The sequence below is a fragment of the Periplaneta americana genome, chromosome 3 (assembly GCF_040183065.1).
Source record: "Periplaneta americana isolate PAMFEO1 chromosome 3, P.americana_PAMFEO1_priV1, whole genome shotgun sequence".
In the NCBI taxonomy this organism is placed as follows: Eukaryota; Metazoa; Arthropoda; class Insecta; order Blattodea; family Blattidae; genus Periplaneta; species Periplaneta americana.
This window is the reverse complement of record NC_091119.1, coordinates 95,666,353-95,900,288: the sequence shown is the minus strand read 5'-3', so window position 1 is coordinate 95,900,288 and position 233,936 is coordinate 95,666,353. Positions and strand designations below refer to the sequence as shown.

Here is a 233,936-nt window from a genome sequence, read left to right as displayed (position 1 = left end):
TAGAAATTTACATCGTAATTATTGACTTGGATACTTGATGAATGGATTTTTATTTGAATTAACACTCTTAAAAAAGATTTTCACTTGTTCACGGAGTAACTTGGGTCTTTCAAAAATTTCAGATATTGTATATACATATAGGAATATTCCACCATTACGTGCGGGACATTCACACTCATTTTACTAATACTTTTTTATTATATTGCTTTAAGTTAATAAACAAAATGTAACAACCGACTAGTGTGCAGGTGAAAAGTACTAAAACAACTCGGTTTATGTAGAGGAATAAATTTTTTAAAATGTCAATGGATACCTGAAATACTGAAGGAAATTCAACTGTCACACATGGGACATGGGCATTGGACATGAAAAATTCCTTTTCATTTCTGTTTAAAAACTCTGTGAACCTAACAACTTTTTACTGGAATACAATTTTTAATAACTATTATATACTATTAGCTACATATACATTATATACATTACTTGTAAAGAGTGAACAAATTGGAAAAATTAATTATTTTTCTACTGTCACGTGTGGGACATTGTATGAGGTCGTCTCATCTTTTCTTGGGTTACTGTACCAAAGGAAATAAATACATCAGGGTGCGAATTAATGGGGGGGGGGATGGAAGGGATTTCCCCCCTGTTGGAAAGTTATCCCCTCTCACAAATTCATATTAACATTCCTGCCAGGGATAACTTCTATCCCCTCCTCACAAAATATTGTTTTAATACAAGTACAGTATATGTACTTTATAAAGTATAAAGTAACAAGCAAAGAAAATAATATTGATGTATTATCATCACCGGCAAGCTGACAACAATCAATAACTTAGGAATTACACATCTTATCTTCAGCCTGTTCACAGATATAATTATTATTATGATCAAGATGCAAGACAAGCAACTCAGTGTGACCAAACGTTGAGCTGTATCGAATGAGGATAATAATAATTTTATGTATGGTATTCTCTATCTAGGATTTAATCCCCCCCCCCCCCACATCAGACATCTTAATTTGTACCCTGCATAATATTAACTCATATGTTAATGTTATATTATTGCAACATTAGAAATGTCCACAATTATTGTTAACTAATTGTCCATAAATTTATACAGTCCCCTATTGTTGGCAATCATTGACCCAGGAATTATCTCACAATTTCACCACAGCTGTATTGTTGCTTCAAATAAATCTCCGACCTGGCCTTATTTAGTAGAAAGTTTTAATCCATGATCCGAGTGTTCCCAGCATTTCCAAATAACTTTATCATCACTGTTTGCTGGCATTAGCAAAAGTTTGCCATCACAGCAGACTTCATACCTGTTTTGCCAACAAGCAGAATTGATTTCCACATCACAAAGTGTTTTCTCCCAAAAAGAGTTTGAATAGCTGTATTTTAGGGCTTTAAGTGTGACAAACAAGTTCTCATGCACTCTGCACTTGCACTGATCAGATGGAGTGTTTTTCAAAAGCTACAAAATTTGGAAAAACCAATTACAAGCTCTGAGTTTTCTTCTTTGAAAATTGAAAAAGCTTCTTTCAAGAACATTGTCAAGTAGTGTTTCTGTAACATTACCTTGATTTCATTCTCCCAGACAGTGATACAGTCATTTATTCCTGGGGATGTAATATACAATACCTGACTAGTACTGTTGCCTTCGCTATAGTATATAGTATAGTATAATAGCGTAGGCAATGCTAGTAAGCATAAAGTTGAAGTAAATTCTATTGCTAAGGTTTTCGTAATATATAGTACGATCCTTATGTATAAAAACTCATAGTAAATTCTTTCCTGCGATTTTTTATACTGTGGTTGATCTGGAAGGCCATATTTAGGTCTATATTACTACTTACTTACTTACTGGCTTTTAAGGAACCCGGAGGTTCATTGCCGCCCTCACATAAGCCTGCCATTGGTCCCTATCCTGAGCAAGTTTAATCCAGTCTCTATCATCATATCCCACCTCCCTCAAATCCATTTTAATATTATCTTCCCATCTACGTCTCGACCTCCCCAAAGGTCTTTTCCCCTCTGGCCTCCCAACTAACACTCTATATGCATTTCTGGATTCGCCCATACGTACTACATGCCCTGCCCATCTCAAACGTCTGGATTTAATGTTCCTAATTATGTCAGGTGAAGGATGCAATGTGTGCGGCTCTGCGTTGTGTAACTTTCTCCATTCTCCTGTAACTTCATCCCTCGTAGCCCCAAATATTTTCCTAAGAACCTTATTCTCAAACACCCTTAATCTCTGTTCCTCTCTCAAAGTGAGAGTCCAAGTTTCACAGCCATACAGAACAACCGGTAATATAACTGTTTTATTTAGGCCTATATTACATTATCAAATTTCTGTGTCACAGAAGTTTAATAAAATCAAGCCCCTACAGCCGAGCCTGCGTAGAAGTTTAGAGAGACAAATAGAAGCTTGCATCCGCACCATGTTTTGGGAGAAGCACAGCCTAGCACTAGCAGACAGCTGTACTATGCAGTGTTGGATGTTTAATATATATGTGTGGCATATCATAAATTAACCTGAATTGATAAATGAAAAAAATCCTATTAACTTTTAAAGCGACCACACTGTGGACATATCAAGCTTAGTTACCGTTAGTTTGCAATGAAACGAAAAAAGATTGGAACAATTTGATACTGTAACCAAAGACGTTGTATAGTTATTTGACAACATACAGAGCGAAGAGAAATGTATATTGTAGTAATAGTTTAGATGAAAAGAAAATTAGTAGTATTAACAAAACACTGCCAGCTGTGTAAGGCATTACATTAGGCTTATATTCTAAACACATGTTTGCTTTGAAGTGGACGAAAAACGAACAATTACAGTATTATTTATCTGCTACCATATCATATAATATACACCTTACTTACTTACTGGCTTTTAAGGAACCCGGAGGTTCATTGCCACCCTCACATAAGCTCGCCTATAATATACACCTATAAAATAAAAACAAGTACAGTCATTTCCCATAACTATGTTCCTGAAACACAACTATAGTCTATTCAAATTTTGTACTACATAACGTAGTACCTCGTTTATCTATATTTTTGCTGTACTGTAGTTTGAAGTCGAGTCACTGCAGCTTTCTACGAATGGTCTATGTTACTTCTACAATGTTCTTTGAATAGTTGTATCATGGACCATAGTTGTATTCTAGGACCATAGTTATGGGAAATGCCGGTACTTAATGTTTTAATTTGAAATATAAGTAGGCCTACCATGCATTAACTTATTATCACAGCTGTAGTATGAAATAAACGTCATATGCATGAATTAGCCATATAATAGAACTCAGTCCTAGTGTACAAAACATCTTGTCTATTGATTCATTATTATTATTATTATTATTATTATTATTATTATTATTATTATTATTATTATTATGACTTCATTAAATGTCTTACAAATTTTTTTATATAAAGTCGTTTTGTACTGGTAACTAAGCTATATGGTGACATCTGCTCTTTATGTAGTACTTTCTTTTAGTTGGTTATTTAACGATGCTGTATCAACTACTAGATTATTTAACATCGATAGTATTGATGATAGCGAGACGATATTTGGCAAGACGAGGTCAAGGATTCGCTACAGATTACCTCATAATCACCTTACGGTTGAGAATATCGGAAAAAACCCAACCAGGTAATCAGCTCAAGCAGGAATCGAACCCGCGCCCGAATGTAACTCCGGATCGGCAGGCCTTAGTCGACTAAACTACGCCGGTAATTCTTTATGTACTCTTCTATGGTCAGTTTAACAAGTTTAAAATATGATTCTCGGGGGAATCTGGGGACCCATTTTCTAAAATATGTTCCTATGCTATAGTTGTAGAAAGATTGTAAAAGTGTTCTACTGTTAGATCATATTATTTTTCACACGATGTAAGAGAGACCCTTGGGTGGTAATATGCCATTATTCTCTGTTAGCATCTGTATAATCACTCTTTCACTTAAGCGGCATATTTGTATAATCTCATATGATAGTATGACAAGATTCCTATTATTTTGTTAAAAAAAAAAAAAAAGAAAAGAGATTTTGTTTACTGCTGGTATGTACAGTACCATAAATTGAGTCTTTAGATTTATTACACCATATTTTCTTAATGATTTAACAACAAAGCAAGCAATACATACAATAACGTTTTCACAATATTCTGTTATTGAGAATGACGTAAGAATGAGGGAACTGTAATGAATGTCTGCAATTGAAAGTTCTAAAGAGTCATATGGCCTCTGATTCTCAAAACACTGATGATTATTATTAAAATGCGTTAGGTGTTTGGATAATACCGTTGGACATATAGGCATCTTTTAGCGGACATACCCCTCTTTGTAATTAAATTTAAATAAGTTATTTATGTATTTTCTAACGCATATAAAATAACATAAGTAAAAATATTCCGTGTATTCGGTCATAAGAAATAGAAACAAATTAATAAGGCTACTTATGAGCAATATAAAGCGTTTATATTTAAAGTAATGCACCATGGAGCTAGTTTTCTGTCAATTGCAATGAATTTCCAGTGCAAGGTCGCTATTGCACCATGTAAACTACACAGCGAGCTGCTAGATTGCAGAGGCTATGAGGAAAAAGCGCACAAATGACTTCTGGCTTGCAATACGATCCTTGCGCCATGTACACAGCGATAAGGAAAGTCTGGCGCTACCTTCTTCTGGCATGGTCAGGTTACATATTATGGCAGCTGGCACAGCAAGTCTTCTATACAGTGCTAGATTTTCCATTGTGTATACTGAAGAAAAACTGATGAAGAAATAGAAAATACCATAAGTATTGATATAAATATATTGTATTATTTATATAATGTAGGACGTAAACCTTCATTTATCATATATACAGAGTGCTTAAAAAAGTGTCACATATTTTTATAGGAGGTAGTGTAGTTCGAAACTAGAAACAAAGTTCCTACAAACATGTGTCCGGAAACAAATATCTGTTGAGATATGGGCCATGCCGTATATCATATTTATGATTTACATCAACACACTCCCAGGTCCGAGTGTTCAGGAGGTAAACTTGCAAATACTAAATGAGGCAGTAGAGCAAGTGAACAGCTTCATATACTTGGGGTATACTATCAGCAGTAACATGAGTTGCAGCCAGGATGTCAAAAAGAGGATAGCAATGGCAAAGGAAGCTTTTAATAGAAAAAGGAGCATCTTCTGTGGACCTCTGGAAAAAAGAACTAAGGAAGAGACTAGTAAAGTGTTTTGTATGGGGTGTGGCATTGTATGGGGCAGAAACATGGACATTACGACGAAGTGAAGGGAAGCAACTAGAAGCATTTGAAATGTGTATATGGAAAAGAATGGAGCGTGCAAAATGGACAGACAGAATAAGAAATGAAACTATGTTGGAGAGAATGGGTGAAGAAAGAATGATGCTGAAACTGATCAGGCAGAGGAAAAGGAATTTGTTGGGTCACTGACTGAGACGAAACTGCCTACTGAAGGAAGCACTGGAAGGAATGGTGAACGGGAGAAAAGTTCGGGACAGAAGAAGATATCAGATGATAGACGACATTAAGATATGTGGATCATAATATGCAGAAGGCAGAAAATAGGAAAGATTTGAGAAAGCTGGGTTTGCAGTGAAAGACCTGCCCTTGGGCAGAGCATGTATGTATGTATGTATGAGGTTGATATATAATGTGTAGGAATGGTTCTGATATTATGAACTGACATAGGATTACAGTACAATCAAGAATATTTTTTATTTTATTGAACATTTTGTTTTACATTTTCACTTTATTTAAGGTCAAATTGGAAAAATAATTACAATGGACACGTGAACGAGTAAGGCTACACTGTGACTGACAGTGCTACAATCAAATAGAATGCTCTTGCGCCAGAGAATCCAGCGCGAATTTGATAGCGACATGTAAACATGTGCTGCAAGATCTTCCTGACAGCTTCTAGCGCTATACGAAAAATTGCAAATAGCACGCTATTCTGGCCATGTGTGTAAACGTGATGTGATATTTCTGTTGCGCTATTTTCATATAACTAGCATTGTGGACGAGTACCTTTAGTTACAGTATTTAGATTTATTTATTATACGTTAGAAAATAAGTAAATAAGTTTAATTATATTTCAGTGAAGGGGGATGTCTGCTAAGAAAATGCCTATGATACCCAATGATATTTTCGATGGATTAGGCGCTAGACGCAAGTTTGAAAGTGGATCACAGTGCTGCTCTCTATCTGCAGCACGCGCGCGCGCACACACACACACACACACACACACACCTGCCCGGGTTCGATTCCCGGCAGGGTCAGGAATTTTCATGTAAAATTTCTACCTCAAGACTAGGAGAGGTGGTGGTGCACAACTTCTAATCACTAGATTCTGCACCAATATGCCTGGGTTAAACCCCAAATCTCTTCACAGTGCATATGAACAGAAGGTATATGTCACTGTTAATAGTGATTCGCCTGTCGAATGGGGATGTTAAGCCTGGCAGCACCCTTGGTGCTATTCGACAGGAGTATGTTACATGCCAGCACCGGGTTTCCCCTTTTTCCTTTCTCATCTTCATCACCATCCTCACACATTCCCTAAACTACACTTACACGTAACAGATGTACAAAACTAACTGCTGTTCTCACTTACTGTGTTTGTTGAACTTGTCTTTCAAGTCTCGTCTCGTGCGCTTTGAATCTTTCTCATCAGTCTCAAAATAGCATTTGGTCGGCGTGGAAATATTTCGTAACTTTGAATAACATACATCAATGAAATAAATAACATTAGAAATGTTTATTTGATACAAAGAGACGAAACAAAACAGTATCATAGTTATCAAAATGTTCTGGTTCTATTATCAGATATTACCTATGGTTATATAAACAGAAAAAAAATATCCTCAAATAAATGTGCACATCTAAGAAACATAAAACACAACGTTAAATAAAGCGTTAATATTTTTTTTTACTTGAGATTGTACAATTGATCTCAAACATACGAAAAATAATTCTTAGCCTTTTAATAAGGGCCTAGTAATTAAATGAAGATTGGGAAATGGATTATTATATAGGCTTACTGAAAGATAGAGATGATGTTTCAAATAGGCTACTTGATTGTTTAAGTTGTCAAAACAGATAAAAGTTCAGTCTGGTATAAACAAGTGACGATTCAAGGCTGCTTGACATTCGAGAGTTGACCACTCCCGATGTCTTGATTCACTCACAAGCTGTCAACGACATAGGCAATATTGTCGTGCCGGGTTTTTGGCTTTGCAGGTGCTGTTAGTCTTGATTTCTCGATCGTTGTTCAACTCCATTACACATACACTCATTCTAGTACAAGACATAACTCTCCATAGATACTACACATGCATAGTGTGGCCCACCGAAATGGTATGGAACTTCAAAACCGGTCACAGTCTTGCTATCTATCCGCAATACGCGGAACCTGAATCATGTAAGTGAAGTGGGTTGGCATTGGATACACACATACATTACAAAACCTTCCTTTTTGTCTGTAATTAAAGGAGAACATGAAAAATATTAAATATATTTAAAATATATAAAAGTTAAAAAGCATTTAACATTCTTAATTTAATACTTTTCTTGGAATTAACAACTCTATCTGATTTAGCTCTAGTTATTGTTCCTCTTTCTGAATAGCATCAGATTGACCACTGGAGGAATAACAGATTTAACATTAGGCTCAATTTCAAACTTAACAATTTCAGGAATATATCCAACCCCACCATTAAACAATTTACTATATTTTTTAGGGACACCAGAAAGCAAGCACTTTGGAACAGCATTTCTCAATCTCTGAGTCCCGACCCACTAGTGGATCCTGAGGTGTATTTGGTGGGTAGTGAAATCCCCCATTAGGATAAAGAGTCCACAAAAACTTTATACTGCAAGATAGAATTGCCTTATAAATCTATTTCTGTTTTGCTACTTTCTTCTCAATTTTATTTCCTCACATTCCTAATATGATTTTAATAATCGACTGATTCAATAATGAGCACAGCACAGAATGTTTTTACTCTAGTGCCATGTGAATCTCATGGTGCACACTCCACTCATTTTGTCCTTGCCTGGTGGGAATGCGTCCCGCACCATGGCCTAAGGCATCCTGCCTGGAACTCGTGTTACAGAATGCGCGCTGGTTCCAGTCCTCATAAGAGAAGAAATTTTCTCATGAAATTTCGGCCAGTGTATGGGACCGGTGCCCACCCAGCATCGTAATGCACTTGGGAGCTATGATAGGTAGCGAAATCCGGTTATGCAAACCAGCTAGAACAGCTGGGGGCACTCATCGTGCTAACCACATGATACCTCCATTCTGGTTGGATGATCGTCCACCTCTGCTTTGGCGTGAGGCCAGTAGGCGGCTGGTCAGTCTTGGCCCTTTGTGGGCTGTAGCACCACGTATTATTATTATTATTATTATTATTATTATTATTATTATTATTATTATTATTATTGGTGGGAATACAATAATGCTGCCTGAAACGGAAATATATGCATTTAAACAACATAACAAAAGTTCTAATTATTTGTTATTAAACTTATAGCAGAGAATCAATTAATTCAAATTCAGGACTAGTGCTTAAATTGAGAAATAATTTTGTTAAGAATTTTATATATTATTTACAGTTTACACAACAAAACAAAACTGAACTATTATGGAGTCGCTATGTTGGCTGACAGGTGGCAGCTCTTGAAGCTACTACAAAGAAGTTGACACATGGTCATGCGTTCATAGGTTCTGCTGATAATCAGATTTGTGAATAAGTGAGGCTGTGGCCAGAACAGATGTCAAAATAATTTCTTCAGGCCGGTCTATTACCGGCCCGATAACAAACATACACACTTTGCCATTATTGACACTCGGTGTTTAGTCAGCCTCCATTCAAAATTTGAATGAATTGTCATCTTAATGCTTGATGATGAGCATGTGACTTAAATCCCGGACATTAAAAAAAAAAAAAAGTACACGCAAGTGAAACAAACAATCCTAAGTGAAACAAACAATCCTGGGAGTGACGGTAAGTCAAGTCTCCCAGTTTCATGTTCGAGCTCAGACATAAATGCGACTAGTTCGGAGATTGACGCGAAAAGAAAGAAGCAATATCTGCGTGAATATGATGCCAACTATTTGGAGTTGGGATTCACGTGGTGTGGTGATGAAGACGAATCCAAACCACAGTGTGTATTATATTACGAAGTTCTCCCAAATGCTTCCATGAAACCAAATAAATTACGAAGGCACTTAGAAAGAAAACATTCAGGTGTTAAAAATAAAATAAGATATTTTCGCTTGCACGTTAATGAGATTTAAACAGAAACAATGTGTTGTGTCTAAAAGTATGGTCACTGAATTCAAAGGCTAAGGAATCAGTGTGCATATTACTAAAGTGGGAAAAACTCATTCTTAAGGCGAGGAGCTGATCCTTCCTGTGGCTAAGGATGTTTATAAAGTTATATCTGGTAAAAATGAAGCAAAGCAGTTAGATTTCATTCCCATGTCTAATGATACAGTGCATCAATGACGTAGAAAATCAATTGATCATTAGAATAGAAGACGAAGGTTTTTTTGCATTACAAATTGATGAATCAACAGACATTAATTCATCTCATCATGTTTCATTAGGTATGAATATCAGGGTATCATCAATGAAGATTTTCTTTTGTATGAAAACTTATTCATACATATGACGGTATTTTCAAAGTTTTTAATTCCTATGTGATTAATCACAGCATTGGCTGGAAAAAAATTGTAGACGACACAGTGGTGTTTTCACGTGTGTTCATAAAGTGGCGCCAGATGTGATTTGGGTACACTGCTTTATTCACAGAGAAGCTGCAGAGACCATATTATTTAGTAATAACATATCCATAAAAACGCAACATGAAAGTAACCCAAAAGAGCAAAGTTCGTGTTCAGGGATAGTTCCGTTTTGACAGACTTGAAAATGACATAATTTTTTACATTGTTCACAAATAGGTACCTATTTTTTCTGAATTAAAATTGAAGATTCTGATTACACAGATTATATATACCGATAATTCACAAAAACAAAAGACTGTATTGTTTCTAAATAAAATTTAAAATTCTTATACTCTAAAGAAGAGTAGATAGAAACATACAGTACATAAATTACAAATATACATACTTTGTAGACAAGATAGGTACTTAAGAAATTGGCGACATAAAGATGATGATAACAATAATACTAGTAATAACTGAGTGAAAAAAGAGATGATGTTGAGATTGGTGATGGATACTTAGGGTAGAAATAAACTTATTTTACAATACATGATACATTATAAACTAGGGAAGTCTGTCAAAGAAATTGTTTAATTCTGGATGAAATTTTATTATCAAATTATACAGATGTGGACCATAATTTGTACTGTGTAGTAAAGCAGCAGATGTGAAGTATTTAGGTTCAACTACGTTAAGAATTTCATTTAGTCTTGTAGAGCATGTGGCTCAGCTACAAATTTCAATATATTTTTATGATATTTCATTAAAGAGTATTTATAAATTTGATCAGTTCTAAAAACATTCAATTCGGAGTGGATCAAATTTGTTGGATAATCCAGTCGCCTTTTCAAACAAATTTTGATTATACGTTTTTATAACAGAATTATAGGAAGAAGAGCAGTTTTAGTAATGCCTCCCCATCCAGTTATACCATATTGGATAACAGATTCAACTATAGCCAAATAAACCAAACATAAGACATGAGTAGGCAAGAAATTGCGAAGATTTACAAATTGTAAATTAGTTTGTGGATCCTGTTACATAAAAAGGTGATATATCTATCCCAGTTCAAGTCCTGATCAACAATAATTCCCAGGTATTTCACATCTACAGATTCTTAGATACACTGAACAGAATATATACTATCTACATTGAGAGAGCCATGAGATATGAAGGTGAAACTTCATTAATAGCCAAGAAAACAAGATTAAACAAACTAGAGAAGAGACAGTACAAAGTAATGTTTTAAGATTAATTGCATGAGAAGTAAAAACTACCCCATTAACAGCATTACAACTGTAAACTAACCACAAAGTAGTAGAACAAATCAATGTACAAGCAGCAATGTACAAGTCTGTCAGATGCTACATGGACAAAGAAAAACGCAGTATAAATAACAAGAAAAACCAGATTGACGCTACAACAATAACTACAAAATATTTATCAGACTTGGAAATCAATCTGCAAGTAGAACACTTAATACCACAAGATCTGCTTGACTACCATAGCTACAGTTTTAACTTAGACTTCATAGAAAATGTAACACACTTCCTGCAATTTTAAAGCAAATTTAGTATAGAAACAATCCACAAGAACAATAGTTGCATCTTTATACATATAGTTCATACACAGATAAAGTAGGTGCAGGGGCTGAAGCATATTGCAGACTATTTAGCAATTATATCTCAGTAGAAATCCATGAAACCAATTTTGAAGCTGAACTAGAGGCAATTCAGTTCTCCCTTACTCAGGTGATTTATAGACTGACATATGTCAAGGAAGTAGTATTCCTAGTGAACTCAAAATATGTCATAAAAATTAGCTTATAAAATACCTCAGACAGTTCCACAATAACAGACATAAGGAGCAAAATAAAAATAGTACATAGAATGGATAAGAAAATAAATTTCCAGTGGGTCCCCTCACATGTGGGGCTCTATGGAAATGAACTTTGTGATAATTTTGCAAAGAAGGAAACCAAGATAACAAAGAAAAACAACAATCTACATTTAATCTCACTAAAAATAATAGTCAAAACAACTTCTTATCGAAAAAGTATACAGCAACAAAATGAAATAGCACAGGATAAAATTTGGAAAAATATAGAAAAAAAAAAACAGCTTTTCAACTCACGTCAGTTCAAAATTTTAGATTCTGACAAATGCACCTTATGCAGACTACTAAACTCCATAATGGATTCGAACCATCTCAGTCGATGTACTGTGTTGAATAATACAAACAGAAACATAACAGCACTGTGTTGGGATGTTCGAAAAATGGTTTAAATATCATCTGCCTGATGCCATTGGAAAAGAGGATAATAGTCCATTAACACCCATTAATAAAGTAGTGAAAAGAGCAGCCACTTTTTATGTTTAAAGAACCTTAGTTATTATTAACATAGGAAAAGAAAAGCACGATACCAGAAAGGAGAAGAGGCAGGCACATCCAGACTGGAAATTCAAGGAAAGAAATTAATAAGAAATCTGGATTCTTTCGTGCGTGATACAATCTGTCAACACATATATGCTGCTATGCCATTCAAAATTGCGAGTCTGTAATGGGAAAGCATCTTTAATTTATTTACACTTTTACCTACAATAGTCCCTGCCTGGAGATCTGAATGGGGAACTATTTTGACTCTGGAATACTTTATTGTAGGAATACTTTTCTGTATCCTATGCAACATCAATGAAGAAATCAATATGAAAAATCTTAAAAGATGTGCAGCAGTAGAGAAATAAGATACCTTGATGCAGAAGTATTGGAGTGCAAGAAGACTAATGGCTTCTTGTCAAACATCTAGGCATTGGACACACAGACACATAATGGGAAAGTTAGTGTAAATTAGGAAGTAAATTCATATTTATTTTTCATTTTACAGCTGCATGAACATTTGTTTATTCCCGTATTTTAACTATAATTTGAATATCATGTATAAAATTCAATAAAACTAAAAAATTAAAGTCCTTTCTGTAGACGATAATATGAAAATGTTGATAGTGATACCTGCATTGAATTCATTCAATTACTGTTAATGTATTGTTCTTTATGATCTGGCAATGTTGCTTTGAAATGTCAAATACAGATCAATTTTAATTAAGATTTAGTTATCTGCAGCTGCTACAATAATAGTACAGCACATCTTTTATGACAATTCGTACACATTTATATCTTTTCTCAAGCCATGTTGCTTATTTCTGGGAACAATACTGCTGAACTTCGTTCCTGGTCAGTAGCCACTTAATCTCATCTTCTGTCAATTGTCATGAACAAACAATGCCTACAGACTTCAGTACTAATTGTTATCATTACACTGTACATGGACCTGTCAACGTGGAAAACAACCATAGAGCAGCCAAAAAAAAATGTATAAACACTTCAATGTGCAAAATATCTGCGTAAAAACTTTATTACTAAATTGATAGAATACACACATCAAGGGATGGATGCGACACATATTTAACAACTATCATCACAAGTGCTAAAAGTGCTCCCCATTGGTAGCTTTGACCAATGTGTTCACTGTGATGGTTGCATGTACAATTTCAATTGCTTAAGAAGCTCCACCAATGTCGCTGGTTTTTGTGATATACCACATCCCTTAGAATTCCCCTTAAGTAAAAATCGGGAGGAGTTGAATTGGGTGAGCGTGGAAAGTACTCATCAGCACCTCTTCATCCTTTCCATTGACCTGACATGGTCTCGTACAAGTAGGTTCTCAGATCTCAGTGGTAGTGTGGTGGTGTGTCATCTTGTTGAAATTAAAGTCACTCATTTCCAGAGTGGACGAATGGCAGGTAAAATGAATTGCAAAGAATGTCTAGGTACACAAGAACAGTAACTTACTTACTGGCTTTTAAGGAACCCGGAGGTTCATTGGCTGCCCTCACATAAGCCCGCCATTGGTCCCTATCCTGAGCAAGAGCAATCCAGTCTCTATCATCATATCCCACCTCCCTCAAATCCATTTTAATATTATCTTCCCATCTACGTCTCGGCCTCCCCAAAGGTATTTTTCCCTTTGGCCTCCCAACTAACACTCTATATGCATTTCTGGATTCGCCCATACGTGCTACATGCTCTGCCCATCTCAAACGTCTGGATTTTATGTTCCTAATTATGTCAGGTGAAGAATACAATGCGTGCAGTTCTGTGTTGTGTAACTTTCTCCATTCTCATGTAACTTCATCCCTCTTAGCCCCAAATATTTTCCTAAGCACCTTATTCTCAAACACCCTTAATCTCTGTTCCTCTCTCAAAGTGATAGTCCAAGTTTCACAACCATAAAGAAGAACTGGTAATATAACTGTTTTATAAATTCTAACTTTCAGATTTTTTGACAGCAAACGGGATGATAAAAGCTTCTCAACCGAATAATAACAGGCATTTCCCATATTTATTCTGTGTTTAATTTCCTCCCGAGTATTATTTATATTTGTTACTGTTGCTCCCAGTAACTATTCCTTAAAAAAACAATGGCCTAATTACACTCCTAGATAACATTCCACACCAGACATAGAGTTCCAGTAAATTGACCGTCTTGTTCACATGAATGTGTGGATTTTCTGCAGCCCAATACACGCAATTATGGCATTTCACTGTACATGCAGTTTGAATTATGCCTTGTCAGACCAAATTATTTTGGTAATGTGACTGCCAAACAGTGGCATAGCAAGACTAATTATTTTGGGTGGGCCAGATATGCAGGGTTTAGAAAGTACCTGACCCAACTCCTGACAATGCCGCTGCCGTCAACTCTTCTCGAAACTCATTCTCGGAAGTCTTATTTAATAACATGCAAAATTATGATAAACAATCATGCAAGGCATATCTATACAAACGCTTCGTAAGGTGAACTGGAGCTGTCGAGATTTCCTAGCAACGAATCTGTTGATCGCTGATGATAGGTCCTTCAACAAATCCCAACTTTCTTCCTCTCAATGGATAGAATTGCTAGATTACAAAGCCTTGTGCTTGACATGATAGTCGAATTTTTCTTCGTTTCAGAGCTTGCCTTAATGAAGGACGAACATTTACTAATATTCATTTTTGGAGACTGAGGTGCTTCCAATAATGAATTTGTAAGAGCAAGAATATCGTCTAAACAATCAAATAAAATCAGATGTCAAATTTTTGTAGATGATGTAACAATTCAGTAGCCTCCACAGCTTCCTTCTTTTTATCGCTGCCAGACAATTTTTAGGGCCAACCCAAAACAGTTAAATTGGCTCTTGAAGAAATGAACGCATTTTTGACTCCTTATCTTAATGCTATCGGCTGTAACTACTGCTCTGGATCCATGGTTTAGTTTTAATGTTGAGTATTTTCCATTAAAAAAAACGCAAAAATCTGCATATTTTTTGAATGGGCCTGGGCCCATCTGGCCCACCCGCTGGCTACGCCACTGCTGCCAAAACACAGAAGCCTGGTGCTCATTCCAAAATGGTTACATAAATGCTACAAGATCACTTCACCATGATGTCGCAAGGAGTGACTCAGAATGTGGAGACAACTGTAAAGAACCATGGGACGTTTGATATATATGGCTTGAGAATGCGGGAATATTGAAATGGCGATGCTGGAGCACAGCATTAACAGCAGGAATAAACACAGTTTATGTCAGATCACCATGGCCAAGTGATTCATTCAACTTGCAATGTTCACCATCTTTTGCAATACAATAAAATGTTTCAAATACTCATGACCCCCTCTGCTATTCATATAAGTTTATTGCTGTTATTTTGATACACATATTGAATTATTCCCAATCTACATAGTAGAGACAGAACTGTAACTGAAAACATGCGAGAAACAGAGAAGGGGAAGATAATATTGGTATACTTTGCTATCACCCAAGTAATTCCCTTTAATGCCAAAAAAATTTAATGAAAAAAATTACTTCAATTGAGTATTTCAATAATATAATAACAAAAATCTCTCTGCACAGGTCGCTTAACAAATTTGACAAGACATCGGCATACAATATGAGAAACACAAAAATCAATAGCTCATAATTTTGTACATGCAAAATGGTTCTGATAATGAAGTTCAAGTTTATGAACACAAGTCTCAATTTTAAAAAACTGAACTCTATCTGAGGCACATTTTAAACTTCGTAACTTTCAGCTGAGAGATCTGAACAATTAAGTGGTCTCACACTTCATAGTAATTAGATGTCATCTCTTGGGTAATGGACTGGGGTGCCTCTGGATGTAACATCCTGTGTCGTTCAGTTTCCGGTACAATGAAATGTACTTCCCAGCAGCAGTAGTCCGGGGCACAATGAAAGTTTCACAGAACATAGTCCGATTGGTGGCAGCTTTGCTGAGTTTTTCATATCGAAGATTACATAGGAAAGTCAGGACAAAGGTGTAGCAGTTGAATGTCTCTTCATTATACCTACAACAAACCCAATTACACATACTGTACAATACATTCAAATTAACTTGTCAAAAAGAAAAGAATGTCTTCAAATCAATTGGATCTGTGAGTGAGTTTGACAGTTCACCAAGCTACCACACATACACTAAGATTTTTACTATTCACAACACTCAATGCATTTCGTTTTTAAGTCAAGTGATAAACGTAACAATGGAGATAGAATGGAATATGACAGTGGCTTGAACTCCTGCTGAGACTGAAGATCTATTGAACTCAAATCATTCTCTTTATTATTATTATTATTATTATTATTATTAGTATATAGGGTGATTCACGAGGATTTACCGCCACTTAAGGAACTTATTTCCAAAGACATTCTGAGCAAAAATTGTCATATAAACATGTGTCCTAATCACAACATTTTCAGAGTTACACTAATTTGAATTTGTTAATAAAATACCTTTTTTCTTTAGTTTTAAGGGTAAAAGAATGTTACATATAGAGAGCTATTCAGTAGTATCATTTCTTTAAATGGCTAGTGTTCTGAAGCTAAATATGTATAGTAAGAATATTCGGATTCACACTCTGGTGTTACAGTGCTCCACTGAACGTGACATGCAATGATACTAAGATGATGCCAAGTTCTCACAATGAAGCTCACCACAATTCCAGGGATCATACACCTGCTAGCTAACATGAGACCCACCTCTGTGATGACCAACAGTCCTGATCCGAAACAGATTTGAGGATGGTGTCCCAATGCTCCCTCCAGGGTCCTGAAGCCTTGTCCACCACTAGACACTGCCCCCACAAGCCTGCTCGATGCTGCTGCAGACCTCCTTTGTCAAATTCTACCACATCACCCAAAGAATTAGTGACCCCAATGTGCAGATCCATCGAATTCAGGTAGTCACTAGAAAGCACATATATAGCTGTTAGTACTTGTAATATTCATGTTCTAGCATATAGACTAACTGTATCATATCATGTACTTACTGTAAAAAATCACCTGTTGTTGGCTTAATCACTATGGAGCAAGGATGCTGAACTGCCCGTACAAAAGGATAAGGGACCCTGCAATTACAAAGGTTTGAATGTACGAGGCCCCAAGTCACATCAGTGCTATAAATCATGAATAGGAAAACTGAAGTACTTTCAAAAAACCTGATTTCACAGCAAACTTCTCTAATACAAATCTCAGACTGCAATGGGAATCAAAATCTGGTTCTGATGGTAATAAATTATTACATCCTACACTTTAGAAATGAATGCTGTACCTATAAAAATGACACATTTTAATTACTTACTTAATTACTGGCTTTTAAGGAACCCGGAGGTTCATTGCCACCCTCACATAAGCCCGCCATTGGTTCCTATCCTGAGCAAAATTAATCCAGTCTCTACCATCATATCTCACCTCCCTCAAATCCATTTTAATATTATCTTCCCACCTACGTCTCGGCCTCCCCAAAGGTCTTTTTCCCTCCGGCCTCCCAACTAACATTCTATATGCATTTCTGGATTCGCCCATCGTGCTACATGTCCTACCCATCTCAAATGTCTGGATTTTATGTTCCTAATTATGTCAGGTGAAGAATACAATGCGTGCAGCTCTGCGTTGTGTAACTTTCTGCATTCTCCTGTAACTACATCCCTCTTAGCCCCAAATATTTTCCTAAGAACCTTATTCTCAAACACTCTTAATATCTGTTCCTCTCTCAAAGTGAGAGTCCAAGTTTTCACAACCATACAGAACAACCGGTAATATAACTGTTTTATAAATTCTAACTTTCAGATTTTTTGACAGAAGACTAGATGACAAAAGCTTCTCAACCGAATAATAACATGCATTTCCCATATTTATTCTGCGTTTAATTTCCTCCTGAGTGTCATTTAGTTCGATTAATTAAAATGTGTCTTAGTGAAACTTACAGCAGTGTCCGTATAGGCCAGTTTCTATCTGATGCTTTTCCAATTCACTGTGGGCTAAAGCAAGGAGATGCACTATCACCTTTACTTTTTAACGTCGCTCTAGAATATGCCATTAGGAAAGCTCAGGATAGCACAGAGGGTTTGGAATTGAACGGATTACATCAGCTTCTTGTCTATGCAGATGACGTGAATATGTTAGGAGAAAATCCACAAACGATTAGGGAAAACGCGGAAATTCTACTTGAAGCAAGTAAAGAGATAGGGTTGGAAGTCAATCACGAAAAGATTAAGTATATGATTATGTCTCGTGATCAGAATATTGTACGAAATGGAACTATAAAAGTTGGAGATTTATCCTTCGAAGAGGTGGAAAAATTCAAATATCTTGGAGCAACAGTAACAAATGTAAATGACACTCGGGAGGAAATTAAACACAGAATAAATATGGGAAATGCCTGTTATTATTCGGTTGAGAAGCTTTTGTCATCTAGTCTGCTGTCAAAAAATCTGAAAGTTAGAATTTATAAAACAGTTATATTACCGGTTGTTCTCTATGGTTGTGAAACTCGAACTCTTACTTTGAGAGAGGAACAAAGATTGAGGGTTTTTGAGAATAAGGTTCTTAGGAAAATATTTGGGGCTAAGCGGGATGAAGTTACAGGAGAATGGAGAAAGTTACACAACGCAGAGCTGCACGCATTGTATCCTTCACCTGACATAATTAGGAACATTAAATCCAGACGTTTGAGATGGGCTGGGCATGTAGCACATATGGGCGAATCCAGAAATGCATATAGAGTGTTAGTTGGGAGGCCAGAGGGGAAAAGACCTTTGGGAAGGCCGAGACGTAGATGGGAAGATAATATTAAAATGGATTTGAGGGAGGTGAGATATGATGGTAGAGACTGGATTAATCTTGCTCAGGATAGGGACCAATGGCGGGCTTATGTGAGGGCGGCAATGAACCTCCGGGTTCCTTAAAAGCCAGTAAGTAAGTAAGTAAGTGTCATTTATATTTGTTACTGTTGCTCCAAGATATTTGAATTTTTCCACTTCTTCCAAAGATAAATCTCCAATTATTTTAATTATACATTTTATATTGTAAGAATCTTTCAATTTTTAATGCGGATTCTTTGTGTAGATATTTTTAAACATTACATCCAGAAGAAAATTAACACATTTGTAGTGACAAAATTACACTTTCAAGCTATCTGTAATGGATGTATGCTTGGAAACAGGTTTTGCTTATTTCAGTACCGTTCAAAAAGTGGCGTGGGCAACAGTCCACTTAATGGTGATTTATCACGTCAGCTTTCCGCAATAAAATCTCGCGACTTATACATTACATTATAGATGTAATTTATTGGCTTTCCTTATAATAAGTGCTGCAAAATGTCGACTGATGGAAATAATTAATTGGCTTTTCAAGGGCCAGGTCCAGGACGGATCCTTGCATTTATGCTTACTTTGGTCCACTGTGCGCCCTGCATGTATATATTGATTGTCCAAATCCAAGAGATGGCCTGGATGGTATTGTAAATCCTATGTTAACAGGTAGGCCATCCTGCCACAGTCTTCACAGAGTCAGGTCCCATCCTCGGATGATACCTGATAAGCCCCAGAGCCTAGAGGCCCAAGCCCTTCCTATTTTAACATACTACCCCTAAGACTTCACCCCAGCTTATTTTTAACTATTGCAGATGATGGATGAAATGAGGGAAATGGTAGAATGAGAGAGGAAAACGGAAGCACCCTGAAGGGGTTCTGTTCACCACAAATACCATCACAACTTGAGTCACAGACACAATCCTGCTGAAAATATAGCACGAAAATTTTTGTAAGATTTGATGGTAATATACGCAACATAAATGAAGATTCGCTGTTCTAATGTGTGCTCCATTGCCATGAGCTAAATTGAACTCAGAATGTCATTAACAAACTAAACCCATTGCGTTATAGCAGTGATCATACTTTTCCTCACTCTGGGTGGGGGAGATAAAATAGCAGAGAACCAAAGTTAAAAGACATAAAATTATTTTTTACATGTTAAGATTTTGTACTTCCATTTAGACATTTATTATTTTCCATATTAGAGAGCGAGATAAAAAAGAAAGAGAGTGAGGGGGAGATACGGAAAGAGCATCAATATAGTTTAAACTGACCGGCATACAACTACAAGGGATTCATTGTATTTCTAATTAACTCAGTTTTTTTAAGTTAAACTTATCAGGAATAGCTTAAAATTGGAAAAGTTTAAATAACAAAAAAGCATTCGACAGAGTAGATAAGAACAAGCTCTAGGATATATTACCTACCAAAGGGTATCCTAACATTTAATCAATTCAATAAAATCATTATACCAGAATACCAGCTTCTGCCTACAACTACAAGGAAAAATAACATAATATAACATAACACAACATAAGACATTAAATTCTCTAAAAGAACAACAGATACTAGAAATAAAACAATCAAGGAATAACAATAAGTAATCAATACACATTACAAATTATCCTCTCCGCTGATGAACAACTTACACTGGCAAATTCTGAAGATCTTACAAATCATGGCACATAAATTAAATGTAACAGCATCACAAAATTCAACACGAAAATTTCCAACAAACACAAAAATGACAGTCATAACTTTTAGATGCACAGATCACATCAGAGCTCGCATTATCATTGATAACAAACCTATAAAACAAGTTTCAAAATTTAAATATTTTGGCTAAACCTTAAGCTATACGTCAGACCAGGATATTCAGTAAAAATAGCCACATTTCAATGGATCTGTGGGACCACAAGAGGAACTTTACGTAATTAAAATTATGGTTTATTTAACGATGCTAGCAACTGCAGAGGTTATATCAGCATCGTCAGTGTGCAGGGATTTTGTCCTGCAGAAGTTCTTTTACATGCCAGTAAATCTACTGACATGAGCCTGTCGCATTTAAACACGCTTAAATGCCATCGACCTGGGCCGGGATCGAACCCGCAACCTCGAGCACAGTGCTATACCGACTACACTACCGAGGCCGACACTTTACATAATAAAACTAGGGAAGATACCCAGATGACATTGTAGAAAATTATGGAAATTCCAATGTTATTATATGGATCAGAACCTGGACTGCGAAGAAATTTCATATACAGAAAATAGGGATTACGGAAATGAAATTTCTAACTAAAAGAAGTGGGGAGACGAGACTAAAAAAGAAATTAAAACGTAAAAAAAGCATTAGCAACAGACGAACTAAACACAAAAATCTAAAAACATAAAACACAAAGGACAAAACATGTACTCTGGATGAACAACAGGTTATCAAAGGCAAAACTACACAACACGCCAGCTAGAAAGAGATATCTGGGAAGACCATTGAAAAGATGTGCAGAGCAGTAAATTATTGGTCAGTTTGGAATTAGAACCGATCCAAAAGGAACTAATTCTTGACGTTGATGATGATGTTGAAGTAGTTTAGATACATCTGAACTCCAGGTGAGGGAAGAGAATTTCTTCCCTCTAATTCACTGATAAATAAGAAAATGCTTTTATTCATAGTTCCAAATAGGCTATGTATACATTGGGATGAGTTCAGGAGTGAGTGACTGCTTATACCTATTGGTAAATGTTGTTAAATTCCTAATGTAATAATGATCTTTTTAAATTCAGTATTTAAAAATAAAATGCCTATATTAAAACCAGTACGGAACTTGGGCTAGTTTACTGAATGTCCTGAAATTTATGGACATTTTATATGCCAATTCAAAAAATATTACTATTCCAAAAACACAACTACACTACAGTGAAACCTCTTCTTACGGTCAACCCCAAGATAAGGACACTCCTCATATACGAACAGATTTTTATGTCCCAACTGAAATAATATAGAAATAATTATAAATTTAACTCTCATTTACGACACTCTCAGATACGGATATGGACAGCTGTTTCACAGTCCTAAAGCTTGCTGTACCTCCTGACTGCGGACAGAACTTGGATTTCAAGGCCTCATGTGTTACAAAAATGGAAAATTTAGTTTTGAGAACTGTACAGAAATTTCTTAACATGAAACATAACATAAGGGTCTCGTAGGCTACCACTAGCCCAGCCGGCTACCCCTTGTTAGCTGGAAGCAGGAGGATAAACAAAGTCATAAATTTAATCTTTCTGATGGGTCCAAGGTTTCCGCAATCGTGAAATTGTATTCGACACATGATGGGGTTAATAGGATTATTCTCATCACTTCCATCAGTTGTTCTGTTTCGAGAGACATGGCACCTGAACGTAAAGATTAAGTTGAAAACTGTAAATTAAATTACTGCATAACTGTAGACCTACAATAAAATTGCATGGCACAGTACTGTAATTTCCTTTTTCGGTCTTATCTACTGTAGTTCAGAGTTGCAAAGAATTTACTGTAGTACTGTGTATTGTATTTAGAATTAAAATACAGTAATACATTTCATTTAAAGCGTAAAGGGATACATAATGCATATTGTAAATTTACTGTTAGATTGGGGAGCCTCCCTCCCAATAAAGACACCTCCCAAATGCGGATAGATTGTTATGTCCCTTCAATGTCCGTAAAAGAGAGGTTTCACTGTACTTCCATATTCATGTCATCCTATTACACAAAATGAACAGAATCTGACCTAATGGGTGCCCCAACCTTAGAACAGGATTCATCATAATCGCCAATAAAGTAGGCAGGGGCACAAATGGCATAGGATGTCAATATGCGTGGTTTTAGTAAAAAACCGTAGAGCTAAATTTTATTAACGATGCTTATTTATAAATATAGTTATTTATTTATTCATTCACCATGTGAAATATAACTATCCCGTTAATTTTTCATACATAGCCTACAAATTTGAAATTAAGAAACCTAGTCTGATATCTGTTTACAATTTGGCGAAATGAACACTTTTCAGGGATATATTGTTACACATTGTGAGAACAATAATTAGAGTACTTGCAATATTATACAGCCTATCATATGCAAGATGTTCAATTTTATGACGCACATACCTGAAGGGCATCAGCCTAAAGTGTGCAGTGGCCAAGTGACTGTTGCAAACAGGACAGAGCTCTGGTAACTCAAAGCAGAACACTTGCGCACTGCAATGCTGGAAGCATAGGATGCCAGGATCTGTGTCCATCCGTGTTTCTCTCTTGCACAAATAGGAGCATATGGTGAGGTCTGTTCTTGTTACTGAAATTACGATAAATTAAGTTGTTGTTTAATTTACTGTCAGAAGACAGAGCTGGACCCCACAAGTGACATCAACAAGGCATCACTCACGAGGCAAACAGACCAGGAGATAATGGGGTAGGGTGGCAAGTTCTTTTTCCCCTCCATTGCATACATCGCCGACTAGTTACATATTACATTAATCAGACTTTAGATGTATACAAACAATTGTTTTTCTTCTGACACATACCGTCAAGTGAGATGTACTGTACATAGACCTATCAGCCAGAACCTCAATCTGAGGTACTTTAAAAACATAGTATTGTAAAATACTGTAAAGCCCTTCTGCTTAACTAAAGAGTACGATACGAAAAACATATACATTTAAAAAACACAATATCGTAAAATACAGTGAGTCCTTCCACTCAATTATAGAATATGAAATGAAAAAAATATAATTTTAAAAACTTGTATCGTAAAATACAGTCGAGTTCTTACACTCAACTGCAGAATAAGATACGAAAAAATATTAGTTTTAAGAAATAGGTTATTGTAAAAAACAGTGGAGTCCTTCCACTAAACTGTAGAACACAATAAGAAAAAAAATTAAAAACGTAGTAGGCCTATAGTATAATATAGTGCAGCACCTCCACTCAACTGTAAAACACGATACAAAAACATTTACATTTAAAAAAATATATAGTATCGTAAAATAGAAAAAAAAAAGATAAGACCAGAGTAGATCTATCATAAAATATAGTCCAGCATCTCCACTCAACTGTGCAGTAGAATATGATACAAAAACATTTAAATTTAAAAAATACTGTATTATAAAATACAGCAGAGCCCTACTGCTCAACTGTAGGATATGATATACGAAAAAATACATCTTCTAAAAGACATGCATGTGAAGGTTACTTATGAACCAGCCACTAGACAAAATTGTTAAAATAGCCTACCTTGAAAATGCCTAGAATTTATAGTATGGAGTAATGGAAATTGGATATGATCACTGGGAGAGCTGTATGCCCACCAGTCCACCCCAATACATACCCTTACTTAGATACCAAATTCGTCGTGCATGAATGAAAAACACCATCATATTTCCTGAATGTAACGTAATTTGTGGGAGGGATTAACGAGGTTTTCAGTGTCACCAACACCTCACGCATAATACTACACACCTAACCTGTCACATAATACTACACACCTAACCTAACCTGTTATATAATACTACACACCTCACATTTAGTATCATTTCATTTGTAAATATTGCTCTCCTTGGTCTACGTCATGTCAGGGGCCACCTGGTGGAAGAAGTGGAACGTGATGGCAGGCGACTGTCTCCAGTCTTCATAATTACATTTAATTCGTTAAGTGTGTATTTTGTGCATTGATCAATGTATTAATGCAGTGATAAGTCCAGTGATAGTGCTGTAAAAATTGAAATTGGTTGTGGCTATGATAAAAGTGTTGAAAATTGGTTTATAGTGTCAGATTGACAGTGATAAAAGTGTGCAATATTCGTTAAGTAGCAGGTGAATGCTCTGTCTTGAATGATCCGTACGTTTGAAATACAGTATATAACTTGTCACTAATCTATCTCCGCGTCGAACCCTACCTGACCTTGCCTACGATAATAAAATTCTATCTTGTCACTAATCTATCTCTTAACAAAACCCTAACTAACCTTGTTTCTGGCAGTGAGCAGCGTAACTAGAGGCTTGAAGCCCCTGGAAATGTTTAACTCTAGGATGCATAACAGGGGTTGCTGGGACCCTTAGTAAGTTACTTTGGGCGCACTTCCAAACAGGGGCAGCGGCATTTCCCCTAAGGTTAGAGCCCAGTTTAGGTGTGTGTGTATGTATTAATCGAAAAAAATGTCATATAAACATGGGTCCTATCCTCAATATTTTCTAGCCCCTAATTTTCGATTAATACACACACACCTAAACTGGGCTCTAACCTTAGGGGAAATGCCTCTGCCTCTGTTTGTAAGCGTGCCCATTACTTTTCAATCAATTTAAATTACGTGTTAAATGATATCAATCTGTTTGTAATTTTTAATACCAGTATGCTCTCAGATATCTTTTGGGTTTGTATAAACAGCACTAAAGTATGTTTTCTAAAGAACTTAAATTAGTGTATGATCTAGACATTGTTATTTAATAAATGTATTAACTATTTTAAATTTTTCAAAGTCCCAAGAGAAGATAATTCATATTTACTCCATTAATTAAATAAGGGATCTTAGGGACTCCCGTTATGCATTATTGTACATTCCAACGTCATGCATCCTAGGCTTAAGGTAGGACGCCCAACAACTGTTCGGTAATTATGCAGTAGGGGAGATTGGTCCACAATGAGATATGTTCCACAATGAGACATTCCCTATAAAATATTAATGGTTTAGCCGACAAGTGTCTCACACTTGTGGCAGCCTATATGAACTACTAGGCAGTAGTTTTTAAGATATCGACCTTCGACATACTCGTCTCAGTAAACATTTCGCCATTTTCCAGTGTGTATATAAATTTTTTACCTCAGCAATTGAAGTGTCTAGTTGTCTAATCAGTCAGGTAAGAAAAATTATTTATTTCAGGTCAAGTACATATTCATTTACTACAAATTACCGTAATTAGAAGTGCCTAACTTGTCTTGGGAAATTTATTACGACCTGTTATATTGTAGGAAGTAATGTGGGGCAGAGTGAGACACTACCAAATTGCTATCTCATTGTGGACCACGTTAATACGGTAAAAGTAGACTATGTTTAATTACGTATTTGATGTTTCAGAAACGGCTAAAAATCGTAAAATTAAAATACATAAAGGGTGCTTGACAGTCGAAAGTGTGAAATGTGCTGTAAAACTTGTTCTAGAAAAAAAACATCAGCATTTATAGGGCAGTAGTTAGATGTGATTGTCATTCCAGACGCAAGCATGCTATCTTAAGAAAACTCCCATAAAACAAGAGCTGGAAAGGAGACAGAGAAAGAATTAAAACAGAAAAAGAAGAATGTAATGAAGAAGAAAAAAAGCTACACAGAAGATATCTGATCCCTCTGAATAGATAGATGTAGCAAATTCTCACCATTCATCTTCTGGAAGTGACTTCGAAGTTGAACATTCTCTATCACCAATGGACCAACAACCCAAGAAGCAGATATGAATGACTTTGTTCTTGTAAAATTTCAAGCCAATGAGAAAAATTTATTTTATGTTGAAAAAGTGCTCTCTCGTAGCACTAAGAATTGAAGAGTCCACTGCAAGACTGATAGATGTCATATGGAATACATTTTTCAGGAGAAGCAATTGAAAGTTTGAAATGCTTAGTGCTCAAAGCTTAACTGTGTTTTTCCGATCACTACTGGACAATGACTATCAGTGTTAATGCCATATAATTCTCTATATACATTCTATATGTCAAACTATGCATTGACAGTCTTGGTTCATTTTCGACAAGAAAGTGAATAAATTGAATAGTAATCTATATAGCTCTACTGATAAATTGTTTGTGTTTGTAATTTGAAGTAGTTTGCATGATATGTATTATCAATTTCTGTATATCACAACTGGTTGAATTGTTTATGCCTTAAATTTAATTAAATTGTTTTGTATTATAATATAGCTCAACTTATGAATGATCGTTTGCGTTTGTAAATTTAATAATCTGATTGGCTATGTATTGTATACTTTTAGTAGAGCCATCGATGTTGGTCAGTCGACAGACTCGCTGGGCTGCTGATCCGGAGCTGCGTTCGGGCTTGGGTTGGACCCCCCTTTGGACTTTGGTTTCTTCGGAGGTTTTCCCCAGCCGTGGGACTGAAGCCGGATGGTCTATGGCGAGTCCTTGACATCAACCCTTTTGATTTGATTACCCCCTTTGATTTGATTACCTGGTTGGGTTTTTCCGAGGTTTCCCCCACCGAAAAGGCAAATGCCGGGTAATATTTTGGCGAATCCTCGGACCTCATCTCATCTCACTACATCTCGCCAAAATGTAAAAAAAATGTAAAAAAATGTAAAAAAAATGTAAAAAATTGTACAAAATTGTAAAAATTGTAGAAAATTACTAAATTGTAAAACTATAAAAATTTGTAAAAATTGTAATTGTAATATTGTAAAATGTTGACATGTTCCACATCTTAAAGCTTCATTGCTCATGTAAGATCTATGGAATAAAATAAATGAATGAATGAATGAATGAATCCATCATTCTTGCAGTGGACTCTTCAATTACAATGTTTCATTTCCAAGGAGAAGTGCTAAAATAGGGAACAGTTTCATTTTTCCAGAAGTGCCAGATGAAGCATTGGTTAATAAAACTGAAATTACAATGATTTTGCCAAAGCCACCAACTTGTGGTCAGACAAAAAGGCAGCATCGAGTTTGCTGGTAACATTCAATGACTCCCTCACACATAAACTGACTATGTAGCCTATATATATATACTCATCTCATGTTTGTAGAAGTCATATATATGTCACTTCTTTGATATAATTATATTAATCCATCAGAAAATAGTGTCTCATTATGGAATTATCACTGTCTCAATGTGGAACACCATGGTCCACCACGAGAAATTTGCTACAAATCAGCTTGTAATCTGAAAATCGTTATCATTAGCACAAATTTTTAAGATAAATTATAAAATATAATAATGCTCGAACATTGTTCACAGATAAATGTCAATATCCACTGCAAACATTAATGTAAAAAAAATTAACAAATTTTCCTGTCTCAAGGTGGACCACTCACCCCTAAGCATCGGCCAAGCCATCATCTTCCAGCAACAGAGGTCCTGGACACATACTTTTCCGTTAGTGTAAAGTGGCTGACAATATGCCATTCAAAAGAAAAGGTTGAAAATGTAATTAAAATATAAGGTATGTATATATTTGGTAATGCATGTGTAGGCCTACTGGACCTCTAACGCGGGAACAAGGTCTGACCAATACTTACTACCATAGGGGGAGAGAGAACAGTTTCCTTGGGGGGAGGGGGTGGAGGGGAGGCAAAGCAAAACCATAGAATCCCGATATAACGAGATTATAGGGGACATCATTTATCTCCTCTCCTTGGTACAGTAGGCCTATATCTGAATATGATCATTTAATAAGGTATTGTAAAATAAAGTAAAACTGTAACAAAGTATACAGACAATTTTACTTTTTTTTTCTCCTCTTCTTTGGAGGAGGGACCCGAAGGCTTGCACTGCAGCCTGAGGCTTATTGTGCTTACCACTCCTATTCTGTGAATGATTGGGTAGCCGAATGGCTGCGCTCTTGTAAAAGTACAGCACGCCGCACAGTGAACTTAACCAGGGCTAATGTATGGATGATATGTGAATTAATGATGGCGAAATGAGTCCGAGGTCCAAACTGAAAAATTACCAAGCAATTTTGCTTCAATTGGTTGAGGAAAAACCTCGGAAAACCCCCAACCAAGTAACTTGTCCCAACCAGGATTTGAACCTGAGCCCGCTCATTTCATGGCCAGATGTGAAAACCCCCAACCAAATAACTTGTCCCAACCAGGATTTGAACCTGAGCCCGCTCATTTCATGGCCAGACGTGAAAACCCCCAACCAAGTAACTTGTCCCAACCAGGATTTGAACCTGAGCCCTCTCATTTCATGGCCAGACGTGCTAACCAACACTCCACAGCGCTGGACCAATTTTACATTTATTTTATCTGTTTAATTAAAGAAGCAAGATGTCATATCAAATGTAAATTCTAATTATTTTATTTAATCTCTCGTCTTTAAGTTTACACATTATATTGGGATCACTTTTCTTTTTTCTGCATTGTTGTGCAGTATATTACTCATATTTCTCCAAGTGGCTGCTTGAACACCTGCAGAGTTCTAACACATCAGTACAGGCTGTTACAAAAAAAAGAAAAACATTACAGTGCTTCCATTCCTTAAATGAAGTATAGAAATTCTTAAACATTCAGAAATTTAAAATAAATATTATAGTCCACACGCATGGTCTGAAGACATTAATTCGTCAATTTAAGCATAAAACTTAATCATAAATAAAAGCAAGAAAAACCTTTTGAGGTCAATATTTTATAATGTTAACAGAAAAAGAAAGAGTTCGGCCAAGTTTGGGGGGGGGGCAGTGCCCCCCATAACTCCGCCTATGCTTGCTACATAATTACCAAAAATGATGGTTCTTTTTTCTTTGGAGTCACGTGCATATGTTTAATTAATCGCTTGTACAAAGCCACTTATTGTGTGTTGTATTGGTAAGAATGTGACTTTTCTTCGTACTTCTTATTGCTATTATATACTATATACTACTAATGACATCAGGCACAGTTGGTAATCAAAAGTTGGTTTCATGTACATTTTCCCAACTACACAGTTTCACAGCATATGTAGGTCTACGTACAAACATTGGCATCACAACAGCACGCAAATTTTCACCACTCCCCATCATAGTCACATTTTCCAAATCATATAATTTTGTGGATTTGGTGCCTCTTCATTCTTCGTTATGTAGGTATTTTTCTGTATAGAACTATAGACCGTACCGCAACACAGACTTGAGACAGACAAACAAAATCAAATCACAGGTTCTTGGTTCTCACCATGCTTCCGAGTTTCTGATATCGAGCACTGGCTCGTTAATTTCTGATCTCCTTCCATTATTTAACTCTCTTAACCGCCGACAGCGCCACCTGCGTCCTGCGAGTACGAGGTCATCCAACTTCCAGTCGCACAGTATCGCCCCACCTGTCTCTCTTGTTTACTGGTTGCCATAGCAACCCGGTCACAACAACGGAACTGGTGTACGGATAAGAGGTGAATTGCTACGGAACGACCGTTCCTCGCAGAATAATCGTCTACAGGGCGGAAAGAAGAATAAAAATAAATCGCGGGTGAGTACAGCCAAATGACTGAGTACTAGTAAGGTGAATTTGTCGCTGTACGATCGTACTGAAGATTCCAAAAGCGGGCCGCTGGTTCCCGTTGTGTCTTCATGGTACCGGAGGAATCAATAAGAGCTCTTCACGTGCCGATCTCAGATTTTGTTAAATCTAGAAACATTCCACACACTTCCACCATCAACCACATGCAAGTGTACATCTCACATAAACATATAGATAAATGCTGAATATTATAAGCAAAGCTACAGGGAACGAATCAGAACTTAAAGAAAATGAGCAAATAAATCGGGAAAGGCAGTGAAAACAGTAGATTATGCATAGGGGCAATATACCGAAGACTATTGTCTCTTTAGTACATTGACGCTCATTATAAATCCCAGTAAATTTGAATATATTTTTCCAAGACTCCAGGAAACATGGAGTCAAAATTAATTACCGGTAATTCTGGAAAAAATATCCTAAATGTGACTGCTTTACATTACAGCTTAATGTAGTATTATGTTTCTTTGTTTTTTTTTTTATATTTTATTTAACAATCATTAATAACAATATATTTCTATTTATTATCGTAACGTCGATATATTAAACATTATGGAAATAAAAGATGAAACACGAACTAAAAATAACAAAACAACAATAACAATAAAACATAAAAGGTTAACTTATACTTTCAGTTTTTTAATAAGATTCAGTAAAATATAATAACATATTTTTAAATTGAAATAAAAATGTAATTTAACTAGTAATTTGAGTGGAAAATAAACATCACCGCATGCCGACTAACATATTGAGCAGTACCAGTATCAAATATTCAATCATTTGATTGATCACTGCATTTCATAATTTCTACATAAACCTAAATTACTGGCAAGTGTTCGGTTTCAACTGAACACTTTTCCAAACTTCATTACCCACATGCTGAATAAGACCCTGTTTTGTCCTCTTTCTTGACTCCCTCGTACGGACCAATAGTGCCCATTATGTGATCTGTTGCCTCTAATTGAGGTTCTCGCTGATATGTACAGATACGGAATTAAAATATGGAGCGAGTCTTGATGGGATCCACCGGTATGTAGGCAACAATTTCACACGACTGTCCGCAAGTAGCATATATACAGGCGCTCTTGCACATGTTTACACAGTATGTTGTAAGCGAAACTAACATAATAAGGAAATTCTAAATTTTATTTTCGTATCTATACATCTATTATCAGGTAGTACATCTCACTTGACGATATGTGTCAGAGGAAAAGCTGCGGCAGTTTCTTCTCAGCCAGTGACCCAACCAATTCCTTTTTCTCTTCCTGATCAGTTTCAGCATCATTCTTTCTTCACCCACTCTTTCCAAAACAACTTCATTCCTTATTCTGTCGTCCATGTCACACGCTCAATTCTTCTCTATATCCACATTTAAAATGCTTCTATTCTCTTCACTTCATCGTAATGTCTGTTTCTGTCCCCATGAAATGTCACACGCCACACAAAGTACTATACACTGGAGAATCTTATAGAATGAAGTTCGGGTGTGATGCGAGATAAACAAAAACAAAGATCACAAATACAGTGTTGCCACTTGAATTGTCAAAACAATTAACTACGGTCATTATTTTCTATTCATTCGGAAAAATTGACATTTTCCGTGTCCTGTGTCCTCAATGTGCACGATATATATATATATATATATATATATATATATATATATATATATGTATATATATATATATATGTATATATATATATATGTATGTGAAGGTTTTAATGTAACAACAAATACCACTATTAATAATAATAATAATAATAATAATAATAATAATAATAATAATAATAATAATGAGGCAGTAGAGCAAGTGGACAGCTTCAAATATGTGGGTTGTTCTGTAAGTAGTAACATGAGCTGTTGCCAGAAAGTCAAAAGAAGAATAGCTATGGCAAAGGAAGCTTTTAATACAAAACGAAGCATCTTCTGCGGACCTCTGGGGGGGGGGGGAACTAAGGAAGAGACTAGTGAAATGCGATCTATGGTAATTCTTGGCTTCATTTCATTAAATGCCATCTCACTATCATCAATTCCATCGACTCTAATACAATAATTGATACAGCGTCATTAAATAACCAAGTAAAACAATAAGTTTACATGTGTGTATGAAGCAACCTACACATAATCAAATACAAATAGTGTAGGGATATTTTTTTATTTATACGATATTTTAAATTTCTGGCTTTTGTTAATATTTAGGTTTGCTCCAGCAAGCAATATTATTCAGAACGCGTTACTATAGTCGCGTCGCTGTTATTTCCGGCGTGACTCTTCCTCTTTGCTTACGCCTTAGAAAGTGAAGGCTCTGTAAAGTCTAGGTAGGTATTATCGTTCGCCATTTTTGTTCTTTCGTTGCCGAGCTACCAGACGAGGAATCTATTTGCCGCACCATATCGTAGCTCCTATGATAATAAATCGATTCTCATAGGAGCTACAACATGATAAGGTTTAACGGTGCAGCTAATAACGTCCTCGTGTGCTTTCTTTTAACGCCAACGAAAGAACCAAAATGGCGAGCGATTATATTTATTATTATTCGAGCCTTAGGTAGTGCATAACATCATCAGCAGCGAATGACAGCGACGCGACTATAATACCGAACATCTTTCGACGCATGCGCTAGTTAAGTACGTTCTCAGAACTAGTTCGGGATTTTACGTTTTTGGGACGTTATTGAACTGTCCTTTCATGACCTTCTGAGTTCTTCTCATATTAAAATTATATTCATCATTCGAATTTAATTCCCCATAAAATACTGTATATCACTATCACCTTCCAAATTACTCATGATCAACTATTTTTAATTTTAATCTGCCCAGTCTCGAAGCATTTTAACGTCAACCTCAGATTAAGCCATATGCGCATGCATCAGCAGTTCAGAATTCCCAGTTTCTGCTCTTAATCGAGAACCAATTTCATTCGTTCCAGTTCCAAAACACGTTGGAACAGGAAACTGGGAGTTCAGAATCAGTTCAAGTCTTACTGGAACTCACATTGAGATACTGCGCACGAGCAGACAGTTCAGAATCGATTCTGAACCGTGCTGGAACAAACCTAATAATAATGTATGCTTTTAATTATTGCAGTAATGTGATCTTACTGTAGGGTTACCATATGTCAACATTTATGCAGACATGTTCGTTTTTTTATAATAAAAATAACCGTCCGCATACATTTTTAGAAATCCTCTAATTTGTCCGCATTTTTTATGTTGAACTCTTATTTATTCATTTTTGTTTCATATGGTCTCATGTTGCTGTGAGGAGCGTACTGCCGTGTACAGGGCCGAATTTAGGTGTAGTGCCGCCCCAAGGCAGTGCTAAAATTTGCCGCCCCTCAACTCCCACAAGCAATTAATAAGCAGCTATTATACAGGTCATGTTTAGTTTAAATTAGTTTTAAATGAAATCTTACAATTCAGAAAACAATAACTTACTGGAATCAAAATACATGCATCTTACTTGTGAATTATAAAGATTTCCTTCGTACTTTCTTCACAGAGAAAGCATTGATGATGTCATCGAAGTCGATCTGAAAAAGCACATCAGATTCGATGCAAAGAAACATATTCTCTGAAACAGTTATGTTATTGTTTTGTTGTTTCATGGCTACTCATATGAATACACACATTTATTTTGTGTTGCTTTATCAAAGCATTTGAAAGAACCATAACATTTACAAGAGAGTATTCATCATTTATGCTGAGCCAAACTTCTATTTGTATGTAAAATTGAATGGAGATTTCAAATATGTAAAATTTAATATAGGGTGCCATTTAAACAAAGTGTTATTTTTTTGCCACACCCTGTACATGAATCAATACTTCTGTGAGACCACAGCCACAAGTTTTAGTTAGATATCTCCAACTTTTGTTTTTGGCATTTTTTCATAAGATGAATATATAAAGAGTTATTAGCAATATTCCATACTTAATTAACACACTGTATATTGGAAATACGAATATAACTGGGATGTGTGGTTACTATTCATAGCAATAAATAATAAACACACTTTCAATTTGATTTTTTTATTATTTTAGTAGGTTATTATACGACGCTTTATCAACATCTTAGGTTATTTAGCGTCTGAATGAGATGAAGGTGATAATGCCGGTGAAATGAGTCCGGGGTCCAACACCGAAAGTTACCCAGCATTTGCTCATATAGTGTTGAGGGAAACCCCCGGAAAAAACCTCAACCAGGTAACTTGCCCCGACCGGGAATCGAACCCAGGCTATCTGGTTTCGCGGCCAGACGCGCTAACCGTTACTCCACAGGTATGGACACAATTTGATTTTCAACAATGCATTGTTGTTTATACAAGCAGTTAAAAGCAGTTAAATTTAAGCAGTTTCATAGTTATAATAACGTAATACTGTATTATAACATAATTACGCAGCTGCACAATTTCTTTTCACTCTCGCCGTGACCGCGACAATGCGATAACAAAACAATATCCAACTTCCAAAAGGTGTTCAAGAACAAATTTCAGAAAAGATTTACCAACACGTGTTTTAAAAATAAATTGCACTGTAAAATGAAAATGAAAAAAAAAAAAAAAAGGGAGAGAGAAAATGCCGCCTCCTGGAAATTGCCGCACTAGGCAACTGCCTAGGTTGCCTGGGCCTAAATCCAGCACTGGCCGTGTATGTGATTATTAAACGTGTAAATGCTATTTATCCAGATACATCCTTCATTTTGTTAATTGTTAATAGCAGTGAACTTATCAAGCAGGGGCGGCTTTAGAGGTAGTGCCGTTGTGCCATGGCACTACCAGAATAAAGAAGGAAAAGGAGAATTCATATTTTCCGCTCAAAACCTGAGAGAAACAAGTTACGCTTATACAATCTCTACCGTCAATATGATCTTTGCAGCGAAACACGTTGTAACCAGTGTTTGGAGGATCGATCTGTGCCAGGCACTACATCCCATAAGAAATATAATGGGATGCGCGCGCAATCTTCATGTTCGCTCGTCCTTTTCAGCATCTAAAGCATGATCTAAAATGTGCCAGGCACAATTTGCCGCTGGCTTTTGCAATGCTTGTAAAACTGTATACATCGCCATTTTCTACGCCGATCCCTTACTACCTCTCGCTCTGTCAGTCCTTCCGCTTTGCCGGAACAAGTTTCTAGAGCGAAGACTGCAACAATAAGATAATAAAATCTCTCCCGGTTTCTTGAAAACTTGGCTTGAGAAAGTTTTCACTTTATTATTTCTACAACAGTACCAATTGTAGTGTGAACGTGTTAAGTCGTGAGGTTGTCATCGTAATAGTGGTCGTGTTATCGTGTTGTATACTGTGAAAAAATGAACTCTGTTGGCGTTTTATTGAAATCTCCGTTTTCAACATTAACATATGAAAACAAACTTCGTGTTAAAGAATTAGGCAGACCTATATCGCACTTAAATATTCATCAAAAGCAGCAAAGTGCTAAAGTTAACAGATCTCGCAAATTCAACCCAGATATTTATTTAATAAACAACTGGTTGTGTGGATGTGATGTGAAAAATGCGTTCTTCTCTTTCCCGTGTGTTCTGTTCGGAGGTGAACTTAGCTGGTCAAAAGTGGGTATGACAGATTTAGTACATTTATGGGGTAAAATAAAAACACATCATAAGTCAAAGGTTAATATGAATAACGTCTTCAGTTTGTCTATGCTGGGTAAAGCGAACACTGAAAATCAGTTAAATTCACACTACAGACTCGCGATTGCAAAACACAATGAGCAAGTTGATAAAAACAGATATGTGTTAAATTTAATAATAAATTGCATACGATTTTGTGGGGCACTAGATTTAGCACTAAGAGGGCACGATGAATCTGAGGAGTTTTGTTTGCAAAATAGACAACTTCAACAAAAAAATGATGGATTTATTTTCAAGTCAGAAGAATCGGCGAATGGGTTTTATCTATCGCGCATATTAACCTGGTCAACAAAAGTGCTCAAGTGCTCCAATTGTATAAATTTTGGTGAGTGATTATTATTATTATTATTATTATTATTATTATTATTATTATTATTATTATTATTATTATTAGAGACGAGAATTTCATGCACTATAAAATCCCAAAATATGCATGCATTCATGCACTATCAAACAATGAAATATGCATGATCAAGCGAAAAATACATTAAAATATGCACTTTTATTTTTGTTTCAAATGTCTTATTTCACTTCACTTTTTTTGCACAGTTAAAAACCTAACAACATTTTAAAATTGGTTTCTGTGAGGTTCCTGCACTTGTCAGTCAATATGTTTTTGTAGGCAGAGACTGACCTATCTATATTGCAAGAAGTTACGGGTTTAAACTTGATTGAACATATTTGTGACAGTGTCAGGTCAAATTCTTCATTCAAGTTTTCGCCACAAATAACCTCCACTGAACAAAAGAATCCGCATTCCGGGTTAGCATTTATGACCCTGTCCAATTTGTTTTTCGCCGCTACATCCACTTTCCCACGGGCATAGCTAACTGAGGGATCTATGAAATTCTTTGCAGATTCTTTCTTTTGTTCCATTCTTACAATATGTGAAACAGATGCGACATGCTGGTCGACTTGAAATTTTTTAGTGCATTTCATCTGAAATTATAATAGACCTTACAGTTACCTAGATAAGATTTAAAAACGGACATCCTAATTTAATCATTATTTTAAACAAGTTTTGTAATTTTTTTTACAAAGAACAATTATCATATAAAATGTTCGGAAACAGAACAGCATTGCTTAACTCTTTACTCCAACAGTCGCAAAATACGACATCCTCATCTGACCTAATAAAATCTTTTCCTTTACAGTAATCCACTGTGCAAAGAGTACACTTTTGGAATCTTTAAATTGGAAACATATTAGAACCACATTAACACGCGCAAACAGAATAAACAAGCACATTAACAACTTACGATATTCACACACAGCAAATACAGTTTAACGATGATTCTAATTTTAGAGGAATCTAAATTGCTCCTAGCACTAGAAAAGGAAGAGAATTTACAACCTCCCTGAAAGAGGATGCTTTTGACCTAAATTATTTGTTGGCAATTTCCTTGAACCCTCTATATTTCCTCTCTACTTACTATTCTCAAAATATCCAGCGTAATAAATTCATTTATGACACGCAGTGTCGTCGGTAAAGTGTTGTAAAAGTGGACTTCCGTCCAGGGAAAGGTCCTCTAACACCTTATTGTGAAAATCTTAACATTTTATTTAATTTTTCTGTTATTTAGTTTTTTTCTTTTTCTTCTTCAATCCTGATTCCTGAAGCTAAAATGTGGGACATAAAATCGAGAAACTGAGGTGTCCACACAAAACCATTAAAACATGCATTTAAACTGAATGTAATGTATATTATATGCATTATTAAGCTAAAAATTACCTAAATATGCATTATGCATGTTTTTATCCCTAAGAAGTCGAAAACATGCAAATATGTACGGGAAAAGTACACATATTTGGAACCGGAAAGTAATGAAATGGATAAGTACTAAGTTTGAGCTATGTCCTATGTTCCTATAAAAATATGCATTTGCATGGAATTCTCGTCCCTAATTATTATTATTATTATTATTATTATTATTATTATTATTATTATTATTATTATTATTATTATTATTATTGCTTATTTCTTGTCTTTGGTTTAGACCATAGGCGATCCAGGGAGGAAATAGTAGGAAAAAGAGTTACCCTCCACCTTACGGTATCCTGGATCTACCACTGATTTTGGCACTAGGCATTAAATATGTATGAGCCGCCACTGTTATCAAGTAAGTTAACTTAATGGATTAGACTTACCATTGATCCTGTGAAAGGACTTATTTAGTGAAATTTAATTTTAGACATTTTATATGCAGACTTTTTTTGTTGGTTGTTTAACGACGCTGTATAAACTATATTTTTTAGCGTCGATGAGACTGATGATAGCGACATAGTATTTGACGAGATGAGGCCGAGGATTCGCCATAGATTTCCTAACATTCACCTTACGGTTGAAGAAAACCTAGGAAAAACCCAACCTGGTAATCAGCCCAAGTGGGAATCAAACCCACTCCCGAGCGCAACTCCAGATCGGCAGGTAAGCGCCTCAGCCGACTGAGCTACGCCGGTAGCTCATGCAAACGTATGTTTGACTATTTGTGTAGTAACAAGGAGTTGTTAAAGAGAATTAGATCTAATGATGAATATGCAGAAGCGCAAAAGTGATATAATTGACGAAGTAGGTACAGGGAGTTCGTTGATGAGAGGAATGTATCAGCATTTTCAGATTTCAGAATATGATATAATAGGCTAAGGGTAAGTGTACAGCTAAGTGACCCTTCAGGTATCTTCGCTACAATTCGGAGACAGGCGATGTTACATGTTATTGGGCCACATGGCCTGATTTCTACAGTTACAATGAAAGTGTTCTGTATGTTACTGTTATAGCGTAGTCGTAGAGTTCCGGGTTGGTATTCATGAGGTCGTGCGTTCGAACACAACCTAGCGTTTTTTTTTATGTTTTTAAGAGAGAGAGAAATTATAATTGCTTCTGTTTTTTCATTTTATTACTTACTTACTTCCTTACTTATTTACTTACTTACTTACTTACTTACTTACTGGCTTTTAAGGAACCCGGAGGTTCATTGCCGCCCTCACATAAGCCCGCCATTTGTCCCTATCCTGAGCAAGATTAATCCATTCTCTATCATCATATCCCACCTCCCTCAAATCCATTTTAATATTATCTTCCCATCTACGTCTCGCCTCCCTAAAGGTCTTTTTCACTCCGGCATCCCAACTAACATTCTATATGCATTTCTGGAGTCGTCCATACGTGCTACATGTCCTGCCCATCTCAAACGTCTGGATTTAATGTTCCTAATTATGTCAGGTGAAGAATACAATGCGTGCAGTTCTGTGTTGTGTAACTTTCTCCATTCTCCTGTAACTTCATCCCTCTTAGCCCCAAATATTTTCCTAAGCACCTTATTCTCAAATATCCTTAACCTATGTTCCTCTCTCAAAGTGACAGTCCAAGTTTCACAACCATAAAGAACAATCGGTAATATAAATGTTTTATAAATTCTAACTTTCAGATTTTTTGACAGCAAACTGGATGATAAAAGCTTCTCAACCGAATAATAACAGGCATTTCCCATATTTATTCTGTGTTTAATTTCCTCCCGAGTATCATTTATATTTGTTACTGTTGCTCCAAGATATTTGAACTTCTCCACCTCTTCAAAAGATAAATTTCCAATTTTTATATTTCCATTTCGTACAATATTCTCGTCACGAGACATAATCATATACTTTGTCTTTTCGGGATTTACTTCCAAACCTATCTCTTTACTTGCTTTCAGTAAAATTCTCGTGTTTTTCCTAATCGTTTGTGGATTTTCTCCTAACATATTCACGTCATCCGCATAGACAAGCAGTTGATGTAACCGTTCAATTCCAAACTCTGCCTGTTATCCTGGACTTTCCTAATGGCATACTCTAGAGCAAAGTTAAAAAGTAAAGGTGATAGTGCATCTCCTTGCTTTAGCCCACAGTGAATTGGAAACGCATCTGACAGAAACTGACCTATACGAACTCTGCTGTACGTTTCACTGAGACACATTTTAATTAATCGAACTAGTTTCTTAGGAATACCAAATTCAATAAGAATATCATATAAAACTTCTCTCTTAACCGAGTCATATGCCTTTTTGAAATCTATGAATAACTGATGCACTGTACCCTTATACTCCCATTTTTCTCCATTATCTGTCGAATACAATTCCTTTGCTGTGGTCGTGCCAGAGAATCAGTCCCATTCCGAGGCTTATTTGAAGGATTCGTAACAAGCTGTTTTTTACGGTGATGGGCTGTTAGCCCTTCGCCCAACCCCCAAGCTGGAGAACCACCCCTCATCGGCTGTCCGCGACTGCTTATTCAATATATTCACAGCTACCCTCCATATCTGGAGGCCGTCTCCTCGATCCGTAACCTGAGGACGCGCCATGCCGTGGTGATAGGGACCCGCAATACATGGTCTTCTGTCATAACAAAACCCTTTCATTAAATCTCATATGGTTAATTCTACTGCAAATAGAACATTGTTAAAATAATATGTATTAATTGTCAAAAAGAGGTCAGTACCGATAATTTTCTCAAGTTTCCAAAATCGTTCCTTTCTGTAAAACATCAATTTTTAATTTAGAAATTGACTTATTATTCGTATCAATTTCACAACACCTCATTCTAATGCCGAGGTCAAGAAAGCATAGGGACTTTACCTCTAGCCCCCCCCCCCAAGTGCCTTTCATTTTATTAAGAAGAAAACACTAACACTAGTATTATGCAGCTGTAAAGTTTCAAATCTTACATTAAATTTATCTTAGGCCTATTTATATCGCTAAAGAACGATAACAGAATATACGAGTAAATGATAACTTGAATATTATTTATATCGCTAAAGAACGATAACAAAATAAAATTACAACTTGAACAAGTTTCGAACTCACTATCTTCGAATCATTAAGCGAGCACTCTACCCCTGCTCTACGAGACGCATGTAACATGACCGTGATCCGAAGTGGACTTAGAATATATTCGCTGTTCACGAATGCTGTCACTTTTTTTGACAGCTGTATCTAGGTACATGACGAAGCCTGGCTGGTTACCGAACTCGTCGCTCGTAGCCTAGCTGGTCACTGGTGGAAAGTCAGGGTGATCAAAACGAATCTTGTTTGTATCTACCGTCCAGTGTAAATGAACTCACTATCTTTTCTTTTTGAAAATTGTCTTTAAAAAACAATAACTTGTAAAATTGTCAGGATGGACTGTATTGCTTCTTCAGGATCTATTAAACGTATCTTAAGATATTTGAGCACTTTCATTTCGGAACAATAGGTTTACTGGCATGTAAAAGAACTCGTGCGGGACAAAATTCCGGCACACTGGCGACGCTGATATAACCCCTGCATTTGCGAGCGTCGTTACTGGCATAAAAAAGAACTCCTGCGGGACAAAATTCCGGCATACCAGCGACGCTGGTATAACCTCTGTAGTTGCGAGCGTCGTTAAATAAACTGTAATTTAAAATTTCATTGAGGAAATAATCATGTAAATAATTCCACCTTTCTGGAAAGCGTCTTTTGTCATAATAAAACCCTTTCATTAAATCTCATATGGTTAATTCTACTGCAAATAGAACATTGTTAAAATAATATGTATTAATTGTCAAAAAGAGGTCAGTACCAATAATTTTCTCAAGTTTCCAAAATCGTTCCTTTCTGTAAAACATCAATTTTTAATTTAGAAATTGACTTATTATTCGTATCAATTTCACAACACCTCATTCTAGGTAATGCCGAGGTCAAGAAAGCATGGGGACTTTACCTCTATGCCCTTCCCCCACCCCTAGTGCCTTTATGGCATGTGAAGGGGCTACCTTTAACTTTATTAGTATCTATTTCAACTCTTACTTCATCTCACAATTTAACAATAAGATATCGGTTTGGTGGTCGGGTTGAGCCTGATTATAAACATTGTAGACATTGATTATACTACCAAAAAATTGTTTTCAGAATTTAAAGTCTTGAAAATACATCAAATTTATATCAATGCATTATTAAATTTTATACATAAAAATCACACATATTTCAGATCATATAATATTCACAAAAACAAAACCAAGGGCATGGATACAATACGTTTGTTTGAACCCAAGTGTTTAACGACGAGCACTGCTTTCAACCATACCAACTAATATGGGCCCTAGAATTTATAACAAATTAATAAAGAAATACGCACATCTATTTACTTCCAACAGTTTGAAATTTAAGAATGTAATTATGTAAGCAATTTGTTATGAGTAATTATTAATTTTTAGACGTTGTTTTATTGTAATTTATGCATGTAAATTTATTATGTATCGAATTCTTTCCTGAGCACGGGTGCTAGAATTTTGTAAATTTACAATTTCTTTGTATTGTATTTTTCTGGCAATAAACATTATTATTATTATTATTATTATTATTATTATTATTATTATTATTATTATTATTACTTGAAATTAATCTTTCACAATCCATTATACTCGTCAAAATGAATAGTAGTAGGCGTTTAGCACGTGTGGAAGTTGTACGGACTCTCAGGACGCATGCGCGGTAAAGGCATTTAGTTCGCTGATAGCTGGAAAATGAGGAGATCCATTTACCAGCTACCAGCGGGATAACAGGCTAGGTAGCAATCCACCGTACAGGCTTCGTCTTGCACGTCTTCACTGCGTAAGATTTAGTCATTCCTTCCAGCAAGGTAACCAGTCAGGCTACCAGCCAGGCTCCATCTTGTGAGTACCCTAACCGAACCTTACTGTTGCCATGGAGACGAATACCGGTATATCAACAAGTTTGTCTTTTGTGTGGTGTTTAGATAAAGATTATTGAGTAAGTAGCCTACATCAAATGAAATCTATTATAAAGTTTACGGTATGGGCTGAGCACGCCCCAAACCCATAGCTGCGCAGACCATACAGGACTGGTCAACTAGAACATTGCGCGCGACGCCATTATTGTGGCATCTCAAGCTAGCAGGAGAACAAGTTTATAGCCCTTATAGCTACAAATGTCACAAATACAAGTATCCGGATCCTTAATAATACAGAACAATACAATAAACTGTCAAATTATTGTTTATCTTTACTACAGAGTGGGCGAAAAATTGCTTTCCCCAAACACTTCTTTAAATTTAATTACATTCAATTTGCATTTGATTACACATTCCTTTACAGATACTGTTCAAACTGGGGGCCCGTTTTTCTACACACAATTCACAACGTTTAGGCACTGATTTACAAATGACAGAACATAACTGACGACTTTCTTCGATTTTCACGAACGACTGCTCGATCATTTGTCGCAATTGATGCAGATCCTGCGATTTCTGAGCAAACACATCATTTTTCAAGATATCTCACAGTAAAAAATCACATGGTATCAGGTCGCATGATCTGAGTGGCCATTCTGTTGTGCCATTACAGCCAATCCATTCATGGAATTGCTGGTTCAAGAAGTACCTCATTCCTATACCAAAATGAGGTGGTGCTCCATCCTGTTGCCATATCAACTGCATATCGGCAAAACCAGGGCTGTTTTCAAGTTCAGAAATATTTCAATTGAGTGTAATTAGCAAAGCTCGGAACTTGGGGACTTGAGTGTCGTGCGCTTGAGTAAGGTTACAGGTACAGCGTACACAAAGCTCAAGCTGCAAGTGCTCAGGGACAGTCGTATGTACTAAGAAAGTGGTCACATCGAATGGCAAGAAGACGAACGAAGAAACTGTGTCATGTCGAAGCCAATGACATTAAGAGAATTACAGGTAAATGGTCTGTCTGAGGAATGAGAAAATACATGTTATTCGAATGGGTGTTATGGAAGTTTGAAAATACATTTCTTAAATTTTAGGTACAGAATTTCGTGGAGGAATTCTGAGGAGACACAGTATTTTCTTCTAATGCAGAGTTTATATTTTGTAAGTTGTGCCACACATAAACTAGAGCTGGAAACGGGCATTCATTGAAAGACATTGCAGTCCTTTAAATTGATGGAAAATTTGTCCATAGCCATGGATCAAGTCGTAGAGGGACCTTCCCTAGTAGTGATACACTAATTGAAAACTATTTGCGTGAAAAATTTAGGATATACTTATCTTTCTCAGACACGAGATCTGCTGAAAATCGAACAGGATACAGTGACAGTGAAAATATTCAGTATTTTATTTAGGCCCAAGGCTTTATAATAAAATTTCAAACCATTTTCCAAATTTGAAATTTTTTAAAATTGAAACTTTTAAAAAAGAAATTTGTAAAATTATCCATGATATATAATAGTAACAAATGTACTTTTTTATCTTTTATTTCTATCGACTATATTCATGTTTTTATTGAATATCACTGGCTTCTGTCGGATTGTCAATTTATATTAAATGTGTATTTTTCTCTCGTTTTCTCTTTCTTCTTTATTCTTGCTCTTGTGTTGTATTTATTGGTTTATATTAAGTTACTTACTGTATTTAGTAAACTGTCCTTGTAAATTTTATGTTATATTATTCACTAAGACCACACCGTACACGAGCCTGGCTCGTACGGTAGTGGCTAGAAACATTTTTATTTTATAAATGCAATTTGTACTCACTAGGTACCTAGTTAAAATAAATAAAATGAAAAAAAATTAAGTTCGCTCCCATCACTTCATGTGACGTGGAAATAAGTTTCCTTCGTTTCAAATCATGTTGTTCCAGCCAGGAACCACTTTTATAGCAGACCTTACAGTACCTCTGTGCTGGAAGCGGGAGTTTGTTGACATTGAAGTCCGGTCGCTTAGCCACGTTCAAAGACACAAGTCCCCAAGTTCCGAGCTTTGGGTAATTAGTTACCACTGCCATCGGGTATATACCCATTTGCAGTGTGAATAAATACATACATACATACATACATACATACATACATACATACATACATACATACATACATACATACATACATACATACATACATACATACATACATACATACATACATACAATAATCTCCTCCTGTAACATCTGAAGATATCGACACTAGTTATTCGCTTGTTCTAGTTATGACATTTGTATATGTGTATAAGTATGAAACCTAAGAACAAATATTGGGGAAAGCGACTTTTAACCCACTTTGTTTATTAAAATAATTAATAACTACACAACTCGATTTATAAAAGCAATACAAGTGGATTGCAGTGTATTAATAAAGCTTCACAAGAAGGCCTACCTGCTGCAGTTAAGGAAATAAAGTACCTACGTTATAGAGGCTGTTTGAAAAAAAAGTGCCGCATATTTTTACAGGAGGTAGCATTAGTCGAAAGTAGAAAAAAGTTTTTATGAACATGTATCCGAAAACAAATATCTGTTGAGATATGGGCCATGCTGTAGACCAGCGTTTCTCAAACTTTTTTGAAGTGGGGACCACTTTTTAAAGTCAGAACAGTTCCGCGGACCACCTTACTCATGTCCCCTTCGAAAACAAATTTATCATTTTCGTACCATATTTTAAAACCAGTATATTTATATTTTAAAACTGAATTAAGGTTCGGTACTTTGGTCCTCTGTTATGAATTCGGGTGGTCCCTGGCTGGGTTACAGGCGCGACGCCAGATGTGCAGATATAAGATGGCGAGAAACACCACATGCATAGTGCTTTAAATCCCTCTTTTGTTGCTGAGAATAGAGTGGGAAGTCATAGACGGGTAGGGTAATAAATTTCATAAAATGTCAGTACTGGTACTGGGAGAAAAAGTGAAATTCGATTGCCATGTTCATTTCCAAACTCTGAGATTTTAAGCTATAATGTGATACGCAATTCGTTTGAATTTTATGTTTTCTTCTGTCTTTTTTGAAAGACCACAAGGGCAGACCTCGAAGACCACAGGTGGTCCGCGGACCATAGTTTGAGAAACGCTGCTGTAGACTGTTGTTATCTACGATATCTTCCTGTCTGTTACATAGACCCTACAGAAGGTGTTCTATGTGGCTCCCACGCATTGTTGCACATGCTTCAGCCCTTCTTCTCAGTGAATCATGGACTCTTGCGACCACACCTGGTTGTTGTCGGATTTGCTCACATGCATTGGATACACATTCCTGCAACGTTTGTACGTTGTCGATGGGTGTGGCATACACTAATGTCTTTAAATGTCCCATAGTCAGAAATCTAAAGGATTTAGGTCAGGTGATCGGGGAGGCCATGCTACTGGACCTCTTCGACCAATCCATCGCCCATTAAACCTCCAGATTAGGTATTGTCGCACGAGACGTAGAAAATGAAGTGTTGCCCGTCGTGCATAAACCACATGCGTTGGATTTGCGTAAAGGGAATATCCTCGAATAACGCGAAACATTCGTGATAAAATAAATAGCACCTGTTAATCTGTTCTGTAAAGTGTACGGCCCTATGAGTCTGCCATTACAATTCCTGCCCACACATTGATACTAAAGCGATCCTGATGCCTCACCTGTTGAACCGCTCGAGGATTTTCATCTGCCCACACGCGTATATTGTAGCAATTTTCCATGCCATTTCTTTTGAATCCCGCCTGGTCTGTAAATAAAACGCAGGCTGTGAACTGCGTATCTTCTGCATTGTCTTAGAAGCCATTGACAGAACTCTAAACTGGTATGATGGTCTGGTGGCTTAAGCGCTTGTACGAGTTAGATATGGTATGGATAAAGTAACTGCTCGTGCAGAATTGACCAAGCAAGAGCGTGGTTGATGCCTTCAGCAGCTGCAATTCTTCGAATACTTGTTACGTACTAACAAAAGTAAAATGATAGACTCCGTAGTATCTTGGACTTTTGTTTACTACTACATTTTCTGTTTACTTCTCTTGAGGAATGCTGTCCACTCTCAAAACTTGCACAATTGTTTTGTGTTTTTATACGAATGACGATCATAGGTCACAATACAGCATGATCCATATCTCAACAGAATTTTGTTTCCGGACACGTTTATAGGAACTCTTTTTTCTAGTTTCAACCAATGCTACTTCCTGTAAAAATATGCGACACTTTTGTTTAAACACTCTGTATACCTACTCTATAATATTAGTTTTGTCTAAACTGACAATCCTCTTGATATTCACACTGTATGTTAAATACTGTGCAAGCGTTATAACACGAACAAAGTGATAGCGAGCAGAAACGGACAGGGTTCAACATTCTGTGAAGAAAATTGGATCTTCTGGATTATTATTTACCCTTAGAAAAAAACCAAAACTGTTTTCTGTTGCGTGCTACTTCACTAAATCTTACAGAATTTAAATTGGAATAATAATAATAATAATAATAATAATAATAATAATAATAATAATAATAATAATAATAATAATAATAATAATAATATTGGGTGTTCATTTCAAAGTGTGTCATGACGTCACTGTTGCGAGTCAGCATTTGAAGCGAGTTTCAGCTTTTATGTCAGAGAAGTTGCCTATTATTTAAGGCGTTCAATCTGAACTTGAGAACGTGTACGGTATAACTTGAACGTCGTAGCAACAGATGGGGTCTGTACGGTCTGTGTGTACACTGTATCTGTGTGCTACCATAACCTCTTTCGAACTGTATTTTGCGCGGGCAAATCGTACGCAGGATATTTATCATCGGTAACGGCAACATTCCACAACACAAATCAAATGCTCCGTGTCCATGTTGACCGTCGAAGTTAATGTCAACAAATACGTAAGTAATCGTCTTAACCCTCTCCCCATAAAGAAAAAAACTCACCATAGTACGTGTTTCCAAACAGTTCACATTCCTGCCGCTACCGGCAATACCGTACGTATCGGTAACTACTCTTCAAAATGAACGCCGTACTTGCCAGGCAACTTCTCTGGCACATAGGTAATACGCCTTTGCGGAAGGGTAGGAAGATTGAATTCTCTAGGCTCATCGGCTAGCCACATGACGGCATATAGCGAGTCATGACACACTTTGAACTGAACACGCAGTAGAAATAATAAAAATAGTAGTAGTAATATTAATATAATATATATAATAATGGGCCTATTATTATTATTATTATTATTATTATTATTATTATTATTATTATTATTATTATTATGAGATATTTTAGCCGTCTTTATTAAATCAGCCATCAGATCTAAAAAAAAATTCCTGTTTACAATTCTGCAGTGCTTGGGAAAAGTGACACAAGTCAGTTTCCACAAATCTTTTTTGATAATTTATTGACAACTTACGGAACATCTGCTCGCTTGGAAAAAAATACGTAAGTATTCCTCCCATTACAATAATTCATACAGAAAAAAATCAAATCGACATAAACCAGTGTAAGTTGTCAATAAATTATCAAAAAAGGTTTGTGGAAACTGACTTATGTCACTTTTCCCGAGCACTACAGAATTAGGGCCTACATGTAGATTTTCGTTAATCAGGTTTTTTCTTCCGTTCTTTCGTCAGCTTTTAAGTTACATATTATAACTGCATGTCTGTCACATTTTCTTTTACAAGCCAGCTTTTCTTTTTTGAAACTCTCAGTCTGTTCCTTCTTTTTCTGTAACTCATCTTCCATTAATCTCAATCTTTTCTTTGAGGCCATAATCGTGTTTCGAACTAACAGTATCAGGGACGTGTGGACAATTGGCAGTAACAGTTACATTGGTTCTGAAACTTCAGTACAGTACCGTAGTTTCCCCTAACTATGGTCCACATTTGTCACATTTTTCTTTGTATATTCAATACTATTCATCCAGATTAAGTGGAATTTTGGCTTCGGACTCTTGTAAGTGTATATTAAATAAATATTGACATATGTGTTTGAAATTATTTAACTACAAGTGTTAAAAAACTAATAAGCATTGGTACATAGTTGTATTCTGAGTTGCCCAACTATGGTCCACTCATATATTCATGCTTGAAAACATGAATGGACTATAGCTGGAGCTGTAATTATTCGTAAATCAATACATTGAGTTTCTAATTTAAGGGTAGAAACATAATCTAGCACAGAAATATTAAAAATAAATGAAAAGTACATGGATTCTTTTTATTAGTAAACATTACACAAACACACAATAAACAAGTGAAATCTGAAAGTCATTTTCCTGCAATAATGAACAACTACACACACCGGCAAAAATACCGGGCCACCTAAAATTTCTCAATTTTTTTATGAGGTGAGAATCAGAAAACCCATTATGAAATGAAAAAAACATTGCTTCCCAGAAAAAAAAAAAACTCTTTTTTATTATCACTTGCGCTATTATTTTCAACGCCAAACAATGGATATAATTAAAAGGTGTAAAAACTTACAAATTGTTTCAATTTTCTTCCAAATGTTCAACGATGTTGCTGGAGCAATTCTGGGCCTTTAGCTGGTTCTTCTGGAATTCAGCCCACATTCATCCAGACGTCTGCTTACAGTTCTCTCACTCACGTTAACTTGTCTTATTTTCTGGAAGACTCTTCTGGTCCCAAGTACTGCAGCCACATAACGCTGACTATTCCCATCTTCTATCAATGCAACCATTTTGCTGAATCGGTAGAACTTAGTAACATTTGTATACAATGAAGTACTCCAATACTGCCTCAAGAGAGCTTACTAGTCTGTAGACTTCTTCAGCATAGCTTGAAATGAGTCCGAGAAGTTTAGACACAATATAGCAAGAAGAACGAATCTCCTTTTCAGATCATTGTTGGCTATTACGTATTCAGTATTACATTGTTACGTATCACAAAATAAATGAATAACTAAATGAACCTCAGCACACCTACAATTACTTAAAAAATCCTACAATTTTCAAAAATTTTTAATAAAATGTAGTTGGCCCAATTTTTTTTGCCGGTGAGTGTATATTAAAGAACAAAAGTACGGTATCGAAATAAACTAACACATTCTTAGCAAAATATTATGCACATAAATTCACTGATAATGTTTATTTACCATACTGAGAACTATATTCAGTAGGCTTATTTCTATCCTTTGAATCTCCACTTCTCTTGTAATTCTGAAATTGAAAATAGATCTCTCTTTTTTCGAGACGCATATGGGGTCTTCAATTTGTTTTATTATGTTTTCCTTTCTATAGAATAAAATGTCTTCCATTTCTCGCCACCTCAGTAATTGCCGCTTCTTACTATACATGAAACAACAGCTCCATTGTTCTTCACTTGCAAAACTTTCCCTGGCCACAATTCCTCCTCATAAGTAACTACCATATAACTATGTGCCTTTAGCATTATTTTAAGAGATTTCGTCTTCTTTTCCACATCTGACTCACTGTCTGTAAATATGGAGAGTACACCGGAAACATAATCTGTATCCAATTCAATTTCATCGCTCTCATAGTCACTTACAGGAGGGGTTGTGATCCTTCTACCCTGAAGTTTTCGTTTTACTGGACCATTATTCGTGCTAGTACCATTGATGCTGGAAAAGCCTGTTTCTTTATTTACTGGACTATAATGTTAAATAGTGTTTTAGAATATACTGAGATACCGTATTTGCAGAAGTAAATAATCAAATTGTTCACATTTCATTAAAACAAATATTTCAAAATGAAATACAACTATGGTCCACGAAAATTGTGGTACATATTGAGGACTGACTTCTAGCCTTGAGGTTAAACATTTTTCATGCCGAGTCTTCAACCTCTGCCAGTCTAATTATTACGTGAAAGTAAACACTATATAGCCAGGTTTAATCGTACAAACAATCATATATCTATAATTTACAGTTCTACAGAGGAGAGCTTAATAAAACAGACAAACACAAACTGAATGATTTCGTGTCTTCACACATTCAATAGAACGATGCACACTGACCTTGTTAAGCATCCATATAATTGCCACGCGTAATGGTAGATAGAAGCATCTATGGGGAACATAATTCCATCACAGTGGCGCCTTAAATGGCAAACACCGAACTCTTGGGGGACTAAGTAGTACATAATGCGTTTTCGACCATAGTTGGGTGCCTGGACCATAGTTATGGGAAATTACGGTACTTCTTTTCAGGATTCACCTGGAGTTTTTCTACCTAGAAAATAATATTACATCATGAAGAAAAGAAATGCTACAAGCTACTTTTAAAAGATAACGTTCAAGTCAATGGAAATTATGCCTTTTAATGACAGTAGTTCTGCTTCGTATTTGATTATAATGCATGTATCGTATTTAAAAAAATTACCACTAATATGTTCATCGAAATAGTTTGAGTGTTAAATTGTCTTGCGACACGCTGACAGAATAATTCAAGCTATATGGAAGTGCTATTTATTGCCTGCATTAATTGAACGTTAAACTATTAGGTACATTTAAATATCGCTATTTATGCATGAAAGTGATGCTGGAGTATTTCTTGAAGCGATTTTTTTAGTTAGGCATAAGCCGCACACGAGTCATCTTTATCATAGGTTCATCAAATATAGGCCTACACTGGTTACATTCGCAGTCACTATGACAACCACGTAGTATTAAATGCCACAACTTGCCACAAATATGATGACGATGCGCGTACGGATTCAATTTTGTACAGCACAGCAGCACTGGCGTTAGTTTAGGTAAGTAACTATATAATGTCATTGGGCTGGAGTTATTCTTGGTGGAAAAACCGATCTCGTTTGCATCAAAGGCTTGTTACGTGCACGGAAATACGTATGTGGACACAATACTGCAACTAACAGTGCTTTCATTTGCAGGAGTGGTTGATGAAGGGTTTACGTTAGGCTGAATTCACACGGACCAATTTTTGCGATTATTTTGCAGTTTTTGTGTGTGGTTGTGATGTCGGCGGAACCGACCACACGCGGACCACTTTCTTGTGGTCGCTTGAAGTCCATATCGACCACAGACAACCACGCCGCAAACTCAACCATGCTTTTTTAAGCGAAACGTGAAGTACTGCAGCAAGACCGTTCTTTTATTCAAAGACGTTTTATAGTTTAACCCTTTTATTACATTAGCTTTACCTTCGCTGCAGCAACAGTGCAGCAAATCCAAACACCGCTTTACGAGTTTGCTGCACGATCCATTATGGCGAAATGCGTGTTTTGGTCTTTTGCAGCGTTTATTATTGTTAAAATCGTCTAGTAATAATAATTTCCTGTCATTATCATGGAAGTCTAAGCTGTTTAACATGTTCGTTTCTTTTAAGGTTAGATTTATTACTCAGTAATAGAAGCCAATATTAATTGTCCACCAGTTTGCAGTCAGCTGGCCGAACTGCATTTTTTACCCTCTTTGGGTGATACTGACCACTCATTGCAACAGACGTCGACATTAACTTCAGTTAGTGGTCCGTGTGAGTTACTATCATCTGCTTCCATGTTCTTTATAATTCCTGACTGCCCACAAGTGGACCACCGTTTTGTGGTTGTAGTGTGTGGTCCGTGTGGGTTAAAATCTTAATGCATGATAGCGCCCGTCCGTCCATATGTTGCGAGGTGTTTGGGTCTAACTTAATGCCGAAGGAATTCAAGTGTTGTCTTGTCCAGCAGGCTCTTGACTTGAATCCTATTGAGCACGTGTGGTATTTGGACTGGAGAAGGAGCCAATCTTCGAACATGAAAGTAGATGGAAGGTAGTGCTGGGTAGTGGGACCAGAATAAATCACGTGATGTCGGGCAGAGAAGCGGTATGGTATGGACGTCGAGTATGAGAAGACACTGTACATCTAGTGGAATATAAAATCTCGGCTTGATTTTGAGCACAAAAATTAGAAATCACGACAATATTTCATAGGCGAGTACATTGGATGCATATTAATAACTCCTCAGCAATGTATTAAAGCACGATAATGTTATTTAATGATTAAGCCTGCCATAAATTCCTCATGAATATATACGAGACACTTTTACTATCGGCATTTTTTGCAAGGAAATTGAAGTTAGAAGTTACTGAAAAATGTATTAAGTAAGATTGAAACAAGGGAGTTAACAAAAGAAAGAATACTTTGCCTTTAAACAATATTTATTCATGTCAATTTACTGTATTTACGTCACTTGATAGTACCTTGTACTTATCTTTTTGTCTAACAGTAGCCTGCCTTTCATATGTATGTAGTTCATTCATGTTTGCTGATTTTAAAATCAAACATTTATACAAATCAAAACAGTACTTTCAGCATTAATGTATGAAGTGAGCATCATTGGAAAACTTATTGATTTTTACATTTTTAAATAAAGTTTCAATAAAATATGGGATTTCTGCGCGTTCCGACAAACATTACGGGGACGTCGGACACCTAGGCCAAAAAGAAGATTGTCCTGCTTTTTATGAGACTTGTGGTAAACTTATATAATGATGTTTGTTTCAAATATAGAAAATTAAACAATGATGGCCGTAATCAGTGCCTGTAATCTTTCACAGTGAGGTTTATATTTATATTTAACTTTTTGGCTGTTATATTTTGCGCGAATTGTGTTTAATACCTAATAGAAGGGGCGAGTTTTGGGCGTAGACTATAGTAGGTCTACCAATTTTTCTCATCTACTATGATATCCTTAACGAGTGTCTGTAATTATTTTACAGTAGGGTCTGTATTTACATTTAACTTTTTGGTTCTGTTATATTTTATTCGCATTGTGTTTAATCCTATCTTTCTCTTTCTAACTCGTTGTGTTTAATATCTAATAGCAGTGGCGCCAACTTTTGGAAAATACTGGGTGGGCTCAAACATTTGAGGTATAGGTTAAATAAATCTCATAAGTATAATGATAATATGACAAATTATTGGGTGGGCTCGGACCCCACGAGCCCATATAAGTTGGCGCCACTCTTTGGAAGCAGAAGTGGGAATCCTTTCGTCGCACTGAAATAAATGTTGGAAACTAAAGTAAAACATGAATAGTAGTCTAGAGATACGAAAAGCTTCTTTGAAAAAGTACAAATTATCTTGAAACTGATGTTACTGAGTATAGGATTCTGTTAAACAATTAAGTTATTAACATAATGTCTGTATTAGAGTAGCTATAGTAACTGCATTGTGAATTTTATCAAAAGATTAAAATATATAGGTTATGTTTTATTTACAGTATAAATATTTTTCATTTTTAGTTTCATTAACAGTTCTTGAAATAAAACTAAATTCTGTTCAAACATTTGTTTGAAGATTTTTTATTTACTAAAATACAAAAGGATTGAATGAGAGTCTGCAAGCAAGTCACCATTCTCATCCTTGATCACGTTTACCCTTGCCTGATATCCGTTCTGAAATTCCTTTATATAAATCTCTAATGTGTTCATTCTTACTATTTTTTTCTTCCTCATTTAGCTTTTCCTTCAAGTAAACTCTCTTTTTGTTCCTAAGTGTGCGACTTGCTTCCGGTCTTTCATTTCAAACCACGGTTTCTTTTTCTTAGTTTCATAATAGCCTGTACTCTGCTCCGCTGCAATTTTGATATTATATCTGGTATTTTCCCACACGCTATTAATATTTAATTCCTCCTCAACTTCGTCTGAACTTCCTAAAGTTGCAAACCTATTTGGAATTTCGACCTGATAATGTTGCTTAGTTTACTTGTTCTTTAATTCGGAATATTGAATCTCGTAATATTAACTTGTTGTTCTACTCGTTTGGCTACTGATAATCTTTCTCTAAGTTCTCCAATTACTAAATAATGGTCAGAATTACAGTCTATCCCCCGAATGTTCGAAACTATACTAGTATGTCTCCGTTTATCTATCAAAATGTGATCTATCTGGTTGTGTGTCAATCCATCTCAAGAAGTCAAAGTATATTTATGTATATCCTTATGCGAGAATGTTGCAGGGACGATTTTAGGGGTAGTGCCCTCGTGCCATGGCACTGCCTAAATAAAATATAATTAAATCTTATTTTTAACTGTACAGTCAGAGCGCTAAAAGACCACAGATATTATAAAAAATATGGATTTGTCATGGAGTGATTCCAGCAGAACATCTATTTGAACTACCGTTCCGCGCCGTGTCAGAGTAACAATGCCGTTCGCCCGCTCTTGCGCTGCTGTACAGCTGTATGGGCATGCGCAGAAGCATTTGTAATCCATTCAATGGAGTCACGGTGGTGCAAAGGGCAAGGGGAAAGGTAAATACATATGGAAAGACTACTCTAAATATGTAAATAAAAATAGATAACTGTTTATGCAAAAACAAATAGATTTGATGTGATGTTAAAAATTTTTTCTTCTGCTTTCTTTGTGTTCTTTTTTATTGTATCTGTCATTTGGTCTAAGAAAGGTGTGATGGATTTAGTTCACTTATGGTAGAAAGATCTTCAATTTTAGCCAGAAAGTCACTGAACTCTTTGCTGAAAATTACAGGAAAATAGAATTTAAGTATAGAACAGTTTATAAAACTTCAAAGTTCCGTGAATTATTTATTATTACTAGGTCTATTATTATTATTATTATTATTATTATTATTATTATTATTATTAATATTAAATATTCACGATATAAAATAAATTATCGTTACCCAAAGTGGCTTCAGCCGCCACTGGAATGTTGTACTTTTCACAATCAAATTTTTTGATGTGACGCAGTTGACTAACCTAACTTCATTATCATTACTAGTTACGTGTAGGCTCCCTTTTCCAATAGTTGGTTTACCAGTATCTTAGTGATTCCAGCAGAACATCTATTTGAACTACCGTTCCGCGCCGTGTCAGAGTAACAATGCCGTTCGCCCGCTCTTGCGCTGCTGTACAGCTGTATGGGCATGCGCAGAAGTGTTTTGTAATCCATTTAATGGAGTCACGGTGGTGCAAAGGGCAAGGGGAAAGGTAAATACATATGGAAAGACTACTCTAAATATGTAAATAAAAATAGATAACTGTTTATGCAAAAACAAATAGATTTGATGTGATGTTAAAAATTTTTTCTTCTGTTTTCTTTGTGTTCTTTTTTATTGTATCTGTCATTGGTCTAAGAAAGGTGTGATGGATTTAGTTCACTTATGGTAGAAAGATCTTCAATTTTAGCCAGAAAGTCATTGAACTCTTTGCTGAAAATTACAGGAAAATAGAATTTAAGTATAGAACAGTTTATAAAACTTCAAAGTTTCGTGAATTATTTATTATTACTAGGTCTATTATTATTATTATTATTATTATTATTATTATTATTATTATTAAATATTCACGATATAAAATACATTATCGTTACCCAAAGTGGCTTCAACCGCCACTGGAATGTTGTACTTTTCACAATCAAATTTTTTGATGTGACGAAGTTGACTAACTTAACTTCATTATCATTATTAGTTACGTGTAGGCTCTCTTTTCCAATAGTTGGTTTACCAGTATCTTATTAAATAATAATACTTCATTAATTATTCAATCTCTGACTTTCATTCATTCATAAATAAACGCAACACAAATCAAACATCAAATGTTATTGCCTTAAAATAGTATACAATTTAATTACATATTGGTCATTCATCTTTAGTTTCAACATTATACGTTTTGTGTGCGTAAAGATCTGTTTTAGTCCCACCTTATTATGCATCTGTGCCCAATCCTCGATTCACTCAGGAGTTTCTGTAATGATACAAAGCTTATGTTCATCTTATGTACAATTTCCAATGGTGAAAGAATTATTATTAAGATCGATTAATTATCTTCTGAGATTATATTTCATACAGACACACACACTTTTTATATATTAATATTGATGAAATGTATATGCATATCAAAAAATACAATGATATCGGTATTAAACAGTGTTAAATGAATAACTTCCTTTTGTTGTGCAAGGCCGCCTTAAACGCAGTCATTTGTTTTCACTTCATTATATTAGTCTTTTTGAGACGGCAAGAACATAAAACGCATTATTTAAAAACTCACATATCTCGTTAAATATTAGTCCTATCAAAATGTTGCAGGGAATAAAACTGGTCAGAAACATTTTAAAACAACTTTCGTAATGTAACATTTTTTTTTTAAATCAGTAATAAGCAAAATATTTCGATTTATTTACTTCAGACCCTCTTATAACCCGCCTTTTAAAGGGAGTATTTTGAATATGATATAGCCAATTTTCATAGACATCGGTTTAGCCATTACAGAGTGAAAGGGTAAAACACACACACATGTACGCACACGCATAGATAGGCAGACAGACATACAAACAAAAATTTCAAAAATATAATTTTATCAATTTATTGTACGTGTTTAGTCCATTTATTTGTGTGAAAGCGAAAATTACCAGAAAAATGTTGGTTACAGTTATAGTATAGATTGTATAATTTTACTAACTCCTTTCATGATCTTTTATCAATCTATATTTGCCTATTAGTAATACTTATTACTAATTCTTATTTTTCTGTCCCCACGAAACATTTCCATTAACTCATCGAAACTGCTTTCTACTCCACCTAGAATTCTGTTCTCAAACTCTCTGAAACTCTAGGGAAATATATATAATTCCTACATTGCTCCGCACTGCTTTACCTTCACCTTTTTTCTTTTTCTCTTTGCCTGCCCCGTTTCTATCCATACCTCCTCCTTCACTTCTCCCACCTGCATCACTTTCAATGTCACACTGTTCTACTATATATCTGTCTTTATTGCTACTATTATTCCCCTCCTTCATATTTCAGATTTTTTCCCTCACTCTGCTTCTGCTACTTCACTCCCATTTTCTGTACTTTCCTTTTCGTTTTTATTTGCTGAGTGTCTCTGCTTAGTTTTATATGTCACATTCCTCATTTTGCTCTCCTCATTACTAAACCTTAATTTTTCCCGTGTCACACTAATGATTTTGCTCTTCACCTCATTAAATGTCACCATTCTTGTCTTACCTGCCTGCGCTGCTCCACACTGGTGATATGTCTTAGTATTGTTGATCTGGTTCCATCTTTAGCCAACATTTGTTTTGTAGTTGACATCTGCAAGAGCCTATACTCTTCTATTCATCCTCTTCATTTTTCCTGACGTTGCACTTTGATTCACCTGTGCATCACTTCGCACATTTTTCTTCTCGTTTGCTTTCCTTTCCAGCTGTTCGTGCTTTTTTCTGCCGTCATCATTCTAGTTTTTGTTGATCTCGTCATTTTTTCGTGTTCATTGCTGGCCGGTTTAGTTGCCCTGTCTTCTTATTTATCCCAAATTCCAGATGATTAAGTATCTTTACAAAACTCTAGATCGTAATTCTTTCCATTTATACTTTCAATTTGTCTTCATATATTTTTGTAAAATGGTCCTTATTTCTTACCATTCATGAATGGAAGTAGTAACTTGCGTTAATTTCTTATTTCATATGGCATATACCTTCCTACTGTTACCTTGTTTTTTTTTTCTTAAATTACTCAGGATTACTTTTCTAATTCTCATATTTTTTAATCTCACTAGTATTGGCCTATAAACCTAATATACTAAGCTCCAGATGATTAAGTATCTTTACAAAACTCTAGATCGTAATTCTTTTCATTTATACTTTCAATTTGTCTTCATATATTTTTGTAAAATGGTCCTTATTTCTTACCATTCATGAATGGAAGTAGTAACTTGCGTTAATTTCTTATTTCATATGGCATATACCTTCCTACTGTTACCTTGTTTTTTTTTCTTAAATTACTCAGGACTACTTTCCTAATTCTCATATTTTTTAATCTCACTAGTATTGGCCTATAAACCTAACATACTAAGCTCATTTCTAAATAGAGGTACATGGAATATAAAATAAAACATAAAATAAAATAAGATTTTATTGGATCAGTAGAATCTGGTACAAAATGTAACTTTTTTCCAAAACCAACAGAGGAGATAGGCGCTAGTTGAACATACAAGCACAACTCGTTCTCTGGTTGACTCAGTTTCGCTTCTGACACCCACTTCTATTCGGAGACGTTCTTTCGTTTCCTGGTAGGCAGGTACCTCCTGGGGCGAGAGCGCCTTCGGTGGCGGGTGTGAGAGCTGCGTCGTCGACGCCCTCCCCTCCTGCTTCTGGAACTAGAATGGCGACGTCTCCTGCGACTAGAACTCCTTCGGCGTCCTCCCCTCCTGTGCCTGCGTCCAGAACGAGAGCGGCGACGCACAGTGGTCAATATCGCGATATTAGGAGGACAAAAGTCGAAATTTCGAGTTTCTCTGATGATGTTCTTTTGTATGGGAATGCGATAACAAAGAACCAAAGCTTTTTAAACTGAGTATAGTTTATGGCTTCGATGTTTGTATTAAACTTGAGAGAGGGTCAAAGTTATGGGTTCTTGCATGTCCCTCACTCGTGCGTTATCTGCAGTGTGGAACGATCGCATTTCTTGTGTGGTTCTGTGTTACTGGTGAAATGTTTCGTTAAATCTGTTGTGCAAGAATGGAGAAGAATGTTGAAGGTATGTTTTACATTTTATTCCAAGTCTATAACATTAATAGTTTGGTTGTACATGCTTAACACTTATGCGCGTGAAATATTATAATTTTAAATATATTTCGCAACTTGCTCTTGGAATATAAAAATTGGTTCACGATGGGTCACGATAAAATCTTAGTAATCAATTTCCTTAGACCTTAATCTCTAAGCCTGCATATATTTTATTTGCCGAGGTTTACCCGTTTTTTCAAAATATCTACTTTCTTACAGATTGTGCGATTGCAGTTACTCGCCGCGATCTATTCACTTTTCTCCAAAACACAAACTGTGTAATGAAAGCAAGGTCATCACAAGTGTTACAACAATTACTTTCATATGCATTATCAAAATTGAAATCTGAAAGCTGTGATGAAAACCTTAAGTCAGAACTTTTTGAAAAAATTAGAATTTTTTCGTGTAACCTGTTACGAAGATGGAGGTCGTGTAATAGTAAAATGTCGCGATTTTTACAGAAATATTCAGAATGGCTTGATGTAGAATTGTCAGTTCCAATACCTACTGAGGAATCTTGCCAAGGAGAAGCCTCGGGTGCAGTTAGAGGGCGCCCAAGGGAACTGTTTTCTTCGAGTAGTGTAAAAACAAAGAAAAGAAAAGTGGAAAATCTTTCAAAATCTTGTTCGTCACAAGAACTTGCCCTGGCAACACAGATGTCTCTTACGTATGAAGGTAAAAGAAATGTGGCAACAATTATTCAAGAATCTGTGTCGAAAAGTCCGAGATCAGTACGGAAAATAAAAAAAAATTGCCAACAGCCAGCCACTGAGCCTAATTGTAATACATATACAACAGAGGAGGCACTAGCTTTGCTTGTTGATTTAAAATTAACAATACATCAATATGTAGCATTACAAAAAAGTGCGAAAGAAACAAGCGCAAACATCTACCCGCCATATTATAGACTGCTAAATGCAAAATCAGAATGCTATCCCAGTCAGGAAGCACTAATAATTACAGATTCACTGGCAGAAGTAAAATTACAATGTTTACTTGACCACACTGTTGAGCGTTTATCTATTGTTCAAAAAGAAGTTCTTGAACATTCCTTTCAACACGAAGAAAACAGAATTCACAAAATTCAAATGACTTACAAATGGGGGTGTGACGGGAGCTCAGGCCATTCCCTTTACAAACAAAATATTTCGGGGTATGAAGGAGCTACAGATTCTGAAATATTTTTGTCCTCAATAGTACCTTTACAACTCCTGGGCGAAGATAAAGAGTCTAGGAGAAAAACGGTTCTCTGGCAAAATCCAAGAACATCATCAACAAGATATTGCAGACCCATCCGATTTCAGTTCACAAAAAAGACGCCACAAAAAACGAGAGAAGAAATCGCACAGATTGAAGAACAGCTACAGAGTTTAGTACCAACCAGATTTATAATGGGAAATAGAGAATTTTTTGTGGAACATAATTTAATTAAAACTATGGTCGACGGCAAAGTATGCAACGCTCTCATGGATAATCCTTCAGTCCAAGTGTGTTACATATGTGGTGCTAAGCCGAAAGACAGGAATGATTTGAAAAAAATACAGTCATTACTTATAAATAAAAGTACATTTGAATTTGGACTTTCGACACTGCATGCAAGAATTAGATTTTTTGAGTGTTTGCTTCATATTGGGTACAGAATAGAAATAAAGAAGTGGCAGGTACGCGGGGATCAAAGGAAGAAAGTAGCTTATGAAGCAAGGAAAGAAGAAATTATTAACAAATTTAGAACTGAAATGGGCCTTTTAGTTGATGTTGTGAAACCAGGTAGTGGTACCACGAACGATGGCAACACTTCTCGCCGATTTATCGAGAATTCAAAGAAATCGTCTGAAATAACTGGCTTGATGAAGCTCTTATCCACCGTTTCTCCGTAATTTTGGACGTTATGTCAAGTGGATATAGCCTGAACATTGGTGCATTCAAAAAGTATGCCTTAGACACTGCTGATCTCTATGTGAAATTCTATGGATGGTACTACATGCCTGCCACTGTCCATAAAATACTTATACATGGTGCAGATGTTATGAACAACATGATATTGCCTATTGGACAGTTATCAGAAGATGCCCAAGAAGCCAGGCATAAAGAGTATAGATTTTTCCGAGAACACAACACTCGAATACTCCCCTTTCTTACCGTACCCACCTTTTCTAGTCATGACGTTCTAGTTACGCTCGGCTGCATTAACATTCATTCGCGGCGGCAGGTATACAATACGCTATCAAGAATTACAAACGAACAGATAATAACATTTTTAGAAACATACCTTTAGAAAATAAGAGAAAAATGAATGAGGGAAATAAATAAATTAAAAGACATGTAAAATAAATGTTAAAATGTATGTGTGCATATAATGTAAAAAGGTCTCCCTGTGTATAGCTTATATCGTCCTATTACTAGTAAAGCCGATTAAATCCACTTTTTGTGTAAAATAAGTTAAGTACAGTCCCCGACATGTCTTTCCGTGCTCTGTATTTTACTAAAATGAAATAAGTCCGAAATGCTGCTTGCAGGTAACAAACCAATTACTTTATTTGAAGAATTTATTATGATTTTTCGTGCATTAATAAAGTTTTAATTCCTGTTTTTACAAAACTTGTATTACTGGTCTTAACTGGTTTTACTAGTAATATGACGATTAATAAATTGTACGTTGGTAAGTGAGTGATAGCTATATGACCGGATTTCAATGCTGTCATTGAACATTGTAAAGCACTCCAGCCAAATAAATAGACAGACAGACAGACAGACAGACAGACAGACAGACAGACAGACAGACAGACAGACAGACAGACAGACAGACAGACAGACAGACAGACAGACAGACAGACAGACAGACAGATAGACAGATAGATAGATAGATAGATAGATAGATAGATAGATAGATAGATAGATAGATAGATAGATAGATAGATAGATAGATAGATAGATAGATAGATAATACAGTACATACATAAGTAAATAAGTAGGCCTAAATAAGTAAGTAAATAAGAAAATAAGTAAACAAATAATACGCGTACTGCAGTTTAAAGAGAACTGGAACATGGCAAAATCTAAACCCGTGAAGGAATACTACTTCCAAAGGAAATGGGAATATGATTAGTTTGTTGTTGAAGACGAAAGAATTGCTTGTTTACTGTATCCCATCCAATTTATTTCCACTCGTCATTTCAATATTAAACTACATTTCAACAAAGTCCATATTAAGAATTATAGAATGCACAAACTTTCGGGTAAGTTCATTATTACGAACTGTATATTGATTATTTATTTATATACTGTAAAATTAAGGACGTCACTCGTTGTGTTCATTTTGAATTGAAATTAATAGTGACTTTCAAGGTTCATTACTTAAAAGCTATAAATTTATGTTTCCGTCGGTGATGATAGGAGGAGAGTTTTCTAAAATCTAAAGTAGGTTAGGTGCAGAGGAATCTCAAAGAAACTACCGACAGGAAATCTAGCATAATTGTAAACCTTGAAACGAGATAACGCATTATAAAAACAATGAATTTATTACAATCCTTTTTGAAAATTACATGCCGCCACTGATGGACCTTTGACGACAAGAGAAGGTAAATAACCCTACGGGAAAATCGATCATCCCCAATAGAAGTGGAGTGAGGCTGACGTCATATTTCTCCTCCTTACGAGTTCCGCAGGCCTGGGTTAGAATGTCATAAAAACAGCTGAAACAAAGCTGAAACTAGTCAACTCAGTAACATACAAATGAGTTTTATTTTAACACATGAAAGTGGTTATTATAACTATACCTAAGAAATATTAGTAAATTAATACATAATATGCATTCAAACATAACAAAACTTAATTGGTATATTAACTTTCATTTATTAGAATTGTATTATAGCTAGCGATAAGATATGTTTGCACTGGCTTTAAAACAGAAGTAAAAGAACTGGATTCATGGAATTTATATATCATTTTCTTTCCAAAGGAAATTTCATTTCCAGCAGGATAACCACCCCGCGCACACCGCCATAAATGTTCAAAGACAGTTCACGTAAAGGCATGAAAAAGAGGAGGATTGACAAATATCGAGACAACCCACCTCAAAATCCAGATCAGTTGTGGGATCAAGTTCTGGCTACCTGGGAAGATTTCGCTGAGGACCAGAACTATTTCCGCGATCTGATGGACTCAATGTCCCGAAGATACCAGGCAGTGATAGACGCCAGTGGCATGTGGACAAAGTATAAGATTCACATGTGTATTTTTTTTATTTTTCTTTAATTTTTTTGTTTATTTTTGTTGTATTTCGGGAAGAAAATTGATCTCCCAAGAGTTTTCTTAATTCTCCTAGTGGAGACAGAGTTGCGAAATAATTCGTTTCACTACAAAAAAAAATAGAAAATGAAGAAAGATAGCATGTATAAAAATTAGTTACGTTAATAAAAAAAAGATTCTCACCGAGAGTCGAACTCGGGTCCCACGGTTGGCAAGCCAGCATACTAATGACTGCTCCACCAAAGAGCCGAGACGTAATAAGCGTTACGAGGCATATAATAGGTGCTCGGCTTTAAGTCTAAGGAGACAGCGCATACAAACGTACTCATGTAAATCGCGGCCAAAATTTCAACATTTCCACTACCAAGAGACATAACAAAACTGTTTTCTAATACTGTACACGATTTGCAATATAGTAGACTGTGGTTTCGTATAAAGAGTTCTGATATAGTTATGAAAAATTCATAGATCGCATTTATTTATCCTTAATGAGCCATTATTTACTGTTCATTAAATGTTAAGAAAATTTGGTTGGTGAGCAGCTCGCATTTTAGTGAATCGTTAAATATTTTAATGTTCAGTAGTTAATGTTTCATTTGAACTGATTTACTGAAGGTTGGTGAAACCGGCCCATAGACGTAGTTTTGCTAAATATACTGTGGTAATGTTCAAATGTCACTGTGTGTTGTGCGTTATTCCAAGTACCTCATCGATTTAAAAATGTGTCACATTAATAGCATTACTGATACAAGAATAACATTCAATATAATATATATAAACAAAGAATTAACACCGTGCACGTGCACACAACAGCTGTTTGTTCCTCGAGGACTGCGGTGCACATTAGCGCGCCGCTGCTGCTTCCCAAGTGACGACATGCGCAGTAGGAAACGAGTTTGAGTCAACCGTCTGCTACACCATTATATTCCCACCACGATTGCAATAAAGAAAAAAAGAGGCCAAGATGCATTCATTTTGAAGTATGTACTGTATCTGTAAATGACTGCATTAGACGCAAGACCACAAGTGAAAAGAAGAAGGTTTCTTTACACTACTTCTTAAGAAAAAACAAGATCTGTGTTCGTGTTTGCCGCAACTCTATCTGTTGGTAGGTGACGAGTGGAATCAATTGTTGCACATTACCATCGTACAGGGCAGGTAAATATGATTAATAATATTTTTCATAAGCTGTAGCTTTGAAATAAGTCTTGTAAGAAGGAAACTGTCCACGGCTTAAAAATGCTCACTGTCTACGTTTTTTTAACGAAAAATGAACTAATGTAATTAAATATTGTTATTGAGTCATTAGAATTAGCGTAATAATTGGTAGACGATTAAAATATGAAATTAATATTTCTATGCTTTAAAATGTTTCCACATTAATGACAATATTACAGTCAGGTTTATTACTACATACAATTCAAGAAAATATGCTATAAAATCACACAAAAGATAAAGTGAATAATAATATTACAGGAGAAATACTGTACTCTTACGCATAGTATTGTTAATTCTTTCACGAACACATACATTTTACGTATCAATAGTGGCATCGTATTAAACATGACGATAACATTGCAAGGTCAATTTTGCCTGCTTTTTAATTTCGAAGACACTGACTCATACGCAGGAACATTTCGCTGGCACATAATATGTACACATCCTTGACCCTAGACTAGCTCACATAAACAAAGTATTCAGGAAGTTCAATACAATGCACTGAGAGATGTCCAATTCGGAGAAAACATTAGAATGATAATACCCATCGCATTGAAAGTGTTAGTTCTAATGAACTCATTATTTTCTTGTACAAAGTTAATATTTCTCTGCTTCTAACCTATTCATAGCTCCGATATGAACACCGTGGTGATAATCAGAAGGAAGAGGCTTTTCCTTGAAAAGCAGCTGCAATCAAAACATTCATACAGTCATTTAAAGGGATGGAGAGCCATTATTGTCGAGGATCTTCAAAAAAGACAGTATCTACCGCCATTTTTGAGTAGGAAGAAGCTGTGGCGGATGTATTCCAATGATACCGCTGTAAAAGAGTCATATTTTCGCAAGATCTTCAATACCAATTTCAATGTTGGATTTGGAAAACCAAGCACCGACATTTGTTCAACCTGCGTAAGACTGAAGAATCAAGCAAAAATGGAAAAAGATGAATAAAAGAAGCAATCTTTTATCCTTTAGATCAAAGTTCATAAGGAACGAGCAAAATCTTTCCATCAGTTGTTAAACAGGATCACAGATGACGAGGTAACTTTGGTGTTGATTGTGAAAAGCCAAAAATACCCAAAATAGAGGATCAGTCAGCATACTATAGCAGTTAACTTTACCTACACAATTTCGGTTTTGTGACGATGCTTCCTAACAAACAGCTAGGCATAAATAATGTTAGGTGCTATGTTTGGACTGAAAATGAGAGGTCTAGAGGATCCAGTGAAATAGCTTCAGCCATTTATGACAGCTTGCAGAAAGTGGATTCAGCCAAAATACGGAAAATACGACTCATTTCAGACGGCTGCACTGGTCAAAATGAGAACATGACTATGATTTCAATGGCAGCAACTTGATTAGTATCTAAGTCACTAGAGAATATCACTGAGATGGAACTTCACTTTCCCGTTACTGGCCATTCATTTTTACCAGCAGAGAGAATGTTTGGTTTCATAGAAACAGCAGTACGCAAAGAACAGGAGATTTTGAACTCACAACATTATATCAACATTATCGGTAAGTATGGCAAGGTGTGCCGCATTGGAAGAGATTGAAATGTTTATAATTGGAAAGAAGCTGCTGCAAACGTTGTAAAATCCTCTCAGAATCTTCACTGTCAAAATATCCACTGTTGGAGAAACGTTTTGGAAGTAAATGGCAAGAAGACGACCGCTTGGAATTTTATGCGAATGTACTAAATTCTGGAGCAACTGAGGAAAAAGCAGAGGAAGATTACTGCGAGACTGGACAATTCATTAACCCCCATGACGAAGGCATTGTGTGAAACCTGTGTTTTTAATTTTAAAAGGCTTGAAAATGAATATTATTTTATGTGTAGGCCTATGTCCAAATTCTGGAGTAACTGAGTAAGAAGCAGAGGAAGATTACTGCGAGACTGAGCAATTCATTAAGCCCCATGATGAAGGCATTTTGTGAAACCTGTGTTTTTAATTTCAAAAAGCTTCAAAATAAACATTATTTTATGTGTAGGCCTATGTCCAAATTCTGGAGTAACTGAGGAAGAAGTAGAGGAAGATTACTGCGAGACTGAGCAATTCATTAAGCCCCATGATGAAGGCATTGTGTGAAACCTGTGTTTTTAATTTCAAAAAGCTTGAAAATGAATATTATTTTATGTGTAGGCCTGTGTCCAAATTCTGGAGTAGCTGAGGAAAAAGCAAGACTGAGCAATTCATTAACCCTCATGATAAAGGCGTTGTGTAAAAAACTGTTTTAACTCAATAAAACTAGAAAAAAAGCTTATTCATGTTAACAGGAAAATTATTAGTTATTTAACACATGTTCTTATGGGTGATATATCAAAATCAACCATATCCATTATAAACTGTCAGAAATATAATTAATTAGGGGAGCACGATTTTCTGAATCTTATTATTTTAGTAGATTTCCACGAACCCCAATCATCTGCTAAAGAAATGCCACATACATCTTATATCAAAGTAACTGCACGTTTTTCTCATTTTTCTCAAAATGTAGCAAAGTGGATGTGGTAGGTTTTGATACTAGACCCCTCAATAGATGCTGTAAAGTAAGATGAACGGAAGAACCACAGAAAAATCCATCTTTCTTCCATTTTGGACCGAACCGCGAAAGTTCGCGAATTATAACCCCAACTTATAGTTACTTAATACCGTAAGGGTGAAACCTAACCATTTTCTTCCATCACTACTTAATACTAGTGGATTATAGCGATTTTCTAGTTTAAAGGTTGAGTTTTCTTTTGCCAACTTCGTTTCGAATTTCGATACTGAGAAATATTACAACTGGTAGTGTTTTTCTAACTGTTATGTTGACAGCAGGAACAGCTGTTGTCGGTAGTACAAATTCTGAAATTCAAATTGTTCTAGATTTCTGAGAGCCGATTACTGGAAGCTAGTGAAATTTGAACATACTAATTAATTAATATTAGTATTATATTAATATATAATAATTATTTTATGTATTGCGTTGCGTTGTGGTTACAATTCAAGATTGTAATCAGATAACTGTAAATATAACATATGGTGTGATACATGCACTTGGATGATCGATAGAAACTGCGCACAGAGACAGCAATTATAACTAGAATAGCAGTAAGTATTCTTAAGCATACATTTCAAAATGACATTCGGTTTTCGGACTTTGTACCAATCATTTCACGTGATCAAACAAAATACTGTTTAGTCATAGCAATGAATTTCATGTTGTCAGACAAAATACATTTTAATATTAGGTCATATGAATCTACTAATTTACAACAATGTGCGAGAATTCCAGGAGGAAAATATAGGCCTACTCTTTCACAAATTCACAAATTCTTTCAACCATTCAGAAAACGCTATTATTATTATTATTATTATTATTATTATTATTATTATTATTATTATTATTATTATTACTGTTGTACCTGGCGTTGTGATTGTACTCTCTTTAGTGATATTTGATATTAGTTGGCAACACTGAAGAGACAGCCAAATAACCTTTTAGGAACTGCTCTTACGTGATCGTCTCATACAGGTGAATACAAAAAGTGTCTGTACATCTACAAAACGTGAGTAAAAATAGTTTTTGAAGACAAATGGCATGTCTGAAAAGTTGACAAATAACAATATTATGACCGAAAACTATGTATTGTAGTTATATGCCGATTATTCATTTTCTCACGTTAAATTCCGATGGGTAAGAAATATTCAGAAACGGGCAATCCGTCAATCTACCACACAATTTATTGTATGTCAACTAATTTCACAAAAGAGAATAACTGCTCCATTTCCATCAAAATTCGAATCGCCATAGCCACAAAATAAGCTGTTCTGGGCTATTCTTGAAGCATTAATCATGCATGGCTTATATGTTATGAGTTTTATTTTAATATTTATTTTCCTCTAATAATATTATAGCCTAGTGTTTTGCGCTGTAGCTACGTTGTCTGAGTCGTGTCTTGAACTAGCGGTATAGAATGAGCTCTGGTTTGAGTTCTAATGGAAAAATGAATTTTTCTGTGAAACTTTGACCGGTGCCCATCTAGCATCGTGATGAATTTGAGAAGCTACAGTAAGTGGCGAAATACGGTTTCGTACGCCAGCTATAACGGCTGGGGAGGGAGTCACTGTGCTGACCAAACGTTACCTTTGCACTAGTGAATGATCATTCACCTCTGCTAGAGCATGTAGACTAGTGATGGAGTGTGATTTGCAGACCTGTGGTTTTGTCGCTTCGACAGGTTTGTCAGTGGTTCCGACTATGACTATCTTCCTCAGTTCTGAGAGTATAGTAGGCTATACTATACCATACTTCATACATGATTATGGTATAAGATGTATGTACAGAGATCGAAAGTATAGTATAATATTCTTGCATTTGTGCCCTAACTGTATCCTGCAGAATTTTTTCAGCATTTTTCCTCGTGTCAATGACTTTTTTTTAAGTGTAGAATTATATTGAATTTTAAAAATGAAACAACAAATGTCTCAGGACTCAGGAGACTAGTTCCAAAATTACAGTCCCGAGAAATCGCCATCTCAGACCGATACGTGATTTATATGTATGTATGTATGGTGATTGACGTACAGTACGTATATGACAGCTCTATAGAGTACGAACAACTGCAAGTCAGAAGATTAACCAGTGTTGCCAACACACAAATTGTATCCCCGTCAGTATAACACCTGGAAATCCGTCAGAGTCCGTCAAAATTAAAAAAAAAAAAAAAATTAGACCCACTCTGTAAGACAAATAAAAAGCAAATTTTAACACAACTAACTTACCAATCTTGATTAAAATATTAATTCGTCAACCTCTCACTTGATTACTACGAGGAAATCTGAAACAGGGGATTCTTTAACAGGTATGGCACAGTTCAATGAAAAAGTAAAATCCCCAAAAATTAAACAAATAAAATGACAGCAGCTTAAAAAGTAAAATAGACGATGTAAATCATAATTTCCGCCAAAAAAAAAATCCGTCACCCGTCAAAGCCATTCTTTTCCCGTCCTTTACGTTGAAATTCCGTCAGTTTTGACGGAATTTCCGTCCAGTTGGCAACACTGAGATTAACTTGAAGGACAACATATCTGGGATCTAATTAACTATTCTAGAGGTTAATGAGGGCAACTCTTTGATACTGACGCACTCGCTATCGTCTATGTCTATATTCTTTCATGAATGACACACTTTCGTAAACATTTTTGAGGCACATTGCAGATAACACATCAGAGTGTGGTTTATTTTTAGTAAGCTCGCCGCGCTAATCACTATTTTTTATATACAAGACATGGCAGCGGTATATCAATATTGAACTCGCAGAAGAGAATAATTTCAAGGGAAAAATTGTTCCGGGGCCGGGTATCGATCCCGGGACCTCTGGTTGAAGGTACCAGCGCTCTACCAACTGAGCTACCCGGGAACTCTACCCGACACCGTCTCAACTTTTCCCTTTACATCCACACAACTCGCAGCCTCCTAACAATTTTTCCCTTGAAATTATTCAAATCTGCTTTACAGGGAGCTTTACCTGAAAGACTAGATTTGCATAATATATACTGTGTATGTTAACAGAAAACAATTCCAAGTCACACAGAGATTGTGTGCACTCGATGTGGGTCTCTGGCGTTTCGCCAGCCCACGCGAGTTGTATGGATGTAAAGGGAAAAGTTGAGACGGTGTCGGGAAGAGTTCCCGAGTAGCTCAGTTGGTAGAGCGCTGGTACGTTCAACCAGAGGTCCCGGGATCGATACCCGGCCCTGGAACAATTTTTCCCTTGAAATTATTCAAATCTGCTTTACAGGGAGCTTTACCTGAAAGACTAGATTCGCAGAAGAGAGTTGAACATAAACAACTTACTGTTGGCTCGAGATGGTAAACACTGAAATGATCTGATTAAATATATTGCTAATTTATATAGTTCATATCGCTAAAGACCATTAATTTAGAAGAATTTAAAAATTTAACTCTCATTATTGATTTCTATCAATCTCAAATAATCGAATGTTATGGAATATGTGAAAGAAAAGACCGAACACATCACTGATCACGGTCTGGGTCTCAAAACGAAGATTTGTGTTCTGTACATTACGGGCTGTATTATGCCTTTTGATTGTAATGTTCGGATTTATTCCGGTTTTGTTCCGATATACATTCCCCTTGCAAAGAACTGTAAAGGCCCGCTGCCACTTAGCGGAATCGAATCGAACAGAATTTCTTTTCACAATTTATTTAAATGGAAGATAGCAGAAAGCAGCGCGTCGAATCGAATCGAAGCGAACCGAACAGAACAGAATTCATGAGCTAGAATATTTATTCCACTGCCGGAATAGAATTTCTTGTTTCGGGTATGATCGTAAGTTCTCGTGAAGCTTTCGAGAAAAAACAAATGAACCACATCCATTCTTAACGGCTTAATTTGTTTACTATTGAAAGTTATTGCTGAAATAGTACGTGTACAAAAATCACAATGCAATATGAACGAAGAAAAATTAATAAATATTATGTAGAATTATTCTCTTTTCTATGAAAAAACACAAAAGTACTGTTCGGTTCGATTCCACTAGATGTGAGCAGACTTTTCGTTTCGATTCGATTCGTGGGAGCGGGCCTTTATAGGCCTATTCTTTAATTTTTCTAAAATGACCACGAATTGAATACTTAAAAAACCCAGACAAGCTGGGACTCAACAGCAATAGGAAACTTCTATATTACGGCTGATGATGAAATTACCGTTGAAAAGTGGCATGTATTGCCTGCCATCATCTTTACTGAATGACTCTGTGAATGCCAGGATGTTACAATATTCGCAATCGCCAAGAACCATCCGAACATAAAAATCACAATGCAACAAAATCGCTATTATCTATCACAGCTATTTTTCCGGAGCTGTGGCGGCAAAACTGTGTCACAGCCCACATCTAATATAGACGTGAGGTCAGCAGTCGACTGTTCGATCTTGTCCCTTCATGGGCTGTCGCATCACGGAAAAAGTGGGAGGAGTTTTAAAAATATTCCTATGATTTCGTGAAGTGTCTATACTTGAATTGAAGTAATAAAATACAGTATATGTATTTTAGTTTATATTCATGTAAACAACCCATATTATATCCCAATATTTCCATGACTCAATCAAATAGGGGTGGCGCCATAAGTAAGTAAATTTAATGACAGTCAGAGTTCGCTATGCCTCCATGTTAAATGTAAAACCAGTGCACTCATTTAGCCAGGTGTGTGTACCTAATTGTGATGCCGTTTGCTCTGTACTTTCAGTTTAATTAGTTTACTTATGTTTTAACCGAGGCACATTTAAATAAAAAGTGAATATAGCTAGACGGATCAGTGGAAAACCACTTACATTTCTAAACAGGAATGGAACCGCGAGTATCGTCATCTTATTACAAGAAAACGGGACAATTTTATCCGTATAGGGTTCCACTTGAACGTTTCACACTATAAGTCGAGTAGGCCTAAATATTTCTGATACAGTTTATTGTTGGGATAATGCTGTCAGATGATCAAAACAAATCGCGAAAATGACAAATACGTCGCTTTCCACATTGGTAAGTCGGGTTTGAATCCAAGCGGGTCCAAGTCTAACTTGTAGTGGATAAAAAAACGTGCTTAGTGTAGGTTTTCGCGGAATATTCCCATTTCTCCTACCGGCATTCCGCCACTGCTCCATTAGTCACCACGGGGTGATATGTAGTACGCCTCCTATGGTGCAATAAGGACAACGTAACTACAGCTTCGGCGCGTCGCACTTAAATGGGGACGATTGGGTGAATGACGCAAAGTCAAGTATTCGCCGTTGGGGCGAAAAAGCTTGGACACAATACAAAAGCCATAAGCTTTCTTTGTGTGCAACCTTTCAGCTGGAACAGATACCGGACTACACTACAACATGAACAAGCAATTGATAAGAATGCAGGAAAGATTGATTAGCCGCGACTGACTTGGAAATAGTTGTGTTGGGTTACGACGTCATATTATCAATGACTATTTCTGAGTCACGTGGCATTTTTGGAATTATATTACATTTTATTTGAATTTTTTATCAAGAAAGATAAAGTTTTTAAGTTTCAGAATACATATTATTGTGTTATTACAACATATTTCCCAATAAGAACGAAAACATTCAGTAAAAATAAATTCTACGCATTTTTTTCCATTGTCTCACATTACGGATTCGATAGTTCAACGTAATTGTTAATATCGATACCTATGTAAAATAATAATATTGTTATTTAATTATCAAAAATCAATTGAGTATCCTCACGTACCTACCTCTTGGAGATCACGCATTCAGATTATTACTTAGGCCTGTTGGTCCATCCAAGCTGTTAATTATAATCTGTCGACCGACCGAGCCAGATTTCTCACTTTCTCCTGGCTTGTTCACTCCTCCACCACCTTGGCACGAGTTGCCGCTCTCTGATCATATCACTGGATTTAATTTCTTTTCATGGGAACTGGGCCCGCGGCTTCGAAGTCTTGACCCAGAAAAGAAGCAGAGCGGACAGCACGGGACTGAACACACAGAGGTTGAGAGGGGGTCATGGCTATTCTGTTGGGACTGTTGGTAAATGCGTTTACATCATTATCATTTTCAGTCTTGAGATTAATGGTAAAACCATAACGCTATTCGTCATGGTAAAACTAGTAAAATAGGTTTCAATTATTTCTTTGAAAATATCCAGCACCAGCAGATAAATCTGAGTTTGAGATGAAAACACCGCGCTACATTAACCGCCAATATTTTTCATTTGCATCCTCTGCATTGAGTAGTCAGTGTTGGCTCGGCTTTTCAAGGACTGGACCAGGGACGGGTCCTTGCACTTAGCTTACCTTGGCCCATTGTGCGCCCTGTACAGAGTAGGCTGATTTAGTAGTAAAGGGCCATACGTTGAGAGATGATGGCATGAGTGATTCTAAAGAAAAAACATTTTATAAACATGTCTTATTCTCAGTGGTTTCCGAGAAAGAGCTATTTGAAAATAACAGGCATGAGTGGCCTTTTCTTTCTCTGCATTAGGTTCTATTATTGTCTTTTTCGTGCTGGCTACTTGCATGTGCCCAAGTGTTACCAGAATACTGGAGAATCCAGTCTTAGTAATTATTACGTTTATTTCTAATTTTTAGAAAGACATCTAGTCACAAATTATTGCACTTGTGAGTCTTAGAAAACTCCGTACGATCGTGTTATAATTTTACCCACTCTTGCATAAAGTTGCATTTTTGCAAAAAAAAAAAATAAATAAAATAATAATAATAATAATAATAATAATAATAATAATAATAATAATAATATAGCCTATGGCGCTACACCATGTAAGGGCATGTTACTAACTGTTCGACTAGCCGATTGCTGGCCTCACGTCCACATGTCTAAGCAGAGGTGGACGATCATCCAATTAGAATGGAAATATCGTGTGATTAGCACGATGATCCCTCAAGCCATTTGACTTTAGCAATTAGTCTATAATATTTCCAACACTATGATGTAGGTTAATTTAATAGCTGAAATCTCGTTACCATTATCAACTCTTTAACAGTAGGCTTAAGGATAGGTAACAGTAATTTATGGTATGTATATATAATATATATATATATATTATATATAACTTATATATATACATACCATAATATCTATTGAAATCTTCTCATCATTCGTGAGCTGCCACAAGGGACAAAGAGTACTTAAGCATATAAATGTTTAAAAGTTCACTGAACCACTGACGTTTTGACAAAAGAAACTCCTAATAAGTACCAAGCTGCAAATACATTTTTAGATCAGTGAAAATATACCTAGTTTTGGAGAAACGTAAGTAGTCCCTATTACGAAAAAGTAAATAGTACTAATGAACTTAGTTTCATTTTGAATATAGATGATGATTTAATAGAGCAATTGATCCTTTCAATGCAGCTAAGGTTACAATCGGAATAATAGATGCAGGTATTCCAAGCCTCTTAAACACAACTTACATTAAGAGAGTGGCGGAACCTCTTGCTCCAACCAGAAATCTGATTACTTCAAGCTGTTTTAACAGGTAGTTTTGGAGGTAATAGGAAATGGTGGAATTGTAGATATTCTTTTTTTCCTTATCCACTTCTGCCGGCTGTTCCTCATTCGTTTCGAAACGCATAGTGGGATCAATTATGAATCCAGATCTTGTAGATTCCTTGAAAGCTATTATAGAGACTAAAATTAGATTTTATGCACAAGTAGAAAGTTTGGCGCCCGAGGCGAAGCCGAGGGTGATAATTTCCACGAGCGCATAAAATCTGTTTACTCTCATGTACTATACAATATTTCATCCATTGCTGGTATCTAAATTTAATTTTAAAATGTATGCTTTTTCATTGTAATGCGTTGTTTGTGAATAAGTTATAAATGAATATATTGGAGATATCTTGCGGTTAGGACGATCATCCCCAGCCGTTATAGCTGACTTTCGTAACCGGATTTCGCTAATTATCATAGCTCCCAAAGTGCATTACGATGCTGGGTGGGCACCGGTCTCAAACACTGGCCGAAATTTCAGAAAATTTCTTCCCCTATCAGGACTCGAACCAGCGCGCATTCCGTAACGCGAGTCCTAGGCACGATGCCTTAGACCACGACGCCACGGCGCGTGGCTACACTGTTATTGTTAAATATTTATTAGAGTATGTGTGTTAAAAAATTATAGAAATTTTTCACAATCAGTGAACGCCACAGCGGGTGCAGTAAGTAGTGGTGGTGATGATGGTAGATGAACGAACCTGTGATCATCTTCAGAAACTGCAAGAAGCAGAAGTACTTCTTCATCAGAAGAATTCATACCTATTCGCGACTGCTTTCCGCTTTGGTGTGAAGACACCGAAGAATTTCGCAGCGATCGCAGGATTATAAGGTTCGCTGTCGCTCCCGCGTACCGCGTTAGAGTGAGCATACTATTGGCTTACTTTCTTGAGAAGTCAAAGCATTTGAAGCCTTTCTAATCTTTGGTCTGAATATTTTTATGATTAGGTCTATGTTTGTTAAAAACGGTTATATTGGCACTAGCGGTCGTTTTTGAGGAGAAAATCTCTTGATTTTCGTCTAAATAATAATAGAAAATATTAGGCAGAAATGAAATCTACAAGTTTCTTCAAATTAACTGAATGATAAAATTAAGTTCCCAAAGCCGTAACCTTATTTTTATTATTTGGATTTATTTTATATGCGGCTTCTAACAAACTGGTACAGTACCTAATTATAATAGGTTTGTTTCAGCAAGCAATTCAGAACGCGTTCCGAAATAATACCGAACTTCTTTCGACGCATGAGCCAGTTGTGTACGATGTCAGAACTAGTTTGGGATTTTACGTTGTTGGAACGTTTCTTGAGCTGTTCTTTCAAGACCTTCGGAGTTCCTTCTCATATTAAAATTATATTCATCTTCCGAACTTAATTCGTCATAAAGTATATCACTATCACCTTCCAAATCACTGATGATCGACAATTTTTTGCTTTAACCTGCCTAGTCTCGGAGCATTTTAACCTAACTTCATCTGCGCATGCGTCAACAGTTCAGAATTCCCAGTTCTGCTCTCAGTCGAGAACCAATTTCACTCGTTCCGAACGAGTTCTGAAGCACGTTGGAACAAGGAACTGGGAGTTCAGTATCGGTTCGGAATCAGTTCTAGTCTTGTTGGAACACACATTGGGCTACTGCGCATAAGCAGGCAGTTCAGAATCGATTCCGAACCATGCTGGTACAAACCTAATAGCTTTTTTTTTTTTTTTTTTTTTTTGAGATTGCGCTTTTATTTTGGAATATCTGATGCTTACCGGCGAGATGAGTTGCGCAATGTGAAAATGTAGGTTCAGCGTTCAACTTTAATTGTGAAAATATCTCAATCGAAGATCATATGCGACGAAGTTTTGTAGTTAGTGGTTTTTATTTTATTTTATTAGGTTATTTTACGACGCTTTATCAACATCTAGGTTATTTAGCGTCTGAATGAAATGAAGGTGATAATGCTGGTGAAATGAGTCCGGGGTCCAGCACCGAAAGTTTCCCAGCATTTGCTCATATTGCGTTGAGAGAAAACCCCGGAAAAAACCTCAACCACGTAACTTGCCCCGACCGGGATTCGAACCCGGGCCACCTGGTTTCGCGACCAGATGCGCTGACCGTTACTCCATAGGTGTGGACAGTTAGTGGTAGACCTAAGTTTGAATAGGTTGATTTGCCTAGTTTTGCCGAAAATACAGTGAACCTTGTCTTTTTTTTTACTTCAGGAGGAGAGCTCTATGCAAGCACCGCAGCCTTAATCTTATTGTGCGACTTCCTTGTATTGGGATGGTTTTGAAGTATTAATACGTAGGACCGCCCTTCAAGCACGTGATTCACTGTTTGGTGTCATCTTATCGATTCGGCTATGCCATCCATTTCTGACGAAGTCTGCAACGCCTTCCCGTCTCCCTGCTAATATGCCGCCTCCTCAGATCGATGGCATCTGTACGCAATTCAAGTGCTTGAGTTCTGTTGCAATCGCGGATTCCGCCCGCGACTCACCAAGGCACCATCTATCAAAGAGAGCTACATCGCATGTATAGGGCACACAATGGGTCAAAACATTACTTACATTATAATGTTCACGGACCCGTCCCGGCTCCAGCTCTCGTAAAGCCAGCCAGTCATAGCACTTCAATTGACACTTCTATACGTGCATAGTGTTCTGCCCAACTGTCATTAATTGCAAACCCAGCATTCTCCACTCTTTCTTATTTTATGCCTTCCTCTTAATCTCCTCCTATAATCCATACACCTTAATGTTGTCTATTATTTGATATCTTCTGCTCCAAACTCTTCTCCCGTTCGCCGTTCCTTATCTATACTAATAATAAATCTGTAGCCGAAATTTTTCCGGTAATTTTCGATTTTCCAAAAACAATTGGTCCTAACATATATAATTAACCACCCTGAAACCGAAAATCGCTTTTTTTAAATTTTTGTTTCTATGTCTGTCTGTCTGTATGTCTGTATGTTTCTTACCTTTTCACGCGATAATGGATGAACGGATTTCGATGAAAATTGGAATATAAATTATGTTCGTTGTAACTTAGATTTTAGGCTATACGAGTATGGCATTCAAAATACATTATTTAAAAGGGGGGTTATAAGGGGGCCTGAATTAAATAAATCGAAATATCTCGCTTATTATTGATTTTTGTGAAAAATGTTACATAACAAAAGTTTCTTTAAAAATAATGTCCGATAAGTTTTATTCCTTGAAAAATTTTGATAGGACTGATATTTAATGAGATAAATGAGTTTTAAAATTAAAATAACTGCCATCTAAGGCTGTGTAATGAATTAAAAAACAAATGACTTCGTCTATAAGGGGCCTTGGACAGCAACAATCGAAAGCTATGAAAGATAGCCTACAGAGAATGTTTCTGTGTTTGTATGAAGTAATATCGGAAGCTAAATTAACCGATTTGTATAATTAATTATTATTTCACCATTGCAAAGTGTAGTTTCTCTAGATGGACATAATGCTATAATGTTATTACAGTAACTTCTGATATAATGTAATATAATATAATATAATATAATATAATATAATATAATATAATATAATATAATATAATATAATATAATATAATATAATATAATATGTAATATTATATAATATAATTTAAGTTATTTGAAGGGTTCAGAACCATAGTGGGCCAAGCGCCATTTACTGAATACGTAGAAAACAAGGGTTAAAATTAAGTTATTACCATAATTCAATGGAAACCTATAACAAGTAAAATAAAATACACACATTAAATCTAAATGATGTCAATCTTCATTAAACTATGATTGCATGTAATAAAAATTAAGAAACATGTTAAAGGAATTGTCATTGCACCAAATGAGTGTCTCTGGACCAAAATGATCGCATTTTAATTATTTGGATGCAATTTAAATTAAGTAACATATTAAACGATTTATCCTTCTATCAGACACGAATGTTCCCTGGATCAAATGTCCTATTTTAATTACGTAATTACTTTATATTTATTTCTAACGGGTGCAGCGGAGCTAGTAATAAATAAATCTATACTAATAATAAATCTGTAGCCGAAATTTTTCCGGTAATTTTCGATTTTTCAAAAACAATTGGTCCTAACATATATAATTAACCACCCTGAAACCGAAAATCGCTTTTTTGAAATTTTTGTTTGTATGTCTGTCTGTCTGTATGTTTGTTACCTTTTCACGCGATAATGGATGAACGGATTTCGATGAAAATTGGAATATAAATTATGTTCGTTGTAACTTAGATTTTAGGCTATACGAGTATGGCATTCAAAATACATTATTTAAAAGGGGGGTTATAAGGGGGCCTGAATTAAATAAATCGAAATATCTCGCTTATTATTGATTTTTGTGAAAAATGTTACATAACAAAAGTTTCTTTAAAAATAATGTCCGATAAGTTTTATTCCTTGAAAAATTTTGATGGGACTGATATTTAATGAGATGAATGAGTTTTAAAATTAAAATAACTGTCATCTGAGGCCGTTTAATGAAATAAAAAACAAATGACTTCGTCTATAAGGGGCCTTGGACAGCAACAATCGAAAGCTATGAAAGACAGCCTACAGAGAATGTTTCTGTGTTTGTATGAAGTAATATCGGAAGCTAAATTAACCGATTTGTATAATTAATTATTATTTCACCATTGGAAAGTGTAGTTTCTCTAGATGGACATAATGCTATAATGTTATTACAGTAACTTCTGATATAATATAATGTAATGTAATATAATATAATATAATATAATATAATATAATATAATATAAGTTATTTGAAGGGTTCAGAACCATAGTGGGCCAAACGCCATTTACTGAATACGTAGAAAACAAGGGTTAAAATTAAGTTATTACCATAATTCAATGGAAACCTATAACAAGTAAAATAAAGTATACACATTAAATCTAAATGATGTCAATGTTCATTAAACTATGGTTGCATGTAATAAAAATTAGAAACATGTTAAAGGAGTTGTCATTGCACCAATGAGTGGTCTCTGGACCAAAATGATCGCATTTTAATTATTTGGATGCAATTTAAATTAAGTAACATATTAGACGATTTATCCTTCTATCAAACACGAATGTTCCCTGGATCAAATGTCCTATTTTAATTATGTAATTACTTTATATTTATTTCTAACGAGTGCAGCGGAGCGCACGGGTACGGCTAGTAAATATTAAATATTTTATTAAACGACGCTCGCAACTGCCGAGGTTATAACAGCGTCGCCAGTGTGCTGGAATTTTGTCCCGCAGGAGTTCTTTTACAGTTCATACCAGTAAATCTATTGACATGAGCCTGTCGCATTTACGCACACTTAAATGTCATCGACCTGGGTCGGGATCGAACCTGCAACCTTGGGCACAGGTCAGCGCTATACTAACTGCGCCACCCAGCCCGACCCTTCCTTATATGTACACTTACTGTATGTATATTATATTCCTACTCACTAACCCCCTAAAAATAACGCAAATTAGGCCTACACCGAAATAAAAGGAATCAGTCACTGCACTCACACACCTACTGGCACTTATGCCTGAAATAGTCTCATATGTGTGTATATATTTTTATTGTTATATTTCATGTACAGCCTTAGACACAAAAAATGGCCGCTCTCCTGTAGCGTGAATTTGTCTAAGTCCACTTCGGGCAGCGTCTGGTTCACACGACTAGGAAAAGAATATTTATTTTGCACCTAATTTACTCCTTGAATATATCTTTGTTATAGATTATTCATAACACGTGACCTATAAACAGACAGAAAAGGCAACAAACAAACAAAACAAAGGAAAAACAGAGCGGAGTCGTTCATCAGAAATTGAAAAGTAAGCTCTCACGGAATCAACCGAAGTCTTCCGAAGGGGACTTAGGGTATGGCAGCCGGTCATATATATTTTTTTTTGTCTAAGACTGTACAATGGCTGGAGAGGGAGTCCTGCGCGTGTAGACCCTAAAACGGCCTCTGGCTCAAAGTCAGAAATATCAATAAACAATAACAACACTTATCCTACAAGTGGATTCAAACAGTCGCTTCCAACGAAACCATAAACATCTGAATTGGAACTGCATTCATATCCAGTGAGTGAATTCTTCGAGATTTCGTCCTGATGTTCACTTACATTTTCAGCGATGGAGAGTTGTGACACTGTTCGTTTATGTCGTGTTAAATAGTAGGAGTTCGACCAAGCCCACTCTAATATTCCGAGTTCCCTAACAAACCTAGCCTAAGCATGTGCCGAAATGTTTTGAACGTGTTTTTCAACTCAAGAAATGAAACGAAACTCGTTGAGTATATAAACGAAAGCAAAAGAAGCATTTTAAATTATTTCCGCAGTGAGGACGACGCAAAAGAACTACTCGTTCAGCAGCAGCAACAACTTATTGATAGGCAATTTTTATAGATTTGTATACACATTACAAATGTTTACGCCTATCTGCAGAAACCTAGAAATGAGGTATAATTTTGAAGGTCTTGAACTGAGCAGTTTTTATAACATAGGTCTACACCAGTGGTCGGCATTTTTTGTCTCGCGAGTCAATCCCTTAGCAATCATCTGTTCATTTAAAGTTAGTGTTCATGTAAACATAACAGGATAAGATGTAAAATCAAAAATAATTTCGCGCATGACAGACGAAAATCTCGTTACTCAGTTAAAATTCGCTACCTGCAGCTTGACTCCTAATTTTGATGAGTTAATTACACATCCATCTTAATGTTTAATCTGTGTCTAAAATATGAGAAAACAGAAGTCAAATCATACAAAAATGAAAAAATAAATGAACAAATATACCTATGAGTATATTGACAAACTTAATTAAACTTTTCCTTAGTTTGGTATGTTCATTGTCCTTATCTGCACACTGAAAACTTGGAATAGTGAAGACGTTTCACGACTTCTCCTCTTATAGCTCCCTCCTTCCACCTTCCCCATTGCCTTTTTGGGTTACATTTCATATGACGTTATCTTTGCCGATCACTGATCTGTACTAAGCGTTATTAAATGAAATTGCATTTTTAGACTGTTAATTGTAATGTAAACCAAAAATTATATGAGAGTTTGCTACTACATTAGGTACCTATGGAATGAAAGCATAAAATATTAGATACAAGACATCCACGTGTGTTCAGACAGTTGTCCAAGTGCTTGACCAATTTTCCAATGCCGTCCACAAGGACTTTGGTTATTTGCTTAACAATATCTCTACAGGATTCTCCACAAAAAGACGCAACCATTTCAAAGGACTATATTTATAAGCTACTATGTAGCGAATTTCCGTTACGACAGTCAGCTTTAATGGCTGTGAGGGATCATCGTGCTAACCACACGATACCTCCATTCTGGTTGGATGTTCGTCCACCTCTGCTTCAGCATGTGGCCGTGAGCAGCCGGCTTGTCGGTCTGGGCTATAGCGCCACGTCTACCATTACCACTACTACTACTACTATTATTTCTTCTTCTTCTTCTTCTTTGCACATACAGTATATCGATGATCGTTGTATTGTGCAACTTCTGACGACTGGGAATTTGGAGTGTACAATAGCTGTCACCTAGCGCCATATTCATTAAGCAGTAGTTACAACAAAAATAAGCAGAATGGAGTATACAACTGAATACCGCTTCTTCTGCGTGGAAAGATTTGATCAAACTGGAAGCATGGATATATATATATATATATATATATATATATATATATATATTCATCCATGCTGGAAGTTTCATTACAATTCAAAGAGAATTGAGCGTTCGATTTGTCCATAGACATGCTCTAGCTAGATCGACAATCACAAGATTAGTGAGAAAGTTTAGAATACGAGCGTTGTTACAAAGGATAAGAAGAAAGTGGGCCGCAAGGAAAAGTCTTCGCACACCTGGAAACATCGCACGAGTAGGCGAAGTACTTGCGGTAAGCCCAATGAAATTCATTAAACGATTATCTCACCTACTCTTGAATGCATGATCTTGGATAAAATTGGTTTCCCTATTCACCGGACTTAGCTTATATCCTTGTGATTTTAATTTATGAGGATTTCTGAAGGACCAAGTTTGTCAGAATAATCCTCACACAACTGGGGAATTGAAAGTCAACATTCAAACTGTTGCAGAGGAGATTCGTAGTGGAACTCTCGAAGTAGGGCTAGCTTTAATCGACGATTGAACATGGTGGTGGTGCTGGAAGATCTCATATTGAAAACGTTTTTACATAGCATCAAATTCCCAGCTTTGATTCCATGCAAAAATCACCTATGTATCTTGTTGTTTAGTCAACTGTCTGAAGACAGGTCTAAACCTCATAAGTGATACCAACATGGCACCACTTATGAGGCAACTAGATCAGAAGATAATGGAGTAGGGTGGCTAGTTTCTTTTCCCCTCCATTGCATACATCGCCGATTAGCTACATATTATACTAATCAGACTTCAGATGTTTACAAACAATAATTGTTTTTTCTCTGACACACATCGCCAAGTGAGATGTACTGCCTGATAATTATATACATATCAGCCAGAACCTCAATCAGAGGTAGTATCTCATGTAACAGCTGAAATATGACCATTTAAAAGAGTTGCGTCTTTTTGTGAAGATCCTGTATGATCTCATCCTCTGTGTCCTTTATATTATGTTCAAACACACACCAAAACTCCGAGCTGCACTGTAGATATTATAAAACTTTCCAATGAATTCTCCGAGGGGTTCCTCGGGCGTTACTTGCAACGTATAGTGTGCGTTGTCGTTAGCTTTCCTGATATATTATTATTATTATTATTATTATTATTATTATTATTATTATTATTATTATTATTATTATTATTAAACGCAGCGTGGGACCTTACAATTAGTAAAATGAATCGCCTACGAATTTCTAACGGTAGAAAACCTACGAGTTTGACAAATTGAACTTCCGCTTGTTGGCCTGTTTTGAGCGGACTTTCGTCACCGAAAGCAATTTTCAAAGCAGTATTTAACACTAATTACTCAGGTTTGTTCTCATGGCAACAAGAGTGCTGAAGAAAATATTATGTCTGCCACACGTCAGTACGAATCAGCTAATGCTACATAGTTCAAATACGAGGCAAAACAAACGGATTTCATTTGATTATACCTCTTACTTTAGATGTCATTATGAACTTCGTTAAGTTAAGCCTACCATATAGCCTACGTCAGCTATTTTTTTCTACTTACTACAGGACTAGGAGCCGATAACTCACACAGTGTAAAACGACAAGTTTATACACATAAGCAACTTGCAGATGGACTCCAGTAGAAAAACTGTGTTAAACTCCGCGGTTCTATTTATTACAGGATGCCACATGCGGCCCGGCAGTAGTCGCCACGTGCTGGTGGCCGCGTGTGCCACGTGGGCGCTGCTGGGAGGTGCGTTGGCTGGCTTCGCATGCCTCAGCAACCCCTGCGTTTACGGCATTTGCATCGACGACCTTAACAGGTATATCACCTTGAGTGTGTGAGGTTACTGTTATGTTCAAGTTATGGTCAATGTAATACTGTATAAGGAAAAGTTGAATATGTGTAATACAAACACTGGTCCATCGCTGTGGAGTACGGTTAGTAATCTGACCATGAAACGAACGGGCCCCGGTTCAAATCCTAGTTGGAGTTTTCTCGGTGTTTTCCCTCAACCAACTGAAGCAGAATTGCTGGGTAACTTTCGGCGTTGGATCTGGGACTCATTTCGCCATCATTAATTCACATATCATCATCATCCATACCATAGCCCCGGTTAAGTTCACGGTGTGGCATGTTATACTTGAAAAAGAGCACGGCTGTTCGGCTATCCAATCATTGACAGAATAGGATTAGTAAGCACAATAAGCCTCAGGCTGCAGTGTAAGCCTTCAGGTCCCTCCTCCGTAAAAGAGGGGGGGGGGAAGAATAGTTCAAGATTAATGGGTCAATGACTCAACACAAGTTTAGCTGTAACATTTTGCGAGTATTTATTTTATGATGTTCTTCAATTGGACAATATTTTGCAGAAAGGAACCAACCTACATGATACCTAAACTGAGAAAAATGCACTTTAAAGTTAAACATGAGTAATAAATCCGTAAATAAATGTAACTAGATACTTATTACTTTAACCAAAAGCGTAGTATAGGATGTATCTTTGTTCAAAATAGGGATCCTTGGAATTATCAATTATTTCATTATTGAAACATTAAATTTGTTTGTGGGTTGGTTCCTTTCTGCAGAATGCGGTCCAATTGGCATACATTTTTCGAAGATTTTCCTTGGTAAATGTAGGATATATTTTATGATTTAAAATTTTGTTTGCGAGTCACACTTTACCGGTCATTTGGAGGAGCTGTAACCTATGCATAAATAAACAATAGAGTCTTTACTTTTGAATTCTTAAATTTTCAAAATTTCTTCCAAAGGATCTAAAACATTCTTGAAGTTAATTTCCCGGCAGCAATAGCAGTACCAGTACCAGTAGCAGTAGCAGTAGTAGTAGTAGGCTATGTGCCGACTTTTAATTTTTTTCAATGGATACTTACACTGATATAAAACCAGTACAAGTAAATTCTTGCCGCCTTCAATTACTACTAAGGTGACCAGATTTTCAAGTCACAAAATGAGGATATTAAATGAATGGTGAACTTTTTATATAAATTTACGTGAGAAATATAAATACGCAATAAAAGTAAGCAGAATCACGATAAAAACAACACACTGCGATACATTAATACAGTAACATAATATATTATACGCAACATTAAAATCGAGTGTTGTGTTGAAGGGAATGAATTGATCTGTGTGCTTGAGATTTTCATTACAAATTCCATCTGGTCCGGTTGCTTTCTTGTCTTTCGCCTTGAGGATGGCTGCTTTTACTTCTGATATACTACTTATCAGCTCTATGTCATATGACTCTGGTTCTTTGATTTGGCATGCGTTGGTTATTATTACGATGTACCGAAGTAAATATGATATTTCCGTGCAGAAATTCTGCGTCATCATATGATGAAGGATGAGTGGAACGAAGAAAAATTCTTTCCGGCACCGGGATTTGAACCCGGGTTTTCAGCTCTACGTGCTGACGCTCTTTCCACTCGAGCCCCTACCACGCTGTAGCGGAGAACTGAGAAATATGTTCTCAAATTGAAGAAGCAGAAAGCCGCCATTTGTTTGTTAGAAAACGCGCGGGATTTCGAAACCGCTATTTGAATACGTGTTGTACTGCGTATCCGAAAGCTAAATGTTTTTGTTTAAAGGAACAATACTTCCTTTGCGATATATCTTTAATAACGTGTGTCTCCTGTCAGCAGAGTTGCTAGGTTTTCTGCGAGGGAAATCGGGATATCAGAAGCTAACTTAAGACATTATATTTATCATCACTTTATCAAAGAGATTTATAGTTGTTTTCTGCAAAGTAGTATTCGCGTGCTTTTAATGAAATATTCGCCTCCCTGAGAAACGCTAAAATACGAAAGACACACAGTAGACTACAGTGAATACTACAGGCTAATCGTTTTTTCTTTTATTAACCATGAATATGTTTTAACCATTCGCTACTAAATTAACTTTGCAACTTTTCTTTTTCGGAACCGGTACTGCAACAGTACATCGACGATGAGTCCATGTTTAAACATAGTTCACTGCACTACAAAACGCAGCAATTGTATGTGTCTGTTATTAGTGTAAAATACGATATCAAAACGCTCTTTTTTTTTTCTTTTTGGCACTCAACGCACCTAAAATACACAATGTTGATTACTTGCGAGAACAGGAACTAGGTACCGAAACAGATTAATCAACAATGTGGTAGAACTAGGGGCACTATTATCTTGCGAGTAGAGTTACCTTACGGCAATCAGCTGGGTTACCTCACAGACTTACTAAATTTCCGCGGGTTACTCTATGTTTACAATGTAACCATCTGAGTCAATATATAAATAAAAATATCGGATAATAGGAAATGCAGACTAACTTGTTTAAATTGCGTTCTAGGCTATTATCCCTCAAATCGGGATTTTTATCAATCTCGATCCGCTTTATCGGGATTCAACCAGGCTGTTAGACTTGCATCATTTGCATAGGAACTCTGAATGTGAATATTCATAACCAAGGTTAATAATGTCTACTTTTTAATTTAATCTGTAGGTTAAACTGTTGTATAAAATCAAAAAGCATTATTATTATTTATTATTATTATTATTATTATTATTATTATTATTATTATTATTAGTAGTAGTAGTAGTAGTAGTAGTAGTAGTAGTAGTAGTAGTAGTAGTAGTAGTAGTAGTAGCAAGTAGCAGGAGCAGCAGCAGTAGCAGTACTATAAAAAACTGTTTCATTAATCCGTAACTAAGACAAGAGTTACTTTCAATCAGGGATATTAAAAAATTAACTTTTTGTAGTTTATAAAGTTTCTGTTGAGTTGTCCAAAGGAACGATGGTGTGAAAATTCCTTCCTCTAACAGGCTATGTGGCCTAATACTTGTTCTGGGAGATGAATTTGAAATGTGTTATGCCATTACTTAATGGGTGGTTAGTACATGCAGTATTAATGAACATGTTTCAGCTTTTAGGCTCTGAAATTTGTTTATATATAGGCCTATATTTTTTAAACAGGATCTATTTCTACCGTCCCGCGCCGTAGCGTGGTGGTCTAAGGCATACTGCCTAGGACTCGCATTACGGAATGCGTGCTGGTTCGAGTCCTCATGGGGAAGAAATTTTGTCATGAAATTTCGGCCATTGTATGGGACCGGTGCCCATCCAGAATCGTGATGCACTTGGGGAGCTACGATAGGTAGCAAAATCCGGTTGCGAAAGCCAGCTGTAAAGGCTGGGGGGATCATCGTGCTAACCACACCTATTCTGGTTGGATGATCGTCCACCTCTGCTTCGGATGTGGGCGTGAGGCCAGCAGCCGGCTGGTCGGTCTGGGGCCTTCAAGGACTGTAGCGCCACGGATTATTATTATTATTATTATTATTATTATTATTATTATTATTATTATTATTATTATTAATTCTGTATCTTCGAATTCGGCGAATAATTTTATTATTCATGTATGCACTGAAACAACAGCTGTTTGAAGAAAGGGAAGGATAGGGAGTGGATGAAGGACAATAACAATGTATACGGTAATAACGTAGTTTGAGAGGTAACAACTATCTTCGAAATGAGTTGAAACACTGAATGATTCATTGTAGGGTAGAAATTCTCTCTGCGGATTGCACCTATCCATTTTCGGTTAAGGGAATCTTTACTCAGAGGAAATCTGAAGCACAAACAGCCGTATAAGTACAATAGTTTGTCTTCTGTAACATAATACGGGCCAAAAATATTGTAGAAATTAAAGATTAACTAATCAGTGAAATGTAACATTACTTCCTTCTTTATCTTTACATCTGTGTGCATTGCTACAATTAAAAATAGCACACGAACTAAACCTGTACTTATTCATCTCAACCAAGCAAATGGCCGCCCGTCGGCTGTTCAATTTGGGAGCATAACACTAGCGCCAGTGAGCGGTCTAGCGGTTATTTAGTAAGTCTATGTTTCCACTAAGCCACACCGGATTCCCATCCCGATGTCGGATTGAATCCTCTCAGTTTAAGTTCCACCTCTTGGGTTCCCTCTAGTGGCCTACCCTCATGCATTGCGACATAGATGTGTGACAGTGGCACAATGTCCACACATTGTCCACATGTATGACGCAGTGCATGAGGGTAGGCCACTAGAGGGAACCCAAGAGGTGGAACTTAAACTGAGAGGATTTGATCCGACATCGGGATGGGAATCCGGTGTGGCTTAGTGGATAGAGCATCAGTATGTAGAGCTGAAAACCCGGGTTCAAATCCTGGTGCCGGAGAGAATTTTTCTCCATTCCACTCATCCTCCATAACATGCGTTGGTTAGGTAACCTCTGTTGAGGAGAAGGAAGAAGTGTTTTTTTCCAAAGATTCCATTGGGATCTCCGTGGCAATGCTGGTTGACTTCCTTCTAAGGGCACAAAAGGGATTTGTTAGCACTTCTTGAGCTTGGGTTTTCTTTGTTCTCATATTATGAAATTAGTTTCCTTGGTTTTTAATAGATTTTATATGCTTTACTCTTTTCTTCACAGTGATTTAGATTTACTCGGAGATGTTTGTTCATGCTCTGTGCAGGATGTAGCATTCAGCATTAAACCAAGGATTGCCTGTCCTTTGCCTCTTGGGGGATGAGTGACGATTGCATAGTATATTTTTATATTTTTTTCGGAGTGGAATCTAGTTGGCCCTTTTTAAGGGGGCTGAAGCTTCGTTAATTACATGTTTTCCGGTTTTCAGTTGTTTTCTCCAGCTTCCTTTAGAATACTTTTTCCCGAATGAAAATGCAATCTTATTGAGGCAGGCTACTATATCACGCTGAATAAAAACATTAGCCACCTAGCCAATCACATGGCTATAACCTATCTCCCTGCACAGTCACGGATCATTGGAACCAAAGACTAAGTATATGATTGGAATACCGGCACTGCCAGCTCCTCTCATTGGCTATGGCCCATATTTAATTCGATTTTGAAGCAAATGAACTATACCTACTATTAACACTGTTAGTGGCAACTGACTATATTTCCAACTTTACAGTTCATATCCTTTAAATAAATTACTATCAATCAGGATAAATCATAACATCTTGGCAAAATTTGAGGAAAACTGTCATCTCTAAATGTCCTCAAAATAATCCGGGACAAAGTGTCTAAATTAAAATTGTCCCAGAAAAATCAGGACGGATGATCACCTCACTACCACTGGATATAGAAGCTGCAACATTAACTCCTTTTTCAACAAAGAAATGCACCATGATACATAGAGCCTTTCGTGTAACTTTAAATTGTTCAATAGCAGAATAAACCCTTCAGTAAAAAAAAACTCCTTTATTGCTCTTTGGTCCTCATTGGTATTGGATTAGTTTCTACAGCATACTCTGCGTTATATTCAATACACTGGCATGACACTTTTCGTGATTCTTGAAAACACCTATCTTGTTCTTTCTTACTTGTTTTACAGCTTGCGCGAAAGATCTGAAAGCTTCGAGACCGTTTAGATTTAAAAGACAGATACCGATTCCTGGTCAGGCGTAAAGTCCACTTGCAAAACATTTTCCAGTTGTTCGCTCGCTGATAAGTGCTTGTAGTGAATCTCTTTGTGTTACTTTACGGAAGTTTTATAAATATTCAGTGGATGCATTTATAAGTGTGTATGTATTTAAATTATGTATATAGAGTTTAAATGTTTGTAATTTGCAATTGTAGTTAAGGAAATGGCTCCAGCATTTGAAAATTAAACAGGAAGAAGCGTTTTAGTGAAACCAAAGAAGTTATAAACGAGGTATTGGTGTTTACATCCAAAGAAGCTTCTCAAGGAAATGAAATTCCTCTACACATAGTTCAAAAGCGAGTAGTAATGGCTACAGCAGTATGAAAAACTGTTGCAGAAATGAGGAAAATTGAGAGTGGCAACGGTACATCTTTCGAAACACCGTATAAGAAGAGGAGAATAATAATAATAATAATAATAATAATAATAATAATAATAATAATAATAATAATAATAATTTAAAGCGAGTATCTTCGGACTATACGCATATGGCGACAGTGTAATGTGAAGAATAATGTACGACTTTACATAACCGAGAAACGTGTTGCAACAGTCACTGAATTGAGAATGAAACTGAAAGACGCAATTGGCCTTAATAGGGCAATATTAGTGTTAGAACTCTGCTAAAAACTGGGATATTGTTGGAAGAAACGAAAAACAAATACCTACGACGGTATAGGTTAAAAATCACGATATTAGGCGAAGGAAGATAACCACCTAAGAGTATTTCTAATTATCTAGCTGAGAGAAGAAATGAGGAATGGATTTTAAAAAATCAGTTTGTCCAAAATACAAAACTGCGTTTTGAAAGTCCACTCCTTAAATATTTTGTACTGTATCTCACAGCGCCTGCTACGAGTAATAATACACATCAGAGATGAGCTGGAGTTCGTTTCTAATGGCATACTAATTTCGAAATCTCAGAAGAGATTTGGGGATTACCATTCTCAAATAATCGAAGTTAATTATGAGAAATGGATTCGAGAGAATTTGATTCCAAATTTGACTCCGCATTCTGTTGTATTTGATAACACTCCTTACCGTAATGTTTCTTTCAATACAGCCTCCACTTAAAATTCAAATGTAATGAAGGAATGGCTTGAAAAATAGGTCATTCCTTAATCCTTACAGTGATGATTTGTTGAAACCAACATCATACCAACTCATACAAATGCACAAACCCTCGTCTGTCAAATATTCCGTAGATGCCAATCTTGAAAGTGAAAATTTTACACTGGAAAAAAAAATGTATATATACGAAGCACAAGTTATTGTTCAATGATATCACAGACCCCAGTATCATAAGTCTCGGTGGTATCAGTAATGACACAATGATAGCTCCAACTGTGACTGTAAAATGGACAGGATAGCAGAACTTGAAGACTCGGACAGCAGCTCAAGTTAACAGGTCAATGTTTTCAATTCGATGTTTAGCGCGCGCCGTTTTCACTATGTTCTCTCCAAGATGAAATCGTCATCGAGATCTTTCTTGTGTCCGCAAAAGAGGAGTGGCCGTCCCAGGGTGAGTAAAGCGAATGTTGAGCGAGTCAGAGAAGCATTCGTAAGGAGCCCGAGGAAATCAGTCCATAGAGCATCCCGTGAGCTTCTGACTCACTCAACGTTCGCTTCACTCACCCTGGGACGGCCACTCTTCTTTTTTTCGGACACAAGACAAGATCTCGATGACGATTTCATCTTTCAGCAAGATGGGGCTCCGACACATTTCCACAATGCAGTTCGTGCTTACCTGAATACGGAGATGTCTGATCGTTGGATAGGACATGCTGGAGTAAGGGACAGATGTTTCATGACATGGCCACCAAGGTCACTCGATATGACTGCATGTAACTTTTTTCTATGGTGGTACCTGAAGGACCGTGTGTTTGTACCACCTTTGCCACGTGATTTAGAGGAACTAAAAACCAGAATTCGAGAAGCTGCCACCATGGGCACAGAGGATATGTTGAAAAGGGTATGGGAAGAGTTTGATTATCGTTTGGACATGTGCCGAGTCACTCATGGTTCACACATTGAATCTCTGTAAGGTGTAAACAGAACTTTGAGAGTTTGACTTTAAACTGACGTGTGTTTGAAGTGCTATTATTAGTAGTTTTTGTGTAATAAAATATTGAAAGTTTTACCGGACTTTTGATATGCCCTGTATATATGGACAGGCCCAAGGGACAAAAGCAAATATCAGATAGACTGTATACTGGTACAGGAAAGGTTCCAAAATTGCTTAAAAAATGCAAAGACTTTACCAAGAGTGGGTATTAACTCAGGTCATATTCTGCTGATAGCGAAGTAGCCTAGGTATTCGTCTGAAGAAATAAGAGGAAGACAGGCGACAAAGAAATTTGACATGGAAAAACTGAAGAACGAAGAGGAAAGAAGAAAATTTAAAGCATATTTACAAGAGAACGCTGCTACATTAGAATCCACACCTGAGAATGGTAATGAGTACTGGACTCATCTAAAAAGCTGTATACAGACAACAGCAGAAGAAACAATAGGATACAGAGAAGGAGTGAGAACGAAGAAACCTTGGGTCACAGGGAAAATGTTGGAGAAGATGGAGGAAAGAAGAAAATGAAAAAAACATCAACACAGAAGAATGTAGAAGAAACTATACGAAACTAAACAATGAACTAAGAAGAGAAATTGATAAGGTCAAGGAAGACTGGATGAAAGATAAGTGTAAAGAAGTAGAGGATCTAGAGAGAAAAGGAAGATATGATTTAATGTACCGCAAATTTTAATGCTTGGACTTCACAAATAAGAACAGAAAATCCATGCGGTTGATAGAAGACGAAATAGGAAATGAAGTAACAGACAAACGAGGAATACTGAACACATGGACGAAATATGTTGTTGTTGTTTTCTAATATCAGGCGTTTGACAATAAATTCATTTCACCTCTTGCACTACAATATTTTTCAAAGATATTGTCATGGTCAGCCACTGAAGCACAGATTTTGAGGTGTTCGGAATCCATTTCGGACGAAATATGTAGAAGAGTTAAATGAGACAGGGAATCGTCCTGATAAGTTAGCCATACAAGACAAAGCAACCATATCAGAAGACGAAAAAGGATTTTCTATTTTAAGAGACGAAGTTGAACTAGTGCTTAGAGAAGTGAAGAATGGGAAAGTAACAGAGAAGAGTATAGTTAAGTGCTTTGTACGGAGTGTGGCATTGTATGGGGCAGAAACTTGGACATTACGACGAAGTGAAGAGAAACAAATAGAAGCATTTGGAATGTGGATATGGAGAAGAATGGAGTTTGTTAAGTGGACAGACAGAATAAGAAATGAAGTTATGTTGAAAAGAGTGAGTGAAGAAAGAATAATGCTGAAACTGATCAGAAAGAGGAAAAGGAACTGGTTGAGTCACTGGCTGAGAAGAAACTGCCTACTGAAAGATGCACTGCAAGAAATGGTGAACGTAGAAGAGTTCGGAGCAGAAGAAGATATCAGATGATAGACGACATTAAGATATGTGGATCATATGAGGAAGGCAGAATGCTGGGTTTGCAGTGAAAGATCTGTCCCTGGGCAGAACACTTCTGTACGAGTATGTATGTATGTATGTATGTATGTATGTATGTATGTATGTATGTATGTATGTATGTATGTAGTCATTTTCATGTTATTACTCCCCAAAGGATTGTGGTAATGATTTATCTGTTTAAATAAAATGTTTAGCTACAATATGCTTACCACCATATGGTTTTTGTTGTTCTTTTCTTCTTTGTATGGAGGAGGGGCCCGAAGGCTTACACTGCAGCCTGAGGCTTATCGTGCTTACCATTCCTATTCTGTGAATGATTGGGTAGCCGAATGATCGCGCTCTTATACAAGTACAGCACGCTGCACCATGAACTTAACCCAGGCTATTGTATGGATGATGATGATGATGATGACGATGACGACGATATGAGTTTGAGGTCTACCGCCGAAAGTTAAATAAAAATAAAAAAAAAAAAAAAAACCAGGATTTGAACCCTGGTCCACCATTCGTGTCACGATCAGATGCGCTAACCGTTACTCCACAGCGGTGGACTGGTTTTTGGTTTAGCCTAACCTATGCACATGAATATAATGGTTGAGAATTAAACTCAAAATCATTCACAACACATTGCCTCTGCTACCCGATCTGTTCACAACAGCTTATGTGTTTATTAGATTCAAATATAATAGGATCACCAACAGTGTTGCCAACAGTTGTTCATATAATCCCGCTAGGTGGCTTTCGAAAACCCGCGATTTTCTAACAAAAATCTCTAGATTTTAATGCATATTTATTATTATTCAATTTAATAATAATAATAATAATAATAATAATAATAATAATAATAATAATAACCGTAGGTCAAGGTAGAGCATCCACCAGCCAATGTAACATTTTTAACACTTTTATCACAATCACAACACATTTCAATTATTCTTATTGCACTACAAGTTATATATGGAATTATCACATTTATTATTTTACAAAAAACACACTGAACTAACTAACTGAATGTAATTTTACGTTTCTCTCCGACATCACGATCCACTTCCACTATATAGGTGGCACCCGACACAGCATTTAGCAGGGATGGCAATATATGCAAACGAAATGATACTAAACTTGAGGCATGTTACTGCAAGTAGGAGGTTAGATTTGTTAGGTGTTTAGTATTATGTGAGAGGTTAGGTTAGGTTAGATTAGGTGTGTAATATTATTACTATGTTGGCGACACTGAAATCCCCTCCATTTTCTCCCTCAGATACGTCACATTCACGAAATAAGACCGTGTTCTTCGTTCAACATAATTTTATTATATAAGTAAGGTACCTATGTAGCCTATTTGGGACGAGTTGGGCAGACATATGCTGTAGCTCTCCCAGTAATCTAGGTATTTTAGCAATGTCATGTAGTGTCATGTAGGCACAAGTTTAACATTCGCAGAGGCTGGTCAATGAAGCTTTCGTTTCGGCACAATGTAAGACATTCAATTTTATACGCATGCAATTATAGTACTGATAAGAAACATGACGTAATTTAAAAATCACTCACTCAAATTAGCAGCTCCTCTGAATCATCTCCATCTGAATCTTCTAACGCAGGAATATAATGCTGTGACTGTGAGGTCCCCGGGGTAGTAGGCGTAAGTTATTCCTTGCCTGTCCACTTTCATTTCTGTACATAGTCAAGGTACCTATTTTTTCCAAAACCTTCGGTGGTACCTGATAATTCTTGCAACACTTGTTCACACGAAACAGACCTGATGGTATTGTCAGAATTTAATTCATTAATTTTGTCCCCATCCGTTTTCGTAGACTTCACGACATTCATCATACTAAATATTCTTTCCACTTTAGCATTCGACCAAACACACACAATAAGATCAACCAACTCTTGAAAAGGATTTATATTAGATGCGTCCAGTGCTATCATAGTAATTTTTCTCTTGGCCATACGTTTTCTCCCTTGAAATATATTTTACTCCCCTCTCCCTATCTCTTCGACTGTCATTTATTTTAATGATCTTTCAATATGAAAGAAGTAAAGAAATTGTTTTGCTTTACATTTTAATTGTACAACAAGCTTGAGTTAAAGAATACACCATGTAGCCCCACCGTAGATGCTAGATGCACACTTGTCTCAATACGTAATCTTGGAGTGTATATTTGCAGCACTTCTTGTTTTTCAACCATTATTTTATATAATTCTGGATTCCAGTGCTGCAGAGGTGGACAATTTTTGTTTATGAACATCAAACAAAATACATTAGATACAGCAAGAGATGATCTAAAATCTGTACAGATCTCCGCGTACGAAACTTAGGTAACCATATGGCGTATGGCTCTGTGCAAACAAAATTTTCTTTTCCCCATACAATTAACTAAAAAAATTGTAGGTTCCCATATGATGTATGGCCCCGTATGACCTCCATGACAGCACTGGATGAGTCCCTGTAACTGACTACTTCACTCCAGAATTCAATTGTGTTTTTTAAGTTGCACTTCATGCAGCCACTCCTTACGAAATCGTTGCTGATATTGAGGCCCTATATCTCAATTAAATAGGCCTAGCACAGAGAAAGGTTTAACGTTATTGTACCAGTATATTTATAAAACGAGTAATAATTAACCTGTCATGGTACACGTCTTACACAAATAATATTCTTTAAGCAATTGAATTTACTCTGTCTGTATCTCTATTACAGTCTTTCTTGATCATGTGAAGTACAAAAAATAAAATAAATTGCATAGTGCATATATAACTACAACGTCTTTGGTGCACGGTGACAGCAGATGTTTGATTTTTAACGTTTGATTAGAATGTCGCCGCACCAAAGAGTTTGTAATATATTACAAACTCTTTGCGCCGCACTTACATTTTATTACTGTCGATTGTTAGAATCGACCAGTGTCGCCAACACATAAATTGTATCCCCGTCAGTATAATACCTGGAAATCCGTCAGAATCCGTAAAAATTAAAAAAAAATAGGACCAACTCAATATATCTATATACAAATATACTTCCTTACCAATCTTGGTTAAAGTAATAATAATTCATCCACAGCATCTGCTTCTATAGTTCTCCAGTTGATGTGCTGGGTTGGTCTATGCTTTCCCAAAATTAAACAATTAAAAATAACAACAGCTTAAAAAGTCAAAAGACGATGTAAATCGTAATATCCGCCATAAAATCCATCACCCGTCAAAGCCATTCTTTTTCCGTCCGCTACATTGAAATTCTGTCAGTTTTGACGGAATTTCCATCCAGTTGGCAACTCTGGAATCGACGGGTATTAAACTTGCAAAAACAACAATAACACTAATATGAATTTCATTTCAGAAACTTCAAAAATTAAAAACCGCAAATATTCCCACTTGGCAAAGGTTTTGTTTTTTACTTTGTTATTTAACGACGCTATATCAACAACTGGATTATTTAGCATCGTTGAAATTGGTGATAGCGAGATGATATTTGGCGAGATGAAGCCGAGGATTCGCCATAGATTACCTGACATTTGCCTTACGGTTGGGGAAAACCTAGGAAAAAACTCAATCAGGTAATCAGCCCAAGCGGGGATCAAACCCGCGCTCGAGCACAATCCCGGATCAGCAGGCAAGCACCGTAGCCGACTGAGCTACACCACTGGCCTATTATAGGAGTTAAACCCACCTCTTATTAACTGTAGATCTGCGTATATGATAAATGATTATTATATCACCGTTTTATTTTACAATTCTACGAAACTATAGTTTCTAAAAATCCAAGCATTGTTAAATTATCGTCACATTTCGTTAACTTTCTCTTCTTCATAATCATTATTGTCAAATTCATTGTTAACCACTGCCACTGCTGCTGCCACTGCCACCACCATCCCCCACTACTACCACCAACATTACCACCACCAACTGTGGCTCTTCCAGCACATACACCTGCTACTGCATCGATGGTTACACTGGAGTGCACTGTCAGACCAACTGGGATGAGTGCTGGTCTTCACCCTGCCTGAATGGTGGCACCTGCACAGATGGCGTGGCAGCATTCAACTGCACATGCCCCGACGGCTATGCAGGTGAGTGTCCTTGCAGTAAGCACCTATACACCTGCACTCTGACTAACTGGATTCTCAAAGCTTAATTGAATGGCACAGGTGACACGTGCGCCGAGAACCTAGATGAATGCGACTCTAATCCTTGCTTCAACAATGCCACTTGCTTGGATGACATCAATGGGTACACCTGCATATGCCCGCCTGGCTACTCTGGTAAGAGCCTGCATGTTGCACGTTCACACACAGCACATCACATCACAAACCAGACAGACACAGCAACAATAACATGAACAATACACTGTCTGGCAAATAAATAATGACATGGTCGTTATATTAAATGTTGAAAATATCATGACAAGAAACCTTATCTACATATTAAACACAATATACTCCTGACCTGTATTGCGCTCATTCTTTCTTCTTTCTGTGTCAACTTCTGGTGCCACAAAGTACAAAAAAAAAAAAGTTAAGAGCTAAAATTAAGTGCTGCGCAAAGATAGGTACATCAAAGATGGTGATGTGAATACATTAAGTTCATGGAGACAAATATTTATTCCGAGCACAAGTTTTCTGTTAGTTTCCTTGTTTCAAGAAAAGCCAAGTCCACCTGCTGGAAACTGATTCCAGACCAGAATGCTCAGTTTCCATCCGAAATGAGTAATCAATTTGAAAAAAAAAAATGATCAGAAAAGTGCAAATTGAACGTTGTATGGTTTTGACAACGTTGATTTATGATTTTAATATGGATAAGAAAGTCATATATGCAAGATTTAAGTAAAACGAAGATCAGTGTACGATTTGTTCCTCACTGTTTGGTGGATCAATGACGTCACCATACTGAATATCCCAATCATTGAAACTGCAAGAAGAAACACAAAATCGTTGGTCTCAATCATTAGTGACAATAGATTAAACATGACACTATCATATTATTTTTTCTTCGCTCCACACATCCTTCATCATGGCACTATCAGTTCATCTCTAAAACAAAGCACCAGAAGTTCAGAATGAAAGTCGAGAAATCATAAAAAATTAACTATCTTTTTAGAAGTTGAAAATCGAGATAAGATTATTTTCCTTATGATAGTATTACCCATCAAACCTGTCACTAAGAGTATTATATGAAAATATTGAAAGAACTGTGGTTGTTTTATTTTTATATAAGATCCGTGTATCGCAAATCAGGCACCAGGTTTTTCACCATGACAACACACCAGCTCATGAGGAGGCAGCCGCACAGAAGCTTATGCACTGGAAAGATATCTCTGCAGTTGTAAAATCAACATATTCTTCAAATTTGATGCCTAGCGACTATTTTCCTTCCCAAAGCAAAAATTGTCACTGAATATGTTTTAACGACATTGGATCCATCCAAAACATCATTGGCTAACAAGCTACACGCTAGGGTTGCCTATACATTCCATACCAATTACAGACATCTGGGTTTGATCAAAATTGAAAATAAATACAGATTTTTTGCTTTATGCAACCGGCCATTACAAAATTACCCTGTATTTATGCACATACCAGTATCTATTTTATGTGTTACTGTGTATCGAAACAATAAAAGATTCGGAAGGATTTTATAAACGCGTCCATTGTCGATCTATCATTATCATAATATAAAATCTTAAGGAGACGAAAAAAAAATCTTAAAATTGACTCATTGTTTACGAACTGCAGCCAACCAGATGTTATTTCAATTTCAATTCAATCGAACTGTAAGTCTACAACAATAAAGATAAGAGTCAGTAGTTTCTTGGCAGTTGTTGAAGTGAGAAGACGTTCGATTTTGTGATGCGACATGTGAAATAAGAATGGTGTGTGTATGTGTGTGTGTGTGTGCACACGTGTGTGTATTTTCACTTTTATAATGGCTCCTAAGTCCACTATTGTGGAATAACAGTTAGCATGTCTGACAGTGAAACGAGCTGGCCTGGGTCCAAATCCTGGTTGGAACAATTTATCTTGTTTGGGTTTCTTTTTCCGAGGTTTTCCTCCTCAATCACTTGAAGTAGAATTGTTGGGTAGCTTACGGCGTTGGACCTTAGATTCATTTCGCCTTCATTAACTTCAGTTTCATGTCTCATCTACAATAGTTTCAGGTCGACCAGGAGATCCAGCAGACATGATACCGTGATTCGCCTACAGATGTCATCTGTCTGGGAGAGCTCCATATGATCCGGAAGTCGAAGGAGATTCCAAAGCTGACTACAACAGACCAGGGACCTGGTAGCTGTGTGTAGCTCTCTCGGACAGATGCTGCCATCATGAATCATGGTATCTACAGTGCTGTAATTTTCAGGTCAATATAGGATGCAGCAGGACTTAGAACGTGGTTTGCGAATAATGCCATCGATCTGAGGAGGCTGCGGACAACAAGGAGACTCCATCAGGTCTGGATGCCATAGCTGAATCGATAAAATGTCACCAAGCAGTGAATCAAGTGCTTACAGGAATGCTGTCCTAAGGACTTCAAAAATCATTCCACAATGAAGAAGTCAGCACAATAAGCCTCAGGCTGCAGTACAAGCCTTCGGGCACTCCTCAGAAAATGAAAAAAAAAAAAATGCTTAAACCTAAACGGAAGTGCAAGTTCAATGATAAAGTGCAAAATTAATTTCGTTACATAAAGAAGTATAAGGACAACGATAATAAAACAGTTATGTGTTTAAAATGTAATTCAGTGTTATCCAAGGCTCATGGGAGACGGTCAGATATTGCAGATCATTTGAAGTCTTAAAAACATAAATTAGTTCTTCATTCGCTTCATTGAGTTCGAAAAAAATTACAATCTTTTTTATACCGGTATCTGTTAAACCACACAGTGACTGTTACGAAATAGCAGCGAGTGAAGGTACGTTTTCTTTCCACACTGTCAAGTACAATCATAATTTCAGTTCGATGACTTGTACATCAGAAATCGTTTGACAACTGTTCACCAAAAATAAATTCTTACGTGCACGTCAGAAAACAAGGGATATTGTTGTAAATGACTTAACGGTAGGCTATACGCCATGTAGGAAGTTGTTCGTGAGTTGGTAAAAGCACGATTTGTGTCTTTAATAATTGCGTGATGACAGTTCGAATCGCAAGAGTACAAAAACAGTTCTTGTGCTTTTATGTTATTTTGTGCCACATATACAGTAGGTATAATAGGGAAAATGTTGCACTTCAGTAATGTGAAAGGGGTAACTTCGGATATTCTCACATTATGTAATTTTGGAAGTTCCCAAAAATTAAAAGAAAATCGTAACCCTTTCTGCCAATACCATGAAAACAAATTTTAACAGAGTTGATCAAATAGGCAAAAATAATGTTTTCAGCAAAATAAAGCTGAATCTAATTAGAAACATTTTTTAGATCTGGGTTGACATTACGGCGAAGTGAAGAGAAACGACTAAAAGCATTTGGAATGTGAGTATGGAGAAGAATGGAGCGTGTGAAATGGACAGACAAAATAAGAAATGAAGCTGTGCTAGAAATAGTGGGTGAAGAAAGAATAATACTGAAACTGATCAGAAAGAGAAAAAGAAATTGGCTGGGTCACTGGTTAAGAAGAAACTGCCTATTGAAGAATGCACTGGAAGGAATGGTGAACGGAAAACACGGAAAAGAAGAAGGTATCACATGATAGACAACATATATATATATATGGATGGAAAATAGGAAAAATTGGAGAATGCCGGGTTTCCAGTTAAAGATGTTCCTTTGGGCAGAAAGCTAATGAATGAATGAGTGGGTTGTTGTGATGCGCACATTCTCCGACTTATACAACAGCATTCAGAGTGCGAGTGACTTGTTACCAGTTGACGTAGAAACAATAGTCTGCAAGATTTTTTTGTATTTTTACATTTATACAGTTCGTGTGGAGACTCAAAAGAATTCTACGAATGTGTAGATGTTCAGTACCGGTACCAATAAAGTCCTGAACACTCGAAAACAAGACGGCTATTGCTTTTTCTAGCTATTGATAGAGTTATTTCTATTTTTCCTGGCTTGAAAGTCATATTTCTTCTCTCAAAAGAAAATTTTTTGAAAGCCCGACTTCGCTTTTATGGCTTCAGTCTCAACTAAAAATGTATTGTTGTTGTTTAGTCACCTGTCCGAAGACAGGTTTGGACCTTATAAGTGACACCAATAAGGCATCATTCATGAGGCAACTAAACCAGGTGATAATGATGTAAGGTGGCTAGTTAATTTCCCCCCGCCATGTTAAGACATATGGGTAGTGATTCAGTTTATATTTATGTGATTATACATAGGACCTTGGGGCAACATGTTTTTGTTTCTTCAAAATAAGGTAGGTCTATATTGTAAAAATGTATACAAGATTCAGCTTGAATTAAAGACAAAGATGAGACATTGAAGGAGGTATTTCAGTCCCCCACAATGGTTCACAAAAAATCTGAAGCCTACTTCAACAGTAATCCACCATCTAGATTAACCATTTACCGCATTTATGACAAGTTCGTCGAAACCGGCTCAGTTGCTGATAATTACAAAGCGAACAGCAGTTGTTGATCACATACAGGCTGATCCCTTAAAAACATAGTTTCTGTACAACAGACTTTCTTACATAGTCCAAGCAAATCAACAAGACAATACGGTGCAGAATCTGGTTTATCCAGGTTAACTGTATGGGAAAATCTTGAGGAAGGATCTTGGGATGCAGCCATATCTTATGCAAGAAAGATGAGTTCGTAGAGGAGAACTAATGCAATAGCCAGCACGTTTGCCAGATCTTATTCTCTGCGATTTTTGGCTGGTATGCTAAAAGACCATGTATGTGCAATCAAGCCACGTAATGTTGACACTCTGCGAAATAGATGTAATTGCAGCAACTCCACAAGAAATGTGCATCCAAGCTCTGCATACAACATGGGAAAGGTTCCTTACGTGTGCTGAACATGATGGTGAACAAGTGTGGAAATTTTGAAGTTAGTGTACCACAGTGTGAATAACTAGCCATATAAGTGATAACTTCTTTTTTAGAGACATCCTGTACAGCAACCCTATACAAAGTAAATTTGAATTCAACCGACAAACTTCCAGGAGTTGTAGAGAACATTCAAGTAAACAATTTGAGATAAGAAGCAAATGCACAATAGTTCAGATCACGAATCTAGCGGGACAAAAATAATTTTGGTTACCCTTGAATATGTACCTAAAAATGGTTAAAATTACTCTAAACATATCGCCCTAGCATGATTTAGTCTTTAAACAAGAGTAGTCTAAAATAATACTGTGTGGCAGAGCCTCAAAGTTGAATGTTTAGATGTTGACTTTGTGTCTGGCATCAGAATGTTATTGTCATTGTGAGGTTAGTTAGTGGCTGCAAGGAAGTAAGTGTAAACAAGAGGAAACTACAACTTCTACTGGATTTTAAAGATAAGAGTAACTAATTATACATATACTGAGAGCTGTGTCTCTGTGATATTAACTAATATTTGTTAGGTGAAAAATTCAGTTATTACTTCATTCTAGAACTTTAAACAGACTGTAAAAAAATATATATGCGAACATATCAATGAAAATTTAGTATACTGTAGAGAAATACAAGGGCTATAAGAGGCTTTAAACCGCAAAGTGCGCCACTTTGCCTTTTTCAGATATTTGTCATTTCTTTCAATGTATGGTAATTAGCAAGAAAATAATCCTGCAATAAGGACTTGCCTTATACAAAAAGAAAACGTCGGTCGGTATTGTACCAAATCAACACGAACGGAAAAAATCCCAATAAAAAAAGCAAATAGGATGTTAATTTAAAGATACTGAATAAATTAAACAATTGAACTTAATTTAAAGTAATTTTTTGTGTCGATCTTACATAATTAGTCTAGAAATAAAAATTAAATCTTCATAATTATGTTAAATTCTCTTGCTTAACAACGAAGATTTTAATGCTTTCATAATAAATATTAAACAATATTATTATTTACTATTACCGGTATATAAAAAAATTCAGAATGGTCCTTTACTTTTTATTTCTAGAGGAAACTACGATATCTCAAACAGGAGTCAAATTATGGATGAGACTCAAATGGAACTTTACCAGATGAAAAGGTTTACAGTGAATGATTTATGTAATTATGTTAAAGACAAATTAGAATAGCAGTGATACTATTGCAAGAAAAATTACGAACGGAAATCTGACTTTCAAATATTTTGGAAGCAATGTGGTAAAAAAAAAAATGCAACAGGTTTGTGCTAAAATATCGATAATGTTTCATTTCAGACAAAAATTTCCTGGGAGATTATTACGTTCACATAGTACCACAGAGCCTACTCCTACTTGCATTATCTGTTGCAAAACCAAGAAAATAATTTATGTAAGACAGATTAAAAACAAGGTGTAGATTCGTTGATGAAGGAGAGATCAAAAGAAGTGCGTCTTGCAAGTCAGTTCTCATTAAGAAGTGTAGGGATGAAGAGTCTGTAATGAAAGACAGAAGAGAAATCACTCTGAAAAGGATTACAAAATATATAAAAGGCTGCTTTTTACAATGTTCGCTGCCAATACCATATATCCCTGATGTAGGCCTACTGTTATTTTATTAGAATATAAACTCACTAAACAGCAATACATTAATATCTGAAAATCTGTTATATAGAAGCCAAGTTATTAACTTTGTCTAAATACACCCCCTATGAAGGAATAGTTTCTCTTACACAAACGTAATAAGAGTTTGTACACAGAACAAATATGCTACCTCTAACTACTATACAAAGTTTCATAAAAATTATAAAAATCTTGTCTAATTTCACCCCTATAATGTGGTACCGGTAGTTTCTTTTACACAAATGAAGAGTTTGCGGGAAAAACGTTGAATGTCACATTTGTGTTAAGGATTACATAATGATCTAATTGAGCCTATAACTGCAAGATGTAGTGCTGTTTCTATAGAAAATAAAGGAAAGGATTACTGTATTCGTGGTGATAATTCTCCTTTTTACAATTTTTCATAAGAACAACATTAAATTTCGCAGTGATCCATTGAATTAGATAATGACATCAACCTTAAGAAAACTGTGACATTCATCGTTTTTCCCGCAAACTCTTCAAATGTAATGAGAGTTTCTATACAAAACAAATAATAAGTTACTGGTACCTGTAACTATTGTGTAAAGTTTGATGAAAATCTGTTAGATAGGAGAAAATTTGATAATTATGTCTAAATTACCCCCTATAATGAGGTAGTGCCTTTAACACCCTAATGAGAATTTATATACAAAACAAATGTTGCCTCTAACTACTGTGTAAAGTGTGATGAAAATCTGTTAGAAAAGAAAAAAGTTGATAATTTTGTCTAAATTTATCCCCTGTAAAAGGGTAGTTTCTTTTATACAAACACAATGAGAGTTTGTGGTACAAAACAAATATTCCATTTTGAATATGTTACTTGTAACTACTGTACAGAGTTTCATAAAAATCTGTTAGATAGTATAGAAGTTATTACTTTGGAAAAGAAGGTATTTTGTCTTTCACGTGTTAAATTTTATATTACCTTGTTAACATGTTTCGGCCTGCTATTGGCCATCTTCATAATAGCAGGCCGAAACATGTTAACAAGGTAATATAAAATTTAACACGTGAAAGTGATATAGTATTAAAAGTTGTGTAATCAATTGTATAAAGAAGTTATTCATTTTATCTGGCTAGATTTACGTTTTGAACCACTGTGCAATGCTCAGGAATCAATTGTTCACAAAATATAGTGTTAATTATTTTTATTTGTAAACTACTTACGCTTTATTGCTTTACTTTTAATTTTACTTGTAGCAATTCTAATTTATAATTTTAACAAACCATAATTAGTTAAGAAAAATCAAGTTAATACTCTAAAATTGTACATGCAAAAAGCACAAATTAGCACTGGGAGGCAATTACACAATCATCTAACAAGAACAAATTACTGCAGATTTCGTTCAGAGTGCGGTCTTCCTGATTCAATATAGGCTTTGCAACTCATAATTATTGGTTGCCTGACCATTGCAAACATATCAGGAATTTCTCTCAACTCCTGGGCTACAGCAATGACCTGTACAACAAGATCTTTGGCTTAAGCAACTGGAATACGATAAACTTCGGTCCCAACACAAAAAAGTTTAACGAGCTTAGATCAGGTGACCTAGAAGGTCAGAATGTTCGATCACCACTCTCAATCCATCTATCACGAAAAGGAATGTCAAGGTATTGCAAGCCATTGCACTATTTAGGTAGTCAATTTGTAAATAGAGTGTCTTACATTGTGATCTGAGTTGAGGTGAGCACCTACATCCTACAGGAAGTACTTTTATCATCGGATTCTTCCCTGGATACTTCCACGGCCTGTTGCTAAGAAACAAAGGGTTCACAACATGTTGTTTACTACTTCAAAATACTTCAAATGATGTCTCCTATCAGTCATCAAAGTTTGTTGGTTGAATTAACATTCATCCTGTATATGCTAGCTTTTTCAATACTGAATTGCCACAAATCTTCCATGCAATTCGATGCATTGAATACAAAGTGATTTTGAACATAACATCGTTTTATTTAATAGATTCACTACTACTACTACTACTACTACTACTACTACTACTACTACTACTACTACTACTACTACTACTACTACTAATAATAATAATAATAATAATAATAATAATAATAATAATAATCCGAGGCATGGCAGCCCATGAAGGACTATGACCGACCAGCCAGCTACTGGCCTCACGTCCACATTCCGAAGCAGAGGTGAACGATCATCCAACCAGAATGGAGATATCGTGTGTTTAGCACGATGTTAAAGCTGACTTTCGTAAACTGGATTTTGCTACCTATCATAGCTCCCCAAGTGTATCACAATGCTGGGTAGACAACGGTCCCATACACTAGCCGAAATTTCATGAGAACATTTTTTCTCCCATGAGAACTGGAACCAGCATATATTCCATAGTGTGAGTCCTAGGCAGGATGTCTTAGACCAGGACCCCACAGTGTGTCATTATTTATTATCTAACTTAGTACACATTACCAAAGACGTTTCAATGGAAGACTTAAATTATTTGGAAACATATATTTTATCAATTTAGAATTGATAAAGATTCTGAAACTGCCAAAAACCTTTATTTTTTTACTTTACTTTTGAGAAAGTATTGTAATGCTTAAAGTACCTAGTCTATTCGCCTTAAAGGCTTTATAAAAAAATATATGTTTTCATAATTGTGATTTATCTATTACTGGAGAAAAATTCGTTCTGACCCAGAGCTGAGAGTCCTGGGTTCAATTCCCGGTGCCGGAACAAAATTTTCTCCAATAATAGGTATCTACAGTATGACTACTAGTCATTGATTATTCATATATGAATATAAGTTTATATTGTGATTTGTACTTAACGACATTTATAGTGAATGACGATAGGTATATCCTATGCATGCACATGACAACTGAAGCATGTTTACATAAATAATAAATTGTTTAAATCTAAAGTTAACTAAAAATATACCTTTATAATTTTAATTACATTCCAGTCAACATTGTTGGACAATATTAGACTATACTGGTAGCTTGTTTAAGAATGTTAACAATTAAACTTAGGAGAGATAACAATTGAAGCCGTGGAAAACAGCACAAATCCACCTTTTCAGCCAAACTGAGTTAAGCACAGAATCGTGTTCCTTGCATGTCTATGCACCAAATGAGATGCAAAACAACATAAATTTCACATCACAAGCAGTGGTGTAATCGTAAATGAAATAGTACCAGGGCGCATCGTGAAAAGACTGCTGCTGCTGCTGCTTCTGCTGCTTATTAATAATGCTGCTGCTATTATACATACTACTAATCTATACTTATAAAATACAAAGTTGAATAAGATGCAAGTAATGCAATTATTATTTTAAAAAGTAAAACTAAAGAAGCAGGGCACTCTCAGGTTGAAGAAAAAAAGTACCACGGTGGCACCCTGGCATGACTACGCCCCTGATCACAAGTCCTTCCTTTGTATGACTTTAGAAATAGTATGTAGCAAAAGAACACAAAGTCGGAACCTAGTCTCTTTTGCTGCTCATTTAACTATCAGCAATGAAGCGCACGTGTTGTGAAAGCACACAACTACGTGTTTCTTTATTTTACCGCTTGGAGCGCTATGTGTTTAGTCAAATTAAGGACCTAAAACCAATATTTATAGGCTACTATGACAAAAAAATTAAATGAGCTGTGACATCGTACAAGATTATCCAATACAGTGACAGCATTATTACAGCATTGACTACAGCCAGCACTATTTTAAGTGGCACATTTCATTTCAAGACAAACGTTTCAGGACAAAAGGATCTTCATCCAGCATACCAGAATGAAATACCAGTAAAGCAACCTAAGGCAAAAGACATTTTTAAATAAATATAAAGCATACCATTAGAGTTTAAGCTGTATTCAACGTATCTTAAATAATTATGGGAATGGTGAAAAAGATAACCCTAATAGTGAAACTGAAGTGTCGGACACTGATGATGAGTAAGGAAAGTTTTGCAATGGTCTGTTATATTATATTTATTATTGTTTATGCATATAATATATATCAGTAAGTTTATTAAGTTCACATTTTCAATTTAAAGTAATATAAAGAGAAATAGTATAATCCTTCTTTATTTACTGAGTTGCAAAACAACACAATTCCACAATTTCTAAACTTTAATTACAATTAAACTATGTGAAGCATGGAAATGACACTTTACCAGCACCATACCTACTGTAAACTGCAACACTGGTGAAAATAATATTAATCTATGTAGCATACATGAGACAATATTAATAAAAAATCGATTTTCTCAAAATAAGAAAAACTGGAGATATGAAGTTTTGCATCTCATGGCTTCAAGTGACTGGGATTGGTCGTGTAAATTACAAGATACGTATTTTACATTACGCGTAATTTCTACGTATTTTAAGTTCCATAGGAAAACTAATTTATTGTTAGTATTGAGGCTTCACTCAAAGTAGAGCTTCATTCATTACATATTGTTACTGGTATTCTTCTTGAAGGTGCTGTGTTGCTGTATACATTTTGCCCAGTTTTAATACTAATCAGTCCGTCAGACTTGCTATGCAAAAGACTTCTTATGTAGGCCTACGACATGATGTCCCCCAACTGTTTTTATATAGAAAGGCAAAATCAACCACAATACATGCCAAATCGGCCCAGAGGGTGACAGGACATGTAAATTTTCCTGGCATAGAGAGTGAGTAAACTCCAGGTCCCAAGACACCTTCACGAATAATGTAGAAATATAATAAAATTATAAAGGTACTACCTCTGGGAAAAATATCTATAGGAGTTCTCATAAATAATAATTAAATGCTGTTTTCACTTTTATGAACAGAATGATTTCATTTATCATCAGAATAAAGAAAAATTTAAATGAACTCAGAATTACTGACAGAGACACTATTTGTTAATGAAAATTTCCGAATTGAAAAGATAAAGAGTTCGGGATCAAACGAAAAGACAAAAGATATAGGCTTCTACTGGGAAAATTGACAAAGTAGGTAACAAAATTCACATGATGGAAATTGTTGGCAGCCTTTTGATGGCTAGTAACTTTGGATACAGGTACCTTATGCGAGTGGATATAAGGAATGAATGAATGAATGAATGAATGAATGAATGAATGAATGAATGAATGAATGAATGAATGAATGAATGAATGAATGAATGAATGAATGAATGAAAAAGAACATAACATGGAAAGCTTGTTTTTTTAGTAGGTTATTTTACGACGCTTTATCAACATCTCAGGTTATTTAGTGTCTGAATGAGATGAAGGTGATAATGCCAGTGAGATGAGTCCGGGGTCCAGCACCGAAAGTTACCTAGCATTTGCTCATATTGGGTTGAGGGAAAACCCCGGAAAAAACCTCAACCAGGTACCTTGCCCTGAACGGGAATCGAACCTGGGCCACTGGTTTCGCGGCCAGACGCACTAACCGTTACTCCACAGGTGTGGACGGAAAGCTTGTTTGATGTGCCCAAGTAATCCATGCATGTGCTGTTGTTAGCCTGGGAATTTTAACACTGTGTTAACAATATTTAAAGAAAATTTTGAATTCATCATAATTTTTTTACATGTACACATATGACAAATTACGCACTTTTATGCGTACTGGTATTTGACTTATGTAGAAAATACATTTTTACGAGTAACTTTTTAACCCTGCTGAAGTAGGTATATTACAAACAAATATAATATAGTACGTTGAATGGAAAATGAAGCTTATAATTTTTAAAATTAATATGCTATATTCGAAAAATTATAATTTTGTTCGCCATAAGTACCTTATTTACCCAAACTGAACAGAACTATGTTGTTGGCTTTGTAATTTTCATTTTAATTTCATTTATTGTATTCCATAGTTCTTACATCAACATTGTAGCTATGAAATGTGGAACAAGTAAATGTTGTACAAAAATATATAATACATACCCGGTACTAAGTACATTAATTCAATTTATAAGCATAAACAGTTCACTAGTTGAGTAGAAGGTATGAATCGAGAAATTTTTTAAATTCTGTTCTAAACTTTTTCTCTTGGCCCTTCAAAGCTTTAAGATAATTAGGCAGTATGTTGAAGACTAATACAAGAATAGCGAATTTCTTTTTTATAACAGCTGAGACTAAGAGTGGGTGGATGAAGATCTGATTTGTATGTTGTATTAAAATCATTAATGTTCTGATTAGTATTAAAAAAAATATTTTGATTTTTAACATGAAACATCATCAGGGAAAGAATGTATTCTCGATGTAAGGTCAATATTTCTAAATTTTGGAAAATATTTTTATTTGACATCTTTTATGCACACTTGTCATTATTTTTAGGGCTTTTTTTTTTTTTTTTTGTAAAACATAAATATGTTTAGCTTTATGTGTGTTATAATGAGTGTACCGATACTTATTATGTGAAGATGTAAAGAGACTAACATGTAAACCGTGTATTTGGCATGATTTAACCAATAAATATTCCAGGCTGGTACCACTACATGAGTAGTCTCTGCCAGTTTCTATATATAGAGAGAAACCAAGAACATATATGCACTGTGGAAGAAAAAAACTATATATAATACTTTCATGAAGCATTAATCTTGCAGATCTAAAAGAAAAAGCTACCGTACAGAAAATATCTGAATTACAGTACACACTACCTAGTGATTCTATGATTTTTTTTACAAATTAATGGCAAAAAATGTCGTTACATAACTTGGAAATTAGCGTTTGATATGCGTCCAGTGTTAATAGATTAGTTGAGCTGGCATTTCACGAGGAGACAGTGTATTCATTTTTCTAGTAAACTGACAAAAGAGAGCTATTTCATACAGAGCAACGTAAGTACACACATTCAGATTTCTCAATGAACAATATTAGAAAAATATTCGATGATTGTACGATTATTTCAAGAGGAAACCCAGATCCCCAGATTTAAAATTTTGTCATTTATATGTCTAATAGAAATTGAAAGACAGACTGTGCAATAGTACTTTGCTGCAACAATTAAAAGATAATCGTGGTGAAATTTCCAAGAATCCCAGAGAAGTTGGCCGTGTTGATGGGAGTAGATATTCTTTTACAGAATTCGAGGCATGAAGGACGTTGTCATTTTGTGATTCTACTATAAATTAAGGTAAATCAGAGTACAATACAATTTATGTTACAAAAAAAGTTAGGAATTTATTGGGTAATAACAATGATGCACTGTTTGATAGTATCAAAGCTACTATGCTAGTAATAGGTAGAACCAACGAAATGAACGCCAATATACTTGTAATACCGAACTCTATTAAAGACCTGTGATTCCATCAACTTGTGTTACAACAATAGTAAAAAATTTCATTTAACAAGACTTAGTACGGTACACAATAGGTGTACTCTCGAAAGACAAGGTAATAAAAAGAGGAAATTGTGAGAAAGAGTGCAAAAATAGATGCACTAATTATAATAATTACTGATAATTAATAATTACTGTATTTTTATCAGTGAAATAATGTTAAATTAGTTTAAGAGGTACTGTTATTGCTATAAACATGACTTGCAGTTATAGAAACGAAAGAAAAATATTGATCATTAAAGTTACAGTAGCACTTATTTTATAAATTATAAGAAAATAGTTAATACTTTGGAAGTTTAATAAAAGTAATGAGAAAATATAAGTATTTTTTTTAATCATTAACGGTAAATATTACTAATATAATGGTCTATATTTATTTGATGCATTTTATTTTCAACAATTTCCTTTAAATATCACATGCAGAGTTCAAATTATGCTACTTTTTCTAACTAGCTTATTTTAATTAATTAATATCGCTCTTAATATTTATTTAATTTAGATTGATACAGTACAATGTCATATTAAACAATTCCAGGCCTATTTTTTATTGTGTTTCACTTACATAACAGATGACAGAACAAAGTGAACTTGCTCATTATAGGGCACTTTTATGCACTTTTTCATAAACATTAAAATAAACATTATTTCATTAGTAGGTAGGAAAAATATTTACAAACCTTTCAATATATCGTCAAAAACAGCATTAATAAGTTTGCTTCTTGCTTGTTCAGAGTTTAGTACGTATTACATTTAATATTCAACTTTTTTTTCTCAATTTTGTTATTACGCATTGAAAAATTACGTATGATTTATTATACTGCACACGGTTTTTATCTCAAATATTAAAAATGTAAAATTCTCGCACAATATCATTTTAATCAATTTCTAATCGAATATAGGAGATGATTTAAATAACTAATAAATTGTGGCAAACTTAGATAAAATCTCTGAAAATCCTACTAATGATAATAATTGTCATTATTTAATGTTTTTCCAGACTTTGTTGAACACACGGTTCAAAGCTAATGTTATACATATTCTCACTTCTTATGTGTATCAATACAGTATGCAACACTTGTTTCATTATAATTGGGAAATGGAATTGTGTTAGAAAAATTCACTGACACCGATAGATAACACTTATTTTCAATGCTGTTATTCTATATAATAATTCTCTATTATCATCCTAGTTGTTGGTAACACTACCCTTATCCACCACTTCACTCTTCTCTTCCCTTCATTTTGTCACAAACAATATGATTTCAGAGTAAGGTGTACGAGCTTCAGTGATGCCAAGTGGAGAAATGGAGACGACCAGTCAGATACTGCTTTTCTTTGCAACGATGAAAGTGTGCTCTGGTGCCGGATAGGGGCGCTCTATGGGCGGTACCTCCTGGCAGATCAGGGTAGTATTCTCAGTATACGTAGGATGATCATGCTGGTCAGCAGTGGCTGGTGTTCGGGAAATGGTCTCTATTCCTGATGACCATTACGAATCTGCCTTCATCTTTATTGTATCTTCAGGGCTGAAAAGTCACCCATTGAATCACTCATCTCATCCCTACCTCCAGGGGACTGTATGCATATGGACCTGCCCTCTCTGCACATTCACACATACACATCAACACCACCACAATCATTACTGCCTCTAATACCACCATCACCACTCCTACCACACCACCATCCTTGTTTGCCACCATGCCAAACAGTGATATAATTACAGATTCTGCTCTCAGGTGCGTTCTGTGAGACTGATGAGGCTGTGTGCAATGCTACTGGAGAGTCTCGTTGCATGAACGGGGGACTCTGCATTGAGGGCCCTGGAGACACCTTTACATGCTCCTGTCTTGCAGGTATGTGCACTTGTCTGACACCTCTCTGTACAAGCATGTCAGGTGTCAGCTCTAATGTATGGTGCACTTTTAGGCTGGACGGGGGAGCTGTGCAACACCTCCATCGATGAGTGTGCCTCTTCACCGTGCCTCAATGGGGGCGTTTGCGTGGATCGCCATGCAGACTACGCCTGTGCCTGTCCGTTTGGTAAGGAATGGCTAACAAGACAATGCAACTGGATTCAATCACATCAAACTTCTTTAACATAAATTAGGATCTAAATAAAAATGATACCAATATGTTTATGTAAACCCACGCAAAAGGGTGACCAAATGAAATTAGACGAAGGTGGAGGAAGCAGGGCAAGAGAGGAGCAAATCTGTAAATCTCATGTATAATTTACAGATAGCTGAAATGGTTACTTGGCATCATCACTGCCCATTTGTCCTGTCAGTACCGTAACTGCTGTAATGTAAGATTATTCTAAATACAAATGTTTGTGATACATACCAGAATTTATAGTAAATCTGTTTTACTTGTGTATAGGTAGTTTGGATTTTGTACAGACAGTAATCCAGTTCACGATTTCAGCCTTACAACCACCTTCGTGTATTCCATTGTGCATCATAGTGGTTTCTAAAACTATATTAATACAACTGAATTGTCAAATAAGTTCAATTTTATTTGAATTATTCATTAGGTAGAGGTGGCTTAATCATGTCACATCATGTGCTAAAAATGTGAATAAGTTTATGTATTTAATATTCACAGTCAGCCATGGTAAGGCGCACAGTTAATATTGTGTGGAAGTCACGGTTGTGGATTCGAATCCCGCCCAGGATGTGAATGTTTGTACGTTGTCAATGTGATGCCATGTGTTGTCTTAAGTGGAGGTATGGCATCGTGATAACTCCATGTTGTCATGTGTCTATCTGATATTATGCTGAAGAAAATGGAAGTCCAAGATGGTTACAGTGCCGTGACATTAGTCATCACACACACACATAGCACATAAAGAAAAATGTATGTTTTCTTTGTTTATACATCTAACTTTTCATAATTATGAAACATATTAGCTCCAACTGCACTATTTTTAAGAAAAGTTCATATTTAATATTTTCACAAAAATTTAGCGACAAACTCCAAGATTATTAAATAATCTAATTTGAATGGGTACTGTGAATCATTCTATTTTAATTAATTAACTTTGGGGACAAATGGGTGATAGCCATGAAAACTAGTACAGAGGTTATGCCATGCATCGTCTATCTATAGCCATTCCTATAAACCCCTAGCATGGCCAGTTTAAATATTATATAATTATGCATTTAGGAAATAGATGTAATGAAGACTGCGCCAATACAAAATTATGAAACTCTTCAGATTGATATAATCATTAAAAAATAAAATACTTTCGCTATATTCTTTTAGAAATTAAATTTAATAAGATTACGGACAGCCAAAAATCTCAATGTACGTACAATTGTAAAATAATATTAATAGATCGTAGAAATAAACACAAATTTCGCAATGAAAGGGGATTGGAAACATCTCAATTGAGGATATGTTGGCACAAAATCTGTACTACATAATATATTGTTTTAATGAGGTTTTAAACGATGAAACAATGCAACTTTGTTAATGTCGTTATAAACACATGGAAAGTATGAAGTGACATATCTAACCCAACAACGATTAGAAGAAGGGTAAGTGAATTGAAAGGTTAAAATAGTGCACCTCAGTTGTTACAATGAATACAATTCTTACTTTTGTTTTAAAACTCTTTCAGCTACAGTAATGTTGACTAACAGAATAGAAAGACATTTCGAGGAATAAATACGATTTGGTGAACAAAAATACTTTGAAAACGACATGCTAGCATCTACAAAGGATCGTTTGCCTACTGATCCGGGACTAAGTTTGGGCGTAGGTTCGATTCCCGCTTGAGCTGATTACTTGGTTGGGATTTTCCCAACTGTAAGGTGAATGTCAGGTAATCTCATGACGAATCCTGGAGCTAATGTCGCTGTCTTCAATTCCATTAATGTTTAATTACCTAGTACCTAGCTGATACAGCGTTGTTAAAAATGACTAAGAGAAGCCTACAATGAGACAGCCTTGTAGTCGAATTCTGTCTTCCCAACTGGAAATGTTGCAGGCTTCACTGGTAAAAACTGCGAGGTGCAGCTCCATCAATGCACAACAAGCCCTTGTGAGAACAATGCACTCTGCCTTGTGGAGGACGGAGTGCGTGTGTGCTACTGTGTGCCAGACTACCATGGGGACCGATGCCAATTCCAGTATGACGAATGCCAGCTTGGTCCCAGGTAGAAGTATGTTTCATGTACCAGTAGTTTATGTTCGTCAGCTTTATGGCGGTGTCAACACTATCATCTGACGTCTGCAGGTGTCTCAATGGTGGAACGTGCCTGGATGGCGTGGACAACTTCACATGCACCTGTCCACCTAACTTGACAGGTCAGTTCTGCGAATGTCTCATCATTGATCCTGAACATCTTAACTGTACTTACATCGTACCAACGACCATGACGACAACAATAACAACACTGCTTCCTCCAATCATCAGTGAGTTCCCTTCATCAGTCACTGCCAAAGTGCCTTCGACATTATCCACAACAAGTGTTTCAGAGATAACGACAAAAGAGACTGAGATCACTTACCATGTGCCTTCCTCGCAGACTCTATCTTGGACGTCTGAATACACTACACATTCAATTACTTCTACTTCTGAGATCACGTCTTCGGCTCCCACATTCACTACGGCACTCACTGAAACGACGACTTCATCAGAGATGCTATCAATACCCACAATTACTGGAACAGTTACTTCAACTACTGACGTGATAGAAAGTACAACTCTCTCCACTGATGTGAGGACGCCAACAAAACCATCAGATTCAACCGAAGGCTTACTAACAACTGCATACACTAACAAAAGTGAAGTGTCAACAGCTACAGAAGAATCAAGTACTGGTACATCAATTGCCACAAATGGAATACCTACAGAAACTGCATCAGTTGTAAGTGAGCAGTCCACGTTCACACCTGCTGTCATCACAACAGGAGAAACAACTCCGACAACAGAGTCTCCTGTGACTGTATCGGTTCCAGTCACCGATGAGGACAGGATGTATAGCTCCTCCAGTGAGTACCCGACGTATTCAACCACTCTGAGCACCTTGGACACGACTGCCTATATGGAGAGCTCTTCATCTAGCACCGCATTGCCAGACTGCAGCATCACACCCTGTCTTAATGGAGGCACCTGCATACACACCAAAGAGGGTCCTCAGGTAAGCCATTGGGAATAGGTACCACTTGTGACAACTACGAGAGAATTAACTTGCCTCTTCAAACGTTATAAGTGAGATGTATGGCATAGCCGTCATATAAAAGTTCACTGTAAATTACTCAGTCTGTCATTTTATTTATAATAAAATAATTAGCAAATTACTTATTTCAGAAATATTATGTAAAATAAACTGTGTAGATTTCGGTAAGACTTACTACTATTGTCTGTAAATGTTTTATAATTAACCTGTTTTCAGCTAAATAAACGTCTTTTTTTTTCACTTTTTAATTGCATATTCACATTATAATATATTCATCACTAGTTATGCTGACATTTTAAACAATGCAAGTCTTGTCCAGTTTTATCAACAACATTTTTTAGTGAAAGATCGTTCTTCTAAACTAACAGTTGTTTTTTAGAAATGTACAGCATACACAGTACTACTTTTGCAGTGCGTGTGCAAGTTTGGTTGGGAGGGGGCCCTGTGCCAGGAGCGCGTGGGCATTAGAGTGGCTGCATTCACAGGGCAGTCCTACCTCAGCCACCGGCTCGGCAATAGCATGGGCACCCACATCGAAGTGGCAGCTCGTACCATGGCCCCCACAGGCGTCCTGCTGTATGCACACCTCACACCTGACATGTACATGTACCTCTACCTCGAGGACGGACTGCTCAAGTTCCAATTCTCCTGTGGTGTGCAGACCATGCTCTTCAGTGAGGTGCAGCTTCGTGTCAACAATGGTTTCGATCTTGCTGTGCAAGTCACGTAAGTTGCAAGCATGTCTATAATGGATCTATTCTCTATTGTAATACTCTACTATCCACATTTCTTTAGATTTGGGACTTTCATTGTTGTTCTGGTTGTGATAATAAAGATAGAATCGAGAGTTCTGAAAATTTAGAAACTGCGCCCTTTGAAAAATGGTTGAAACGTGAATTACAGTCACTGGCACTGCCATCGTCAACATCAACACCACTCTGCTCTACAACATCCACCACCGACAGTGTCACCACCACTATTAATTTCAATTCGTGATTATTTTCTATTCAGGAACTTGTCTTTTCCCAGATATATGGTAAAAATTTCTCTGTCTTTCCTTAACTCCAATAGACATCGGATTTATATGGAAATGCATATTTAGTTTGTTTTTACTTGTGATATGGAATTAACTTTTGCAATATGTTTCATGTTCTTCTGTTTTTGTATGTGAAGTTTTATAGTGCATATTTCCATTGTTGCTGCATATTTAATCATTTTTCCATGCATCGAGCATATAATACCGGTACATGTATTTTTTAATTTTAAAATTAATATCTAAACACATTAGTGGCAAGATAATACAGTTCTTACTATGGAGGCATCCATAAGGAGCCTCTTCGAGTACTACTGACAAAATCACATGATGTTACTGGGGAATAACATTCCTATTTACAGTTGAAAGCAAGAATGTTTGCAAGCCCCATCCAGAGTTAATGCTTACAAAGAAAAATTTACAGACCTCCCATTACTCCCAGAGCCAATATTTATCAGCTGGGTACATGCATTGAAGGTGCTCTCTCTATTCAGATAATTTCAATGCAGTTAAAAAATTCGTTGGTGCACTAAATGCAACTGAAGCTTTGTCAATTCAATGTTTACAGAATATTTTAATAGCAAATATTTGCAAAGGGACTTAACTGTAACCCAGGCATATTTCAAAGTTAGAGCTGAAACCATAAAGAAACTCGAAAAATGTGGTTTGTTTTTACATGAATCTTTATCAATCCTCGAGGAGGTTTAGAGTAAACTTCAGAGTGCTCCTTTAAAGTATGCAGAAAAATTAAGCGGTAATTTGTGCGCTGTTTTAGGGAGAAATCCTGACATTAAAGTTTTATGTTCTGTGGATAAAATAATAAAATACCTTCAAGGTGAAAACATTGTGCTTCCATAAGAAAATTCCCCAGAGCTAGTAAGTGCTTTCAAATTTTGCTCAATAAAATCTGTAGACGTGGAAAGGTCCTTCTTAGCATACAAACTTATGTTGAGTTATAATCGTCGTAATTTACCTCTGAGCATTTGGAAAAAATAATCGCTGTGTACTGCAAATCAAATTACGACAACCAGAAAGATGTCTAAAGAAGAATGTACATTGTAAACACCATAATGCATGAACCTAAAATTAAAATTTTTAGTGCATGTTTAGTGCATATTTTTTAAATGATAGAGCATATTTTAAAGATTTTGACAGCATAAATGCATGCATATTTTATATATTTTCAGTGCACATAAATCCGATACCTATCTAATTATGAATATAAGTTAATATTCGGTTAGAGGACTTGTTATGTTGTAACTCGTCATGTTTTAGTGTGGATGCATGAAGATGTAGCTCTGCATCTTCCGTTACTTTCAGGAGTCAATTGCATGTGTACTATCAATTTTAATCATAAGTTATACAACAATACAGCAGTCGATTCTCTGCGGTGAGAGACTTTTTTTTGTTTATTCTGCTTTTCATGGTGTGGTAATTTTAAACTGTACACATTGTTATATTTTATCATGAATCAACTCTATTACATTAAGGCAAGTGTTATTACTCTATGGGTGATAAGAAATTAGATGTCATGGTCATTGTAATTGATGCTGTTTGGCATGTTTCATTAACAAATCACCATCACAAAGGGTATAAGTGGTTAATTTGTCGTTACAACTTACAGTTTCATTATATACCATACTACATTTATCACTCTGCAGTTTGGAACTGCTACCTTCTAGCAGCGAGTTCAGACGCTGTGCTGCATCACTGCGCATCAACAGTACGCTAGCAATGAGCGGCGAGCAGATGGCTGTCACCCCAACTCCTACCAGAGCAGATTCGTGGCTACACTTGGCCGGCATCCCCCCACAATTCTTGGTGCCCAACGAGGCACCACTCACTGTGGGATTCACAGGCTGCATGCAAGCACTGAAGGTGAGGTTCATTTGTATCTTTGACTTTTCTCCTGTGTTGCGTTGCATACATTGCTAACAACTATTCATTTCAGATCGACAACAGGAGTCTCAGTGTCTTTAGAGATGCAGTGGATGGCTACGATGTTACCGAATGTTCCTCACTCGCTTGTCTGTCTAATCCATGCTTTGGAAGCGCCACATGCATTGAACACAAGGACAAGTGGCACTGCCTGTGTCCCTCAGGGTAATGCAAGTATAACTGGAGTGAGTACGCTGCCGTAATCAGAGTTGAACACTGTTATGCTTGTATATGTGTTATGTCTATAGGTTTGTGGGTGTCACATGTGAGCAGTCGGTGTGTGAGGTCAATCCATGTCAATTTGGATCCACCTGCGTGCCATACCCTGCAAGCGGATTCCTTTGCCTTTGTCCTTTAGGGAAGCATGGCATCTACTGCGAACATGGTAATGACAATGTACGCCTGAACATTTCCTTATAGCATTTATGCATTCAAATTTCCAAAATTTATCTCCAGATTTGTTGTAATTCATTTGATAAATGTTATCTGAGTAGTATTGTTGCAAGGAATTAAATATTTCAGATCTCGAGATCGGTCAGCCATCATTTTCATCATCAGTTGGAGGACTTGCGTCATATGCAGCATATCCAATTCCGGGTGCCATTCACAACAGCATGGAACTCAAGTTCAAGTTTGTCCCAACAACAACGGAACAGATAGCACTCATGGTATTCATTGGGCAAGATGGCTTCCATGATTCCAGAGCTGACCACCTGTCTGTCAGCTTCATTAAGGGTTATGTGGTGCTCACATGGAATCTTGGGTCGGGTAAGTAGCGCTGTGAAATTCTTATCCTTCTCCTTTCATTCTACCAATTTTGGCGTTCATGTCTCCTAATATAATTATATCATCATGCTTAGGTATTTGTTGGTGTACTATGACCAAACGTTCATAAAAGGATACATAGCCCAGCTGTACGTCTGTATCTCCACCCTTAGTTCTGGTTTGAATCCCAAACATAAGCGGAATTATATTTCACTTCTTATAAAGATTTATGTTAGTTTCTGGTCTTGTATTATTGTTTATTGTTCTCTAGATGAGAAAAGACTGGATCAAAAGATCTAGTCCTTGAGATAAAGATGGAGAAGAAGAAGAAAAGGCATCCTTAACAATTTCATCTTTCAGATGGAAACAGATGGGTACAAGAAGTTCGAAGTGATTTTTGTGCGAAATATTGTTTGTAGGGACGATATGTTGAACCAAAACACGAGTACATTTTCAGAGCAACACTATGGACAATGGGATATTTTTTTTCTATCCACCAGAGTCTAGAAATTGCCATATGTCGCGTAGGAGGACGATCTTTTCCTTGCAATTCGAGATTTAACTCATTTAATTTTAAGGTGATATCTGCTAAGAAAGCTAAATCTATTAGCCATGATATATCATAAAGTTCGTGATAATATTGCCCGGAAGATGATTTCAAAAAGTCTCTTATCTCATCCAGCAGACAGCAGAACCATAAGTAGCGCTGTTAAATTCTTATCCTTCTTCTTTCATTATCCTTTTCTTTTTCTTATTCTTCACTCTTCTTCTCCTACCTCCTCTTCTGGTACCTAATGTTGGTAGATATACACTACATGATATTTCTAATGATAATGGGAAAAGACTATGTGATTTTGCGGTTGCAAAGATCTGGTTATCTCCAGCACGCAGTTCCCTCACAAAAATATACACCTACAAACATGGATATCACCTGATGGCTTTACAATTAATCAAATTGATCACGTCATGGTAAGTGCAAGGCATGCCTCAGACATCTTAGATGTTCGATCTCTAAGGGGAGCGGACTGCGACTCAGATCACTTTCTAGTAAGAGTTAAATACAGACCTAGATTATCAAGATTAGCAACTTTTGTAAATAATGGATGTAAAAAATGTAATATTAATAAATTTGATGATAGTACAATAACAGATAATATACATAAACAGAACATACAGGAGATGAATATTGAACAGAAGTGGTCCTTCATTAAACAAAACATACATTCAGCTGCCTCAGAGATCATTCAGACCACGCAGAATAAAAGTAGGAACACTTGGTTTGATCAAGAATGCAAAGAAATGATAGATAAGAGAAATGAACTCAGACTGGTTATGCTACAAAAGAAAACTAGAGCAGCAGCAGATAAATACAAAGAAGGAAGGAGAAATGCTAAAAATATTTGTAAAATGAAAAAGAAAATGTTTGAAGAAAATTTATTGTACGACTGAGATGAAAAATTTGGAAAAAATGAAAGCAGAAACTTTTTGAAAGTGTTTGAAGACAGAAGAAGGACTTTCAACCAAGAACGATGATATGTAGAAATAAAGATGGAAACCTAATTACTGGAGAACTTACTTACTTACTTACAAATGGCTTTTAAGGAACCCGAAGGTTCATTGCCGCTCTCACATAAGCCCGCCATCGGTCCCTATCCTGGAGAACTACAGGTACTAAAAGTATGGACTGAATATTTCAATGATCTCCTGAGTTCTGGAGGACAAGAAGATGTACCCCATTTTGGACCTGACCCTTACATACCAGTACTAACGAATATTATGGTATATGATGTAATAAGGAAAATGAAAAACAATAGAGCACCAGGAGAAGATTCCATTAATGCCGAGCTAATCAAAAAGGGTGGAAAGGAGTTGTGGAAGTGTATTCATAATCTTATTGTGGAGATATGGAATCAGGAACAAATGCCTAGTGATTGGAGTGTAGCTGTCATATGCCCTATACATAAAACAGGCAATAAACTTGAGTGTAAGAATTATAGAGGCATATCATTGCTAAATACTACATATAAAATTTTCACTAATATCTTAGCCAAGTATTTAGAACCATACATAGAAGCAACTCTTGGAGAATACCAGTGCGGCTTCCGTAAGGGTCGATCAACAACAGATCAAATATTTTCTTTATGCCTAATTTTAGAGAAGTTTTGTTAATTTAATTTACCTTTGCACCAATTATATATTGACTTTAAAAAAAGCTTTTGACTGCATTAGCAGAGATTATATTTTAGAAACTTTAGGCGAAATTGGAGTTCCCAATAAACTGATCAATTTAGCTAAAATAACTTTAACACAAACTCAAAACAAAGTTAAAATGCAAAATAAACTCTCTGAAAGCTTAATAACTTCTAATGGCATTAGACAAGGTAATGCCTTATCTACTATGTTGTTTAATGTTGGATTACATAGAATTGTTCAAAAGATAACCATAAACCCAGGAAGTACAATCAATAGAATGGCACAATATATGGCATATGCGGACAATATTGTTATCTTATCATGCAATGTAAATACAATAGATGAAATACTCAAACAAATAGAAACTGAAGCAATCAAAGCCGGTCTGGAAATTAACAATGATAAAACTAAATACATGTATAATATGAATAATGATATTACTAATAAGATTAATTTAAATAATACTAATTTTGATAGAGTTTCCTGTTTTAAGTATCTGGGTTCCATGGTGAAAGATAATAATGATGTTATGACTGATATAAAAGAGAAGATTGCAGATGGAACCGAGGTCTTTGGGCATTGAATAAAACTATGAAGTCCAGGTGTATCTCAAGAAAAGCCAAAATAAGAATATATAAAACTATTATTAAACCAATAGTAGTATATGGAACCTGGACTCTACCTGAAAGGGCAATAAAGATCTTAAATGCCTGGGAAAGGAAAGTATTACGAAAAATCTTTGGGCCTACTTATGAGCAAGAGTTTTGGCGAATCAGAACAAATGCCGAGTTATATGAATTATATAAAGATATTAACATTGTTGTTGATATAAAACTCAGAAGGTTAGAGTGGCTGGGACATGTAACCAGGATGGAGAACAATCGCACACCCAAAGTTCTACTAGATGCATTGCCAGTAGGAAGAAGGAAAATCGGACGACCCAAATTGAGATGGTTGGATGATGTACAGGCTCACCTAACAAAAGTTGGAACTAGAAGATGGAGAACAAGAGCATTAGACAGGAGTGATTGGTCGGATGTTCTGAGAGAGGCTAAGGCAGGTTTGAATAATTCGTGCACTAAGCAAAGGGTCCTGGAACAGATACCCAGCCCCAGAACAATTATTCAAACGTGAGCTATCTGAAAGCCAGATTTGCATAATATATTCGTTACTGAAGGTACGTTAACAAAAAGCCACAATTTAAGTCACACAGTATTTGTGTGCACTCAGAGTTGGGTTCTGGCATCTTGTCAGCCCATTTGAGTTGTGTGGATATAAGGGAAAAATTGTGTTGGTGTCGTGTATCGTTCCTGAGGTAGCTCAGTCGGGAGAGCATTCGTGCGTTAAGCGAAGGGTTCTGGAATCGATACCTGGCCTGGAACAATTTTTTCCTTGAAATTATTCAAACCTGCTTTACAGGGAGCTACTACCTGAAAGCCAGATTTGCATATTAGAAATCTGTTCGACCCGCCTAGCAACAGTTTTGTGAGACAACTGAAGTTCTTTGATGGAAGACATAAGTGCAGATTTATTTTTGTGACAATTAAACAGAGATTCAGCGATATCTATCATTGCTTCTTTTACTACTTCCCCATCAATGAAAGTTTTTTTCCCTTTTAGCTAAGACATAACAGACTTTGTAAGAAGCTACTGTCATGTTATGGGTTTACCGAACAGGCCTCATAAACACACATTGTTACAATGTTAATTTAGATTTCGGGTCTTTCACGTTGTGTTTCCTTAGTTCAGAATTCACAGTTGAAGTTTTTGTGATTAGCCACAAAATGTTGCTCTACATTACTTTTTTTAGGAACAGACAAGCTAGCATTACACAATAAACACACAGGTTTTCCTCTGTTTTCAATAAAACAATACTGGTCCTCCCATTCACTGTTAAAGCTATAATTTCTTTGTTTCTTAGCCATATTAAGAAGAGTTATGTTTATATTATTGCTTATTAATAACTGAATAATTTAAACAGTAATGAAAAAACACTGATAACACGTTGATCACAACACAAGACACAATAATATTGAACTAGCACTCACAACGTACTTCAAAAGCTCATAAGTAATACTGAATGTTCGGCTGAGAGCAAGGAACTTGAAAATCAAAACTGTTTTCCATTCTTTTTATATGACAACTATAAATCTTCGTTTATTGTTTGCGGCACTGCTTTGTTGGGATTAAAGAAACTTTGAGGAAATGCACACATTGGGTTTCCCATTGTCGTCTTGGCAAATCTCTGTTATGGTAGGAAGTTTATGACACTGCAATAATGTAAATGTCAAGAAAGCCGGCCTGCTTGACGGAATAAAAATGCCGCTAGAACAAATTTCCTGGGCTTGAGAACGGTGCTTTTAAGATGAAATAATTACAGTATATAAAATTTGTATCGTTTAATAAAGGAATGTGTAAGCAATGGCATGCTTCACGGAAATACTGCGAAAACATTTAACGTTTAACTCTAAACTTAAACTTTTATTCAAACGTTGAAAAATATTTTGTTTTAAAATATGAATTAAAATTTAAAATCGGCAATTTGAAATATTATTGTGAAGGTTGCCATAAAATGATATCGTGGGCGCCATATTGGACAGGGCTGCCTAGTACCTATGCAGTTAGAACTTTTTTCTTCTTTATCAGCAAAAATGGGTGCTAATCACAAAAGAAACACAAATCTAAGAGGTTTATACCTACCAACTCTAAGGAAAACCTATACAGATAAATGCAGATATGAAGTAATTTTTTTCAGGTTTCCCAGCAATACAGAGAACCCCAAATTATTCGTCACTCTATTAACCAATTGTGATTATCCATCTGTCTTTCTCACGCTTTTTTTCTGCAGAAATATGTGAAGTACTGTACATTGTGTTAGCACGTTATTTTGTCTAAACAGTATAGTCGTACTGTATACTTCTGTACAAAATATCTTCAAAAAGAAATATTGCTGTGCTAAGTATCGGAAAAAAAAAAGTGTAAATAATTTAGTTTTTGGAGAAAGAGAAACTGTGGCTCATCTCACAACAGACTAAGAGTATATAATATGTAAATCTACAACATGAGACCTCCACTATTTATATCTTTCCACAGCCAGCCATTACAAGGAATTTCCTTGCCCCTTAAAAACCCGTCATTGACAACGAGACTTAAATTAGAGAACTTGTGATCCACTACCTAGCGTGTTAAATACAAGGCCATAGAGGAAATTACCAAAGTGTAAGTATTATTCACAAAATTTACGAAGATTTTCTATGGTACAGATTATTCAATTTTTTCGATTAACGGTTCAGCCCCACCCCCTTCATTACCAATAGACGTATGAAAAAAGGAAACTGAAAGAGATTTTGTTTATAATAGTTAGTTGCATATTATAGTTTTATAACATTTTTATGGTTCGATAAAATTACATCTAAATTACTAGACTTAACGTAATCAATAATACGGTAACGGTTTCAATAAATACACATTTTCAGAAATTCCGAAAACCTTATATTTCTTAAATATTGGATGTGATGTAACGAAACTAAATATGGGTTTTGTGACTACCCATAATGGAGAAATGAAAAATATATACAGTTTCCGTGAACCAAAATGGTTGCATACCAGTGTTTAAATTTAAATTATGGTTTATTTAACGATGCTCACAATTGCTGAGGTTATATCAGCGTCGCCGGTGTGCCGGAATTTTGTCCTACAGGAGTTCTTTTACATGCCACTAAATCTAGTGACATGAGCATGTCGCATTTAAGCACACTTAAATGCCATCGGCCTGGGCTGGGATCGAACCCGCAACTTCGGGCACAGAAGGCCAGCACTAGACCAACTGCGCCACTCAGGGCGACCATACCAGTGTTATCAATTCATTTTCAACATCGAAGTTCCGTTTAAAGAAGTTTCAGAATTAAGTGAAAGTTTCTTAACAATGAAGTGGCACGAAAACATGATGGTGAAGTGAAGCGGGGAGGTAAAGGGGGCGCAACCAAACTGAGCTCTGCCATTACCAGAACCAATGTCTTGTCGCCACAAAGACCTATACTATCACTCTGTCATGGCAGCTGATTACAACTGTTCATTTTAATTAAACAATGAAAACAATGCCTACAAGTAATCAAGCTTAAAGAAAATGTAACATTTGTGTTCCAGGTCCACGAAGAATTTTTACACCTCGCCCTGTGACACAGAGAGGAAATCGCCCTCATACTGTGAGGTTGGGCAGAACAGGACAGCTCGCCTGGCTTCTGGTGGACAACCTTGGCAACGTCAGTGGAAAATCTCCTGGACGTCTCTCCCAACTCAACACCAGATCTTTGCTCTATCTTGGCAAGTTCAGTCGCACAGTCATGTAGGGTGGTGTGGAATTCTATTTTATTCCTAACGACGCACATTTACACATTGTTTCAGGAGGCCATGAGTCTGGAAACTTCTCTCTCTTGCCTCATGACCTGCCGTTGCACACAGGCTTCTCTGGCTGCCTGTTTGACGTGGAGCTTAGAGCTGGACGAGTGTCTGTAGCCCTTCAGAGAATACAGGCCGCAACTGGTCGCAGTGTTGGGCAGTGTGGAACAAGCGAGTGTCACGAGCATGCTTGCCAGCATGGTGGGGCCTGCCTCCACCATGGCGCCACCTACACGTGCGAATATCACTGAGTGAAATCAAGTTGAAAAAATTGTTTATATGTCAATGAAAGTAAAACTGAAATGAACTGCAGTGCTAATGAAATTTCTTCGATATCTCCACATACTGATCACTCTATATATTATATAGTCTTTCCCAGCTTTTGCGACATACGTCAATAGCTCTGCAGTTCTAAAGGTTCGATTTTGGCTAACTTGGAATGCTGTTTTACAGATGTCTTTGTCCTGAGGGATGGTTCGGTCCTGTTTGTTCCCTGCGCTTCAACCCCTGTGACTCTACCCGACACAACTGTAGCTCTGGGTCAACATGCGTCCCTTTGCCCACTGGATATGAATGCGACTGTCCCCTGGGAAAGGCAGGTCGACATTGCGAAAGAGGTACGCTAACCACCATCTCTTAAAACGGTGTCTTAGCTGCGCACTAGTTCTATAATACAGTCTTGTGTTTTTTTCAGACGAAGTACTTTCGGATGTTGCATTCTCTGGGACCCGTTCCTTCCTATCTCTTCCACCTGTGGAGCTTCACCATCAGCAAGCAACAATTCATTTTGAGGTGCGCCCATTCCATGACCGTGGATTATTGCTATTTGTGGGTCACCGTGATGGCCGCAGCTTCCTATCCCTCTCATTGCAAGGAGGCGTCCTAGAACTGCGCGTCTCACCAGGAAGACTTCGCAAGAATGGGGAGCCAATTGTAGTGCGCAGTGGGCACGTCCTTGCGATCGGAGAGTGGCATCAAGTTGTCGCTGGACATTATGGAAGACGCATCTTCCTCCAAGTCGATGGTCTTCTCCACAGTGCAGCAATGCTCCCCGGAGATATGCTGCCATCTAGTGGCACTCCATTGTATCTTGGTGAGTGCCAAGATATATATCAGATGCACACAAGAAAACGTGGCTGAACAGAGTTCCACAGTTCAATACATCCAGTGAGGTTTATGGAGATATCCTTCACCTTTGCAGGAGGAGTGCCTGACCTATCTGAACTGCCTATCGGAGCAGTGTCAGGACTGCCGACCCCTTTCAGGGGATGCATCCGCCAGGTATCACTTAATTGGAAGCGCATAGTGCTGGATCGTGACCACATCCTGACTGCACGCAATGTCGCTGATTGTGATGGAACTGGATGCGGCGGAGATGTGTGTGACCATGGAGGAAGCTGCTGGTTAGACACACACCATGTAGCCCATTGCACCTGCCGCCAGGTACGGAATTTCTGCGTCGTGCCAATAACCTAGATATAGTACGCGATGTGACACATGTAACTAATTATAAGAATCAAGCAAGGTATTTAGAGAAGATAATTCAGTAAAGGCCATGTTCTCAGGAGTACACAGGGTCGCGATGTGAGACGCAGGTATCCTGCTTGGAGTATAAGTGCCACAACAATGGTCGATGTGTGAAAGAAAGCTCTACTGCACGGTGCCACTGCCCCCTAGGCTGGGGCGGTGACTTCTGTGATGAAGGTAACTTGTGTTCAACCCTGAGTTGGATGTTTCCACTCACTGACAGATGGTGACACTAACTACTGATCTATTTTCAGCTGTGACGTTGGGTGCACCTCACTTTGGAGGCAATAGCTATCTCGTTATAGAGAAAGCTGCACGAGTTATGAGGCATGGTGGAGGTAGCCTCAAAACTGGCCTAGATATTAACTTTGTATATCTTAACTTCTCCACTGCTGACTTGAATGGAATGATTCTTTGGAGTGCAAAGGTAAATTAATAACACAATTCAGTCTGCCTCTGTAAGACAATTAATAAATTAAGTCTTTTCTCCATAATATATTGCATACGTTTTAATGATGGAAAATAGTTTTGGCACAAACATAAGCTTCCTGCATCCGTAATAGCGCCAGCTTTTGATATCTTGTGTTCGTCTGTCTCTACATTTAATCTATTGGCTTAATTTCATCCCCATAGAATTCTTGAAATTATCACTTCACTGACGACAAGTTTTAATATAAAACTCAGACTGAAAATAAATTATGAAAATTAATTTATATCCATGTTTTAATTATGCCATTTACTTTTATTTCGTATGTCATAATTTTCCTCCTTCTTATCTTTTGTCCTCGATACTTATGGCAGGGAAATGAGTTCATCGGCATAGGAGTAGATTACGGCCTACTCAAATTGGTGTGGGGATGGAGCAGTCCTGTTGGAAACAAGATTCTGATACCTGCAGGTTCAGTCGCTGATGGAGACTGGCACAGTCTGAGCCTGCACCTCGGTCCTGATAATATTACACTTTGGGTGGACAACACACTTGTCCACTCCAAGTCCAGGCCACCTCAAGTTCTTACCACTGATGGCACTTTCTACCTGGGTAAGTGTTCAGCACTTTGTGGCAATTATAAATCATTTTACTTTTTGCATACTGTGCCACTATGGTGATCTAGTGGCTGGAGCAGTTCCACCCCCAGTATATACTGATTTATAACTTGTGTTGGGCAAACCCGTGGTCCAGGTAACATGAGTTTTTTCGGAAGCTCCGGTTCCCCTGTGACATCCCAACAAATCTCCATCATCATCTCAACTCATCATGGGTGTAGAATAGACCAGTCTCCTATGGCGCACTATGGGCAACGAGTCTGTCTGTAAATTAGTCTACACAATTGGCTTCATACAGGTGAATGATGAACAGACAAGTACTCGCCATTAGTTAAGAGAAACAAAAAAAAAAAACTTTTTGTATACTTACAACAATAAAAGTTTATTTCCAGATTTAAACGGAAATATAAATTATCCCTTGAATACATTTTGACATTTTCCTCAATTATGTCTGTGTGCGTGATCAGTAATGGAATCTTGTGATCTACTTATAACTGACAGTTTTTGACATCGATGTCACAGATTGATTAGGATTTTTTTAAAGTACATCGAAAATAAGAGTGAATGTGCCCTGCTTTCCCTCATAAAGGCCCTACTTTACATATAAGGAAACTTAAGATATTTAAATCTACTTGAGTCTTTGTTGCAAGTACCACTGTCTGCCATTTCTCGCCCAGTGAATTTCGATGCTGAATAACCTCTGAAGATAAAAGCGTTGGTAAATAACAAATGCTGATTCTTTTGCAAGCTCCAGTTTTCTTGCATCTTTTCATTCACATCTGGTCTACACTCTACGAAAAAATATAGTTTTAACATTCCATTTGTAGGTACATGAACATAACTGCTTAAGAAGAGATTCAGTATCCATTTGTGGCTGTTGTCATACTCAAAAAGCTGTTGTTTAAAGTTGTGCAAACTTAATTGCGTGTTCTGAAAAACAAACTCAGTATATTTATTATAGATCTATAATACATAGCTAAATTTGCCATCCATGAGTTCTTTTTCTAATACACTGGAATAAATAATCTTTTTTTTTTTTTTTTTGTCAATTGATGTCGACCAGAAATCAAGTTTCTTTATAAATCCATTGGGTAACGGATAGTGCAAGCATCTTTTTCGATTCATATTGGACTATTACTGCAGTGCCATGGCGGTAATAGTTTGAAGTACTAGAAATGATTTGTGCATATTATTTCGTTATTATTGCACCATATACTTCTACTTTGGTCGTTCTGTAAGTGGTATCCACTGGTTTTGGGTAAAATTTTCTTTGCTTTCGATTTTACAGGAATGTGTGGTTTTCGAATGGGATTAAGTACTGGTAGAGCTGGAGTGGGGGGGGGGGGGGTCGCAAATAAAAGTCTTGCCCAAAGTTTGGGAACCACTGCTTTAGTGCTTTACAGTGACTACCTCCGTAGTGAAGAATGAGGGACAATAATGACAAAAAAGAGTATTTCAGGATTTTGAGACGCACAGCACAGTGTGAAATTCAGTCATAAGTCTGTCTTCCTTCTTTTACAAATACAGGAATTGTTGTATTGCGCAGATTATAATTTTATTATTATTCGCAAGAGCCAATATCTCCAGCAACGGAAAGCAGAAGCAGGAGTAGTGCAGGAAGTGATAATCCGCGCCAAGCAGTGCTGCCAACACTAATTTTTCGGCATAAATCCATATAGTAATAATAATAATAATAATAATAATAATAATATTTATTTGTCAGAAACCAGTGTACAAGGCCTGGATATGACATCGTCAGGTTCGATAATACACACACACGCACACATACACTCACACATGCATAAACAAACTTAGCACAAATAAATATAGACAAATAATTATAAGCAAATAAACATACATAGTCAAATAAACAAACACTGAGAGATAAACAGAGTATGCTGTAGGTTAACACATTTATATAAGGACAAAAAAGTATAATTAAAATACAAAGAGACAAATTAAAATATAAAGAAAAGTTTACATTTCTAAAATACAATATTTACATCACACTCCATGAATTCATTCACTGAATAAAAAGGTCTGTTCAGCAACCATCTATGTATGCAGGACTTAAACCTATTTATTGGTAACTTTTTCGCCTCCAATGGTAACTTATTAAATATATTTATGCCATTAAAAAAGCAGGTATTTGAGCTTACACTCAATCTGCACCTTGTGTAATCTAATTTATCTTTATTTCTAGTGTTGAAGGAATGTATATCTGATCTAGTCTGATAAAGATCTATGTTGGATCTGAGGAATATCAAGGTTCTGTAAATGAATAGATTGTAAACTGTCATTACCTTTAACTCTGGAAATAGTGGTCTACATGATTCCTTGGTATTTTTATTGAATATTACCCTCAGTGCTCGTTTTTGTAATAATAAGATGCTATTGACTCCTGTTGCACTTCCCCATATATGAATTCCATAGTTAATGTGAGATTCAAACAGTGCAAAATATACCTGTCTGAGAGTTTCTGTTGAAACCAATGGCCTTAACTTCCTAAAAACAAAAATTACCCTCGACAATTTAGTACATATACTTTCTATGTGTTTGTGCCATCCTAATTTTGGATCCAAATAAAACCCTAACAGTTTAACATAAGATATTTCATTATCTAGTGTGTTGGGGAGGCCTAAGATTAGTTTCTGGGTTTTTTCTTCATTAAGCATTAACTTGTTTGAGTGAAACCATTGCTTAGCTATGTTAAGATTATTCATCTGTGACAACTTTAACTGGTTAAGATCTGAGTGAGATGTTATTAAGGTGGTATCATCTGCATACATGATTAGATCTTGAGGCAGACTGAATGGTAAATCATTTATTAATACAAGAAAGAGAAAAGGGCCTAATATGCTGCCTTGAGGAACTCCATTAGTGACAAGTCTCACATCAGAGAGCTTATTTGATATATTAACAATTTGTCTTCTATTTTTTAAATAAGATCTGATAAGGTTTAAACTCTCTCCTCTAATACCATAGTGTTGTAACTTAGCTATTAAAAGTTCGTGGGATATGCAATCAAATGCTTTAGTAAGATCACACAGTGTTAAAGAGACACATTTTTTGTTTTCAAATGCTGTAATGATTTCTTTGACCAGGTATTCCAGGGCTAATACTGTAGATTTATTCTTTTGGAAACCGAACTGCCTAGGTGAGATAAGTTGGTGTTGGACGAACCATTCATTCATTTGCTTGTAGAGGAGAGATTCAATAATTTTAGTAAATTTTATAACCTTCATGGCAGCACTGGCAACATAGTCTATCATTATCGATTGTCGAAACCTTCGAAAACCTGACTAAAGAAATAGACACACCAAGATTAACGAAAAAATACATTTGCAAGACAATTTAAAAAGTCTCAAAATGCGGGACTGTCCGGGATGGGTGGTTCAGCGAAAATCTGTTGATCAAATCTGACGGAAGACTGATCTCCGATCAAATACTGATTGTTCTTTCTGCAACAGAAATAGAACTGATGGCCAATCAAACCCTCCTTGATCGCCAATCATATTTTGATCACTGTTTCTGCAACTGGGCCTTATTGTGCTTACCACTCCTAGTCTGTGGATGATTGAGTAACCAAACGGCCGCACTCTTGTACAAGTATAGCATGCCGCACCATGAACTTAACCCAGGATATGGTATAGATGAAGCTGATGATATGTGAATTAATAATGGCGAAATGAGTCCGAGGTACAACGTCGAAAGTTACCCAGCAATTCTGCTTCAATTAGTTGAGAGAAAACCCCGGAAAGAAACTTCATCCAGGTAACTTGTCTCAACCAGGATTCCAATCCAAACCCGCTCATTTCACGATCAGACATGCTAATCGTTACTCCATAGTGGTGGATACTGTCACTGCCATCGTGATCTAATACAGGCCGTAAGGCAGACCACGTGACTCGCTTAACAGCTGATCGCGAAAGGCGGTCTTTCAACCATATGAATTAGTTGCAGTGCATGAAGAATAACATATATTTCTCTGAAATGCAGTGTAATTGCGTCAGTAAAATTTTAAACAGTGATTGTGAGACGCTTGAGACACAATTTACTTGCAATTTAAGGTATAATATTATTTTTGGTGTGAAAATTTCGTTGTTGCAGGCAAAGTTCGTATGTGTAGTACCTGCCTTTATTTCGATTAAATATTGCGCCCTTATGTGGTTAAGTGAAATTTTGGTCTTATAAACAGTAGGCTAAATATGTGTAATAATATATACGTGAAAGTGAAACATTGACTGGCATGTAAAGTAAGTTGTGATTAGGCCTAAGTGCAGCGTTACCGATGTTACTCTTGTCTAATCCATTATTGTTAGTTTACCGTATTTGTCTTATTAAATTTAAATTATTGCGCCCTTTTTATTTGTGAATAACCTACATTATACGAGTAAATAATACGACGTTTGATAATATACACAATTTGAACTAAAAACGAGATACATATATGACTTGAGGCTTTCCCGGCGTTTGATGTAGAATAACTCTTCTCGGGTTCTCAGCCAGGTGAGTTGGAGATTAGCTTCCAAGCTTTCGACGGCTAGCTCTGCCATCTTCTTCAGGGACGAAGAAGATGGCAGAGCTAGCCGTCGAAAGCTTGGAAGCTAATCTCCAACTCACCTGGCTGAGAACCCGAGAAGAGCTATTCCAGATACATATAGTATATTAGAAAAAAATTATACTCTATAGTTTCCATTACTGTTACAGTATCTGGAATTGTAATTAGTTGAAATAAAGCACTCATGCTTCATTACGAAATTCTTGCACATTCATTTATGCACGTTTCAACAATTTTCAGTTGCATCGCACGCATATTTTAATGTGTTGAAGTTATAGGTTATGTTTATTCTATCAGTACTTTCCTTATTTCCATATTCGCAATTATGCATTATAATTAAGCATAACGCTACGTATAACTCATAAATGCAATTTGTCTACACTTCAATTGTATTTATTCGTTTCATACGGTACTCCAGTCTGAAGTCTGATTAGTTTAATATGTTACTAGGGCTAAACTAGCGCTGAGGTAGTTCCCTTCGTATTCATACATCTTGCATATACAAATTAGTTCGGTTCGTTCAGGATTTTAATATGCCTTGCTTATAGGATCAAATGCATCTCCACAAAAAATAAATTCAACTGTTTTCAGTTCAGAAATTACCGGAACTATACCTCAGCGCTACTAAGTAATATAACGTATGTACATTTCATAGGAGGGACTGTGGTGAATTTTCTACCTATAAGTAAGGACGGTAACCGTGTTCTGAAGTTTATCCTAAAAATATATTCTTCTTTATTAAATCTCAAAACCGTTTTCGTTCTCAACTTACGCCTAAAATGTTGACGCAGATAGGTTATGTTAACATGGTAAATTCTCTAAAAATAACACAGTTTTATTTATTGTTCCTGCCACATTATGCAACACATAAATGGAACTTATGCACATATTACATTGGATAAAAATTTAATTGTATTATTTATTTGTTCCCTACTATGCTGGGTTGTAATGAATTATATTGATCTAACCTACCAGATTAACATACAACTGTACATACACTATTTTCATAGGAGGGACTGTGGTAAATTTTGTACCTACAAGTAAGGAAGGTAGATGTGCTAAATTAAAATCACAATAAAAATAATTCTTCTTTATTAAATCTCTAAATAGCTTCCATTCCAAACTTAAAATGTTGATGCAACCAGGTTATGTTACCATGTAAAACTCCGTTCATATTAAAATAACACAGTTTTGTAATTATTTCTGCAACATATTATGCAATAAGAAGTGTGAAGGGGTCTTATACACACATTACACTAAATAAAATTGAGCGCCGACATGCATTAAAGTAATATATTTCACTCAGCTCCATATACTCAAATAGAAAAGCCCGACTCATCGAGTGACGTCACACAACCTGCATTACGGCCTGGTCTAGATCACGATGGCAGTGATACTGTCCTCTCTTAACCCTGACAGACCAGAACCTATACACAGACGAGTATTCAGGGTTGGGCAAAATACTGATATCCAAGTATTTCAAATACAAATACAAAATACATCAAAGAATAGTATTTGAAATACAAATACAAAATACTTTAAAAAAATTAACCAAAAATGCATTTGTATTTCAAATACTCAAAATACATTTGTTTTTCAAATACTCGATACAATATATAAAGAAATAAGAATATTACTGAAAATCAAAAATATTATATTAACATTAAAAGTATTTTTACCTCGAAGTTTTATACGCTGTAACTGAACATTTTTTCTTTTCCCAGTCAGCAATAAAATTATGCTACATATGAATAATTACTGCTTCCTTAAAAAAAAAAAGTTTCTCAAAAAGTTCATCAGATAAGGATCCCTTTGCTGGTGAATGAATAAATCCTGCAAACAGAACAGTCTTTCTACAGGCGCAGAGGAACACAAACTTGTATTATACTTTATACAGGCTTCTTTAGAGTGCAGAGGGTTTTCCCTTTACCATTGAAGAATTGTATGAGCTCATACTCCGCAGTAGACAAGTGCTTCTTTTTGCTTTTCAAAGTCTGTTGTACTTGAGTTGAAAACATAAAAATTGTTTTCATCGTTTGAACTGACCAAAGGTGTAGCAGAGAACTGCTCAGCTGATTTCACACATATATTCTGTATCCTCTTCTCATCATTTGGTGAGGCAGTGTCAAGTAGCCATCCATCTTAAATGATGGGTGGAAGCAAGTTGCCAAAATAGCTCAATTAGCTTCTGGGATCAGATCAAACATCGCTTTAAATCTTGATGAAAGTGAACTTATTAGGATTGGAGTTACTTGGAATAGATGGCGTAGATTGCAGATATCAGAATATGTAATCTATTTTTGAGGAAAATTAATGTGGACAAAAGTTGGCCGTAATAGCACGTCTTCTCATTTTGCATTAAATCAAGGGATAAGGAAATGGGTTTCAGAACTGCACAATATTCTTCAAGATACTGAAACTCAACATCTTTGAAGTTTGGCAATCCCAGTTTTTCGCATATACTGTTTATATCATGTTTGAATTGCAATATTTGAGAGACTGAGTCATAAAGAGAATTCCATCGAGTTGGGCAAGGAAACTTTAATGAATATTTCAAGACATCTGATATAATATCTGAGGATATGGGTCTCCTAGACGCATTCCATAATGCTGAACATTTAATAAGTGTTGGGTGATGGATCCTTGATGCTGTTGGAGATTTCTTTATGGCGTTAAGGAAATCAGTTATGGCAAGAAAACTAAGTGTATGGCTAGCACATCTGAAATGGGTAGGCAAATAAGACAAAAGTTCATTCTTCAAATTTAAATCCAAAACTTGAAGGACAAGAAGAAGAAAGTATTTTGAATATTTGAAATACAAAATACATCAGTTTTATGTATTTAAATACAAAATACTTTCGAAAATCCTTACAAATTACAAAATACAAATGTATTTCAAATACTGCCCAGCCCTGCTCATATTCACAATTCATGCAATAATGCACATGAACCAATTCTGTGGCACAAAAATCAAAGAATGTCATTTTTGATAGATATATTGCAGAGACTTACTGACCACTATTCATTTTAAAATATAACATTCAAATTACTTGATTATGATGATGATGATGATAATCATTTATGTTTATAATTTCAGTTATGCAAAAAGTTGCATTATTTTAGGCAAGCACAAGATGTCAAAATAAAAAAATAAATTCTGTGTAGATTGGAGGGCGACTTTTTTTTTTGCCCAGAAGTGTAACAACCTCTAATAAGTTTTTCGTCTATGATTGTCATCAAAACAAAAAGGAAGAAATCTCTTTGAACTTGAAAATATCACTGTGTATGTCTCAAATGTAGAGTCCAGATTTAAGAGGCTACTTTCTGAAAAAACATGCATATTATGGAATTAATTATTTTTTACTTTATAAATACAGAAACTTTTTTTGATATATTTATGTTCAACATTGTTTGTTTATATTTATAAATTCAAAATAAATGTATATTAACAAGGCATTTTTTGTTCTGTTTTATAAATCATCTCACGACCCCCCACTTTGGAATCACTGCCCTAGAGGATGGCCATTTGCTAGCATTGGATTCACAAACACTATTCACGCCACCAGTTGGAAAAGATAATAATTGCACACATAGGATGCGCAATGAGCCAAAAGTGTGCGTAGGTGCATAGATCCATCTGACTTTCGAAAAGCCAAGCCAAGCCAAGCCAAGCCAAGCCAAGCCAATGCAAATCAAACTGCCATTTTGCATTATGAACAGAATTCACACCGTTTACTGTTAACAAATTGACAGTTCAACAATCACTGCATTTATTTTCACACGCACGCACGCACGCACGCACGCGCGCACACACACACACGCACACGCACACGCACACACACACACACACAACGTTAAGTTATTTTATAGGTAAATATTAACTATCAACCTTCATTTAAAAGTCCACACCTGTGGAGTAACGGTTAGCACGTCTGGCTGCGAAACCAGGTGGCCCAGGTTCGATTCCCGGTCGGGGCAAGTTACCTGGTTGAGGTTTTTTCCGGGGTTTTCCCTCAACCCAATATGAGCAAATGCTGGGTAACTTTCGGTGCTGGACCTCGGACTCATTTCACCGGCATTATCACCTTCATCTCATTCAGATGCTAAATAACCTTAGATGTTGATAAAGCGTCGTAAAATAACCTACTAAAATTTTTAAAAAATTCATTTAAAAGTTCACAACAATAACATGACTGCTTTGTTCGCAAATTAAAATTGTTAGAGAGTTACCACAAATTCTCTTCTTCCAGGTGGTTTCCCAGAAGATAAGTCAGTGGTTGAAGGTACAGCAGGCCACTTCACGTCTACTTTCAATGGTTGTATCACAGAGTTTGCCTGGGCAGAGGATGCAGTAATCACAGACTTCTCAAGGTATAAAGGTGAAAATATTGGCAGCTGCGACCTGCTCCAACCATGAATGCTGCTTCAAGTACAAATACACTTCCATTTCCGTCACTGCCAACGAAAAAATTGTGACATCAAGTACCTTTGAGTTATATCATTTTATGCAGGCTTCGAAACATTTGTCTTCACTCCACACATCAACTATGCAACTATGTCGAAAATAACGTCTGAACTTAGAGTACAACATATTCTAGTCAAATCAGCTTTATTTGTCTGCTCTCCCAGTTAAAGTCGTAGATTCTGTGTAGTAGTAAGAAAAAAAGGTATCCCCGTCACATGCCATGAAGGCACTTTGGGGCATGGAGGTAGAGCCCCATGCTTTCCATGACCTTGGCACTAGAATGAGATGGTGTGGTCGGCACCATGCTCTGACCGCCTTTTACCCCCGGGAAAGACCCGGTACTCAATTTTATAGGAGGCTAAGTGAACCTCGGGGCCGTTCTGGAAGTTTGGCAATGAGAAAAAATCCTGTCACCACCTGGGATCGAACCCCGGACCTTCCAGTCCGTAGCCAGCTGCTCTACCAACTGAGCTACCCGGCCGCTTCTGTGTAGTAGTGCACTCTCAAAAGTGTCATTAGTACACACTTTCAGTAGGTATTCAAAATAACTCTGAATACTGCATGTTTATTTATTTTTTTTTTTTTTTGCTCTTCTGTATACAGTATATAGAAGAGCAAAATGAACTAGACTCCAAGTCTCGTGAAATTTATCATAAATGCTCTGTCAGTGACTTGTTGATAAATATTTAATAAATGTTTTGTAGATAATGATAGTGGTGATTATACACATCTGTTTTGGTGTGGGATTGCTGAAACAAACTCAGACGGGAGTTGAAGTAGTGTGACTGTTTTATCCTTCCTTACCTCTTGTAACCATATTCATATCTCCTTACCAGTGATGTACACAGAATTTTGTCAAGGAAGGTGGTTATTATTAAAACTGTTTACAATTTACATTATCGGTATATTAAATTTTGTGTATTACTGTTGTTGTTGTTGTTGTTATTATTATTATTATTATTCTGTTACGGTATATTTATTAATATTATACTATGTTCTAATCGGACATATTCATGGATATCATTATGAAATCTTTGAAATGTAATTTTTTCACAGCCATCCAATTTTTAATAAATTTTAACATTTTGTTATATATATATATATATATATATATATATATATATATATATATATATATATATATAGTCAACAGTTATTTGCATATGGTAGGTAAGACACTTTATATAACAGGAAAATCCATGGAAACAATGTCGATGTAGATTTTATTACTCTAACAGTGAAAAAATTAGAGAAAGGAAAATGATTATGGATTAAAAAAATACTCAAATCTAAATATGTTATTTTTTTTTTAATGTTCAAGGGGAGGTTCAAGCCCGGTAACCCAACCCCTTGCATAAGTCTCTGCTCAGTACCAATAAAAAAAATCAGTGCTGTCACGAATATTAGCACTTTAGAAACAAAGAGGTGTATAAATCTCAATCATCATTGTTATTTTCTTAATTGATGCTGTATCAATTGCAAGTTTACCTACCATCAGTAGATTTGGCAACAGCAAGATGAGACAAAAGATTCATTATTGTTATCTTTACATGTTATTCAAAGTGGTCTAATCCGAAATTCGAGCTCAAACCTGGTTGAGGGTAATGAACTTATAAGAATGGTGAAAATTGTTTCGAAGGCAAGTAAAGTCAGGAGTCCTGTACACTTTACAGTTAAACAAGCCCTGTCCAGGATCGAGAGGGCTTCCAGGCAAAACATATTGGCCAGCTGTTCATCGTCCCACCAAATTATCTGCTCTGTGGATGAATATCTCAACAGACCATAGTCTCAGGAGAACACAGAGGCCTTTGGCAAATAAAAGCAGATTACAAAGTAGAAAAAGTAAGAGTAGCAAAAGCCAACAGTCTGCAGTATAACTGGTGTTGAATAGCAGATGGACTATTGAAATAAAATATCATTATGTAGTTTAAAATACTTCATACTTATACTATTTTTTCCTTCACTTTTACGAATCAGTGAACTGTTTTTTATGGCTGCTAAGGTTTATTCCCAGAGACTTCCAAACTATTAATACATGTGGTACTGAGTAAAAATAAAAGTTATGCGTACATCTGTTCTATAACACAACACCTGTTGTGTCTAATTTACACATAATTTGTGTTAAATTATGTTCTGTTAGTAAAGCTGCCATGGCTGAAGTGTGTGCACTTATGACACTGCATTCTGATGTGTGGAACGTGTGGAGACATCACTTGCTTACACATGCATTACTGACTCATCATTTCATGTGATTTTTTTTTTACACTTGTAAACCTTAAAGAAAGAATTCTTATGTTAAGTGATTCAATGTGAACTCGCAGCACATTCCACAATATGAGCACTTCTATAGAAATGGAATATTGTAGTTAAGAAGAGAATGGAACAGATGTATATTTCTGTAGGTGCCTTACTATTTCGCAAATCAGAGAGCGTGATCTGTTTGTCTTGTTAAGGATTAACAGAATGATGAGTCCTGTTGCTGCAAAGTGCCCAGTCCAATTTTTTGCTATAAAACATATTTGTTAGCACCACATTTTAACAAAATAAATCTATTTTAAAGTTTGATATAAGACTTAATTAAAGGAAGTTACACGAAAAACAGTTTGTATGTATTCCTAGTAAAGATTACGAAACATATTTGAAACAATGCCCAAATAGCAGATTATGTATTAGTTTGTGATGCATAGGAAAAAGTACAGAGAGTTCCTATTCAGACCGCCCCAAGTAATAATGTTCCATCAACTTAATGACAGTAGTGCGGAGTGACTGTTCTGAGACTGCATACTACTGCTCACCACCCAACAGATTTTGTTAGGTAAGAGGTTGGAGTGGAACTGGTCTGCATTACAACTCTCTGTACTGAGCTTAAGAAGAACAAACAAAGAGTTTTAAAAGGCCAGCACTTTCCTAAGCTGGCCACCATTCGGTTTCTGTTTTATTCTTCATTATTCTTTTAAAACTACCAAGCAGAAATGATATCATGATTCCCCAAATACTGCAACCAAGGCACACAGCACGCAAATCAGAATCCTGAATATAATGCACAACCAGATCAGTGTCGCAGAGTTACGTCTTTGCTTCAGCGCTTCGTGTTTATTTCATTTGTACAGACTCAGAAACAAAATTTGGGCCACCTGAATTTTCGAAGTTCCAGTTATAACATACTGCACATGCTCAGTGCTTATTGAGGTGGCCCAAATTTTATTTCTGGGTTTATACTATTGTTGAATTTATTAAATATTGTATCACTCATGTTTGTTATTACATTGCTCCCCTCATACTATCCTCTAGAGCAGATCAACAGGATCACATGAGAATAAAATACAAAACAGAAATTCTTAGCACTAAGAGGCACTTAATCAAAAATGTTTCTGTTGCTTCTCTAGTCTTCCTTTATTTATTTTCTGCTAATGTAACTTATATTTTAAAAGCATGAATTAAGGAGCTTGTGGTTTCAACCAGAAAACTGTAATTATTTGTGTACTAAAAGTCGTCAGTTACAAGGAATGTGCAATGAAATATTATTTATTTTTATTAGTTTAGCCATTGTATTTAAATATGATGTAATTTAAATAAATGGTGCCATGTAAATTACCCAATCTTTTTTATTATACAGTTTACATAGTAACTACTGTACACTTCTTTTACGCAGTTTTAAATTACCTGTGTTTGACTACCTTGTCGTATATTTTTGTTTAAAGTTTCCAAACACCCCATTTCACAACCATTCCATTTGAAATAATCCAGTCATCCAGATTAGCCTGCATAATGAGCCCAACAGAGTAGGTGACGGGCCTCCTGGTCTTACCTGATGATGGAACATGTAAGTACAAGTAGTTCCGAAACATTGGAAATGTCAAGTTCCAGGACACAGTGAAATATCCAAAAAATCTTATTTTGATCATAATCACAGTAAAATCCTGAAAACTCGTATGTGTGACAAACTTCACAGAGGTGCTTTCTAAAAAATTTAGAATGGCATTGACTATGTGAGTAGAGGCATTGTTGTGGTGGAACCTAATGCTCTGTAATTCTATTCTTGGCCGTTTTCATGCATCTTTGGAAAACTTCTGGAAGACAATTGTTTGTGAAGTAACTGTCCTTTGATCTTGAAGAGAAAATGTCTCCACATGACCACTAACAGGAATAAAATCACCATTGTTTTCTTCCTCATGCTTCTTTCTCTCTTAACCTTTGTAGGGGATATGTCATTGCCTCATTGGGAAAGGTCCAGATCGATGACTGGTGCTTTGTTTCTGATCATACTGATAAATCCATCCTTTGTCATCTGTTATGATTGCAGAAACATGGCGAGAATTCCCAGTGTTGTAATATTCGAGCATTTTATGGCACCATTCCACTCAAATGATCACTCAGTGGCATGAAATTTTCCTGACTCTTATACTGGTGCAATATTTTTGAGGCACTGTCCAATCCAATCTTAAGGGATGTGTGTATATCTTATATGTAATTCGGGAGGGAGGGGGGATCTTCTTGCACCATCTTTATCACAGTTGCGATGTTTTTTTCAGTTATCACCACTTCAGTTATCACTCCTCTCTTCATTTTCAACAGAAGTTCTACTCTTCTTAAATTCCGGAAACAAACTAAAAAGCACTGCTCGCAAAGCAGCAAGGTTCCTGAAAGTCTATGTAATTTTCCTAACTCAAACCCATTTTAAAATCGTACAGAATCACGGCAGAGTAATATCCATGTTCCAGCTCCATTGTGCATGTCTGAAATACTAACTACCTGCTCTGTTTCAACCCCTGTACAAGGCAGAAATTATATTAACAAACTTATCACACTGCAAATAAATTCGTCTAAACTCTACTTTCAATAGTTTATCGAAGTCTAGAAACTTCCAGCATGACTCTCGTAGTAGATAAGTTCTATGGATCGGTACCTGCAGAATAAGGCCATGAACTCTCATATTCTTAGGCATGCAAAAAAGGAAGATTTATTTTCTTCCAAACAGAAGCTACTCCAAAGTAAAATTAGCCTACAATTATTAAGCAGCAACAGCCTGAACAAAAGAAGATCGCAATAGTGGGAGAACTTCACGAAGTTTTGCTGCATTGAATACTACATGGTACATGGTACCTCTTGACCAACAAAATGCAGTTATTTCACTACTTCACATTTCTGCTACTATGATATTTTTCAGAAAAATCAGTAATACAATGTTATAGAACAAATATTTGCTTACAAAAATAAGTTATCAATATGTTCGTTGGTTGGTTCCCTCCATACCATCGGAATTCCGAAAGGCATAGAAACTTTTTGTTCTTTAACCACCCCCTTAGATGGCTAGCACAATAACTCTACACACATGAAAAGCCCACCTCCTATTTTGATCACCTAGTTTACAACCAAAATGTAATTCGTAAATCTTTTCTATTAGTGATGTTATTCTCTGTTTATTAAATTTAACTGTATATTCACCACCCACATAGAAGAAATTGGCAGGATCACTAATACAATTGCGTGACATATTTAACTCTGTGTTCTAGTACTTTAATTTAATAGATCAATATAAACATAATATATGCACTACACTACACACAAAGCTAATAATAACTGTATATCAACCACATACGTCTTTACAGCATTAAAACTTATAAGTGACTGAGTTTGCTAACAAGGGGGTGAAGAAATTTCTCTGGGGTGGTCTTGACCTTCAGATTGGTACAATAAACAAGATAAGGAGTGGAGATACATAAAGTTAAAGGATACTTAGGAGGGAGTTTTGTATCATAACAGAAATGTGAGGGGTTGGAAAAGGAAACAAACTATATCCTTTGAAAATGTCATCTTTACTGAATTTTAAGAGACTGTGAAAGGAAATGAAGTTATGTGGGGCAAAAATATCATCACACCAGGGTCCTTGTCCACTAAAGGAGTAAATTAATAAAATACATTAATTAAATTAAAACTATTTGCTTTTCATTACTGTATCATTTAATATCAAAGAAATATTAGCATTATAGCCCACCCAAAAAACAAACTCAGACTGTTTAAAAAACTGAGGGTGCCAGAGAAATATGGATTGCACCATTAAATTCATCGCTAAAATCTGAATCAGAAGGCCCTTATTTCATGCAGAAAAAAATTTCACTGTTGTTCAGCATTATCGATCATAATTAATTAGTACAAGTCTGGTATCTTTGAAAGCCAGTGTACAAATACACAAATAGAGAGCATTCAATTTAAAAGATGACCTGCCATAGACAGCTACAACATATGTTAGAAATGAGTCCACCTGATTCAATGCATATGTCCACACATTTCACAATTTTCTAGCAATCTTATGGAGCACTCCAATGTCTGTACTCTGAATGACAGCAGTGATGTTTATCTTCAACTCTTCCAAGACGTGTGGATTGTTTTTGTACACAAATTGTTTGTAAGAGTTCCCACAAAAAGTAATCTGGACTAGTAAGATCTTGGAGACCATATATGATTCTGTGGTAAAAAATGCCCTCAGTGTAGTCATGGTTTGTGCATGCTGTATCCAGGAATCAAATTCATCCACTTCCAGTAAAGTTATGAACTGCTTTTTAGGCACAGCATTCAAGGTTGTTTCAAAGAACAGGGGCCCATATTCGTCTTGATATGGCACCAGATGCCAATTTTCAGAGAAGATTCGACTGCAAGGTTAAATCACACTCACAATAGTCAGAGACAAACAATATGACTGTGCAAACTCCTCATTAAATTTACAAAACTAAACAACTGATTGTTGCTTGGTTACTAATTGTTGTTGTTTAGTAAACTGTCTGAAGACAGGTCTAAACTTCATAAATGACACCAATAAGACAATTAATTATGACACAGAAATAAATACTTACTTTTACTTTTAAAGGCGTCTCCCCTTTTGAGGGGCTGCCTCCTACTGCCATCCTCCAAAGTCTTCTGTCCTGGCAGTCACCTTCTTTCAAATTCCGCTCCTGCGTTACCCTGGCTACTCCACCTCTCCAGGTGCTGCGAGGTCATTGCCTTTTCTTTCTCCCATATATATATATATATATTATTACAAACAAAATATATGCACAGTTGCGTCTTTGTCAATGTGCGGTCCTTTTTTAAATTGAACATATTGTATTTTGGCAGATGATAAAGACAATACAAAAAGAAAATTCCTCTGCAACTTTTCCTCACTCTACTAGTATGTCCAGTAATTAGTAGAATATCAAACTGGTGTTTCTTTAACAAATACAACATTCAAACATCTGCAATATGAAGAATGCCTATAGAAAGGGTTAATGTCACTTGTCTTCTGAGGCTCTTTAATTAAACAGTTACTCATAAATTCTTTACTTATACACAATGCTTAAAAGAAGCTAAAAACATTAGATTTTTACAATGCATAAAAGCATTAAGACATATACCAAAAATGCATAAGGGTTTTTTGTTTCTTCTTGTATCACAATCTATGGAGCAACAGACCTCTGACATCACATCCAACCTGGGATAATGCGTGGTCAGCATTATAGCCATTATGGCTGCCTTATAAAACCGGATTTCACTAGTGACTCACTGTAGCTTATTACTGTAGCTGAGTGGGCACTAGTCCTACACACTGGTTGAAATTTCATCAGAAAATTTCTCCTCCCATGAGGACTTGAACCAACACCAACTCCATACCATTAGTTCAAGATACGACTTCTTAAACAACGCAGATGCAGCTCGAGATATCATTCAAATACTTGCATTTATCTCTCATGGTGAATTATGATAGGCACTCACTTACCGGAAAAAAATTTGTTCATTGCATTCGAATTTTTATTATAGTATCGCTCACTTATCTGCATTTCCAAATGAATCATCAAATAGTGTTGTAATTTAACGCTAGAGTGCATTATTTCATTGTAGTGTTCTGAACTGAATCTGGAAATAAAACAAACAGCTCTGTTACTTAAACCATGAAGAACATACCTGGGTAATTTATTATTTTCCCAATCTCACCTCATATGTTCTTTCTTCATATTACATTGCTATAATTCTAATTTCATAAATTAAGCTCTTCATACTGTTGGACTTAATAAAAATAACCTTCGCATCATCCATTTCATTATACCTTCAATATTACCACGATTCCAATCGATACTTTGCCATGACATTCCTTATTTAAATCTTGTACCATATGGAAATCAGTTTAGAATTCCCTGGCAATAATTCTGATTGAAATCTGGTCATGTGGACAGATGCGATACGGCCAAGTGAGCAATGCTCCAATTAAAATAATGCAAAGAATGAAAATTCGAACGTGCCATACTGATCCGTTCCGTTACGTGGACACCTACCTTTACTCAGGAATATCAATCCTATAACATCAGTCCCACTATCGCCATTGCCCTGAGAAGTCGAGAGTTCAAAGTTTTTGGGGAGGTGCATGATTTGGTAGAAGATGACACCATCAGAGAATTGATATCATTGCCTTCCAGACAAATGGGAAAGGGTTCATACTCGACCCGAACATAAGGTTCGAAAGTTATAAGACACAACAATCAGAAGTCAATTCAGATAAAGTACCTACAATCCAACTATTGGATATTATAAAGAGAAATACCAACTGGAAGAATTAGAGGTAGTGGGTTTGATGAATGGGGCACAAGGAACAATTTCTGGCTTCCTCCAAAGCTTTCAAAGAAAATATTATTGCCAACATCAGTTCTTAAAGAGACAGCAATTACGACTCTTAGGAAATCTATTCAACTGTATAGAAACTACTGCTATAACTCTTTTTAAGAGAGTCAATTTGAACTTTAAATATTTGTAATTAGTATATTTAAACCCATAATTATCATCCATTCTCTCAAAAAGGCTGAAAGTTAGAATTTATAAAACAGTTATATTGCCGGTTGCTCTGTATGGTTGTGAAACTCGAACTCTCACTTTGAGAGAGGAACAGAGGTTAAGGGTCTTTTAAAATAAGGTGCTTAGGAAAATATCTGGGGCTAAGAGGGATGAAGTTACAGGAGAATGGAGAAAGTTACACAATGCAATAGTAGTAGTACATAACATAGGTTATTTAGCGTCTGAATAAGATGAAGGTGGTAATGTCAGTGAAATGAGTCCGGGGTCCAGCACCAAAAGTTATCCAGCATTTGCTCATATTGGGTTGAGGGAAAACCCTGGAAAAAACCTCAACCAAGCAATTTGTCCCGACCGGGAATCAAACCCGGGCCACCTGGTTTCACGGCCAGACGTGCTAACCGTTACTCTACAGGTGTGGACTACACAATGCAAAACTGCATGCATTGTATTGTTCACCTGACATAATTAGGAATATTGTGACAGCGACGTGAGATTCGAACTCACGACCAGCGTCCCGCATGAAAGCAGATCGCACAGGCTGCACGGAACATTGAGTGACGTCGCGCGGTGGAGAGAAGAGAGAGGGTGTATTACGTCACGCGACGAGTTTGCGCGCGCATCTAGTGCTGGTAGAGAGGAGAGGGCTCTGGATTTCTCTGGAATGCCATCTCTAGAGACGGGTGGAACCTTCGAGGCTACGTCGCTGTAGTTATAAATTACGGTCGCGAAGTAACGACAGCAGTTTTCAGAGTTTACAGTTATTCAGTCAGTGAGAAAGCCAGAGCAAGCAAGCCAGCCGGAGTTCGACTCGAGTGTGCGTCCGCATCTGCGTCAGCATCCGAAGGCCTGAGTTCGAGTGCAGTGGACCGCAGTGGGAGGGACCTGAGTTCGAGTGCAGTGGACCGCAGTTGGAGGGACCCGAGTTCGAGTACAGTGAACTGTCTCTGAAGGTCTGTGGTTCGAGATACTGTGAACTCGAGTGACTGAGATAGAAGAACTGTGAACTGAGAACTGGTAGTTCTGATTTGTAAATAGTGCTTTGTAAATATTAGTTAAGATTAACAGTTCATTGTTGTGCGTAATAATCCAAGTAAACTGTCATTGTCGTCGGTGGAGTGCTATAACGAATACTTTGTTGAGTGAAGATCCAATTGTTGACGAGAGCGTTTAAGGTGAATTGTAGAAAGGAATTATTGTTGTGACGAATAAATTACATTGTTGTAACTAAATAAAATTACATTGGTGTCAGAACCGGGACATTATCGACAATGGAGAACCTACAGCAGATCCTGCAAGCCATCGCAGAAATGAAAGCAGAAATGAACATGCACATTAGTGAAGTAAAAGATAACATGAACAAGCACATCAGTGAGGTTAAGAACGACATAAGTGATGTTAAAACGGAGATGAAAAGTGACATAAGTGAAGTGAAAGGCGACATAAGTGGAGTGAAAGGCGACATAAGCGGAGTGAAAGGCGACATCAGCGGAGTGAAAGGCGACATCAGCGGAGTAAAAGATGACGTCACTACGCAAATTGAAAGCGTTTCAGCCCACGTAGATGGAATTGTCGCCATCGTGAAAGACGAACTCAAAGCCGATCTTGACAACCTAAACAAGAATTTTACAACTATAAACGAGACAGTAACCGAATTGAGACAAGAGGTAGACCATTTCGACGGCAAAATCCGTGATCTCGAGCGTCGTCAAGAGCAGACGACCGAGTTGCTGGACAAGACGAGTGAGATGATGGATAAACATGCTGAGGAAAACAAGCACATTCTCGCGTTGGTGGATCGCCAGGCTAGAGAACATAAACAGATAGTTGCCGAGGAGGTTCGACGTGCCATGCAAGAAGCGGCCACAGAGTTGAGGACTCCATATAGTGCCCCTGCGGAACCATCGGCTTCAGCCAGACATCACAACGTCAAGACGCCGAAGTTCGACGGTACGACGTCTTGGGCGATATTCCGTCGCCAGTTCGAGGCCATCGCAGAGCACAATGGGTGGACGCCAGCAGAGAAAACTACTCAGCTGCTGGCCGCGCTTCAGGGACAGGCGTCGGAGATTCTTCACAGCGTTCCAAAAGACGGGACAGCCGCTGAGATAATGGCGGCCCTAGAGGGACGTTATGGTGACCATCAACTTGCTGCAGCATTTAGGACCCAACTAAAAACGAGGGTCCAACAGTCAGGCGAGTCCCTGCAAGAATTCGCGATGGCGGTGGAACAACTGGCCCATAAGGCGCTCAGGGGCCTACCTAATGACTTCATCGCTGGGGAGGCGGCCTACACCTTCGGCAGCGGAGTTCGAGACCCGGAAATAAAGCAACAGCTACTCCTGGCAGAGCATCGTACCATCAACGCAGCTCTGGCGGCGGCCCTCAGGATGGAGGCGGCCAAGTCGGCGGCGGGAGTCTCAGCACCGCACTGGATCAGGAGCGTCACGGCGACGGATGCTGGGGGGCGCCAACCGAAGCCACCCGAGCGGCAGTCAACGGAGCGGCGGAGACGACGGGCGCCCACCTGCTGGTCCTGTGGCAAACCGGGACACTTGAGAAGGGTCTGTGACCAATCCGGCCACAGGCAGGAGAGAGAGGTGGCCGACGTCGAGGAGCGCCAGCAGTCAACGGAGCGGCGGAAACGACGGGCGCCCACCTGCTGGTCCTGCGGCAGACCGGGACACCTGAGAAGGGACTGTGACCGATCCGGTCGCAGGCAGGAGAGAGAGGTGGCCGACGTCGAGGAGCGCCAACAGTCAACGGAGCGGCGGAGACGACGGGCGCCCATCTGCTGGTCCTGCGGGAGGCCGGGACACCTAAGGAGGGACTGCGACCGCTCTGGCAACCGGCCGGAGAGAGAGGTGGCTGGCACCGAGAGGAGTCAACAGTCGCCTGAGCAACGGGGACGACGGGTGCCCACCTGCTGGTCCTGCGGTGAACCTGGGCACTTGCGGAGGAGTTGCGACCGACCTGGCTACAGTCAGGAGACAGAGGGGGCCGATGCTCGGAGGAGCACGTCGGCGCCATCATCACCGTCCCCTCGGCTCGTCCTGAAACCGGTCGACAGAAGATGCGACGATGGGCTGATTGCTGAAGGACGGATAAAAGGCCGTCCATGCAGAGTACTGGTGGACACCGGGGCAATGCTCACTATCGCCAGACCAGACGTCGTGCGGGGCCTACCTGGGAGGACGCCGCTGCGCCAATACGAGCTACGGACTGCTTCAGGCGAGAGCTTGCCCATCCAGAGAGAGGTCTTCCTGGACCTGACCTTGGGGAAGAGGAAACTGGAGATGTGGGTGTTCGTCGCCAACATCACCGAGGACGTCGTCCTGGGACTCGACGCCATGCGGTTACTCGATGCGACGGTGGACGTCCGGCGCCGTATACTCCGTCTTGGTCAGGATGAAGTGTTCCTGATGGACGCCGAGGACCAACCCGTGGCCAGCGAGCTCTCCTTGGAGGGCCAAGTGGAAAAGCAAGATGGCGCCCACGCAGTACGAGTATTGCTGCCCAGCCAAGCCAAGGATGGGGTGGCACCACCATAAGGAGGGAGCAGCCGGAGGACCCCAAACGTTGGACCGACTAGCAGCCTACCAAGGGACTGCCCGAGACGAGCAGTCCTAAGGAGGGAGCAATGTGACAGCGACGTGAGATTCGAACTCACGACCAGCGTCCCGCATGAAAGCAGATCGCACAGGCTGCACGGAAAATTGAGTGACGTCGCACGGTGGAGAGAAGAGAGAGGGTGTATTACGTCACGCGACGAGTTTGCGCGCGCATCTGGTGCTGGTAGAGAGGAGAGGGCTCTGGATTTCTCTGGAATGCCATCTCTAGAGACGGGTGGAACCTTCGAGGCTACGTCGCTGTAGTTATAAATTACGGTCGCGAAGTAACGACAGCAGTTTTCAGAGTTTACAGTTATTCAGTCAGTGAGAAAGCCAGAGCAAGCAAGCCAGCCGGAGTTCGACTCGAGTGTGCGTCCGCATCTGCGTCAGCATCCGAAGGCCTGAGTTCGAGTGCAGTGGACCGCAGTGGGAGGGACCTGAGTTCGAGTGCAGTGGACCGCAGTTGGAGGGACCCGAGTTCGAGTACAGTGAACTGTCTCTGAAGGTCTGTGGTTCGAGATACTGTGAACTCGAGTGACTGAGATAGAAGAACTGTGAACTGAGAACTGGTAGTTCTGATTTGTAAATAGTGCTTTGTAAATATTAGTTAAGATTAACAGTTCATTGTTGTGCGTAATAATCCAAGTAAACTGTCATTGTCGTCGGTGGAGTGCTATAACGAATACTTTGTTGAGTGAAGATCCAATTGTTGACGAGAGCGTTTAAGGTGAATTGTAGAAAGGAATTATTGTTGTGACGAATAAATTACATTGTTGTAACTAATAAAAATTACATATTATTGCCAACATCAGTTCTTAAAGAGACAGCAATTACGACTCTTAGGAAATCTATTCAACTGTATAGAAACTACTGCTATAACTCTTTTTAAGAGAGTCAATTTGAACTTTAAATATTTGTAATTAGTATATTTAAACCCATAATTGTCATCCATTCTCTCAAAAAGGCTGAAAGTTAGAATTTATAAAACAGTTATATTGCTGGTTGCTCTGTATGGTTGTGAAACTCGAACTCTCACTTTGAGAGAGGAACAGAGGTTAAGGGTCTTTTAAAATAAGGTGCTTAGGAAAATATCTGGGGCTAAGAGGGATGAAGTTACAGGAGAATGGAGAAAGTTACACAATGCAATAGTAGTAGTACATAACATAGGTTATTTAGCGTCTGAATAAGATGAAGGTGGTAATGTCAGTGAAATGAGTCCGGGGTCCAGCACCAAAAGTTATCCAGCCTTTGCTCATATTGGGTTGAGGGAAAACCCTGGAAAAAACCTCAACCAAGCAATTTGTCCCGACCGGGAATCAAACCCGGGCCACCTGGTTTCACGGCCAGACGTGCTAACCGTTACTCTACAGGTGTGGACTACACAATGCAAAACTGCATGCATTGTATTGTTCACCTGACATAATTAGGAATATTAAATCCTGACGTTTAAGATGGGCAGGGCATGTAGCACGTATGGGCAAATCCAGAAATGCATATAGTGTGTTAGTTGGAAGGCAGGAGGAAAAAAAGACCTTTGGGGAGGCTGAGACGTAGATGGGAGGATAATATTAAAATAGATTCGAAGGAGATGGGATATGATGGTAGAGACTGGATTAATCTTGCTCAGGATGGTGGGTTATGTGAGGGCAGCAATGAACATCCGGGTTCTTCTTAATGTATCCAGTTGTTTGCTGACAACATAAGGTTCACTATAGTCTTTTCAGTTCTTCTAAACACAGCAGCTGCTACAATACATATCACATATTTCACAGACCCAGATACAAAATTCAGGTGACCCAAATTTTGTTTCTGGGTCTATATCATTCTCTATAAGTTACAAATACACTCACACACTTACTTGCTTTGTGTGGTGAGCCATAATTTTGAGTCAATCTAAGTAAATGAAGTATGAATCATATATTCATAAAGCATCCAAGCCATTCTTTCTCTCATTTGCAACACAGCAATGTACATTATTGCAGTGAACTTGTAAATTTCAGATAAACAGCACTAAGTGTAACAAGCAAGCAGCACATATTCAATTGCAGATAATTATATTCAATTGTTGGATTACTAGATAATCTGAAAAGATAGTTGCCAACACATCTTAATAGAAGTACTAAAAGAATATGAAGGAGCAAAGATTAAAAATAAACCGAGAACCAATACCAGAATACAAAATCACAGGAGGGGATCAAATAACTATGATCATCATCAATTGCTATTTTTGACATCATGAAATAAATCAAGTTACAGGAGGTACTAAATTGGGAGACATAGTAGTAAAAATTATGGCGACGATCAGATCCTACATGCTGAAACTGAAAATAAACTTGGGAAAATGGTACAAACCTTGGATATAGTGGCGAAAGAATAAACACAAAAAGTAATGGCCTTTAGAGGTGCAAACCCAGTATGTTCAAAAATAATTTTAATTTAACAGGATCTTCAAACAGTATCAAAATTTAACTTCCTCAGATGTAAAATTCCATACATTAACAAAATCTGTAGAAATGGTAAAATAAACAGATTTAATTATATAACTGGAATACTAAGACAATCACTGAAAATAAACTAAGACCAAATTCAATACCATAATTAAACTGCATGCGACCATGGCAGTTCCTATTACTGGATCAGAAACATGAGCTGTAAATACGCGGCATTTCAGTAGACTAAAAGCTACAGACATGAAATTTCTCATATCCATTGCAGGCTAAATCAATGACAGGAAAAGAAATATAGTCATCCGCAAAGAATTAAACTTTAAAAAATTACATACCACAATTTAAACTATAGAGACAACTGGAAAGAACATGTACGGATTTACAGTGCATTCATTTCATCTTCCCCTGCTCACAGCTGTTCTGTGCACTGTTGCATCTGCTCTACATCCACTAGTGAAGAAGATAAAATGTATGCACTGTACAACTCTCAAGAGAAGAGAAATCTAGGAAGAAGGAAAAGATGGTATCGGTAGTTCGGAATCAGAAAGGACTGAAGCTCAAACTGGGGAGGAAGAAGAAGACTATGAAATCACGCTATTTTATTTCATGGATAAAACAAATAGGTTGTTTAAGGAGAAAAGCTCAAGATACAATTCAGTTTCAATTTATTTAAGCTAGAAAAATTAACACGCCACCTAGTGCATATTCACTGCAGTATAATTATAGTTTCTCACATTAAAAATCACAGCTATAACACCAGACATAAATTCTGGCCTAATTAAAGTTTCAGGATGCTTCATCCCAAAGAATACAAAACAGTGAACAAAAATTCTATTCTAATAAAAGTTTTGGGACATCACATCCCAGTAAATACAAAACAATGCACAACAAAAATGCTATTCTAAAAATAGTTTTGGGATGTCACATCCCAGATAACAAAGTGATGACAACTAAAACCTGAGTTTGTGTATCTGTCCACAAAGCACCAGAGCTTTCATATCACATGCGATGAAAAATATAATGCCTGTGAAAGGTTTTTATAAGCGTATATTTTGGAAAGAATACACAAGTCTGGTTCAATGTGTTAGTCCCTTGCTGCCGATGATGATGCAGTACACAAAGGACCCTTCTGTCACTTACTATTGAAGTCTGTGTATATCTTTCAGTGCATATAAATTAGCATGATCCCAAGAGCAAATGTATAAATATATTTATATTACAGACAGTCTTCTGGGTCAGTGGAGGGAGAGCTCGAGGTCAGCATTCAGATCTCATTTTTACTTTAGAAGAGTGTCGCAAATCAGAAAACCTGTAATAAAAACACAATCAACTAGAATTCAGCCAATGTTACAAAATTTAGTTCCTTATTTCTTCTGAGGAGACAGACATGAAATCACTGCCTCATACGAATACCAGCATTACTCTTATTATCAATAGACAGAATCTTTTAGAGTACTTTCTCTCACAGTTGTTCTGGGACAGCAACAGTACGAGCTAAGGATGTGTCAAATTTTACAGTCTTATTTGCAAACACTGAAAATAACATACTGGTTTTTAGGTGAAGTGTCTATACTATTACTATTACAAGCAGCTATCTCATTAGCTGTTTCCTAAAACTGCCACATAATTATTGCATTGCGTGACACTATTACCACCCCATACCATTAATAATAATACTCTATTGATAACAACAACAATACTGGCATTTGTATACGGTAATGATTTTACGTCTCTACTTCACGAGAATAAGCAAAGAACTAAAGCTTGTAACACTGGCCGATTGTTCTGTTTATTGTAAGTATCAAAGTATCAGATATGCGACATGCTTCTAAGGCGAAGCTAGACTTGAATGCTGACATTCTCTCTCTCCATTGGTCTGTAAGACTATGTCTGTAGGATAAGTAGTAATATACCTTTCTATATGATGGTTCGACAATTCCATGAGTATAATGTTATATTTCGTGCAATTTTTGTTTTGTCTCCAATTACATTCCTGTACAGAACTTTCTCCCTAATGAACATTACTCGTATTTGTTGTAGTAATATTTTTCTTAAAGTTTAGCACCTTCTCTTTCATATAAGTAATGACTGGTCACTCTTTGCAAATTAAGTTTTCTGTTCTGAATATTTATATGAATCATGATCCTGTCTCAATAAATTTACACTACTGATATAAACAATTACACGTTTCTTATGTCCCAGAGTCCACGAGAATGCATAGTCTTGGTTTCACACTGTAACAAACACTACCATCCAACAAGTCTTAATGATTATGAAAGACGAAACCATAAGCTCTTGATTATCATAAGATAAGAGTTGAATCAGTCTGGTGGGTGCGTATATTCATGTCTTATATTTTTGTCGTACTTTTCATGAGCAACACTTGAGATATCAAACTGCAACAGGAATCCAATAAGTGAGGAGGCTAATGTGGGCACAATGAAGCCACTAAATGCCAGAGAAATTTATGCTATTCTAGCACACAACTCTTATCACAAGAAAGGTGCTTTCTGCAAAACCAACAATGTGGGGAATCAGTAATGTCTGGTAAGACTGCTTTGAGCCTTATGTAAGCGAAAAAATAAACTTATGACTTCATAATCATACCATATGTCATTTTATTAACATTATAAAAGCTATTTGATAAAGAAATAGTGATATAAACAAAAATTAAGATCACTTTAGAAGAACACTGGATTTATAATGGTCGGAATAAAAATAACTCTAAAATGACCTCAATTGGAAAACTCGAACATAAATAAAAATTAAATAAAAGAGAAATTAAAATACAGTAGTAGAAAATTAATATCTCTATCCGAAATAAATAATGCAAAATAAAATAATAGGTATAGGGTGACCAGACATCCTCTTTTATCAGGACATGTCTCCTTTTTAGGGCAGATTTTTAAAAAATCGAGAAATGTCCTCCTTTTCGTAACTTGTATGCCAGATATTTTGAAATTATCTGATTTGACGCCTTTTTCAAGTAATTTTCCTGTAAGTGACAGCAGCATCAACGGAATATACTCTTTGCCAACAATCATAACTCTCCTTGCTTACAAAGTAATATTAAATTCACATTTTGTGCGAGCTTTTCATGTATTTTGATAATAATTATAATTCCCTAGGCTTCCATATGTAGTTAACTGTAATATCATTTTATATTATTAAGTTTTATTATAAGTTTGGTGTAATAAAATAGATATTGACATAATTTTAAGTATAATATAGGCCTAAGCCTAAATCTAAATGGATATATTCTGTCCTCTTTAATAATTATAGTTCCCTCGACTTTCCCTATGTAGCTGACTGTAAAATCATTATTATCAAGTTTTATCATAATTATTTTGTAATATTAACATACTTTTAAGTATGATATAAGCCTAAATATGTACTGTAAACATTTTGTAAGAAAATAGGTACTGGCGTAATTTATAGTATTATATAGGCCTAAGTCTAAATCTAAGTACATATTTTGTCCTATTTTTTCGAACAATATCCTCCTTTTTGAAGGTTTGTGTCCTCTTTTCTATCAATGTGAATCTGGTCACCCTAAGCAGGTACCTATAAATAAAATTCGCAATGGGTTAAGTAAGCAAAACATAAATCTTGCTTACAATAAGGGCAGTAATAATACTGGTATTAGAACAGTGGACAAGTATTCATTACAGCCTGCAATAGTGCATCTCGAAATCATCTGAAATGCAATCTCAATTAAGTTCAGGCGTATGATTATGTCAATGAGTCAGACATATCCTACTCAACTGTTGTATACTTCAAGTAATACTCAGAAATTCTGCAGGGTAGCTCCTCAGAAGTAGTTTCTCTCTTAAAATCGATTCCATTCCTGAATTATTTAAAACAACACCAACAGCACCAAGCAATACTCCACCACAAGAGGGATCTTCTCTCTTTGTGCAACTGAAATGCCATGCATAAAACTGGGTTCATAAAGGCAACTTCATACTCCAGTTTTATTGCCATTGTCATTGTCAGAAATTGGGCCTATGTCTTAACAGGACATTGCCATTAACATTGTTTTATTTATGCTGTTGTAGCTGTGTCTGAATAACCCACGTTTCAAAGATTAGATCTGCCTTTGTCATTGTGCAAAAAGGAAAGAACTTACAATCAGAGATCATTCCAACTGACTTGCTTTATAACTAAATATGCATTTAGACATTTAATACTGTATTGACTACAGCACAACGAAAAACTCACATAATTGTAGTTTCAACTTAACAGACTTAACGAGCAATTCACTATCCTCATCATGGTATAAAGATAGTTTCAATTCTTAGTTGTAGTGTTCTCTGAACTTGGATAGTATATTTTTTTGCAGATAGTTTGGCACTTTTTACAATTTATGAAGCTGGCCCACAGCGTTCAATATATTTACAAATTGTGTCAAAGAACTATAACATACAAATTAATGCCAAGATATCTAAATTAATGTTACAATCTGCTGTATTCCCTGTAGAAGGCAACATCTGCATGAATATCAAGATATTGCAAAGTATAAACAAATTCACATGCCTTGGCTACATGTTATTTCTTTATAAGGAATTGGATCTAACACAAAAAAAATATAATATAGCAGAACAGTGAACATAATCAGCAATATATTGGGACCTTTTCTGGTATAAAAAGGTGCTATAATATAGTTGTGTAAGGCCTTAGCAAGAGCAGAAATGAAGTTTGAACGATTAGGGTAAAAGATGAAAATAGATTAAGAACTTGTGAAATGAAGTTTTGAGCAGACCAGTTTGTTATACAAAGAGAATTTCAAACGAAATGAAAATATTACAAAAAACTCAAAGTAAAATTCAGTTTCGAGTTAAATTCCTTGTTATCAATTAAGCTTAAAAAATAATCCTTAATGAACTACAGCAGAAATCATGATGTGTTGAACAATCATTCACAAAAGAAAAGGTATATGGACTAATCATTACAAAGATGGAATGAACATTTTTTCTTTGGATCGCAACAGGCTCCATGGTCCAACACTTGGAGGAAAGCAACAAAAGTATTTGATAGAAAATCCCTTCAAAATGACTAGTCTCGACTGGAACATTTTAAGCAGGACACGAACTGCATGAGCCAGCAAGGAAAAAGTGATGTTCTGCATTCCTCTGCAATAAACAATGCAGTGCCGTGTTCTGGTGCTCACCCTGCAACAACTTTCTCCAAATACTGAGATCATCCACAGCAGTGTAAATCTTGTGTAAAGTATACTACGTTATGTTCGTTTGTGCAGCTCATATAATCTGCTACCTCAATGCAAGTCGTCGTGCAGCCACCAGTAGGAGTGCAACTGTCGAGATGAGGAACAACCCCGCAGGCATCGAGGCCAGTACTAACTTCTGCTTATCTGCAACCAAAACAACATTATGTGATCAACAAGAGGATTTAACAATGAAAAATTTCGGAACTCACATTAACTTATTCTTAAGTTTTAGTATAATTTTATTACAATGCAATTTACATTCTTAAATATGTGCATGAGGGGAAGGAGGTTCCAATAATGCATTCATATTAACATTATTTCTTGTAATTGTACAATAAAGTGCAAATGAACTCTCGGCAGGATGGTGGCTCCAAAACTGCAAAGGAGGGCAAAAGGAATGTGCTGAGAAGAACATATTGTAAGCTTCATGTAACAGCATGTTTGATGCTCTGCTGCCTTAGTTTTTTTAATACATATAAAAATCTGAATAATCACAGAGGCCTACAGAAAATCCTCAAACCAGATAAACCTAGAATGGATAATTGGGACTGCTGTGTTTGACATGGTAAATAATTCAACAGTCTATGAATATTCCCTCCGTATTATGTATCTGAGATAGTCATTCTATGTAAGAAATAAATTTGTGGTATGACACGAAAAAATTTGTCAGATTTTTTACTTTTCGATTACCATTTTAGAAAGAGGCACAACACTTTTAATTACGATTATTGAACAACGTTAAAAAAGTATTGTTATGACAGGACACTGCATTATGGGGGGGGGGGGGGGAGGTTATTTTTCTCTACCTCTTCCAACAAATCAGAATCGTATGTGTGTATTTTTGCGAATATCTCGAAATAAATATCGTGGGCTAACAGGAAAAGTTGGCAAGTCTCACTGCTTTCCTATGTAGTTGCCAACTTTTTCCGGTAAACCCATGATGTGTGTATATGTGCTAATTTCGCACATAATGACGTGTGGCCATTTGTGCCTCTGCCTACTTTGTGGCAATTAAGATGAAAAATCTTAAGTCGGCTTCTGTTAGCCATGTATGATAGGATAACAATGGAAGTAGGCAGCATGGATGAAGATGAAGGCGATAATGATGGAAAAATGAATTCAGAGTCCGGCACCAAAAGTTATCCAGCATTTGCTTTTAATGGGTTAAGGGAAAACCCCAGTAAAAAACCTCAACCAGGCAACTTGTCTCAACCTGGAATCGATTCCTGACCCACTAGTTTTGCAGTCAGACATGCTTGCCACTACTCCAAAATGGTGGACTATAAAGAGTGAAAGGGGACCAATGCACCAAAATTTAAAAGATGATTCTACATGTTAAATACAACAAAACTTTTATTACACTTTTTCTTCAATGAAGCACTGTTAAGCAGCAATAAAATAGTCTTTGCCTAATGTTTGCAGCGCTCTATTGCGGTAATGGCCCAAAAAAATGGCTGTTTGCTATACAAACAGATAGATAAAAATAATCTAAATAGTTAGTGTCTTCAGTTCCCCCCCTCCCCAAATTAAACCATTCAGCCATGAATTTAAATTGAATAATTGCGAAAATCGTTAAAATAAATCTTACAATGTAGTGCACTGTTGTGGGTCTTGACTGAGTACAGCAGAGGGGGAGTAGAAGGAAAGAGACGGGTAGCCGCACTTGCTAGAGTTATTGCAGTAGTCGTGATGTTGCTAAATGTTTCATAGAAAAATAATGATTTTCTATAAAACAGTGAACATTGGGAAAAAAAAAAAAAAAACTTATTTAGATTTTTCAAACCTCTCCTCATTATCTATTACCAGTTTCATTTTGGTGCAGTGGTTACCTTCCACTCTGGCCTTATTAATGAAGTTTGCATTTTCCTGCCAGCAGAAATTCTCTCTAAATTTGAATGGAGCTGTGCTGTGCTAATGACAAAACCAAATTACTGAAGTTCTACTGAATGTGATGATTGATAAAGTGTTTTCCGTGTTTAAATTGAAACTTTTTCTTCACAATTTACATGTTTAAATACTGATTTTTTTTCATAACTTACACATTTAAATAGCGACTTTTTTTTTTAACGAATTACAGTAGTTTTATTTACCGATTGTTATGTATTTTATGCACTATTTTACGTGTCCGTAACTATGATCAAATCACTAGCATTATTATTCAAGGCACAGAGTATAAAACACATTTCATTCTGTAATAACATTTTTTCCACTCTACACAAAGAAATGTGAATATTCCTCTTTTGCAGAGAATAGACGAGCTGCTTCATGTTTTCTGGCTGTAATTACTACATTCCTCGGTTGTGAAAAATATAATGATTAATGAATAAAAACATTAGAGTTAAAAGTTACTAATAATTTCTTTTTACTGCATGCTGGTGTGGTTCCCAAGGAGTTGGACATACCTTCTTCATCCATGTCTGCATTATTCTCAAAGGTCACCCACCCCAAACTTCGTTCTATTGCCATCTTCCAACGAGAATATTTCATGTCTCTCTCTGAAAGAATACCACATTATATCAAGATCCAAGAAAAATTTTCAATTATTAAACTGTTGTTTTTCCCGACTGTAGGCTACACAAAGAGCATTCTATAACAAAACTTTCCCAGTTTCAAGGATAATAAAAAGGAAATTTAAACAAAATTTATATTTATAGCACAGCAATACACTGTAAATCTTGTACACTGGGAGAGAAACACTTTTAAATAACTTATAGACTGAAGCAAAGTGACCTATTATTCAAGAAGAAACTTCCTTTAGACTTTTTCCATTGCTGTAAGTCGGAAGGGGGGGCAGAGAAAATGTATGTACAATAACAGGACCACTGCTACAACTGTGGTTTATGAATGGACTAGTGTAGAACAAAAAGTATGGAAAAGTAAAATACGAGAAAATCTTCGATTAAAATGCCTAATACCACTCACCAGTCTTGATTCAGTGGAACCGAGAGCAGATCATTCAGGGAATCATTTACAAACTATGGAGCTTTCTTGACATGTGTAGCAGATAGTCTGAGAAAACTGCTAGGCATACTGTTAAAAGTGTGAAGCTCTAAGAGGACTGACATTTTTTTTGAGGACTACGTGATTCAGAGGAAAGCACTCCAGATTTAATATGAAAAATTATAGAATTTAAAAATACCAGTTGCTACTACGAAATTAGGAAAAATGGAAATGCAAAAAGACCTTTATGCCTCATGTGCCATGATGTTTTTAATAATACATCCTTTAAAAATCAATCAAGTCCGAAAAATGCATTTGAAAGAGAGACTGAACTTTCAAAACAATGTTTTCAAATACTTCTACAGCAACATAAACAATGCAAAGAAACCTCCTTTCAGACAAGAGCTTACCATCCTCAGAAATGGAAGGTCGGAATATGTCACTCCCTACGGCTTGCAGATTTTCTAAGTCCCACACTCCTATCCCCTCTGCACTTCCAGCTGCCATGGCTGCTCCAAGTGCAGTCGTCTCTGTCATCAGGGGTCGCACTGCATGGAAACAAATGTAAGGAGTATGCGATCTTATGACATTAAGAAAGTTCTCTGTGTGGTGACAGGTTCATACCCACGGGAATGCCGCACAGATCAGCTTGCAGCTGCATCACATAGTTGTTGCTTGTCATGCCTCCATCCACCAGCAGTTTGGTGAGTGGGATGCCACAGTCCTGATTCATAGCATCCAATATGTCTCTCGTCTGGAAACACACAGCTTCTAATGCTGCACGCACAATTGCCACATTTGTTGTGTCTTCTGTGATGCCACAAATAACACTGAAATAAGATGACTGTTTTCACTTTCTCATTGCATTAGGATTTTGCCACAATGCCAAATATTTACTGCACAGTTTTCAGTTTAGTTTATAATGCTTTCAAATATGGTTAATGAAAACTATTCTGACTGCTGGCAATCTAAAATTATGGAAAATTGCATTTCTAAAACACCATCATTGAAAGAAAGAATTTGTTACTTCTAATTGCAGGAAATTGGTCAGCAGACATTTGATTTTAATGAAGGAGAAATGGTAAACAAATTTTGTCTGCGATCCATTCATTCAGGGACAGGGTTCAGACCCTTTCCATGAAAATTCATTTCTTTTTATGGCTTAACGAAAATATACGTGGACATAAACATAAACAGCCAATGATAGTTGAATGCTTATGTCTAAAATAGCATTGTAGAATGCAAAATGAACAGATAAAAGAAATAACATATGAAAATAAAATAAAGGTGAAGGCAGATTTGCAATCAAACCTCTTAACAAGTGGTGATGGTGATGGTTGTGGTTGTGGTGATAGCAGTGGGAGTGAAGGGTGGTTATGGTAATAATGGCAATGGTGGTGGCTGTGACGGTGTTGTTCTTGATGATGATGATGATGATGATGATGATGATGATGATTAGGAAAAGGGGAATAAGACGACAACAAAGCTTTCTGCTGATATTTACCTGCGAGCATCCTTCCTCCAGAAGGGAGCATAGAGACCAGAAAATGCAGGCACAAAATATACTTCACTTCTATCTCTATCAGACTGGGCAATCTTATCTGATTCCGACACATCACTCAAAATTTGCAGGTTGTCTCGGAGCCACTTCATTGCTGCTCCACAGATAGCCACAGATCCTTCCAATGCATACACAGCATTTGCAGATTTTCCTAGCTTGTAGGCCACTGTAGTCAAAAGACCATGGTTTGAATGCACCACCTGTAATACAAGTATGAAGATCAAGGATTTTAAGTTCTGGTTTTGTGTTTAAAAATTAAAATAACACAGCATTAATGTTCACATATGTGAATTTTTTTGTAAATCTTTTGAACCTATAAGCAAAAATTATAGAATTAATTAACTCTTCAGATATAAAGGTCAAGCTCATTACATGAGGGAATGGAGAAGAGAAGAAAAGTACTCTTTTGTTATGTTTAAATACTGGAATGAGTAAATGAGGCATAAGGAATGTTTCTTTAGGAATAGCTGTGTTCCCATTTTATTTTAATTCAATGAAAATTAATGTTGTGGTTTCTTTAAGTATAAACTGTCAAATGCCTGTTGGACAAGCATAACATTAAGAGAAGCATCGCAAGCAAGCAGTTCGTTCTCCTATGGCATCAGGCTTCTAGTTGTAAATAATCTGAAATCTCATGCTCCAATATAAAGTTCTCACATCTTTCCCAGTGGTCCTTATTCAAAGGAACAGATAAGATAATGGCTTTTGAACAGTCCACAACAATGCTTAAGGTATCTATTCTACCTCGAGAAACTAAAAATTACCATAAGTAGCTGGAAGTTATGTTAACTAGCTAACTACACTTGTTTCACAGCACAAATGTATACTTAAAGTTCCAACAACATCAACATAAAACGAAATGTTATTTATGTTCTAATGTGAACAAGACAAGAGTCTGGACTGTAAAAGGATGTGTGGTACCGTTTTATTGCTACAGTAATATTAAATGAAAAGTATAATGACACGTCACGTGAAACACTGTAGATTTAAATAGTGACTTAACTAATGTGCAGTTGTAGAATTGAGCCAGTATGACATAATGATAGTAAATTAAAATGCCAAAAGGCATATGAGTAGTAAAAATTTAAAACAAGCACTTATTTATTGGAGCTGATCACACAATCAATTACACAAGGCCTATAATGTACACTCGCTCATTTCTCATTCTTCTCACTTTCTTGCATATTTGAATTGTATAGCATTCTGCACACTTCACCCCCCTCCCTGGGACAGCAGCCGAGCGCTTTCCATTCTTGTCTTTCGAACATAATGAATGATGCAACAACAGTATCTGCCATAAAAAAATATATATTTAAATAAGTGATGATAATACCAATTTCACTTTTTGTAAAGGAGAATTAAAATTATAGTATTATACGCCTGCCTCTTTAACAAATTGGTTTGATTTATCAAAATTATTTAAAATATTATAAGCAACACTGGACAACCACATGGTTTATCCATTAATTCTTCATAATGGCCTAAGAGCAGTTTCAGTTCTGATTTGGATTCTCGTAAATTGAAGTGTAAACAATAACAACTCTAATTTGCTACTGTATTCTATAATCAGTGTTTGTTTTCCGTTCTGTAGATGTCATGGACTGACTTAGATTTTGCATAGAAGTGTGAAAAGTTCAAAATGAGTTTAGATTTGTAGTTAAAACGAATATTTTTCAGTAAATGTGATTACAAACGACAGTGCTCTTGAAAGTGCTAAAGACGTAAGTATTGACAATAATTCTGACTCCAAAAATTGCAGAAAATAAGCTTCTTGCCATAAGAAATTAAAATGATAGTGATGAATCTAAGCATTACCAATGTTAGCAGGTCTTTATCCTCATTGCTGGACATTTGAAATGTATTGCAAAAAAACAAAATGAATATCATTGGCTTATTACAAATCACAACAATATAGAATGCAATTCTTGTCAACAAGTAAAACAGATACAGAGAAATACAAAAAAATCAATATGAGTATAACATCAGAATGGGAGCAGTGCTCAGTTTTGCCTCAAGTCTCAACAACAGACTTTAAGAAAGAAAATTTGCGAACATAAAAATTCCAAAGGACATCAGTATGTCGAAAATGTGCTAGAAAGTTCTAAACTCAACCAAATACTGAAATTAATAAACAAAATCAAAAAGATAAAGTGTGATCGATATAAAACTTTACTATTTTAATGAGTTATAATTTCTCTTTGGGAGTAAGTATAAACTTGAAATTGATGTCTCACATGAGCTCTCAGACCGATATTCACAAAAGCATGATGATACATCACTGTTGATAACTCTGAGCCAATGAAATAGCCTGACAATATTCCCATCATGTAAGGGGTCATCATTGTTGCATTGTTATGTGAATGGTTTCATATATACCACAAGATAGCAAATGTGGCTTCAGGAAATTCATAGAAAGCCACAGGCAAGTTGGGACCACAGTTATTACCGAATCTTGTATTTGTGATTAAAATATTAGTTATATTACTAATGAATGTTCACGCATGTTCAATGTAATAAAAACAATCTTTCACTCACTTAAAATAGTTTCCACTCAAACTGCTTCCAATTGTGTTTTCATAAGGACTATGGTTAAACCCCTCTGTGAATTTAATGCAGAACAGTGCGTAAAAAAAATTGCTGAATGGGACAAAAATGGGATTTACATCATGCAGAGCCAAGGAAAATGAAAAAGAACATCCTTGTCTAGAAGACTTTTGGAAACATTGCTGAAAATAGGTGAGTCCAGTTTTTAGTAAATTTATTAATTTATTTGTGTACAGAGGAATATCATTAATACGTTTCAGAGAGACCAAAGGAATTTAAATGTCACGAATGGAAAAACATACTGAAGTTTCTGCACATATTTAGTGGCTGTGGGGCTAGAATTTTCATAAATATATAAGATATCCAAACCATGAAAATGCGGTAATGAGGGATGTACTAACTGTAGTTGCTTATCACTCTTCTATTTATAGAAACGTAATCTTAGACACATCAGTCATACTATCCACCTTGACACTACTGCAGTAGTGGTCTCGAACATTATTATAGTTCATGTGCAGCATAAAAAGAAGCGAGATAGTAGTGATCAAGAGAGGGAATGAAAAGTGATCTCTTGTTTAAGAAATTCTCAAAAATGGCTGTACCCAAGAGAGAACTGTGTATATGAGCATACCAATACTAATTTGTTTCCAATTCGACCACTGGCTCTGTGTATTGAAAACAGGTATACGCCTATTTGGAAGTGCACAATGTACTCAGAGAAAGGTAAAAGAATATATAATGAACAGGATGAATCAAAAGTCTGGAAACATATAAATATCTTCCATATGCTTGATTTTCGATTACTATAGATGTTACCAGTATTTGTAAAACCAAATGCTCTACCAGTGACACAGTCGATTCTATCCCTCAGCTATCTCAAAAGCCGCCATTTTGGATGCAACTTTGAAATTTTAAATGGAAAGGGGGTCATGTAGGTATTCAAAATCATATGAAATTTTCTGAAAAGAACAATGGTGCAATCTGTTTTGAGATATCTCTAATCGTTTTCAAGTTATTTAAAGATAAATGTCATAACTGTACTAAGGAGGCTTTGGAAAAGGTATTTTTATGCAATTCTGATAATTAACTTTTCCTGCTTTACTGTTTGGTTAACCTGTGACAGTTTCAATGCATTAACAATGGTGCAATCTGTTTTGAGATATTTCTAATCATTTTCAATTGATTAAATGATAACTGTCACAATGACATAAAAAGAAAATCCTACAAAATGTACTCAATATGTTGTCCATTTTCGACGATGTACATTTGTAGACGGATTTTCCAGTCGGAGAGAAAATTTTGTAGCATTTCCGGGGTGACTTTAGCATAGGCTTCAATGATACGATTCTTTAAATGTTCCACATTCTCAATTTTCTCTTTATATACTAAGCACTTTATGTAACCCCAAAAGAAAAAAAATCAAGGATGTTAAATCTGGAGATCTGGCCGGTCATTCTACTGGTCCACGCCGACCAATCCTATGTCCAGAGAACTGTTCGTCCAGACAGTTTCAAACAGCAAGACCATAGTGGGGTGGAGTGCCATCTTGTTGAAAAAAAAAAAAAAAAGATGGAAATTCACTTCCTTCATTTAGTAAATCTGGAAAGATGTTTTCTTGAACATGTACAAATAAGAAATGGCAGTCAGGTTCTCCTCAGTAAAATACGGTCCAACAATAAGATTTCTCCAAATTCCACACCAAACCATTATTTTACAAGCACCTTGCATTTTCACAGGATCCATCCAATTTGGGTATGTGTCTGATCAATACCGTGTGTTGTATGTTTACTTCCCCATTCATATAAAAGTTTGCTTCATCACTAAAAACTATCTTGGATGCAAATGTCGGATCCTGTTCAATTTGTTGTTGAGCCCAATCACGAAATTGAAGATGTCTATCAAGATCATAAAGAATTAAAAGTTGTTACACTCGACTGCAAAATGACCATCACGAAAATCAAGAAATTTGTTATAGAAAAGCTTCAAATAATTATAACAATGCATTGAAACTGTCACAGGTTAACCAAACAGCAAAACAGGAAAAGTTAATTACCAGAATTGGATAAAAAGACCTTTTCCAAATACTGTACCATATTACAAAATATCTGTAGATGCAGTAACTAATGTTTGTGTCATTATGACAGTTATCTTTAAATAACTTGAAAACGACTAGAGAGATCTCAAAACAGATTGCACCATTTGGTTGAAACAGAGCTTCCGGGCTAAGATGCCGTGGTCTACTGGTGCTGACGTTACCAGACGTTTCGTCTACTTCTACGGCAGACATCTTCAGTGGTTAGGTATCCTCGGTCGAAGTCTTCTGCTCGGGATACCTGTAGCAACTGATGACCTGACTGGTTGCTCGTCCACTGAAGATGTCTGCCGTAGAAGTAGACGAAACGTCTGGTAATGTCAGCACCAGTAGACCACGGCATCTTAGCCCGGAAGCTCTGTTTCAACTAGACACCGGCTGTGAAAGCCTGCATGCTAAGATTGCACCATTTCTTTTCAGAAAATTTCACATGATCTTGAGTACCTATATGACTACCTTTCCATTTAAAATTTCAAAGTTGCATCCAAAATGGCGGCTTTTGAGACAGCTGAGGGCTAGAATCGAATGTGCCACTGGTAGAGCATTTGGTCTTACAAATACTGGTAACATCTATAGTAATCGAAAATCAAGCATATGGAAGATATTTATATGGTTCCAGACTTGATTCACCCTGTATTTTAAAAAGTGCTGAGAAGGGACTTCTACATTGAAAAGAAAATCTAACAAGAGATGTGAAATACTAAATTCAGACATGGGAAAGAAAAGAAAAGAAAAAAAAAAAATTAAAGTCACGTCATCAAAATTTCTTCAAGTCATGTTATGCTACTCATCCAATGGTAGACTTTCAGCCTTAGGGTAAGTTTCAGCCTGTGATACAAAGAGCTTTCAATGAATAAGCACTTAAAAATCATACTTTAGACGATAACAAGAGAAAGACAACCTTACACCCTGTAATTGTTGTTGTCCTATGACGAGGCTAACTAGCTTGATTAAAGCATTGTAAAGAAACAAGTTCACAGTACCATCAGATATTGGTTCATGCCATATCTTAATATCTTATCACTTAGGTGATATGTAATATACCAAAGTTCAACTGTGTAATAAGTAAATAAATAAAATCTAACACATTTTCGACTTTGAACTTACCGATATGCCAGTATTGTAGAGCAGAAAGCAACCAGTTCCATAAGTGTTCTTTGCCTGCCCCTGTCGCAAGCACATTTGCCCCACCAGTGCAGACTGTTGGTCGCCCAGGCACTGAAACAGAGCCACGTCCATGACATACCTCACTGGGACTACATATTCACGTGCTACTCTAACTTGTTGACACAATGTTGTTAATTACCCCTGATATTGGAACTCCTTGCAAGGATCCATCTGTTAAATAACCATAAATTTCTGAGGAGCTTCGAATCTCGGGTAACAAATCCATTGGAATACCGAAAAACCTAAAAGAAAAATTCAATTCACTTGTGGGATTCACAGACAGTAGCCAAGTAATTCAAAGCATTAAATCTGGTTACTACTAAGATGATCTTACATATCTGCTTACATTTTTATTTTGTCCTATACAACTGCAATATATCTTTAACATTTTAAGCAATTTCTACTTCAATCAATTTTTAATTTTATCAGATTTTTAAAATTAATTAATGTTACATATCATATTTTCCACAAATTTGGATTCTGTATTCAGAATAAAGCAGTAAGAAGACAGGGTAATCTTTACGGACTCAGTATACTCTTAAAAAAAAAAATGTAAACAATAAGTAATGAATAATAAAAAAAAGAAAAAAAAAAGGACACGAGTAATTACTGTACAATTGCATTAATATGGCACCATATGATTAATTAGAATTTGACAGGATTACTAGAAAATGTAATAACCGAGAAATTATTTAACATTTGATAGTATAAATGCAGTACAGTTGTACAACTATTTAAATGCAAAGCTTTCACTTGTAATAATCACTCAGCCTTTTGACAGTACTGACATGTACTCATTTTTAGAATTCACTGCAATAGTACTTGAAGCGAGAATATACTGCAGAGACTAAATAGAGCTATGCTTAATGATTTCAATATGAAAAAGTTTAATGAAAATAAATAACATCTGACTAGAAACCATTTAACCTACTTGCACAGAGTAGCATCCCAAGCCAAAGTCTTGATGTTCATGAGCATTGTCCTGGATGCATTGGTCACATCAGTGATATACAAGCCTCCATCACTTCCGCCTGTCAGATTCTGCAACAAGCTGAGTTCTGAGTAGAACTCACAGCCTACTATCCTCCATAATGCTGACCACAAACAACGCATTGCATATGAATATTAACCACTAAATTCCACTAGTCTAAGTATAGTATTTTTACAAATAACATTTAACATAACATTTTGTTTTCAGTAGCTGCCATAATGTTACTTCTCACTTGTTACCAGACTATCTAATTATTAGAGACTGGATTTCCAGTTAAGAATGACACCAAATGTAGCTGAATGGATGTAGTATACATTAGGAGGATCTTTAAGCCTAGTTCACAAGACCCCGAAATGTAATAATAGAAAACTAAGCCACAAGAGCTGGACAATATTAGGAGCATTAAAGACCGTTAACAGTACCAAAGAGAAATACTAAATGACAAGAATGGAATCTAAAAGGCGTGAAAGCATGAATTGTATGTTAAGAAAAACTGTATTGAGTAAAAATATTAACTTTTACTGCCTATGAATCCAGGCTCTACTGATTACAATGTAGAGCTCTTACCTCAGAAGCCAGAATGAATCTCCATTTTCACATATGGTAAGATGAATGTTCCACTTTGTATACAGCTTTCTGGCTTACTGCTTTGAATATCGAAATACAGTCTGATCCGTTTGGTAAGACATAAAATAAAATGACTAATATTTATAATGGGGGTGCTGTAGAATTCATTTCAGTTCCAATGTGACACTCAAGCATGAGAGTTTTGTTCATCATTGTTACTGCATAAGAAACAAAAGAAATTACTCACCAACGACATAATAAACAAAATGTCGTTTACTGCACAACAAAGAGAGAAATGTTTCTTGTGGTTTGCTAACTTTGAAAGTGTAACTACTGTTCAACAGCAGTTTCAACGAGAATAAGGTGTTTGGAGGGCTCAGAGTTACAAGTCAAAGTTATGGTTTTGCACGTTTGAAGGAACTGGATCTGTTAATATGCCACATATGGTGTGGTCGAGGAGGGTCAATTATGTGACCTCCAAATTCCCCAGACCTGATACTATCCTATTTCTTTCTCTGGGTTTCTTCAAGAATGATGTGTATGCACAGCGACCCAGGGATATTCATGATCTCAGAGTAAAGATTTTCTCAGCTTTTAAAAAAGTTACCCCTGAGATGTTAGATCATGCATGGGAGGATTTAGTCTCAAGATATGAAATGTGTCATGTTCGCAATGGTAGGCACATTGAGGTCTAATTTGTTTAAGTAGGTTATTTTACGATGCTGTATCAACATCTCAGGTTATTTAGCATCTGAATAAAATGAAGGTGATAATGGCGGTGAAATGAGTCCAGGGTCCAGCCCGATAGTTACCCAACATTTGCTCATATTGAATTGAGGAAAAACCCCGGAAAAAACTCAACCAGGTAACTTGCCCCAACCAGGAATTGAACCCGGGCCACCTGGTTTCACAGCTAGATGCGCTAGCTGTTACTCCACAGGTGTGGACACCTAATTTTATAATTTGGACAAAACTCCCATTCTTCTACAATGCATGTAGGCCTACAAATAATTTAACAATAAATAGCAACAGTTCTCACGTTTTTATTTTATGTCTTCCCAAATGGATCACCCTGTATACATACAATTATTCGTCTCTGCAATTCGGGAGTACTAACATCAACACAAGCTTACAATAGTATATATGAATCAATCATAACCTGAAAATACAGTTTTGACACTTACTTCCTTTTGCCTTCTCATGCGGAAGTTATCATTATAAAAAAAATAATGATAAAAGAATTTAATATTTGTCTAAAGAGAATCTCAAAATTGCATACAATTCCACACTTAAACATAATTATCTACACAAGTAACACTTATACAGTAATAAACGGATATTTTAAGATTTGTGTGACCGCTGTTTCGTTATTTTTAAATTGAAAGAAGAATGGTATAACTACAAGTTGCTAATTTATTGCTTAAAGAAAGAAAAGTGTAAAATTAAAAAGACTTTCTCTTATCTCTGTTACAGAGCACTTGCCAACTTAATATCGCAATATACTATTTTGCAAAATATTACCTGCGCTATTGCTTTCATTTCACATTATTTTTATTGAAATATTTGATAAAGAGCATTGTTGAAATTACCAACGTATTATGTTAAATTTGCTAGGAACATAAATGAAAAGTAACACAATACTTATAATTATATTAATTTATTACTCATATTTATCTAGTTGTAATTAACAAATTTCTTAATTCTTACTTTAATACTTTTACTTTGTAAAAGTTTGCATGGCACACATTAGGATAGAACTCTCTTTCATCAGCCATTTCCTGTCACTGACTATCAAATTATACTGTGAAAAAAAACTCTCCGCATCAACTGAAGAATAGGGAGCCCAAATGGATTTTAACATAGTATTTGCAAAGTTCAGATGAATTATTTTTAATTTCTGAAGTAACAGGACAATTTCAATGTTTCTTTCGGATTTTCGTCAATTTGTTTCAAATTACTGCATATCTTTAAGAGTAAGATCCAACAATAATGTCAGATTGTTTAAATTCCGACAATTTTCATACATTTTCACATACTTCTGAAACATTTTCCATGGGTCCTAGAATTACATTAGTTGGGTGAAATAAAACACTCAAAGGTACAAATAACATATATACAGTAGAGTCCTGAATATCTGGATCACTTTTTTTTAATTACAGTAGTGTACGTATATATAGTACTAAACAATGAGTTTTTTTAAGTCCATTATATACTGTTCTGTATTATGAATAAAAACTCGTTTATTATGTACATCTAAGTAATATCTTTCTACATTACTGGGTCTGACCTTTGTCCCTTTAAGATTACATGATCAAAAACCACATAGCGCTCTCACCCTTCATATTATCCGGATTTTTTCTTATCTGGATTGCACCTGGCCTGTAAAGACTGGTTAATTGGGACTTTACTTTATTACATACTAGTGTCATTTGGAGACATATGCTTTTCATTTTTTTTTTGCAACCAAGCTGCCAACATTTTACAACAAATGAGACACTTCTTTTCTTAACAGGTCACTAAACCCTTTAATAACATTAGTAACTAGTTCACCAACCTGACAAGAAGCTATAATATTCATCCTACTCTTTAGTTCAGTAATTTTTTTAACCAGTAAATGTGAGTATGGATAATTAAATCCTTCTAATTCCAACACTATGTCAGCAATAAAGTTACTGTTTTCAAAAAAGAATGTAATGTTGCTTGAGCTTTTTCTAAGTTATAAAATCTGATATTTTCCATTTGTGCCAACCAATTTGCTACTAGAGCAGATTTTTGAGACAATCGTCTAAAAAATGTATGGTGGAGGATATCTAAATAAATAAGAATGTATTAGATTTTGTCAAAACTAATTTGGCTATTCCAGTATGGCCATCTTAACATCTCTACCCCACACCATAGCCTGAAGGGTAACCTTTTATTGTTACAGTATGCAGGTAAAGGCCAAGTATCCCTAGTTTAATTAATTGATTTTCTCTTCATATGTTGAACAGTGATTATATTTAAATAACTAAATAACTGTATTTTTACTTCATAAATGAGAGTCCTAAGTAATTATCTTTACATTTCTAATGTATTCAGACTAACTGGTAACTTAGATAAGTTACAATAACAGTATTTCACATTATTATTATTATTATTATTATTATTATTATTACTACTTATGCATTTATATTAATTGAGGCATTGACATGGGAAAGCATTTAAGTCACAAAAACGAAATTTTACAAGACAAGCAAAAAACATTTGTGGGTCTGTTACAAAGGATGTTACTTAATGCTAACACCATCTTTGATGAGCTGCTGAAACTAAACGGTTTCTGCTAGCAACATACTGGCTTTACCATGCCACTGGCGTGGGTTCATACTATCTTAGCAGTGACAAAACGGATTTTCGATGTTTTGTGACTTACATGCTTTCCCATGTCAATGCCTCAATTGTAGATCTGGTTGAGTGGAAGAGAAGGCCTTAAGCCCTTATTATTATTATTATTATTATTATTATTATTATTATTTAGAAGCATATTTTTGTCAAGCTGGAAAATCATTATTTTTTTTCCATTTCCCACACAGAATTGGAACAAAGTTGAAATTTATTTTCAATGATTATCACTCAAATTTCACACCTTTCACAAAAAAAGTCAATTTCGCTTCAAACTGAACTTTTAGCTGTAATTTATGAAAACAATACCGGTACCGATATTTTACTAACCAGAATCACACGATTCCTAAAGATACCTTCAAATCACTAATGCATATTTTTTTGTTGCATTTATTCTTTATGAAAAAAAATGCCTTAACCAATCTGGTACAGAATCCAACTACAGATTCAAAAGTTAATATGGGAACAGAATCACACATCTTACCCAAAGCAGCCAGGTGTCCATAGTCCCAAAGTAGCAGCGCTTCTGTTCCATGGCAAGCTTCACCTCTGCCACATTATCCATCAGCCAACGCACCTTGACAGCACTGAAGTATGTGCTCACAGGCAGCCCACATAGTGACTTCAGACAATCCTGATTGCGATCCCGCACATTGGCCAGGACCTCATCCACTGTTGTCGTTGTACGCACATCCAGCCACACTATAAAATAGTGACATACTTTACAATACTTCAATTAAGTAACGTGAAATAGTTGAACAAAAGGTGTCGTTGCTGTTTGCAGTACAGAGATCAAACACTGGAGCTTCTGCATGTCTTGCAATGGATGAGGTTAAGCTAACCCTGTTTGATGACTGCAAACCAATTGAGTAGCTTAATATCAAAGACGGACATCTGACCTCAATCGAAATTTAGATAGCTGTGGTTTTTTATACAATTTTTCATGCTCTTTCCAGTTATAGTGAAACCATATGCAAACTCTAACACTACATTTATAAAATAAATTATGTTAAATATTACAACGAACATTGTGAATTAAAAAATTGCCTCTAAATCAAAACTATGGAGACGACAGATGTCCGTCTTTGATATTAAACTACTCAATTTAATTTATATGTACACAAATTTATTGAATAATTTTATAATTAACACAAATTATTTCAAAAATACATATGAGGTCTGATGCAGAACTAACAAAAATATGTCATAACTTGGATAGGACACAAACAGTTTTTGACCTTGAGGTGTGCTCTCCTAGCATAACAAGTTTAAATCTGGCATGGGAGGTCAAGTGCAGAAGTCTTCCAACATTCTGTAAGAAAATGTCAAAATTCCACCTTGATCTAGATCAAAACTCCAAAATTAAACATCATGTTAATGTAAGTTTCCAGTTAAACTTAGGAAATTTATGAAGGGAACTTTACAGGAATTGACTGAGGCTTAGAGTGAAAAGTGTTTGTCTCATGCACACATGTTTGAGAGACATAAAAGATTTTCTGAAGACGTAAAAAATACGCAATTCTATGGTCAACCAGATTCTTCGTGCATGTGACCCACTGTAACATTCAAGAAATGTAAGGTGTGATTCAAAATAACTAATGGTAATGTATTCAAACAATAGCTGAAATAATAAACGTAAGTCAAGGAGAGTGTCTGGCAAATTTTAACGTAAGTATGGAACATAAAAAAAATTGTTGTACTCCAGCATTATAACAGTCTTTATTGTTTGTGAAAATAGTGCATAATATGCCACATTATTGTACCCGAGCCGTAAATATTATCATACCAACTAAAACATCATGACTTCTATTATGATGGCATAACTTGTGCCATCATGGCTAACTAGAAAAACAGGCTATGGCATGAATCGGAGTCACATGGTTATTATGATCTAGTCATGGCCATCTTGACAATCGTCTAATATAAATACATGTTCATGGTCCAGTCATGGCCATCTTGACAATCGTCTAATGTGTTCAAAGTTCTAAAAAGACAAAGGAATTGCTATACTGAACTCATGTTAAACGTGCATTCATATGTAAACTTGATCAATGTTGGCCACGTTATGACTAAGAATGTGACATGCATCATGGCCTGTCTTTCTCTTTAGCCACATTGTGCCATAAAGTTAACATTATGAAACGATTTGCCATGCTATAATATTTAATACATCACTGTTGTCATAGCAACCTTTTTTTTCCACAGACCTTGATATCAAACTATCCATCATTACAAATCTGATGTTATTGCTTTATTAATCGTTTTATAATGCTGTCATACAAAAATAATGTATGAATCACATTCGTCAAAATTAGTAAACAAGCGAAATTCGTAAAAATTAGGAAACTCGCTTCGCTCGTTCCCTAAAAATTGACTCATGTCATGAAGTATAACATTATAAATTTGTTTCATAATATATTATTGTGTAAAAGTGGTAAAAAAAGTGCTGACAACTGAATATCGAAACAAAATCTGTTACAATGCATTGTAGAAAAAGTAAGATTTATTAAAATTAATAGCACTGGTCAACAGCCATTTTGCACCAGACATAAAACTAACAAATTCTTACTAATTTCGACATCCTGAATTCAGAAATAACAAGCAAAATGTTCCATCAGTTCGGGTTTTCGAGACGCACAATGTAATTCATTTTATATGCATTCTATTTTAAAAAATCACTGTATTTCGTGTGTAACTACTTTGTTTTACAAATGTCACGACCCAATATGTGAAAACAATATTAGTATAAGTAGGCACCATGTCAGAAGCACTTGTAGGAACGGAAATTATTTTATTGCCCTTTTACGAGTCTATTTGGAGGAAGGGAAACAGGTTCATGGTATTAATTCGCTTGAGTTTACCTGATTTTACTTGAAATGTGTATTCTTTCACTGTGAGCTTTAATGGCATTACTGTAGTTCATATTCTGCAATAGACCAGCTTGTCAAAATGACTTCTAGAAGCGGAAATTGTTTTATTTTTCTTTTCGGTACATTTGGAGGGGGAGAAACAGATTCGCTATATGAAAACACTTCAGTTTTTCCAGGAGATTTCCATGGTGTTTGTATTCTGTGTAAGATGTGTATTTCTTTAAAGTGTGCTTTAATGATAATATTCAAATTACAAATTACAAATTGCGGATTTGAAGGTTGTAGCATTGCTTCTTGGAATGCAATTAGGCTACACAAAATTTTGCTGCTTTGTGTGCAAATGGGTCAGTCACACTCGAGACAAGCATTATAAAATAAAACAACAATCACTATAGCCAGGGAAGAAAAATATTATATATCAACCCCTTGTACCTCAAAGTAAAGTAATTTTACCCCCTTCACACATTAAGTTAGGGTTAATGAAGAATTTTGTTAAAACTGAAGCATTTAAACACATCCAGGAAAAATTTCCTGCTATTAGCGACTCGAAAATAAAAGAGGGAGTTTTCAATGGACCACAAATTAGAGAAATAATGAAGGACAATCACTTCGAATCTTTGTTGGAAGGAAAAGAGAAAGCCGCCTGGATTGCATTCTAGGAGGTTGTATTAAATTTTCTGGGTAACCACAGAAGTGAGAACTATGAAGAACTAGTGCAAAATTTACTGTTGGCATATGAAACTATGGGTTGTAACAAGTGCCTGAAAATTCATTTCCCTCACTCCCATCTTGACTTTTTCCCCGAGAATTGTGATGATTTCAGTGATAAGCATGGTGAGCGCCTTCATCAAGAAATTTCAACTATGGAAAAAAGATACCAAGGAAAGTGGAGTACCAATATGCTAGCAGACTATTGTTGAACTTTATCTGTTGATTTACCTGATGCCCAGTTTAAAAGAAAATGCAGAGAAAGAAAGCTGTAATCTTCTGAACAGTGAATATTTAACCTTATTGTCATTATACGAGTATAAAGCAGTATTTTGAACAGATATAAATTCGAAAATTTTTCAAACACCGTACACAATAACTGTTTTTTATTGTCATATTCGTATTCAGAAAGCTCAAATTATATAGAAAACATTTAACACATGCCCAGCAAAAAAAAAAAAAAAAGAGTTAAAATTTGTTACGCAGTGTAATTAGAGGTGATAAACTGATAAGATATAGCAATGTCATTTGCTCAAATCTTTATATTAGAGTTGTCGATTTAATCAATTAATCGATCTGATTAACAGATTAATTTTAAAATCGATTAATCGACCAAATTTCTTTTAATTGATTAATAGACTTATTAAAAATTATCTGTACTGAAGGAAACATAACTGCCTTGTGAAGTCTGTGTAGTAAAAAATCTGTATATCATTTGGTGTAGTAAAATCTTAAGGTATGATTAAAGATCATTAGTGTAAACTGATGTTCTTGTCTTCCTCCTAGAGAAAGCTAAAAGCAATAATACTGTAGTACAATCACGCAAAAATCCCTCCTTAATAGCTTTTGTCTTTGAAAATGCGGCTTATGTGACCATTTACTTTCACAACCTACAGAAAGGACTTACTGTATATCATTTTGTTCTTTGTCAAAGTAACAACCCAAAGGTAACTGAAAGAGTTTGCAATTGGAAGAGGGTTAATGATAACATTAATGGTATTTCTGGAACTGAATAGTACTTTTGTTTCGTCCACATCCAACTGACTTTGTCCTTTAGTTGTTTAAAACTGCCAAAGTTCAGCTTTTGACAGCAGTAGATTGTCACTTCACTTTCAAAGGTTATGCATATCTGTTGGTTATTCAGAGATCAGTATACTGCCCGTGTCTCACTTCCTGAGCTGTTTCTTTGTGAGGCGAGACGCAGACAGGGAGAGTGGGAGGTTCTGAGTACCACATGTGCCTACTACCTTACGTTCAACACATCGGCCTTTTCAGGATTGCTGTCGCCAGCTATGGAGCAAGATCAGCCATGGACAAGCGAATGTATAGGCTTTCCCCTCACAAAACAAATTATGTCCTACTCATCAATTCCTGTAACTAAACACTAATACCAGTGGTAGACTACAGTCTCTACTCGAGATTATCAATCTAATCGCGATTACGGTTGTCATGTGTATAAATCCACAAACTCTTTCCTCTATGGCAATGTTTCTCAAACTTTTTCCATCGTGAAACCCCTTTCAATCTAAAGTGTAACTGCGGAATCCTTGTAATATTTTATTAGTATTTAATAATTAACAGACAAGTGAAAGCTAGTATCTCAATAATTCTGTTCAGTGAGACAAATGTATTTGCTTTTACGCTTGCAATCTGGTTTTATGGCGGAAAGTTGTAGTCTCATTTCTACTGTACTGCATTTTGTTTTTTTGGTATTTTGTTTTAGTGAACACATATGCAGAGAATCCAGTGATGAAAGTGATAAGTATTATTTTCCGTTTTAGATGTTCATTAAACATTTTATTATTATTACGCATATTATTGGAATATTATTATTACGCATATTCTTGGAATATTATTATTATTACGCATATTCTTGGATTATCATCATCATCATCATCATCATGTTTCATGCTATTATTGATTCAAATTTTTGTAACATTTATATATTTTTATAGTATTCACTAAGTATAAAATAGCCACAGGAGCAACCCAGTCGGCTAAGGAGCTTGTCTATCGATCCAGAGTTGCGCTCGGATGCAGGTTCAATTCCCGTTTGGGCTGACTACCTGGTTGTATTTTTTCCGAAGTTTTCCCCAACTGTAAGGCGAATGTCAGGTAATCTTTGGCGAATCTCCGGCCTCATCTTGCCAAATACAATTTCGCCATCAATCCCATCGATGCAAATTAACCCAAGTAGATGATACAATGTCGTTAAATAACCAAATAAAAACAAGTATAAAATAAAATTTAAAATCATATAGGGCTCACAGAACCCCAGAACTTATTTTGAGAAATGCTGCTCTATGGTAATACAGCAGTTGTCCAGACTGAACGAAGAGTGGTCTAGTGTGTACATACATTTTAGGAAATCACTATCAAAGATAATAGCAATAGTGGTAACCACGATTAGAGTCTCCAGTACTATAATCAGTAAAAATCCCTGCATTGGCATAGGATAATGTTTTCAGCACATGTAATATGCTGCCGTGCCGCACGCTACAACTGCTGTGACAGTCCGAGCAGACCTAAGAGGCATGGTTATAAGCACTAGGGAACTCTCGGCTCAGGACGTGAGACACGGGCAGTATTCAGTGTTGTATGTTTGTGAACTTTAGTTACAAATATAGTTTATAAACCATTGCATGGAAAACTTTATGAAAATTTCGGATTTAAAGTAAACGACTGTGGAAAAATGGCAGACAGAAACAAGGTGTTTTGTAAGAAACGAGGAAAACTGTTCAATTATAGTGGAAGCAAAAATAGTCTCCAATGTCTTATTAACTATGTTCATCCTTTCCAAGGTTGCTACTTCTAGTTCACCTTCTTGATCAATGTTGGAGCACATAATACTAAAGCCTGTATCCTGTGTTAAACTGAAATAACGAATAAACTTGGGAATTATTGTCAACATCTTGACATGTTTGGCTGGACCAGATAGATGTGATTATAAATAAGTATGAATTAATAACTTTTGTTTTTTCGAACTTTTGGTATAGAACATCATTGTCAATTATTTCTTAATTATTTGCCATTTACAGCAATAAAATTAAAATATTTTGTAAAAAACGTTTGCTCTTATTTACAGCATATGAAATTATCATAAAATACTATTAGACGTTTTTGTTTAAAATTAGAAACACCAATTAAAATCAACTAAAATTAATTTATCGATTAAAGGCATCCAGTTAATTGGTCCAAGCTTTTTTGTTGGTAAGCACCTCTACTTTATATGGCTCATCAGAAGACACAAGTTTCAAAGCGATGCCTTAATTCAGTGGTGACCAACTCGCACTCATTGCTGCACACGAGCACTATGCAAGAGCAGATTATCCTATTCAAACATTTAATACTGGCAATCCTTTGATACTCCAGCTTACACCACTCACTGCATGTTGTTACTCTTCGTGTTAATCAGCATAGATCAATGTATAGTATGTACATATTTATATTCCTTCATGTTGCTGCAACAAAGATGACACTTGAGCTGAGTGTTCAAAAATATTTTGGTTACGTGGGTGCAAACAATAATACATGAAGTTCGTCTCTTATCGCCCACATAATTATCACTTCAATGAGTGGATTCCTGCACATGGCATGCTTGCAATGCCAATGTTGCTCCTTTTTACTCGTAAGAGCGTATGAGTTGGTCACCACTGTCCTACTTAGTCAAATTACTTATATGCATTCCTATTTGTTCCACAACACAATATAGACAGTGATTCTCTTGTCACCTTGCACTATCTTACATGCCTGTACATCAGCCTATGTTTCAAACGTCAGTGTATCAGTAAGAAGAAACATCTTTCTTAGGTGTGGTAGTATTTTATGGGACTTAATTCATCAGTCCTGAGAAGAATGTAAGACGGTTATATCAACTCTTACCTACTCCATACTTTTTTGAAATCATGCCTCCATTCCTCACCTTCTGAATTCATAACATCGGGATTACAAACTAAATGAAAACACTGAATCATCATTACATTACAAAAGTCGGGAAAGTAAGGGAAAGTCCGAGTTAGATTCATCTTTTGTCACCATGTCAATAGATGCTGTCCTGTCATTTTCTCTATTGCTGTTTTCTCCAACATATCTGAAGAAACTGTGTAATATGTAGGGAAGAATGAGATCTGTTTCCCAGTCCTAATTTTTTTTATATAATTATTTATTAATCCTTGTCTTCCTGAATGAATTGTTCCCTTCTTTTTTGAAGAACCCATATTAATATACAGCACTGCTGCTACAATACAATATGAAATAAAATTCAAGCTGTGTCAGTAGCTCAGCACTACCACATGCTGGTTTGGTGCCCAGCTTGATCGTGATGTAATTTTATTGTAGTGGACAAAGCAGGCATTGTAGAGAATTTTTCTCAGGGTACTCCTAAATAACTCTTTCATTCCACCAACAAACACACTTCATTTCCCACCATCACCTGCAATAGTTAAATGCAGATTGGAATGAAGACTTTGGGGTAGTTTTTTTACTTGGTTATTTAACGATGCTGTATCAAATAGTAGGCTATTTGGCATCAATGGGATTGATTATAGAAAGATGGTATTCGGCGAGAGGAGGCCGAGGATTCGTCATAGATTACCTGACATTCGCCTTACGGCTGGGAAAAACCCAACCAGTATTCAGTCCAAGCAGGAATCGAACCCAAGCCAGAGTGCAACTCCAGATTGACAGGAAAGCACTTCAGCTGACTGAGATACGCCGGTGGCTCTCTTTGGGGTAGTATGAGTTTCTGTACTTATATGGAATTTAAGAATTTTGAGTTCTAGGTCTTGGGGTTTATCATTTATTCGTCTAGGAATTGCACCTGGCTCTGTCTGGCCTAAGACAGGATGATCTACCTGTCGGCATTGGATTTATGATTGCCATTCAGATCACTTGTTGGACAGGAACAATATTCGCAAATAGGACGCACAATGGGCCAATGTGAGCCTATGTAATGAATGCATCTCAGATCTGTTCCTCAAAAAGCCAGCCAACACAATTCAAGTCTATCACAATTTATAAGACATATTTCTTATTTGAATCAGTACATGATGTAGCAAACTGAAATCTGTTACTGGCACCCTCTGTGGCCCTCTTAATTGGTTTACATTCAGAAAGATGCCTGGCTGGAGTGCTAACCAAAACAAGATAATTGGATAAATGTTACTTCTCTCTCTCTCTTTTTTTTTTAAGTTGGTTATGTAACGTCGCTGTACCAACTACTAGGTTATTTAGTGTCAATGGGATTTGTGATAGTGAGATGTTATTTGGCAAGACGAGGCCTAGGAATTGCCATAGATTACCTGACATTTGCCTTACAGTTGGGGAAAACCTCGGAAAACCCAACCAGGTAATCAGCCCAAGCTGGAATCGAACCCAGCCCGAGCACAACTCCGGGTCAGAGGCAAGCGCCTCAGTCGACTGAGCTACACCGGTGGCCAGTTCTCTTGTTGAGCTGACTCTTTTGATGCTAACCGAAAAAAGCAATAATAGTATATGTAGAGAATTAGATATAAATAGTAGGGTATGTGGCAAAACAAACGACATTAAAATTATTGTTCATCTGCTGTCTACGTTTCCCTAGCAACAAAGTATTTATTTATTTATTGCATATACTATAATAGTTTGACCACTACCTGCTGGATCACACCCTATCAGTGGCGATTCCTCGGGGGAGGGAAGGGAGGAACGTCCTCCTCACATTTTTTTCTTTTGAAAGTAAATATAAAATAAAATATGTGCCTTGAAATTCGAGGAAGATTCGATAATTTTTAAGTTCACAGCTATCAGAAAACCTCGGTTGATCGAGTTTTAAACAATGCACACTCATGTGCTGCTAGAAACCTGTGAGAAAGATGCGAGATTGTTTGTGTGGAGGAAAGTCAATCCTTTCCTCCTTTACTGCAGTTAACACACACAGACAACAGCGCACTAGTGGCCAGAGAAAGAAGCAGAGTTTTAAACCAAGTGAATGAACGGTTAGGGAGGAGATCCTCCTCTGAATCAGCACATGGGAGGAAAATAGTGTAGCAGACAGAAACCGACTGACGTGCAGCAATCATGTGATGTTGCTTTCAACCAGACTATAACACATCTAGAAGGAGACACAATAAAAACAGTTTTAATGCAAAGCTATGAAAGACATCATATAAACTTTTTTTAAATTATAAATAAAAACAGGCTATATTATTCATTGCAATTTATATAGGCTATTCTTCATGGTTTGAAACTTTCGAGATATTTGAAAGTTAAAGTCGGGTTTATGTAAAACAAAGAGGAAGTAGTTCTACGTTATTATTGCAGATCTTTTTGGCCCCTGAAATTCACTTCCATTCATTGTCTACTAGACAGGGCGACAGCCAAGTTGTCAGTTTTTGTACAAATATATTTGAAATTGAAAGTACTTCAAACTACATTATTTTTAACATAAACAAATTAATCGACTACCAGCAGCTTTGAACAATAATGGTAGCATTATTTTACAAGAACTGACATTTTTCAAAAGCATTTGATATTGAACTTGTAAAATGTACAGTTTGCCTGGAAAAGGATGAGACGATTGAATATTCTAAAGTCTCAGATGTAAGACACTGCGCATGATCGGAGACCAGAGCACTGATACACAAGATAACGAATACTAAGTTACTTAAATGCAGGCTATTTGGTTTGTTACTACCATCGTTCCGAAATTCACTTCAAATACTGCAAAAAATATGATAATATTACGTAAATAAAATATAAATATATACGCAAATCATGTAGTTAAATCGACAATGGACCTTCATGACTAGATCGACACTCCGCACAGAACGGAAAGCTTTCGTGTCGTTTCAACAGCTCAGACGCTAAGACTTCTGCCTGTTGTGTAGAAGAGAGCGAGTTCGATTCTCAGTCTACATCAACGATTTTTTTTGTCTAAATAATGTTCAAATAGCTAAGTAACGTTGAAATAGAGTTTTACAAAGTCCTGAGATTAAGTGTTAATGATCACAGACAATACAAAATTACAAGTTATAATATTATAAACGTTAATCTAGTGAATGCATTTATATATACACACACATATACAATGTAAATGCATACATATTAAAAACTAACAATTAAAATGAAATTAAAAAATATTCTTAAGCCACACAGACAAACTTTTACAAAGGTTTAGAGTACTTAGGCTATGTCATTTGCTGAGTAATTATTACAATATTTTATTAGTAGCTTTCCCATATGTGTAAGAAATGCACTCGCACAAAACACTTTTTGTTAAAAGTGTGGCTTTGGATTATTTCATTCTCACCCCTTCAGTTGATTTTAACTATTTTATCTACGTGTTTCCAATAGTGTTTAATTTAATGTGCATTCAATTTTATTCATGTTATGATTGAATGAAAAAGCAATGTTGCAGTTATTGACTAATTACATATATTAATACTAATTATTAAATGCAACTGTTAAGTAACCAATTGTAGTATCTTTTGCAAAATCTTTAATGTTTAAGTTGTCAATAATATTTCTGTACCATATACTATAAGACGTTAAAAGAATTTGCAATAGATTTGGAATCCCCTACTTTATAATCACTTGTTTTAATGAAAAAATATTTTCTTTCTTAGAATATCTACAAGTTTAACTTTAATAACATTCCGAATAGTTTTAATTGCATTATCTGAATTTTGTACTTTTCTATTCAAATGTATTCTATTTCCCTCTTTCATAATTTTTGATAAATTACACTGTATTTCTTGTAGTATTTAAGAACATGAGGATCATTACATTGCAGCTCATTACATAGAGATTCTTCTTTTTAATACATGAGATTTTTAAGTCCCTGCGTTATCTAAATTTTTTTTACTTTTGAATTTTTTCACAACATTGAGTGGAGAACATCCACTGAAGTGATTCTGAAATTAAGTGAAAGATACAATACATTTACTCTTAATATCAGTAGTACCAGTATCATATACGTTTTTCAAAGATTCATTTTGTAGACATAAATGTAAATAATCACTAGATACAGCATTTACGACCCTTTTTAGTTTTTAAATTAATATTTTGAAATTGTTCAGTGACATTGGAAACACTTAGGATTTGTTTATCATGTTCAGACAAGCCATTAATTATAGATTCTGTCAAATAGAAATTCAGTCTAATTCTGTGTACAAAAATTTTATCAATGACTGTGCTACTTCAGCTTGTATGCTGGTGGAAAAATTACGCTACGACTAAGGTTGTCAGTTTTAAGGAGTGAATTTAATTTACTTTTACGGAAAAGTTCCGAGAAATAATCTATGTTTATGTCACTACAGAATAGCCACCTATGCCCACCGACGCCCTCGAAAGCGAGACGAATTGTGAAATCACGTTGTTGACACCTGGGAAGATCTCGCCGGGGATCAGAACCTATTCCACAATCTCGTGACATCCATGCCGGATTGACTTAGAGCTGTAATAGAATCTGATGGCATGTGGACAAGATTTTAAGTTAACAGGTCTCTTTTTGTTTCTTATGATTATTGTTTGAGGAAGAATACTTTTAACTTCCAAGTAAGATTTTTTTGACAAGGTTCAGCCCACTTGTAAGACCCAGAAATTGGGCATAAATTATTCCATATTTTTCGACAAATTAGACAGTCGAGGAACTCTGAAGAAATTAATTACACCTCAATAAAAAAAGTTTTACCTGGGATCGAACACAAGACGTTTCGGTTATACAGTGGAACCGACACGCTACTATATGAGCTACTGAGACAAGACAGTGACAGCAGCAGTCCAGAATGTATATCCCACAGCAGGCATTTGCCATTCGGTACAGAGAAGCAATGCTAATTTGTGACTCGAGCAATGTTGTGAAATCGTGGCCTTAAATGGCTATCTTCTTCGTGATTCTTATTCTGGTCCTTGTCCTTGTTGTGGTCCTTGAAACAATTCTTGTTGTTTATGTCATGGTATTTATTGTTACGTCGATATCGAGTGAACCGCGCTGTACAACTTTACTTCCGACGATCAAGAGTCGTCTCATTCCTTTTAAGGGTAACTGTACATGTGGCAACACAGACCACGTGGGTGGGTGCAGTGTTCTCACTTTCCTAATAGATTATTTCCCAATCTGATTTCGTAAAACGGTTAAGGTTAGTCTCTTCCAACACATGTGATGCTGTAGTGTGAGCGAAAAATGCTGCAAGGTTGTGAATTTCCTTGTAATTGTTAATTTGTGCAATTATTAAACAATTAATGGAAGTGAAAACATGTTATATTTGGGACAATTTAGGAAACTCAGCTTACAAGAACAGATTATTGCTATACAAAAGGGAAGGCCAACCCCAACACTACCTGGTCTTACATGTATGAATGTAGGCTAATTTGTAGCATGTTTCATTCAAGAAGGTGTCTTTTTGTGCTGTTAACTTCTTTCCTCCTCTTAAGAAATATGCAGGAGCTGCCACTGCACCCTATGGCTGTTTACACTACCTGCCCAATGAATGGTTATGCGCGAGTAGCCACTAGGTGGCAGGTAGTGACTTTGCATATTATACTGATAATGTTAATAGTGGTGGGTACTGCCTGCCACCTAGCGGCAAAATAACTTTGATTGAGCAGGCAGTTTACGCAGCTATAGGATGCGATCCAGCAGGCAGTGAGTTTGACATATTGTGAATTCAGTGTTGTGTTCATTTCTACAATTATGGTTCTCACAACAGAGAAGATATTTATCATGGAACATTATTTCCAGTCATACGGAGTAAGATGTCAGAATGGGCCGAGCTGCATGTTATAATGACTTAATTATCTTGATTTTCAGAGTACTGAAATTACAAACATACTCTGATGCCTCACTTCATATGACCAGAAATAATGTTCGATGATAAACATCTTCTCCTCTGTTGTGAGAACCATAATTGCAGCACTAATCCCAAAACTATCATATAAAATAAATACGCGGTTGCTAGGGAAACATGGACAGCAGATGAGCAATAATTTCAGTATTGTTTGTTTTGCGACATACTGCATTACTGAAATCACTGAAAATTATGGGAATAAATGGAAAGAACATGTATATCAAAAATGGAAAATAACAGACACTCTAAAACAATACAAAAATATACCTCTCAGGGGAACAGAAGCATAGGGCATCCAAAGATGAGTTAGAACAGTGACTTTCAACCTGTGAGCCACAGCAAAGTAGTGTGTTGTAAATGATCCGTTGGTGTGCAGTGAGAAAATGAAATTAGTAAAGGATATTGTTGCAAAATTGGAAAAATAAAAAAAGTGAACCCACAAGAGTCAACTTTCAACAAAACCAGCACAAGTCAACATTCAGTAAACACAGTGTAGGTAAGAAATCAACAGAGAAGAGAATCACTCACATGCAGCCAGGGTTGCCAGATCAGTAAAGTTCAAGTTATCATACCAATCTTGAATTGAATTTGAATTTAAGGACGAGGGCACTACAACATATCATTGCGACCTTATTAGATCAAATGTGTTGATCTTCAAACTATTCAAATTTCCAAATCCACACCAGCTGACCACACTAAGGTTTGCTTGGACCAAAGTTCCTAGCAGGCAAACCCACCTGTTCCTAGGGCAGCCGGCATTCAGGGAATGTTATGGAATGATGATGGAATAATGAAGATGCGTAATAAGGAGAAATGGAAGAATCCCGAGAAAGACCCCAACTTTGACCTTTTCTGCCACAAGAGTCACTATAGACCAACCTTAAAAAATATCGCACTTTATTTGTTTTTATGAAAAAAACTGCACCCTAGTTAGGAACCACTGGTTTAGATTATATGAGTGTGCCACAGGATTTTAAATTACAGTATAACCTTAATGTGCCATATGCTGAAAAAGGTTGAAAAACGCAGAGTTGGAATGCCCAATAATAGTAAAATTTAAACAATGATACAGATACCACAATAAATTAATGTAATTTGGAAGTGGAACGGGCCACATGGGAACTAACCATGATTGTTAATGATGATGACCTTTGATGCTGTAATGATGATTAGCGATAGCATGTGCAAGGACTCAGTGGTGAGTTATGTTATAATATTAGTTCTCCTGAAGCAGAAGGACGAATCCTAGCACGATTTCTCTCTAAGAGAACTTTTATACTGCATTCCAACACTCACCAGCTTATCAGCTGATTACACTATAGTTCACCAAGTTTCCAGGTTTCAAGCAGGCAATCCCATTCGTCTCTACACCAGCTGTCAATCGGAGAATGATATGGCATGAATGTTGATACCTAACATGGGATAATGGGAGAACTCAGAGGAAATCCTAACTACACACTTGTCTACCACAAGAGTCACTAAAGATTTTTTTCAATAATAATAAAAAAAAAAAAAAAATCCCAGGCCTGATCAGAACACAAATCAGGACCGCTACATGACGAAAATTTATGATACGATATAAATCTTAATTGCAATACTGCTTCAGATATATCTGTACATTTCCTGAAGTTCGATTTCTATCAAGTCCATGACATACAAGTTTGCATGTAACAATATTAGAAATATTACCATGTCCAAAATCAAGATGACGTTTTCATTCATGATATTACACACACTGCAGGAATTACATTGTCCCTCCTGACCATCTCTGATCTGTCCTCACTACTTCCCCACTCCCAGATGTCTCTTATATTCCCCTCATTCCAGGGCTGGTGAACTGGTGAGCTCAGTCCTATACTATACACTTTTTGCTGTCTGAAAGTCCATGGTCAATAACCAAAATCAACATTTATACATAAAAATCAGAAACAAAATAAATAAGTTACTTGAGAGTAAAAATGCTTGCTTTTTATATACAGTACAGTCATAGCTGAAATGATATTTGCAAGTAATAAATATGAACCAACACGAACTCATATATATATATATATATATATCCCTCCCTCCCATGCACACACGCAGGCACGCACACACACAGACAGAGAGAGATAGTCAGATATCAAAAATCAATTCTTCACCTTCAGGAATGCTGCAAACATACATTTTGACTGAAGTCTCAGAATGTATTTTTTTTCTTTGTGCACAGTATGGGAAAAAATTTTTTAAGCATGTAAGCTTTGAAAATGTGGCTAATTGAAACCTCTACGAATTAATCTCCTATAAATATCTAGGCACTGTATTCTGTGTCATAATGCTATTTGAACATCACAACAGTTACCTATTGCATTATACAAAGGCTCTCCTGTAAATCTATCCCAGACAACAACAGTCTCCCGCTGATTGGTTATGCCAATTGCCACAATGTCCATAGGATCAATGTCTAATTTGTGCAAGTTGTCCACTGTTGTCTCCATGCAATCCTTCACAGCCTTCAGTATTTGTCTGGGGTCCTGCTCCACCCACCCTTCTCGGGGACACATTTGTGGGATTTCAATCTGGTGATATGTCAGTAGCTCTGATGTTTCTGCTGCAAAAACCTGTAGTAAGAGACATGATTACATATCTGGAAGAGTCATACACTGTTGTATAGTAGAATTAACATTTCTTTCGACTTCTGACAGTTTGCTAGCCATGTGGCTAATGGATCTGCTGTCATAGTAACATTGCCAACATACTGTTACTACAAGGAACAGCCAGTTAGTCATGTGCAATACGTTCGATAATCTGGCAACATTGCCCACAAGTTTGGGTGAAGAGAGCAGAGGGCGTCTAAAACAGTGATTAGCTCTTTCCAACAACCTACAAGCCATGCAGCTAGCGAGCTATCAGAAACGTTATTTCTACTATAAAATATGGTAACCTATTAGCAGCAATTATTGAAGAGTAATTATCTATAAGTGCTGGTTTTGGTCTTTATGAAATTAATGTTTTAAAACTTTTCATTATTATTCGTAAAGTGAAAACACTCAGAAAAAGTGAGCGGAAAACAACTGTAGTTTTGATTTTATTATGTTTATGTACTTACGGATATCAGCCGAATGGAAGTCGTGGTCATACATTTTATGTTTGATGTTTGTAACAGGACAGAAATCATTTTGCTGTGATATATGCGCTGATCTGTCATGGAGTGGCAGTGTGGCGTAACTTTTACGTGAATTTATTTTCGTGTACACATTCCAGATCAAATCAAGTAGTTTCCTTCGTGCTCTGGTTACAAATTTTGCATATACGAAGGTTAGGTTTGGTTAGTTTAGGTTTTTATTAACAATTCCGCACAAGATCCTGTCTCGAGCCGGACATAATATGTCTATATTTGATGACATCACATTAATTCCATATTCGATTGTTTTAATTTTGTCTCTGTGACTTTGACATTAGTTCTGGTGATAGAAAGTGCGTGTAGTTCTACGTCTCATGATGGTGGTTTGTGCAGAAGTTGCGGTATACGTGCTATGAAATTTATATGGTTATGTAAGGATGAAGAAGAGTTGTGTGGATTTTGTTTGGTCATGGTGTTTTGTGTGATAAGTATGTGAAAATTCTGACTCAAGTTTGAAGGCAGATTGAAAATCTGCATTATTTTTTCATAAAAGTGCGAGAATTGTATCGACCTTTTCATTAATGTAAGGTAAGTGATCATAGTTACTTACTGAACTGTTTCGTCGTTGATTTAGGTTAGGTTATATTATAATATTAGCTCAGGAATGTTAAATTCGTCGTTATTATAAATTTAAATGTACCGTAAAGTGGGGTGACTTTGAACAGTAATTTAGCGCCTTTCTAAATTAAATGCTGTACCCAATTGCGAAAAAACTGAACTAATTTATTGACAACTTAAAACAGTTTTTCGAAATTGGGTACAGGATTTAATTTAGAAAGGCGCTAAATTACTGTTCAAAGTCACCTCAGCATTCAAAGTCACCCCACTTTACGGTAGTTTTGAAATTGTCTACATTTAAAGTTTTTTTTTTTCTTTTCTCTTGTGAATTTTTTGTATTTTGAATTTAATTGCGAAAATTGAAAGTTTTCATATTTTTTCTTGAACACTTTCGAAATTTTAACGCTTTCCGTCCATTTTTTTCTAAATGTTTTAATTTTTGTGGCAAAAATCGGGGGTTTTTGAAATGTTGTTTTGTCGAACCAGACTTATATATTCTATGCTATTATTATAATCGTGTCGCGTGTTCTATGACAATCATTTCGTCACCTGAATGCAAGAACTAGGTACCGGTACCTAAAGCCTCGTTCACACTTTTCAAGTAACTTGAATTCAAGTCACATGATTTCAAGTAACCTGAATTCAAGTCTCAGTTCAGACATATTCAAGTTATTTTGTTTTGAAGTAGGATAAAATGGCGTCGATGGATGTTGTGCAATTAGGAATTTCTGTAGTAGCAAACCTCCGTGCCAGGGAAATGATAAATATATTGAAGAAATGGAAGACGGGTTGTTCAGTATGGGTTAGGAATTAGCTTAGTAAGAGAAATACACGACCATTGACCATTACAAATAGAATAAGTGAAATCTTCAATCAGATTTGATAATTCTTATCGCAAATGTAATAAAATATTAGCAAGTCTGATTTAACATACTTGAAAATGATTATCTTGAAGCTGTTAGAGTTTCCAAAAAAAAAATCTATCAACCACACTGCACCATGCCAGTTTCGGCAATAAATGTCATCCCTTCAAGCAACGCTCTTCTTTTCTTAATCTCTCTTATCTTCCTCACTTCTCTATCTACAGTTTAATGGTTTTTATTATTGCCTTTCATAGGCTATCTCGTGTATCCACGTTAAAATCTCTGCTGTTCAGTTCTACAATGAACTGTTCCTTCCTTGGCAGCTTCCTTTGCATTTTTATTACGAAACTTTGCAGTTTCTATAATCCGCAGGCCTTTGTGAATTTTATACAACTTCAAGAACTCTCAAATACTTGGTCATTATTTCACTTATTACTGTTTCCTATTATTTTTACATTCCCAGTAGAACAGAAAAACAATCAGCTGTTAATTTAATGCTCTTAAAACAGTTATTAATTTGAATTCCCGCGCTTTTCTCCTTGAATTCAAGTTCTCAAGTGACGATCACACTTTTCAAGTGTCCTTTCAAGTCAAGTAAAAAGTAGAAAGGGATCCAACTTCACTTGAAACTTGAATTCAAGCCGTTAATTGATTTCAAGTCAACTTGAAACATAGCAAGTTCGTCTTTCAAGAGACTTGAATTCAAGTTACTTGAAAAGTGTGAACGAGGCTTAACTCCAAATTTGCGTTTTTTTTTTTTTTTTAGTTATGTCATGACATAGCAAAAATCGCACAGAATGTAATGCAAGAACTAGGTAATTGAACGAACGATAACAGCGACATCTATTTTCCAATGTAAAATATAGGTAAAAAAAATTCCTTAGTGCAATAAATAAGTAAATAGACAATATCTCAAAATTGAGTTACCTAGTTCTTGCATTCAGGTGACGATTTGATAGGGTCTACGAAGTAAAATTGTTTTCCAACCCAGAGGTTCAACAGCTAGGTGCTACGGGAAACAATAGTATCCAATTACACAAACATATACCACGTCAGTATTCGGAAGGTATGTGAACACACAAGTAACATGCTTCAAATTCGTTACAATGTGCTGTAGGCTAAATGAGATCTTTCTGCATCACATAGATATTTCGCCAAATGTGACTCACCAAAAAACGGGCGCTGCTGGTGCCCTCATCGATAGATCCGACAAGAGGACCGAACATACTTCGTCTATCTTCAGTCATTTCTCGCTAAAACGCAAATATATGGCAAGGAATGTTAAAACATGTCTTTAGCACTTCGTGCTTATATTCACACTTGCAATCATTGGGAGCATTTTATAGAAATGTTAACAATGAGGTACCAATTACCTGTTTCTTTGAGGGTACATTTTTATCGAACAATATAGGCTACTGCAGCATACAGCACCTCAAGAATGCTGTCTTCCACAAAAATGTAAAAATATGTTTTAATTGTATAATTCCTTACAGTTCTCAAAGTCTACGTGAAAATTCCTACCTCTGTTAAAACATAGACTAATCAATTAATATCTGAATATGCTTACTCACTATTATTCCTGAGATGTCATAGAACATATGAAACCTATATGAAATAGTAACACCCCAAGGAATCACGGTGATCCATACCTGAACACCACAAATGTTAATGTTATCTTCTTCGCCGATAATGTAAAGTATTTGAAGTGCAAGTGGATTAACTCACAAAATACGTAACGGCACGATAAGGACCTATTGACCCCTCCCACACCTTCACCGGCTACAACACACATAACCTTTCTTCATTGTCGATTTAGAGGCATTAGCACACATGCAAATGTAAGTATTGTAAAGAAAACATACATAGCTATTACTCTACCCATTTAGAACAATCTTAAACTAACTCTCTTCACATCTCTACCATCCATTCTACATTGTCAAGACTTCCTTCCTTAATCTTACAAATTTAAACTACTCTGTAATCTCTAGTACCAAATCATCTTCTAGTCAACAAATCTCGCAAACAGCGCTAGCGGAACTTCTACATTGCGCGCGCGCAAATTTGAATTTGCCGACTGGAACGCTTTCGGTTAACCGATGTTTCGGTTGATCGGTATTCGGATAATCGATGCTCTACCACAGTCTTATCATATGTCGTGTGCACACTTTTAACTTGCCTGCCGCTAGAGGGCTACTGTCGCGCCAGCTGTCAAATGTTGGCATATTTTATACGTATGAGTTGCGTGACTGTATCTATTAGACTGTGGCTCTACTGTACGCGTATCCGTGCGTTTTTTTTAAGCGCTTCAGTAAAGCGCTTCATGCCTTTGCTGCAGCAAAATGAGGGTCGAAAAAAAAACGTAAGTAGGTCAACTGACTGCAAAATGGTGGACAATTAGCTTCTATTTCTGCCGTAATAAATTTAACTCTAAAAGAACCGAACATGTTAAATAGTTTCGACTTCCATTATAATGACATGGAATTATTATTACTAGACGATTTTGACAATAATAAACGTTGCAAAAGACCAAAGACGTTGTAGTAGACCAAAACACACATTCCGCCATGATGGATCGTGCAGCAAACTCGTAAAGCGAAGTTTTGATTTGCTGCACGCTTGCTACAGCGCTGCTGCAGCGACGGTGAAGCTAATGTAATAAAAGAACGGTCTTGCTGCAGCGCTTTACCACAGTCTACTATATACAGTCGCGAAGCTCAATATGTAGTAAAAATGCAAACAGGGGTAGTTGCCCACCACTAGGATCGCTACTATCGCCCCATCATCGCAGATCTCTCTCCTAGCAGCCGACAAAATATGTTACATTTTCGTTGTCGTGTTCTTTTGGAAAAATTATCACTTTCCTTCCATTATTGAAATATTAAATGCATAAAGTTAATTTATTATTTTAATGGAGTATATTAAATTCCACCATAAACTCGAAGATACCTGCAAGAAATAAGTTAATATAATTTTTGTTTGTGCAAAACGAACTGAAATTTATTATAATAGCTTCACTCATTCAAGATTATAGCGATAATTAACTATGAATTGAAACCAATAAATATTAATTTGCATTTCTCTTTACAACTATAATAATAATAATGGAAATATGAATTAATGGAGTAACTTACGTGTACCGGTACTTGTAGTGTAGGTTTATGTAGTTAACAAAATGGGATGAGGTTAAGCAATAATAATCACACCAGAATTGGAAATAAAACGTGATCAATACATTTTATTGTAACAGACTTTTTCTATGTCTCTAGTTAAAGCAACAAATAAAAATAACAACAAAATTAACAGCTATCATTAAAAATATATCCTTTGAAGAAAAAATTAGGCCTAAGCAATAATAATCCCACGAGAATTGAAAATAAAACGTGATCTGTAAAGTTCATTAAAACAAACTTAATTTTTCTACGTATTTAGTAAAATAACACATAAAAATATATCCTCTGAAAAAAAAAGTAGACCTAACCTTTATTTCTCTGGAAATTTAGCAGCCTAAGTGACAGAACTTTGATCGGTATCTAATGTCCTTTCGGTTAAACTGAAACATTTCATTATGAAATTTAAAGATATAATGTATTCTAGCAGTCACAAAGAACTTCAAATTAACAGTTTTGTTTCTGCACAGCATTCTTGTGGAAACCCAGGAACCTTTCTGAATCTTTCGGAAATCGGAAAAAGGATAACTCTGGCCTCTTTCTCTAACTGTTGCTACAATTTACAACACTACAAACGTCTCCTCATTGTCCCATATTATTATTCCAAATATTATATTCTAGCCATTAACATTTTCATTATAACCAATAACGAACATTTCACAAACATCAATGTGAAATACGCAACGAGCTAGCACTCGATAGAAATACGACACAGTCCTAAGTCGACCATGGACAGTCTATTGTTTCTAGTTGCTAACCGCTTGGAGCGCTTTATCACGAGATTTGCATAAAAACACCTCAAGCTTCGCGACTGTATATAGTAGACTGTGGCTTTACGTCTTGCTTTAAAAAAAAACGCACGGTATACTATAACGTCTTTGCTGTACACTGACTGACAAAATTATCCCGATGCATCGCCGTGATACATTTCCGGCGTTCCCTAATCTTCATCCTTAGGAGATAAAAATACACTGACTTTCGAACCAGTTAAATAATAGCCTTTACAAGCAGGAATGCAACATTTATGTGACACATTTGCATATTCATATGTAAATATACACAAAGTTCATAAACAGAATTGGAAGGACAAATTCCGTTTACTCGCATAAAGTAAATCCCGGTAAGGATCCCACTGGCAGTGCATGAGATGGCCGCGCATGAGCAGTTAGAAATCTCACTACCTGCTCTTGGCCATATCTCAACGTCAGTGATCCTACCCCAAGCCTCTCGTCTTTTGAAGCTGCAGTGCTCTACAAAAGTTTCGCAGCAAAAGTAGCGACGTGTGACCTCTCTGCTTTGCTTTTGCTTGTTTTTTTTTTTTTTTTTTTTAAGATGGGACATGACAATTAAGCGGCCGAGCTTGGAACTACAGTGCTATGTTGCCAACATGGACTACCACGCTGCCAGCTGATGGAAAGAAGCAATTGTCGTTACGATGGCTGACGCTAACACATCCATTGACAATTGACGTGAAGGTAAGAAAACAATACAAACATCGACAGAGAATCAAAGACGAAACGTACCAATGCTAACATTGTGTGCACAATAAACGTCGCCAAGAGAGCTATTAAGCACTCGCCACATGCGAACTGTAAGTTTGGCAACTCAATCGTTGTTACCATAGCAGCAGGCCCGAGCCCCTACCACGCTGTAGCGGAGAACTGAGAAATATGTTCCCAAATTGAAGCAGCAGAAAGCCGCCATTTGTTTGTTAGAAAACGCGCGGGATTTCGAAACCGCTATTTGAATACGTGTTGTATTGCGTATCCGAAAGCTAAATGTTTTTGTTTAAAGGAACAATACTTCCTTTGCGATATATCTTTAATAACGTGTGTCTCCTGTCAGCAGAGTTGCTAGGTTTTCTGCGAGGGAAATCGGGATATCAGAAGCTAACTTAAGACATATTTATCATCACTTTATCAAAGAGATTTATAGTTGTTTTCTGCAAAGTAGTATTCGCGTGCTTTTAATGTAATATTCGCCTCCCTGAGAAACGCTAAAATACAAAAGACACACAGACTACAGTGAATACTACAGGCTAATCGTTTTTTTCTTTTATTAACCATGAATATGTTTTAACCATTCGCTACTAAATTAACTTTGCAACTTTTCTTTTTCGGAACCGGTACTGCAACAGTACATCGACGATGAGTCCATGTTTAAACATAGTTCACTGCATTACAAAACGCAGCAATTGTATGTATCTGTTATTAGTGTAAAATACGATATCAAAACGCTCTTTTTTTTTTCTTTTTGGCACTCAACGCACCTAAAATACACAATGTTGATTACTTGCGAGAACAGGAACTAGGTACCGAAACAGATTAATCAACAATGTGGTAGAACTAGGGGCACTATTATCTTGCGAGTAGAGTTACCTTACGGCAATCAGCTGGGTTACCTCACAGACTTACTAAATTTCCGCGGGTTACTCTATGTTTACAATGTAACCATCTGAGTCAATATATAAATAAAAATATCGGATAATAGGAAATGCAGACTAACTTGTTTAAATTGCGTTCTAGGCTATTATCCCTCAAATCGGGATTTTTATCAATCTCGATCCGCTTTATCGGGATTCAACCAGACTGTCAGACTTGCATCATTTGCATAGGAACTCTGAATGTGAATATTCATAACAAAGGTTAATAATGTCTACTTTTTAATTTAATCTGTAGGTTAAACTGTTGTATAAAATCAAAAAGCATTATTATTATTTATTATTATTATTATTATTATTATTAGTAGTAGTAGTAGTAGTAGTAGTAGTAGTAGTAGTAGCAAGTAGCAGGAGCAGCAGCAGTAGCAGTACTATAAAAAACTGTTTCATTAATCCGTAACTAAGACAAGAGTTACTTTCAATCAGGGATATTAAAAAATTAACTTTTTGTAGTTTATAAAGTTTCTGTTGAGTTGTCCAAAGGAACGATGGTGTGAAAATTCCTTCCTCTAACAGGCTATGTGGCCTAATACTTGTTCTGGGAGATGAATTTGAAATGTGTTATGCCATTACTTAATGGGTGGTTAGTACATGCAGTATTAATGAACATGTTTCAGCTTTTAGGCTCTGAAATTTGTTTGTATATAGGCCTATATTTTTTAAACAGGATCTATTTCTACCGTCCCGCACCGTAGCGTGGTGGTCTAAAGGCATACTGCCTAGGACTCGCATTACGGAATGCGTGCTGGTTCGAGTCCTCATGGGGAAGAAATTTTGTCATGAAATTTCGGCCATTGTATGGGACCGGTGCCCATCCAGAATCGTGATGCACTTGGGGAGCTACGATAGGTAGCAAAATCCGGTTGCGAAAGCCAGCTGTAAAGGCTGGGGGGATCATCGTGCTAACCACACCTATTCTGGTTGGATGATCGTCCACCTCTGCTTCGGATGTGGGCGTGAGGCCAGCAGCCGGCTGGTCGGTCTGGGGCCTTCAGGGACTGTAGCGCCACGGATTATTATTATTATTATTATTATTATTATTATTATTATTATTAATTCTGTATCTTCGAATTCGGCGAATAATTTTATTATTCATGTATGCACTGAAACAACAGCTGTTTGAAGAAAGGGAAGGATAGGGAGTGGATGAAGGACAATAACAATGTATACGGTAATAACGTAGTTTGAGAGGTAACAACTATCTTCGAAATGAGTTGAAACACTGAATGATTCATTGTAGGGTAGAAATTCTCTCTGCGGATTGCACCTATCCATTTTCGGTTAAGGGAATCTTTACTCAGAGGAAATCTGAAGCACAAACAGCCGTATAAGTACAATAGTTTGTCTTCTGTAACATAATACGGGCCAAAAATATTGTAGAAATTAAAGATTAACTAATCAGTGAAATGTAACATTACTTCCTTCTTTATCTTTACATCTGTGTGCATTGCTACAATTAAAAATAGCACACGAACTAAACCTGTACTTATTCATCTCAACCAAGCAAATGGCCGCCCGTCGGCTGTTCAATTTCGGAGCATAACACTAGCGCCAGTGAGCGGTCTAGCGGTTATTTAGTAAGTCTATGAGCAGGCCTACCACGCTATGTGACATTCAGTTGTTTTTCCGATCGCAACGCTCCTGTCATGTCCCATCTTTAAAAAAAAAAAAACAAGTATAGGGGGCTAAGACCATTGTAGCCAATATAGCGGAATGTGAGCGCAATATATATAGCTAATCCTCAAATGTGGGGAGTGGGGAATACAATTTCGAGCGACAGGGTAGGCAGTGTTGCCATATTTAGTTATAAGTCGCTAAATCTAAGGGAATTTTGAATCAGTCTCGGCAACAAAATTTGTAAAATACGCTTAGCGACTTTTCTGCTAATTTTTATATTCTTCCACTTTCTTTCTTTCTTCTAAGTTAAAACATTCAATTTTAAATCATGCACTTCTTAGTTTTAGAAGAGGCATGGGTGCATGAATGATTAGTCTATGATTCTTAAGCTACGGTTTCGCTACGACGATCTTCGTCGAACGAACATCGCCGACGATTGAAATCGCCAGCGATCATCGTCAGAGAGTGGTTTCTTTACCGGCGAACTCCGTAGATGGATAGTAAATTGTTTTATATAGTTGACCATGTCTGATCAGCTGATAATAGATGTGGATGACAATGATAACGTTCTAACATAAGTTTTGCCTTGAAAAACAAGTACGAATCTTTAAAGTACAGGCAGTTAATGTCATGTTTAGAAATAGATATACTGAGAGGTCTTTTAATTCACTGATATAAAGACATCTTGAAAATTAAGTCATTTAATTAACCCACCAATTTTAAGGAATATTTCAGATTTTCTTCCGAACAATTTCATTTTGTCTTAAGTTCAATTGAAAATGATATTGTAAAATTATCCACAAAATTGATTCACAAACAATAAGCCCAGCTGAAAGATATGCATAACTTTAAGGTAAAAACCAATTATATGAACACTTTATTTTTACTTTTTACAATGTTATTTTTTTCATTTAGGAGCATTTATTTAGGGCATAATGTTACAAATAAAATAAATAATGTGAGGAGGTTGTTGCACTTCTCTCCTTTGCTCGGAATTCCACTTCACTTACTATTTCACTCTAACTTTTGCTTCAATAGCTAAATCTGCCGCATCGTGTATGTATCCTTCAATTATGAATCACTTTACTTAACTGTATCAACAGTTCTGGTTGTTACAACATTTGATTTGTTATTGTTTACTTTGATTCTTCTTTTTGGCTCATGTCGAACAGGGATTTGTGTTTAATCAATTAATATCTCATCTTCATTAGTGGAGAAATTGCAGAAACAAATAAATAATGTGAGGAGGTTGTTGCACTTCTCTCCTTTGCTCGGAATTCCACTTCACTTACTATTTCACTCTAAATTTTGCTTCAGTAGCTAAATCTGCCGCATCGTGTATGTATCCTTCAATTATGAATCACTTTACTCAACTGTATTAACAGTTCTGGTTGTTGCAAAATATAGATTTGTTATTGTTTACGCTGATTCTTCTTTTTGGCTCATGTCCAACAGGGATTTGTGTTTAATCAATTAATATCTCATCTTCATTAGTGGAGAAATTGCAGAAACAATTCTGTTTTACCGCCATTATGGTATGTATGATGTATAAATCACATGTTATTAAATGATTTAATTTATGACCTACTGTAATTTTACAGTTGGTTTCTCGGCGATGATCGCCAGGTTTTTGTCTCCAAGGCAAACGCCGACGATGTTCGTCGAGCCCAGCGACGTTCGTTGACGTTCATCGCCGTAAAGAAACCATGCACATTCAAACCAATGGGACGGAATCCCAGCGAAGATCGCCAGCGATGATCGTCGGCGAAGATCGCCGTAGCCAAACCGTAGCTTTAAACCCGAGTCACACGGGGATAGTTTACAGGAGTCAAGTGCTTGAAGTCTCTGAACTTGATGCTATATTTGTGATCACACGGAGACATTAAACTTGAAATCATGCTTGAAAAAAGGCGCGCGCTGAATGTTGTATTCGTAGTGGTGTTTGAATTCTTGTACCTGTTATAGTTAATAAAAATCAATAGTGAACTAGCATTTTTAATTTGGTGAAACTGAAGATGCCACCAGCACATATTAAAGCATGTGTGCAGCTAATTGGAGCCGTGTTATTGTATGAATTACAAAATATTCTTAAAAAAAAGGAAAAGAGAACATTGGTTAAGAAATGGATTCGTAGAAGAATTATGCACAGTGCATCTAATACCTTGTTGAAAGAATTAGCTGAAGAAGATCCTGCAGAATACAGGAAACATCTCAGAATGAGTAACTTTTTTCGAACCACTTCTACGTCTATGTTTTCGAAACCTTGTTCCATGAGTTCACTGACTAGTTTCTGGAATAATAATTCCCGCTTGTTTTTATTGAGGTATTCTTTGTCACGTATATTCCATAGAAGTTCATACTTCTCATACACTTCCAAAAACTTTATAATATCGTTGGAATTCCACTTAGGGGCGCTCATTATTAATTTACTTCGACAACAGGCCTAAAACTACAAACTTTCTACTTGCCAAGTTGCTACAAGTTCGCATTCACACGCGGAAAGTGGTGGAGTCAAGTTGGTCACGTGACGGGAAAGTGGACACAAAAGTTGACGGGTCGTCAACTCGAATTCTGCTTGACCGCCAAGTCACAACTTGACTGTCTCGACCATATCACACGGGGAAAGTTGAAGGAAAGTCGACTTGCTCCAAGCACTTGACTCCTGTAAACTATCCCCATGTAAATTAGCCTATACGTGAAAACCCTGATCACATATATTTGTGATCAGTGATCAGGAGTGAAAGATGCTGATTCAATAATTTTCACGGACTAGGTCTCTCTCTCTCTCTCTCTCAATGCTACTGCTCCAACCGTAAGCGGTGGCAACTTTGAAGTCTGGTTCACAATAAGCCGGGAGCGGAAACGAGAATGGGAACGGAAATATTGTTAAAATACATATATATTTAAATGTGAGCATTCACAAATTATTGTGAATGCTGACATTCAAATATATTTATTTTAACATTATTTCCGTTCTCGTTGTCGTTTCCGTTCCCGGTTTATTGTGAACCAGCCTTGATTGACACGCGACGAGTCGCGAGTTGCAGGCGTTGCAACTAAAGCCCGGTTCAGACGGTGCGTGTTTCTGTGATGGATTCCAAGGTGGCTGCGCGGATGGGTCCAACGAGCACAGAATAAAATAGAGTAGACACTAGCATCTTAATACCATTGGACGGAGTGAAGCCGGTTTTATGGACCTGACGCCATCTTGTTGCTACCAAAACATTGCAAAATAGCTATTACGTTATAGAAGATCTTATGATAATAAGAATTCCATATGTCCCTAATTTCTTGTAGGACTCACACTTTCTTGTTTGTTTCGTAATACAGAATCGCTATGCACGTATTTTTAGCAAAAATTACGAAACTGTCATCGATAAATCACATATATACAAGTTATTTAAATTGGCAGCTCTTCAAATTGCAGTATGGTATTTAATAGATAATCTGGAAGGTTAAACAAACAAGAATGATAAAAAAGGAAAATAACAGTTTGACCTTATTTTGCTACTAGTCCAATAAAAATGCTACCCTATAATAATTACTTTTATAGGTTGATCCATTTGCTTCGATTTAATAATGAAACTTGCTTCTTAACGCAAATTATCATTCTCTTCCTTTTGCCAGTATTTCGTATAGATGTCCCGATTTTGTGTAGAGAAAAAATGGAATGCTCTTAACCATATAATATTTGATAGGCTCTTCGTTTATAGTATATAATTAGATTATAACGGCGAACAAAAGTGAAGTTTTATTACCAAGTGGGTCAAGTCAGTTCACGACCGAGTTAATGAAGCTACTAAGTCTGTAAAGCATAAGTCTGATTTCGTGATTATAAAAATTAATTACAATAATATTAATACACTATTTCTTTTACTTCATCAAACGAATACGTGCATTCGGTTTAAGAGAAACCTCGGTACACCCGTTTTCTATAGCACTCGACACAAACTTCCAACATGGGTTGTTAGGTTAGCTTCGCTCGTAAATGCTAAATCTGCAAAGCATGTCTGATTTCGTGATTATAAAAATTAATTACAATAATATCAATACACTAATCATTTCTCTTAATCAAACAAATACGTGAACAATACGAATCTAACCGACTAACTTAGGCTAAATCATTCACTACCGTATCTAGCCTACCGGTAATAAGTACATTTCACACATGCATATTTACCCGTGAAAAGTTATTCCAGGAATTTTTTTTGGAAACCTGTTTGTGCAGCCATACGCAGAACATGTAGGCATATTGAAATTAGTTAATTTATTAATTAAAACAACGATGCAACATCACAATCAACTGCCCATGTGCTAACCGGGAGCGCAATGTTTTGGTAGCATCATAATGGCGACTGTCCACAAAAGCGGCTTCACCTGCAAGCTGTTTATATCTACTCTATGCATTCTGTGCTCGTTGGATGGGTCACTGCGTGGTCACTCATCGTTAATAATGCGCTCTGGTGGCTCCGTGGATGGCTAGCTTGCTGGATTTCGAGGGTAAGTTCCTTGCTATTTTTCCTGCGTGCTTCTGTGCTGGTTCAGTGTTACCAAAATAGTTGTTCTCCAACTAAATCTTTTTTTTCAATGTATTTTTTAGTTTAGAATAATCAAATATAGACCATTAGTTGTTTTAAACTTCTTGTTTAATTGCTTTGTTGCAACATTTACTATTGTTAATATAGAATTTTAGTTGTTTTCCACTTATGGTTAGTTTCTTACTTATCATGAGTGTTATCTAGACTGTTCTGGGACCTTGGGAGCGAGAAAACAACAGTGTTGAACAACCTCGGGAAGGTTGCAGAAGCTACTATTTTAAGGGGAGAGGATGGTATTTTTGATGAAAAATTACTAAATTAAAAAAAAATTCTTTAAAATACTCTGTGATATGTGTGGATCGCCATTTTTAAACTTCCTGCATTATGGATTTTTAAATCACTCGCCCACTTTTATTCTTGTTTCCGGTAAATTAAATTTAAAAAAATTGTTTTTTTTTTCTTTAAAATACCCTTTGATATGTGTGGAATACATTGCATAACATTTTGTGGGTATTTGTGCCCTTATCGGATGTTGAGACGTCATTTTTAAATTTCCTGCGCTATGGATTTTTAAATTACATGCCCGCTTTTATTGGTTTCCAGTAACTTCATTTTTTTTGCTACATTGCCAGACAAAATGAATATAATTTCTGAACTATTAAAGTTACATGCGTGATATTCAGAGCACATATTCTTTAGACTATTAGGAAACATTTCTCTGTAACAGAATTTTGTTAATTGATTTCATTTTAAAAATACGTGCGTTTGTTTGCAAGAAGGGAAATCAGAAAATTGTTATTAAATTTTAATTGTTTATTTTACCAACGTAGGGACTAATATCAAAAATCTGTTACAGACAGTTCGTAGAACATACTTTTGCAAATACACTGCAAAAACTGTTTGAATCTATCTTTAAAAACGGTTTAGATATATCGCTTTTAGTACAATCCTGCATTGGGTATATTTTTTGTTTTCAAATTTGAACCCCCAAATATATATATTTTTTTTTCAAAATATTTTTATTTGGTTGAGTTGCCACAGCTATGAGCTCTCTACATACAAAAAATTAATAATTTACACCAAATAGGAAAAAAGTTTTGAAAAATACCATCCTCTCCCCTTAAGAGAGCAAGTCGAAAATTTGGTTATGAATTCCTACGGTTGGACCAAAGATCAAGTCAGAACTTTAATTGAGGCGTACAGAGAAGAAACATGTTTATATGCTATACAAACAGCATTGTTAAAACATCTTGGCCCGTATTTCTACGCAGTAACCATTTATTTTCGGCTCCACATTCTACTCTTTTTAATTTGATCCGTCTCCTCAGCGTTCAAAACTAGCAAAACAACAAAGGCTGCTAAACGTCTTCTTCGTACAGCTTCACATACAGCTTCCATATTTGATGTTTACAAATCGTACCGCGCCAGCATCTCCAACTTCCAAACTGGGATCCAGCCAAAGAGTTTGTAATAGTACTTCAAACTCTTTGGATCCAGCATGCAAGGCAGTTCGCTCCGTGTGAACGAAAACCATCACCGCAGCCACCACGGAACCCAGCACAGTAGCCACCACGGCACCCAGCCTGCTAGCCACCTTGGAATCCATCACAGAAACACGCACCGTCTGAACCAGGCTTAATGTAATCTTGGTTCTTCCCCGCAACGCGGAGACTTTCCAGTCCGAACCGACCCGAGGCAATTGAGTTTTGGAATTTTGTGCCGACAGTTCGTGTGAAGGAAATGAGACTGTGGTTTTATTATATTTTAATATATATTTACCTGGCCCCGGAACAATTTTTCCCTCGAAATTATTCAAATTAACTTTACAGGGAGTTATTCCTGAAAGCGTAATTTGCATAATACACGTCACTGTACGTAACAGAAAACCACAAGTTAAAGTCACACAGAGTTAAGCCCGGTTCAGACGGTGCGTGTTTCTGTGATGGATTCCAAGGTGGCTCCGCGGTTGGTTCGCCTGCGTGGTCACTCGCCGGAAGTAATCCGCTCTGGTGGGTCCGTGGATGGTTAGCTTGCTGGATTTCGAGGGTAGGTTCCTTGCTATTTTTCGTGATGGTTTGCAGGCTGAAAACCAAAGATGATCATATAATATCACCTCTGAAACCATGTCGCCATGTTCGTTGTTTTCCAACTAAACTTGTTTTTTCCTATATTCTTTAGTTTCTAAGAAACAACAACTATATCGGACTTTAGCTGTTTTGCACTTATGTCTTAATTACTTTATTACGTCATTTACTACTGTTAATGTAGGACTTTAGTTGTTTTCCACTCACGGTTTAGTTTCTTTTTGACCATGAGTGTTGGCAACGGATAAAACAGCAGATGATTTTCCAATTTGAATTCTGAAAAGAGCCAGCACCGTGTGAACAACTACAGTCACTGTAGCCAACACCGGAGCCAGCAAGAGACCACGCAGGGCGGCCATCAGCGTACCCACCTTGGAATCCATCACAGAAACTTGCACCACAGTCTAAAACATTAGACTGTGCTTGCACCGTCTGTGATGGATTCCAAGGTGGCTAGCAGGCTGGGTTCCGTGGTGGCTACGGTGCTGGGTTCCGTGGTGGCTGCAGTGATGGTTTTCGTTCACACGGAGCGAGCTGCCTTGCATGCTGGATCCAAAGAGTTTGAAGTATTACAAACTCTTTGGCTGGTTCCCAGTTTGGAAGTTGGAGATGCTGGCGCGATACGATTTGTAAACATCAAATATTGAAGCTGTACGAAGAAGACGTTTAGCAGCCTTTGTTGTTTTGCTAGCTTTGAACGCTGAGGAGACGGATCAAATTAAAAAGAGTAGAATGTGGAGCCGAAAATAAATGCGTAGAAATACGGGCCAAGATGTCTTAACAATGCTGTTTGTATAGCATATAAACATGTTTCTTCTCTGTACGCCTCAATTAAAGTTCTGACTTAATCTTTGGTCCAACCGTAGGAATTCATAATCAAAATTTTCGACTTGTTCTCTTAAGGGGAGAGGATGATATTTTTCAAAACTTTTTTCCTATTTGGTGTAAATTATTAATTTTTTGTATGTAGAGAGCTCATAGCTGTGGCAACTCAACCAAATAAAAATATTTTGAAAAAAAAAAAAAATTATTTGGGGGTCCAAATTTGAAAAAAAAAAAAAAAATACCCAATGCAGGATTGTACTAAAAGCGATATATCTAAACCGTTTTTAAAGATAGATTCAAACAGTTTTTGCAATGTATTTGCAAAAGTATGTTCTACAAACTGTCTGTAACAGCATTTGGATATTAGTCCCTACATTGGTAAAATAAACCATTAAAATTTAATAACAATTTTCTGATTTCCTTTCTTGCAAACAAACGCACGTATTTTTAAAATGAAATCAATTAACAAAATTCTGTTACAGAGAAATGTTTCCTGGTAATCTAAAGAATGTGTGCTCTAAATATCATGCATGTGACTTTAATAGTTCAGAAATTATATTCATTTTGTCTGGCAATGTAGCAAAAAAAAAAAAATGAAGTTACTGGAAACCAATAAAAGCGGGCCTGTAATTTAAAAATCCATAGCGCAGGAAGTTTAAAAATGACGTCTCAACATCCGATAAGGGCACAAATACCCACAAAATGTTATGCAATGTATTCCACACATATCAAAGGGTATTTTAAAGAAAAAAAAAAAACATTTTTTTATTAAATTTAATTTACCGGAAACAACAATAAAAGTGGGCGAGGGATTTAAAAATCCATAATGCAGGAAGTTTAAAAATGGCGATCCACACACGTCACAGAGTATTTTAAAGAATTTTTTTTTTTAATTTAGTAATTTTTCATCAAAAATACCACCCTCTCCCCTTAAAATAGCAGCTTCTGCAACCTTCCCGAGGTTGTTTAACACTGTTGTTTTCTCGCTCCCAAGGTCCCAGAACAGTCTAGATAACACTCATGATAAATAAGAAACGGCTCTACCACTGCCATCGTGATCTAATCGTTGCTTACGTGATTACACAAGCTGGCGCATAGCACGATCGAGAGTAGGTCTCTGTGAGTCATGACAATTTCTGCCGCTAGGTTCGCCTCTCTGCCCTATGAAATGATGAATAGTACCATTACAAAGCATTGTGCATCGTGAAAATAGTTCGATTAATTGTGGATTACTCATTGAGTACGAATATTACAAATATGCCAAGCATATTAGAGTGTTATTTGAAGTTTGTTCAGCTAAGTTATAATCGAAAATTGTCTGTGTTTTGCCTTGTGAAGAACTCTGTACCAACAGGTCGTATATTTATAGGTTAAGGTAAATGTCAAAGTTCTCTCATATAACAAGCAATGCTATGTTAAAAGTGGCGAATTGCATTTTCCGACTCTCGAATGATGTGACCCGAAATGTAAAATAATTTCATGCATTGTTTCACTTACCGAGCATTACTGATATAGGCCTAATGAAAATGTGAACGACGTGATGTAAACATTGAAGATAATGTTGTTACTGTTTTCCCTTTCTCTTTTAGAAAATACCGACAAAAGTAATGAATTATTTTCATGCTGTACTTATTAGGTAATTAATGTGTATTTGTCTGTATTTTAGACCTGTGTATTGTTACGTAATTATCAGTGAATTAGGTAAGAGAACTTAACAAGGTTAGTATGAGATTAGGTAATGCACCTCAAACTGGTAAGTAATGGCTGCTGCGAAATAGGCTGAGGTGGTTATCGTGTGAATCAAATTATATCTAGAATATCTAGTTTTATTATATACGGATACGTAAAGTTTTTTTTTTTTTGTTTTGTTTTAGCATGTGTTTATAATTTTGTGAGGTTATGTCCAGCCTAATTTCTTTTTATTCTTGTATCATTACCAATACATTAATTTATTTTATATTCATTTCAGGTGTTACGGAGGTGTTACATCTATGGTGGCAACTCTACTTATGTTAAGATATGAAGTAATAGTATATATTCAACTTCATCATTTGCTAAAAATTAAAGAAAACTGTATGTCTTCGACTCATTCCATCGACATTTCTTCTTATGTATGTGAACCACGTTCGTTCTAAAAGTGCTACATTAAATGAACACTATAGACAACGTGATGGAACAATTTACAAATTACTGTTAAAGTGCTCAACATTTTCAAGTGGTGCTATACCCATTGTTTCAAAATGTACATACATATTTTTACATTTCTATAAGAGGTGTCATAAATTATTTGAGCATATTTGTAAATTCTTCAAAATTAATTCTTCTAATTAAGACCATAAAGTAATGAAATAATATAGCCTAGGCCTATATGTGATTTTATACTACCGGTATTGATGTTGATCTTGGTAAATTAATCCAATTTCACAGTGTTGTCTTTTGTATTGTGGTTCATAACAATTATAACAGTATGTACGTGGAAATGTTCTTAAAATAATAAATTCTAGCTCATGATTTTAAGTGGACGTTTCAATGGGAGGTTATACTGGAAAGATGATCACAAATGATAATTTACTGCAAGATACAAGAACTGAATATAAGTGAGTGTTCCGTTGAAAGTGAAAGTGAAAATTTCGTTTTACAAGAGCTAAGTTGGCGTAATATTTATTTTAGAAATTATTTGAAAGCTACAGAATATGAAGAATAGACCTGTAACCATAGAAATCAACTGCGAATGGTGAGTGAACAGGTTTCATTAGTAATTGAAAGGAAGTAAAAATTATTTTCTTCTTATCACCCTGTTTTCAATATTTAAATTTAAGCACCTTTCTCTTCCTTGTTATTTCGTGAGAGATTACTTCATACTATCACGTAAGCTAAATTTTTACTGTACAGATAATAAAAATTACATACATAAGTAGGCTACTTGAATACTGACGATACAAACTTCATATACATACCTCATCAGGTATATTCAAGAAGACATCTAATGTACTGTAACCAGCACATGATTAAAATACTGATCAGATGTCCAACAGTTTCTTACTGCACTCTTCACTTCAAAAGTTTGGCACATACTTAATGAAAATCTTGATCAGGAAATCATTCATAAAAAAGTTAAATGTACACGTTTAAAACTTTCCTATAACATAGGGCATCCTCATTGTTACTTTTAAATTTTAGGAATGTACGCTTATAACTGTATCACAATCTGAAATAATCATAATATTTATAACACGAGGGTCCTTGTAGATAGTCAGTTCCAGTGTTCTATATGTAATTAAGAAATGGCCCAGTTTATTGCACTTTCAGCACTTTTCTATTTAGGGGCTTCTGATTAAGTTTCCTAATCACTTCGTATTTACTGGAAATATCTTTGGCAATATTGTCCAGTAGTGGCTTCACAAGTTTTCCCAAAAGAAAGAGGGACATTTCCTCATCTTTACATGTGTCGCACTTCACTTCTTGCGAAAATCTTGGCTTCAGAAAAGAATACTACAGCGTTTACTATTACTATGCTCAATAGATTAATCAGTAGGCCTATAGAAATGTTTTCACCACTGCAAGAAAAAATCGCGTAATAATTATACTTCTCAATTATTGTGACGTTCGTATTTTTTTAAAAGAGAGGGAAAAGTTACGCGTTCTTGCAAATGCTTAATTATGAATTCAAGGAAATTAAAGATAATACAGTACCTTAATTAGTTGCAATGTCTTATTTAATAACAATATTAATAATATTAGGTGAAAAGGGTAGGCTATAGTGCGTATATGTAAGATGTCAAGTTAATTTATTTCCGGAAATGTTTGGTGTATGAACTGAAGTACAGAGCAGACAGTCCCTCAGTTTATATGTAATATGTTTTAATATCAAGAATGACAGCCTTTTATTGTAATATAATTGAGGAGTAGAAGTTTGCAAATTACGTCTATTGTCCATAAAATATTGTACGAAGCATTTAATAAGCAATGGTGAGTCCTTTAAATGTCCCAAATGTCAATGTCTTTAAGTGTTCTGCTATGAATATATAGGGCAGAACAGCGCTCCGAGCGGCGGAATTGGCATTACGAGGGAACCACTTCAGACTCGTTTTTCAAGCTCTATGCGCCAGCTTGTGTAATCTCGTAAGCAACGGATCTAATACAGGCCGTAAGGCAGACCACGTGACTCGCTTAACAGCTGATCGCGAAAGGCGGTCTTTCAACCATATGAATTAGTTGCAGTGCATGAAGAATAACATATATTTCTCTGAAATGCAGTGTAATTGCGTCAGTAAAATTTTAAACAGTGATTGTGAGACACTTGAGACACAATTTACTTGCAATTTAAGGTATAATATTATTTTTGGTGTGAAAATTACATTGTTGCAGGCAAAGTTCGTTTGTGTAATACCTGCCTTTATTTCGATTAAATATTGCGCCCTTATGTGGTTAAGTAAAATTTTGGTCTTATAAACAGTAGGCTAAATATGTGTAATAATATATACGTGAAAGTGAAACATTGACTGGCATGTAAAGTAAGTTGTGATTAGGCCTAAGTGCAGCGTTACCGATGTTACTCTTGTCTAATCCATTATTGTTAGTTTACCGTATTTGTCTTATTAAATTTAAATTATTGCGCCCTTTTTATTTGTGAATAACCTACATTATACGAGTAAATAATACGACGTTTGATAATATACACAATTTGAACTAAAAACGAGATACATATAGTATATTACGAAAAATTATACCCTATAGTTTTCATTACTGTTACAGTATCTAGAATTGTAATTAGTTGAAATAAAGCACTCATGCTTCATTACGAAATTCTTGCACATTCATTTATGCACGTTTCAACAATTTTCAGTTGCATCGCACGCATATTTTAATGTGTTGAAGTTATAGGTTATGTTTATTCTATCAGTACTTGCCTTATTTCCATATTCGCAATTATGCATTATAATTAAGCATAACGCTACGTATAACTTATAAATGCAATTTGTCTACACTTCAATTGTATTTATTCGTTTCAGACGGTACTCCAGTCTGAAGTCTGATTAGTCTAATATGTTACTAGGGCTAAACTAGCGCTGAGGTAGTTCCCTTCGTATTCATACATCTTGCATATACAAATTAGTTCGGTTCGTTCAGGATTTTAATATGCCTTGCTTATAGGATCAAATGCATCTCCACAAAAAATAAATTCAACTGTTTTCAGTTCAGAAATTACCGGAACTATACCTCAGCGCTACTAAGTAATATAACGTATGTACATTTCATAGGAGGGACTGTGGTGAATTTTCTACCTATAAGTAAGGACGGGAACCGTGTTCTGAAGTTTATCCTAAAAATATATTCTTCTTTATTAAATCTCAAAACCGTTTTCGTTCTCAACTTAAGCCTAAAATGTTGACGCAGATAGGTTATGTTAACATGGTAAATTCTCTTCACATAAAAATAACACAGTTTTATTTATTATTCCTGCCACATTATGCAACACATAAATGGAACTTATGCACATATTACATTGAATAAAAATTTAATTGTATTATTTATTTGTTCCTTACTATACTGGGTTGTAATGAATTGTATTTATCTAACCTACCAGATTAACACACAACTGTACATTCACTAATTTCATAGGAGGGACTGTGGTAAATTTTGTACCTACAAGTAAGGAAGGTAGACGTGCTAAATTAAAATCACAATATAAATAATTCTTCTTTATTAAATCTCAAAATAGCTTCCATTCCAAACTTAAAATGTTGATGCAACCAGGTTATGTTACCATGTAAAACTCCGTTCACATTAAAATAACACAGTTTTGTAATTATTTCTGCAACATATTATGCAATAAGAAGTGTGAAGGGGTCTTATACACACATTACACTAAATAAAATTGAGCGCCGACACGCTATAAAGTAATAGATTTCACTCAGCCCCGTATACTCAAATAGAAAAGCCCGACTCATCGAGTGACGTCACACAACCTGCATTACGGCCTGGTCTAGATCACGATGGCAGTGGTACTGTCGACAATTGATGACCATGGATAAATATTATTGGCCTATATGACCTAGGCTAGTTCGGAACGAGGGAGTTCTAATTATAGTTGTCACGTGGGCGAAGCGGAGAGATAAGATAAAGTACGCCTTTGTATTGAATACAATACAATGCAGAGTCTCGCGCAAGGCCAATCTACCTAGAATTTTTAGACCATGTTATAAAGTTATCGGTGGGCTAAATTATGATTCGTTATCTCTTCGGTTTTTATATATTTTTCGTGAATATTATTTATATTATCAACTGAGTGTATAACATAATTTATCCGTTAATTGATATTTCACTAATGATAAATCCAAAGAACAATGGGAAATAAGGGACTAAACACTGGAAAATAAATAAAATAAGAGAATTTGACGTTCATAATTATAATATTGTCGGAGTTTTGTTATACTTTACTTTGAATTATTTTAATTTGCACCACAAAAACTTATGAAAATTAATGTTAACATAACCTATTTAGTTATGATAGTAGTATATTGGAAAATTTGTGCATATAGCCTGAATACAATATATAAGTAATCCTATCCTAACCTATCCAATGGTAGTCTTGTTTATTTCAGACATGTTCGTATAATTATACAAAAACAAGAATAATCTAGTTTGCAGCCTGTGATATTGTCTCGTTTACAGTATTATATAATATACATATTACGATATTTACTAGGTACTTTAACAATATATAGTTAATAATATTATAAAATATACAGGCCTAATCCATTACCAAGAAATAGCCCTTCCCTCACATGTTCAATACTGTTTACCTCAAAAGGCCTTCAAACCTTAAAAACTATTAGAAACTGGATTAAAATAGTCATGTTGATGTAGGCCTACAACATTACATTTTTTGTCACTACTCCTGATCCCATTCTAACAGTTTCAGGTTTTGTAATTTGTAACAATACTAACAATACTGATGGGTCATTCCATAGTCACACACGTAACATTTTCGAAGTAACTATGATCTTCACAGGATACTTAATCAAATACTTAGGAGTTCGTGAAAGACACATCACTGTTTTTTAACGTAAGCATTCCAAAATATAAACAGAAAATCATAATGAAAAGGAATAATTAATAATGTAAAAAATATTAAATATTATATGGTGTGACACATGAACATTTTCTTGCCACTTAATTTATTACCAAAATGTTCATATTATTGTGCCAAATGTCATAAATGCATTTAGTTGTTTTTGAAACAATTAAGACATTTGTGAAGTACATGTAACTGCTAAATCGTATACTTTAATAAAAATAACAGTGCCATTAACAAATAAAATATTACAAATTATATTGTGACACACGAACATTTCTGTCAAGTTGATTACTAATCTTTTCAAATGCATATAGAGATTTACCGTATACACTGTGCCTACAGTTCTTATTATACAAAGCAACACTTGATTACACTAAAGTGTCCACACCTGTGGAGTAACGGTCAGCGCGTCTGACTGCGAAACCAGGTGGCCCGGGTTAGAATTCCGGTCGGGGCAAGTTACCTGGGTGAGGTTTTTTCCGGGGTTTTCCCTCAACCCAATACGAGCAAATGCTGGGTAACTTTCGGTGCTGGACCCCGGACTCATTTCACCGGCATTATCACCTTCATATCATTCAGACGCTAAATAATTTAGATGTTGATACAGCATCGTAAAATAACCCAATAAAAAAAATTACACTAAAGTACACTTTCAGATTTAAAATATCCACGGTTGTTTACAACTATATGTGGTGATATCTCCTGTGTAATGTCACGTAACAAATACATCAGTATAGGCTATCCACTTTTTCTGCCATTTGTGGTACTTCCCTTTTTTTAACAACACAGACGCTTTAAATTCTTCGCCACTACAAGCTTTTGCAACTTCCTCTGCTTATCTGACGTCTTTTTTAAAATTGATTATTTAACGATGTTGTATCAACTACTAGGTTATTTAGCCTCGATGGAATTGATGATAGTGAAATGATATTTGGCGAGATGAGGTTGAGGATTCGCCATAGATTACATGACATTCACCTTACAATTGGGGAAAACCTCGGAAAAAACCTCAACCTGGTAACTTGCCCCAATCAGGATTTGAACCCGGGCCCACTCATTTCACGGTCAGATGTGCCTACCATTACTCCACAGCAGTGGACCGAACATGGGTTATGTACATTAATTCTTTTGACTTTCGGTTAGCTTTCTTAAGAATACGCATAAAGAAATGTAGTGTTTTCCAGGCTATCCTTGTAATATTAGTGACTTATTTCAACCAGTTTGTTACTAAAATATATACAGTACCTAAGTGTTTACTTGTGACACTGGTGATCCATTTAATTGGTATATGAGACGAATTTAATTTTGTGTTTTACAGAAGGATACATATTGATTTACTTTTGCTCACATTGATTTTAATTTTATTTGTTGTAGTCCAGTTTTCAATAACGTCAAGCTAGTTTTGCAAGGCGGTGATATAAGATTTATCACTAATTTTTTCTGTATATTATACAGTCATCCACGAATAACCTTGCCTGAGAAGTGACATTTCTATTCAAATCCTACAATAATTTTCAGTAAATATTTTGCACCGAGAAGCTATTATACATTTAATTTTACTTCTGAGACCAGTGAAATATATGCCAATTTTATTAGAAAGGTGTATGTATAATTATCCAATAGCATGATATTATCTGCAACAAAAACTAAAGGGCATGAAAGAAAAGAAGAAAACATTAATGCTGTGGTTCTTAGAGTTCCATTAGAGTTACACGTTCATTGTCCACTGAAAGTAGTATTTCTCTATTGAAGTGTAAAAGAGAAACTCTCATAAATTATGTCAGAAACAAAGAAAGGCACCACCCAAATATGTGGGATAATTAATTTAATAATGTTATTATCGGGACTTGAAAAAAGCAATCATGTGTAATGGGTGGGGAAAAAAATACTTTTTAATCGCGCTTCTATAGTTCGACAATGCTGACTATTCAGAGTTTTGCCTGACAGGTGAGCTACCATAAATTCCTTGAAGTCCTAGTTATTACTGAAGCCAAATGTGTATCTCTTGTCAAGAGTCCATTTTATTTATACTTGTTAAGACATCATTCATAGGCTTAGTTACCGCTTTCAGTTTTGATACTACATACACTGAAATTAATCTATTATTATTCGTCCTATTTATACATTTATATTGAATGATTCGGTCTACCTTCATAACACATCTCATCAACAATACTCGATAAGAGTTGAATTAGCTTCCATGCTGCGCTGTATTTATTTTGTCATGTTCCTATAGCAGGAATATTAAATAGGAATTCCTTAAAACAGATTTATATTCATTCCTATGCCTTTATATAGAATACCAGTACATATACTGTATTTCTTAAGATTTGGTTACTTTATAAACAGTATGTTAGTGCAAGAACTCTTTTTTTCATATTTAATAATTCTGGCATGTGTCAATAAATATACTTGAGACCTCTGTCTCTCTGAATTACTCTTTACTAACTGGAAACATATTCCAAATATATATTTAAAAAAAGTATTAAAATATCCTCACAATTTAGAGCATAACAATTCCCGAAATAATCATCCTACATTAAATTATTAAGATAAAAATGATTCAATCTATCGCTTGTAACAATACCTTTATGGTCCTAATAAATTAAGAAATAATTTACATCCAACATATTTATTTTAAAATGGCCTGCAGTTATTATTTGAATTTTATTGTACCTTAATAAATTGAGTTAAGGTACAATAAAATTTCATCAAGTTTCAAACAAAGTAATTCCATCTTTCCAACAGGGGGACAATAAATACTTAAAGTAATGCTAAACTCGAAAAACTTATTGATGCAACTTAATTTCATATTCTATACCACTAACACCAAAAAAAGTGTCCTATTGTTCATACTGATTCAAGATTAATATTCCTTAGTGTTTGTCCATTCCACTTTTTTTATTGTCCTTCCCATTTCTATTTCTCTCATTTTTAGTAGGTACTTCACATGTAGTATATGTTTTATTTTAATACATATAATGACCATGAAGATATTTGGATATGTCTTTCAAAATTCTTGCTGAAGACCATTGTGGTAATATTCTGCCGCATCTGTAGTTTGTACATTTCGAAATTTTCGTGCTTCAGCCCAGAATTCAGACGGGGGGAGGGGAGGTTGATGTGCCAATGTAGTTTTCCAGAATATAATAATATTCAAAACATTCTCTAATAGGAGGGGCCTCTGATATTAGCTCTGCAAAAAATCTGATATCGGTACTTCTGTTGCTGGTAAATAAGAAAGAACGAAATATAACAATTTTTAACCACTTTCGAATTTCAGGTGCTTTTTGTCTCAGCTGCTGGTTTGATATAATATTTGTTTCCTTTAATTTTCCAGAGCAAAAACTGTCCTAAGCGAAATTTACACTCTATAATTTTAACACTGGGAACATTTATTTTGGCAGCATTGTGTGATGCTATTTCATAATATAACAAGAGCTTTGAAATGATTAACTGCTAACTACTTACCTGGGTGAAGCGGTTCCTGTGATTTCTGAAGTGAAAACCGTTCAATTTATAAGGAATTTTTTTGTGGAGATGCATTTGATTGTATATGCAAGGTGTAAAAGTGCCTAAACTAACTGACCCCAGTGCTGTCATGGAGGCCACACGAGGCCATATATCGTATGGAACCTACAATTTTTTTTAATTAATCGTATGGGGAAATGAAAATTTTGTCTCTAAGGAGCCATACGGCATATGGGTGCCTAAGTTTTGTACGTGGAGATCTATACAGATCTTAGATCATCTCTTCCTGTTCCTACTGTACCTACCGCCTATTTTGTTTGATGTTCATAAACAAAAATTATCCACCTCTTCAGCACTGGAATCCAGAATTATATAAAATAATGGTTGAAAAACAAGAAGTGCTGCAAATATACACTCCAAGATTCATCGAGACAAGTGTGCATCTATGGTGGTGCTACATGGTGTATTCTTTAAATCAAACTTGTGCAATTAAATTGTAAAGCAAAACAATTTCTTTACTTCTTCTTTAATATTAAAAAAAATAATTAAATGACAATTGGAGAAATAGAGAGAGGAGAGTAAAATATATTTCAAGGGAGAAAACAAGGGGTGGGGTGTATGGCCAAGAAAAAAATTACCATGACAGCACTGACCAAACCTAACCTGTTACAGACTCATGTATGTAAGGTGAATAAGCTGAGTATGAAGGAAACTACCACAGCGCTAATTTAACTCTTATAGATAAACTATATAAAGAACTTCAAGTGTCAATATTGTCTCAAAGGTTTCTGTGTAACAAAATTCATTTAGAAATGCCCATCTGCGATTATGTTAACTGTAGAAGAAGGAAGAAATATTGTCGTCACATGAAGTTACTCAAATTTCCAATTAAGGACAAGGAAAGGCTACAAAAGTTATTTTTGATTTCACCCTTATAAATTGAACGATTTTCACTTCAGAAATCACCGTAACTACCTTAGCACTAGTTTCAGTAATTTAAGGACCAGTATAGAGTAAATTTGATTAAAGTGAGAAAGAAATTCGTAAGGGAGGCGGTCAGGAGGGATTGAGGTTGTCTACTAATTCGTTGCAAACAACTATTATAGGCTATTTCATTTGACTAACGATGATTTGTAGAGAGCAAAATACCTACAGTAGGGTAAAGAATCTAAATCAGTACGTTTGAGAACGGATATAAAAGTGTCAGGAAAATAACAGAATTGCCGTATATTGCAATTAACTCTGCATCGGCAGAGAAACCGCACAGGGTATCGTAAATCTGCTGAAAATTAGAAAATTGTGTAAAAAAATGCATTCAGAGCGAATTTTCCAGCCTGATAATATCTCGCCCACGTTATGGACATAATTCAATACCGTAAGACTGATATAAAACGAATACTAGAACAATTTGTTAACCAAAGACGATGTTCAGTAGTTATTTAACAACATACAGAGCAAATAAAAACACAAACGCATATTCTAGCAATAGTTCAGATGAAAAGAAAATGATTAGTACGACCGCTTATTCGTAAAAAGAACACTGCCAGCTGTGTAGCCTACATGAAGCAATATATCAGGTCTACGTTATGAACACGTTGAATTTAATGTGGACGAGAAACGTACAGTTATTATTTATCTGCTTCCATATCGCATCATATAATACACCTGTAAAATGAAAACATATAGGCCTAGAAAAGAGGAAACATGTTTGGGGGAGGGAGTTGTAATTCTTCCCCTTTCGGATAAATTTCAGAAGAGGGATACCTGCTTTTCCTTCATATTCAAAAATTGTAATCTTGTTCACACAAAATAAATTAGTGCCTTTTCGTGAGCATCATGATGTGCATTCAACAAACGCAGACAAATCTGCTCTTTTTAGTATTTTGTGATAATTGTTGCTAGGGAGGTATTGTATACTGAAAATTAAAAACAATTAGATTTCGTACATCAAATGATGACAGATTATATATTGAACGCAAACAACATTATATCAGCCATGTACCAAAATGTCATCTATGTGTGTTGATGAATTTGGGTAAAACAAGCTTCTGTATACTACAATTTAGCGACACATCAAAGTCTTATTGTAACATAACCTCACATTACAATGAGAAAGAAATTTGGAGGTGGCATGACGTAAAAAAGTCATCCCACAATCGTATTACTCTATGTACTCTTCAGGTACTCTGCCATCTAGTGTTTGTTATTGCAAGCTCATTGCTCGACACTAGCGACGCATAGCGTCCGTTATTTTCCAGTTGCGTCTAAATTTAATATAAGCTTGGTCAATCTGTTTTATATATGATCTAGGCTATAAGTAAGGACGGTAACCGTGTTCTGAAGTTTATCCTAAAATATATTCTTCTTTATTAAATCTCAAAACAGTTTTCGTTCTCAACTTTAGCCTAAAATGTTGACGCAGATAGGTTATGTTAACATGGTAAATTCTCTTCACATAAAAATAACACAGTTTTATTTATTATTCCTGCCACATTATGCAACACATAAATGGAACTTATGCACATATTACATTGAATAAAAATTTAATTGTATTATTTATTTGTTCCCTACTATACTGGGTTGTAATGAATTGTATTTATCTAATCTACCAGATTAACACACAACTGTACATACACTAATTTCATAGGAGGGACTGTGGTAAATTTTGTACCTACAAGTAAGGAAGGTAGATGTGCTAAATTAAAATCACAATATAAATAATTCTTCTTTATTAAATCTCAAAATAGCTTCCATTCCAAACTTAAAATGTTGATGCAACCAGGTTATGTTAACATGTAAAACTCCGTTCACATTAAAATAACACAGTTTTGTAATTATTTCTGCAACATATTATGCAATAAGAAGTGTGAAGGGGTCTTATACACACATTACACTAAATAAAATTGAGCGCCGACACGCTATAAAGTAATAGATTTCACTCAGCCCCGTATACTCAAATAGAAGAGCCCGACTCATCGAGTGACGTCACACAACCAGCATTACGGCCTGGTCTAGATCACGATGGCAGTGGCAAGGAACCTACCCTCGAAATCCAGCAAGCTAGCCATCCACGGAGCCACCAGAGCACATTCTTCACGGTGAGTGACCACGCAGGCGACCCATCCGCGCAGCCACCTTGGAATCCATCACAGAAACACGCACCGTCTGAACCGGGCTTTAGTGTGCACTCAAATGTAGATTGCTTGACGGTTGTTAGCCCACTTTGAGGTCTGTGGATATAGAGGGAAAAATTGGATCGGTGTCGGGTAGAGTTCCCGGGTAGCTCAGTTGGAGAGCGTTGGTACGTTTAACCAAAGGTCCCGGGTTCGATACCCGGCCCCGGAACAATTTTTCCCTCGAAATTATTCAAATTAACTTTACAGGGAGTTATTCCTGAAAGCTTAATTTGTATTTAAAAAGTGTTACATTTCACAAAAAAAAAAAAAAAAAAAAAAATTGTGGTGAAACGTTTAGGTGAAAATTTCTACACTTACAATTTGCCAGAAAGTGTAGGATTAAGCGCAGTGTATTCACAATCAGCTCTTCCCACACCTTCCACCTCAGTATCACAGCTGTCAGCAATACACCCATATTCCGCAGAAGAAGGTGACGACGAGGAAATGCTATTTTTCTCCGCATATGTGTGTTTTTCTTATTTTTATTTAGTGATATTTATGATTAATTTTTAGCGACATTTCTGGGGATTTCTGAACAAATTATGGAGAGATTTAGCTACTTTTTGTTGAAAAGTTAGCGAGATTGTAGGGCAAGTGTTGACAACAGTGCAGTTTGGGAAGTGCGATATCAGGAGATACACACTGATACACGACGCCGGGCTCGGGAATACCAGGAACCTGAAAGTCATACATGTTAAACCAATGAAGTATGTTTAGGCGTGCATAATTCGTTAAATTGTATTTGATCATTATCCTCTTACAATGAAAAGAATTAATATTTTGCTGGTACGAGCATTCACTGATTGAAGTTCGTTATTGTGTATGAACATGTTTTCGTTCGTGCTATACGACATTATTTGATTTTGTATTTGAAGGTGACATTGTCACTTTCAGGTTATGTTAATTTTGTACAGTACGCGTGTTATATGTTAATTTACATTACTTCCACATAGGATGAGGCGGCTGGGTAGCTCAGTTGGTAGAGTAACTGATTACTGACTGAAAGGGCATGGGTTTAATTTTGGGTGGTGACGAATTTTTTCTCGTTGCCAAAACTTTCAAAAAGATCTCAAGGTTCATTCAGCCTCCTATGAAATTGAGTATCGGGTCCTTCCTGGGGGCAAAAAGCGGTCGGAGCATGGTGTCGACCACACCATCAGAGTTTATTGAGGAAGTCAAGAAACTAAGGAAGCATGGAGCTCTCCCTTCATGTCCCACTCTCCCCCAAGTGCACGCCTTTTTTGTACCCTTAACCGCGTAATAAAGAATGAACGTCATGTGAGATTATTTTATATTCAAAGTTTATTTTGGTCGTATTAGTCAGAGCTACTATAGAGAATTTATATTTTAATTACAGATCTCCTTACGCAATTATACGAGATTACCGGCACGCCAACTGATTACTTGTGATCTTTCAAGAAGCTTGTCACACACTGAACGTTTCCCACCCACTTACCGAAGTTTTGGCACATTATCGACAATGAGCAGAACTGGTGGAAGCAAAGATGAAATGATAGAGAAGGAAAAAAGTAGGTATAGCCTGTTTACAGTATAACATACGCAGTAGGCTTGTATTAAATCACAATTCATTGAATGTCCAGTATGGGTATATCATAAGATCGGAAAGTAAAAGTAAATTTATATTGGAAGATTGACTTTCCTATATGTGTACCTTCTTGTTCTTTTCCTCCCTTTGTTTATTTTCTTAATATAAATGTAATGTGGGGGGGGGGGGAAAGAACGTTTGCCCTCAAATTATCCAACAAAGTATTTCACTGTAAACATTTAATTTCAGATAAATTTCTGTCAATGCCATTAGAGCAGAAGCGCTCACTCTACAAAGCACCATACGTGTTGCTACAGGCAGTTCAGACGTGGGAGGATTACTTCGCGAAAGCCAAAGAACGCCTTCGGAAACAGTGTGAGTTGTGTTAATAGGCCTAGTTTCTTGTTGTTCTGAAGAAACAACGAATAAATTGTACTTATGAAGATTGAATTGTCTAAATACAAGGCCATCTTTTGGTGAAAAGCATCCATGGACTGAAGAAAATTAAATGCTTTTCTTTTTATATTTCCTTCTATGCCCTTCAATCAGCCTGTAGGCCTATTTTAAACAAATTTGTCGAGTACCTAATTATTATATAGCATATTGCTAGATTACTTGCATTATAAGAACAAATAATCTGCTATACCTATGCCTCGCCAACAATAATGATTTGAAATCATAGTAGATCTATGCTTATGACATGCTGGTGTAATTGGTGCTTGTTAATATTATGATGGCTTATATAATGAAAACTATCCGTTTATTTTTGTTATAACCTTTTCGATGTTAATATGTTTTGCTCACTTTTGACTATAACTCAGACAATCCCTAATCCCTGCTGAATTTTATTAATTTTGAGTACTAAAGCATGTACCTATTGAAAATATTAAGATTTTTCTCCCTAAATATCATTACCACTTCTAGTCTGAAAATCTTGGTAACAACTTTTCGTATAGCAATATTTGTTCGTGATTCACTAGGCTATTCACTTTCTTCAACCAGTCCACATAAACGTGTTCTTCAGAACTGCTACGAGAATTTATGGGCCCATATGCAATATTATGCACGGGCCCCACTTGAAACAGTTTTAATCAGTACAACTTATTACCAGCTATTCTGAATAATGAAGAAGTAAACTGATGTAAAGGCACTCATTTGAATAGACTATATAGGCTATTTTTGATTTCATATAGTAAATATTTTAGTATTTCTTTCAGGAAACATATGTATTTTCAAAAGCTCACAGCAAGATTTTAGGATCATTCAGTAAATTAAATATAAACATCTAGGGCCAAGGCCAACCAGCCAACTGCTCATGTTCATATTTCTCAGCAGAAGTGAATGATCATCCACTCAGTCCCCCCCCCCCCCCAAGAGCTGAATTTTGAAACCGGATATTGCTACCTATTGTAGCTACCCGAATTCATCGTAATCATAGTCGAATAACATAGAAAAACCTCCAACTCAATGTATACTTTCGAGAGGCTATGTTAAACCCAAGCCAATGATGGCAAAAATCGGAACTGCATTTCGTGTTACACAGTCCCATCAGTATTACAGGTATCCAGTATACAAACAGTATTATGATTAGTATTTTTCATATTACTCCCCAAAGGAGCATAATGATTTATCAGTTCAAATTAAATGTTTAACCACAATATGCATACTACATAAATGGTTTTTGGTTTGACATATGAATGTGAATGTAATGGTTGAGCATTAAACTGAAAAGTATTGACAACACATTCCCTCTCCTTCCTGATCTGTTCACATCAGTGGACTGTGTCTTTAATATTCAAATTGAGAAATTGAGAAACAAAGTCTTATTTTATTTGAGAAATTAAAATGAATTCCAAACAATGATTTTTGGAGGAGCTATAAAAATCCTGAACGGAAACTCAAAACACAATCTGGCTTCTTCCAGGATATTTGTAAATTACAAAGTAAATACAATAAGCTTATATAATATAATAGATAATATAGAAAAGCTTCTACCCAGTACACCCACTCTCTCAGCCTGAAATTAAATGTGAAAATGATCTGATACAATACATCACTGCAAAACGTGACCTCAACCAATCAGTATTAAAATCATTAGCTGTTGAAACCATATGTACAAGATATCCAAAATCTTCAGATTTATACAGATGGATCTCTGCTTAATAAACACAGTAATGCTGGAGCAGGAATCTACAGTGACATTTTTAGCTTTTACATATCTCTTGAAACACTGTCCACTGATTATGATGTGAATTAGAAGCTATCAATACAGCCCTGAAACAGCTTTTTCATCACATACATAAATTTAAGAAAGTGATTATAAATAGTGATAGTAGTGATAAATACTTAGTGATTGTAAATCTGGATTCCAAGTAGTAACATCAAATCCTCCAGAAAACAAACGAGTAAGAGAAATTCTTTCTGCTTTTAAAATTCTACAAGGGCTTCGTAATGAGGTAGTTTTTCAATGGATATCCTCAGTAGTAGGAAATGAGAAGGCTGACTTCCTGGCCAAAAAAGGAACAAACATCAAACTCACAATAATATAATCTCTTTTCATGCCTCAAAAATCAGGATCAAACACATAGTCCAATCTTTTTGTAAACAGGAATTCCTGAAGGAAAGCGAAGGCAAACTTTGGAACATTTTACTAGGCAGTGATAACATCCCAGATTTACCATGAAAAGTCGGCCTCGGTAGCATACTTGGTATAGCGCTGGCCTTCAATGCTCGAGGTTGCGGGTTCGATCCTGGCCCAGATCGATGGCATGTAAGTGTGTTTAAATGCGACAGGCTTATGTCAGTAGATTTACTGGCATGTAAAAGAACTTCTGCAGGACAAAATTCCGGTACACCGGCGATGCTGATATAACCTCTGCAGTTGCGTCGTTAAACCATAACGTTTTTTTACCACGAAAAAAGGCTGTTACTATATTTCGCTTAACAACCGGACATGATTGTATCGCCTCTCATCTACATCGAATTAATATCTACCAGCATCCACATTGCACCCTCTGTAGAAATCAGAACATCATGGATAAAGAACATTTGCTACAGTGGCCAGCAATAAAGAAAATAAATGCCGATTTACCATCGCAGCTCACCAAATACTATTGGGACACCTGCAGGAAAATGGAAGAAATCCAAGATCCCTAGTATTGGTCAACAACAACAAATTCAAATGTAACAGATTTGCCAACATCTAATCACTGGCCAATTGAACAAATGTGGCTAATATAGTTACTTTGTCTTTGACTGAAATTGTAAATCAGCTATACAAAAAGACGATTTTATAGTTCAGTAATAATATCAATTATATTAAACTGACATATCCTGTAAATAATTGGTATTCATAATACCTATCTGTTTAAAATTGTCAGATTGGCAACACTTGTAACCAATTTTTTCCCATAATTTCCTTCGGAACACAGCTACCACATTCCGAGTCAATGCAGCAAACTAAAGAACTTCTATGAGGACACAACTTCCATCATAAGAGTTAAAATTCCCTAATCATGATGCTCGGTGGACATTGGTTCTATATACTGACTAAAATTTTACGAGAAAATTTCTTTTCTCATGAGGACTCGAACCATTGGTCATTCTATGTGATTCCAGACATGATGCCTTAGACTACAATGCTAGGGCGTGAGACTTAATATAAATAACATAGAGAAAAACTGTGCATTGCTGTAAGTCGTCACTGTTAATTTCAGCATTGAAAGATGTCATTGTGAACATTCAACATTAGCATAACAGTAGATTCACCGCTTAAAAAATTATAATTATATACATAACTCATTATTACTAAACATACAACTTTGAACTTAAAAGACAATGCCAACATACACTTTTTTATGTTGATATGTACAAATTTTTATCTACATTTTGGTGAAGAATTTTTTCGAATAATTTCGAGGGAAAAATTGTTTCGGGGCCGGATATCGAACCCGGGACCTTTGGTTAAATGTACCAACACTCTATCAACTGAGCTACCCGGGAACTCTACCAGACACCGATCCAATTTTTCCCTCTATATCCACAGACTTCAAATTGTGCTGACAACTATCAAGCAACCAACATTGAGTGCACACTAACTCTGTGTGACTTAAATTGTGGTTTTCTGTTAACGAACAGTGATGTGTATTATGCAAATCAATCTTTCAGATATAACTCCCTGTAAAGTTGATTTGAATAATTTCGAGGGAGTTATACCTGAAAGTTTGATTTGCAAGAATTTTTTTATTATTTTCACAGAATTGTAGAGAATATTCTAGTGTCTGTGGAAATAAACTGTCCAGATTGAATTAATCTTCACAGCATTCATGCTGTTGTATGCACCAGTCATATTCACTTCATTGTCATATTCTACTCTAAAAAATCTTGTAATTCTTTAGTGATTAGATTGTCAGTGTCTCATCCAGTTTTTATTGTGCTTTACAAAATTTAAAAATATCTCCACCACTTTAAATGAATCTAATGAAGTTTAAACAGTGGCGGTTCGTGCCTAAAATGACGAGGGATTCACTACTTTTATGATATTACATAATTTTCCAATAATTAACAAAATTAAAAAATACTACAGTTCTTTAAAGTAGATAATTGCCTTAAAATGAGCTTGATGATCATCATCTTTGAAAGAACATAGCGATTTTTCCTTATGTTATCATTCTGTCTTCCAATATTCTGCCTGAAAGCTGAGCTAAGCTGTTGCCTAATTTCTGTTCTTCCAAATCTAGGCAAGCATTCTTATGAGCAATAGATTCCTCATGCTTCTTAATTTTCTGTGTCAAATGGCTTAAATCTGACACACTAGTGCATGTCCGGCTTGTAGCTTTACCCTTAGCAAATAGCAGGCACGGGAAACAAAGTAATTTATTTGTAGATTCACAACTGCAAATCCAGCTGTTTCTTTCATATTTTTTTACATTGAAAGTTCTGCAAAATGTCTTAGCTCAGCTTGTTTGTGCTTGCTTTAAATAGAGTTGAGGTAACGGCCTTCCACGCTTCTTTATTTTACACTTATCTTCCAAGATTAAAATTGAAAAATCTGTTTGTAAAAGATATTAAACACTATTCATTTTCTTTGGAAACGAACACTGGTCACACTCACAGATGAATATATTAAGACTAAAATACCAATAAAGACTAAAGTGATATTTAAAGGATTGTAAGGAACCATTAATAAATACAACAATCAATAACACACACGTACACGTGCTAAAAGTGTGATCTCAGCTACAGATTGGAGTTAATTCCGATTTGCATCACAAAGTCTTGTGCATGTTGGCTGTCTCACAATCACGTAACTACAGCTGTGCTGGTTCAAACACCAGTGCAACCACATGTTTGCCATGCAACATTTCTCCTTGCGTCTCGCCCCACATGTAAATCCAAAAATGGCTTGATGAGGTTCAGAAGAGAAATTGAACCTTGGAAACTTACAAGCATTTAGGTATTTGATCTCTGCGGTTCAAAGGTTTTCATACGACAAAAATACATCAGAGCTGCAAGTAAACTTATTAAAGATGAGCAAGAAACAAATAATGATAGTGTAAATTATAAATAAATTTATTTAAACAATTAAATTGCTTTTCCTGGGGATTCTCTGAACCATTGAACACATAGAACGCACCACCACTGAGTTTAAATCATATCTATCTTATAATCAGTCATCTGCTCTGTGTTTTTGGAATAACATCAGCCATTATTACAAAATACTTTGATTTTTCTCTTTCTGAGAGTAATGAACAACCCTGTAGCTGCAGGCCTTAATGGGCTCGTTTTGAGAACCTTCTGAAAGATAGTGAGTTTGAAATCTTTTGTTGTTGTAATTCTTGAACTTTAGCTGTGTGTTTTCTTAACAGCAGAACATATTGAGCAAGCAACTCAATAATTCTAAAAAAGAAGTTGCCATTGTTCACTGATTCTATTTTAGTTGAAGAATCCCCTAAATACGAAACCTCTCTTACCAAGAAATAATGTAACAGACAGAATTCTGTGAAATGAATCTTCCAATGCTTCAGAGGCAATTTGAGATCCTAATTGGGAATGATCCAAGATGAAGTCATCTTTCTACATTTCATGAACTTGCAGTTTATTATACCGGATGATTCTGTGGCTTTGTTACAAACTTTAGGATTGGTAGAGGAACCCATGTTCGGAAATATTCTGTCTGGTAGTGACAAGCCTTGATATGTGTAGTTAGTGTAGTCAGCTAGCATTCAATTCAAGACCATATGCATGTCAGCAAGTATTCTTAATGTGAATCTTCCCATGATAACAAGAAACTAAAGAAACTAGTGTTTAACCCAAATAAACCTAACGTCATACAAGAACAGCTATGTATAAACTATGTGGCCTGAACTCGTTGCCAGATGGCTATTTAATGTTCACTGTAAACAAGCTTCTGTATCTGTTTGCATGAACCATGTAATGTTTACAAAAATTACCATGAAAAAATTAAAATCATGGTTTATTTAATGATTTTTGCAACTGCCGAGTTTATCAGCATCGCTGGTTTGCCGGAATTTTGTCCTGCAGGAATGTTTACATGCTGACATGAGCCTGTCGCATTTAAGCACACTTAAATGCCATCGACCTGGGCTGGGATCATCACCATGAAGAAAACATAATGATTTATATTGCCATGGCTCTTCAGTGTTACCTAGACCAGTTAGCACACACACACATCACGTTCTATAATTCAACTGAAACCTTTCTGGACATGGTTCCTGTATAAAAGTTGTTCATAATGATCTCCTCTATCATTTCTAAAAGTTTGTAACAAAGTCACAGAACCACTCTGTTTAGCTAACCTTACACTATGAATTATCTTTTTTCTGCCTTTCATCAATAAGTAAAACATATTTGTGGGATTCAGAATTGTGACCAACACATGGGGAAAAAAGAGCACAGCAATTGATTTGTTTACACCACACTAATTAATCTTTAGGAACATATTTTAAATTCTTGAGTTCATCATCATCCATCATGAACTAGGTCTAATAGACTTGTGTTGGCCTCATCTGAAAGCCTGCAAAATCTGTATTTGACTTTTTTTTCCAGGGTCAGACGTTACTTGTCAAATGTCATTGTTGAAAATTGCATCGGGTAAGTTTGTTTCACTTTAATATTTTTGAGAAAGCACATCATCTTCACCCCTATCTGCTTGTCCTGATTCAAAGCTACTGTCACCAGAAACATTTTCTAAATAACCACAATCGTCACTATTCACTTCTGAAGTCTAACAATTCTCTATTTTTGAGAACCAGAAGAGGTGAACTGGAGCTTGTTTTATTTACCACACATTCACCATCAGCATTCAATTTTACATCGGCTTGAAACAAAGTTCTACTCTCTTTCTTAAAAATTAATTTTTTTCTTTATCTTCTTGCATTTCTCAGCTCCTTAGTTATGCTTATACTTGTTCATTGCCCAGTGAAACTAACGGATAGAATTTGCTACACATAAGTGTGTGCAATATATGATGAAACAAATATGCTGAAGAGAAACTTTTAAAACTATTGTTAGTTTGTAACAAACACATAGAATTGGAATATAACAATAGTACATATTGAGCATGTGCGAATCTATGCTACAGTATATTCTGGCATTGGGAGGGGGCGGTAGGTATAGTTGTAGTGTTCAGTTAATACCCAGTTGGCATCAAGAACGATGCGTTCCTCTCAAGAGATAAGATAATATACAGTATGTCTATAAATGATGTATTAGCATTTTTAATTGATGCCAAGCCAATATAAACTCCGCATGGGGTATATAATATTTTTATATCTTGAGTTGTGCTCAAATCATATAAGAATGTTCTTAGGAAATTAGTTACAATATGTAGCTAAGAAAAATTGTTCCTATCAAAATGTAATCAGAGTCACTTAAACTGACGGACCCTTATGCTCACAGGATCCTATGCATTTACCACCATTCTCTTCCCTTCTGGCGCCCTGGTGCTCTAACCGGAATAGGTATCACTATATTGGCAAATATCAATTTGAGGAAGCTTACTTTAAAATAAACATACTCAATATGAACAGAATTCTGTAATTTTATTTATCATTGAGTTGACCCGATTGAAAGATGTGAAAGATGTGAAAGATGCACCATGTGAAGTTTATGCAACTTAAATTAACATTTTATTAACATTTTATGTAACTATATTTGTCATTGGTACATTTTCACAGTTTGTTTCTTAGAATGTGCTAAGTTTTTTTTTTTTTTTTTTTTTTTTTTTTTTGCAGATTCTGGGACTCCAACAAGAAAGGACGAGTCAGGCAAGTCTTATGCTGTGAACCCAGAGCTGAATAAAAAAGTGTCCCTCTGGGCAGGCAACATCACACATCTGGAGATTGATGCTATTGTCAATGCTGCTAATTCACGTCTACTTGGAGGTGGAGGAGGTAACAGAAAAGTTGCAGGAAATCTGCATAGTTAGAAAAGGCAGATTGTGAGGGTATCAGCTTTGTCCTTTTTTTTTTGTTTTATAGTGGATGGTGCAATTCATGCAGCGGCCGGGCCTGCACTGAAGGCTGAATGTGCCACCCTGAATGGCTGTGTGGTTGGTGATGCCAAAATCACAGGGGGATACCTGCTGCCTGCCAAACGTAAGTTGTTGTGAAATACTGCATTGCTACAGGTTGTGTGTTAACTCGTGACTGTGACTGACTGCATATATGTTTCAGATGTAATCCACACTGTTGGGCCTCAAGATGGTAATGGGAATCATCTGGAGTCTTGTTACAAGACTTGCCTGCGTTTACTCACTAAACACCATCTGCGCAGTGTGGTGAGTGACTTGTTGGAGGAACAAAATTGCAAAAGTCTCTTTGCAATCCAGTTTCTGATAACATATTATACCATGTCTCTAAAGTCTCTTTACCATTACAATGAATCAATCAATCATAACTCTGAAACTACATTGACAAGGAACAGATGTTTTACAACTCTCAAACTTTTGTTTACATTCAGTGCACCTCAACATGTGCAGCATATCAACAGTGTGCATAGTTTCAATTATCCTTCTGTGCAGCGTAACAAGATCTTGAACAAGGGTTTGGCATGCACAATCCTTGATTACCCCCAAAGGAAATAATCCAGGGGGGGAAGAGTGATATCAGGAGAGCGTGGGGGCCAGGCAATTGGTCTGCCATGGCCTTTCTATCTCCCAGGGAAATGTCTGTTCAGAATATCCCAATCATTATTAGACCAATATGGGGGTGCTCCATTTTGGAAAATTATGGATGGCTGCAACTCCTTTATCTGTGGAAGTAGGTACTGTTAAGCATATCACAATATATATTATTCCTGTAATGTTATCCTCAGTATAAAAAAAAAAAAAAAAAAAAAAAAAAAAAAAAAAAAAAAAAAAAAGGACCTATCACCATATTTTGCATCACACACCACAGAATGCTACAGTACCTACTTTCAAGTGGAAAACTTGGAGTCATCCATAATTTTCTAACAAGACAGAGCACACCCACATTGGTCTAATGGAATATTCTGGAAAGACATTTCCTTGGGAGATGGATAGGTTGTGGTGGACCAATCGTCTGGTCCCTGCGCTCTCCTGCTATCACCTCTTTGGATTTTTTCCTTTGAGGGTACGTCAGATATTGTTTGTATAAGAACCCTATTCAGGATCTGTTACTCTTCACAGAAGGATAATAATTGAAGCTATGCAAACTGTTAATGTTGATATGCCGCAGCATGTATGAGTAGAAATGATATGATATATTTATTATCATCAGTCATCTTAGTGGAAGTGGCTCTTCTCATTTCTGTATTTAGTACCATCACAAAAACTATTATTTACTATTCATCTAACATCTTATCTTAGGTTAAAGTTCATTTCTTTATTTTATAAGTTCCAAGTTCTTAATTTTCTTTTATCACACTCCCACCTGTTTTTATATACTTACGATTTTTTAGTCCTTGTTAGCATTCCTAATCACGATTAAGTGTCTTTCACTATGGGTAGAAAATTTTCTTGACATCCTGATTATAACCAGAGGGCATATGTTCAGATGCAGTGAATGTAAACAAAACTTTTGAGAGATTTTGCAAAAAACTGCACTTCTCTATGTCACGTGGTTTCAGAGTTATGATCAACTGTAATGGTAACGAGACTTAGGGACTTTGCATTTGACCAGATAGAGAACATAAATGTAAAAATTAAAATAAGCTACATGCCTTTGTCCAGTATGAATGTTGATTATATCTAATAGAGCTGTTGGGCATGCTGCAGTCAATATATGAGTAGACAGAATGCCCAAACTATCTATGGCATTTGGAAATTTTCTTACCCTTGGTAAAAGTTTGCAATAGCAACACTGCACATCATCACTACTGCTTGAATGTTTCGTATGTTGCAGGCCTTTCCATGCATCTCAACAGGTATTTATGGTGAGTTTTGAATATAAAAACAGTGTGTCATTTTGTTTAATGTTTCCTTTGTAATGCTGTGTTTTTAATAAACGAACTTTGTATGCAGGCTTTCCCCCAGAAGGTGCTGCTCATATTGCCCTCAGGACAGTGAGAGAATTCCTGGAGAAAAATCCCCAGTCGGTAAGAAGTGTGGCATATGTTGTTTGGTGATGCACAGTTATATAGTTTATTGTTCTATCCCAATAACAGGAAGTTTTAAATTGTACAAGTTTTTCATCATATTCTCATTGACATTTTGTCAAAAAGGACGAAGAAGAAAAAGAAATCAATCATCAATAATGTACTATGAATTCAACCTTGTGGGACACCATCAGTTCAACAAGTAGTTTTTTGCCAAATTAGTGCTGTCTCTCTGAAATTGTGTGTCTTCTGTAGTAAAGTCTTTCACATTAGTTTATTTTAAATTATTTTTGCTGTAAAACAGTAAGATTTACCAAATTTCACTTCAGTTTTTGTATACTTAAATTATAAAATTAACTTCACAATTTCCTGCCATACAGGATCCTGGTATGTACCAAGTATTAATTATGTTTCAGCTTGGGAAAAATGTGACAATAATAACTAAGAACAAACTATTCTTTTATTTAAAATATATTTTCTTTTTAAATAAAAGCTTTCCTCCTTTGCCCCAAATAAATAAGCTAAAGCAGATACATGTCGTACAATATTTTTCTGATATAAACAAGAGACAAGAAGACAATTTTGATGAAATGTTTGTTCGAGAAGTTGATTAGAAAAAAGTGTGCACCTGTCAAATTAATTGCACTGATTTCTTTGTATTATTGGACTATGATTTTATTCTGTCAGCATTCTATAGTTTTCGTATTTCTTTGAGTGTGTCTCCTTTGTTCCTCAGGTTGATCGTGTCATCTTCTGTCTCTTTTTGCCAACTGACCTGAATATCTACGAAAACTTGATGCAAGTGTACTTCCCTGTGGAAGATCTGAAAACGAACTTGTGAGAAGCAAGACTGGAAGACGTGCTGCATTACTGATCTGTTCTTTTGACTTGTGAACTGAGGACTGAATGATCTTGGCATGAAAACGGAATGCACTGCTTTTCTGTGTTTTCTACAATGCATGTTATATTTAATGACTTAAAATTACGTATTTGTTTTCTTGAAGCTGTAGTTATGTGTTAACGAAGCAAGGCTGCTCAAAATATAATAACTTAATGATTGATGTACTTTCTGTAACTATATGTTAGTAATCTCATCAATTTGTAATACAGAATATGTATAAGATGTTAATGCTTTTATTTTGAAACCTTTTGTTTTATATACTATATTTTAAAATATACAATAGAATCCCTCTTATCCATTCATTAAGTAATAACAAAGCTGTACTTGAAAATATAATAAATTTGAGTCAATGATATTTATTTATAACAAGTGCAGCGAAGCGTACAGGTATGACTGATATAGAATAATTAAATTCTGTTGGCTAAATAGGACATGAAATTATACAACCATCTAATAACAGACTTCCATTTTACTCTGTAAAACAACTAATCAAAAGTAAATTCAGATCTACCTACAAAACAACGAAATTTGGATGAAGCAAAAGATAAAACCTGTGAAACTTTATTGACTAACCCCAAGATAATCCCCTCAAAGGTCACGTAAATCTGCTGTTGCGATGTTCAGGTTATGACTGTTTGTCAAGCCACCTGCATAGAATAGAAATTTTCCATATAGGAATATCTGCCTGTGTACTGTGTGATGCAAATGAGGAGACGAACATGGGACACATCAAAAGCTGTGCAGTATCGTTACAAGATAACATTGCCAGAAATACTAAGAGTGCAAGATGATGACTGATTTCATTGTCGAGTGTCTAGGCATTGAACCAACAACAAAGTATTGTAGGACTTTTTATTTTCCACCCTTAATCCCTATAAGGCCACTTAGGGAACGAAATCAGGGGGAAAACAGACAAATAAGTCTCAATGTTATTGTGTGTCCTAAAAAAATCCCACAATATCAA

The 233,936-nt window shown here is 36.1% G+C and overlaps 4 protein-coding genes and 1 non-coding gene across 22 annotated transcripts; 2 read left to right on the top strand and 3 right to left on the bottom strand.

Moving 5' to 3' along the window:
- Positions 1-15,479: 15,479 nt before the first annotated feature.
- Positions 15,480-30,004, bottom strand: LOC138696275 (MKRN2 opposite strand protein). 3 transcript variants are annotated; one of them, XM_069821003.1, is made up of 5 exons: positions 29,880-30,004; positions 23,118-23,301; positions 17,151-17,228; positions 16,861-17,067; positions 15,480-16,172 (listed from the first exon to the last, which is right to left on the bottom strand). In XM_069821003.1, exons 1-5 carry the CDS (start codon positions 29,935-29,937, stop codon positions 15,950-15,952), a joined length of 750 nt encoding a protein of 249 aa, XP_069677104.1. In that variant the 5' UTR covers positions 29,938-30,004; the 3' UTR covers positions 15,480-15,949. The 3 variants fall into 3 exon arrangements, with proteins under 3 accessions (XP_069677104.1, XP_069677106.1, XP_069677105.1); XM_069821005.1 differs by having other exon boundaries at positions 29,681-29,951; XM_069821004.1 differs by having other exon boundaries at positions 29,448-29,950.
- Positions 30,005-30,041: 37 nt separating this feature from the next.
- On the top strand, positions 30,042-139,304 carry eys (eyes shut). 2 transcript variants are annotated; one of them, XM_069821001.1, is made up of 22 exons: positions 30,042-30,170; positions 83,884-84,025; positions 97,122-97,270; positions 97,349-97,462; positions 112,847-112,963; positions 113,037-113,150; positions 115,102-115,270; positions 115,351-116,257; positions 116,709-117,022; positions 118,991-119,207; positions 119,281-119,432; positions 119,516-119,652; positions 119,790-120,035; positions 126,372-126,548; positions 126,630-126,858; positions 127,077-127,240; positions 127,318-127,716; positions 127,825-128,066; positions 128,189-128,327; positions 128,405-128,577; positions 128,952-129,189; positions 138,006-139,304. In XM_069821001.1, exons 2-22 carry the CDS (start codon positions 83,892-83,894, stop codon positions 138,170-138,172), a joined length of 4,698 nt encoding a protein of 1,565 aa, XP_069677102.1. In that variant the 5' UTR covers positions 30,042-30,170; positions 83,884-83,891; the 3' UTR covers positions 138,173-139,304. The 2 variants fall into 2 exon arrangements, with proteins under 2 accessions (XP_069677102.1, XP_069677103.1); XM_069821002.1 differs by lacking the exon at positions 97,349-97,462.
- On the bottom strand, positions 69,869-69,941 carry TRNAK-CUU (transfer RNA lysine (anticodon CUU)). The gene has a single exon. It is a non-coding gene; the product is annotated as a tRNA-Lys (tRNA).
- Positions 139,305-153,743: 14,439 nt separating the features above from the next.
- On the bottom strand, positions 153,744-193,548 carry LOC138696273 (glycerol kinase 3-like). Of its 11 annotated transcripts, none has more exons than XM_069820994.1 (13): positions 193,198-193,533; positions 192,922-192,993; positions 192,718-192,801; positions 189,306-189,564; positions 174,047-174,264; positions 169,558-169,667; positions 168,766-168,868; positions 168,567-168,677; positions 162,767-163,023; positions 161,887-162,092; positions 161,673-161,810; positions 160,725-160,817; positions 153,744-158,466 (listed from the first exon to the last, which is right to left on the bottom strand). In XM_069820994.1, the coding sequence occupies exons 3-13, from the start codon at positions 192,793-192,795 to the stop codon at positions 158,366-158,368; spliced, it is 1,674 nt and encodes a 557-aa protein (XP_069677095.1). In that variant the 5' UTR covers positions 192,796-192,801; positions 192,922-192,993; positions 193,198-193,533; the 3' UTR covers positions 153,744-158,365. The 11 variants fall into 11 exon arrangements, 10 of the variants coding, with proteins under 10 accessions (XP_069677095.1, XP_069677094.1, XP_069677098.1 ...); XM_069820993.1 differs by having other exon boundaries at positions 192,922-192,989; XM_069820997.1 differs by lacking the exon at positions 192,922-192,993 and having other exon boundaries at positions 193,427-193,548.
- A 26,691-nt stretch (positions 193,549-220,239) lies between these two features.
- Positions 220,240-233,194, top strand: LOC138696272 (macro domain-containing protein CT2219-like). Of its 5 annotated transcripts, none has more exons than XM_069820987.1 (10): positions 220,240-220,377; positions 221,305-221,476; positions 221,743-221,868; positions 228,562-228,606; positions 229,749-229,907; positions 229,995-230,111; positions 230,190-230,293; positions 231,879-231,909; positions 231,998-232,071; positions 232,808-233,194. In XM_069820987.1, the coding sequence occupies exons 2-10, from the start codon at positions 221,428-221,430 to the stop codon at positions 232,910-232,912; spliced, it is 810 nt and encodes a 269-aa protein (XP_069677088.1). In that variant the 5' UTR covers positions 220,240-220,377; positions 221,305-221,427; the 3' UTR covers positions 232,913-233,194. The 5 variants fall into 5 exon arrangements, with proteins under 5 accessions (XP_069677088.1, XP_069677087.1, XP_069677089.1 ...); XM_069820986.1 differs by lacking the exon at positions 220,240-220,377 and adding an exon at positions 220,500-220,654; XM_069820984.1 differs by lacking the exon at positions 220,240-220,377 and adding an exon at positions 220,576-220,733.
- The last annotated feature ends 742 nt before the right edge of the window (positions 233,195-233,936 follow it).

What these genes read in the sequence shown, in the direction of transcription:
- LOC138696275 (XM_069821003.1), bottom strand. Translation starts at nt 29,937, where the DNA reads ATGGAAGGAGATCAGAAATTAACGAGCCAGTGCTCGATATCAGAAACT. An exon ending in ATCAGAAACTCGGAAGCATG is followed by an intron (nt 23,302 to 29,879) that starts GTGAGAACCAAG and finishes TCGTAATTTCAG; the next exon opens with TAACAAGAACAGACCTCACC. An exon ending in ACAACAGGTGATTTTTTACA is followed by an intron (nt 17,068 to 17,150) that starts GTAAGTACATGA and finishes TGTGCTTTCTAG; the next exon opens with TGACTACCTGAATTCGATGG.
- eys (XM_069821001.1), top strand. Translation starts at nt 83,892, where the DNA reads ATGCGGCCCGGCAGTAGTCGCCACGTGCTGGTGGCCGCGTGTGCCACG. An exon ending in CAGATCTTTGCTCTATCTTG is followed by an intron (nt 126,549 to 126,629) that starts GCAAGTTCAGTC and finishes ACATTGTTTCAG; the next exon opens with GAGGCCATGAGTCTGGAAAC. An exon ending in TGATGGCACTTTCTACCTGG is followed by an intron (nt 129,190 to 138,005) that starts GTAAGTGTTCAG and finishes CTCTTCTTCCAG; the next exon opens with GTGGTTTCCCAGAAGATAAG.
- LOC138696273 (XM_069820990.1), bottom strand. Translation starts at nt 193,146, where the DNA reads ATGTTCTATGACATCTCAGGAATAATA. An exon ending in TGGAGGAAGGATGCTCGCAG is followed by an intron (nt 162,093 to 162,766) that starts GTAAATATCAGC and finishes ATCTTATTTCAG; the next exon opens with TGTTATTTGTGGCATCACAG. An exon ending in ACCTTCCATTTCTGAGGATG is followed by an intron (nt 160,818 to 161,672) that starts GTAAGCTCTTGT and finishes GTATTCTTTCAG; the next exon opens with AGAGAGACATGAAATATTCT.
- LOC138696272 (XM_069820984.1), top strand. Translation starts at nt 220,710, where the DNA reads ATGAAAAGAATTAATATTTTGCTG. An exon ending in AACACCATCTGCGCAGTGTG is followed by an intron (nt 230,294 to 231,878) that starts GTGAGTGACTTG and finishes CGTATGTTGCAG; the next exon opens with GCCTTTCCATGCATCTCAAC. An exon ending in CATCTCAACAGGTATTTATG is followed by an intron (nt 231,910 to 231,997) that starts GTGAGTTTTGAA and finishes CTTTGTATGCAG; the next exon opens with GCTTTCCCCCAGAAGGTGCT.